At 38.3% G+C, this 208,593-nt stretch overlaps 1 pseudogene; it reads left to right on the forward strand.

Annotated features, from left to right (window-relative positions):
- The first annotated feature begins 5,277 nt into the window (after positions 1 to 5,277).
- On the forward strand, positions 5,278 to 141,911 carry LOC130458952 (tubulin alpha chain-like; annotated as a pseudogene).
- The last annotated feature ends 66,682 nt before the right edge of the window (positions 141,912 to 208,593 follow it).

Consider the following 208,593-nt stretch of genomic DNA (forward strand, 5'->3'; position numbering starts at 1 on the left):
TCGGGAGTGAAATGAGCATGAATGACCTCTCTACTTCCTGAAATAGTTGTGTGATCAGAACTGGGATGTGCCAATCAGAGAAGTTGACACAATGAATGGTCTGAGCCAATTGTAAGGTAAGAAGACTGCTGTCAAGGTGGTGGAAAAATATGTAAACAAACATGAGAACATGAGGATTAGGGGAAAGAGTACACCAAAGGAATGAGGATAGGTCTTCAAAGGAAGTCCTTCATGAAATGAGTTTTGATGAAAGAGTAATTTAAGAGGAAGAGTCAAGGAAAGAGGCAGAACACCTTGTGTAAATATATGGAAATGGGAGATGGAGTTGAAACTTTGAGGAAGAAGTAATAGTTCAATCTGACTGCAACATAGAGAATATAACAAGGAATAGTGTGAAATTAGGTTGGAAAACCTTGGTGAGGAGGACCTTAATTTACAACTTGAGGAGTCCATATTTTATCCTGAAGGAATGAGAAGCTACTGAAAGTTTTTGAAGAAGGGAATAATGTGGTTAAAACTTTGTCAGTTTTATGGAGGATGGGTCACAGAGGGGAGAGACTAGAAGAAGAACACTGATTGCTGCCTAATATAGTAGTTTTAATACAATATCATGACACCAAACGAGGTGTTTATTTTAAGGAAGCATAGTGAACTGTGTTGAATGTAGCAGAGAGAGGTTGAAGAGCATAAGGATTTAAAAATAAAAGATTAAAAAATAAAATTTAGTAGTTGGAAATGTGAGAAGGGAATTCCCCTCCCTTTGTTTTGATGTAATCCATCAGCGAACCTTTGACTTTGCAGCATTTATCATTGAGATGTACAGGGATAGACAAGCCCTCAGAGAAAGGAAGTTGAAACCAAGGAGAGGGGAAACTGATCCCACAAGCACTGGCCCCCTGGGAAGTGCCAGGCAAATTAAGGAAGTATGACTGGTTCCTGAGATGTGACATGGGAGAGCTAGCGGGTGGAGAAAACTTCTTATAAAGTCGAGATTAAGGCTCAGGACACACACACACTCTCTAACTCTTCTGGCTGGGGATTGGAACCTAAGGGAGGACCCCTGTCAGCAGTGAGCCATTAGAATGGCACATAGGGTGGTAGGCTAGGCAATTCTCTACCTCTTTCCTACATTTTCCTATCTTTACTATCACTACTTTGATGTAATAAAGCTACTAACAGCCTCATAATTTAATTTTAACTATTTCAGAAGTTCACTGGTAGCCTAAGAGGAATGAATCAGTTTGAATTATTGTGTTGTTCAGTTGTGTCTGACTCTCTATGACCCCATTTGGGATTTTCTTGACAGAAATACTGCAGTGGTTTACCATTTACTTTTCCAACTAACTCATTTTACAATTGAGGAAACTGAGGCAAACAAGGTTCATTTTTAGAGGAACTGAGGAGAATATGTGTCCCATCAGGTCTCTTGAGTGAAATAGAAAGCCAGTAGACATGTAATCCTTTTCCAAAGGAACCCAGGGCCTTTGTTTTTTAATATAGCCTCTCATGCCATCAGAAATGTATTGACCATTTCTCAAGTGTCCACTCAAGCACACATATCCAAGACTTTCCAATAGGGCTTTCCAATTTCATTGCCTTCATCTTGGGGAATGGGGATGGATGTGCTGATGGGGTTAGATTATTTATATGACATAAAAGGGAAAAGAGTTGTGACATATATTTTGATTCATATAGAGAGTTTAATACTTAGGCAGTCAAGGTGTGGTAGAAAAAGAAACAGATTTAAGTCTCAAGATGTGGGTTTGAATCCATCCTCAATTGCTTTATTAACTGTGTAACTTTGGGCAAGTCACATCACTTCCATAGATCTCAATGTCCCCTGGCTTTAAAAGAAGGCATCCGAATTAGACAATATCAAAGGTTTCTTCTAATTCTAACATTCTATGATTCAGGAACCATCAGATTCTTAAAAAAAACACCCCAAAACTCTGCATATCAATTAAACCAGACAGTGAGGCCCTATCACCATTTCTTGCCAGGCTTCCCTTAATTAATAAGAATCATGTATATTGGCTATGTTAGCTGTCTCTGATTATTGCTAAAGTGATTTTACATGTGAAAAATGCTAAGTAGCAGAAACATCCCCACTGCCATCTCATTGATCCCTTTAATTGACTAAACAAATATTGTTTCTCAAGAAAATGAAAAGATGTTGTATCCTACATCCAAAAATTCCCAAGATTTGAATGTACAATACAACTGAAGACATGAGTGTTGATGAGGGACTTAGCAGATGAGTGAATGGCCAGGTAGGGGTTAAGTATGAAAAGCTTTCCAAATGCAGTGAGTTTTGCAGGTTTTGAAGGATGGACCTGGATTGGCAGGAAAAGAGGAAAGGAAAAGAGGAAAAGGGCATGCCACAAGGGAGGAATGAAATTTGTAAAGACATAGCAGGGGAGGCTGAGTGGGAGGGGGGGCAGGGAGGAAAGAGATAAAAACAAGGGATAACTAGATGAGTTTGGCAGGACTGGAGAGGAAACATAGGGATGTAGGCAGAGTAAGCATCTGCCTGTGAGATGTGATGCTATTAGTCCATTACATAAATATCTCTGGATTAGAGGTTACTCCTTTTTGAAAGGAGGCCTTCTTTTGGTTAAAATGCAGTTTTCTTTGGGAAGTTCACCCAACAATTGTTAGCCGTTACCAGTAGCTTATCCTCTAAATGACTGGTACCTTACATAGTAGCTCTGAAATCCTTCAAGTCCCAGTTCAAGTGACATGAAATCTTTCCCCAGTGCTCTAGTTGAAAGTGACCCTAGCCTTATATTTCTGACAGCACTTTGTTGAAACCTCACCTTTGCCTTTGATCATGACCATCTAATTTATATTATACTGATTTGTATAAGAGTCTTGTGCCCCCTGTTAAATAAGGTCCCAGATAGCAGAGACTGTATTGTCACTCATCTTTGTGTCCCTGGAGCCTTAGCACAGTGCCTTATAAAACAGTGGGCAATTAAGAATTATTTGTAGTACTGAACTAAATAGAAATCAGGGCCATGATGGAAATGGGATTTAAAAGAGATGTCTTGTAGTAGAAAAGGGAAAGCCCAAAAGTTTGCACCATGATAAGGAGGGAAACATCATGGCACACATTCCAGAGGATAACTTAGAGGAAGGGTTACTTGAAGTGGGGGAAAAAGGATACATTTCGCCCATTTCATAATTTTTCTAAGGTTTTAGAAAAACAAACCATGCAAAGGTGTTGAAGGATAATAAATCAAGTGAAGAATAAGGTGATATGGTATAAGCCTAGCCTCTCTAGCCAAGAGATTACCATGACCCATTTTTGTGGTGACTGGAGAACTAACTGGGTTTTTGGATTCTCTTTTGTTAGCTCCAAAGACAGGGACTCTATCATTCAGGTGATTGGGGTATTGTAGAAAGTACTTTGCTGGATCTTTAGCCTGCCAGGTCATGACTATTAATCATGGAGGTCCCCAAAGGCTCTGTCCTAAACCCTCTTTTCTTCTTTCTCTTGATGAATGACTTCATCATTTCCCATGGAATCAACTATCACATCTTGAAGTTGATTCTCCCATTTATTTGTCTAACTATACTCTCTCTGCTGACCTCTAGTTGCCTATTGGACAACTTGAACTGAATTCATAGACATCTCAAACTCAACACATCCAAAACTAAACTCATTCTCTTTTATCCCAAACATTCCCCTCTCAAGAACTTCTTTATTGTTGTCATGGGTACTTCTCTTTTCCCAATTATCCGAGATTACAATGGACATGCCATTATTGACTCCTCACTCTCTTACCTCCCATATCCAATCAGTGACTAAGTCCTGTCATTTCTACCTTTGGAACATTTCTTGTATATACATCTCTCCTCTGATACTGCCACTGCTATAGCAGAGGCCCTCATCAACACAAAACTGGACTTCTATGACAGCCTGTTGGTTGGTCTTCTTGCCTCAAGTCTCTCTCTACTTCATTCTCCACTCACATTTCAAATTGTAAATTAAGAAACACAATGGAGAGAGTCCTGGACTTGGACTCATGAGGAAATGAATTCAAATGTGACCTCAGACACTTATTAGCTGTGTTATCCTTGAAAAATCACTTAACCTCTGTCTGACTCAATTTCCTCATCTTTAAAAATGGTGATAAAAATAGCAATATCAAATCTTCAAAGAATAATCCACTACAAGATCTTTCTACCCCTTCTCCCTAGTTTATTTTTTCTCTATTGCTTGCCCCAGTGGAATGGTGGCTCCCAGATGGACTCTCAGTACTTCCCTACCCTTACCTAGATTTTGTGATAGTCCTTGGGCATAGTCATGCCTTTAGCAGATGGGGGTGGTGGGGGACTGAAAAGGGGGGAGGGAGGGGCAAGGGTACCGGGTTTAGAGAACCTATTGAATGAAAGAGCTTGAGGCAAGATAGCTGAGGTGGAGAATGGGGGAGGGGAAAGCTTCTATCATTCTGAATATGAAGCCCAAGTGGTGAAGAAGGGGTCTGGCCCGGAGACTGATGGAGCCTTTGGGCAGATGGAATGGAAAGGCCTGACATGGCAGTAAATAACCTTTCCTTCATTTCCCTCACTGCTTGTCTCTAGCTTCCCTTCTTCCTATGGGAATCCCCACAGGCAGTCTGGCCAGGGTCAACTTTCCAATAAAAACTGATCCTGTTATTTCAGCAGGCCGAGCAGCTAAAGCTTCCCAGTGAGTCCTCCAAGTGGAGCGACCCAAACCCATTAGACTGACAAGTCTTCTGGCGGAGGGACCTCTTAAATATTGAATCCTTCCGGATCTAGATTGTCACTCCTCCCCGATTAGCTTAAGGACTGGCTGCTCAGTTTGCTTAATAACCTCCCAACACTAAACAAACAACCTTGAAAAAGGAGTAATTTGCAAAACAGAAAAAATCATAAATAGCCCACAAGGACAACCGGGGGAGGGGTTGGGGGTGCGGCGAAACTGATTACCTTAAAAGGGCCCCATCATTCCCGACTTTAACCCAAAGCATATAGATCTTGGCTCTTCTCCACTCCGGGAAGATTTCAAAACACGAGAAAGGGAAACTTTTCATTAGGCATACAGTGATAGCATGTAATTAGAATTCCTGGGGCATATTAAATGGCATTTAGTTTCTAACTCAATGCATCATTTTCTGCTAAATAATTGATCACGGTGCAGAGATTGTGTTTGTGGAGTTTTAAAAAATGTGATTAGACCAGGGAACATTTGGGGGAGGAAAGTTGCATCAATAACACAGGCCTGGTTTGCCCTGCAGGGCTCCGGAGGCCATGCTGGGGCTGGGGATTGGGGATTCTCGCCATGTGCCTGAACTCAGGTTCATTGCAGGGGGTGCTGACAGTGTGAGGGGGAAGGAGTGGGTGTGGGGAGGAGAGAGACAGGGAGGGAGGCACAGACAGCGGTGTCTGGCTGATGTGCAGTGGCTAGTCTCAGCAAGCTAAGGAGGGCTTGGTGGATGTCACGGACTTGGTGTTGGGGCCTTGAGCTAGGATCAGGCTGGCCAGCAGCCAGGGAGTTGAACTCTGGGAAGGCATGGCAGGAACCTGCCGAAGGGAGAGAATGATACCCCACGTGGGCTTTTTCCTCCCATGCCTCCTTGCCCACATGTCATGTCCCTGTGCCCATGCCACTGGTCTGTCCTTTCACCCAGCCTTTAGGGCCCTCTTCTCTAATTTCTTTCCCTAATCACTTCTTCGGAAAGAGGTTTGCTTGGAAGACACTGTTGACTGGTGCCTAACACAGTGCCTGGCACATAGTAAGGGCTTAATTAAATTAATTATTTAATTGCCGTCCCTCTCCTAAGAGGAGAGAGTATCTGCAGCCTCAAGTCTGATCTCTCACTGTAGCTCAGTCCCTTGGTAAAGAGACAAAAGGGAACCTGTCTTGGAGGATATTTTTGGAGGGAGAGGAAAGAAGAATGTTATTTCTAGGACTCCTGAATTCATCATACACAAGCAGCTGTGCTAGGCTCCAGATAGGACAGCTGGATGGTATAAACAACAAAAACTGACATCCTTGTCTATTGTCATAATCTTTTCTTGCTTTGGCCTCTTGTCTTGCACCAAACATCTGGATTAAAGTGAAAATTACTATCCATTCCCCAGATGTTTCCAAACATCCAAGATGCTTGGGAACAGTGCTGACCCAACATGCCCATGGTAGCTGAAATCTGGATTCTTTAAATAAGTGGCTTAACATGACTCTTCTATTTAACCAACCAACTCCAGTGGCTTTTGGTTGCTTCTGGAATAAAAAAAAATATAACTCCCTTGTTTAGCTTTTAAAATTCTACATAACCCCATCCTGATCTGTCTTTCTAGCCTCAATGAATACTCCCCTTCTCATATGCTACATTCTTACCAAACTTGCCTTTCTCTGTTTCTTACCCATTTTTCGACATCTCTTGACACTGGGTCTTTGCATTAGCCATTCCTTATGCCTGGAATGTCCTTCCTCATTATCTCCAATTCACTATCTCTCTACTTCAAGATGTAGTTTAGGCACCATCTTCTGCACAAAGCTTTCCTTTTTAAATCCCTGGCAGCTGCTAGTGTCCTTTCTTCCATAGTTAGTACTGAACTTAACTACTCTGTGTGTGTGTGTTTATACACACATATATAATATACATATTTATTATTAACTTTATTTTTTGCTAACTCACTAAACTCACTGCCGCTTGGGATCATTTCATTCTTTAATCTCATGTGCATGTAGTCAGTGCTTAACACTTGTTTGATTGGCAGTTTCTTTTTGGAATTGGTCTAGGGCTTCAAAGAATGTAAAAAATTGCAGAAAGTCACTGATAGAGGGGTAGATGGTGACAAATTGTGGGTGCCCTCCCATCCTTCTCTCCAGTAATGAAAAAAAAACATTTCATTAACCCCTACCCCACAATTTTGTCTCCTCTTCTGAAGGTTCTTAGGCTTTTTTTTTTGAAAAAGGACTACACTGTATTTGTATATTTCATTATGCTTTTCAAGCATATGCTTGTCTAGTTAACCCCAATTTCCTCTATTCTTCCCTCTTCACCTATCCACACAATTCTGTCCCTAGAAGAAAAAGATACAAACACAGATATAAGCTCTTTTCCTTGAGGAGTTTAAATTCAACTTTCTAGTGTTATTTATTTTATTTAAATCACTAATATTAAATGATTATTTATTTATGTTATTTATTTAAGAAACACTGGATTTGGTATCTGAATCATAGGACAGAAGGGCAAATTCTGGCTCTTTTTCTCAGTAGTGTGACCTTAGTTAAGTCATTTCTTTTTGCTAGGCCTTTGTTTCCTCATCTGCAAAGTTGATAGGGATTAGACTGGATAGTCTACAAGGTTCCTTCTAGGTTTAAACTTAAATGGCAATGACTTTTCTCCAAAATAAAATAGCAGGTGAAGGAATCAGGCATAATACTTAGATCCACATCTCAATAGTCCAGGGTGTTCCTCAAGGACATCCAGAATCCAAATAAAAAATGAACAATTCAGTCACTCAGAATGTTTCCAAATATCTAGAGGTCTCTCTCTCGCTCTCTTTTTTTTTTCTTTTAGAGAGTTGGGGAGAAAGGAGGACATGGGAGGAGGAGAGGCAAAGTAACCAACCAATTATTCTAAAGTCGATTTTTGTGGGTTTTCCCCTCCAAACTAGTTTGTTGTGCCAATTGAATATTTTAGTGTCATGCAGATGCCACCCTCATCTAGAGAGTAACTCTCTCCCCTTCTCCCCCTTCAAAAGGACCTTATGGGAAAAGGTCCAAATTCATATTAGCACCTGTTTACCCAGTCATGCAGACGCACTTGTCATAAGAGAGCACCCCAGGGAGGCAGCCGATGTTGGTCTTCTGATAGAAATTGGTTTTTAACTAAAGGTCAAAGCAAATTGCCCAGGGATCCCCGTGGGAGGATGGAAAATGGTCACTTAAGCCTTCGGAGGCCAGCTGCTTAGAGCAACTCTACCCCAGGAGGTTTTCTGCTCTTGACTCTCAAGCAGGGGGCAGGGAAGCACCAGCCTGCCAGGCTACCTAGTGAGCCTGTTGGCAGAGCTTTCAAGCCTCAGCCCCAACCTGGTGGGACTTTGAACAAGCATCAAATATTAGCCCCAAAAGGAGTGACATTGGCAAAAATTGTCCTCTGAGTAGATTTAGCATGAGCCATTGGCTTGTCATTTCAAAGGAGAGAGGGGGGGGGAGGGGGGAGAGACAGAGACAGAGACAGAGAGACAGAGACAGAGACAGAGAGACAGAGAGAGACAGAGAGAGAGAGAGAGAGAGAGAGAGAGAGAGAGAGAGAGAGAGAGAGAGAGAGAGAGAGAGAGAGAGAGAGAGAGAACAGGGCATAGGGGGAAGCTGAGGAAATGAGGAATGGGAATGAGGATATTATGGGAATAGAGGAAAAACATGACATTCTCTTTTCTGTGTAGGTACTCTCTAATCTTTGTCTCATTTTCCTGAACTCTGATCAGGCAGCAGAGTGAGGAGGGAGAAGAAGGTGAGAGGAATGGGGAGGGAAGCAGGTGAGGGAGTTGGAAGAAAGCAGAGGTAAGAAAAAGAGGATTGGAGAAGAGAATGCCAGACGGGAATTCGGGTGTGAGTTGTGGAAAATAGAGAATGGGTTTGCGACCTTCCCATTCTCCCTTGAATGGTTCCATTCAATCTCCCAGGACCAGGGGTTTAGAGGGGATGGACAGGATCCCGGGAGTAGAATACTGGAGGGGTGGTTAAGGTGATGAGAGCATAGAGGGGAATGGTGGAGTGGAGTTAGAGAGGGGAATGGAGGAGGAAGTGTGCTTGGGTAGCGGCTAAAACGGCCGGGCGGGGCTGAGTTGGAGGATGTAGCACATAAACTCAGTCGGAGCAGTCCGCCCTTTCCTCTTGCCCAGCAACTCCGAGCAGACTGGGGCCAGCGGGGAGAGCGCCAGGGGTTTGGGTGCCCTGATAAGGAAATGTTTCCTTTTACGCTTATTAGCCGAGGCAGCGCCCAGGTACATATGCAGTGTGCAGGACGCGTAATCACACTCCATTTACTGATCCCATAGGCCTGAGCTTGAATCGCGTAAATAGCAGTGAAAACCCAGGCTGCCTCTTTCTAACCTGGTCCCTCCTCACTCACTCCACCCTGGACCCCCGCGGCCCGAGGGTCCTCCAGTCAATCACGCCTGGCGGCTGCTGAGTCATCATTTCGTTCGAGTAGCTGGCTGATTGCTACTCCTTCCTTGCTCTTCCTTGCTACTCTTCCTTTGCTCCTCTTTGGCCCCTGAGGTGGGGATTTGGAGGAGCAAGTCGTGAGTGAGGCGGTCCCCAGCTGAGGAATAGAGAGATCAGAGCCTGAGCAGTGCCATTTGCAGAGCTGGGCACAAATTAAGCAAATGAGCTGGTAGCATGGGCTGAAGCGAAGTGGGGTAACGACATAGAGGGATCCGGGAAAAAAATCACCACACACAAGTTAAGGAAGAGTACCCTTTCCTCCTCTATTGTGTTGTGCAAGTTTTCCCCTGCCTCTTGCTAGGCCTCCATTGTCTCATCTGGAAAATGGGCATTAAAAAATATCACACTGACAAAAGGGCATAGGCCTGGCCTGATTGATTTTTTTGGAAATAGTTTCAATGCCAAAGTTCATTATCCAGACTATTTGATATGTAAGTTGAGAAAGCTCATTTCCCCTTTTAAGACCAGTACTTATCTGCTTAGTCCCATAAATCTGGGAGGTTGTCGATATTTGGCTTTTCTTCATCCTTCTTAGACCCATGTCTTTGTGCTGAACCCTAAGGGCTTGGGACCTCTCTTCCAGGAGCTGTTTCTCTTATGCTCTCTGTCTCTGTCTCTGTCTCTGTCTCTGTCTCTGTCTCTGTCTCTGTCTCTGTCTCTGTCTCTGTCTCTGTCTGTCTCTGTCTCTGTCTCTGTCTCTGTCTCTCTGTCTCTCTCTGTGCTTCTCTCTTTGTCCCTTTTTCTTCCTTTCTCTGTCTCTCTCTGTCTCTGTCTCCCTCCCTCCCTCCCCCTCTCTCTCCCTTCCTCCCTCTCTTTCTCTCTCTGATTCTTTGTCTTTCTGTCTCTTTTTCTTCCTTTCTCTGTCTCTCTCTCTTCTGTTTGTCTCTCTCTAATTCCTTGTCTTTCTCTGTCTCTGTTTCTTCCTTTCTCTGCCTCTGTCTCTCTGTCTTTCCACATCTCTGCCAATTCAGAGATTCAGAGGGTACCATCAAAGATGCTTGTTTAGTTATTGTGCCTGAAAAGTCCTTGATTCAGAATCATACAGTTAACTAGCTTCTAACCTCTTTGCCATATTTCCATTTGATTTTGTCCACCTTAAGTTGTCCTTTTGAGAACCCTGCCCCCTAGCCTTCCCTGGCCACCCAGTTATCTGTATAGTGTTTGGGATGGTGGGGGATGAAAAAGGAGGGGAAAGCAATTGGTATGACTTACTTTGCCTCTTACTACCTAGCAGCCACCTGCCCCAGATAATATATTTGCATTTTAATAGGGACCTTCAATGCCTTAAGCCAAAAGGAGATTCTAATAGTGGCAATGTCAGATGCTAGGGTGAGCCTTGTCCTGATCCTCATGTTTTACCATTTAGGCAGCTTCTTTCTCTACCTAATAGCAGTTTGGCTATGTTTATGGAGTGAACAGAAGGGAAGAATGTCAGAGAAGGCTGGAAAATTAGATATTAACAGATTGTGGAGCTGGAAGTTCGTCCGTAGATCTAGAATTGGAAGGAACTTTTAAGGCTGACTGGTCCTCATTTTAAAGATGGGGAAATTTGGGACCAGGAAAATTAGATGATTTGCCCAAAGTCACCCAGTTAACAATCATCAGAGGTGGGGACAGGGTCTAGACTCTTTGAAGCCAGGACTCTTTCTTTTGTCCTTGAATGCCAGATGAAGAAATTTGAGCTTTGCTTGGTAGAAGATGGGGCAGCTAGGTGATAAAGCAGATCGAGTACTCTGCCTGGAGTCCGGATGATTAATCTTCTTGAGTTCAAATACCTCAGATATTTACTAGCTGTGTGACCCTGGGCAAGTCATTTACTCCTGTCTCAATCCATTAGAGAATGAAATGGCAAATTACTCCAGTATCTTTGCCAAGAAAACCCCAAATGGGGTCTTGGAGGGTCTGACGTGATTGAACACAATAATAAAACAGAAGATAAAGGAGCCATTAAAGATTTTTGAGCAAAGGATTAGATCTCTGCAGAAGAAAGATGATTCTAGTATCAATATACAAAACAGATTGGAAAAGGGATAGGATAGAGGTTGGGAGATCTATAAGGAGGCAGAAGTTTTGGTGGCTGGTAATGAGGGCCTTTACTAGGCTTGTATGAACATAGTGCTGAAAGGGAACTTGGAGATCATCTAGTGCAACCAAATCATTTTACCCATAAAAGAAATTATAGCCCAAAGAAATGAAGCAATGGTTCAAAGCTGCATTGGTCTTCTATCTCCAAAGTCAGTGCTTTTCCTACTATATCAGGCTGCCTAATTCTGACTCCCCACAGGACACCATATCACCTGCCCTACTCCTTTATTCCCCATATCTGTCCTTGCTCCATTCCAGGGTAGAGCAGTAGGAACAGAGAGAATAGGGAGTTACTGGGAGAGATGAGGAAAACAAAACCATGGCAGAACTGTGGATATGCTAGTAAAAGTTTAATTACTGGCTCTCTGAAAAAAAATGTTTGTGCAATGCATTTTAAAGTTTAATCCACATTACCATGATTTTCTCCATCTTTCTTAAGTCTAAACAATCAACAAAAAATAAGTTTATAGGTTTTATTTATAGGTTTGCTTTTTCTAAACTATAAATGCTCAAGGACCCTTAAAGAGCACCCATATAAAAGAGTCAGGACAAAGAAAAAAGAGATGGAGAAGAAGCAGTTTTTAAAAAAATTTAGAATATTTTCCATGGTCACATGATTCATGATCCCCCCCCCCCCATCTTTCCTCCCCACTCCTGAAACTGACAAGTAGTTCCACTGGGTTGTACATGTATCATTGTTCAAAATCTATATCTATGTTATTCATATTTGCTGTAGAGTGATCCTGTAACATCAAAATCCCAATCATATCCCCACTGAATTATGTGATCAATCATAAGTTTTTCTTCTACATTTCTGCTCCCACATTTCTTTCTTTGGTTGTGGGTAGCATTCTCCCTCATAAATTCCTCTGGATGGTCCTGGGTCATTGCATTGCTGTTAGTAGAAAAGTCTATTACATGCAGTTTTTGAGGCAGAAAAAGAACCAGAAAAATGTGGTGTCTTAAACTTCAAGGGAAGAGAGAGGCTCTGGGAGGAGAAGGAGGAAGAGGAGAAAGAAGAAGGCAATAGCAGCTAAAACTGCTTAAAAGTAAAATAGGATGACTAGGGAAGAAAAAAAGGCTATTGGTTTGGCAAATAGGAAGTCACTGGTGACAGTGGAAATAGTAGATGACATTTATAATGCTTTAAGGATTCCAAGTAGCTATGTGACTCAATGGATAGAGTGCTGGACCTGGAATCAGGGAGATAGACCTGAGTTCAAATGTGACCTCAGATACTCAACCTCTTTTTGCCTTAATTCAATAGAGAAGAAAAATGACAAACCACTCCAAGTATCTTTGCCAAGAAAAGCCCATCTTGGGTCATGAAGAGTCCAATATGACCGAACAGCACTTTGCATAAATTATCTCACTTGATCCTCACAATAACCCTGTTAGATAAGTGCTATTATTATCATTATTTTTATAGATAAGAGTAATTTCAGTAAGGTTAGACTCCAAGGTTGAACCCAGATTTCAAAGAGTACTATTTCTTTTTTTTTTTAAACCCTTACTTCCCATCTTAGAATCAGTTCTGTGAATTGTTTCCAAGGCAGAAGACCAGTAAGGGCTACTAGACAAAGGGGGTCAAGTGACTCACAGCTAAGAAGCGTCTGAGTTCTGGTTTGCATGCAGGACCTCCTGTCTCTGGCTCTCAATCCACTGAGCCACCTAGCTGCCCCCAAAGAATAGGATTTTAATAAAAAGAATAGGTAACAAGGTAGTTGAGGCATCTAGCGGTTCCAACTTTTGATGAAAGGGAGTAGAAACACAAGGCAGCAGCTGAATGGGACTAAAGGGAAAATTAAAAAAAAAACAAACCCAACCCTCATACATGTAATCTTAGCAGAGTTACTGCAGCCAGTGTGGGGGCTGAGAGGCATCAATGTAAATTTAGGCAGCTCCTTAGTGGCTAGGGACCAAGGTGAATGGTTGATTAACCATAGGGAGGAAATTTCCATGTACTTAAGGTAGGCTTGAGGGTAGTTGTTGATGTGGGAGAAACACAAGTTTGTAGCAGTCTCAACCCAAGAATGGGAGACTCAAACTGATTTAATCTAGAAGTAAGAAAAGAATTTTATTTGAAGAAGTGGTTAATGTTGGTATGTTAGCCTAATAGCTGGTGAAACAGTCTGGGGGATAATCAGGTAGTTTTAGGGCTGATGGAGGAGCCCAGGGTAGTAAAGTAGCCTCTTTGGAGTTGATAGTATGAAGTAGCAGCTCCTCTATGGAGTGTCAGCTTCCATTGGAGAGTGGCAACTTCTATTCCCTGTGAATCAGGGTTGTATTATTTATTGGAGTCTGCAAGCTTTGCAGCTCCCTTTCCAAATTCAGGTAGAGGTATGTTTGGGGGTTTGTTACCCTAGGGACTAAGGAGCATATGCAAGATCGGGGAATTCTTCTGGAATGCCAAAGTCTCCACTGTGTAGTTTCTATGTTCCTCCACCGCCCACCTTGTCATCATTTGTCATTGTGAGAGAGGTCTCACTGCCATTTCAGAATGTGAACATAGGGTGGGGGGATGCTACATTGGAGGTAATTAATTATTTCTAAGAATAATATAAAGAATTAATACCAAAGAATAGGTAAAAAGCTGATGTCCAGTATGGAATGTTACAGATTCAGTACATAGAGTAGGCAATTGAACAATCTACGATTTATGCTTGACTAATACTGAAATGCCCTAGAGAGAAGAAAGCATGATGTTGTTGAAAGAAAGTGAGCTCCAGAGCTAGGGAGACCAGAATTCAAATTCTGCCTGCAGCACACACTGGCTATGTGATCATGGTACATCAGTCACAATTTCTCAGTACCTCAAACTATAAATTGCAAAACACTTCTACATGGATGGAGAGACTCTCCTCATTGGGAGTTCTATTTGCCAATAAAAGCACAGATCTCATTAAATAGAGCCATAAATATGTGTGGCCCTGGTTGTTAGATGTTGGAGGTCTGGGCCTCTGATATGATTCAGGAGAGCTATAATGTGTGCGCACGCGCGCGCACACACACACACACACACACACACACACACACACACACACACACACACACACCCTTATAGGGAAATGCCTTTTATTTTTTTCAATTACATGTTGAAACAATTTTCAGCAATTGTTTCCTTCCTTCCTTCCTTCCTTCCTTCCTTCCTTCCTTCCTTCCTTCCTTCCTTCCTTCCTTCCTTCCTTCCTTCCTTCCTTCCTTCCTTCCTTCCTTCCTTCCTTCCTTCCTTCCTTCCTTCCTTCCTTTTTTTCCTCTTTCTTTTTCTCTCTATCTCCCTCATGAAGAAGATAAAGTGAGAAATGTATGCTTTGATCTACATTCAGACTGACAATTCCTTCTATGGCTGTGAATAGCATTTTTCATCTTGAGTCCCTTGGGATTGTTTTGGATTCTTGCATTGCTGATAATAGTTAAGTCCTGTTACTGTTTACTGGTTCTTCTCACTTCATTCTACATCAATTCATATAAGTTTTTTCCAGGTTTTTCTGAAATCATTCTGTTTATCATTTCTTATGGCACAACAGTATTCCATTACAATCATATACCACAACTTGTTCAGCCATTCTCCAATTGATGAACATTTCCTCAGTTTCTAATTCTTTACCACTATAAAAAGAGCTGCTAAAAATATTTTTGTACATGCACTTTTAAAAGAATTAGACTGCATCTCCACATAATTGCATAGTTAAGGGAGTAATTTAGAAAAACTTCTGAAGATTGGGGGTATAAGGAAAAGGGCGGATGAAGAGCAGTGTTTCCAAAAGCCTACTTTGGTGTTTCCAAATTGAAGGACTAGAATCTTTTGAATGGTCATTGAATGAAGGGATTGTCGTGGCATGTTGATATTGTTGGGAAAATGGTCTAGAGTTGGAAGGGACCTCCAAGGTCTTATAGTATAACACCCCCCCACTTTTTTTTAATAAATGAGAAAACTGAGGCCCAGGGAAGTTGTGACTTGCCCGAGGTTGCCCAAGTTGTAAGTAATAGACACAAGATTTGAACCCAGGTCCTCTGAGGCCACATTCAGTATTTCTTTTACTGTACTTTGCAGTTCCCTCAAAGTCCCTTGTATTTCAGAGCTGAGATTTAAAAAAAAAAAACTAGAGGCTTTTTTTTCAGTAAACCTTTAGACTGAATTAGAGATGGGAAGGATGGGAAGATGACAAACAGTAATACCCAATATTAATGACAATAAACATTTGCCCAAAGGGGAAATACAATCTATTGGTAAACAGTCCTCAGGCTAGAAAGACAATGATTGCTAATGATGTTGTTAAGCTCTTATAATAATTTCCTGAGCAGTCAGCAAATGTGGGTATATTCTGGAAGTCTGTTAGGGGTATAGAAAGAGAAGACTGAGGAAAAAAGGCTGGAATGGGCAGGAGCAAAAAGATATCAACTAACATTTATAAAACACCTATTATGTGCCAGGTGTGGTGTCAAACATGGGGTAAACAAAGAAAGGCAAAAAGGGCTGTCCTTTATGTCAAGGAGCTTCCAGTCTAATGGGGGAGACAACATGAAAATAACTATGGACCAACAAGATAAATATAGGAAAATCTGGAGATAATCAGTAGAGTAATCAATAATAGGTTATAGCAAAGTATTATATAAGAGGGAAATGTCACGATTAATTGGGGGAATAAGGGAAGCTTGAAGGAGATGGTAAGATTTGAGCTGGGTTTTAGGTAGCCCAGTAGAGAGTGTGCTGCTGGGCATGGAGTCAGGAACTCTCATCTTCCTGAGTTCAAATCTGGCCTCTGACTCTTCTTAGCTATGTGACTGAGCAAGTCATTTAACCCTGTTTGCCTCTGTTTTCTCATCTGTAAAATGAACTGGGGAAGGAAATGGCCAACCACTCTAGTATCTTTGTCAAGAAAACCCCAGATGGGGTCAGAAAGAGTCAGACACGACTGAACAGCAATTCAACAGAAAGGAAGGGAGAAGTGTGCTAGAGACATAGAAAAGAGCACAGCAGTGGGGATGTATAAGGCATACCCTTGGGAAGGCAGTAGGAGGGTTTGACTGGAATACAGTATGCCAATAGGAATAATTATGTAAGAATGGAAATGTATTGTGGTGTCAGACTGAAGGTTTTAATTTTATTCTGTCATTATATTAACCTCATAGTTGAGCTGGCAAGTGTTCATATGCAAATGATGGGGTGCTGAAAATGATTACATGAGAAGGACCTGCTGTTGCCAGCTGGGATCTATTTATTGGAGAGTACCCAGGATCAGGGGGAAATCACCTGCCCTGCAGCCTGACCCTGACAGCTGGGAAGTGGTTGCTCTCTTCAGCATGGGCTCAGCTCTGTGCATTCTCAGGTAGGTAGCTGATACTGGTCTTTTAATTGTCTTTATATATATATTTCCAATTACATGTGAAAAGAGTTTTTAACATTTGTTTTTTTTTTAATTTTAAGTTCAAAATTCTCTTCCTCCTTCCATCTTTCCCCTCTTCCCTCATTGACAGGGCATTGCTGATATCATTGATGGCAAATATGAGTGCATTTTCAATGGTATTTATGACACCATCTCATTGCTAAAGGGGCCCGATGATCTCTTCCTTTCTATTTCTCGATCTCTCCTTGGAAAAAAAAGACAATCCCTATTTTCTGTCTTAGGGACAATTCTGATGCAGAAGGGTAAGAGCTAAGCTATTGGGGTTAAGTGACTTGCCCAGGGTAACACAGCTAGACAGTATTCGAGGCCACATTTGAACCCAGGTCCTCTTCACACCAGGCCTGGCCTCTATCCACTTTTTTTTTTTTAACTAATCATGACTCCTACTTTAATAAAGTGCAACAAATTGCTAACTTGATTACATAGTCTTTAAAAACAGTCTTAGCAGGAAACATAAAAAAAGAGGGGGATGCATGTATAGAACATGCCACATTTATCCAGAACACCTTCCTGCCCCATAATGTACTCTTCAAAGAAAACGTTTTTTTTTATTTCAAAGAAGGGCTGGATGAAAAAAAAATGAGTTGTGTCCTTATGGTATCTCCCAGCATAGTATTATGCAAGGCATCCCAAGAGGGAGGTAGGAGTCTAGGAGGAACTTGTTACAAGGGGACATGTCTAGGAAGGGTCTTCAAGAGTCAAAAGACTAATTTCTAGTAAACTAAAAGTGCAGAAAAAAAAAACAAAAATTCAAAGCCCAAGGACATGATTCTCTATACATAATCAATGGACTCAGCCAATAGTACAATTCTTGCCATCCAGAGTAGTCAATGGGAGGCCATTCACAGGTCTCCAGAGCAGAGGGGTCAGCTGATCTGATCTGATAATAAGGAAGATTAGACCTCCTATGGTATATTATAGATCTAGAATCGTGAGGTGATCAGAGAAGGTCTAGTCAAATAAAATGTGGCCATTCTCTAGACTGTGCCTAGGAACCAATAAATAGTGTTGACTCTAAGACATAAGGTAAGAGTTAAAAACAAACAAACAAACAACAAATCATGAATAAGGAAGCACTTAGAATTATACAGTACTTTAAAGTATATCCTAAATATGTTTATAGTATATAGATTTATATAGTACAAACAATAAAGACATTGTTTGGAACCAGAGGGGTCTAATCTTAGGCTTCCTTTTAATGGGGAGCTAAGGACAGGGAAGGGAACAGCCAGGTGGTACAGTGGGATAGAGCATTGGGTTTGAATCAGGAGGACTCATCTTCATGAATTCAAATCTGGTCTCAGATATTTACTGGTTTTATGCCTGTGGGCAAGTCACTTAACTGTCTGAGTTCCTCATCCATAAAAGGAGCTGGAGAAGGAAATGGCAAACTACTCCTGTATCTTTGCCAAGAAAACCCAAATTGGGGTCACAAGAAATAAGACAGACCTGAAATAACTGAACAAAAAAGGAGGAGGAGGGGGCCAGAAGAGGGGAAATGTTTCCTACATATTAGCTATATATCTAGTGCTCTTTCAGGTGCTTTATGAAAGAAAGAGAAGAAAGGAAAGAAAGAGAGGAAGGAAAAAAATAGACGTGAAGGAAGAAAGAAAACCAAGATAATGAAAGAAAAAAGGGAAGGAAGGAAAAAGAAAGGAAGGAGGAAGAGAGTCCCTGGCTTTGAAATAATGGGGCTGATGCTTAACCCCCATTGCCAAGCCCTTACTATTCTTCTGCCTTAGAACCAATACATAGTATTGATTCTAAGACGGAAGGTAAGGGAAAAAAAAAGAAAGAAGGTCTAAGAATTGATAGATTCCGAGGCAGAAAAGCAGCATGGGCTAGGCAATTGGAGTTAATGATGTGACTTGTCCAGGGATACGTGGTTTAGAAGCATCTGAGTTCAAATCTGAAGCCAGGACTTCCCCTCTCCAGACCTGAAACTCTATCCACTGAGCCATCGAACTGCCCCCAAAGAACTACTTCTAAAATGAATGTTACAATACCAAATGATAATAAAGAGCTCCATTTGTGTAATGCTTTTAGCTTTAATATGCATACATATATTAGACATGTATACATAGCTATACATGCCCATTTCCATACACATGTGTATGTATGTATGTACAACTGGTCTTCTCGTCTTATTATCACTTCTAAGACAGAAGAGCAGGAAATGCTAGGCAATTGGGGTTAATTGACTTGGCCAGTCACACTGGTAGGAAGTGTTTGAGGCCATATTCTGACCTAGGTTTCCTGACACTCAGCCTGATACTATGCTACCCAGCTGCTCCTACATATACAAGCTGATCTTCACAACAACTGCAAGCTAGAAGTGATTATTGCACCAGCTCTACAAGTGAAAAAATGGTGTCCCAGAGATGCTGTGACTAGCTGAGTCGCACAGAGTCTATAAGCAGGAGCCAGACCCAGACTTGGTTGGTTCCAATGACAGATCTCTTCCACGCCACCATCTTGAAATGGAGCCCAATAAAAGCCAAAATGTGAAGCCAGATATGTAGAGCCCGGAGCCATTGTGGCTCCCCTCCTCCAAATCACGATTTCTTTTAAAAGGACGCCATGCATATGTATTAATCATTTCCCTGGATGGAAAGTGATGATACTCCGTCCTGTGTCTTGCCTGAGACTGCATCTGACATTTACTGCCATCTCTATTCTAGGCATGCTGGGCTCCTCCAATCATGCCTGAATCCTCCAAAGACCCTCCAGTTGCTAACTCAAAGGAACCCTTTGATGTCCGTAATGATAAAACAAAGCATCAAGACTTGCAAAGCTGATTTTCCCCCAAGACGCTCCATAGATTTCAGGGCCCCTCACAGGCTGTCAGTGACTTGGGGGCTCTCAGAAGCATTTACACAGTTTGTTTCAGCTCCGGTCCCCTTTGTTGTCAAAGCTGCAGGCTTCTTTTCTACTTTCTGCTACCAGAAAATGGCCAAGGGAACACAGGCACGCAAAGTTGGGAAAGAACATTTGCCCTTCACTTGGGATTCCTCCAATTCGAAGGGGCAAATTGAGAATTCTTGTCTTTTCAAAAATTGCCACATTTGTCATCCAGCATATTCAAAACCTTTGTTCCAGCAAGACTCACTGTCCTCTAAACAACAGAGTGAATGCTTATCATCCCATGTTTCACACTGCTTTTTCTGACTGGAATGTCCTTTCCCCTCTTCTCTACCTCTCCAAATCCTACCTTTACTCCTTTTAGCTTGGATTCAGAATTAGCTTACGGTGGGAATTTTCTCATCTGTCAAATGGAACTAAGAATATTTTTACTCTCTATATTATAGTGCTGAATCACATAAAATAATGGATGAGGATTTTTCCTCACGGAAAGGTTTATTATTGCTACCATAAATTCCTTCTTCACCTTGTGTTGGCTCTCTGTCTCTCTGCCTGTTTCTGTCTTTGTCTCTGTGGGTGTCTCTCTCTCCATAACATGATTGTTTCTGTGTGTACTCCTTCTTCATTTTCCCCTTTGAGAATTTGTACCTTCCTTCAAGACTTGGATTTCATAAAAAGGAAATTTCTTAAAGAGATTTTTTCTTTGTTTTGTTTTGTTTTGGTTTTGTATCTCCAGTATTGATCACCGTTTCTTGCACATCTTTTAAAGTCCAGATTTGTGATTTTATCTCTGTAGGGAGTTACCTGTAAAGAAACTCTTTCTATCAAAACCGATTGGCAATTTATTCTACAACTTATAGCCATAGTGAGTGGCTTGGAACTCAGAGAGGTTGACACTTGCTCAGGGGCACAAAAACCTGTAAATGTCAGAATTGGCACTCAAAGCAGTCATTTTGATTTGGAGGTCAACTTTCTTTTCACTACCTTCTAGATCCTCACTTCTTACACATAGCAAGTGTATGTAGTCAGTGCTTAAAAATGTTTATTGAATTGTTGGCTTGGCTTCGACACTACTTTCTCTGTGAAACCTTCCCTGGTTACTCTGACTGAAGATATTCCTTCTCTTTTCAGTATTCCTAGAGATAGAATATTGTCTAGACCTTTCTTTTGTCTTACGACAAGGAGGCAATGGTTGGCTTAGTGCGCGGAGCACTAGACTGGGAGTCAAGAAGATCTGAGTTCAAATTCAGCCTCAGAGACTTATTGGCTATGTGACCTTGGCTAAGTCACTGGCATCTGTTTGCCTGATTTATTGTGAGAATTGAGATATTTTTTAAAAGTACCAAGTATAGTGCCTGGCACATAGTTGGCTCTCTAAATATTCTTATTCCCTTTTCCTTATGAATCCTAACTTGCATTATACTTTTTTTGGGGGCACTAACCATATTCCCAGGTTCAATAAAAGGAATCTTTGAAGGCAAAAAATGTTTTATTTTAAGCTGTACATCACAGCAACGATAAGGGCTTAATAAATATTTATTCAATTGAAATTGAGGTGCTCATTTTTGGGGCAGAATATAATAGTACTCTTGCTTCTTTACTGTTTATTCCTTATTGAGTGTGTGCTTCTTTGGATGTTGTGTTTTTTTTTTTCATGTCTCCCCAAATAGATCTCAAGCTCCTTAAGTATAAAGGCCAAATTTTGGAGATTCTATATCTTTACTCCCTTGTATAGTGCCTTACACATACTTGGCTTTCAAAAGAATTGATTGAAGCATTTAAAGCATTATAAATATCAAGAGTAATATCGAAAATGTCTTTTGTTCTGGTGTTCATCTTTGTTGTTGCATGGTTATGGCGAAGTTGGCTTTCTTCATTGCAGCTGTTACCTTTTTTATTTCATTAATTGGATTGGAAACTCCCCACAGGGCATGGCTTCTACTTTCAACTGGACCCTCCACAACCTTTACAAACCTACACATCACTTAGCAGGAAAGTTGGCTCCTTGAGCTGGAACAGTAGGTAGATCAGCAAGATGTGATTTGTTGTTATTGAGTCATTTTAGTCATGTCTAACACTTCCTGACCCCATTTGGGGTTTTCTTGGCAAAGACTCTGGAATGGTTTGCTATTTCCTTCTCCAGCTCATTTTATAGATGAGGAAACTGAGGCAAACAGGGTTTGCCCAGGGTCACATAGCTAGTAAGTATCTGAGGTCAGATTTGAATTCAGGAAGATGAGCCATTCTGGCTCCAGACCAGGCACTTTATCCACTCAATCACCTACCTGTTTCCATTTGTATATGTATATCTATCTACATCTATATCTTTCTTCCGGGTATAAATTGCTTTGAGATTTCCACCATTAGTTACTCATTGAGATTCAGGAACTGAGAGACCCTGTTATAAAGCATTGGGCACAGAATAAAGAAATCTGGACTCATCTTCTACCTTTGACACTATTTGTGTGACCATTGGCAAATACACATGAGCTTTCTGACCCTCAATTTCCTCATCTATAAAATGGAGATAATAATTTATTACAGTGATACAGGTAAACAGGACATATTTTGTTTTTTCTATATTTTTCACTCATGAGTATTTATTTTCTCTCCTTTCTTCCTCTCTCCTACATTTATTGATAAAGAAAAGAAAGAATACTCTTGGAACAAATATGCCTGGTGATGCATAAGAAATTCTCACTTTGGTTATGTCCCTAAATATCCCATTCTATATATTGAGCCCATCGCCTACCTCTTCATCAGGAGTCAAGAACAAACAGCAAACTTTAAGGTTCTCTAGAAGTATGATTTACTCCTATTAAAATGCTGTTATTACCAGGGAAAGTTAACACATTGAGTTTCTGTCAGTCATTAGCACTTTAGTATGAATTAATTTATGAGATTTTCTAGCTAGAAAGCAAGGCTTTGAGAGAATAGTAGAAGTAAATTTTGATGGCAGAGATGGTTTTAGAAAAGTCTAGAACATGGAATGTCACCAGAGAGGTTGGGCAGGGAGCCACATGAGGTCACAGGGCTGGACATGATGTATGTCTTCAACAAAAATGAATAGATGATGATGAGGCATAAAAATGCCTTTGGAAGACGATTAATCTGGCTATACTAGGCCTCTCTCCTCAGAAAGAGGAAGGGATACACACAGACAAAAATAGAATGACTATAATGGGGTCATTTAATGCAGCCCATAATACCAAAGGAATTTTCCCAATTTATCCTTATCTGCTCTACTCATGATCAATGAATTGCTTGGCATCTACCACCATCAGTGGTGCTTGGGAAGGTTACCCCTCTTTTGGTGATTTTTAAAAAGGCTCCAGATCCCTTTAGCTGCCTTATTATAAAACCCCAAAGGCTCTAACGACTATCTCCCTTTCTGCCTGATACAGAACCAGCCAGTTGTTTGCCTACAACCATCACCAGATCTACTTTATCTGTTGGAACCAAAATTGAGATACTGGTTTGCAGGGAAGAGGTCTAGGGACGCCCATCTTCAATATCCTTTTTGAACTCAGGTGGTTCTTATATTATTTCCAGGGCTCAAATTAGAGAATGTATATTAGCATTTTACAAACCTTAAAGCACCAAATAAATGGAAGCTATTGTTATTACTATCAATAAAAACCCATAGATCCACAGAGGGTGAACCCGTCTCTTTGTGTTGTGAAATCCAGGACTGAACTAGCAGAACTGTAGAAGAGGTTTTTTTTCCCCCTTGTGATTTCCTCTGTTCAAAATTCCACCCTGTGTATTCATCGTACTTAAAAAACCAACACAATAGACACTGCAGTATAAACAGGGCCCGAGGTTCTGACTGTTCGTTTCTAAGAGATGCAGGCAGGTTGTGATGTGGGAAGTCTCGTGAAATCAGGGCTGCTGTCTATTTGAAAGAATCAGAGAACACTAGAGTTGGAAGGGACCTTAACGGTAATCTAACTGAACGTCCTCATTTTACAGCTGAGGGATCTGAAACCCAGAGCTGTGAGGTGACCTGTCCAATGTCACAGAGCTAGTAAATGGCAGAGGTTGGAGTTTCCCAGAACCCTTTTGGCTGTGCCATACTCTGTGTTATATTGGTTATATTGTTATAGCACAATCCTGGATATTGATACATCACTTTAAACCAGAGATGCTCAATTTTTTCATTCATTCATTTTAGCATTGTTGTAGAAGCAGTTAGCACTATAGTAATGGACAGCAACTCTTAGGATCTGTGTTAAGGCTGGGGAAAGTTGAAGAGTCGGACTGCAACTTGCCACCATCACACAAATGTATGGGGGTAATTAATATATATTTAAGGATGAAGAAGGTATATTGACAATGCCAGTGGATTTTACTAGGCTAGAACACATTTGTGTCATTAGATGTTTTAGATTGTTTTTAGAATGAGTAAGACCCAATGGAGCCTCCAAGTATAGGAAAGGTGTGGCTACATTGTCTGTGTTTTCTAAGGATAAATTTCCCTGATATGACTTACCTGTATCTTTACCTTTAACACTCTGACCAGCAGCACAACAGCTAGAGAAGAATATGTTTCTATGTAGCCCTTCTCTGAGTGCCTTCTTGGTAAGATAGCAATATTTTTAATAAGAGTTGAGTTTATAACAAGAAAATATTTCGGAATAGCTTTGGATGAATTTCTGATATGGTGCTGGTTCGGAGATTCTACTACATTTGGAAGGAAACCATTCTACTGACAGAAGTCAGGAGGTAATTCAGGCTAGATCACTTTGGGAGAGGGTCAGTGTGGCCTCCATGGGAGTGATGTTTGTGTGGCAATAGTCCAGGAAAAATGACTCTTGGTTTAATCAGAGTTTGAGCTAATGTATCTTCTCTGAACTTGGGCCACTGGACTGAGGTTTCCATCTGATCTAAGAATCCACTGTAATAGTGAGAAAATCAAATCAAGGAAACCTGAGGAGAGAGGATGACCATTAGCCTCCATACCATGAGCAGGACGGTCCAGGGGACTTTGCAAGGTCAAGTATGAAAAGCGCACAAACAAATATAAGCTTCTGCTGCAGAGCAGAGAAGTAATAAGAAACTAAAGTACAGAAGCTGGACTCCTTCCTGATAAAACCTCCCAGAGGATAGAGATTGTAGTGTTTCTGGAATGATTATTAGTATTAATGGACTCTTCAAGAGAAAGGCAAGAAGAAAGCTATGAAGAGCGAGTACCAGATATATCAGCACTGAGGTGTTCAACCTTGGCCTTCAGTTGATGCCAAGGGCAGGTAGTTCATGGGATCATAGTTTTAAAGTTAGAAGGAAAGCTAGAATTCATAGTCCGGCTCACTCATTTTATAGATGTAGATTCTGAGGCTCACTAAGGTAAGGTGGCTTGTCCAAAGCCACACAAGTAGTAGGAGTAGAGCCAGGATTTAAATTCATGTCTTCTGATTCCAAATCCAGTGCTCTTTCTATTATGCCACATTGCTGATATTCCAGGTTATATTATTCCATTCCATTCATATATCTCAGCCTGCCTTTCTAAACTTATTTTGCATCCCTCCCTCTCATGTGCTCTATGTTCAAAGCACATTGGCTGATTTGCTTGTTGGGTGTTAACAACATCTGCCTCCATGCTTAGAATGGAGTCCCTCTATCTTCATGTCACAAATCCCTTTTCTTTAAAGGGACAGCTCTTTAAAATGAAGTCTTCCTTGATTCCCCTAGTTATTAGTGTTCCCTTCCTTCTGCAATTAGCACAGAAAGCACAGATCTGACCATATGACTTTTCTATTCAACCAACTTCAGTAGCTTCCCATGCTCTCTGTAGGATAAAATATACGCTCCTCTCCAACTCTTTGAGCTCTATACAACTTAATCCCAATTTATTTTTCAAATATTATTGGACATTACTTCCCTTTCCGTCCTCTGCAGTCTAGCCAAACTGGCTGCCTCTCTGTTCCTCATACACAATGTTCCATATCCCATCCATATCCCATCTCTATGCCTTTGCACTGGGCATCTCTCATACCTGGAACACATTCTTTCCTTACCTCCACCATTATGGGTTTTCTCTCTTTCTTTAAGATGCAGTTCAGGCATCATCTTCTGCATTAAACTTTTCCTAGGTCCCCTTAATGGCTAATTCTCTCCTTCTCCAACTATATTGTATTAACTACTTTGTATAGATTTTTATTTATTAATTTTAGATTTATACTACATATGTTTTTAGATATATTTGTTGTTTCCCCTTTCTACCTCCAGTCTTCAGAATGTAAGCTCATTGAAAGTAGTGATTTTTCATTCTTTTTATTATATATTTAGAGCTTAGCATTGTTTCTGGTATATAATAGGTACTCAATAAATATTTGTTGACTGATTAATGATGTAATGAACAACAGGCAGTTGTAAAAATGTTGGTCACTATCTAACAGTTATAATTAAGGCAAATGGGGAGCAGCTAGGTGGTTCAGTGGATTGAAAGCCAGGCCTAGAGATGGGAGGTCCTGGGTTCAAATCTAACCTCAGACACTTCCTGACTGTGTGACCCTGGGCAACCCCCATTGCCTAGTCCTTACCACTCTTCTGCCTTAGAACCAACACATGGTATTGATTCTAAGATGGAGGGTAAGGGTTTAGAAAAAAAAATTAAGATAAATGGAGGCTCAAAGTTCTGAGCATGATCAATTTATTAGTAAATCACAAGTTAAACAGTAAATAGAATCTCAGCTTCCTCAGCACAGCTAAGACTTTGAATAAGGAGGACTGCTCCCTTTTATGGTTTTTGGGGAGTATAGAACAACAAACAGGGCTTTGTAGGTGGGGAACAAGTTATGATTGGTTAAAAGAGTTTGACATCATGCATAGCAAAATCAGTATATCATTGATTACAAAACTGAGGCACAGGGGACAATATGATTGTTTGGAAATTGGGAATGAGAGTCTAGCAACAACTCCTCTTTCTCCTGTGACTAAGAAATATTCATTCTTTTAGAGATAGTTGATCAAACTTCTTTGGATAACAAACCAAATATCCTTGAAGGATAGTGTGGGTAGTATAAAGATACTATACCAGACTTCCTGATGTTCACCCTTATCTCTCAAGGACAACAGATTTCCTTGAGACAGGAGGACTGGATTTCTAAACAATTCATTACAGGACTGCCGAACTAAGTTCAGAGATGTAGAACCATGGCTTGGGCAGTTGTAGGACTAAATCAATAAACTGTAAATAGGATCAATTAAAAAAAAGATTCAGAATCAATCTGATTATATCAACTACTTAGTCTGCTTAAAAAAATAAAGGAAGATTTCTGTGACCTTTCTGATTTAGACAATTGTCCCCATATACCCAGGAAGTGGCCAAAGAGTAGACAAAGAATCTTTCCAAGGGGAATACTATTAACAATATAATGGAGGTAGTCAGCACCACCTCTAAGGATAAAGACTCCTACAACCCCACTAAGGGTGGACAAAGTCTGAGTGTTGGACTTCATTGCAGTGCTATGCACAAAGGATGCTAGGGTGTAGGGCTGTTGTCAGCAGGATATTTAAGAAGTAGAAAGGGCTATTTCTGTTACTGGTGAACCTTAGTGTATTTAGGCTTGATGGAATACAGATTGAAAGTAAGAGTCAGGTGAGTCTTCTAGGTGTGGAGTTGCTTCATTTTCTCTGATGTGTGTTTCATCTGTATTTCCTCTCCAGTGCACTAACCATCAAGGATGCAGCCAGTCAGAAAATGAGGCGTTTATGTGTCCCTTCTCCTGGTGTCTCTCATTTTGTGGCAATGGTGACATCCCTAATTTTCAAGGGGTCAGTGTTCCCGTAATGACTTTTAGTTTCTCACGGATTGCTTCATCTATAGCTTTGGTATGGCATTGGTTCTGAGAATCTACCCATCACCCTAATAGCATCTTTTGAGGGTACAGTTAAAATAATCCAACAAGTACTTATTATGCACTGACTGATTGCCTTCTACCGGGCTAGAATCATAAATCTGATTCTTAGGGCACCATAAAAAAAGAAGTGCATTGACTTAATAGCAGCCTAATGAATCAGTATCATCCAGATGGTTTTCTCTTATGTGGAGGCGTCACAATGCCTGCCTTCTCTGATCGTGGGTTTGGCGTGTAACTATTATTTCCCAGAAAATCATAATCTATCAATCTCTTCTCTTGAGAATATCAATCAATGCCCCTGAAACTATGCCTTCATTTTCATTTCCAGAGTTTTCAATCACTTCTCCTTTCTCTTCATGCTTGTAGAAGGATGCAGTGACACTGGGAAATTGTGTTTTGACATGAAATCATTATGTGTTTTTAAAACCTCCCCTTCAATTTTGCTCTTTTTCTTACTGTCTGCCTCCCTCCGACAATCTCCCCAGCGATGAGGCACTATTCCCAATTCGGTTTTTAAACTTCATCACCCAGATTTCCAATGTAGTCTTGGAAGACAAACCACATACCCAAACCACAAATTTTTTTTCTTACACTAAAGTGTTCAAATCAGAAACAATCACATTGTGAATAAATTGTCTACTTTAATTTGTTTCCCTGATATGTTTCTCTTGGAGATTTTTTTTTGGTGGGGGAGAGGCTATGTTTTTCTTAGGCTAAATATTTCTCTGCAGAGAACATTGTCAATGTCACTGAGATGCTTCTTTAAAAAAAAGTCAGAGATGTCATGAAGTTAGTTTCTCTAGAACAATAACTTGCTTTAGTGAATAATTGATGTCCTGCCTGTAGTGAGCCAGCTTTCCTGCTAATGTCGAGGTGAATTCTAGAGTGATGGCTCAACATTCTAAATTGTCTCACCTTTTCCCTCCTTGTATAAATGGTGTCTCTTACCTACATTCCAGATGAAAGTCAAATAGAGTCCTTTGTTTTTGCCAGCCTTTTAGTCATTTTCTACAAACCAAGAAAGCACTTTGGGGAGAAAAAAACAATTGTTTGAGAATTGCTACTGAGGTAGAGGTTGGACAAATTATCTGTCCAGACAGAATGCAAACTTCTTGAGGGCAGAGATGGTTGCATTTTTGTTTTTGGATACCCAGTGCCTTGTAAATAGTATGTGGTTAAAGATTGATTGACTAAATGATCTTAATATAAGGTCCTTTTTAACTTTAACACGAGCCTCTCATGCACTAGGCATCCTGGGTCTACCCATGGGATAACTGGGAAGTTTACCCTAGCTTCCTATTTCACTATCCCTTCCATTCCATTTTGTTATCTTTTCCTCCTTTCGCTTCCCCATCTCTCTGCTTCTTCCAAAACAGACATGGTTTATCATGACAGTGTCCATAGCAAGTCACTTAATCTCCCAAGAGCCTACCTTGGCAACACCTTATTCTCAAGGTTTGGGATAGCATGTTGAAAATAGTGCTGGAATTGGAATCAGAGCACCTGGGTTGGCTTCCCAGCTCTGTTGCCATTTTGGACTTGGGAGTTTCATCTAACCTCTTTGAGCCTTAATTTCTCTAAATTTTTCTGTAAATTGAAGAAACTAAACAAGATGTGGGGACTACTGCATGGGCAAAACAATACTGTCTTCAAAGTAATAGAAACTTGGGTTCAAATGCCAGCTGTGACACTAAGTAGGCACAAATGACCTAGAACAAGTCACTTAATCTTCATCTTCCAAGTCCTTAGTTTCCTCATCTGGAAAAGGAAGGGACTGGCCTTTGGGATTTGTTCCAACTCTAGATCTATGGTGTCAGTCCCTTCCTCTCAATAAAACTTACTGTCCAGGACACTGCTCTCTCCTAAGGCTAATCTGGCAAAATATTACACACTAGTACTCCAGCCACAGTGATTTATGTGCTAACTCGGGGGGGGGGGGGTCACTTACATTCATTTTGATTAAAAGTATTTGGGAACAGCTAGGTGGCTCAGTGGATTGAAAGCCAGGCATAGAGATGAGAGGTCTTCTGTTCAAATCTGGCCTCTGATACTGTCTAGTTGTGTGACCCTGGGCAAGTCACTTAACTTCCATTGTCTAGTCTTTACTGTTCTTCTGTCTTGGAACCAATAGATAGTATTGATTCTAAAATGGAAGGTAAAGGTTTTAGGAAACATTTGAGACTTTTTTTGGCAAGAATATTAATTTATTGATTAGGCTAGCATATAACCAATTACATTAGTGGTCTAGGATCCTCTCAAAAATAAGAGAAAAGGAAGTTCTTTTCTGCAGGCCTAAATATATACAAGTTGGGAGCTCATTATCCAGTCCCTCCTTTGGACAACCTTAGTCATCTCTATTTGGTAAATAACCAATTAGGAGGTGTACTTAGAGACCTCAACTCCTTTCTCATTGCACCATCACAGGGGAGATGAGTCTTTGCCTAGATAAAGAAGAGACTGGCACTCCCTTTGCCCTACCACAGGGGTGGGCCAACTTACCTTCAAATACATGGCTGATCATCCTTACCTTTAATTCTTTCCAGGGCTTATCAAAAGATAAAAAGTCCGGTCCAGTTTGATAGTTCCTTTTTGGTGGGGGAAGGGGGTTGGACGTATCCTTAGCTTGGAAATAGACTGTTTCAGTCTGACCTTGGGAAGTTAAGGGGGAAAAATTTCATGTAGAAATATTACTAATAAATAATACAATTCAATATTAATTTTCCTCACATTGTAATAGGAAATTCTTGATGAGTATAATGCTTGAGTTGTCTTAATTAATCTTTAATGAAAGTCTGGTGTAGTTTATATTATTGTGGTATGTGTATAGTTCCTGGATGGGATCTTCTCATATCTTTATCATCTTTGCCTATGAGAGGTGGCAGTCTTCAATAAGTTATGGAACCTTCATTGGCTAATAATTTTCTCTAGCTTAATTTTAATAACAAGGCCACCTACTTATTGAGGGATCTCCAGAGTGAGAACTTTAAAACAGAGGTCCTTAGGGGGCAGCTGGATGGCTCAGTAGATTAAGAGCCAGGCCTACAGATGGGAGGTTCTAGGTTCAAATCTGGATTCAGACACTTCCCAGCTGTGTGCCCCTGGACAAGTCACTTAATCTCCACTGCTTAGCCCTGACCACTCTTCTGCCTTGGAACCAATACACACTATTGATTCCAAGACAGAAGGTAAGGGTTTAAAAAAAATAAAACAGATGTCCTTAACCTTTTTTTATACATGTGGCATAGATCCTTTTGGCAGTCTGGTGAAATCTGTGGATCCCTTCTCAGAACAATGTTTTTAACTGCTTAAAATAAAATGGCCAAGTCAAAGGGTATTTATTAAATGCCTACTATGTACCAGGCACTTTGCTAAACGATGGGAGTTAAAAAGGAAAGCAGAAAACCAGTATCTGCCCTCAAGAAGCTCATAGTATAATGCAGGAGACAATATGCAAATAACAATGTAGAAAGAAGAGATATACAAGAGAAATATACAAAAGAAACCAATTATATTGAAAAAGTTATAAAAATAGTAATAAAATAAGTTCATGGACTGCAGATGAACAACCTCTGCAATTCTGAAAGGATTTCAGTTCCATTGCAAAGCTCTACTCTGATGAAATGCCAACATTTTCTCCTCTAGAGAACATCAATGCCACTGAGAAAGAAACAGATCACAGTGACAAAATGCTGTTTCTGGCTATCAAACCACGCTTCATAGATAAACTCTTCATGTGTCAACTTGTTCCCACCCAAGAAATCCTTTCTCTTGCTACTCTTTTGATTTGTGCTATACCATCTTTAAACTGGACTTATCACCCCTTCCATATATCCAGTACTTTCCTGCTTCTAAGACATTCCTCATGCACTATCCCATTCCTTGAATTGTCTTATCTATCTCTACCATTTGAGATCTTTATCCTTCCTTCCAGTTGCAGTACAAAAGCCACCTTAACTCTCTCCCTAGTATAAAAATAATAATTGGTGAATTATAAAAATAAAATATTTATTGAAATATATAAGGATAATAAAGGATTTCTAATTCTAAGGAGTTCTAAATCCACCCAAATAAACTCCCTGGTTCCACAAGGAACTGCTTCTCCTGTGATTCATAGGCTACACTAATCCTCCCTGATCTGACTAACCTAAATTTATACTATCTAAATAAAAACAACTGCTATTATTCTTATAATTCTTAGCTTCACCTTCAAATTATAAAATTATATATTATATATAAAATTATATATATACATATATATATAATTATGAAATATAATTATATATATTTAAATTATAAAATAGCAAAGTCTAGCTGGTTGAGTCTCAACAGTCTTAACAGACTCAGAGTCCCAACCAAAGACCAGGTTTTTCTTTGGTCTTCTCAGAGTTAAACAATCTATAAAAACCACAATAGATATTCAATAGTTTCTCAAGTTGGGAAAGGAAAACACTGAGCTCTTTCAGGTCTTTCCCTTAGACAGAGAGAGAGGGGCAAAGATGTTACCTTCTCCAGCTCTGAGAGAGAGTCTCCAAGTGTGTGTCTCTGCCAGCTGCCAGAGAACAATTCCCAAATGTCAGAGAGAGTAATTGACACAGAAAAATGGTTATAACTGTCAACATCTGAAATTAACATGCTCTCTCAGCTCTGCTTCAAACTCCAGTTTTCTCAAGTCAGCCACTTTACTTCTTATCCCTAAACTAATAAAACAATACTTATTTTCTAATATCATCCTTACACTAGTGAGGCATGATGTGTCTCCCCTGCACCCCTTACCTCCAACCAAGAATGTCATTCCACTTATTTTATTCTCTTTTGTGCTAGGCACACAATTAATTTGTGGCTACCATTTTCCCTCTACTAGGCAGTAAACTTCAAGAAGGCAGGTATTTATCTCCATGTAGGTTGTACAAGGATCAGAGTGCTGGACCCAGACTGCAGAAGATCTGATTTCAAATCCAACCTCAGAAACTTAATACCTGTGTGACTCTGGGCAAAGAAGTTAACCTCTATCTGCCTCTGTTTCCTCAACTGTGAAATGAGGATCTTAATAGTACCTATCTGGCAAATTCATGAGGATCAAATGAGATAATATTTGTAATATTATCTCAAGGTACTATACATAGTGCCTAACACATGGTAGGGACATAATAAATACTTGTTTTCTTTCTTCCTTTCTTTTTAGCACTTTACATTTTTGTTTTTCAGTTGTGTCCACCTCTTCATGACCCTATGGACCATAGATTGGTCAAATACACTGGAGCGACATCTCCTTTTCTAGTATATCCGGAACTCAAGTTACTTGCTCAGGGTCACAGAGCTAGGAAGTATCTGAGGACTGATTTGAACTCAGATCTTCCTTGCTCTAGGTCCAACATTTTATCCACCGGGTTACCTAGTTGCCTTCCCTTTTATATTTAGCATGATGCTTTTCATACATCATAGGAACACACTTATACAGTTGTTGAATGAATGAAAGAAATATATATATATTTTTTTTTTGTTTGGGGGTAAAGGTTTTTAATAAGAGTTTTCTATTCTGATTTTGAATTAATATTAATACCTGACTACTATGGTGTTGTTCTGGGCAGGTACAGGACAGAGTCACTCATTTCAACTGAGTTTTCCTTCGCTATGTTATCTTTAGATTACTGTAACAGTCCTATTGCCTTGATCCTTATCTCCCTTCCCAAATCTTTGGTTCCATTTACCTCTGAATAAACCATAGAAACCCATTTTCCTCATATTACTTCCTTGCTTAAAAATCTACAGATTTAAAAAGCCTCTAAGGGCTTCCTTTTCCCCGAGGCATTAATTCTTTGCTTTTGGAAAGCCTTCCATAATCTGATCCCACTCTTTCTCTGCAAGTGTATCTATCATTAATTCCCAATACTAGAGTTAGTTTGATTGAGTCAATAAACAGATGTTGGAGTCAGGGAGACAAATCATTTATTAGCTGTATGACTATGGGCAAGTCATCTAGTTTTCAGTGCCTCTAGGCAACTTGCTAGGACTATGAGTTACATAAGAGTTGCTAAACTACTTTTAGAGGGGGTTTCTATCCTGAAAGCCCCATCCCAAGGACAAACTCACAGGTTTGGAATACCTTTTAACAATAGCAAAGTCCCTAAGACATACCCTCTGTTCTAGTCAAGCTGGTCTACTCACTGTCCCTCAAATTTGTGGTTGTTTTAATCATATCTGAGTCCATTGTGGGGACATTTGGGGTTTTCTTGGCAAAGATATTGGAGTGGTTTGTCATTTCCTTCTCCAGCTCATTTTTCAGATAAGGAAACTGAAAGCAAATAGGGCTAAGTGACTTGCCCAAGGTCACACAGTTAATAAGTGTCTGAGCCCAGATTTGAACTCAGGAAATTGAATCTTTATGACTCCAGACCTGGCACTCTATCCACTGCCCTACCAACTGTCCAAATTTGTCCCTCTAATAGATTCATGTTTATTCTCAACTTGTGCTACTTCTATTCTTCTCACTGCTCTCTCATCCTTATCCAAAGCCTTCTTTCCTATCTGAATCACACCAGTCAAGAGAAAGAAAACTCTCTATTTACCTCCTACCAATATCAATTCACCTTTATATAACACCTTACATTTTACAAATCACTCATTTAAAAGAAATGATCTCATTTGGAGCTCATAACAGTTCGATGAGGCAGGCAGTGCAGGTATTTTTCAAGACTGTTTTATGTTGAGGAAATGAAACAAAAGCTTGAGATAATTTGTCCTAGGTCACTCCACTAGTAATATTTTTCATGACTGTTTTATGTTGAGGAAGCTCAAGATAATTTTTCCTAGGTCATTCCACTAGTAAATGTCAAGGGTTTCAACTCAAGTATCTCCTGCCTTCAAATCTGGTGCTTTCCATTGTCCTTATGATGCAAGCACCACATAATTTAGAATTTAATTATATCGTCTTCAGCATTAGTAAACTTTCAGCAGCAATAAACATTCACAGGGCCCTTTTTACATATAGAGCATTGTACTAGGTGTTGGGGTAGAAGAGGTAAGGCCATTGGCCTGGGGAGCATATTATTCAGTTGGGAAGATAATAAATCAGTAAGAATGAGTTATGAATAGAAATACAAAGTAATAAGTATTGGAGGTGAAATAAACGGTGTGTGATTAGAATCTGTTACCCTAAAAACAACAATCCCCAGCAAAACTACAATTCCCAGGACCCCACTTACTTCCTGTCCTTGCATGCTGATGTAGACAGGATATAAATTGAATGGAGGTCTGTCTCCCCCCCCCCCCCTTTTTTTCCTTCCTGTCTTGGCTTTGAGCAGGTAGAAAAACAGTCACATGGTTCTATTTTGTCAGATAATAAACTTTATAAATATAATACTTCAAGTATTGGACATTTAAATCATTCAGTGGTGTGAATAATAAACAAATATACAGGAGTTCATTGGAGGGAGGGGTCACTGCGGGCAGGAGGAGTTAGAGAATGTCTCCTAGAGGAGATAAGACTCCAACTGGATTTTGAAGAGCAAATAGTGTTGGGTACAGGGAAGAATCCTGCTTTTCACATAGTAAATGCTTGATAAATGTTTTCTTCATTCATTCATTTAGTCATCCTATTATTCATTCACTCATTCATTCATCATTCACTGGAGGCAGAAGATCAAGACCGGCTTCAAATTGGGCTTCACACACTTACCAGCTGTGTGACCTTTGACAAGTCACTTAACCTGGTTTGGCTTAGTTCCTCCTCTGAAAAATGATCTGGAGAAGGAAATGGCAAAATACCCCAATTTCTTTGCCAAGAAAATTCAAAATGGGGTTATGAAGAGTTAGATATGACTGAAACAAATAAAAAACAACATCCCAGAGCAGGTTTAAGCACATAGTGAAGCATATAATGAATCAAAACTTTGACTGGCCTTTTATTACCTGGGTGAACATGGGCAATCAGTGGATAAATTCATCAATAAGCATTTATGAAGTTCATACTATGTGGCAGGCAATTAACTTCAAATGAGATAATATATGTAAAATACTTTGAAAATCTTAAAATGGCATTTAAATGTTAGCTATTATTATTGTTATTGCTATTAAACCTTGATGGACCTTATTTGTAATATGAGGGAACTGGGCATGATCTCTGAGACCTTATTCAAAATATTTACTTTAAAATGTTTTATTGACGTTCTTTTTAATATTTTCCAAAAATTTCCCTCTCTTCCCATTAGAGGACCTCCCTTGGTAACAAGTAATTAGGCAAAATAAATCAATATATTGCTTATATCTAGTTTTTTCTTTAGAATATTTTTCCATGTTTCCATGATTCATGATTCCCCCCTCTTTCCTCCCCACCTCCCAGAGCTGACAAGTCATTCCACTGGGTTATGCATGTATCATTGTTCAAAACCTATTTCCATGTTATTCATATTTGCAGTAGAGAGATCCTTTAACATCAAAACCCTAATCATATCCCCATTGAACTATGTCATAAATCATATGTTTTTCTTCTGTGTTTTTGCTCCCACAGTTCTTTCTCTGGATGTGGATGGCATCCTTTCTCATAAATTCCTCTGGATTTTCATTGCATTGCTTCTGGTAGAAAAGTCTATTATGTTTGATTGTGCCATAATTCCATTACATTCGATTGTACCACAGTGTATCAGTCTCTGCGTACAATGTTCTCCTAGTTCTGCTCCTCTCGCTCTGCATCACTTCCTGGAGGTTGTTCCAGTCCCCATGGATTTCCTCCACTTTATTATTCCTTTGAGCACAATAGTATTCCATCACCAACATATACTACAAATGTTCAGCCATTCCCCACTTGAAGGGCATCCCCTCATTTTCCAATTTTTGGCCACCACAAAGAGTGCAGCTATGAATATTCTTGTACAAGTCTTTTTCCTTATTTTCTCTTTGGGGTACAAGCCCAGCAGTGCTATGGCTGGATCAAAGGGCAGACAGTCTTTTAGCGCCCTTTGGGCAAAGTTCCAAATTGTCATCCAGAATGGTTGGATCAATTCACAACTCTCCCAGCAGTGTATTAGTGTCTCAATTTTGCCACATCACCCCCAATATTTATGAATTTCCTCTTATTGTTCATTTATAAAAGCAATATGATATATAAACAATTTCTTTAATAAGGGGTGGGATTTAGGCTTCACCCTAAGACTGTGGGCTTCTTTGAGGCAGGGACTGTTCTTTTGCTTTTCTTTTGGTACCTTATGGACTTGGTGTCCAGCACATGGTGAACACAAAAATTGCCTGTTGACTGACTAAGAAGCTGCTTTTCTTTATTATGGTCATTGTCTAAGTTGTTTTGGCTCTGCCTCCTTCATTATGCAATGGTTCATATATGCCTTCTTTTGTTTCTCAGAATTTCTCATATTTTTCATTTCTTATAGTAAAAAGTTATTCAATTATATTTATATATCATAATTTGTAAAGCCATTCCCTGAGCAATGGGCATTTACTTTCCTTCTAGTTCTTTGATACTATCAAAAATTCTGTTATACTACTTTTCATGATATGCTTTATTCTTTCTTTTGATCCTTGGGTTGTATATCTGATTGTGGCATGAATGGATTCAAACGTTTATACAGTTTCATTGCTTTTTAAAAACCCTTACCTTCTGTCATAGAATCAATATTGTGTATTGGTTCCAAGGCAGAATAGCTGTAAGGGCTAGGCAGTTGGGGTTAAGTGACTTGCCCAGGGTCACATTACTAGGAAGTGACTTGGTTCTCAATCCATCGAGCCACCTAGCTACCCCTTTGACTTTTTATAGTAAAATTCCAAATTGTTTTCCAGAAGTATTTGTTCTACCAATTCATAGCTTCACCAACCATACATTAGTGTGCCTTTCTTCTCAGAGCCTTCTAATGTTACCAAGGTCATCTTTGGAATTTTTGTCATTCTAAAGGGTAGGAGGCAAAAACTAATAGTTTAAAAAGAATTTGTTTCTTTTACCATCAATGATTTAGATCATTCTTTCATATAATTGAGAGCTTGAGGTTCTTACCTAAATCAGCTAATTTATATCCTTTGCTTTTTTATATATTAGGAAATGATTTCTGTTTTTTGGTATCAATTTTATCAATATTTATGGTGCGGATCTTTCCCCCTTGATAACCTTTCTTATTATAGCTTGTTGTGATTAATTTTGTTCGTTCAAAAACTTTTTTTGTAATTCAAATAATCAATGAATCAAATTGATATTTTTATATTGTCTCAAGTCAACAAATATTTATTTAGTACCTACAATGTGCAAGGCACTGTGTTAAGTGTGGGGAATACAAAAAAGAACAAAAGATAGTCCCTAATCTTAAGAACTTCACAGTCTAATGGGGTAGCTGACATGCAAACAACTCTGTGCAAACAAGATAAGTACAGGATAAATTGAAGATAATCAATAGAGGGAAGGCACTAGCATTAAGGAGTTTGGGAAAGGCTTATTACAGCAGGTGGTATTTTATCTAGGACTTGAAAGAAGCCAAAGAAACCAGGATACAGAAATAAGAAAGGGGAATTCCAGGCCTGTAGGCTAGTCAGTGAAAATGCACAGAGTGGGGAGATCAAGAATGTTATGGGGTGAACATCACAGAGGCCAATGTCTCAGGATCATTGAGTATGTAGAGGGGATTAACATGTGAGAAAAATGGAAAGGTTGGAGTGGGCCAAATTATAAATGGCTTTGGGTGCCAAACAGGATTATATTTGAAAATGGAGGTACTAAGGAGCCACTGGAGTTTATTGAGTAGGAAAATATCCGGGTCAGAACTGCATTTTTGGGCAATCAATTTGACATCTGAGTGGAGGATGGACTGGAGTGGGAAGAGACTTGATGTGGAGCTATTATAATAGTTTGATTGTAATGGCAGTGTCAGAAAAGGGAATGGAGTGTGTATACAGGAGATGTTAAGAAGGTAAAGTCAAAAGGATTTGGCAAATTTGGTAAATAGGGGATGAGAGAGTGAGGAGTCAAAGTGACTAGGAAAATGGTGGCACCTTTGATAATAATAGAAAAGCTAGAAACAAGTTTGAGTAGAAGGACAATGAATTCAGTTTTGTACTTGTTAAATTGAAGATATCTATGGAACATCTAGTCTGAGGTGTTCAATAGACACTTTGAGATGCAAATCTGGAAGTTAGAAAAGAGATTTCTGAATAAATAGGTTTCAGAATCAAGATTGAGATGATAATTGAATCCAAGGGAGCTAATAAGATCTAATGGTATAGAGGCACAATTAAGAGATCAATGCTAACTTTGGAGAACATTTTTAGTTGAATGATAAGGTCAGAAGCTAGACTAGAGAGTTAAGAGGAGAGTAAGTAGAATCCATTCTTCTGTGAACGTATCAATTGCAGATGTCCTCCTAAGGAGTTTAGCCACAAAAAGGGTAGATCAAGTGAGGATTTGGGGGGGGGATGGGAAAATTACGGGTATGTTTGTAGGTAGTAAGGAAGAAGCTAGGAGACAGGAGGATAATGAAGATAAATGAGAGAATGACATGACAAAAGGGCAATCTGTTGGAGAAGACAGGATAGAATGGCATCACTTGTGCTTGTAGAGGAATAGGCCTTAGCAAAAAAAGGGGGGAATATATTTTCATGTGAGGCAGTGGTGAAGGAAAAGATGGTATCTAAAAATAAATGTGTCATCCTGCAAGTTGAGTTCATATGTTTTGTGTTGGGCCTTAGGCCAGTTTGAATTTGGAACAAAATGACATTCAGGGATTATTCAATTGTTAACAAGAAGAGATTTATTTAGTGATAGCTGGAGAAGGATACTCAACAAGGCTAGCCATTGCTAACACCTTGAGTTGATTCAGCTGAATGAAATTGCCTTGTCTGAGTTGCTCATTGTTTTTCATCAGCTAAGCATTTGTCAGGAGTTCTTTGGCTGCTTTGTACTCAGAAAATGAGGAAATGATGTCACTAACCTGAGTCTTTAGCCTCCTGAGCCAACCAAATCTCAAAAATGGTATCAATACCTTTTAAGGAAAAACTATTCTAACTTGCATAGGGGCATGAGTTAGGATATTACTCCTACCACACCATTACTTCTCTGGTCAGAACATAGGTAACATGCCTCATCAATGGCCTTATGGAATTGTGGCTGGTCATTTCTTTCTGGTGTAAGTCTTTCAAAGTGGTTTTCAATACTGTTGTTTTGGCATAAATTATAAACAAATAAGAGAGTAAGAAAGAAAATACCCTTTTCAATTATGGATTTAAAAAAGAGATGTGAGCACTTGTGGGATGAGAAGGAACACTAGAAATAAAATGGACAACTTGATAACATGAAATTTAAATTTTTTTTTAAAAACAATCAATGCAGTTAAAATTTATCATGTATGTATTTGAAGCTTATATTTGTATATGGTATGAGATGGTGGTCTATACCTAACTTCTTTTGGATTGCTTTCCAATTTTTCCCAGCAGTTTTTGTTAAATAGTGAGATCTTAATCCAGGAATTGGGGGCTTTGAGTTTGTCTAATACTATAACAACAACAATTTTTAGGATTGTTTGTTTCTGTATACCATTTACCTAATATTTTCCATTGACTGACCTCTTCTAAAAATATCACCAAACAGTTTTGTTACTGTTTTATATTGTAGTTTGAGTTCTGGTGATGCTTTGTTCCATTTATATTGTTATTTCCCCTGAGATTCTCTACCTTTTCTCTTTCAGAAAAACTTTACTGTTATTTTGTCTAGTTCAATAAAGTGCCATTCCAAAGGATATATTTCTTGGTCTGCAAAGAGGTAGCAGGTGAATTTGGGAGTCAGAGGTAGGGAAGGGGGCTTCCTCATGGCTTCTTCTTCATCTGTACTTCCTCTTGCTTCCTTCTTTAATTTCTGAATGATGTGATAGTTTGCTGCAGTGGAAAGAACAGGGGACTAGGAGTTAGGAAACATGAGTTCTAGTAATAACTCTGCAACTAACTAGCTGTGAAACCTTGGAAAATTCATAGGAGCAAAAGAGTGGGAAAGAACCTTAGGGATTGTGTAGTCCAATCTTCTAATTTGGTAGATGTAAAGCCTAGGAAACAGAGTGAGAGGATAGCAAGGAAATACCATAGATTGGGGAAATGGCACTAAAAGAGGAGGTTTGAAGTATCATTTATTACCAAGTTCATAATTTTGGGACAGATCAGGCTGCTAATATCAAGGAGTTTACCACCAAATCTAGGAAATAACAACAACAACATACACACACATATGTGCTCATGCAAAGTTAAAGGAGAAAGGAAGAAGCATTTACTAAGCACCCACCATGTACTGGACACTGTGCTAAGAACTTTACATATTTGATACTCACAACAACCCTTTGTGGTAGATGCTATTATGATTCTTATTTTCCAGGCAGTGAAGTGACACAATGAATAGAGTACCAGGCATGGGATCAGGAAGATTCATCTCATCTTCCTGAGTTCTAATCTGGTCTTAGACACTTATTAATTGTGTGACCTGAGCAAATCACTTAACCTTCTTGGCCTCAGTTTCCTCAGCTATAAAATGAGCCAGTGAAGGAAATAGTAAACAACTCCAATATCTTTGCCAAGAAAACCCCAAATGGGGTCACAAAGGGATGGACTGAAACAATTGAACAACAATTAATTTTATATTTGAAGAAACTGAGAAAGATAGACATGAAGTGACATGCCCAGGGTCAGACAGCTAGTGAGTATCTAAAAGTTGGATGTTTTAACAATTAAAATTGGTTTTGCCAATAGATGTAAGGTTAAAAATGGGTTTGACAAATATAGATTATGGTTACCATTTATAAACTAATTAACTTAAGTCAAAATAACTGTTAGTGGCTTTTAATAACTTAGCTTAATATAAATATAGTAAAAGAGAGAGATGTAAAAAAGAAATAGAAAGTATTGATACCCTATAATTGCTCTCAGAAGAAGTTCAGCTCACTACCTGGCAAAAGCTCCCTTAAGTCCCAATCTCCACGTGGAGTCATGGTATGGTAATCTCTTTAGTCAGAAGTTCTGGTGATATCTTCAGCAAGGATTCCACCAATGTAAGCCCCCTCCTTCAGCTCCAGTCACTCACCCAGCAAGCCTCTCTAGTGCAGCAATCTCCAACCCAAAATGAACCCATGAGAAAGTTCTCTCCCCAAAGACCAGGAATGAATCAATTGCCAATGCAGAAATCCAAGGCAGAAAAATCCCTCCAATGCAGAAGACCTCCCTCAGCAATAGCCACCAAGGCAGCAGAAGTAAATCAGATTGCCCTTGGGTAATTTTTATAAGCAGTTTTCTATATATCACTTCCTGTCTCTCTGGTTTCTCCTCTCTTTCATTGTGGGCTGATCTATCACATCTCAGGAACCAATTAAAGTCTCTCAATTTGCCTAGTACTGCCAGGGGAATGGGGAGGAGTGGGGCTGTGGTCTTTTAGGACTAACTAAATGTTAATGACTAAGTAAGTGTGAACTCTCTTCCTTAGTGACTTACTAAGTGTTAAGTAGAGGTATGCCAAGTTCCTGATTGATTAACTTAAAATAGACAAAGGGAATGAAAAATTCCCTTTCACAATGTGAATTCAAGTCTTCATCACTGTAGACTCAATATTATATCCATTGATCTACTAGCTGCCTCTGAAAGATAAAGGAAGGCAGAATTATAGTAGATGTCATGTGTAATAGATGGATTAAAAGAAGGTTTCAAAACTAACTAACTAACTAACTAACTAACTAACTATATATATATATGTATGTACAACAGCTTTATTTAGCTAAAGGGAGGAACAGAGAAAAAGGGAATTAGGGAATAACTAACTCTTAACCCAAACAGAGATTAAAACCCTTATACCTTCTATAATCATTCTAAACTAAATTCTTAAATTAGTAATTAAGGTTAGGGTTTTTTTTTTTTTTGTAGGAACAAGGTCAAGGGCCAAAGAATCTCACAACCAGGAGACCTCTTTGAGTCAAGCAGTAGCCCCAGTAATAGCTCTGTTGAAATCCACTTGACAGCAGCAGCACCAGTAGCAACAGCAGCAAGGACAGTCAGAATATCAAGAAAGCCAAAGAAGAGGGAATCACTGGCTCTCTGCATCCACCCCAGAAATACCAGACAGAAACCTTCTTGTCTCTCCTGACTGCTAGAGAAAGCAGCAGCTTCTCTCTATTCCAGAGGAGTATACCAACTGCCCCCATAAACTACCTGTGTGTTCAGTTCCCTAGATCCTGAGAGTTCTGTGTGGAATGTTGGTTTGTAGGATTTCTTGCTGTCAGCTTGCCCCTGCTAAAATCCCTTACTATACAGGAAACAGAGAATAGAATTATTTGCTAAATGACAGCAAATAATACAGAACTCAAGAAGAAGAGATCGTTGTATGCTATGGTGGTCAGGAGATTCTTTATGTAAGAGCTGAGCCTTGAAGTTAGGAAGAAGAAGCAAGAAGGCAAAACAGTTTGGAGGGGGATTCTGGTTTGAACAAAGAAGCACGATCTTTTTTGGGGGGACAGTGACACAGATAATCTTGTTGGAATAGATGGTTTGGGTGCTCGGTAAAAGGAGAATATTTAGCTCTCCAGTGTTTGGGAGACTAAGTTCCTATATCTTACATATGTGTATGTGTGGATGTAGATATAATAATTGCATACAATCCCTGGAGAACATAAAATGACTATAGAATGTACCATACATACATGACTGTTGAAGTCCAAGGACACATCCCAAAGTGGACTTTGTTGTGAATGTGTACTTAAACCTCTAGGATTCTTTTCAGGAAAAGCAAAACAAACAATAACAATAGCAAGGCCAGGCTCTTGCTTGCATCTAGAGAACTGGGTGAGTTATCATTCAGAAAGATGTAGAGAGAAACCACCTGCAAGACCAGAAGAGGCTGGGGGTGTTCATAGCCTAACAAAAATAGCAATAATCTTTCACTATTTTTTGGTCATGATTTAAGTCTTAAAAGGGAAGCTTGGGTTAGGAAGACTCATCTTTCTGAGTTTATTTGACCTTAGACACTTACTATGACCCTAGGAAAGTCACTCAATCCTGTTTATATCAGTTTCCTCATCTCTAAAATGAGCTGGAGAAGGAAATGACAAAACACTGCAGTATCTTTGCCAAAAAATACCCTAAATGGGTCATGAAGAGTCAGACAGGACTGAAAGCAACTGAACAACATCAGAAAAGTTTTAAAAAGCACATTTCTCACAACAACCATGCAATGGTAGGCAGCACAATATAAATATTCCCATCTTACAGAGGAGTATAATGAGCCCTTCAGAGGCAAAGTGATTTGCTTTAGTAGATATTCATCGAATATTTTGAATGAATAGAGTATACAATATCCTTTCATTATCCATTACTATCTCAATATCACTTTATTGATCATGTATATTTTTGAGAATTTACTTTCATTTTCTTCTTCCCTTTTCTAATTTATGGGTTACATTACATTGCTGTCCTTTCCTACATCCATTTCCCACCTTTTTTGTATTAATACCTTTTAGGCTAGAGATGTTTTAATTGCATGCGTTTCATTTAAGGCAACTTTCTCCCAACTTGTTTTGCAAATAGGAAATGTTCAAAAAAGAAGTCTTATGTTTCATTCTTTCTTTTCCAATTTCGTTCCATTCTACAAATATTAGTGACCTCTACTATATATGAAAACAAATATATTCATTTAAAAGGCATCAGGGAAAGGAGAATGCCTAGAACAAAGGAATGATGCCAGAATTGTGGAATTTCAGGTAGTGTGGGGAAATTTTTGAAGCATTGAGGGATTTCCTTGCTGCCCCTCAAATGGCATCTGTAGTAGATATTGATATTACTGGGAATTATGGGGGGAAATGTTAGAGAGGTAACACCAGGAAGCAAGCCAGGGAAAAGACTGGATCTTGAGCCCCTCCCCCCCACTACTTCCTGTTCCCTTTCAACTGACTTAGAAAATATTCTCCTCACTGATGGTAAGCTTGAAGATCTCCCCTAATAACCAAATCCCACAATCAAATCTTTCAACAAAAAGGTCTTTTATTCTTTTGGGTAGAGGAGGTTAGGAGAGGGGAGGGGTAAGAGGAAAATAGGTCTCCCTAAATTTTCCAGTTATCCTGTTGATTGAAGATTTCAAGATATATTCAAATTCAGGAAACAAAGTTATCTTCCCCTAAGGGGAGATATTGACAGCAATGCTGACAGGTTTCTTCTGTGCTAAAACCCAAAAGTCTTCAGCACAAAGTCTTATGGATAAGGAAATGGCTAGAGAGAGAGCCTGTCTTCTACCTTCTGGTCCAACAGCCAGAGAAGGAACCCCTCTCAGCCAGCTCAAGCTGCTTAACTGCTTTTCCCCAAGGTGCCATGGGAACTGTCTTCCCATCTCAGTTGATTGGCATTTCACAAAGTTCTGAGCTCCTTTTCTTTTTTTGCAGATGCATTTGTCACTTCTCAAAATCTTCATTTACACATCATCTAATAGCAGCCTCCATTCACTTATAAGAACCCAGAATTGAGAGAAAATTAAATGAACTACATGGCACCTCTATAAAGGGCATGTTTCTATAATAGAAGCATTTATCATAGAATATGACCAATTATATCAGGCATTGAATAGCTCAAGTCAAACATGGCCCTATTGTCACCTATTTCAGGATATATGATACCATTGGGGTATTCATCTATTCCCATCCATATTTTATGTACTTCCAGACCAAATCAGATGATCATGAATTGAAAGGAAAGACATTTAATGAAACAGAAACACAAAGCAACAACAGGAAGCTGAGTAGCTTTTAGCAATCTGGTGAAGTCTCTGGACTCCTCAGAAAAATGTTTTTAAATAATGGAAAGAAAAGTTAAATTTTAGTTACAAGTTAACGAAAATAAAGATGTACTTTTTTCTTGAGCTCATGGACTCCATGAAATCTATCCATAGACTTCTGGAGGGGTTTCAGATTCTAGGTTAAGAATTCCTACTCTAAATCAATAGACAGAATCAGGATAAATATAGGACCTTAGTACAATGACTCTCATGGTCTTCATGTTTTCTTTGAAACTATATTCCTGGGAAAAATGTTTTACATGATCGCACATGTAAAATCCATATGATTGCTTACCATCTCAAGGTGGGAGTGGTGGTGAGAGGATTAGGGTGGAGTGAGGGAGGGAGAGAATTTGAGACTCAATAGTCTTTGAAAGATTTTGGAAACTGTTTTTACATGTAATTGAGGAAAATAATAAACTTAAAAAGAAACTATATTCCTGGGACAGGTAGGTAGCACAGTGGATAGGGCTCTAGACCTGAAGTTGGGAGTACCTGGGTTTAAATCTGGTCTCAGATATTGCCTAGCTATATGACCCTGGACAAGTCACTTATCCTCAGTTACCTAGCCTTTATACACTTTTGCCTTGGAACTGATTCTCAGCATTGATTCTAAGAAAGTAAGGGGTTAAAAACCCCCCTCTATATTCCCCAGAAATTTTGACATGTCTACAAAGACCCTGCCTTAATCCTCCTTCTATACATTCCTACTATCTAAACAGCCCCACACCCAATCCAGATTCTCTAAGGGAATTCTTCACTGTGAGGATCCAGCTTTTGACACCCCTTTAATATGATCTAAAAAGGACAGTTTGGGCAGGTAGGGTAAATATCAGTTGTGTCAAGTAAACTAACATTTATTTATCACTTACTAGATGCCGGGCACTATGCTAAATAAGTGTTGGGTATATGAAAAGGGCAGACAGGATTCCTGCCCTTAAAGAGTTGACAATCTCATCTGGAGGAAACCATTTCTAAGCATCCACATGTAAACAAGATATATAGAGGATAAATTGGAGATGATCTCAGAAGGAAGGCACTGGCTGTTAGGGAAAGGTCTCTTATGGACGATGGGACTTTAGCTGAGACTTGAATAAAATAAGGGTAGCAAAGATGTGGAGATGAGGAGAGATTCCAGACATGGAGGCAGGGGTAGCCTGGGAAAATGCTAAGAATCAGAAGATGGAGTGTCATATATGTGTGAGAAATAGCAAGGAGGTCTCTAGACCATAGAAGGTAGAAAGGTGTAAGAACACTAACAAGGGGAAAAGTTAGAAAGGGTTTTAAAAGTCAACCCAATGATTTTATATTTGAAATGGGAGGTTTGTCGAATAGGAGGCTAATCTGGTCAGACCTATTTTTTAAAAACCCTTATCTTCTCCCTTGTACAATAAGTATTGGTTCCAAGGCAGAAAAGTGGTTAAGAAGGAGTCAAAGGAGGTTAAGTGACTTGCCCAGGACCACACAGCTAGGAAGTATCTGAGGCCAGATATGAACCCAGGACCTTCCATCTCCAGACTTGGCTCCCTATCTACTGAGCCACCTAGCTACCCTCTCACATTTACTCTTTAGGAAAATCAATTTGGTTGCTAAATGGAGGATGGACTGGAATAGTAAAAGATTTTAGGCAAGACCAATATGGAAGACCAATACATATTAGAAGACTAATACAATAGTCCAGTTATGAGGTGATGAGGGCCTGTGTAGTAGCAGTATCAGGGTAGAGAAGGGGGCATAAAAGAGATGCTGTGAAGGTTGAATCAATAGGAACAGGCAACAGATTGGATATGATGGGGCAGGTTGAGTGGGAGAGAGAAAGAGAAAGAAAGAGAGAGAGAGAGAGAGAGAGACAGAGACAGAGAGAGAGAGACAGAGACAGAGACAGAGACAGAGACAGAGACAAAGAGGAATTGAGGGGGACACCTAAGTTTCAAGCCTGGGGGACTGGGAAGATGGTGGTACCTTTGACAGTAATAGGGAGGTTAGGAAGAGGGAAGGGTTTTATTTGTGGGGGGGAAATGATGAGTTCAAATTTGGAAATGTTTTTTAATGACTCTCCAGAGAAAAAACTAATAAATGGTAACAAACAAGACATAGTTTTATATATACATAATCTTTTTGTTAAATCATGCCTTCTCTAGTATGGGGAGAGGAGAGAGGGTAAGAGATACCTAGGAATTTTAATGGAACAAACAAATTAGTTAAAAAAAATTGGACATTCAGAATTTCAGATGTCTTTTGGGACATTTGAAATAGAAATGATTAATCTGTGGAAACTATTTCCTGTTGAAATAGAAATGATAATCTGTGTGACACTATTACTTGTTGCAATGACAGAATGCTCTGGCTTACTGGAGAGAGCTGCTACTAAGTATGGGGACACACCTGATGGTACTTAGTTACAAATGGAGGTAGAGGTACTACAGAGATAGGGAGAGATGGGGTCACAGGGATGCTGCTACAGGGGATTGTTCTAGATAGATACTGGGGAATGCACTGGGGTTTGCCTACTGATTCCTACTGATGGCTGATGGATCAGTATATCTTTCTAACCTCCTTTCCCTTCACTCCCTCCCTTCTCCAGCCCTCTCCTTCCTGCCTCCCTCACCTCCCAGTTCTTCTTGAAACCTTTGGCTTCTTCCCTCCCCCCTTGAGTAAACTATAAAGATACTCTTTTCTTTTCCTTTTTCAAGTCAAGGGGTTTATTGGGATAACAAGATAGGAAACTGAGGTAAGAGGAATGAGGATGTCCCTAATCTAGAATGAGGGAGAATTGAGGGTTTGAGAAATAGTCCAGTCACAACTGTGACTCTGAGACAATTAGAGAGATGGAGGACAACTGTTTAAACTCTTCTTTCTTCTTCACAAAGCTAGCAAGGTCTCTCAGCTTAACCCCAGAAAGAAACAAAGTTCAAAATCTCTCCTTCAGCCTGGCTTTCCTCCAACTGTTGGTCAGTCAAAATCTCAGAGAGAGACAGAATCAGATCCTCCTTTCGTCAAATAACTCAAAGTCAAGCCAAGTCCCCCAAGGATCCTTTCAGCCAGCTTCAATTCCCCAAGAGAGGGAAACAAAGTCCAAAATTTCTCCCCTGGTCAGCTTCAAGTGCCCAGAGCCAGAGAGCCAGAGACAAAGTCACAAGTGTCTCCCCCTGGCCAGCTCAACTGCCTCTCCTCCTGGGAACATTCCTTTTGGAACCTTCTTCTTGATTGATGGACAGGTCCCCAGCCTTGACTCTTGCATCTTGTCTTGTCCTGCTAAACCTCTCTCTCTTCATGTCTCTATAACACATGCAATGTTTAATTGAATCTGATCTTCACATAAGATGTCTAAGAGGTGGTTGAAGATGCTAGACTTGAGATCAAGTAATATGTTAGGGCAGGTAGGTGGTGCAGTGGATAGAATGCCAGGCCTGGAGTCATGAGGACCTGAATTCAAATCCGAATTCAGACACAAGCTGTGTGACCCCGGGGCAAGTCATTTAACTTTGTCTCAGTTTACTCATCTGTGAAATGAGCTGGAGAAGGAAATAGCAAACCACTCCATTATCTTTGCTAAGAAAACCCCAATAGATAGGATGGAAGTGATTCAACAACAATGCATTTATGTAATATTTTGTTATAATCATTTTTGTTTTTATTTTATTTTTCTACAAGATTATTAGTTCCATGAAGGCAGGGATTATATATTATCTAAACTATGATCTCTTCCCTTTCTATTGAAGTAGTCTCTACTATTGAGTAGACTGTTTTTTAAAAAAAAACCCTTGTCTTCTTTCTTAGACTATATACAAGTATCCATTTCAAGGCAGAAGAGCAGTAAGGGCTAGATAATTGGAATTAAGTGACTTGCCCAGAGTCACACAGTTAGGAAGTATCTGGGGCTAGATTTGAACACACTACCTCACATATTCAGGCCTGACTCTCTATCCACTGAACCACCTAGCTGCTCCAACAGTGGACTCAATAAATGTTTGTCGAATCAGTCATTTATTGCATTTGTGCTACCAGATTAGCACTGTATTCAGTGCTTCTCAGGGTTGAAGTTTCCCTTTTCCTTCCAGAGTGATCGACTCTCACTTCTTACAGCCTTCATATGCCTTTTCTGGTCAGCTTGGCAAAAGAAACAAGGGATTGCTACCCATCAGAATGGAGAGAACACTGAGCTAAGCTAGAGTAGATAAGTGAGTGACCATAAGCAATTCACTTCCTTTCTCTGGGCCTCAGTTTCCTCCTCTGTAAGAGGAAGATGCTAAATTTGATATCAGAATCCCTTCTGGCTTTAGCAGCCCATGATGTTATAACTCCATGTTTGAGTGCAAAGGATTTTGGGTGAGAAGTTAGAAGGCTTAGTTAGGTTCCCCCCCTCATCAACAAACTCTTTGACCTTGTTAAATCACTTAACCCCCGTGGGCTGAAGTTTTTTCATCTGCCAAAATGGAGGTGATAAAAATCTTTGTTTGCTTTACCTGCCGGCTTTGGCAGGAAGATCAGTAAAACTATGATGTAAGAGGGCTGTGAGAAATTGAAAGCACACTGCTCATAGAAGCTGGAGCCTGGGGCTGTCGCAGAGAACAGGAAATAGAGGAAAGAGAACAATGGGAGGAGCTGAGGGAACTTGGGAATTTTTAGGGAAAGTTTCTTCAAGATGGCTGGTGATTGGGAAGGGCTAATTACTAATTGTGTACACCTGCAAAGGAGTGCTTTTGGCAGTGATGGAAAGGGACAATGAACAGGTGTGGATCACTGCATTAGGATGCAATGGGAATAGTTAGGGGAAGCCCTGGATGACAAATAACCTAAGTTCCCCATTTCAGCCAGACAGGAGAGTGAGGAATTGACCTCGGGACCTGCAGAGATTGGGCCACATTTGTGTCTCTGCCGCAGACAAGCAGCAAATACCAGAGTGCTAAGTGGAAATTGGGCTTCTTGTTTCAGGAAGAGGTAAACAGCTTAGACGAATGCTTCTCCCCTTCCTTGTTTTGCAGGGAAGATGAAATGCTCTTAAGCAGAGGGGAAGAAAAGATGCAAGAAGAAAACAAAAAAGAAAATAACTCCAAGGAAAAGAGAGAGAAGCTCGGAGGTACTTTGCTACTAGGGGGGATGGATAACAGGGTTGGGAGTTCTGAGCTGCACTTGGCTAAAGGGGCTGTAAAGAGTGTGCTTGTAGCTGATTTGCCTAGCTCTCCATATATGTATAGTCTACATGTGACAGAACCACTAATTGACCTAAACTTCTTAATTCATGCAAAGTTCATGGAATCAAATGTACAAACAATACAAATACAAGCCCCCTCTTCCCTCGCATTAAACTAGCAAACCTGAGTCTTAGTGATCCCAGTAAGCTTCTTTCATACTGGCATTCATGATGTTTCCCTCTCTGATCAACTGAAGACTGACTGTGTGGCTTTGTGTCTCCCTCAAATGTGGTCACCTGGCAAGATTCCATCAATCAGTGTTAGTCTCAGCTGAACTATTTGAGTCTCCAGTTCAAGGAATCTAGGAGACTGTCCAAGTCTTGACTCAAGAGCAAGCTGATGGCTAAGGTCTTTAAGTTTAATCTAAATTAGGTTTTGGGCTGTTTCTAATTTGTTTATTGTATAATTTGATAGGTAGTTCATTGCATAAGCTATTTAAAAAAAAACCCTTCCATCTTAGAATCAAACTATGTATTGATTCCAAGGCAGAAGAGTAAAAAAGGGCTAGCAAATGAAGGTTAGGTAACTTACCCAGTGCCACACAGCTAGGAAGTGTCTGAGGCTGTATTTGAAACCAGGACCTCCTCTTTTTAGGTCTGGCTCTCAATCCAATGAGTTACCAAGCTGCCCCTGCAAAAGCTATTGATGGAGTTGTTTATAATTTTTTTATGGGTGATCTGTCCTATCAGAGGTTCACATATGTTTATCAGTTGTTTCAGAATACATATATAACTTATTACATCATACAACATAAATGTTTATCTTCACAACTTATTTGAAATAGCTCAATCATAAGATTAAAGTTTAAAACCAAATGAAGTCATTTATACTAAGTGGGTAAACTTAGTCCTTAAACTTGTTCTTACCATGAGTATCCAAATTAAGTCTGGCATCAATATGATGATCCCAGAGGAGTAAGAGAAAGTAGGCTACCTAATGAGGATCAAAACAATCCAGATTGGAGATAGAGCAGGTCAAAGCTCCCAAGCTGATCAGTGATGGCAATGAATGGCTTCCTGGGTGAATTAGGGGTACCTTTACTCCAAAACAAAAATAAATTTGAGAGCGGGAATCTAAACTATGAGTGGAAAGATTAAATACAGTGGAAAGTAAAAGAATATGTCCTAGAAAAGATAAGGAAGAAAAAAGTTCTCAGTATATTAGAGAGAAAATGAACATGATTTTTTCTACAGAGGATCTCTCTGTTTTTTCTAAAGAAGAAGCAGATTGTTGTATTCTCTTGAAGGTGAGGCAAATAATTCCCAGATGCCTTCAGTGGTGATGGCATTTATTAAGAAGAGCTACATTACAGTAGAATGAGCACTGTATAGCCAGGAGAGATCTGAGTTTGAAATTTGCTTCTGACACCTTAAACTGTGTGATAAATCATTTAACATCTCCGAGTCTTGTCTTCTTCATATATGAAATGTAGGTAATGATATATGTATTTAGCAATGTGTTGGGAAATGTTTAATACCTGATTTTTGGGAAAAATGTATGCTTGACATACTTTTAAGTTTAAAATAAATTAACATTTTTACTATGACTTTCTTAGATCTAAATGATAAAAAATCAAGCCCTGATTCACAGCATTTGCCAATTTCCAAGGTATGAATGGTCACATCGAACATTTAACTCTTGGCTCTTGTGAGCTAGTTCAAGGGGCTCCAGCACTCTCCTGCATATACCTAAACTTTAGAACAGAATGGAACCTCTGGAGTTACATAGACTAGGTGGAACACACCTAGTCTCTTAACTCCTCTATTGATCCAGGAACCCTAGCATTGATAAACCACTGATATCTATCATTTGCCATTCCACTACTGCTGGTTTAAATTCCTTCAGTTTCTAGTTGACTCTGAAATTCTTGACTGCCTTCATATGCTGTCATTTCTAGGGCCATGTGGTTCTGTAGGGATGACATGTACCCATGAGGGTGTCCTTTCAGGGATCTGAGAATGTTGGACCTGCTTCTTTTTGTCTGACTTTCTAACTCTGGTTCTGTGTGTTTGCTTGCCTTTTTTTTATTTTTATTTATTTATTTTTTAAATATATTTTATTTGATCATTTCCAAGCATTATTCGTTAAAGACATAGATCATTTTCTTTTCCTCCCCCCCCCCCCCCATAGCCGACGCGTAAATCCACTGGGCATTAGATGTTTTCTTGATTTGAACCCATTGCTTTGTTGATAGTATTTGCATTAGAGTGTTCATTTAGAGTCTATCCTCTGTCATGTCCCCTCAACCTCTGTATTCAGGCAGTTGCTTTTTCTCGGTGTTTCCACTCCCATAGTTTATCCTTTGCTTATGAATGGTGTTTTTTTCTCCTGGATCCCTGTAAGTTGTTCAGGAACATTACACCGCCACTAATGGAGAAGTCCATTACGTTCGATTATACCACAGTGTATTAGTCTCTGTGTACAATGTTCTCCTGGTTCTGCTCCTCTCACTCTGCATCACTTCCTGGAGGTTGTTCCAGTCTCCATGGAACTTCTCCACTTTATTATTCCTTTGAGCACAATAGTATTCCATCACCAACATATACCACAGTTTGTTCAGCCATTCCCCAATTGATGGGCATCCCCTCGTTTTCCAGTTTTGGGCCACCACAAAGAGCGCAGCTATGAATATTTTTGTACAAGTCTTTGTGTCCATTATCTCTTTGGGGTACAGACCCAGCAGTGCTATGGCTGGGTCAAAGGGTATATATTCTTTTGTCGCCCTTTGGGCATAGTTCCAAATTGCCCTCCAGAATGGTTGGATCAGTTCACAGCTCCACTAGCAATGAATTAATGTCCCTATTTTGCCACACCCCCTCCAGCATTCATTACTTTCCTTTGCTGTTATGTTAGCCAATCTGCTAGGTGTGAGGTGATACCTCAGAGTTGTTTTGATTTGCATCTCTCTGATTATAAGAGATGTAGAACACTTCTTCATGTGCTTGTTAATAGTTTTGATTTCTTTATCTGAGAACTGCCTATCCATTTCCCTTGCCCATTTATCAATTGGAGAATGGCTTGATTTTTTGTACAATTGATTTAGCTCATTATAAATATGAGTAATTAAACCTTTGTCAGAGGTTTCTATGAAGATTTTTTCCCAATTTGTTGTTTCCCTTCTGATTTTAGTTATATTGGTTTTGTTTGTACAAAAGCTTTTTAGTTTGATGTAGTCAAAATTATTTATTTTACATTTTGTGATTCTTTCTATATCTTGCTTGGTTTTAAAGCCTTTCCCCTCCCAAAGGTCTGACATGTATACTATTCTGTGTTTACCCAATTTACTTATGGTTTCCTTCTTTATGTTTAAGTCACTCACCCATTTTGAATTTATCTTGGTGTAGGGTGTGAGGTGTTGATCTATTCCTAGTCTCTCCTACACTGTCTTCCAATTTTCCCAGCAGTTTTTATCGAATAGTGGATTTTTGTCCCAAAAGCTGGGATCTTTGGGTTTATCGTATACTGTCTTGCTGAGGTCGCTTTACCCCAGTCTATTCCACTGATCTTCCTTTCTGTTTCTTAGCCAGTACCAAATTGTTTTGATGACTGCTGCTTTGTAATATAGTTTTAGGTCAGGGACTACAAGGCCCCCATCATATGTGTTTTTTTCATTATTTCCCTGGATATCCTTGATCTTTTGTTCTTCCAAATGAACTTTGTTATGGTTTTTTCTAAATCAGTGAAGAAGTATTTTGGTAGTTCAATGGGTATGGCACTAAATAGATAAATAAGTTTGGGTAGGATGGTCATTTTTATTATATTGGCTCGTCCTATCCATGAGCAGTTAATGTTTTTCCATTTGTTCAAGTCTAGTTTTAGTTGTGTGGCGAGTGTTTTGTAGTTGTGTTCATATAGTTCCTGTGTTTGTCTTGGGAGGTAGATTCCTAGGTATTTTATTTTGTCTAAGGTGATTTTGAATGGGATTTCTCTTTCTAGTTCTTGCTGCTGAGCTGTGTTGGAGATATATAGAAAAGCTGATGATTTATGTGGGTTTATTTTGTATCCTGCAACTTTGCTAAAGTTGTTGATTATTTCAATTAGCTTTTTGGTTGAATCTCTAGGATTCTTTAAGTAGACCATCATGTCATCCGCAAAGAGTGATAACTTGGTCTCCTCCTTGCCTATTTTGATGCCTTCAATTCCTTTATCTTCTCTAATTGCTACTGCTAGTGTTTCTAGTACAATGTCAAATAGTAGAGGTGATAATGGGCATCCTTGTTTCACTCCTGATCTTATTGGGAATGCATCTAGTTTATCCCCATTGCAGATGATATTAGCTGTTGGTTTTAGATATATACTGTTTATCATTTTTAGGAATGACCCTTTTATTCCTATGCTTTCTAGTGTTTTTAATAGGAATGGGTGTTGTATTTTATCAAAGGCTTTTTCTGCATCTATTGAAATAATCATGTGATTCTTGCTAGTTTGCTTGTTGATGTGGTCAATTATGTGGATGGTTTTCCTAATGTTGAACCAGCCCTGCATCCCTGGTATGAATCCTACTTGATCATGGTGAATGATCCTTCTGATCACTTGCTGGAGTCTTTTTGCTAGTATCCTATTTAAGATTTTTGCATCTATATTCATTAGGGAGATTGGCCTATAGTTTTCTTTCTCTGTTTTTGACCTGCCTGGTTTTAGAATCAGTACCATGTTTGTGTCGTAAAAGGAGTTTGGTAGAACTCCCTCTTTGCTTATTATGTCAAATAGTTTGTATAGTATTGGGATTAACTGTTCTCTGAATGTTTGATAGAATTCACAGGTGAATCCATCAGGCCCTGGGGACTTTTTCTTAGGAAGTTCTTTGATGGCTTGTTGGATTTCAATTTCTGATATGGGATTATTTAGGAATTCTATTTCCTCTTCTGTTAGTCTAGGCAGTTTGTATTTTTGTATATATTCATCCATTTCTCCTAAATTGGTGTATTTATTGCCATATAATTGGGCAAAGTAATTTCTAATGATTGCCTTAATTTCCTCCTCATTGGAGGTGCTGTCCCCCTTTTCATCTTTAATGCTGTGAATTTGCTTTTCTTCCTTCCTTTTTTTAACTAGATTGACCAGTACCTTGTCTATTTTGTTTGTTTTTTCAAAGTACCAGCTTCTTGTCTCATTTATTAAATCAATAGTTCTATCACTTTCGATTTTATTAATTTCTCCCTTAATTTTTAGGATTTCTAATTTGGTTTTCTGCTGGGGGTTTTTAATTTGATCGCTTTCCAGTTTTTTCATTTGCATTTCCAATTGATTGATCTCTGCTCTCCCTTGTTTGTTAATATAAGCATTCAGGGATATGAATTTACCTCTGATTACCGCTTTGGCTGCATCCCAAAAGGTTTGAAAGGATGTTTCGCCATTGTCATTTTCCTCGATGAAATTATTAATTGTTTCTATGATTTCTTCTTTAACTAAACGGTTTTGGAGTATCATATTGTTTAATTTCCAATTGGTTTTAGATTTGGTTTTCCATGTACCATTACTAATCATTATTTTTATTGCCTTGTGATCTGAGAAGGCTGCATTCATTATTTCTGCTTTTCTGCATTTGTGTGTTATGTTTCTGTGACCTAATGTATGGTCAATTTTTGTGAATGTGCCATGTGGTGCTGAGAAGAAGGTGTATTCCTTTTTATCCCTATTTATTTTTCTCCATATGTCTATTAATTCTAATTTTTCTAAGATTTCATTCACTTCTTTTACCTCTTTCTTATTTATTTTTTGATTTGATTTATCTAAATTTGATAATGGTTGGTTTAAGTCTCCCACTAGTATGGTTTTATTGTCTATTTCTTCCTTCAATTCTCCTAGTTTCTCCATTAGAAATTTGGGTGCTATATTATTTGGTGCATACATATTGATTAATGATATTTCCTCATTGTCTATAGTCCCTTTTAACAAAATATAATTACCTTCCCTATCCCTTTTGATCAGGTCTATTTTTGCATTGGCTTTATCAGATATCATGATTACCACTCCTGCCTTCTTTCTATCAGTTGAAGCCCAGAAGGTCTTACTCCATCCTTTAATTCTGACCTTGTGTGTGTCAACCCGCCTCATGTGTGTTTCTTGAAGACAACATATGGTAGGGTTTTGGATTCTAATCCATTCTGCTATTCGTCTACGTTTTATGGGTGAGTCCATCCCATTCACGTTCAAAGTTATGATTGTCATTTGTGGACTCCCTGGCATTTTGATTGCCTTCCCTAATTCTAACCTTTTCTTCTTCGGCTCTACCTTTTAGTCCAGTGATTTACTTTGAAACAGTCCCCCTTGTCCCCTCCCTTGATGTTTCCCTTTTTAGTCCCTCCCTTTTTGTTCCCTCCCCTCCCCCCTCTCTTTCCCTCCCTTTTTGTTCTCCCTCTCCCCCTCCCCCCTTGGTTTTCCCTTCTCCTTACCCTTGTTGGGTAAGATAGAATTCAAGATCCCAATGGATCTGGATGTTTTTCCCTCTCAGAGCTGATTTCTCTGAGATTGAGGTTTAAGTAACCCCCCCCCTCTCTTCCTCTCCTTCTTATAGGAGTTTTCTTCCCCTCCCCTTCCCATGTGAATCTTTGTGTGAGAATGATTATTCTATTTGGTCTTTCTTTACCCCCTATTTATACATTACATTTTCCCCACATGTTAGTATACATAGGTTGATATAAATGTAGTCCTTATAGAAGAGAGTTTGAGTAAAAGAAGAGGATAACATTTTCCCCTTTCCTTAATATTTACCTTTTCAGGTATTCCTTGCTCTTTGATTTTCGGTATCAAACTTTCCACAGAGCTCTGGTCTTTTCTTTGCAAAAAGTTGGAAGTCTTCTATTTTGTTGAATGCCCATACTTTCCCTTGGAAGTATATAGTCAGTTTTGCTGGGTAGCTGATTCTTGGTTGGAGACCCAGCTCTCTTGCCTTTCTGAAGATCATGTTCCATGCCTTACGATCATTCAGAGTAGAACTTGCAAGGTCTTGGGTGACCCTGATTGGCATTCCTTTATATCTAAATTGTCTTTTTCTGGCTTCCTGTAGGATTTTTTCTTTTGTTTGATAGCTTTGGAATTTGGCAATTACATTCCTGGGAGTTGTCTTTTGGGGGTTTAGTGTAGAAGGTGTTCTGTGAGCTCTGTCAGTGGCTGTATTGCCCCCTTGTTCTAGAATCTCTGGGCAATTTTCTTTGATTATATCTTGTATCACCATGTCGAGTTTGGTGTTTATTTCTGGCTTTTCTGGGAGTCCAATTATTCTTAAATTATCCCTTCTCCCCCTATTTTCCAGATCTATCACCTTGTCGGTGAGATATTTTATGTTCTCTTCTAATTTCTTGGTATTTTGGCTTTGCTTTATTAATTCTTGCTCTTTTACACGATCGTTGTCTTCCAGCTGCCTGATTCTGGCCTTTAAAGCCTGGTTTTCTTTTACAGTTCGGTCAAACTGGTTTTGTAGATGCGTGAATTTCTTTTGCATTATTTCCAACTTTTCCTCCCAGAAGGCTTCCATCTTTTTGGTCATTTCTGATTCAAATTCTTCATAGGTTTGTGGAGAGTTTCCATTTCCTTTGGAAGGTTTTGGAGCATTTTCTTTTATATTATCTTCTGTCTGCTCTGTATTTTGTATTTTGGCTCCATAGAATGTGTCCAAAGTCGCCCCTTTCTTCTTATTTTTCTTGGTATTTTGGGGCTTCTGTGGTTCTGTGGAGTTTGCCATTTCTGAATGTGGAGGATTAGTTTTTCTTGTCTCTGTCTGGTGTTCAGAGGCTTTAGTCCTGGGCAGGACTATGAGCTTTCCCTGGGTTAAACTGAATATGCTTCACTGGAACTGGAATGGAAGGGTCGGACCACGAGGCCACACTCTCCCCCCGGCTCACTTTCCGGAAGTTGCCTTCAGAATCGCTGGCTGTGAGGCTGTTTCGTCGGCCTGCGGGGTGGGGGGTGGGGGGAAATGGGCTGCAGCTTTCCCAAGCTCTAGGGCGAGGACTTTCACTGAGACTTGGATAGCAGGATCCAGCCCGTGAGGCTGTCTTGCCCGCCCTGAGGGTTGCTGTTGTTTCGACCAGCTCTCTGCAGCGGAAGCCCCAGGCAGTAACTTTCACCGGGACTGTAGAAGGCCCTGAGGGTTCTGCTCTTTGAGCCCGGCCGGGCTGCGGCTTCCGGGAGCCTTGGACTCTGCGCTCCTACCCCTGAGGTCCGAGGGATCTCGGGTTCTGGCTTTTAAGGGGAGCCGTACCTTTTGATCCGGGTCCAGGTCCAGGAGGAGGGTTCCCAGGGTCTGTGCTGTTGATCGTTTTGAATTTCGGCGCCTTAGGAGCTTATCGTTTGAGATCAGTCGGGAAGGGTTTTCAGGAGATCTGAGCTTTAGCTTTCTCTAAGCTGCCATCTTAACCGGAAGTCTGCTTGCCTTTTTAAAGGCCAAGTTCAAGGGAGTAGCCTAGGTGTATAATCTGGCCATCAATTAGTCATCCTTACTATGATATCAATTGAGCAACCCAGAATAATACAAGTATTTGATGTCTTTTCAAGGGGATGCCTTTAATGCCCTAATAAAATCCTCAGTAGATGTCAGGAAGAACCAAAGAAATACCAAAGTGAATCTAATTTGTGATTGTTATAAGGATCAGATGAAATAAAATATGCAGAGTACTCTGAAGACCTACCTGTTTGATATAAACATATTACTATGAACAGCACTGTTGGTCTGTAGGAAGGTGTGACATACTATGCAACTTTTTGTTGAAAGCTATAGAGAAAGCTATGGAGAGAGCCAAGCTGCCCTAACAAGGTGAAAAAGTAGGAGATCTGCTATTCTCCCATTACATGTATATTGGAGATGTGACAAGGAGACTGTTGAGTTTTGTTAAGGACCACTCTCTAACACTGGAAGAAATGATACTGTGAGAAAGAATCTGGAAGAGATCTTTATATAAAGTCAAAAGAATGCTAGATTTAGAACTGGAGGATCAAGGTTCAATTTCTAGCTCTGTCATCTACTACCTGCATCATGTTGTTCAAGTGATTTCACCTGTAATGGGAGACTAGGAATAGATGACCTCTAAGGACTCTTCCAGTTCTAAACCCATGCGCCTATGATATTATGCTTATGAAGTCGTGAGCAGGAAACTAGAAGACTTAGAGAAACAAGTAGTGCTTTCCTTTCAGCTGCCAATTGAAGTTAAGGACTTAAGAAAAGAAGCTAGGATATAGATAACAACCAGCTAGGGAGTTGGCTTTGTAGAATGAGGTGCTTTCTGGATCATGGTATAAAATACAGGTAGGGTGGATTTCTTTGGCCAATAATGTAGTAGATAGAATGAGGGTTGGAATAATGCACTTTTCTAGAGGCTTGAGTAGAAGATGTTAAAATGAAAAGTTTAGGGCTAGAATGAAGGGGGTAGAGAAAATATTTACATTAACAACTGGCATACTAGGTACTGTAGGTCAAGATCATCTAAGTTCCTGAGGTTTCACATCGCTTGCAAAACTTCAGTGGGTAGCCCAAGCATATTACATTGTAATTTTTTGTTTTTGTTTATTGTTGTTAAGTTTTTTTAACTATGCCCAATCCTTCATGACCCCATTTTGGGTTTTCTTGGCAAGGATAATTTGGAATAGTTTGCAATTTCTTTCTCTAGTTCATTTTGCAGATGAGGAAACTAAGGCAAATAGTGTAAGTGACTGAGGGTTACATAGTTACTAAATGTCTAAGATTGGATTTGGACTCAGGTCTTCCTGATTTCAGGCTCAGTGTCACATTGCTGCCCCTTCAAGTACAGGTATACATATAGTATTACACAAAGCCTGGGTAATAAGGTGAATCAGAGCTAGTAACACGAAAGTAAGTATGGCCTCATAGGCATCACTAACTGAGACAGTAGAATGAAATTCCTGATTAGAGCATGGCAAGAGAAACAGATAGGAAGTAGGGATGGTGTATTATTAATATTTTTGGTTTTGTTTTGTTTTGAGATTGGGTCTTTTCATATTACTTAGGCTGAAAGTGCAGCAACCATTCCTGGCTCTCATCTCATTACTGAGAAACATGGAAACTTAAAAAAAAAACCAAACAAATAACTAATTAATTAAGAATATTTTTCCATGGTTACATGATTTATGTTCTTTCCCTCCCCTTCTCCCTATCCCCAACCAGAGCCAATGAGCAATTCCACTGGGTTTTACATGTATCATTGTTCAGATCCTAGTTCCACATTATTAATATTTGCAATACAGTGATCATTTAAAGTCAACATCCCCAATCATATCCCCATTGAACCAATCATATGTTTTTCTTTTGCATTTCTACTCCCACAGTTCTTCCTCTGGATGTGGATAGCGTTTTTTTCTCATAAATCCCTCAGAATTGCCCTGGATCATTGCATTACTACTAGTAGAGAAGTCCATTACATTCGATTGTACCACAGTGTATCATTCTCTGTGTATGCTCTCCTGGTTCTGTTCCTTTCACTGTGCATTGATTCCTGGAGGTCTTTCCAGTTCACATGGAAATCCTCCAGTTCATTATTTTTTTTCAGCACAATAGTTTTCCATCATCAGATACCACAATTTGTTCAGCCATTCCCCAATTGAAGGACATCCCCTAATTTTCTAGTTTTTTGCCACCACAAAGAGGATGGCTATGAATATTTTTGTACAAGTATTTTTCCTTATTATCTCTTAGGGGTACAAACCCAGCAGTGATATGACTAGATCAAAAGGCAGGCAGTTTTTAAAAGCCCTTTGGGCATAGTTCCAAATTGCCTTCTAGAATGGTTGGATCAATTCACAATTCCACCAACAATGCATTAGTGTCCCAATTTTGCCACATCCCCTAACATGGAAACTTTTGACCTACTTTGTTTCCAATCTGGGATGACTTGTCCCTTCTTAGACAGCCTGATTCACATTCTTTTTACTCTCAAGGGTTTACCATATTGGTCTCAGGTTTTAGCCCTACAGTAGCTCAGAACTCCTGAGCTCAATCAATCCATTAGCCTCAGTTTCCCCAGTATCAGGGATTACAAGAATCTACAACCATTTCTGGTGGTAGCTTTATACATTTAGAGGATAGCCACCTTCATGGTAAGCCATGATTCTATATGGTAGGGAGCTTTTGATTGAGAGTTAAAGGAAAGTCAACAAAGGCAGTACTAGAGTGGTTGCTAGATCAGCTGAAGGAACTTAATAATGAGTTTCTGGCAGTGATCACAAAGCTGGAATGAAGGGAAAGTATAGTTCCCATGGTGACTTTCAGCTATTTGGACATCTGGGATTCTGTTAAAAAGCATAGAAATTGACAACTTCATGCCTCATTTTGCTCATAATTTTATCTTTCAGAAGTCAGAGGAAGTGACAAGGTGAATTGAAAATCTGGATTGAAATCTAACCAATATGGAAGAATGGGTTGGCAAAGTAGAAATGGCTGGAACCTTTCTTTGGAAGCAGTAACTGTACCATCTCACAATTTCTCTGTGATAAAGAGAGAAATACACAATAGTCTGCAATATGCTGAGATTTTAGGAGGCTTAAGGAAAGTAGATTTCAAAGATTTCATATCTTTTTTTTTCTGATGGGTTACGTCTCATGTCCTAATTCTCTCAAAGGGAAGTTGGCTCCAGAGGAAAGAGAGGTCCTCGAGAATGAAATTCTGGTGGCACAGTCCTGATTGATTCTGATGAGGAAGACAAAGTGTAGATTTTCAAAGAGACCAATGTGGCTATATGGGGAACTCATTACTGGAAGCAAAAGCAGGTAACTGAAGATGAATACCAAAGAGAACTGTTGTCCTATTAAGAACAATGTCAGGAATACTAACGTCTAGTATGAGCTGAGGCTGGCAATGAATGTTAATGATAAAAAAAGTTAAAAAAAATCTTTGTTGGAGACAGAAGGAAACCCAAAGGAGTGATAGGATATCTGCTTGGGGGGGTGGTGGTGGATAGAAGATATTGAATGGTGGAGAAAGGCAAACCTGTTCAATTTCTTCTTTACTTTGAATTTCTCTACCAAGGAAAATGATGTTCTAACTGGAGAGGAAAGAAGAAAAATCTTTAACATGCAAAATAATGTAAAGAAGGGATGGTCACAGCATTTTTAGCTGCCTCAAAGACGTTTGAATTACTGGGTCAGGATGAGCTTCATCTCAGGGCCCTGAAAGATAGCTGAATGACTGTCAATAATATTTAAAAAGCAATGGAAAAAGGAAAAGATGCCTTGGAAATTTGGGGCATGCAGTTGTTTTGATTTTCAAAAGGGACAAAAATACATAGCTCAAACACTGATTAGTGAGTTTGAGGATCATTCTTGGTAAAGTCCTAGATCAGATTATTAAAGAGGTGTGTAAATGCTTTAAAAAGTAAGAGGTGATCACTATGAACTTACATGGATTTCATAAAATCAAATCATAGAAGACTAATTTCATTTTCTTTTTTGAAAGAGTCACTAGATTGTCAAACTGGGAAAATTACATGGACAAAGACTGAATGACTGAATTGATAGATTGACTCAGAAGTGGTTGAAAAATCCTCTGGTGATTAATGGATCAGTGCTTACTTGGAAGAATTGGAATGACCGAAGTCATGTCCTTGGCCTTATTCTGTTCAAAATTTTTATTAATAACTTAGATGAAGGCAGAGATGCTTTATTCCCTCCTTCCTATTAAGTTTTTTGGTGGAATGATGTTGGGAGTATAGCTAATAGGTTGCATGATAGAATCAGAATCCAGCAAGATTTTGACAGGATGGAAAAATGGGATGAAGGACAAGATGAAATTTAGTAAGGATAAATATAAACTGCATTTAGTTTTAAGGAATCAACTTTTATGATAGGAAGCATGATAAAGAAGACCTTGGTTTGAATCTCACCTCAGACATTTACTTTGTGGCTATAGGCAAGTTGCTTAAACCCTCTGTGCCTCAGTTTTCCTGATGTAAAATGAAGATAATAATACTATTCTCAATAATGAATTTACATATATTAAGTAATATATGTAAAATACTTTATTAAAGTCATTATTTGCTCATTTGTAGAATGAGATCATTATAACTCTATTTGGTCTTGATCAATGACACATATAAAACCCAGAGGAGCTGCTCATTGACTATGGGAGAAGGGTGGGAAGAGGGGAGAGAAAGAACATGAATCATATAACCATGGAAAAATATTTTAAATCAATTAAATAAAAATTTCAAATAAAAACAAACAAAAATAACCAAGAAGAAAAAATTATAACTCTATTTGCTACCACATAAGGCTGTTTTGAGGACTAAATTATGTGTATGAAGAGATTTCTATACCTTAAATCACTATAAAAATATAGGCTATTATTGTATAATGAATAGAGAATTGGCTTTGAAGCCAGGAAGACCTGAATTCAAGTCTTGTCTCTGACACTCATACTGGCTGTGTGGCTGTATACAAGTCACTGAATAGTACTCTAGGCAGCTTTCTAAAACTGTAACTCAGAGAGAAAGTGCTGACCAGCATGAGGTAAAGGGACCTTCTTCATCTGGAAATTCCTCAAACCAGTGATATCACAGGTCTAGTCTATATTCCCACAAGGGGCGTCTGACTACAGAGCAATTCATAGGAGAGAAACCTGTAGCTTTTAGTAGACTAACAGCTCAATGTGGGTCAGCTGTGTGATGTGACAGCCAAAAAGAAGAATGCAACTTCAAGCTGCATTAATAGAAATATTTTGTTCTCAGCAATGGAAACTAGAATTCCATTCTAACCTGTCCTGGTCAGGCCACTTTCAATTCAGCAAATATTTATTAAGTGCCTATTGGTTGTGAAACATAGTAATAGGAGCTGGGGATACAAAGATACTCTGTGAAGTTTTTAAAGAACACATCAAGGAGCTTACATTTTACATTCTACTAGGAGGAGGAAGAAGAGGCAACATGTACACAGATAAATGTAATAAACGAGGCAGGATGGAGGCAAAGGAGAGATGAAGTCAGTGCTCTACAGAAATCTGAAGATGGGAGAGAATATTTAAGCATTAGGTATAGGTAAGGTAGGGATTAAGTAAAGCTTCCTGGAGGAAGTATGTGACCTAATTGAAGTTTTGAAGGAAGACGAGGATTCTGAAAAAAAATATCAAAAAAGGGGTACAAGATTCCAGGTATGGGGGTATTGTTGTTTAATAGTTTTTAGTCATGTCTGATTCTTTGTGAAAACCTGTTTGGGGTTTTCTTGGTAATAAATGATACTGGAATAGTTTGCCATTTCCTTTTCCAGTTCATTAAAAATTTTTTAAAAAATTAAATTAAATTTTTTTATTTTTTCCCCAGCTCATTTTGAAGATGAGGAAACAGAGGCAAACAGGATTGAATGACTTTCCCAGAATCACACAGGTAGTATGAAAGTGCCTGAGGCTAGATTTATTTATTTTTAAGTTTTATATTCCTTCCCCCATCCCAGATTACTTCAGAACAATTTTCAGTAACTGTTTTCTGCCATTTTTAGATCTCTCCTCATGCCCCTCCCCCTTGTCCAAGATAGCAGGTAATATGATATAGGATGTATATGTGTTATTACATAATACATAGTTCCATGTTCATGTTGTGGCAGAAAACATGTATGGCTAACATTAGAGAAAAAGTTCACGGGGAGATAAGGGGCAGAATGGGAATATTTCAATTTGCTTTCAGACTTTGTCAGTTCCTTCTTTAGCACTAGATTGCCTTTTTTCGTCATGGGTCCTTTGGAGTTGTCCTCTATCCTTGCATTGCTGAGAATAGTTAAGCCATCCATTTGCTATTAATCATGGTACTTTATTGCTGCCACTTTGTACAGTGTTCTCCTGGTTCTGCTCACTTCACTTTTCATCATTTCATAGGAGTCTTTCTGTTTTTGTTTTTTGTGATCATCTTGTTTGACATTTCTTATGCTTCGATAGTCCTCTATTACAGTCAGTTAGTTGCTACCCCTGTTTTTTACCCTAAAGTTTTAAAATTTTGGCTGAAACTTAGTAGATTCTGTTCTATGTTTTACCTTTACTCTGTGTGTCTCCCTGCTTTAAATATGTTCCCTGTAGACAACATATTGTGGAATTCTAGCTTTTAATCCATTCTGCTGTACTCTTCCATTCATATTCACAGTTATGTTTACTGTGTGTTTCCCTCCATCGTATTCTCCCTCTTTATCCTTCTCTTCTTCTCCTTTCAGCCTTTCGTTGTTCAAAAATATATTTGTTTCTCACTACCATGAGGCCAGATTTGAACTCAGTCCTCCTGACTCCAGGTCTAGGACTGTATCCACTAGCCATATAGCTGCCAGGCATGTGGTATGGCCCCTCGTTATATACATGAATACAGGTTAGGAGGCACATCTTGGAGATTTTGTGTTCTTTCTCCCCTTTATGTCTACAATGAGGGCAATGGACTAGGTGGCCTTGAAGATCCCTTCTAGCATCAGATCTATGATCCTCTGATCACATGAAAGGGGTGTTTTGTTCTCTTTTTTCTTCTTCTAGGAGCCATTAACATTATTATTATTGTTGTTGTTGTTGTTGTTGTTGTTGCCAATTACATATAGTAACAAATTTCCACACAAGTTTTCCTCAGTTATATGGTCGAACTTATCTCCCTCCTTCCCTCCCTTCCCTGATCCTTCCTGGTGCTGGCAGGTGATTAGATCTGGGTTATAGATGTATTATCATGCAAAACATATTTTCATATTGTTCATTTTTGTGAGTAATCTTATAAAATCAAAACCCCCAAACATAATCCCAAATAAACAATTGAAGAATCGTATGCTTTCATCGACATCCTGACTCCAGCAGTTCTTTCTCAGGAGGTGGAGAGCTCTTTGTCAGAATTCCCTCACATGTGTCTTGGATCATTGTATTGCCAGTAAGAGCTTAGTTGAACATTCCACAATATTGCTGGTACTATGTACAATGTTTTGGGAGCCATTATTTTAGACAGGACACAGAGAAGATAGAATATCCCAGAGAAGACTCATAAGGATGATGAAGTGACTTTAAATCATGACATATAAGGCTCAATTTAAAGATTATAAGATGACCAATTTGAAACAGAAATGATCCATAGAAACCATTTAGTCCAACCTACTAATTTTATAGATGAAGAAACCAAGGCATCGAGAGATCAAGTTACTTGCCCAGTGAGTTCCTGAGGCAAAATTTGAATCCAGGTCTTTCTGACTCTTGGTCCAGTGCCCTGTTCTGACCCATGCTTGTTATTCATCTCATTCCCAGAAAGAACTGGGAATGTTCAGCCTAAGAGAGAAGACTTAAGGGGTAATACAAGTCTTTAAATATGTGAAAGACTGTCATGTAGAAGAGAGCTTAGCCTTATTCTGCTTAGTCCCAGAGTGAAGACCTAGAATCAATTAGTAAATGTGTCATGAGGGATATTTTGGCTCCTAATGGGAAATTTCCTAAAAATTCAAGGTTTTTAGAAAAGCCAATGGACTGCCTTGGGTGATGAAGTAGTGAGTCTCTTGTCATTAGAGGTGTTCAAGCAGGGTCTATATAACCACAATGGGAGAATGTTAGAGATTTCAACTAGGTGACCTCTGCAGTTCCTTGCAGCTCTGCAATTCAATAATTTTGTGATAGAAGATAAAGTGGTCTTTATGTAAGGGAACAAGATTTTTCTGTATGGCAGGCAGATGTATCAATGAGACCATAGTCTCCGGCATATACCTTTATATGTAGTTTGCTGGTTTGTTCAGGGTGCCTGACACTTACCCCATCCTCTATCCCTGCATCCCACCAATGCCCACATGAAGACTTAATGCAATGTGGTTTTAAATGGAGTAGATTTTATATAGAAATTCTATTCATCACAGTACTTGAAACAATAGAGAGCCTTTGAAGGGAGTTTATGAAGAAGCTCTGTCAGAGCAATCATCAGGGAGATTTGAGACTCAGTGAAGATACATACAAAGTACTAATATAACTACCTGCCTCTTTTCCCCAGCTATACTTCCATTTTTCACTGCTATTGCAGAAGTGACCTGGAGCATGGTCTCAGAGCACCAGAGGAGCTTGGGAAGAATGTAAACCAATGAGCATACACATGCCAAGTGGAGGTTTTAGAAATTTTGCTGAGTGTCTCCTATGTGTGGCATAGGGGATAAAGTCCTAGAATTGGAAGCAGGAACATCTGTGTTCAAATCTTACCTTAGATATTTCTTGTCTGGCTTGGAACAAATCAACTAATTTCTCTGAGCTTTAATTTCCTAATCTATAAAATGGGGACAATAATAGCACTTCTCAGGGTTGTTATGAGGATCAACAGGTACTATTTACATATATGTGTGTACACATACATACACACATACACATATGACCAAGTTTAGAGCTTGGTCAGTAATTGATCATGCCAAGGTCATTCACTGCATCCCAGGCCATCTCCAGTCATCCCGACTTTGCTACTTGACTTTGATGACTCTGGAAGAGAGAGTGTGGCTAATGACTGTGCAATTCTGTCTCACCTAAATCTAATTCACGAACAAGTCAAGACATCATCCTTGTGATGTCACTGGCTCTCTTAAAAAATGAAGAATGAGCAACATCAGTGTGTACATGTGTATAATGAGGTTGAAGATTTACAAAGTGCTTCACAAATATTATCTCATTTGAGCCTCATGACAACCCTAGGTGTCAACTATCATCTCCATTTTATAGTTGAAAAAACTGAGGCACGTAGTGATCAGAGACTTTTCCACTGTCAAATGCCAATAAGTGCCTGGATGTGAACTCAAGATTTCCTAATTCCAGATTCAGTGCCTCTGTAGCCTTAGTATCCCAGAAGTTAGGTTCACACACAGTGATGAGATATCAAAGTAGCATTTTGGTAGGACACATAGATAGTAACTGTTGTGCTTCCTATAACTCACTTAGGCCATGTGCTTACTCCTTGGAAAAAAGTAACCCTTGGACAAATCTATTTATTAAGTGAGATCAGACAACTAAACTCAAGATACAGAATATTAAAGCTAATAATAAAAAATCATGCCCAATAGAAATAGGAAGATAATTTTGTAGCTGAAGTCGTTCTCTTAAAATGTAAATGATAGAATTCAGTATTGATTCAGATAAAATGCAATTTAAAATATAAAAAAGTGTCCTATTCACATTGTTATTTAAGTAAATAAATCTGAGGATTCATAAAGTTTGTGTGTGTGTGTGTGTGTGTGTGTGAATGAGTGTATGAAGTGCAGAGGGAATACCATTATCTCCTATTGTTGTGATACACCAGGAGGATAAGAAGGAGAAAAGAGGAAGCAAATGAATTGGTCCTGGCTATTTAAAATGTCTAACTATGGATACAGTGTTTTACTCTTCCCTGCCCAATCTTTGCAATGAACACTTATGTAAGGCCCACTAGGTGACTTAGTGGAAAGAGAACTAAGCTTGGAGATGAGAGGTCCTGGGTCCAAATGTGACCCCAGACACTTCCTAGCTGTGTAACCTTTGGCAACCGATGCTGTGGATGCTAACTTAGTATTCATTCTAAGACAGAAGGTAAGGGTTTAAAAATATTTATAATAAAGAGTAAACTTAGGGTAAGATAATGACATTTTAATGGCCTGATTGGCTTTATTATATTATCAAAAGAAACCAGCTTTTGTCAATCCCCTTTCTCCTCCCCCTTCCCAGAATTTTTTTCTGTGATTCATTTGTTACCAAGAAATCTTTGACCTTTTGGAATTCTTAATAAGAATTCAAAATCACTAGCTAACATCTTTCAGATACTATTGTATTCACTAACAGGTGTTCCTGACAGCTGATGAGTCCAGTATAGCTGTACTATATGCACACAGCTTTGTCTAAAATAGCTGGTTTTGTATGCAGCATGGTATAGGAGAAAGAATCCTGGACATAGATTATAGAGGATTTGGGCTAGAATTCTAGTTCAGCTACTTATTGCCTGAGTGATCTTCGCCTAGTCAAAATTTTACCTCTTTGCTTCTCACTTTCTTCATCTATAAAATGAAAGAATTGAATCAGCAAGATGTCTTCCAATTTGAAACCTATGATTTTATGGAAAGAAGATAAGTAGCTGCCTGTATGGTGTGATTTAAGAGTGCTTAAGATGCCTCCACTTCTAGATACCTCCCCAACTCATGTCTGAATTTTCATTATTAATAATTATTTCATTTGCTTAAGTTTTTTTCCTTTCTTTTAAAAATGAAAATGCCCTTGGAGAGAGTTAGGGTATGGTGATCTATTAAGTTGAGAATACTTTTGATGTCAATTAGTTGAATTGTTTCTTTATTTCAGTATGGCACTCTGAGCCATATCAATGTTGCAGTGAGTAATGTTAAAAGTGAGAAGAGTAGAGAAAGGAGAAAAGGAAGTATTTTATTTCTGTCTCTCTGGAGAATTTTCTTCAGGATTCTATGGTATTCCTAGTGAATTGGGTTTATTTTGTCTGAACTGGAAAAGAGGCAAACAAGGACATTGGGTTTTGCAATGAGGCTTGAGAAAGAAACCACTTGAGAAAGATGAACTAGGAACAAACATACAGAGAGTCTTTCTCAAGTGGTAAATGGTTTGAGAAAGTACCAAACTACACATGGCATAATGGAAAGAGCAGTGGATTTGTATTTAAATCTGTGTTCCAATTTCATCTCTGTTCCATAATATCTGAGTAACTCAAGACATGCCTTTTCACTTTCCTGAGTCTCAATTTCCTCAACTATAAAATGAGTGAATTGGACAAAATGGTCTCTAAGGCCCCTTTTATATCACATAGGACATATCTAGTCATTTTCATGTTCTGTATCAGTACATCCTGTGTCGATTGCAATATATATACATATACACACACACACACACACACACACACACACACACATATATATATATATATATATATATATATATATATATATATATATATATATATATATATACATACACATACATATATAGTGAGTTTCTTCTGCCTTTGCTGCCTTTCCCACTGTCATCATCTAGTCACAGAATGTTCGCAATGGAAGTGTCCTTAAAGATGTTTTAGTTTTATTTTCTCATTTTAAAGATGAAGAAGTTGAGATAAAAAGAGCCAAGTGATTTGCTCAAGGCCCATAGCTAGTAAGTAGCAAAACTGAAAATCCAACCCTGGTTTTCTGTCCTGAAGTTCAGTGAGTACTTTCTGCTATATCATGCAGTTCTCATCCTTTTGCATTCTGATGAATTTAAAAAAAACCTCTTAGTTACTCTTCTCCATTTCAGTCTCTTCCTGTTCCAATCCATTTTTCAGAGTGCCACAAGACCATTTATCTTGAGACAATGCTATCATATCATTTTCCAGCTCAATGTCTCTCTATTGCTTAGGATAGAATTTTACAAGTCTTTTTCCAAGTTTGCAGAACTCCCTATACTATGACTCAACTCTGCCTCTACAACCTCATCTCTCACTGCTCCTGATGATATTTACAGACTTTTTTCCCCAGTAGAATGTATGTTCACTGAGTGTAGTGAGTCTTTCATTTCTGTCTTTGTATCTCCAGTGTCTGTCATGCAGTAGGTACTTAATATATGCTTGCTGGTTGATTGGATTAAATAGTCTTTAAGGTTCTATACAAACACACACATTTTAATAACATCTCTAGCTATTTTCATATTCTTGCCTTGTTAAATGGTTTGCTGCCCATTATTATACATACTATGGATTTCCTGTCCCTTCCTTATCTGCCATTCTGACTATTACTAAACTAATAATCAATTTCCTCTCTAGTCAGGGCTATCTTTCACAATTTTCTTTTACTCTGTGCTCCTTCCTGTCTCTGTCTTAGCATGTGTTCTTTACCCAAGGTAGAAAGGCTTCTGTTTTCCACTTACCCAGATCCTACCATCTTTCAAGGCCCATCTCAAAGCCTACCTTCATGAAGCCTTTCTTAAATGCCTTCTCTGTCTTTACTCTTTTCCCCCTTAATGTTTCTTTTGCTTGCTTTTTACTCCTGGGTTATTAGTTCTTGCCATTCAGGACCTCGGATAGCTCCAAAGGAGCAACTTTCTTTAATTTGAAAATTTTCTGATAGTTTTTATTCTCTGTACCCCAAGATCATTTATAGGATCACCACTTTAGAGTGAAAAGGGACTCTGATTACATCTAGTCCAACCTTCTCATTTTGTAGAGGTCTAGAACAGCTAAGTGACTTGTTCATAGGCACAGAGATAGTATATTAAAAGGGTCCTCTGACTCCAGAGCCCACTAAGTGTTCTTTATTCTGTCAGTTTTTTCTTTCTTTTCTCTCTAATTCTATGTTAAAAGGACATTGTTCTTTTTCACTAGACTAGACCTCATGGAGCTGGCTGATCACTGTTATATAACTTGTAACTTTTGGATTCTGTGCTGGAATATACTATTGCATTCTGTGACCTAATAGGAGACCAACATGTTATTCAGAGTGAGATTTATTCTCTACATCTTCAACTGGCTCTCCCTAAGACCAATTATGATTATTTTCTTATTCAATTAGAGGAAGAAAAAATAAGGGAAAAGAGTCATAGATCCGAAAGAATGTTAGGATTGGTAAGAATTTTAGAAATCCATGAATACTACCTACTCTTCTTATTTTATAGATAAGAAAACCGAAGAACAGAAATTAAGTTGTCAAAAGTCATATATTGGGGATAGCTGGGTGGCTCAGTAGATTGAGAGCCAGGCCTAGAGAGGGAGGTCTTAGGTTCAAATCTGGTCTCAGACACTTCCTAGCTGTGTGACCCTGAGTAAGTGTAGTAAGGGATTTTAACAGGGACAAGCTGACAGCAAGAGATCCTGCAAACCAACATTCCACACAGAACTCTCAAGAGCTGGGGAACTGAACACACAGGCAGTTTCTGAGACCAGTTGGTGAACTCCTCTGGAATAGAGAGAATCTGTTGCTTTTTCTCTAGCAATCAGGAGAGCCAAGAGGGTTTCTGTTTGATATTTCTGGGGTGGACCCAGAGAGCCAGTGATTCCCTCTTCTTTGGCTTTCTTGATATTGTCTGTCCTTGCTGCTGCCAGTGCTGCTGCTGTCAAGTGAATTTCAACAGAGCTGTTACTGGGACTACTGCTTGACTCAAAGAGGATCCCAGGTTGTTAGATTCTTTGACTCTTGTCCTTATTCCTACAAAACCCCTTAGCCTTAATTACTACAGTAAAAATTTAGTTTAGAATAATCATAGAAGGTATAAGGGTTTTTTCCCTCTGTTTTAGGATAGAAGTTAGGTATCCCCTAATTCCCTTCCCCCCTCCCTTTAGCTAAATAAACCTGTTATTTTATATATCTATATATCTATATATTGTTAGTTTTGAACCCTTCTTTTAACCCACCTATTACATTTGGTGAGTCAGTAGGGAAAACCTACAGAAATTGACTCAGGCCAGAGTAAAACAGAGAGATTAGTACCTTGGCAGTGGAACCACCATTGTCCTTTCCAGCACTTGGTTGCTCTCCAAGGTCCTGGGACATGGAACTCTGACTCTTGATTGACTCAGAAGGAGGTTTAAATTTTAAATAGCCCAAAGGCCAATAGTACATGTGGTAGGAAGACACACACACAACTTTTTGTTCTGATAGGTGGCATAGTGTATAGGTAGTATAACATTATGTTTGAACTTGAAAAACTCAAGTTTGAATCCTTCCTCAGATACTTCCTAGCTTTGAATCCCCAAGTAAATTATTTCAAATCTCCTTTCTGCCCCAGTTTCTTCATCTGAAATCTAAAGATAATTATAGTATTTATATCTTAGGGTTGTTGAGAAGATAAAATGAGATAATATCTAAAGCACTTTGTAAAACTTATAGCATACAAGTCCATTATGAGATAATTCAGCAGTTCTTTATTGTCCTCCTGACTGGAAGGGATGCATCAAGGATGATTGGTGGTTCAGTCAGGAAGAGCTTCCTACTTAATAAGCCTTAAAAAAAGAAAGAGAATGATTCTTTTTTGAATATGTCACTTAGGGCTCATTTACCACATGTTCTGCATTGTCCTTTAAGTCACCTGAAATTTTGATGTACTGTTGTTATTATAAAAGAACCACGACCTCAGGAGCCTTTGTGGCTACTTCTAGGTCCATGATATTCAAGGAATATTCATCATGAGCTACCAAGTCCACTGAATGCCCTCTGACAAAGCCAGAATAACTTGCATGAAATAATAGTAAAACAAAGAACATTTACTTCATGTAGAATTAAAGATATATAACAAATAGTTAAAATAAGCAAAAAGAAGAGAATTCTTACCATCAATTTCCTAAAGCTATCATCTTCCCAAATGTGTGTTCTGAAGAAAGCTGATCTTGGCTTTTGATAAGCCATTCTATGCTTTTCCACCTCCAAAAAACAATGGGAATAGTATGCATCATGCCACTCACCATAGAGTGTTAGGTTAGTACGTATAGGAACAGAATTGGGTGAAATGGGCTTTTAGGCATGGCAATGTGGGCTAAGGTAACTCATAGCAGTGTGTAGGCATGGGAACCAGGGAGCATTGGAGGCCATATAGGTGTTGCATCCCTGCAGAGCAACTAGACAAAAAAAAGTATGGATGAGCTGAGTCTTAGTTGCCATTTTTTTTTGCATCACATTCCCTTCCATTTGTGGCTAACAGATTTAAGCTCAGATGCCCTCCACACTGAGATTCCTATTCTTTCAAAATGGACAAGCCCAAAGCTGCCACAGGCTTTTAAGAGTATATTCTCTCAAAATAAAATGAGATGAACATGTTTTCCATGATGTTACTATTGTTATTTTTATTTTATTTCTCTACTTATCTCTTCTCCATTTTTGTTTTTTCCCCTCTTTCCCATCCACCAGTGGTATCTGATTCTCAGTTTATTTGCAGAAAAGAAATAATTTATATGTCCCAACCTTAGCAAATTCCCTGGGACAAGTTATTAGCTCATATCCCTTTCCCCAGATTTCTTTTCATGCTTCAAGTATATCCCAGAGGAGTGGCCTTCAAGAATCCCACCACTACAGTTTTGCAATAGCAAAATGCTTCGAGAATGGAATACATTAAAAGTAAACAACATTAGCATAATTTCCAACAAGGGTAAAAGGAGAAGCATGTCCTTTAGGCCTGGGTGCTGTACTCTGTAGTATCTTTCTAACCTCAAACTTTCTGAATATTCACTTACCATAAAATTTTATTTGCCCTCCCTCTCATTGATTATTGCTATCAAATAAAATAAATATATTAAGTTCCCAAATGCTCCATTGTGCATACAACAACTCAATTTGTTACTCTTTCTAGGGACTTTTGCAAGAAAAAAAGATGTCTTTACTCAAAAGAATGTCTCTAATTGTGGAAATACAGGAGGTTGGTGGGGGAAAGAATTTTTTGGTGGTAAAAGATTGATACTTTCTTGGTAGTCTTCAAATCATATCCTTCTCATAGGAAGCTTCATTTACCTGGGAAATTTTGTGTTATAAAAGTTAGTGTGGGGAAGAAAGCTGGCAAAATTCCAATCTTGCCTTGGAACTTTCTAACCTTCCTATTCCCACATTACCTTACTGTGATTTGGGAGTCATGCACTGATGCTTTGCCCAAAGGGGCAAGATCTAGATATATTTCTTTAGTCTTGTAGGGGACATATAACTACTCCTCTGACTGTTTCCCTCCCTGATCTATTTTGGGATAATATTCCTGGGTCCAAAGAGGAGGCAGAAAAGACAGGACAGGAGAGAGAGAAGAAAACAGTTCTGAATAATTCATTGAAGAACAGTGCTTCTCCAACACTTTCATCCTGCAAACAATCAACAATATATATTGAGCTCAAACTCTGTTTGAGCCCTGTGTTGTGCTCTCCAGTGTTGGGAATGCAGGAGCAGAATACAACATAGCTCATAACCTCAGAGATCTTTTAGTTTTGGTGGAAAGAAGAAACTCCCATGCATGAAACAATGAGAAAACAATACAAGAAAGGGACTACTTTCTCTCTAGTTTCCATGACACAATTCTCTCCCGTTTCTCTTCTACCTATGTGACAAATGCTCTTAGTCTTTGCTGGGTCTTCAGGTTGTACCTGCTAACCATAGATGTTCCTTAAGACACTTAGTCTTTTTTTCTTTTTCTCTTTCTATGCTATTTATCTTGGTGATCTCATCAATTTTACTTTTTTATTACACTTTTTTATTCTCCATTTGAACTAGTTTATTTAGTCAATTTAGAACATTATTCCTTGGTTACAATAATCACATACAATAATCACATTATTTTCCTCCTTCCCCTCCACCCACCCTTCCTGCAGCCAACACACAATTTCAGTGGGTATTACTTGGGTCCTTGATCAGAACTTATTTCCATGTTGTTGATGTTTGCACTAGGATGTTCATTTAGAGTCTACATCCCCAACCATATTCCCTCGACTCATGTATTCAAGCAGTTGTTTCCTTTGGTGTTTTTACTCCCACAGTGTTTCCTCTGAATGTGGATAGTGGTTTTTCTCATAGATTCCTCCAAGTTGCTCAGGGTCACTGCATTGCCACTAACGGAGAAGTTCCATTACATTTGATTGTACCACAGGGTATCAGTCTCTGTGTACAATGATTTCCTGGTTATGTTCCTCTCACTCTGCATCAATTCCTGGAGGTTGTTCCAGTTCACATGGAATTCCTCCACTTTATTATTCCTTTGAGCACAATAGTATTCCATCACCAACATATACCACAATTTGTTCAGCCATTCCCTAATTGAAGGGCATTCCCTCATTTTCCAGTTTTTTTGCCACCACAAAGAGCGCAGCTATGAATATTCTTGTACAAGTCTTTTCCCTTATTATCTCTTTGGAGTACAAACCCAGCAGTTCTATGGCTGGATCACAGGGCAGACAGTCTTTTAGCGCCCTTTGGGCATAGTTCCAAATTGCCCTCCAGAATGGTTGGATCAATTCACAACTCCACCAGCAATGCATTTATGTTCCCACTTTGCCACACCCCCTCCAGCGTTCATTACTTACCATTGCTGTCATGTTACCCAAACTGCTAGGTGTGAGGTGATACCTCAGAGTTGTTTTGATATGTATCTCTCTGATTATAAGAGATTTATAATTTATAATACTTTTTCATGTGCTTATTAATAGGTTTGATTTCTTTAACTGAAAATTGCCTATTCCTTGCCCATTTATCAATTGGAGAATGGCTTGATTTTTTTGTACAATTGGTTTAGCTCTTTATAAATTTGAGTAATTAGACCTTTATCAGAGTTTTTTTTTGTAATGAAGATTGTTTCCCAACTTATTGCATCCCTTCTAATTTTGGATGCATTAGTTTTGTTTGTACAAACCCTTTTTAATTTGATGTAATCAAAATTATTGATTTTACATTTTGTAATTTTTCTACTTCTTGCTTGGTTTTAAAGTCTTTCCTTTCCCACAGATCTGACAAGTATACTATTCTGTGTTTGCCTAATTTGCTTATAGTTTCCTTCTTTATATTCAGGTCATTCACGCTTTCTGAGTTTATCTTGGTGTAGGATGTGAGATGTTGATCCAAACTTAACCTCTTCCACATTGTCTTCCAGTTTTCCCACCAGTTTTTATCAAATATTGGGTTTTGGTCCCCAAAACTGGGATCTTTGGGTTTATCATAGACTGTCTTGCGGAGGTCATTTACCCCAAGTCTATTCCACTGATCCTCCTTTCTGTCTCTTAGCCAGTACCAAATTGTTTTGATGACTACTGTTTTATAGTATAGTTTGAGATCCAGGACTGCAAGTCCTCCTTCCTTTGCTTTTTTTTTTATGACTTCCCTGGATATCCTTGATCTTTTGTTCTTCCAAATGAACTTTGTTATGGTTTTTTATAATTCAGTAAAAAAGTTTTTTGGTTTTTCAGTGGGCATGGCACTAAGTAAGAAAATTAATTTGGGTAGGATTGTCATTTTTATTATGTTAACTCGTTCCACCCATGAGCAATCAATGTTTTTCCAATTGTTTAGATCTAGTTTTAATTGTGTGGAAAGAGCTTTGTAGTTGTGTTCATATAGTTCCTGTGTTTGATCGGCAGATAGATTCCTAAGTATTTTATATTGTCTAGGGTGATTTTAAATGGAATTTCTCTTTCTAATTTTTGCTGCTGAAATGGGTTGGAGATATATAGAAATGCTGATGACTTATGCGGATTTGTTTTGTATCCTACAACTTTGCTAAAATTGTTGATCGTTTCAACAAGCATTTTGGTTTATTCTCTAGGATTATTTAAGCAAACCGTCATATCATCCGCAAAGAGTGATAGCTTGGTCTCCTCATTGCCAATTTTAATACTGTCAATTTCTTTTTCTTCTCTAATTGCTACTGCTAGTGTTTCTCATACAATGTTAAATAATAGAGGTAATAATCAGCATCCTTGTTTCACTCCTGGTCTTATTGGGAAGGCTTCTAGTTTATCCTCATTGCAGATGGTGTTTACTGATGGTTTTAGATATATGCTCTTTATTATTTTTAGGAAAGGGCCTTCTATTCCTATACTTTCTAGTGATTTCAATAGGAATGGGTGTTGTATTTTGTCAAAGGATTTTTCTGCATCTATTGAGATAATCATGTGATTTTTGTTGGTTTGCTTGTTAATATCGTCAATTATATGGATGGTTTTCCTAATATTGAACCATCCTTGCATTCTTGGTATGAATCCTACCTGGTCATAGTGAATAACACTTGTGATGACTTGCTGGAATCTTTTTGCTAGTATCCTATTTAAGATTTTTGCATCTATATTCATTAGGGAGATTGGTCTATAGTTTTCTTTCTCTGTTTTTGACCTGCCTGGCTTTGAGATCAGTACCATATTTGTGTTGTAAAATGAATTTGGTAGAACTTATTCTTTGCTTATTCTGTCCAATAGTTTGTATAATATTAGGATTAGTTGTTCTTTGAATGTTTGATACAATTCATTTGTGAATCCGTCTGGACCTGGGGATTTTTTCTTAGGGAGTTCTTTGATGGCTTGTTCAATTTCTTTTTCTGATATGGGGTTGTTTAGGTAATCTATTTATTCCTCTGTTAGTCTAGGCAATTTATATTTTTTAAGTATTCATCCATATTATTGCCATATTTGTTGCCATATAATTGGGCATTATAGTTTTTAATGATTGCCTTAATTTTCTCTTTATTAGAGGTGAGGCCTCCCTTTTCATCTTGGATACTGTCAATTTGGTTTTCTTCTTTCCTTTTTTTAATTAGACTGACCAGTACTTTGTCTATTTTATTTGTTTTTTTTCAAAGTACCATCTTCTAGTCTTATTTATTAAATCAGTAGTTCTTTGACTTTCAATTTTATTAATTTCTCCTTTGATTTTTAGGATCTCTAGTTAAGTCTTCATCTGAGGATTTTTAATCTGTTCGCTTTCTAGTTTTTTAATTTGCATGCCCAATTCATTGACCTCTGCCCTCACTAATTTGTTAATATATGAACTCAAGGATATAAATTTCCCCCTGAATACTGCTTTGGCTGCATCCCATAGGTTTTGAAAGGATGTCTCATCATTGTCATTTTCTTCAATGAAGTTATTAATGTGTTCTATGATTTGTTCTTTAACTAGCTGGTTTTGGAGAATCATATTGTTTAATTTCCAATTAATTTTTGATTTACCTCTCCATGTACCCTTACTAATTATTATTTTCATTGCATTGTGATCTGAGAAGGTTGTGTTTATTATTTCTTCTCTTTTGCACTTGTTTGCAATGTTTTTATGCCCTAATACATAGTCAATTTTTGTGGATGTACCATGTACTGCTAAAAAGAAGGTGTATTCCTTTTTGTCCCTATTTATTTTTCTCCACATATCTACTAATTCTAATTTTTCTAAGATTTCATTTGCTTCTCTTACCTCTTTCTTATTTATTTTTTTGTTTGATTTATCTAGTTCGGATAGAGGAACGTTCAGGTCTCCCACTAGTATAGTTTTTCTATCTATTACATCCTTGAGCTCCACCAGTTTCTCCTTTAAAAATTTGGATGCTATACAATTTGGTGCATACATGTTGAGTACTGATATTTCCTCATTGTCTATACTGCCTTTTATCAGGATGTAATGACCTTCCCTATCTCTTTTAACTAGATTTATTTTTACTTTAGCTTTGTCAGATATCATGATTGTGACTCCTGCGTTCTTTTTATTAGTTAATGCCCAGTAGATTTGACTCCATCCTCTTACTTTCACCCTATGTGTATCTACCTTCCACATGTGTGTTTCTTGTAGATAGCATATGGTAGGGTTTTGGATTCTAATCCACTCTGCTATTCGCTTGCGTTTTATGGGTGAGTTCATTCCATTCACATTCAGAGTTATGATTACTAGCTGTGTATTTCCCAGCATTTTGATTTCTACTCCTGGTCCTACCTATTCTTTCTTTTTTTTTTTAGTTTTTAAACCATTATTTTATTTGGTCATTTTCATACATTGTTCATTGGAAACAGATAATTTTCTTTTCCTATCCCCCACTCCCCGCCCCCGCCACCCCTTCCCTAGCTGATGGGTGATTCTTCTGGGTATCACGTATCCTTGCTCTGAACCCATTTCCTTGTTGTTAGTATTTGCATTAGGGTGCTCATTTAGTGTCTCTCCTTGATCATGTCCCCTAAATCTCTGTAGTCAAGCAGTTGCTTTTCCTCGGTGTCTTTACTCCCTCAGTTTGTCCTCTGCTTGAGGATAGTTTTTTTTTCTCATAGATCACTGCAGGTTGTTCAGGGACATTGTAAAGCCGTTACTAGAGAAGTCCATTATGTTCTCTTGTACCACAATGTGTCAGTCTCTGTGTACAATGTTCTCCTGGTTCTTCTCCTCTCACTCTGCATCACTTCCTGGAGGTTGTTCCAGTCTCCATGGAATTCCTCCACTTTATTATTCCTTTTAGCACAATAGTATTCCATCACCAACATATACCACAATTTGTTCAGCCATTCTCCAATTGAAGGGCATCCCTTCGTTTTCCAATTTTTGGCCACCACAAAGAGTGCACCTATGAATATTCTTGTATAAGTCTTTTTCCTTATTATCTCTTTGGAGTACAAACCCAGCAGTTCTATGGCTGGATCACAGGGCAGACAGTCCTTTAGCGCCCTTTGGGCATAGTTCCAAATTGCCCTCCAGAATGGTTGAATCAATTCACAACTCCACTAGCAATGCATTAATGTCCCTACTTTGCCACATCCCCTCCAGCATTCATTACTTTCCTTTGCTGTCATGTTGAACAATCTGCTAGGTGTGAGGTGATACCTCAGAGTTGTTTTGATATGCATCTCTCTGATTATAAGAGATTTAGAACACTTTTTCATGTGCTTATTAATAGGTTTGATTTCTTTAACTGAAAATTGCCTATTCATATCCCTTGCCCATTTTTCAATTGGAGAATGGCTTGATTTTTTGTACAACTGGTTTAGCTCTTTATAGATTTGAGTAATTAGACCTTTGTCAGAGTTTTTGTTATGAAGATTGTTTCCCAATTTGTTGCTTTCCTTCTAATTTTAGTTACACTGGTTTTGTTTGTACAAAAACTTTTTAATTTGATATAGTTGAAATTATTTATTTTGCATTTTGTGAATCTTTCTAAGTCTTGCTTGGTTTTAAAATATTTCCCTTCCTAAAGGTCTGACATGTATACTATTCTGTGTTCACCTAATTTACTTATAGTTTTCTTTGTTATATTCAAGTCATTCGCCCATTCTGAGTTTATCTTGGTGTAGGGTGTGAGGTATTGATCCAAACCTAATCTCTCCCACACTGTCTTCCAATTTTCCCAGCAGTTTTTATCAAATACTGGATTTTTGTCCCAAAAGCTGGGATCTTTGGGTTTGTCAAAGACTGTCTTATTGAGGTCATTTACCCCAAGTCTATTCCACTGATCCTCCTTTCTGTCTCTTAGCCAGTACCAAATTGTTTTGATGACCACTGCTTTGTAATATCATTTGAGATCTGGGACTGTAAGGCCACCTTCCTTTGTATTTTTTTTTCATTATTTCCCTGGATATCCTTGATCTTTTGTTCTTCCAAATGAACTTTGTTATAGTTTTCTCTAATTCAGTAAAATAGTTTTTTGGTAGTTCAATGGGTATGGCACTAAATAGATATATAAGTTTGGGTAGGATGGTCATTTTTATTATGTTAGCTCATCCCACCCATGAGCAATCACTGTTTTTCCAATTGTTTAGATCTAGTTATAATTGTGTGGAGAGTGTTTTGTAGTTGTGTTCATATAGTTCTTGTGTTAGTCCCAGCAGATAGATTCCTAAGTATTTTATATTGTCTTGGGTGACTTTAAATGGAATTTCTCTCTTTTTTAATTTTACAATATTTTATTTGATCATTTCCAAGCATTATTCATTAAAGACAAAGATCATTTTCTTTTCCTCCCCCCCCCCCAATAGCCGACGCGTGATTCCACTGGGTATCACATGTGTTCTTGATTCGAACCCATTGTCATGTTGTTAGTATTTGAATTAGAGTGTTCATTTAGAGTCTCTCCTCTGTCATGTCCCCTCAACCACTGTAGTCAGGCAGTTGCTTTTCCTCGGTGTTTCTGCTCCCACAGTTTGTCCTCTGCTTATGAATAGTGTTTTTTCTCCTAGATCCCTGCAGATTGTTCAGGGACATTACACCGCTACTAATGGAGAAGTCCATTACGTTTGATTATACCACAGTATATTAGTCTCTGTGTACAATGCTCTCCTGGTTCTGCTCCTCTCCCTCTGCATCACTTCCTGGAGGTCGTTCCAGTCTCCATGGAATTCCTCCACTTTATTATTCCTTTTTGCACAATAGTATTTAATCACCAACATATGCCACAATTTGTTCAGCCATTCCCCAATTGATGGGCATCCCTTCGTTTTCCAATTTTTGGCCACCACAAAGAGCGTAGCTACGAATATTCTTGTACAAGTCTTTTTGTCCATTATCTCTTTGGGGTACAGACCCAGCAGTGCTATGGCTGGATCAAAGGGTAGACATTCTTTTATCGCTCTTTGGGCATAGTTCCAAATTGCCCTCCAGAATGGTTGGATCAGTTCACAACTCCACCAGCAATGAATTCATGTCCCTACTTTGCCACATCCCCTCCAGCATTCATTACTTTCCTTTGCTATCATGTTAGCCAATCTGCTTGGTGTGAGGTGATACCTCAGAGTTATTTTGATTTGCATCTCTCTGATTATAAGAGATTTAGAACACTTCTTCATGTGCTTATTAATAGTTTTGATTTCTTTATCTGAAAACTGCCTATCCATGTCCCTTGCCCATTTTTCAATTGGAGAATGGCTTGGATTTTTGTACAATTAATTTAGCTCTTTATAAATTTGAGTAATTAAACCTTTGTCAGAGGTTTCTATGAAGATTTTTTCCCAATTTGTTGTTTCCCTCTGGTTTTAGTTACATTGGTTTTGTTTGTACAAAAGCTTTTTAATTTGATGTAGTTGAAATTTTTTATTTTACATTTTGTGACTCTATGTCTTGCTTGGTTTTAAAATCTTTCCCTTCCTAAAGGTCTGACATGTATACTATTCCGTGTTCACGTAATTTACTTGTGGTTTCCTTCTTTATGTTTAAGTCATTCACCCATTTTGAATTTATCTTGGTGTAGGGTGTGAGGTGTTGATCTATTCCTAATCTTTCCCGCACTGTCTTCCAATTTTCCCAGCAGTTTTTATCGAATAGTGGATTTTTGTCCCAAAAGCTGGGATCTTTGGGTTTATTGTATACTGTCTTGCTGAGGTCGCTTGCCCCCTGTCTATTCCACTGATCCTCCTTTCTGTCTCTTATCCAGTACCAAATTGTTTTGATGACTGCTGCTTTGTAATATAGTTTAAGGTCTGGGACTGCAAGGCCCCCATCATTTGTGTTTTTTTTTTCATGATTTCCCTGGATATCCTTGATCTTTTGTTATTCCAAATGAACTTTCTTATGTTTTTTTCTAAATCAGTAAAGAAATTTTTTGGTAGTTCAATGGGTATGGCACTAAATAGATAAATAAGTTTGGGTAGGATGGTCATTTTTATTATATTGGCTCGTCCTATCCATGAGCAGTTAATGTTTTTTCCAATTGCTCAAGTCTAGTTTTAGTTGTGTGGAGAGTGTTTTGTAGTTGTGTTCATATAGTTGGAATTTCTCTTTCTAATTACTGCTGCTGAAATGGGTTGGAGATATATAGAAATCTAATGACTTATGTGGGTTTATTTTGTATCCTGCAACTTTGCTAAAGTTGTTGATTATTTTGATTAGCTTTTTGGTTGATTCCCTAGGATTCTTTAAGTAAATCATCATATCATCCGCAAAGAGTGACAGCTTGGTCTCCTCATTGCCAATTTTAATACCTTCAATTTCTTTTTCTTCTCTAATTGCTACTGCTAGTGTTTCTAGTACAATATTAAATAATAAAGGTGTTAATGGGCATCCTTGTTTGACTTCTGATCTTATTGGGAAGGCTTTGAGTTTTTCGCCATTGCAGATGATGTTTGCTGATGGTTTTAGGTATATACTGTTTATTATTTTTAGGAAAGGGCCTTCTATTCCTATACTTTCTAGTGTTTTCAATAGGAATGGGTGTTGTATTTTGTCAAAGGCTTTTTCTGCATCTATTGAGATAATCATGTGATTTTTGTCGGTATGCTTGTTAATATGGTCAATTATGTGGGTGGTTTTCCTAATATTGAACCATCCTTGCATTCCTGGTATGAATCCTACCTGATCGTAGTGGATAACCCTTGTGATAATTTACTTGAGTCTTTTTGCTAGTATCCTATTTAAGATTTTTGCATCTATATTCATTAGGGAGATTGGTCTATAGTTTTCTTTCTCTGTTTTTAACCTGCCTGGCTTTGGGATCAGTATCATGTTTGTGTCATAAAAAGAATTTGGTAGAACCCCTTCTTGGCTTATTCTGTCCAATAGTTTGTATCGTATTGGGGTTAGCTCTTCTTTAAATGTTTTATAGAATTCATTTGTGAATCCGTCTTGACCTGGGGATTTTTTCTTATGGAGTTCTTTGATGGCTTGTTCAATTTCTTTTTCTGATATGGGGTTGTTTAGGTAATTTATTTCTTCTTCTTTTAGTCTAGGCAATTTATATTTTTGTAAGTATTCATCCATATCACTTAGATTGTCATATTTTTTATCATATAATTGGGCATAGTAGTTTTTAATGATTGCCTTGATTTCCTCTTCATTAGAGGTGAGGTCTCCCTTTTCATCTTGGATACTGTCAATTTGGTTTTTTTCTTTCCTTTTTTTAATTAGACTGACTAGTACTTTGTCAATTTTATTTGTTTTTTTTTTCAAAGTACCATCTTCTAGTCTTATTTATTAAATCAGTAGTTCTTTGACTTTCAATTTTATTAATTTCTCCTTTGATTTTTAGGATCTTTAATTTAGTCTTCATCTGAGGGTTTTTAATTTGTTCACTTTCTAGTTTTTTAATTTGCATGCCCAATTCATTGACCTTTGCCCTTCTTAATTTGTTTATATATGAACTCAAGGATATAAATTTCCCCCTGAGTACTGCTTTGGCTGCATCCCATAGGTTTTGAAAGGATGTCTCACCATTGTCATTTTCTTCAATGAAGTTATTGTTTCTATGATTTGTTCTTTAACTAGCTGATTTTGGAGAATCATATTGTTTAATTTCCAAATAATTTTTGATTTATCTCTCGATGTACCCTTACTAATTATTATTTTCATTGCATTGTGATCTGAGGTTGCATTTATTATTTCTTCTCTTTTGCATTTGTTTACAATGATTTTGTGTCCTAGCACATAGTCAATTTTTGTGAATGTACCATGTACTGCTGAAAAGAAAGTGTATTCCTTTTTGTCCCTATTTATTTTTCTCCATATGTCTACTAACTCTAATTTTTCTAAGATTTCATTTGCTTCTCTCACCTCTTTCTTATTTATTTTTTGATTTGATTTATTTAGTTTGGATAGGGGAAGGTTCAGATCTCCCACTAGTATAATTTTTCTATCTATTTCATCCTTGAGCTCCTCTAGTTTCTCCTTTAAAAATTTGGATGCTCTGCCATTTGGTGCATACATATTGAGTAAAGATATTTCCTCGTCTATACTGCCTTTTATCAGGATGTAATTACCTTCCCTATCTGTTTTAACTAGATTTATTTTTACTTTGGCTTTTTCCAATATCATGATTGCTACTCCTGCCTTCTTTTTATCATTTGATGCCCAATAGATTTTACTCAATCCTCTTACTTTCACCCTATGCGTATCTACCTTCCTCATGTGTGTTTCTTGCAGAGAGCATATGATAGGGTTTTGGATTCTAATCTACTCTGCTATTCACTTGCGTTTTATGGGTGAGTTCATTCCATTCACATTCAGAGTTATGATTACTAGCTGTTTATTTCCCAGAAATTTGATTTCTACTCCTGGTCCTGCCTTTTCTTCTTTCACTATTTCCTTCTACACCAATGTTTGTTTTTAATCAGTCCCCCTAGTTCCCACCTTTATTTTACTTTCCTTTCTACCCTCTCCCTTATTATTCCCCCCCTTATTTTCCCTGCAGTCTTTCTAAAACTACCCCACTCTCTCCCTCCCTTTTACTGCTTCCCTCCCCACCAGTCCATTTGTTACCCTTCTACTCCCCTATAGGGCACAAATGTATTCTCTGTCCCAATGGATTGGATTGTTCTTCCCTCTTTGGGTCAATTTCAATGCACATAAGAGTTCAGTATTTCCTATCTCCAACCTCTTTACCCTTCCAATGTATTGATGTTCTCACCCCTACCGCCATGAGCTTCTTTGTGACATATAAATTTACCCCCTTTTGTTTCTTTTCCCATTTCTTTTAGTATTAACCTCTTTTTAAGCTCTAGTTGTATATATGTGTGTGTGTGTGTGTGTGCATGCATATATATACACATGTATATGCATTTATGCATACATATATCTATATACCTATTTATGTATTGTCATTTCATCCTATACATTTTGTCACTGTTCCCTCTAAGTGTAATTCTTCTAGCTGCACAGGTGATAATAACAATTTTTAAGAGTTACCAATGTCCTCTGTTCTTATAGGGATACATATAATTTTAACTTATTGAGTCTCTTAAAAAAGTTTTGTTTTGTTTTGTTTTTCTTTTTTTCCTTTTTAAAAATTACCTTTTCATGATTCTCTTGAGTTCTGTGCTTGGGCATCAGATTTTCTGTTCAGGTCTGGTCTTTTCTTTACAAATTCTTGGAATTCTTCTATTTTGTTGAATGACCATACTTTCCGCTGTAAGAATATAGTCAGTTTTGCTGGGTAGTTGATTCTTGGTTGTAGACTTAGTTCCCTTGCTTTCCAGAATATCATATTCCATGCCTTTTGGTCCTTCAGTGTGGATGCAACCAGATCTTGTGTTATCCTCACTGTGGTTCCATGGTATCTGAATGACTTCTTCTTGGCAGCTTGTAATATCTTTTCTTTGGTCTGATTGTTCTTGAATTTGACTATAACATTCCTGGGTGTTTTCAGTTGGGGATTAAGGACAGGAAGTGGTCTGTGGATTCTTTCATTCTCCACTTTTCCCTCTTGTTCTAGAATATCGGAGCAGTTTTCTTGGATAATTTCCTGTAGTATTATGTCCAGCCTTTTTCTTTTGTCATGGTCTTCTGGTAGACCAATGATTCTTAAATTGTCTCTCCTTGAATAATTTTATAAATCCTCTGTTTTGTGAATGATATGCTTCATATTTTCCTCAATGTTTTCATTCTTTTGGTTTTGTTTTATAGTGTCCTGCTGCCTTGTGAGGTCACTTAATTCCTGTTGTTGTATTCTGTTTTTTAAAGGCTGGATTTCATACCTGGCTTTTTGGTCTTCCTTCTCCTTCTGGTCTGATTTTCTTTGTAGGTCATCTCTCATTCTCTATACCCCATCTCTCATCTCCTTTGCCTCATCTTTCATCTCCTTTGCCTCCTTTTCAGGCCAGTTGATTTTGGCTTTCAAGGCACTATTTTCTAAGATAAGATAAGATGACTTATCTTAGTTTTAAAATTCTTTCCCCAATTGTCTTAAGCATCTATTAATTGTGTTTTGAATTGCATTTTGATTTCTTCCAAAGCCTGTATCCAATTTGCTGATATTTTTGTTTTATTGCTTCCCTTCCCCTCTGTTCCATTTGTTCTTTGTTCGTTGCCTGTACAGATGCTGTCCATTGTATTTTCTTTCTTGTTTTTCTGTTGTTTGCTCTCCTTACCCCTTCTTTGCTCCCTGTATTTGTTTGTGCTATTGCTCCTCTCATTTTTTTTTTTTTGGTTTTGGGGCTTTCTGTCAGTCTCCCCTCTTGGAGCTTTGTAAGATCTCTCAGTGCAGTCTGTGGGAGAGGGGTGTTGGAGTTTGAGCTACCCTGTCCTCTGGAGGCTTTTGATTGGATTAAAGTCCAGCAGTCTGTGAGGGAGGGGTGTTGGAGCTTGGGCTTCCCTGACCTCTGAAGACTTTTGATGGGATTAAGTTAAGCTGTGTTGGGCTGGATGTGCTCTGAGGCCAAAACCTCCTGGAAGGCTGGAGCAATATGGAGGGTCTCTGCTGCTCTGATCAGGCTGCCCACTCTGCTCTCCCTCTCCAGCTCCTTCCCTGCCACCTGTGTTCGATGCTTTGAGCCTGGCACATCCCTGCTCATAAGGTATACCCTCTAGACCAGGGCCTTTTCCTGCCCAGAGGTTCCTGCTGCTGCTGGAGGCTTAGTGCTCTAGGTGAGGGTGGAGGGGTCCTGGGACCTTCCTTCTGCCTTCCCCTTAAACCTGAGTTTTCTTGGATTCTGGCTTTTGGGGGGGGCATACCTTTTGAATTGAGTCCAGCAGGAGGGTTCCTTGGCTCTGTCTTTTTGTTAGGTTTGATTTCAGTCCCCTAGGAGCGTTCAGTTTGTGATCGGTAAGGAAGGGTTTTCTGAGGTCTGAACTTTTGCTGCTTCTATGCCACCATCTTGACTCCACCTCCAATCTCATCAACTTTAATGAATTCACTGATAATATCTATGCTTTTGAGTCTAGTAGGAATTTGTCTAATTCTATCCTCCTTCTTAATCTCTAATCTTGCATCTCCATTTGCCTATTGGACACCTCAAGCTTTGGATGTTTTAAGACATCTTAAATTCAACATTCCCTTCTCTCTTCTAGCACTGCCACTCCATTGGTACAAGCCCTCATCACTTCATGCCTGGATAATTGTGATAGCCTTCTGGTTGGCCTCCTTGACTCAAAGTTTCTTCTATTCTGTCTTACCCTCCACTCTCAAACTGATCTTCCTAAAATGCATGCCTTATCATGTCACCCTTTCTATGCAATCAATTTCATCAACAAATAACTTCCAAGATCAAATATAAAATCCTTTTTGGATTTTAAAGCCCTTCATAATTTGGCCTCTTACTACATTTCCATTTTTCTTACATTTTTCTCCCACCTTCAGTCCATTAACACTGACTTTCCTGCTGGTTCTCAGAGAACAGATTCCATTTCCTGACTGGGCATTTTCTCTGCCTGTCCCCTAAACCCTCTTTCTCTCTCTTCCTCATCTTCCTCCTTCTCCTCCCTCCTCTCTTCTCTCTTTCTGTCTTTCTATCTCTTTCTCTCTGTCTTTCTCTGTGATTCCCTTCCTGTGTCTCTTTTGCTCTTTTCTTGCTCATCCTCCTTTTTTTTGTCTCTCTATCTCTCTATTTCTTTCTTTGTCTCTCTGCCTCTCCATCTGTCTCTCCCTGTCTATCTGTCTCTCTCTCTATCTTTCCCTACCTCCTTTCTCACTTCCTTAAATTTCTTTGTCTTGAGTTTTAAAACCTTTAAAGTTATGACTTTTGTAAGAAGCCTTTGCTTGTCCTCCTTACTATTAGAACCTCCCCTCTGTGATCATTTCCAGTTTGTCTCACATGTTACTTGTCTGTATGTAGTTGCTTGCATATGATCTCCCTCATGAGACTGTGAGTTCCTTGAGAAAGGGACAGCCCTTTGCCTTTCTAGGTATTCCTTGAGCAATGCCTGGCATAGAGTAAGTCCTTAGTAAATGTTTTTTAGTTATTATGTGTAGGATATGGCTAAATGCTGAAGTTCAAAGGGAAGAACAAGGACTGTAGACTACGTGCAGTCAGGGAAGGATTCATGGAGGTTATGGAGAAGGCCTTCATAGAGAAGGATATTGAAATGATATTAGGATTTAGAAAGCATTATCACGAAAAAGGAACATCCTATAAAGCAATCCTATATTTGCCTCATTTCAGATCTCCACCCTCATAAGTCATAGTTTTGGGAAAGCTAGTTGGCTCAGTGCATAGTGTGTCAGGTCTGGAGTTTGGAGTTTGGGGATTCAAATCTGGCTTCAGACACTTCCTAGCTGTGTGACCCTGGGCAATTCACTTGACCCAATTGCTTAGCCCATACCACTCTTCCTCCTTGGAACTGATACTTAGTATTGATTCTAAAACAGAAGATGAGGTTTTAAAATAAATCATAGTTTCATGATCATGTAAGTGCTATGAGCATCATCAGACATCACTCTGGTCTGTACAAATTCCCTTGGAGACTCTCATTGACATTGTTTGAGAAACACTGTACCAGAGAGCAATAGACATGTCACATTCAGTTTTTTAGGACCAATCTTATTGTTTCAGATCAGGAACTAAATTGAACTGTCAGGGTGGCTTATATTTGATTTTTAAAACAGAGACAAACAGGATTGAGCAAGTCTGGTTCATGACAAAATCATCTGCAGTAATTCACCCAGAAATAGCTTTCTTAGGGTCACATTTTTTAGACAAATAAAGGTGAAACACCCCACTCCCAATAAATCAAACAACAAATATTTAATAAATTCCTGCCATGTTCCTAGCACTTCATATGATGGATGAATTCACCAGTGGGGAGAATTCTTCTTCAGCTTGTGACTTCTTTGATTGTTATTATATTCAATTTAATTAGAAAAAATTATTAACCTAATAAGTTCCTTTATTAGACTGTTCATGTTCTACCAGGCAGCAGATAGTATGACAGGAACAGGTACCACCAGAAGCCTTTCTCCCCAACCTACCTGCCAATTTCTCCTTTCATTTTCCCTCTTCCACCTGGAATCTACTCCCTCTCCCTATCCTTACCCCCTTGGGAGGGAACCCAGAGACTCTGCCCCACTCTGCCCCTTGTGCCCACTCTCCTTTTCCTAGAGGTTGTCTAGAACCTTCCATTTTCCTCCTTGGCCCTTCCCATTACTTGGCTAAGGAGAGAGTGGCAACTCCAATACTTTGGTAGGATGGAGGCCCACTAGACTTTGACATTTGCACTGCCATGTTGCTTAGGAATCACCAGAGTTTTCCATCTATCCTTTAGGCTAACCCTCCTGTATGTATTTTCTCTCCCAATTTAAATGAAAGGCCCTTGAGAGCAAGGATAGTTCATCTCCCTTTTCTGTTTTTCTGAATGTACACAGCAATCATTTAACAAATACTTTTTATTAATTCATACTCTATGCCAGGCATTGTCCTGGGTGCTGAAGATACTGAAACAAAACCAAAACAATCTCTACTTCTAAGAGCTTACATTGTATAGGGATTTGGAATAGGGGAGGAAGACACAGATGAAGAAAATGAAATCTCAAAGTTGTACAAAGTAATTTTCAAGGAAAGAAACTAGTAACTGGTGGGGCCAGAAGAGGATTCCTCTAGGAAATGCCACCAAAGCTGATCTAAAGATTCTATGAAGCAGAGGCAATGAGAGTATGCATGGGGGTCAGCCAGCCTATGTAAAAGCAGGGGCCAGATAGAATATATCATGGATAGTGAGAAGCAAGTGGGACAGGTTGACTGGAATGCAGAGTGTGTGGAGAGTATTAGGCCATAAATCTGGAAAGGTCATCTAGAGCCAGGATGTGAAAGGCTTATGCCACACAGATGAGTTTGTATTATTTTTCTTAAAGAGAAGAGGAGGGTAAAAAACTGTGTATGTATGAAAATATTCATGGAAGCTTTTTTGTAATGGCAAAATAATTGGAAATAACACAAATGCAATGATTGGGGAAAATGGCTATAATATTTGAATATGATGGATTATATTATGTGTTAGAAATGAAAAATATTAGAAATATAAAGAAAGTAAGTGAGAAATAGGAAGAGATAAAAGAGAATAAGAATAATATATACTATGATTCAATTAAAAAATAATAGCCACAAAATCAAGAGAAAAAATATCCAAGTAAAACAAATCCAAAGAGAACTTAAAAGCAGAGGTTGTTTATATTAGCATACATTTGTAATTTACATATTTTTAAATAAATTGTAAACAATATGGAGTTTGTGGTATAGCACTATTTTGCATTTGTTTATTTGAATATTTTTTGATGGAAATGGTACTAAATATATAATAAAAAAAGAAAAAAGAGAAGAAGAAGCAGCTATTGGTGCTTCTTAGCAGGAGAGTGATATGGTTATACCTATGCTTTAGCAATATAACTTTGGTATCTGAATGAAGGGGAAAGAATAAATTAGGGAGACCAATTTGTAGGCTACTGCAATAATCCAGACCAGAGATGATGAAGACTTGAACTAGATGACTGTCTTGTGAATTGATAAAAGGGGAGAGATTATAAGTATGTTGTGGAGAGAGGCTTAGTAAGACATTGTGGACTATTTATAAGAGTTTAGGGAGAAGGAACAACTGAAGATGTTGCCTCTGGTTGGTTGTGAACCTGGATGACTAGGAGGATAGTTGTCCCCTTAATAGGAATAAAGAAGTTATGAAAAGGGGAAAGATTTAGGGGAAAGATAATAAGATTCATTTTGGACATCCTGAGCTGAGATTCCTATAGGACATTCAGTTAGAGATGTCTCATAGGCAGTTGATGATAGAGGATTGGTGCTCTGGAGAGAGAAGGGCTGGATATATAGAGCTGAGGGTCATATCCAAAGAAGTAAGAGTTGAACTTACGAGAATAGATGAGTTCATCATTAGACAGCATAGAAATAAGAGAAGAGAGTACAGGATAGAATTCTGAGATATACCTTCCAAGAATAAGAATAATAATCTGATAGAAAAGACAGAAGCAAATAGTCAGATAAGTTGGAAAACCAGGAGAAGAGGGTATCTAAATGGAGGGGGTGGTCAGTAGTGTCAAATGCTAAAGAGAGGACATGGTACAGGAAAGAAAAAAGGTCCTCAAATTAAATACTTAGCAAATATTTGTAACCTTGAAAAGTATAAGTTTTAAGGTTGAAAATCAGATTACAAAAGGCTGAGAAGTGAGAGTGAGATGAGGAAATGGAAGCAATGAGTGTAGAAAGTTTTTTTAGGAGTTAGTGAAGGAGAAGAACTATAGAAGATTATGCCCTGATGGGAGATATACATGGACTTTATGTATTTCTTGTGGTCCAAAAATTTCATCACTTGATAGCTAGACTTTTAGTAATGATTTTCTCTATCCTCAACTTGACTGATCTTCAGATGGAAGACAAAAGAGGCCATTTCTATGTCTTTATTTGAAGCTTTTCCAATTTGAGAAAGTCTCCCATAGTTAGCAGTCCCTCTGAGGAATCAGGTCGTATAACCTTCAAAGGGTTTTAGTGGATTGAAAGCTCAATGTGAATCAATAGTGTGACATTGCAGCTACAAAACCTAGCACAATCTTAAATTGTTTTAACAGACGTAGCCAAGGCCAATAATAGATAATGTTTCCCCAAATGTGTGGGCCCAAAAGGCAATTTGCTCAGTTAAAATGTTCCTAGGATTTTATTTCCTATGAACTTAAAGAGAGCACAATGCAAGGAAGTTGCATTATGATGACCACACTCTGATGCAAAAAGACTCCAAGAAAGAAGATAAGTTGGTCCACAGGGTCAGAACTTAGGGCAACCAACACTGCAATGGTGGCATTCAATATCACAGAAATACTTTCATGTTTCTGAGATCTGTTGTGGACATACTGAGCTGAGATTCCTACAGGACATTCATTTAGAGATTCCTCATAGGGAGGTGATGATAGGTGCCTGGTACTCTGGAGAGAGAAGGGCTGGGAAAAGTAAAAAAAGACATTTAATTCATTGGAACTTCAGAGGTGAAGCTCAAGGGTGCAGCTGGAGCAGCATTCAAGCAGCAATGCCCAGGTATGCCATATGCACTAAAGATCTTATTCAGTAAATGCTTATTCTTGTTGCTGAGAATGGAGAAAAAGATGAAGTGGCATGATACTTGCTGGATTAGTTTCCAGATTCAACAAGACTGTCTATATTTAAAACTAAACTCCTCTCCAAAACTGGTTAGTGAATTTGGAGGAGATAATTTCCTAAATACTCTGGGGGAAAGAAAAGGAAGAGAGTATATTTTTCTTTTAGGAATGAGAAATAAGGTATTCCTTGGCCTTTTGATCTTATCCCGATGAAATACATGATGTATATATGCAATATGTAGCTTCTGACTCATCTGTTCGTTTGGTAGCCATTTGGCTTTAAGTGCTCACCAAACTGGGATAGAGATGTTAGCCAGAAGAGATAATTATTATCATTCAAAATATCCTCACTCTGATTCTAAGTTCATGTGAAATCTATAGTTGAATTGACCAATTATATGGATTCCATTATATTAATAAAAGCCTTGTTTTCAGAAAAAGGAAGTCATTGTTCACTGGACTCTTTCCTGTTCAAACCACATTTGATTTGTTGTAGATGATTTTATGTGTCCAATTGAAAGAAAGATATTGACAAACTGCAATGTGGCTAGAATTTGAAGGAACTGGAGATTGTCATAGCGATTGACTGATGGAACTGGGGATGATTAACCTGGATAAAAGAAGATAGTGAGGCATGGTAGCTATCTTCAAATATGTGAAGGGCAGTTACACGTGAGAGTGTTTAGACTTATTTAGCCTCTGCTTGCCACTTACTCTGAAATTCAGTGCCATTGTCTTCTTTGCTGTTTTTCAAATGCCCACAAGGTACTCAATTGCTTCATTCTGGATATTTTCACTGATCGTCTCCCTTGCCCACAAATCTCTCCCTCCTCATTTCTGCCTCTTGACTTCCCTATATTCCTTCAAGTCTTACCTCAAATCTCACTTTCTGGAAAAAATAAAACAAACAACAACTTTTCTCAGTCCTCAGTCACATAGGGAGCTCTTTCTTAAATGAAGAAATTCTATAGGTCTTAGAGAGTTTCTCAGAGCACTGAGAAGTTGTAACTTGCTCAGGGTTAATCAGTCAGCACGTATCATTATTATTTTAAATTCAAGGATATTTTATTTTCCCAATTACGTGTAATGATAATTTTCAACAAAAGTTTTCCAAGCTTATAACATCCAAACTATTTCACTCCCTCCCTCCCATCTTGGAGATGGTAAGCAATTTGATCTAGGTCATAAATGCATTATGCAAAACATACTTCATACTGGTCATTGTTGTAAGAAAATACTTATATAAAACCAAATCCCCCAAATAAAATCAATGTAAATACATTGATGTGAAAGATAGTATGTTGTTATTTATTATTATTATTAAATGCCTACTATGTGCCAGGCACGTAAGAGCTAGAGATACAAAAAGAAGCAAAAGACTGTCCCTCCCCTCAAGGAGTTTATAATCTAATGGGGGGGGGGAGTTAACATGCAAACAAATATGTACAAAATAAGCTATATAAAGGAGAAATGGGAAGTAATTTTAAAAGGAAAGGCACTAGAATAAGAGAGTTTGGGAAAGGCTTCCAGAAAAAGAAGGGGTTTAGTTGGGACTTAGAGAAAGCTATGGAAGGCCGTAGATAAGAATGTCTAGGCATGGGGGACAGCCATAGAAAATGCCTGGAGCTGAGATGGATGGAGTTACTTGTTCATGGAGCAACTAAGAGGCCAAAGTCATTGGTTCAAAGAGAACATGATGGAAACTAAGATATAAGACTGGAAAGGGACCAGCTTATGGAGAACCATGCTTGTCAAACACTGGCCTTTGTATGTGATCCTGGAAGCAAAAGGAAACTACTGGAGTTTATTGAATAGGATAGCGATATGGTTGGATTTGTGTTTTAGGTCTTTGGTGGCTAAATGGAAGGTGGATTTGGAATGGGGAGAGACTTGAGGTCAGAAGGTCTACTAGCAGCCTATTGCAGTAGTCTAGGGGTGAGGTGGTGGCAATGTCAGAGGAGAGGAGGGGGCACATTCAAGAGATGTTGTAAAGGTGAAAATGATAGGTCTTGGCAACAGGTTGGATAAGAGGGGGCACTGAGAGAAAGAGTGAGCAGTCTAGAATGATTTCTAGGTTGCAAGGCTGAGGGCTGGGAGGTTGGTTTCTCTCTCTATGGTCAGAGAAGAGATGGAGAGGAGGTTTTAGGGGGGGAAATAATGAGTTCCATTTTGGACATGTTAAGTTTAAGAAGTCTACTGGATTTATGGCTTGAGATATCTGAAAGGCAGTTGGAAATGCAAGATTTGAGGGCAGTAGAGAGATTGGGGCAGGATAGGTCAATTTGAAAATCATCCGCCTAGAAAGAGTAATTAAATCTATGGGAGCTTCTGAGATTACCAAGTGACGCAATATAAAGAGAGAAGAGAAGAGAGGCCAGAACAAAACAAAACAAAACAAGGCAGGCATGATCTGTCTCAGAGGAGGCTGATAGGGAGGAGGAAAATCAGGAGAGAGTGCTGTAGGAATGTCCTGAAAACCTACAAAGAGGAGAGTATCAAGGAGGAGAGAGCAATAAATGTCAGAGGTTTCAGAGAAGTCAAAGGAGAATGAGGATAAGAAAAGGCCTTTGGGCTTGGCAACAAAGAGATCCAAGAGTAACTTTGGAGAGAAGGTGTGACTTGCTCAGGGTTAATCAATCAGTACTTGTCCTTGTTGATGCAGTGATAGGGTCAGAAGCCAGATCTTAAAAGTTAGTGGGAGGAAAGAAAGTGGAGGCACCTATTGCAGGTAACCTTTTCAATGAGTTTCAGCTACAAAGGATTGAAGACATGTAAGATGAGAGTAGGGATAGAAGTAGCAAATGAAAGGTTGTTGTTTTTGGATGGGGGAGCCATGGGCATGATTGTAGGCAGTAGAGAATGTGCCAGTAGACTTGAAGAGATTAAAATAAGAGAACGTGGAGAAGACAGATGGGGCAGTCTGTTAGAGATGAGATGGAAGGAGATAACTTGAACAAGTAGAGGGGTTAGTCTTGGTTAGGAGTGAAACCACTTAATCACATGAGGCAGAAGTGAAAAGGAACTAGTGGCAGAAGCCATCTGAGTAATAGGGGAAAAGAAATAGGAAATGGGGAAGCTCCTGGTGAATAGCCTCAATTTTTCTATAAAATATGAGGCAAGATTCTCAGCTAAGAGAGTGGGGATGGGGGAGCATCATGGGAGGCTTGAAGAAGGAGGAAGAGATTTTGAAAAGCTGTTGAGGAAAATGGGATAGTGAGTTGATAAATAAGTATAGTAGAATTGTCTAGTAGCAGTGAAGGTCCAGTTAAGGTTGTGTAACAAATCTGTGATGGACCTAGTTAGAATAGTTGCATGATTTTCTCTGCCTTCATCCAGGAGTGTAGGAGTGATGGCAGTGAATTGTGGGAATGATTTAAGGTTGAATTTGGCTGGGTACTTACTATTGGTGATGGAATAAGGGGTTTGGCATCCAATAGAGATAGACAGTGTAGAACTGAATTGGTTCCCCAAGGTCAAAGGTGGGGAGAGCAGAGAGAGTGGGTAGTACAGGAGAGATGGTCTGGGAGAAAATCGAGGAGTCAGGGATTGGAGGTCATACACAACTAATATGTGTTAGAAGCAGAACTTGAACTCATGCCATCCTGGCTCCAAGATCAGCTCTCTCTCCTCTATACCTTGATGCCACTCTGAATAATTGTGGCAGTATTATTTACTTTATATTTATATAGTAATAGATGAAAGTGGCCCGATTTACAAGGCCAGCAAGTAGAGGGGAAAGCAGACCACAATAAAGTACCAAATTGTGCAGTGGCAAAAAAAAGATGGAGAAAGAAGATACCAGAATGAGTAGGTATGATCAATGAAGGCTTTAAAGAAGAGGCTAAGACTGGAATAAATTATTTCCTTGCACATAGAGGAATGTTAGTTCCTCCTTAGTTAGTTTCTCCCCCATCTTCATCAAATATCTGTCAAAGAAGCCTTTGGCTTGTAACATGCCACCAGGATTTTTATTTAATTTCCACCTCCTGTTGCGATCATCCTAGAAGAGAGAACATGGATACTTTTGGATAATTCCAAAGGAAAATTATCCATCTAATAGTAACTGCCCTCCTTCCAAAGGCAGTGGGGATTCCCAATGGGAAGATGGGCCTTTTCGGGCTAGATATTTTCCTGTCTCAGGATGATGTCCCAAGGTAGTCCAAAGCTATCTTCTCTGCCCTCCCCCAATTGAACCTTGGTCCCTCCAGCTTCCCAGGAGAGCTATCGGAAGCACCTGCTGCCTTTTTCTCTATCACTTGTCAGTTTGGGAGCAATCAGTCAGCTACTTAACACTTAACAGGCAAAACACTCTAGACCTTGTCTCCGATTTTTCTTTGTTAGTGATAACAGGAGATGGGCACCAGGGTTTCATTGTACTGAGCTTCCCCCTGTGGCTGCTGCACCTGCGACCTGCAATTCAATCACTGGGGCCCTCTGCAATTACCCAGCAAAACACTTTGCAGATTTTTGAATGGCAATTAGGAGTCCCACGCAGCACAGGTGACAGTGGGCCACTGTTTAACAGTCTTCGTACTGAGATTCAAATACTATGACAGGATAGGGTGTCTCTGCTGCCCAAACTTCAGGGTGTGAAATTTTTCTACTCTTAAGAATTTTACCCATCTATTTTTAATTTATCTCGCTATCAACTGTCTTTTCTCTATGATGAATTATTATTCTATGTTTCTATTAGCTATTTTATCTATTTATCACTCATTTAACCTCTCTTGGCCTCAATTTCCTCATTTGAAAAATTTGGTCTGTAGACTAGTTGACCTCTAGAGCCATTTTCAACTCTAAGGCCATAATCCATTTCTCTGCCAATTATTCAATCATTAATCCTTGTTTACTTGCTTACCATGTAGCTATGAAGAATATGATAAGCGTTCCTTGTCTCTGTTTCTCTTTCTGACTTTGGCTCATCTCCCTCTCCCCTGTTTCAAAGAACTGTTGTTTATCCTACCAAGCCCAAGAGAGGTAGCTGCCCAAGGGGTGCAATTGGAGAGCCATAGAGGAACCACTCTCCTCTTCACTTCTACCCAATATGATCAGATAACTCCTACACAATACACTCGAGTGACTCACTATTAGCTCCAGGTTCAAATATAAATTTCTGTCATTTAAAGCCTTTAACAACTTGACTCCAACTTGTCTTTCCAGACTTGCTGCACATTAATCCCCACCACATATACCTTGATCCAGCAAGACTAGGTCTTTTTTTTCATTTTCATTTTAAAATATTTTCCATGTTTACCTGATTTATTTTCTTTCCCTCCCCCAACCCAGAGCCCCAGAGCCACCAAGCAATTCCACTGGGCTGTACAAATGTTATCACTTGATATCTATTTCCATATTATTCATTTTTGCTCTAGAGTGATCTACAGAGTAGACTTCTTGCTGTGCTTTTTACCCTTCATCTCATCCTATCTCTGTATCCTTCTGGCTGTCCTCCATGCCTGGAATGAATTTCTTCATCATCATCTTTCAGAACCCCTGGTTTTCTTTGAAACTTAGTTCATGTGTGACATATGCCATGTCCAAATTGCTATAGCTAGTAATGCCTTTCCTTCAAAACCACCTTGTACATGTCTGTGTAAGTACACGTTGTCTCCTCTGGCTATACTATAAGATTCTCAAGGGCAAGAATGCCTTTAACTTTTGTCTTTATAATCCGAGCATGGTGTCTGAGAAATAATGAATTCTTGTTGATTGATTGAACTTTGTCTCCTAGAAATCCATTTGGCTGTGTCATTATCACTTGGCAACATGGCTAGGATAATGCCAGAAGCTTTGTAAAGATTCCTCTAGGGGCATCTAGGTGGCTTGGTGGATTGAGAGCCAGGCTTAGAGATAGGAGGTCCTGGATTCAAATCTGACCTCAGATACTTCCTAGCTATGTGACCCTGGGCAAGTCACTTAACCCTTATTGCCTAGATCTTATTACTCTTCTGCCTTGGAACCAATACACAACATTGATTCTAAGATGGAAGGTAAGGGCTAAAAGACAAAAGACTCCTCCTGAGTATCCAAGGGCATAAGAAGAGTGATCAAAAAGGAAAGGGGAAATGGAAAGGGAATTCTTACCCTAGATTTAGAGTCTAGAATCTATACTCTAGATTTCAGAAACCATCTAGTCCAACCCCCTCATTTTTTGGATTAGGAAATTGAGGTCAAGTCATCTGCCTAAAGCCAAGGAAATAGTGGCAGAGGAAGCCTTTGAATCCAGGTCCTTGAATTCCAAAGCTCGTGCTCCAATCATGACACCACTCATAGACCCTTTGGAGGGCTCTACCCTCACTTTTGACACTGCTAATGCAGATGGATGCTAATCATATGACATAAGAGTCTCCATGTAGCATAGACACAATGGCCAAGAAGCCATTGGTGCAAATGCCTACTTATGACTTTTGTGCTGACACCAAGTCAGCTTCCTCCTCTTCAGCTACTGCATTAATCTGACAAGTTTTCTCTTCCCATAACAGAAGCAGATTGGAAGTAACCTATGTCCTCTTTTTAGCCTATCAACATTTTGTGCATCCTTCCAGGCCCAGTCATAGCTACCTATGAAATCACTAATTGCACTAAGCCACAGTAATCTCGTTCTCCTCTGAAGGGAAGATTCGCTGTGATTCTTCTGTTGCTTATCCTTTATAATACTCACTAGACACTTAACATGCACTCGCTGGCCCCAAGAGTTATTTTTTCATTTGATCCTACTCCATGGAATGTTTCAGCCTGAAAGATGAAAATTAATATAAAATAACTAAATATTATATTTTATAAAGTGCTAAAGCAAAAGAACTGCCTGAATTCAGCCCGGTCACAGGGCAGAAAGAGAAACTAGGAGGAGCATACATCCACTTAAATACCAATAACATGATCTTGCCAATATGGAGATGCAGGAGAGATTACAGGGAATTTTGGGAAATACTAAGGACTTCTGGGGAATGAAGTCAAAGGTTCAAAATCTCCATTTATACAAGCCAGAGGTAAAGATTTGAAAAATATACTTCAAATATATTTGAAAAAGAATAAAGTGAGGTCTCTAATCAAGAGGATCCAACCCCAAATATATACCCCAGTGTGATTATTATTAATTTTAAATTAATTAATTATTTTGTTACATTAAGGTAATTCCCAGGTAATTCCCTCCCTGCCTCCCTTCCCTCCTGGTACTAGAGAAGGCATCATTTGATAAAATATATATATGCATATATATATATATAGAAAACTATGTCTTGCTTCTATTTATCAGTTTTTATAATTACATAATAATCATCACACAGTATAATTATTATAATTATATAATAAATTATATTTGTCATTGTTCAGTCATATAGTTGTATATGACTCTTTTTTGACCCTGTGGACCATCATATGCTAGCACTTCTTCCAAAGATAGTGGAATGGTTTGCTATTTCCTTCTTCAGTGGATTAAAGCAAAGGTTAAGTGACTTGTCCAAGATCTTACAGCTAGTAGGTATCCGAGATTATTTGAACTCAGGCCTTCCTGATTCTAGACCTGGCACTCTATCCACTGAAACACCTAGCTGCCTAAAAATAATGTACTCCAGTATAATTATTAAAATTATATAACGATATTATTTTCCCCAGTGAAATTATTATAATTATACAACAATATATTATATACTCCAGTGAAATTATTATCGTATATAATAATATGTTATACATCCAGTGCATTATATATATTGTTATTGTTGCTTTGTGACCTTGTTTGGGGATTTCTTGGCAAAGATACTAGAGTGGTTTACCATTTCCTTTTCCAGTTCATTTTACTGAAGAAGAATTGAGGCAAACAGGATTAAATGATGTATCCAGGGACTCAGGGTCACCCAGCTAGTAAGTATTTTGAGGCCAGATTTGAACTCAGGAAGATGAGTTTCCTTGACTTAAGGCTCAGCACTCTATTCATGATACAACCTAGCTGCCCTGATCTATCATATTCTCCAGTACAATAATAATAACTATTATTATAATTAGCATTTATTTAATAGGGTCTGCAAAGTGCTTTACATGTCAACTCTTTCATCTGACCCTGTGAACTTGATGTTATTATTATCCTTATCACAGGGAGAGAATATTTGAGGCAGGATTTGAGCTCTGTTATTCCCGACTCTCAATTCCACCCTCTAGTCAATCTACCCCTAGGCTATATATGCACATATACATAATATGCATACATTCCTATATAATGTATGTACACATATGTACATATGTGATGTGTGCATATATAATTAGACAGACAGATTAGATAGAGATAGATATAGAGACATACATTCAGACAGACAGATAGATGATAGATAATACAGATAGACATACATATAGATAGGCAGACAGACAGAAGATAGATAGATAGATGGATAGATGAATGCATAGATGGATGGATAGATAGATGGATAGATGGATAGATGGATGGATGGATGGATGGATAGATAGATGGGTGGATAGATAGATAGATAGGTAGATAGATAGGTAGGTAGGTAGATAGATTGATAGATAGATAGATAGATAGGTAGGTAGATAGATTGATAGATAGATAGATAGATAGATAGATAGATAGATAGATAGATAGATAGATAGATAGGCTCTCAAATCTCCTGCTTAAGAAGTGATAAACCTCAGAGCTGTAGCTTGAGGGACTAGAATTGGAGAAGTCTCTGCCAATTCTAGGATAAGGTTCTGTATTTTCTGAGCCTAGTTGTACAGCATTCAGGGTTATAGATGGAGGGAGTAGAGCCTTAAGTTGTTTTTTAAGGATCAAACTTTAGTAAAGAGTAGAGCAATTCATTTAGCACAGACATCATGCCAGGGAGATTACTTTGTGAGATTCTCCATTAAACAAAAACAAAACAAAACCAGAAAGGGCATTGAAGCCCTGCAGTACTAGTGAGTTGTTTTGTCCACATATGTATGAGTGCATTACAATCCTAGTATGCTGGGTTTGTGCCAAGTTTCCCCACTCACTTAGTGTGTATTTGCAGGAGAGTGTGTCTTAGGTGATAGTAGGGGGAATTTTTTTTAACTCCTGATCTTGTTATGACATTTGAGTAGATAATTCTACAAAAATCTTAATTAAATCATCTGGTTGATTGTTAATAATGAGCACCCTGTTGGGGACTCATGAACTACAGTAGTGGGATTACTCTGTGGTGGGCAGCATTAAGCCTCTAGTGGAAGTGGCTTCACAGGGGTTGTTATATAAATATTTGTTTGATTGGATCATAGAGCATGTTAGCCAACCATCTTCTTTAATCAGCCATTCATATGTGTCATTTTTCCTTTTTAAAATTTTATAGTCAGAACCTATCTTTTCATCCATTTAGGGCACTCCCAATAAATAATGTGGAATAACAGTTTTAAAGAATGGTCTCGGGGCACTTCAAACAAGTGACTTGTCCATGGTCATATAGCTAGTGTTTTAGAAGCAAAAGTGAACCTATATATTCCTGATTCCAAAACTACATATGTGGTATCCCAGAGGTTCTGGTCTTTCTGGGGCTATACCTATCAATATATAACTGAGGTAACTTTAAACTGTTTATTTCACTTTGATAATTTTTTGATCACCATTGAGGTAATTGGAGACACCGAGAGGGATTCTCCAAGCATTAGAAATGGCTGGTTTTGAACTTAATTGCCCAGTCAATTGTTTGATATGACTGTTGTTTTGCTTTTTTTTAAAAAAAAAGACTAAATTTCATTACCTGGTTAAATCCATTGTAGACACAACTTTAGTTAGATGCAGACACATTTATATTTACTGAGTCAGACTATTCACATCTTAACCTTCCATCTTCTCTCCTTTACATTTACATGGAACTTTAAACCTTTTACAGACCTTTTGCATCCATGGTCTCATATACTTCTAATGTCTATTCCAGTTATCTTCTTGCTATTCTTCTTGGTACTGTTCCCCTCCTGACCACTAAACCTCCAGAAACCGTCTTCTGTGTGATTTCACTTTGTTTTGGAATTCCCAGTGGAGGAAGTTCTGATTGGTGAATGAGTATGATCTGTGATATCTTCTTGTCAGCCCCTCACTACCAAGCCATTTTTACAGTCTTTTATCAGGCCATCTTCTTGCCTTTTGCATGCATATAGTCTCCTTCCCTCTTTGCTCTGTAATCAAATCAATATTACATTTGCTTCTGAAAGAGTATGTCAATTAATTTCACAGTTGCTCCACTCATCACTTTGGTGACTTTCTAGACTAAAATATCTTTTCCTGACCACCATTTTTCAATATATATTGTCTTATCTCATTAGAATGTAGGATCCTTGAGGGCAATAACTCTAATTTTGAACCTCCAAAACTTTGGGCAATTCTTACTAAATGCTATTCATCTATCCATCCTTCCAACCATTCATTCATTCACTTACTGAAAAATGAGAAATTTACCTAAGGCTTCATACCAAGTCAATGGGGGAATCTAGTTTCAGTGCTAGTTTTATCATATCCTGTTGTATATCTCTGGAGCTCCAGCTTAACGTGGATTCAGCATCTGAAAGGACTTGGGAAAGGGAACACTAGATGTGATATTGTTAGCACAGGGATCTCTCTGGTGAGTTCCCTGCAGGTTGGCACCTTCTCTGCTACTTATACGTTTAGGGAGTTGTATTGAGAGGTTAAGTTGTTTGCCCAGAGTCCCACTGCAGCGTATGTCAGATGTAATATCTGAACCCAGGTGTTCTGGCTTCAAGGCCAGAGCTCTCTATCTACTTCACTAGATGACTTCTATATTTCATGGAAATTCTCTTATTGCTCCAATCTTATCCCCCTTGGGTGGTAGAAAGGCTCATTGAGGTAAGGAAATAAATAAGAAGGAATTGGGTGCAGCAGAGTGGGGGGTTTCCTTGTCCCCGTCAGCTCTGTCTCTACCCCCAACCCCTGTGCTGACTTTTCAGACTGAGTGACTCAATCCACTGCCGAACTTCAAGGTATCTTTGTACCCAGCTCATCAAAAAGCAAACAGCCTGGCACTTGAATAAGATAAGCAATTTGTGGCTTTGTAAAAAGTCAATGCAATCCAATTTAGAGCTCTTAAGAAGAGCCGCTGCTTCTCACATTTATTGTTTCCTTGTATAACCTGCTGCAGCAAAGGGATTGCAGATTTCTCTTTCTGTTGCTGAAGTAGGATGTCATCCCTGGAATGAGTGACCTTCAAGAGCTACACAAAACTTACAAATGAAGCTGTCATGTAGCGATCCCATTCGCAGCCTCGGTCCTGGGCTTTCTTTTTGTAGATTGGATTTTCCAAGGAGTAGGTTATAAAACAATCCATTTTCCCTCTAATCAAAACCTTTCATGAGGATGATGATGAGAATGATGATGAAGAACAAGAGTGATGATCTTGAAACATAAAACCCAGTGTGTTCTCTTATTTCTATTGAACCTAGGGCTACATTTTTTGATACTACTGAACTGATAAAAGTTCTGTAGAATATTCTTTTTAAGAAGCAATAAAGGTCAGTGGCTGGACCTAGAGTCAGGAAGGCCTTTAATTCCAATCACTTTTCAGATACTAGTTGAATGTGAGTATAGGCAAATCACTGAGCATCTTTTGGTCTCAGTTTCCTCATTTGTAAAATGAGAAGGTTGAACCAGATGGCCTCTAAGATCTCCTTCAGTTCTAAATATATGATCCTACTACATACTTCAAATGTCTCAAGATTAAGGGTTTATTTGTTTGTTTGTTTTTTGGTTTTTGTTTGACTACATTTCTTTCTTATCATTTGTATTAATTTGTTTATCATAGAGAGGGAACTCTCTAAGACCCAAGTTGTAACACTGATGTCCATCTGCATTGATAAAATGAGTTCCTTAAAGGGATTTACCAAAATGACCTAAAAAAAAATTAAAAAGATTTTTTTCCTATCCTTTAAAAATAAACTCAAACAGCAAAGCCTTGGCAATGAAGCCTTCTCAAATTACATTGGTGCAGTTTTTTGTAGAATTTTAAAGTTTTCAAAGTGCTTTCCTCATAATGAGGTAAGAATTATCAAAATTTTTGTTAATACATTTTTACATTGCCTAAATTTCCCAATATATCTCTCTTCTTTATCTTCCCATATATCTTTTAACAGAGAGAACTATAGCCTATAAAAAAAGAAAATAAAGCTAGTTTAGCAAAATAAGCCAACAATAAACAACAGGTGATGTTTTCTTATATTCAATGCTTTAAGGAGGGAAGTACCTGGGGAATCTAAGGGGGAAAAGGGTTAATTATATAAGAAGGTTGGACTGGATTATATTTAAATATAGGGTCTCCAGAAGTTAATTTATTCCAAAGAGATTTATTTATAATTTATTTATAAAATATAGAAAGAGTGAAGTAAGAAAATCAGAGAGAGAGGATAGGGTAAGGTATCTAGCCTAAGCACTAAGTAATTTACTCCCAGCCCCTGGCTCAACCCAGGCAGGGAGAGTTAGTTCATCCAGCCTTGACAAAGCTGAGGACCTGGGGGAAAATATCTCAAGAGGTAGGTCTATCCTGAGACTAGTTTTTTTTTTCAGTAAATCCAGGAAAGGAGTCAGCTTTTTCACTCACCACGTGTCAGTCCAAAGGAAGAGATTTAAGAACAGTCTAACCAGGAACAGGGTCTCAGTTCCCGTTAGCAGATTCTTCTTCAGCTTCCACTCCAAGTAGAACTGACTCAGGAAGTTGTAACTCCCTTTTAAAGACACATTCTTTTGCATCACTTCCTGTGCCTCCCCCTAATTTTATGTCTACCAATCATAGTTGAAGCTTTGCTTTAAGACTGCCCAGGGGCAGTTTATTTAATGCTGATGCATCACCTACTATTGCACATGTAGATCACAGAACTCCCCCACTCAAGTGTGAATGAGGTGTTTTACACCTTTGGTAATTAAATCTAAAAGTGGTCAGGGGAGTTAATTTAATTTTCACAATCAGGGGAGAGTTAATTAGTTTCATTTTCATAATCAGGGGAGAGTTAAATTTAATCTTTACAGGAAAGAGCACTGACCTTGGCATCAGAGGATTTGGGTTCAAATTCCAACTGTGACAATTACTAGCTATGTGATCTTGAGTAAATTGCTTCACCTCCTTCAGTTCCCTCATTGGTAAAATGAGCACATCAGGTGGTCTTTGGGTCTCTGATTGAGTTCCGGATTTATTATCCTAAGATTTTTTTTTTAATTGAAGCTTGATTATTATTTCATAGCGTTGAGCTTCAGGTTTTTTTTTTAAACCCTTTCCATTGACATTGCTGTAGTCATTCTGTATTTAATTTTCCTGGTCCTGCTAACTTTACTTTGTATCAGTTCATCTGTCTTCCCATGCTTCTCTGTTATTATTGTATTCATTGTTTCTTACTATAATTACATTTCACTAATATTCCATTTATATACCTTAATTTAGTTAATCATTCACAATGTGGATAGTTATCTACTTTGTTTCTGCTTCTTTGTGCTGATTAAAATAATAGATAACATGTATAGGACACTTTAAGTTTGGTGAAATGCTTTGCATATATTTTCAGATATGATCCACTCCAAATATTTTGGTGTCTATGTGCTCTTTCTTTTTTCATTGATGTCTCTGGAGATATGCCTAGTAATGGAATATTTGTTTTAAAGGGTACAAACATTTTAGTCACTTTCTTCTAAATTACTTTTTGGAATGGTTGGACCAATTTACAACTATACCAACAATGCATTAATGTTGGCCAAAGATTATTTCATCTATTTCACAGGTAAATGAATTGGAGCTCAGAGAGAGATTAAATCTTTTACTTCAGGTTACACAAAGCTATTAAATATCAGTCAAGATTCAAATTCAGGTTTTGACTCTGCCCGCTTTCCACTCTAACATGCTTTTATCTATCTTGTCTCCCCCATAGCTGGAATTCTTTTTTTTTTTAACCCTTACCTTCTGTCTTGGAGTCAATACTGTGTATTGGCTCCAAGGCAGAAGAGTGGTAAGGGCTAGGCAATGGGGGTTAAGTGACTTGCCCAGGGTTGCACAGCTGGGAAGTGTCTGAGGCCAGATTTGAACCTAGGACCTCCCTTCTCTAGGCCTGGCTCTCAATCCACTGAGCCACCAAGCTGCCCCCCATAGCTGGAATTCTATTACAATTCTAGTCTCTAATTGTCTATATTAACATTTTTAATGTCATTTTGTTCTGTAAAACTTTCCTGTGTATTTGTTTTCTTTCCCCAATTAGATCATGAACCCTTTGACAACAGGGACAAGTTCAGGCAAAGTTGGTGAGACAGAAACACTTGCTCATTGTTTGTTTAATTTAACATTGTTTTTTAAGTACCCAAAGCAGGCTAATGCAGCCTTAGGTACATTATCACAACAAAGTGAATCTGGGTGGTGGGTGGGTCATATCAGAAAGGGAGAAGCAAAAGCCATAAGACTGCTTAGTGCCACAATTATATAGGTAGGTTAATGATAGAAACCTCTATAATTAAATTGTTATATGAAGATATACATCTATGTACATACAAGTACGCATATATATGTATCTCATTGTGTACCCTAAATCTGTTTAGAGAATATTTTTTGCTTGTCTATGTGTATCTATTATAATATATTTGATTCTCTTTAATTTTAATAGAATGGGGATGGGAGAGAGGAAAATAGATTTCTCTTAATTTTTTAAATCATAGAAGTGGGGGAGCCATCCAGCAGATACAAAATGTCACATACATTCAGATTTAATTCTTTTATTTTTACTTATAAGAGCCTCTCACTAAATGGGAGCAGTCTGTAAATGTTGGTAATAGAAAATCAAAACACAATAATAATAAATATTAAACAATTTTTCTTGTGTTGGTAGAGTGATTTACTGAATAGAGAAGTAGGGTTCAGACTCTGGAAAACCTGAATTTGAAATCTACCTCACTAGTTGTGACTCAAATCAAGTTACTTAACCTGTTTCCATTTTTCTCATCTGTAGAATAGAAGAAGGAAGGAAGGAGTGAAGGAGGAAGGAAGGGAAGCAAGAAGGAATAAACATTTATTAAACACTTAAATGTATCAAGCACTATGCTGGGTACCTTTGGGGATGGTTTTGAAGTCTAGAGAAAGGCAGAAACATGGCCTGGAAGGGAATGAAGGCAGGCTGAACTGGCCCTTCACAAAATGGTGGTTGTGGGATGACTCACCAATGGGAGAAGAGGGGAAGGCCTTGTGGAAGGATATACCAGAGTGGGCAGTCCAAAGTTGTGGTAGACTGTTCTAGGGAAAGGAAGCCACAGGAGTTGAGAGAAATTCCAGAATGAACTAGAAGTAGAGGGGGCATGGTATTGAAGTCCAGAGAAAGTCAGAAATGAGTCAGGGAATACATTGAAAAATGAAGTGATTCTTAATTGCAAGGAGTTTCCATTTGTATGTAAGTGGGAGAGACACAAATATATATATATATATATATGTACATATTATGTAGTTTTATATACAAGAATATATACATTTATGTGTATATATACATATATGTTTTATAAAAGGGAGGATAGTTTGGGGATATGAAGTGTTATTATGGGATTGTTTAAGGGAAAGAGACAAGAGGGAAACATCTAAATATTCTAAGTTTATTGATGGGAGAGGAAGGAGGGTAACAAAGGAGAAGGAAAAATTCTTAATCTAATCCCCAAACCTAAATTCCCTTAATACTATCCCAATGGCAAATTTATCTAGGCTAAATAAGTTAGGTTCCCCCCAAACAAAATCTCACAAAACAGAGTCCAGTAAATGAGCCAAGATCCCAGAGGTAAAGTCCAAGGTAGGTCCAGCAGAGAAGTGATGGTTCTTCTTTGGTCTTTTGTCTAACTGCCAGTAGCCAGTTCAATCAGTATTTCTCCTCTCCAGCTGGTATCTCAAAAAGGTCCAGAAAGCTTGTAGAAAGGTGGAAATCACAGCTACTCCAAAAGCTTCACTCAGAAGTCTGGTTTCAGTTGGGTCCTTAGAATCTTGACCCAGACTCTCATGTGATTCTGTGTCACACATCCCTGTCAATCATTTTTGCAGCAAGGAGACTTTGCTTACTACAGAAGGGATGAATTGTGTTGGGACAGTATCAGAAGATTATCTGTGGTTTGGGAAGCCAGCAAAACCCAGCAAGGCAGAGCCTGGTCTGAGACTACACACACACAGACCACTCAGTGAAATAGGAAAGTAGGTTTAATTAAAGAGAATTGGTAAAAGAAGTATGTGATAACCCTAAAGCTAAATTTCTAACTAATACCCCAAAAGATCTAATGTCTCCAGAAGGAGATTCTTTATAGAGTGGGTTATCTACACGAATCCTCTTCTATTTTCCTAAAATTCCAATCCTTGTTCTTGACTAAGCTACAACTAAACCCCTCCTTAGTTGGTATAAGGAATTGGTCTATGTAAGCTTAGTAGGGCTCAGGGAAGATCCGAGATCCAAAAGGACCTAGATCTGGTCTCACAAGCTCTACAGACAATTGGTCAGGATCACCAGGCTCTGCTTTGATGAAATACAGCACCCAAGACAGCAAGCAGAACAGGAATAAGGATAGGATCAGCCACTAAGGAAATGCAGCCACCACCTCTAGAGATCTCCAGAGAGATAGCTAACAGCTTTGTCTAATCCTTCCTTCAAAGTTCCAGAATCTTTTCTGCTGGTCCCATGCCACTCCCCCTTGCAAACTTACACATTTATTCCTTAACTTTTAACTTTTCCTTATAACAGTATATAGTAAATATATTGCTAATATAAGATAGTTAAATACAAGGTAGATTGGGAAGGAGGGCTTACGAGCAGTCTCAAAAACAATATGCAAAAGGACCGAGATTAGAACTGAGATGCTCAGACTCCAAATTCAGTGCTTACTATATCCCTAATTTACAACTTTGTAAATCACTTAAAATCTCTGAGCCTCAATTTTCTCCTAAGAATCAGAGAATTCTTAGATCTTATTTGCCTCCTCTCATATACTCTTTGTTCTGGTGATACTGACCTCCTTGCTGTTCCTCAGATAAGACACCCCAACTCTGAGCATTTCCACTGGCAGTCCCCTTGGAATACTGGAATTTTTGAAATACTCTTCCCTCCTCATCATGGCTTCATAACTTCCTTGGTTTTTCTTAAGTCAAAGAAAAAATTCCTCTCTTCTACAGAAAGCCTTTCCTAATTCCTCTTCTGATCTTTCCTCTATTGATTATTTCTAACTTATCCTGTATTTGGCTTATTTGTACATGATTGCTTGCATGTTGTCTCTCCCCACTACCCCCCAGTCCATTAGACTGTGTGCTCCTTGAGAATATGGACTGGTTTTTTTCTTTCTTTTTATCCCCTCTTAGTACAGTGTCTGGTCCAAACTAAATACTCAATAAATATTTATTGATTGACTGATCAATAGACTGACTACGTAACCTCTATGATCCTTTCTAGTAATAATAATGATGACCATAATCATTATCGCTTAACATTTATTGAGTGTCTACTTTGTGCTAGAACTAGTTCCAAGAACTGTATGGGACTATAGGAGGTTAGATCAATCCCTGTGTAGTCCACGTAGCTAATCAGATTCATAGACTGATGAGTGATTTCAAAATACAGGGCAATTTCATTGGAAGCCATTCCTAGAAGGATTTTTTTAAGATGTTGAATTGAATTGGAGAAGAAATTTAAAGGGAGGGAAAGGAGTCTCAGTAACTCAACAGTTAATCCAAAAGTATTTTATGCGTGGTAGGCATTGGTGCTAGGTGGGCAGAGGAGAGAGTAATGAACTTGGAGTCAGGAAGACTCATATTCCTGAATTTAAGTCTGGCCTCAGACACTTTCTAGCTGTGTGACCCTGAGAAAGTCACTTAACCCTATTGGCCTCACTTTCCTTATCTATAAAATGAACTGGAGAAGTAAATGGCAAACCACTCTACCATCTCTGCCAAGAAAACCTCAGATGGGGTCATGAAGAGTCAGGCATGACTGAAAATGATGGACCAACAATAGGCATTGATGCTAAGTGCTGGGGATAGGAAGAAAATTAAAGATAGTTCCTGTTTTCAAAGATATTACTTTTGATTGGGGGAGATAAACTATAAAAATATCTAGGCACATATAAGGTTTATGAAGTCCAGAATATCTACAGAGTGGAAGAAAGGTGACCTGAGAGGGAAAGGCCCTAGCATCTGGTGATGGAGCAGGAAGAGAAGAATAAAAATAAAGATGAGTTTTGAAACACTGAAGAAATCAACAGAGAAACCGAAAGAGGCAAACTGAACTTGTTTTTATCGTATGGGAAGCTAAAGCAAGTTGCCAGTTGTTGATAAATCAAGTTTATCAGTCACCACTGTAGAGGGTGTGTGTGTGTGTGTGTGTGTGTGTGTGTGTGTGTGTGTGTGTGTGTGTGTGTATGTGTGAGTGTGTTTAGAAATCAGCTAAATTGGTTGTTTGATTGAAAGGACTAACTGTTCAGTTCAATCAAAATCACATGAAAGTACACACACACACACACACACACACACACACACACACACAGAAAGAAAGATAAAGGGAAACAGAATACCTCCAATGCAGTACTTAGTCTCATTAGACAGGAGTATGGAGGCAGGAGGGAAAGAAAAGTGTTCAAGAAGTAAGTGGAAGATGTACTTGAGCAAAGTGACTGGGATAGAGAGGAATTCTAATACTGGAGAGCATAGAAGCAGAGAGTATTAGAGCTGTTAAAAATTAATGTGGAATATGATGAACAACCCTGCAATTGTGCACTGGTGAGGAACTAAAATGGCTTCCTCCTGTGCTTGGCCTAATGGGGGAAATTATGTGGATGGGTAGGGTTGGTTCAGGTGTCCGTACATCAAGTAACTTGTCTTTAGTGCAATGTGTATAGTGTGGTGAGATGGTAAAGGAAAGCTGAGAGAGTGGGTGTAGCTGTGGCACTCAGTGCATGTTGTATTCAGCCTGGTGAAGCCCATGTGATGTATCTATGGTCCTTTGCTGTTTGTGTTTGGGAATGAATGGGATTGGGTCCTGTATCCTTCTGGAGCTTAGACATATTATGCCACACACAGGGATATGAGTGAGTCTATCCCAGAATCAACCTATAGTGGGTTTTTTGTTTGTTTGTTTTTGTTTTGTTTTGCTTTGTATTTGATTCCCCAGTTCCTGGTGCAGAGCGTGGAAGATGATAGATACTTGACAAATACTTATTGAATTGAATTGACTATCTGAACCTCAGTGGCTGAGCTCAATCCTATCCCTACAGAAGGGATATCTGGCAGTGGGCATATAATTAAAATTATGAGGTTGGTTGTAGCTTAATAACTTTATTAAATCAAAGTAGTGGTAATAGGAAAGAGAGGGGGAAATAGGAGAGAGGTAGAGAGGTACTTAACTTTTTTAATCTATTGCTGCCACTATGGCTTCCTAGTCTCTGCTACATGTCCAATCTGCTCCTTCACATGCATGCCAAAGACCCAGTCTTGTTCCTGGTCTCAACTGATAAGCTTCTTTTTCAACCCACTCACTCTCACATGTTAACTCTCAGGAACCAATCATAGTTTCTTAATTTGCCTGGGCCACCCAGGGGGTCAGTGCTTGTGGAATCATTGTTTCCTGTCTTGTTAGTTCATTGGTTCTTTAACTTCCTTTTTCTGAGGTTCATCTATACCTGAATTTACTCAGTGGTATTTGACCTCTGGGTCACTAAAAGATGACATAAAAAAGGGCAACATTGGAGAGAGAGAAATTCACTTGTGACAGGTACCAGCATGTGAAATTGCCCTCAGTTAGACCATTAGGGACTGAACTATTTCAATCTCTCTCTCTCTCTCTCTCTCTCTCTCTCTCTCTCTCTCTCTCTCTCTCTCTCTCTCTCTCTCTCTCTCTCTCTCTCTCTCTCCTCTCTCTCTCCCCACCCCCAAAGCCCTGCCCCGGTCTCTCTCTATCTCCACTCCCCCTTGTCTTTAATTTTACAACAGAAGAGTAATAAGATCTAGACAATCAAGGTTAAGTGACTTTTTCAGGGTCACATAGCTAGGAAGTATCTGAGGCCAGATTTCTGCTTAGATCCTACTGTCTCTAGGCTTAGTACTCTGTTCTACAATAACTTTTCAGTTGGCTCCCGCACCTTAGTTTCTTCTCCCTCCAACTGGTAATTGCATTCCAGTGCTAGTTTACTTTCTTACAAATCCACAAGAGCTCTGCATTTCACTCTGGATTAAAAGTGTAACTCACTGGCATACAAAGTTTTCCCTAAACTGACCCCACCAGTTCTATTAGACCTAATTTCCCACTACTCCCTAATAGATACACGTCCAATCCAGTTAGGCTGTTCCCTACATTAATCAGTCTCAGTGCTCATGCTATTCTCTGTTTTGGAATATCTGATCTTGATTCCGCCATCATGCTACACATTCTACTTATCCTGAAAATCTTTCTTCCTCCATGAAGTTGTCCTAGATAATTCAATTCCTTAAGGACAAGGGATATATCTTTTACCTCTTTCCTGTCCTTCAGAGTCCCCTAGCACCAGGTTGGGCAGCACATAGTAGGATCTTTATAAATACTCTTTGATCTGCTTGGAATCCATGTGGAGAACTTAGCTGACCTTCAATTCACCAGCTTAGTCTCTAACTCATTGCTTGACTTTGTGCTTAGGGAATTCCCCTTCCCTCCTATCCCCACTTCATATTTCCACTTGGGAAGTTGAGAGCAAAAGAATCTTGAGGGCATTGGACTTAAGACCAGGAAGCTTTGATGGGTTTTGGAAAAAAGAGGGACACTTCCTGGTAAGGTAAGACCTGATGAGATCCTAAATTGGGAGGGGGGCATTTTTGGAGAGGCAGGGGCAGCAGGAGAGTCCTGAGCACTTGGGGAGGAAATGGAAGTGAAGGGCATACATACTCCTCAAAAAATAAAGCAAAACCAAGCCTTCTACTCAACTTTAGCATTACAATAATCCTGTCAATCAATAAGTATTTATTATGTACCTACTGGATACCAGAAACTCTGCTAAGTGTGAGACATATGTAAGACAATAAATGAAACAATCAATTTCTGTTCTCATGGAGCTTACATAATAATGGAGGAGGCTAGGACACATATAAGTGTAAATTATGCATATATGATGCCCATGTAGATTATGTGTATATCCACATGGGTTTGGCTAAATGTGGCTTGAAGGGATAGCTATCTATGCAATCTTGCAGGTCTTATTCCAAGAGACATTTTGATTCCTGCCTAGAGGGAAATTAGAACCATGAAGCTAGTCACACTGATCTCTGAGAGCCACATCAGACTGGAATTATATCTATCTACCCCCCTGCAGATATTACTAGTCTGGGGGAGATGATTTCTAGGTTCAAGACAGTCTCCAGGTTGCTCTTCCTTTGCAGGAAAGGAGTGCCTCAGGGAAGGCTTGACTACCTTCCCACCAAGTGCTAGTTATACAAAGACCATCACAAATATTGAATAATGAATAAACCCATTTATCCAAGCTGATAGCAAACAAAACTGAGAAAATTAGAATATAGAGGACAATATACTTCTGTAAAATATATTCTGTATCCTAATATAGATGAGAATATAGCAGACAACACTTCCAAATGAGCTATCCCACTGGGCGCAAGTTATCAGGGTATGAGTGTGGGGTGGAAATGAAGGGAGACAGAGAGACAGAGATGGAGACAGAGACAGAGACAGAGACAAACAGACACACACAGACAGATAGGCAAAGACAGAGAGACAGACAGAGAGAGACAAAGGGAGAGTCCCTGAACCCATCCAGTGGACAATTCTCCCAACTCTTTAGTGTGGTAGCAAATGGGAAATTAGGGGCATTTTGAGGTGTTCCCTATCTCCATGTCTACTTCTTCCCAAATAAGTCTTTCTTTCCAGGGGTTTCTCCCTAAAGAAAGTCCAGATCTTTAAGTCTTCTCTTACAGTCAGAAGCCAGAATTGCTCTCCTGTCCCAGACTTTGCCCCTCATGCAGGGCCTGCCAAATAATCCTTCTCTCTACCACTGGGGAGTCTTTTGCAAATGTCCTAGACTTGAGCCATAGGTTACACGAGTATATATAAGAGAAATACAACTACATAAAATGTAGTTCAATATATGGCAGTTTGAGAGGGAAAGCACTAGCAGGTGAGGATATCAGGAAAAGTTTCATAGAAAAAGAATATCATACATTCAGTCCTGGAAAAGTCACGTGCCCTCCTGCTTCCTTCTCAGAAGCCCTCTCCAAAGTCTCTGAAGTTGGTTCCAAGGTCTTTTCTCTAATGGACTCATTTTGAAATGCAAACACAAGCATGCCAGTGGCTGGCCTGGGGTTCTGCTTTCATTCCTCCTGGCTGCCCCAGGTTTCCTGGCCTCTGTGGATGGAGCTGACTGGTCAGAGTGGGAGGCAGCTTGGTTTTTCAGCAGCTCATAGGCTCACTATATTAATAAGAAAAGGAAAGCACTTTGGAGCTCCAGAATTGTCCCACCTCCCTGAAGCTGTTCTGGTAAGAACATCATTACATATGAGTTTGCATGGAGGTCTAGGCCACAGGGTCAGTCTATCTCTCAGCCTCTCTAGCTTTCTATGACAGAGTTTAGACCTGGGTAGGGTCTCAGAGATCAACGAGTTCAATTGCTTTTCTTTACAGAGGAGGAAACTGAGGACTCAAGAGGATAAGTGACTTTCCCAGGTTAATAAAGGACAGAGCCAAAATTATAGTTCATTTTCCTAGTGTCTAGGCCATTTATTCTTTAGGTAATAACTCAGATTTGTATTTTATTTGATAATATACTTAAATTTTATTCTCACAACTTATACAGCACCTAGTATAAGTACTATGATAATTAGTTGGAAAAGAAAAATGATTTTAATATACATGTAACCTACACGGGCAACACAGATACCCTTAGCCTCTCCACTCCATCTTGTCCTTAATGGTTGTTGTCTCGGTCCTTCCATAAACCTTCGATATAAAGTAATATGACTGGTTTTGGGGAAGCTAGATAGCACAGTGGATAGAGCTACAGACCTGGAGAATCTGGGTTCAAATGTGTCCTTAGATATGTCTTAGCTGTGTGACCTTACGCAAGTCATTTAACCCTGTTTGCCTAGCCCTTGATACTCAGGACTGTGCTTTACACATATTAGACCATAGGAAATGTTTGATTGATCAACCAAACTTAGATCACAAACTCCTGTATTAACAAGCATTCCTTATCTCCACTGTTCTCGAGGGAGATCAGATGTGTATGCTGCACACATCCTGATGATAAAGTCCTTAATAACAGGATGAGTTGGCAGGATGATTTAGATCTAGAGCCCAAGGAAGGGCAATTGCATCTGGCTCACAGCTAAATAAATAAAAAATAAATATGTTCTATCTGGATTTTTGAAAAGGTATATTCAGATTTATAACATCAAATGTCAAATGGCTTATCCAACCCATCTGAGAACTGTTGTGTAGAAGGCAAAACTTTCATATGTATGTTGGTTTCCCTCAAAGATTAGGAGCATCTGATACTATTTGGTGTGCTAATTGTCCTATCCATAATGTTGGAAACCAGAACAGCAGCAGGGAGATGAAATTTTTCAGGTAAACCTTTTCACTGGAGGCTTTCCTCCCCTGCCTTTGGACAAATGAGAGTTCTGAAAAAGGAATTCATCTCATGGGTTTGACTGTCCTACTGAGTTATTTTCACTTTTCCACTGCTTTCCCACTCTGCTATCCAGATTTTCCCATAGTTCAAGTGCCCACTTCTCTATGAAATCATCCCTGGCAACTCTAGACCTCAAAGATACCCCTTCCTCTTCAGCCTTCAGATCCTGTACCACACAATCAAACTCTAAATTGCCTACCATCTTGTATTGTTTGATAATTGTTTTGTGTGGATCAATCCTTTGATCTGGGGAAAATGCACCTTTATCCCTGAGCTGGAAATACTCTATTTCAATGTATAAACAATATGTAGAGTGTTGATTAGTTTTGTGTAGTTTCAAGGAGGTAAGTGATTTTTGAAACTTTGAATCCCCTAATGTGGTATATAAATATAAGATCATAGCATTATAGATTTAGAGTTTGAAAGGATCTTAGAAGGCATATAGTTCAATGTTCTCATTTTACAGATGAGGAAACTGATTTGCCCAAGTCACAAAGCTAGTAAATATCAGAGGTGGAACCCTTTCTTGCCATTTCTCCAAATTATTAGGGTGCATAATTTTTAGTTCCTTTGGCCCTTTTATTCACTATGGGTTGCAGTGGACAGATAGTCTGATGCCAAAGATAGTGCTGACTTTGGAGTCACAAAGATCTATTGTCAAATTTTGCCTCAGATGCTTATTAGCTATGTTACTCTTGGCAAATCACTTAACCTCTCTTTTCCTCAGTTTCCTCATCTGAAAAATGTGGATAATAATAGAACCTCCCTCATAGCATTATTATGAGGATTAAATGGGATGACAAATGTAAAGTACTTTGTAAACCTTAAAGCAATATATAAACTCTATCAATTAGAAGCTTATTATGAGATAGAGAAGAAGAACTTTCAAATTCAGAATTAGAACAGAAAGGTAGAATAGAACATGGCTGTTGGTGATGGTGGACTCCATGCTACATCACAAACAATGAGCATCACACAATTTACTGTTGTGTGCAGTTTGCCTTTGCCCCCATGAAATGTAAAGACTAGTAGGAAGAGACGATACAAGCAATAACAATTTCATGTGTTTATAAAAATACAATGTTAAGTTGATTTGAAAGATTTAAGGGGAAAGATAATACTAATTCAGGGAAGAAGATGGCAGGGATCAGGAAAAGTTTCATCAAAGAGGTAGCATTTGAGTCAGGTTTTAAAGGTTCAATGGGAATTCAAAGAAAACAAATGAAAAGGGGGTAATGAGGGGATTTTAGAATAGTGTGAGTAAAGCCATGGAAGCAGGAGTAGTGGAGGCATAATCAGGATACAAAGAATGATCCACATTACCTGAAGAAGAAGGATATGACATAGGGCAGGAAAGAGAAGGTGGGATCAAACTATAGAAAGACTAAAAATATCAGTCAAAGGAATTGTAACTTTTCCCTTTAATTAATCAATTAATTAATTAATCCACATTCTGGTAGCTGTTATCCACTGACCTCTAGAACCTTTTCTCTTCTTTCTCAATGAGCTCGGGGCCTGACTCATAGTCCTTCTCTATAGCCTAACTTCTACCCTCATCTTAAGTGATGTGAAGAGCCTGGAAGACATGCAAAGGTTTACATCCACAGCAGGGGATGGTTGAGGAGACTTGGAATCTTGAGGGAAGAGGAGATTCCAAAGAGAGGCAGTTGGTCTCTTTCTCTATCTTGAGACAGCTAATTTCTAATTTCTAATTTCTCTCCTGAGCTAATCAAAATCCTTCATTGAATTTAACCACCATTTCCCCCAAAGATACCAAGAATTGTGGCAGAACCTGAGAAGAATAAGAACAGCATAACAAGATCTCACACAGCTCCTGTGACACCCTGGGTCTGGATATTGGCCCTTCTGTGATAGACCAGGGGTCACAAACTTTGAACCTCTCAGAGACCAGGCTGGCAAGCCTGAGTCTCTCAACTTTGGAGGGAAAGAAGAAAAGAGATTTTAGACAGACAGGGATTTCCTTTACCCTCTTTCCTATATACAAGCTCATGCTTTTGATTTTTTTTGAAACCCTTACCTCCAGTGGAAGGGGATGAATGGGAACAATTTGTTCCAAGGGCTGTGAAGTGTGCAAAAATTAAAATTATATTTCTAATAATAAAAATATTATATTTCATGAGGTTTATTAAGAATTATTAGAAATCAAGGAATAAAGAAGGTACAAAATAAAAACCACGTGTCCATGGCTGATTACCCTATTTAAAATCCCGAACTTAGCTTACCACTATACTTGCTACATCATTGCAAAGGAAGAGAGCGTGGGAGGCATTACTGCCAGTTAAATAACAATTGTGATCTTGCCAACATGGAGACTCAGGAGAGATTATAGGGAATTCTGGGAAATACCAAGGACTTCTGAGGAATGAAGTCTAGGGTTCAAAAATCTCCATTTATACAAGTGGCAAAAGCAGGTTCTATGGAGTGCTTAGAATTTGGTCAGATATTGAAATTCACCCTCTGCATCCCAGGCTCTCACCAGTCATTCTGACTTTTGTCTTGCCAATGGACTCTGGTGACTCTGGACAAGAGAGAGAGTGAGGCCAATGATATTGCCCATTCTGCCTCATTTAAATCCATTTTTATGTACAAATCAAAAGATATCACTAGTGATATTATTTTGGTCTTCTTCAAATACGAAGGACAACCAGACCAGATACATTAGTCCCTCTTATTCTATCTCTTATCTTCCTGCCTTTGCTCATGTCCTCCTTTGTGCCTGGAATTCACTCCCTCTTCATTTCTTCCTCTTAGATGCTTGTGCCTCCTCAGTCACACCTTGCTTTGTATACAAATATATGTAAATACTTATATGTATATATGTGTACATATGCACATGTATGTAGCTTTAAATAGATGTAATCACATTCATATATATTTACATGTACACACACACAAAATATATATATATATAAATGCATGCATACATACTATTGTCATTTCCATTGATAGAATGTGTCTTTTTTTTAAAAACCCTTACCTTCCATCTTGGAATCAATACTGTGTATTGGCTCCAAGGCAGAAGAGTGGTAAGGGCTAGGCAATGGGGGTTAAATGACTTGCCCAGGGTCACACAGCTGGGAAGTGGCTGAGGCCAGAAATGAAACCAGGATCTCCTGTCTTTGGTCCTGGTTCTCAATCCATTGAGCCACTCAGTTGCCCCCATGAATATAAGCTTCTAAAGAACAGGCACTATTGTCTTTGCATTCCCAATGCTAGCTCAGTGCCTGGCATGTAGGTGATATCGAATGATTGTTTGTTTAATGATTGATTGATGTGTATGGATGAAGGGTCTTTAAGTTTGCATTCAAGATGTCCAAATCTCAATAGTTTGGAGCAGATGGGATGGAAACTGAGGTATTAGGGATGGGTTCCATGACTTCAGATTCAACTTTGCAAGAGCTGCTATTCTTGTCATGTAGCCCTGGAGAAACCTGTTTATTAGGAGAAAATCCTTTGTAGGGAACATTTATTTCACTCACTGTTTTAGCTGAATGAATACTGTATCCTCTGTCTAGAACTGCTTTTGCTCAGAAGATTGGGAGAGAATCACATGTGTGGGAGTTGAAAAGGACATTAGAGGCCCCTGGCCACCTTGTCTAACTACTCATTTTATAGATGGGGAAATTGAGGTTCAGAGATGTAAAGTGACTTTTCCGAGGTCATAAGCTAATGATAAATGGAAGAGTTAGAACTCAAACCTGTCTCTTCTGACTCACAAATTCAAGGGTCTTTTCAATCTACCACATAAGCTGGGAACATCTTGCAAGTTCTCTCTCTAGACCTTACAAAGAATGAAATCTAAAAAAGATCACAGTGGTGCAACTACTAAAGACAAAAAACAAACAAAAATTCAGGGCAAACACTAATAATGTAGTGGATATGGTGCTATGCCTGGAGTCATCAAGACCTGAGTTCAGAACTTGCCCAAGATTTTAGCTGTGTGACCATGGCGAAGTCACTTAATCTCTGTCTGCCTCAGTTTCCTCAACTATAAAATTACAAAAAGCCCCTATTATAGCCCTTATGCTATGGGATTGTTTATGAGGGTTAAGTGAGATAGTATTTTCAAAAGATAGCTCAATTGGGGGAAGCTGGGCTGATTCAGTGGATTGAGAGCCAGGCCCAGAGATGGGAGGTCCTGGGTTCAAACCTGGCCTCAGACACTTCCCAGCTGTGTGACCTTGGGCAAGTCACTTGACCCCCATTGCCTAGCCTTTACTACTCTTCTGCCTTGGAACCAATATACAGTATTGATTCTAAGATGGAAAGTAAAGGTTTTAAAAAAGATAGCTCAGTGCCTGGCACATAGTAGGTGCTTAAGAAATGTCTATTTTATGGGCAACTAAGTAGCATAGTGGATAGAACTCCAGGATTGGAGTTGGGAGAATCTGGGTTCAAATCTGACATCTGATACTTCCTAGCTGTATGATCCTTGGGTAGATAAAAAACCTCAGTTGCTTAGCCCTTCCCACGCTTCTGTCTTCAAACCAATACTAAGACAGAAGGTAAGGGCTTAAAAAGCAAACAACAAAAAAAAGAAATGCCTATTTACTTCCTTCCAATAAAGAGGAAAAGAAAGAACCAGGTGATTGTAAATGAGTTTTGGGTCAGGATTGGGAGTGGAAACCATAGGCATAGAAACTTCAAATTTCAGAAGGGTAGAATTTAGGGTAAAAGAGGTCCCCTTGCTTCTTCTTAGTCCAAAAAGGTTAATTCAAATATATTAAGTTTCAGTTATGAAATTATTAGAGGAATTGAGCTTAATGGAATAGGGAAATTTTCCAGCAGAGAATAAGGCTTGGAAGAAGGTGAAGAAGTCAAGAAAGAAAAGAAGAGACCAATGGAATATGAAATCAAGTGAATCTCAGAGGAACCGAAAAGAGAAGTCAGGAAAAAGGGAGAGACAAAGGATGTAGGTTTAATGCAAGATGGGGCAATAATAGGCTTTGAAATATGCCACATCAACCATTCTTTGACTCAACTGAAAACCACTGCTTCCATTTAAGGTTAGGGTTGATTGCCTGGAAAATGAAGGCACCCCAGGCATCTAGTAGTTGTCTTTCCTAAAATGTATGCTTCATTGACCAGTGAGGCAGGCTGGTTAAACTAGACCTCTTATCCAAGAGGGCAGAGGGGGACACATATAGAGAGAAACAGCTAAAATGACCAATGAATCCATGAATATGACTCCTAACATAAAAGAAATTCTACCAACCATTGGGTTTATCCTTGTTTGACCTGCCTCTTCCTACAGACTGTCCAACAAGTCTGCCGTGTACCTCCTCTTCCCCTTGGTCTTTTAGAATACTTCTATCCCTTAACTCTCAGTTCAATTACTGCCTCCAGTGTGGTCTCCCCTATGTGCTAGTGCTCACCTCAGGAATTACTTTATATATACCTTGTATAGTTCATATTTATTTCTATTGTCCATTCAGATGACAGGCTCCTTGTGGTCAGGGACTGCTTTATTTTTGTATTTTTATCTAGCACAGTATGTAGTCTCATAATAAGCATTTTAAAAATGCTTGTTAATGGATGGATATTTGCTACTGGTATATAAGGTGCCTCAAGCCTATTTCTACTAAAATGTGCTTTTGTAAAAACCAAAACCCCAACCCTCCCACTTGTCAAAACCAAACTGACCAAATGACCAACCCACCTACCAACCAACCAACCAACAACAACAACAAAATGCTTCAGCTTCCTTTCTCTACCTCAAAAACTGAATCTCTCTGTCTCATCCAGCTGGAAGATCAGTGTCTATTCACAGACCTAACCAGTGATTGGTTTGTAAGCTTTGATCCCTATATTTCAGACCAGGATGGGTTTGCTTCTTTTTAGGCAACATTGTTGTTTTAATCAGTGTTCTTAAATCTTTCAGAGTTGATTCTCTTTAAAATGACTTTTTATAATTTGTTCTATTGATTCTGTTCACTCATTTCACAGTTCATACTACCCATGATTCTCTAAAATTGTCTTTTGTTATTTCTTAGGGTGAAACAATATTCCATTCCATTCATACATCACAATTTATTTAGCCATTCCCCAATTGTTCAAGAGGTGATGTAAAACATCCCCTTAGATTCTAGCTTTTTTCTTTCTCCCTTGCTCCTTGCTTCTCTCCTTCAACATCAGAGAGTTTGTTTTGTTTGTAATTATCTCCTCCCCATTCCCACCCACCCCTGCTTTTTCCCCCACTGAATTTGATGTATTTCTACACCAAACTGCGTGTGTGTCCAGCTCTCCCATTTCACATAAGAATAAGATTCATCTGATGGTTACTCCTTCCACCTCTAACTCCATGTTTCTATATTTTTCTCCCCTATTCTAATGATAAGAAATAGCAAGTTCTACTCTTCTTCCTCTCATTGATATAGATGAATTTCTCCTTTGCCTTCCCTTTTCTTTTCCCTCTTCATAACCTCAGAATCAACCAGTTTAACCCCAGATTTCAATTTTCTTATTTAACCTCAATAATCTTTGAAGGCATTTAGGTTCTGAAGACACTTGTTGTTTTTCTCCCTTACTTAGAATGTTTGTGTTATATTATAATATAGCTCCTTCCAATTGCTCAGATTTACCTTTCTAGATTTTTCTGGACTCAGGTTTATATTTCAAAGTTCCTACTTAGCTCTAGTCTTTTCATCAGAAATGCTTGACAATCTTCTATCACATTAAAAGTTCACTCCTCACTTGTAATATTATGCATGATTTTGTGGAATAAGTTATTCTTGGTGGTAAGCTTCTATCTGTTGCTTTTGGGATATAATGTTAAAAGATCCATTCTGGTTTTGGGAAGACCTTGCCAGGCACATTGGCAGAACTTGTGTGATTCTGACAGTAGTTTCTCAGTAGTTTTCATGTATGATTTCTTGAAATACAGTGCCCAGGCTTTTCTTTAAAAAATTATGGTTTTCAGGCAATCCAATGTTTCTTTTAATTATCTCTCCATTACTCATTTTCCAAGTCAACTGTTTTGCTTATAAGAGAAATCTTTCATTTTCTTCTTTTAATCTTTTGAATTTTTTTCTGACATGATTTCTTTCTGATTCATTTTATTTATGTATGTTCTTTTCTAGTTTTCAAGGATGCCACTTGTTGAGAAAAAAACTTACTACTTTCTTTTCTCACATTCATTTTCTTTAGAATTCTTTCAAAAGTTTTTGATTTCATTTTTAAGCTCCTTGCTTTATTTCCTTTTTTAAAAAATAAAGATATTACATGTAACAATGATTTTCCACATAAGTTTTCTGAAGTTATATGATCCCAATGGTCTCCTTCCATCCCTTTCCTTCCCCTTCCTGGAGATGGTAAGCAATTTAATCTTGGTTATACATGTATTATTATGCAAAACACATTTTCACATTATTCATTTTTGTAAGAATAATCATATAAAGCCCAAACTGCCAAATAAACTGAAGTAAAAAGCAATATGCTTTGATCTGCATTCCAACTCCAACAGTTCTTCCTCTGGAAGTGGATAGCATTCTTTGTCATAAGTCCTTCAGAATCATCTTGGATCATTGTTTTACTAAGTATTGCTGACACTCTGTACAGTGTTCTCTTGGCTCTGCTTATTTCATTCTCCATCAGCTCATGTAGGCCTTTCTGGCTCTTTCTGAAATCATATTGTTTATTGTTTCTTATAGCAAAATAGTATTCCATCACCACCAAATACCACAATTTGTTCTATCATTCCCCAATTGATGGACATCCCCTAAAGTTCTATTTCTTTGCCAAACTGTTATAAATATTTTTGTACAAGTAGATCCTTTTCCCCTCCCCCCTTTAAAAAATCTGTTTGGGATAGTAGTGGTATTACAGAATCAAAGGGTATGCACAATTTTATATCCCTTTAGGAATAATTCCAAACTGCCCTCCAGATTAGTTGGATCAGTTTATATCTCTACCAACAATGCATTAGTGTCCTTGTTTTGCCATGTCCCCTCCAACATTTTTCTTTTTCCTTTATTGTAATGCTGGCCAATCTGATAAGTATGAGGTGATACCTTAAGAGTTATTTTAATGTGAATTTCTCTAATCAAGAGTGATTTGGAACATTTTTTCATGTAATTTTGGATAGCTCTCATCCCTTTACCTGAAAACTGCTTGTTCATATTTTTGACCATTTATTAATTGGAGAATGGCTTGTATTCTTTTAAATCTGACCTAGTTCTCTATATATTTGAGAAGTGAGACCTTTATTATTAGACCTTTATTAACTTTCTAATCTTGGGCAATGGCTTTGACAGGCTGGCTAAACCTTGTGAGGGTAGCCATCAGGTCATAGACCCCTGGTGAACCAGGGCTTTGCTCACCCAGCATGTGAAGACTGCTTCGATAGAACAGACGGAAGAAACCAACAAGAAGGTTCAACGGCTGAGATGGCGATGCAGCAAGGCACTGTGGAGTGCTTAGGGCGTGTTGGAGCACAAAAGACAACACGGCCATCCAATGCAGCTGAGGAAGTCTCCAGGTATAATGACTTTTCGCGCCACTGGACCCAGGCTGCCAACGCCGAGAGAGTGGGACTGTCTCTGTGCATCGACTTTTCCACTTAAATCTCCTTCACGCACAAGTGTCTTTGTGAACACTCATATATACACCATAAATGAAAACGCACAAAGACAATCTTCATCCTCGGTTACCGAGAGACTACTACCAATCTTGGTTAAATAGTTTTGTTTGAACAAAATCTTTTAAATTTAATATAGTCAAAATTATTCATTTTATATTTTGTAATGCTTTCTATCTCTTGTTTGGTCATAAATTCTTCTCTTCTCCAAAAATCTGACAGGTAAACTATTCTTTGTTCTCCTATTTTACATACAGTATCAATTTTTCTAAGTCATCTACTCTTTTTGACCTTATCTTGTTATAGGTCTATATTGATCTATACCTAGTTTATGCCATATTGTTTCCAGTTTTCCCAGCAGTTTTTGTCAGATAGTGAGTTCTTATCCTCAAAGCTGGGAGGGTTTTTTGGGTTTATCAAACACTGGATTGCCAAGGTCTTTTACCCCACAACTATTTCACTGATCCACTAGTCTATTTCTTAGCCAGTACTAGATTACTCTGATGATTACTGCTTTGTAGTACAATTTGAGATCTGGTAGTTGTAGGCCACCATCCTCCACATTTTAAAATTTAATTCCCTTGGTATTTTTTATCTTTTGTTCTTCCAGATGAATTTTGTTATAATTTTTCTAGTCCTATAAATAAGTAAATTAATTTAGGTAGAATTTTCATTTTTATTATAGTAGCTCAGCTTACCTATGATCAGTGAACATTTTTCTAATTGTTTAGATCTGACTTTATTTGTGTGAAAAGTGCTTTGTAATTGTGTTCATATAATTCATGTATTTGTCTTGGCAAACAGATTCCCAGGTATTTTATGTTGTCTAGAGTTATTTTAAATGGAATTTCTCTGTTTTATCTCTTGTTGATAGAATATGTTGGTATATATATGCTGATGATTTATTTTTATCCTGTAACTGCTAAAGTTATTTCAACTTGTTTTTTATTTGATTCTCTAAGTGATGTCATCATATTATCTGCATACCTGCTTTAACTCCTTGAATTTCTTTTTTTCTTTCTCTTATTGCGAGAGTTAGCATTTCTAGTACAATATTAAATAGTAATGGTGATACTGGGCATCCTTGCTTCACCCCTGATCTTATTGGGAAGGCTTCTAACTTATCTCCATTGCAGATGATACCTGCTGATGGCTTTAAATAGGTAATACTTATCATTTTAAGGAATGGCCCATTTATCTCTTGCTTCATTTCTTCTGGGTATTCATTTAGTCCTTGTGAAAAATTCATTTTTTTCTTCTTTTGCCTTACCTCTGGCTTAAGTAGTTCTGTAGTTTTATTTATAATAGTTTTTGATTCAAATTAGCATTTCTGTTATATTATTATTATATTATATTCATATATATATTATATTTACAAAAATCCATAGATCCTAAAAAGGGGCTTTGGGTCAGGGGATAGCTCCTTTTGTCTCTTGCTTTTGTGTGGTTGTGGTAAACTCTGTTCGATCTCATCATGGGTCCCCTAATTTCATGAATTGACCTCTTCCTTCCAGGGTTTGTTTCAGCTCTTTGAGATCCAGAGTACTGGATATTTAGAACCCCTTTTTAAGAAAACAGGAAATTATCTTAAAGTTACAGACCATTAGCAAAATTAAAGTCAAGCACCATAAACATGTGTTAAATTTAACAAATATTCATTGAGGGTTCACTTTGTTGAAGATAAGGTGTTGGGGAAAGGAGGAAATAAAAGATATAGTTCCTGCTCTCATACAACTTACCGCCTGGATAGAGAGACCAGATTGCTATAGCAACACTTTAAGGCCTTTGCATTTATAACTACTTGCAAATCTGTAATAGAGAACCCTTTGGGCTCAAAGATATAGGTAAAGGGATCTGCAGACATTTCATATGACCCAGTTCCATAAAATATCTGCTCTCCTGCCCAGAATAAATAGAGCCAATGCTTTAATAAGCAGCCCTAGGGATTTTCCAGTGTATATTCTGGGATTCTGATCAACTACTTCTTAGCCTGGCTATGCAGTAAATGCAAGGTGTTGACTCTCCTTGTATAAGCAATGAGAGAGCTAATGCAGAACTTGAGACTTGGAAAAATTCTGACACTGTTCAGTGGAAGGGTCCAGTGGGCAGTTTAATGCTGCTCTTGTATATGAGTGTATTTGCTACTAGGTCTGTGCTTTGGTCATTGGTCCAAGGCTTTGTCTTCTGAGTTCCTGAGGAAGCAAAATCCCTTGGGGTGTTTGTGTTTGGGGGTGGCCCCACTGCTCTATGTCTGTCTGTGAGAGGCATAATGGGTCCTAGGGCTCTATTCAGCTTGCTGGGTACTCTGTTGGCCACTGGTAACAGTTCCCTACTAATGTAGCTAGGTATGTCCAAGACTGTGGTTCTGAGGCCACTGCTAGTCATTGTTTCTAGTAAGGAGAGCTACTGAGAAAGGAAACCCTCTCATCAGATGTATAAAGAGAATGGCCAATACCAAGTTATATATGCTAAATAAGAGGTGTAGACATTGCGTGCTATGGAAATTCACTTTTCCGTAGCCTTCTCCAGACCCTACTCCTTTTGATCCTCAAAGTACCCCAGTAATTTTATCACCACAGCCTCTGGCAACCCTGTGAGGACATCCCTGCCTCTTCCAGCAGCTACTTCAGCCTTATTTTCAGGGCAGAACTTGACATATGATGTGGTTTCAACCCCTCCTGATAAAACTGAGTCCTTCCAAACCATATTCAATATTTTTTAACATTGCACTGTACTTGAATGCCTTAAAAACACACACACACACAATAATCTTCCATCACCAAAGCCACCCTCCACTCCCCCCCACCCCCCAACATTGAAGTAGCTGCCAGGTTCTATCAGAAACAAATGAATACATCACTTAGGTAATGGCTTCTTTCGAGACAATAATTATAAAACACTTAGCAGTATTTCTAAATGATTATATGTTTTATTTAAATATTTATCTTTCTCAAATTTGACTTAAAATCCATAAGTAATTAGTTATTGGACTGGCTACCAAGATGACAGGCGGTTTCCTTAATTTCCTATTCAGACGACAGGTTAGAACTCTAAAATTATTCCAGTCACACCACACTTCAAAGGTCTAAATGAAAAAAAAAGTTAAATGCCTTAATATCTTTGAGATTTGCAAAGATATGTGGGGATTTGCTGTGGGATTCAGTGTAGGATGAAGAAAGCATTTTGTTAGCAAGGAGACTAGCTTGCATCTACAATTTAAAAGAAAATATGAAATCCAGATGCACAAAGATTATTCAGATGTGAGGGCACTAAACAGTCATTGTTATTCCACCGCAATCCTTGCCTTTGAGTCCTAGGTTAAACTAGTTCAGAAGAAATACATGAAGGTGTGTTTCCCTTCTGTGTAGATGGTGACTGAATGTTTAATTAGCAGTGCGGTTACAAATTCAATATGGCTGTCTCTAATTATCAGGCAACTAAAGCATAATTTAACTTGGAGAAAAACAGCAACAGAGAGTGCAAATTTTCAATCCATGTTCTGGGGAGAAAACTAAACCACACCTTTTGTTTGCTCTGTCTGATGTCCTAGCACATCATGGCTGCCTAATCAATAGGAAATTATTATGAGAACAATGCTGTTGCTCATGAACAAGGTCATTGTGGGAGCCTCTCCTGGACAGTTTTGCAATGTGTCGTGATCTTGTACTTTTATACTAGTCCTCTGTAGGGAATAAGACATTCATTAGAGAAGAAAGCTGAGGGGTCAAATGTAGTTTTGCAGTGGCTCTTATAATAGGGAAAGAGTACCAAATCTGGAATCATCAGAGAACTGGGTTTGAATCTAGCCTCTTACATTGAATAATGGTGTGGCCCTAGCAAAGCCACTTGACTACTCTGAACAGTCTCAATTTCCTCATCTGTGATGGAAGATGATCATAACCTAAATTAGCTGCCTCATGGAATTGTTATGAGGATCAAATGATCACATTTCTAAGCTAGAAGAGACTCTAGAGGTCATCTTGCCTAATCCTCTCATTTTATACATGGTGTAACTGAGGTCCAGATAGGTGAAAAGACTTGCCCTATGTCAAGGTTAAATAAATAGTGGAACTGAAATTCACATACAAGTCTTGTGCCTCCAAATTTAGTAATTTGTTTTTTTTTTACTTTACTCTGATGTACTTTGCCAACATGAAAGGACTCTATAAATGTCTGTTCTGTCTTAATATTTAGAATGAAAATTGAGACCAGAAAATGACTGTGTAACTTGTAGTCCAGAGCCTTCCATATCTGGACTAGATCCAATTTTGGAATGGTTCTAAAGATTATTTTCTCTTTGACTCATATTGCTTCTACCCAGAATTTATTCTAGGGAATCTCAGAATGTGGTTCATACCCAGATTTACACAGATTAGGGTCTCATTCTCAAGAATATGTAAGGGGAAATTGCATGACTAAACAGAGGGTTTCATGATGTGTTATATGACATGATCACCATGATGAACAATTGTGTATTTGTCTCCAACACAATAATAGTTTATTAACACTCTTTATGCCCCTCCTCAACACTTGTTTTCTATGGATTCACAAGACAAAGACCACTCAGTTAGTTTCAACCTATGTATGACACTCTCCCAACTTTCCCTATAATTGTCAAGGGCACCATTATCCATTCACCTTAGAGTTTCCTTGAAAGGAACAACTCTTTTTTTTTAAATATATTTTATTTGATCATTTCCAAGCATTATTCGTTAAAGACATAGATCATTTTCTTTTCCTCCCCCCCACCCCCCATAGCCGACGCGTAAATCCACTGGGCATTAGATGTTTTCTTGATTTGAACGAAAGGAACAACTCTTATGGGAAAAGGGCCTACCATCTCCACTCTGGCCAACACCAACTTTTCAATAGTAAGTCCTTCTGAGGAAGAGATAAGTGATAGCATGTTCCAAGTGGGTCAAACTATAGCCACTATCCCTATTTCCATTAACAGTGAGACAGACTAGGATTCTGTGCTCACGAATCCCAGGAATAACAATTCCTCCTTGACCAGTGACTCTGCTTCTAGTCTACCCCCTGCATCATTCAGGAAAGAAATTATTGTGATGCTACAACATGGAATTGCAGCAGTGCAGCTCCTATCTTCTTAGGAGACACAGCTACTATAGAATTGGGAAAGAAAATTCCCACCATCAATGTCTTTAGTACTATCAAGTGGTCCACCATCAGAAATAGATATGGCTCTATATTCATGGAAATGACATTAAATAAGATGCATTACCATCTGCTTTGTCACTGTACCCTAAGGAAAATGAGACCTTTTCATCTGACTTGCTGCTAAAACTGTTTCTATATGTTGCCTCCCTGATTTAGAATGTGAGCTCCTTGAGAGCAGGAATTGTTTTGTTCTTCTCTTAATAATCCTGAGCCTTAGAACAGTGCTTCACACCTTGTAATCAGTTAAATAAAATGCTAATTAATTAATGCATACATTGATATAATTTGTTCCTTACTTTCCCTTAGCCTGTTTATCTAATCAGCTGTCAACTCTTGTCATTTATATTTCCACTTAGATGCAAGAGCATCTCTCCCCTTCCCTCTACTCTCATGGCTACTACACGAGTTCAAGATCTCATAAACTCTTTCTGGGTTAATAAAAAATAACTTACTTGCTTAACATCTCACCCTTCCCCAATTCATTCTCTATAAGCTGTCAAAATGATTTTCTTAAAGCACAGGTTTGATCAAATCACCTCCCCCCAACATGACTGAATAAATCTTAATAGATTCTCATAGGCTCTAGAATAAAATATTATTTCATAATTACTAGGTGGTGCAGTAGATAAAGTACTGAGGCTGGTTTCAGGAAGATATGAAAAAAAACCCCTATCTCAGATACTAGTTGTGCGACACTGGGCAAGTCGCTTAACCTTTGTCTGCCTCAGTTGTCTTAACCATAAAGTAGGAATAATAATAGCACGTAACTCCCACTCTTGCTGTGAGGATCAAATAAGATATTTGTGAAAGTGCTCAAGTACATAGTAGATATTTAATAAATGCTTCCTTCCATTAAAATGTCAAAATATTTATGCTTTATAATGTATGTAATTATATCTTGTACATGTATATAATTCATAAATAAGTAAATATACCCACATTGGGGAATTACTCTAATTTTTTTTCTGATGGAGTGCGTGATCAAAAAGTTTAGAGGGGGGGCAGCTGGATAGCTGAGTGGATTGAAAGTCAGGCCTAAATATGGGAGATCGTAGGTTAAAATCTGGCCTCAGTCCCTTCCTAGCTGTGTGACCCTGGGCAAGTCACTTAACCCTGTGTCAAGGAAGTTTATCCCCTCCCCTCCTAAGGAGCTTTACCTGTCTATCAAACATTTCTGACATACCACAGTTGTGCTAGGTTTTGCTTCGGTTTTGCATCAATAAAGGGGAGAATCTAGAGAGAATGAGGGAGAACTGAGAAGAGAACAGAGCAGGCAGGTGAGGGGAGGAAAGAGGAAAGAGACTGACAGACTAGGCACCACGAGGTCAGGTTACTTATACGAATAGTTGTCTACTCTCCCAATAAACTTTATAAAGTATATATCTGGGTAGGAATATTATTTAATTCTAAAACCCCCATTGCCTAGCCCTTACCACTCAACACATAGTATTGATTCCAAGACAGAAGGTAAGGGTTTTAAAAAAAGTTTAGAGAATACTACCCTCTGAATAGAGGGAATAAAAAGTCTTCAACAAAGGCTTACCACCCAGGAAAACCATCAGGCTAATTAAAAATGTCCTTAATCAATTACCCCTTCACATATATGCAGAAACACAAAAAGATATAATAATCTTTTGTCAGGTGTGATAGAAAGAACACTCGATTTGTAGACAAAGGGCCTGCATTTAAATCCTCATTCTTTTACTTACCATTTGTGTGACCTTGGGAAAGTCACTTTCCAACTGGAAGATTCTTTCCCACTGTAAGAAGGGGTTGGTCTCTATGATCTTCAAGGCTTTTTTGGAATTTAGATGTATGGTTTTATAATATTTTATAGGGATGCACTGGAATCTTTAATCAATTCCATTACATTGTGGCTTTGCTAACATGTCCCAAAACTTTAGTGGTACCTAACATTTTAATATGTTTTTTTGATTGAGAAGAGCAGGGAACAATGGAACAAGAAGTAAATTTTGAGTAATAAGATCTGGGTTCAAATTCAGACTTTATTACTTACTGTCCATGTTTCCATAGGCAAGTGATTTCACTTCCCTAGGTCTCAGTATCCCTAATTGCAAAACAATGGGGTTTGACTAGATGTTTAAAATGCCCCCTCCCCAATCTCTTATTCCTATGATCTTCATGGAAGAAAGGTAGAATGGATATATTAAGGGAGACCAAACATAAATTTCTGTCAGCCTCCATTGAGAGAGACAGAGACAGAGAGGAGGAGGAGGAGGAGGAAGAGGAGCAGGAGGAGGGACACAGACATAGAGACAGAGACAGACATAGATGGTGGGGGCAGGGGGAGATGAGGATAATGTATTCTAATTAACCAAGGGTTGAGTAGCAGCACCCATTGTCTGTTCTATTCAGTTTAGCACTTAATCATAGACTTCCTTGTTCTCCAATAGGATGCTAGATTTACTGCAGTAAAAGAATTCAGGAAATTCAGGCCCATAGAGGTAAAGTGACTTGTCCAAGGTCATAAAAGTACTAATTGGCAGTCAAGACTCTAAGCCAGGCATTTTATCCACTGCATCCAATTACCTAATAATTTAATATAACAAGAAGACAATAGATTCTGAGAGCTGAAGCTGTCACTTTTTTTTGGCCTTCCCAAAGTGCCCAGTCCAGTGCTGAATGTGTACTCAATAAATGTGTGGTTTAAGGATAAATGATTCTGTGTCAAACACAGATTTTATTTTTTTTAAATTGATCTAATACTAACTTGTGCCACTATTTGCTTTTTGCTGATAAAAAATCTGAGTACCGAGATAAATTATGGTCATTTGAGGAGCCTACTTATTTAGGGTTTTATGTTATATCTTGGGATATTCACTTGAATATGATAGTTTAATATTTGAATATATAATGTTGTGGGTTGTTCTTTAATTGTCATTACACTTCAAGTGGAAGTTACCTGAGGGCAAGGACTGTTTTATTCTGATTTTCTTTGTATTTCCCATAGTTCCTACTATAGGACTAGCTACATATTAAGTGCTTAATAAATATTTTTGAACTGACAAATTCAACTATAGAAGCTTTTTCTACTGAAAGTAGATGGGAAGAAGGTGCAGGGTTCAGGGCTATTACTTAAAGATTAGAAAAGGACTATTTTCTCTTTCCTCATCATTACAAGTCATGCACTAAACTCCTGTTCAGAGTGTAAGAACAATCCAGGCTTAATACTCCCTCATCTTCACAATTTCTCTTTTATACTTCTAAAGTCAAAATTCTTTTCACTATTCTAGGACATTTAAGATCATACAATCATAGATTTAAGGCTGGAATTGACCTTAGATATCATAAAATGTAACATTTTTTTCATATGAAGAAATTGAAGCCCAGAAAAGTTAAGCCATTTGCCCAGGGTCATACAGGTAGTAAGTGGTAGAAGGATGAATTTAGGTCCTCTGACTTCAAATAAACCATTTTCCACTGCACTAAAAGTCTTTTCTTGAAAGGGTGGACTTTCCTTGATCACTCAGACCCTTAAGAATAGACTAGTTTTATCTACAGACTACTGGTAGAGACAGTGGCATTTGAAAATCGTTGCTGGAATAGGTTGTCTTTCTAAAAAGTATTTCAGGGATAACATCATCAATAATGATAATAACTCATGTTTATATAACTCTTTGTACTATGTACAGCTTTGTGGAAGGGTAAGAAAGGGCCTATCCTCCAGGGAAATCTCAAATCTTTGAGTCATGCAGAAATCAAGCCATGTCACCTCTGGACTGGTTGAAAAATAGAGGCATTTTCTTTTGTTTTTCTTCTGATGTTCTCCAATACTCTCTTGGATCAAATTTGATTAGGCAAAAACCACATTTCAGGGTTCTTGTTAAGGATGTTTTTCTTTTTCTTTTACTCCTTTTCGAGGTTAAAAGGAGGAGTGGTGTGTGATAGGACAAATTGTTCTCCTCTTCAAGCTGTCAGGACCATGGACAGCAGCATTTGAGAAGCAACCCAACACCCTGCCCATTTCTGCTGGCTGCTTCTCTTCTAGTGTCCTTTGTATCTATCTACAAATATGACACATTTGGATTCTGAGCTTGTCCCATTCCTCCTGGTCACTCTCCTTTATGATGCTTTATCACATTCATTCAAGGTCATAATGTGAACACAATGTGATTAGACTAATAAATACAAAACCTAGGTCAAGTCCTTCGGAAGACAACAAATCTCTTTAGGTTCTAGTCAAGCTTAAAATTCCACCTCAGAGTCTTGTTAGCTTTGTGCCTCTGGGAAAGACACTTAACTGCTATCTGCCTCAGTTTCCTTACCTCTAAAATGGGGATAAGGATAGTGCCCACCTCATACAGCTGATGTGAAGATTAAATTAGATATTTGTTAAGCATTGACCACAGTATCTGATGTACAGCAAGTGTTTAATGAATACTTGCTTATTTCTCTCTTCCTTTCCTGGCCTCCATCTCAAATCCATAGCATAGGATTGAGGAAGAAAAATAACCTGGAAATTCAGTGTCTTTTTTATACTTTCTATCTTCCTGGAATTAAGAGTTGAACACAGTAAGATTTCAGGGTACTACATAAATATCAGCAGTTCTCACAGTCACAGCTTCCCAAGCAAAAAGAATAGAGGAATATTGGCTCTGTACTCCCAGGAACTTTAGTCTAGCATCTGGAACTTAGATATACCCTTGTCTGTCTCTGAAACTCCAGCACTGATGTGGAGCATGACTCAAGTGTCCCATATATGCTAAAAGTCTGTGGCACAAATTGCCACAGATTGTACAGATTGTACAGATCTAATTGTACAGATTGTACAAATCTAATGTCAACTTTGGCAGGAGGTAAATGGGTTTTAGCCACTATTATGTTTCTCCCAGTTATTTTCTCTCTTATTTTCAAGTCTCTAAGTACAGAAATGTATCTAATTTAAGACTTCATTTATCTATTATCCACATCAGCTTTGGAGGCTAAACAGGTGGATGTTGGAACATTAGGGTCCTGCAAGTGACCCATTTAAAAAATCTTTCCTTTAAGGTCTAAGTCAGGTGTAACCTACTTCATAAAGCTTTCCTGCCCCAACATGTAGGAGGTGAAAATGGTCTCACCTTTACATTCATCTCAAGTTCACTTTCCTTTGAATTATAGTTCATAAAATCATAGAATCATATATTTAGAATTAGAATAAATATTAGAGATCATCTAACCTTACCTCATCACTTAAAGGTGATAAAAACTGAGCCCTGTAAATTCATCCGCATTCAGCTAGCATGTAGCAGAACTATGGTTTGATTGTACATTCTGACCCTTAAATCCAGTGACGACTCTACTATACCAATGCAATAGTGTTAATCTATCTTTCTCCTAGTTAGATCACAGGAGGTCCTGTGTCAACTTACTATAAGATCAAAGAATCATAGATTAAGAGTTGAATGTCATTTTAGAGATTATCTAGTCTAACTCACTTTACAAAGAAGGAAACTGAGGCTTAGAAAGTTAAATGATTTACTTAAGGTCACTCAGGTGACATATTTTCTATTTTTGCATTTCCAGTTCATGCAGGTACAGCTAATAAATACTTGTTGAATTGGACTGAATTCTATTGTCTTTTATTCTCCAACTGAATAGTTGTAAATATTGGCATACTGTAGAATTCTTAGTCTAGATGCTTATACATGGATCAAACATGGTCTTGGGACTCAGATAAAGTGCCATGTTTTCCTTTTTTTCTTTTTAAAATACAAAATGCCTTCTGACATCTTGTTGCTTATTTTGGATAAAAAACATGTCTTCATCTCCTTTAATTCCTGACATTGACTTAGATCTTGCAATCCATTATTGTTCTAGTCATTTAAAAGGTCTTCATTATGATTATTTGATTATCTGGCTTGAAAATGGATTTCACTCTGTTTTCCAAACCTATCTCAAGTTTCATTCAGATACTAGAAAACTGGATCATATTCATATGGTTATTCACAACTATTCTGAGTTTGAGTGTATCATAGGAAACAGGGACCAGGTTTCTTAGATCCCAAATCATACTTCTTGATTAACTCTCATCTCAGTGATTCACATAATGTTTCTTACATGGGCTTCTATTTGAGAAAACCTTTCATGGATACCTTAAAAACTACCCACTGAGAAGACATTCATTTTAGGGGTCCTTAGCAGGAAGCAGTCCTCTACTGTTCAAATGCACAGATCTTCTTTTCCCTTCTTTCCCACTGGCTTCAATCCACCCTACCCCACATCCACACTCAAGCCTTCATACTTTTAAGACATTCAAAAGAACAAATAAAACAATCTTTACATTGGCTCCTGAGGAAGAGTAGGAAAGAGTGGAACAATCAGGCAGCTAGGTGTCATAGTGGACAGTGTGTATTTGGAATAAGTAATAAAAATAATAGCTAGCTAGCATTTATATAATGCTTTAAAATTTATTAAATGCTTTAACATACAACAGCCTCACAACAACCCACTGAGGTGGATGCTATTATTATCTCTATTGTATGGATGAGGAACTTGAGGTTAAAAAAAGGTGTGTCTTGCTCAGGGTCAAATAGTATCTGAGAGAAGATTTGAACTCAGTTTTTCTTGACTTTAGGTCAAACACCACTGTGCCACCTACCTGTCTTAAGAAAAACCTGAGATAGAATCCTGCCTCTGACACTAGCTATGTGACCCTGGGCAAGCCACGTAACTTCTTTCAACTTTAATTTTATCATCTGTAAGGTAGATGTGATAATAATAGTGCTACCTCATAAGATTGTTTTAAGTATAAGGTAAAATGAATATTAAAACTTTTGAAATCTGAAATAATTATGTGAATTCTAGCTATTATTTATATTTTAATTATTGTTAATAATTATATAATAATAACTTATTATTATTATCATTATGGCTTTGAGACTCTTCTGAGTGGAAAGTGGGAGCTCTGGAAGAAATTCCCCAAAAGGCTGGGCTTACTCAATACTTCTTCTCTTCTGTGAGAGGGAAGTTGATTAAAGTATATCCCATAAAACTAACCCAAAGAGAAGTTCTTATGGATTCAAAGGAAGAAGTAGAAGTCACCTCGTGCTCAGAACCCTCCTCCCAAGGAACTCTGGGAGATATTTCCTAAATTAAATGAAATCGTAAGTCACTTTGCAAACTTTAAAGCTTTGTGTTAGCCTCCTGGTGACCTCTTTGGTGTTATGTTCTCTGGAGAAAGTTACCTTCACTCAGTCTCTTCTAGTTTTATCTGAGCTGTAATATCTGAAACAGGTGGGATGGGTAAAGACAGCTGAGTATGGTTCTCCCATTCCAAGATCCTGTTTTAGGGGGAAGGCAACTGAAGGCTTTGAGAATAGGAAGATTTTCTTTGGTTGGATATTCATTCTAGGAGTTCTTTGGTTTGCTTATGACATCCTGGAGTTTGGTTGGTTCTAGTAGGCTACTGGTTACAATCCTTTTACAGTTGTATACCTCAGAGTTACAGATTTGGCAGTTGTCTTTTTTTTTTCTCATAGAACCTGGAATTCATGTTTTTCCTGTTTCTCATAGAGCCCCTATTGCAGTGACCAATGATTCAACTCTTTTAAGAATACATTTTCTCAGAAAATTAAATTTATGGAACTACTGAGTGATTGAGGGATCATCTTAACTTGTTTACTTTTGACCATCTCTTTGTGTTTGTTTATGAAAGTAAGCCTTGGTGTTATACTCTCTGCCTCATTCCATTCTGCCATCCACATCTACTAATTCACCCTTGGATCATAATTTTTCACTATTCCTTCAGGAGGGTACTTTATGCTGTCATAGGGTTAAACTTAAGAATATAGTCAGAAGCATTTGAAAACATCATGCTGCTGGAGCCTTAGAAATTGTTATTTGTAAATTATAATTTAATTTGAGTATAATTAATTAAAATAGCAAGCTACCAGGTGATATGCACTTTCTCTCCCTACAACCTGCCCCTGCCCTGACATTTTGCTCTTTTCTAGCCTAATCCTGCCTTGCTTTCCACTCTCTGAGGTGCTTCATATTACTTACCTTGAGTATAAACTTGTTAATTGCAGCTCTCGCTGAAGAAAGCAAGGTAGGGTGACATAGTATAAAAATATGGTTAGATATTAAAGAGGTCTGGTTATGAAAAACATAAAGTCATATGGAGTCATTGGGCATGAGAGTGCTTCCAACTGTGGTTTAGTAATACTCAGGTAGGACAATGTCCCAAATGTTCCTATACCTATTTCTCTTTCTCAGCAATATCCAAATTACTTGAATTTCAGGGGGCATATCAATGCTCTCATCATGTGCCATCTTTATATTTCCTTATAAGATAAAGCAGAATATATATATATATCATATCCCAGGACAGCTCTATAATTCCATAGTACTTCAAATTCTAATCAGGATTCTGGGTTGTGTATATATTCTTGAACCCATGCATGGGTACCCTCAACATAATTGGGCAAAGACTAGTTGCTGGATAAATACTTATGGAATAAATGATGATATGAATGACTGAATGTGATTAGGTCCCACAGCTGGAATTGTGATGACAATAAGAACTGTAGTGTAATGTGGAAGTGTCCTATAGGGATGTAAGATGTTTTAACCGACCTAGGAACTCCCCAAGGCTAATTAAGCACCAAAACCTTTGGTTACAGAAACAAAGTTTATTTTAACAAAAGGGATAGGGGCAACTGGTAAATATGACCCTAATATTTTTTAAACCACCTCTACCCAGCTCCTGAATCCCCTGCAAAAGGAGAGCCTTCTGTTCTTTAGGCCTTCCCTACACCTCCTTATGCCATCTAAAACCCTTTCCCAGGTTATCTGACTTCACCCTACTCTTCCCACCAGTAATTAATAAAGAAAGGGAAAAACCTCTGGGTTTGACTGCTGTATTAAGTAACCAAAGTTATAGGTGAAAAGCTTTGAATAATCTTTGCCAATAGGAATTCTGGTAGATGAATCACTACCAGATGAAGACTGGACTCAGGGAAATTAGTTTCCTCCAAGTAAACCCTCTATTTGGATGCCAAAGATTTCTCCATGAAATCCCAACTTTCCAGGGAGAATCTTTTAGAGCAAAACTCCTCCTTCAGCTTGAAATTGTAGGCAGAGACAAAATCCACTCCCAGCTCAGATGAAATTCAAGAAGGAAGTAAAGTTCAGTTATTTTCAGTTTTAGACTCCCACAATTCCTTCCTACCCAGAATTCTTTCCCAGGGCTTATCTCAAAATTTCCTTTTTTCACTAACTCTAGAAAACCAGACCATCCCTAACATATTCCTACAGTAGGATGATTCGTCTGCTAGATTAAATGAGGACCATAGTGTTCTAGGCAGAAGGTCATTGGTGATAGTGGACAGAAGAGTAGACATTGGCACCTGGGACATAGATGACTGTTTTAGGGACATCATGAAAGTCTAACTCAGATTATGACACAGAATGCTGATGTCTACTCATCTACTTTGGTGGGTGGTCTTTGAAATTTTTCTGAAACTATGCATGGAATACCCTAAGATATATGAAAGAAAAAAAAACAGGCAAGAATGAGGAGCTCCAAGGCTTAAATAATATGGTGCAAGTAGGAAAGTTTGAGTTGACTGAGTTGTTTAGGAGAAATAGAAAGAACAACTTGGGAACAAACATAATATTCATTAGTCTTAAAGGATTCCTTTTAGGCTCTACAAAAAGATCCTGGTTGAGGTCTGATTGATTTAAACAAATATATTGGTGAAATATCAGTAACAGGCAAGGGAAATTTGGTGCTTTGGGGAAAACTATCTAGCTTTGATGTTGATATGAAGGCCCAACAGAATCTGTCCTATTTACTCTTTATCCCTGGTCCCCACCCAGCAGGTCCTCAGCTTCACTTGCTTTTTCAGAATCATTGAAGTCTAGTGGCACAATAAAATTAAAGATGTTGGTGATGGCTTGGGATGAATTGGATGACCTTGCTTTCTTCAATGTTTAACTAAACTTGAAGTGTTCATGGCTATTGGAATAAATTGTTCTGATCTGTCTCTTCACATGCTTGGGATATATGGAGTGTTCAGGGAAGACTAGTACCTCTGGTTTGAGGGTCTGCTGAGTTCTTTTCAGGGTTGCTTTCCTCCTTTGGTGTCTACCTGCCACCTTGCTCTCACTGGTGGCTCCAAGAAGCTGTGGTATGCATAAGTCACACCCCAGTAAACTATCTTGGAAGGTGGGCTAAACCAGGTTGTGGGTGACTAACAGGTCTCATATTCATTGGTGAATTAGGGTGGTGTCTACCCCAGGCTTGTGAAGGCAGGCATATTAAGGACTAATAATAGGAAAACATAGAATATTAAGTAGAAGAGAGTTCAAAGATCAATTAGTTCAACTCTAATTTCTTGTCACATATTATTCTTTACTGTGTGCTATAATCATACATTTAAATAAGGCTTTTTCAACTTCTCAGCTCATTGGGCAGATTGTCTCCTATATAATAACTTCTTTGTGCTTCCATGGAGCCCTGAATGTCAAACTGATGGAATTCCAGACCAAACTGGTGTCCTACCCGCACATCTACTTTCCCCTGGCTACCTATGCCCTCATAACATCAGCCTAAAAGGCCCAACACAAGCAGCTGTCAGTGGTGGAGATCACCAGAGTCTACTTTGTGTCTATCAACCAGATGGTCAAGTGTGATCCCCACCACGGTAAGTACATGGCCTGCTGTATGTTGTTTCAAAGGGATGACGTCCCCAAAGATACAAATGCTGCCATTGCCACCATCAAGACAAAACATACGATTCAGTTTATGGATTGGTGCCCTGCTTGATTCAAAGTGGACATCAACTACCAGGCTTCCATTGTGGTGCCAGGTGGTGACCTGGCCAAGACTCAGTGGGCTGTGTGCATGTGGAGTAACAGCAGAGCAATTGCAGAAGCATAGGCATGGCTGGACCATAAATTTGACCTGTTGTATGCCATGTGTGCCTTTGTCCACTGGTATGTGGGGGAAGGCATGGAGGAAGGTGAATTTTTGGAGACTTGGGAGGTATGACTGATCTGGAGAAAGATTACAAAGAGGTGAGTGTTGATTCAGTAGAGGCCAAGGTCAAGGAAGGAGAAGAGTATTAGCAGAAGAGGAATGCCACACCTTCACTTCCCACCCTTTATGAGTATAACTGGTTACAGAATTTGTTTACTATAAATGAATTTGTTCATGACCAATGATCAATTTATTTACATCAATAAGCATCAATCAACAAGCATTTACTAAGTGCTCATTATGAGCCAGGGACTATGCTAAATAATGGGTAATACAAAGAAAAACAAAACAAAACATGATCTCAGCCTGCTGCCAGGGAGTTCACATTCTACCTGGGGAGAAAAGACTTTCACATTTTCCCATTCATTAGCTCATTTTGGTTCACAATAATCTTGTGTATGTGTGTGTGTTAGGGTATTTCTATTTTCAGTAAGAAGCAGACTATAGGTCTTTATCTTGTACCAGTTCACATATTATTCTGAGAAGACAGCTACATGGCACAGGGGATTATAGAGATGGACTCTGTGCCAGGAAGATGGGTTCAAATCCAGACCCTCAATACTTCTTAGCTGTGACCCTGAACAAATCATTTAACCTTTAACAGTCTCAGTTTCCCCATATGTAAAATGGGGATGTTATTATTATTATTATTATTATTATTAATAGCACCCACTTTACAGAGTTTCTCTGGGGATTAAATGAGACACTATGTGTAAAGGATTTTGCAACCCGTAAAGCTATATGTGCTAGCTATTACTTGTTCCCTTCTCTTTGTGTCTTGACTGTGCAATGGATTATTTGGGGGTAAGATCTCTGACCCCTCTGGGTGCTCTTTGCAGAGTGAATGCTAATCTGGTGCTCCTTCACAGTCTCATTTTGAAGTCATTTTTTGAAGCTGACTCCCCTCCCCTCTCTCCCCATCAAGACAGTAAAACCAGCTTTGAGAGGCGACCCTGGCTAAATTATGGTCCGTTGTCCTTTTCACAGGTGTGTTTGGTATACAAATGAGCAGCTGCTCCCAGAAGATTCCTGGGGAAAGGTTAGACCTTCCATGCAGCATCTTCGATGAATGTTAGAACCCACTCGATACAAATGAACATTTCAGCAAAGAGCACTTACATTTGATTAATTGGTACACATTTTACTGCCATGGGGGTCTGGCCGGAGGAGTTGTTAATCATCCCGCTACAGGTTTGGATGTCAGTACTCAATAGGATGCCCACACTCCCATGAGGGAGGGACTGCTGCTGTCAGGCGAGTCTCGCGATACCGCCAAAACAAATGCTCTTTGCTCCCACTTTCCCTGATTGACTGTGTCCCTCAGATGGTCCATGAAGCTCTGAATGTAGGCATTCTTGTTCACGCTGGGAACTGCCAAGATGTCTGACACTGGAGAAGGCAGGAGGGACAAAACTCATCGGATTTCATCGGTCATGGTCCTTCAAAGGCAGCAGCAGTGGCATTGTTATTAAGCTGTTCAGAGCGCAGTGTCCTCGGAAGGAGGATTAAGAAAGAGCATTTGGATCAACACTCTTCGGGATATGTCTGCACCATCGGCATAATTTAACATTGATTGAATGTCTGTTATAATAATATCTCACATTTACCCAGTGCACTGACATTGCGCACCCCCTCCCCATCTTCAGTAGCTCCGTATTGCCTCTTGTCAGAATAAAATTCAAAATACTCAGCCTAGCATTCTATCTGGCTCCCATCTATCTTTCCATTCTTATTTCATATTCTTTCTCTTCATGATCTCTCTGTTCCAGTCAAACTGGCTTGGTAGCTGATTTCCATGCATTGTATTTTGTCTTCTGACTGTGTCTTTGTACAAGTGGTCCTCCTCTATCTAGAATGCACACTGTCTTTGAACCCACCTCTTAGAATCTTAGTTGTTGTTGAGTCATTTTTAAGTCATGTCTAACTCTTTGTAACCTCATTTGGGGTTTTCTTGGCAGAGACACTGGAGCAGTTTGTCATTTCCTTCTCCAGCTCATTTTTTTCAGATGAGGAAACTGAGGGAAACAAGGTTAAGTGACTTGTCCAAGGTCACACTTCATGCCTGACTCCTGTTTGTTTTTGCCACTTTTAGCTCTGTGGATTTATTTTTGATTGTTTGTCGGGGTGGGGGGAGGGTGGTGTTAGGAAGACAAGAATGCTACATGCCCTATTCTACCATCTTTTCACAATGCATTTCTCTTTGCTCCCTCTTTTTAAAAAATTATTTATTTAGAACATTTTCCATGGTTACATGATTCATGATTTTTTCCCACCCCTCTTCCCTCCACATTCTTGGAGCTGACAAGCAATTCCACTAGGTTATACATGTATCATTGTTCAAAACCTATTTCCATATTTTATTTACAATAGAGTGATCTTTTAACATCAAAACCCTAATCATATCCTCATTGCACCATGTGATTGATCATATATTTTTCTTCTACATTTCTGCTCTCATCTTTCTGCCTCCGGATGTGGATAGCATTCATTCTCAAGTTCTTCTGGACTGTCCTGGATCACTGCATTGCTGCACATTCAATTATGTCATAGTGTATAAGTCTCTGTGTACAATGTTCTGGTTCTGCTCCTTTCACTCTGCATCAATTCCTGGAGGGCGTTCCAGATTCCATGGAATTCCTCCACATTATTATTCCTTTGAGCACAGTAGTATTCCATCACCATCAGATACCACAATTTGTTCAGCCATTACCCAGCCAAAGGGCAACCCCTCATTTTCCAATTTTTTGCCACCACAAAGAGCGCAGCTATGAATATTCTTGTACATGTCTTTTTCCTTATTATCTCTTTGGAATATAAACCCAGCAGTGCTATGGCTGGATCAAAGGGCAGACCGTCTTTTATCACCCTTTGGGCATAGTTGCAAATTGCCCTTCAGAATGACTGAACCAATTCACAATTCCACCAGCAGTGTATTAGTGTCCCAATTTTGCCACATCCCCTCCAACATTTATTACTTTGCTGCCATATTGACCAATCTGCTAGGTGTAAGGTGGTACCTCAGCATTGTTTTAATTTGCATTTCTCTTATCAGGGGGGATTTAGAACACTTTCATGTGCTTTTTGGTAATTTTTATTTCTTTGTGTGAAAACTGCCTATTCATGTCCCTTGACCGTTTGTTGATTGAGGAATGATTTGGTTTTTTTGTTTTGTTTTGTTTTGTTTTGTAAATTTGACTTGGTTCCTTATATATTTGGGAAATTAAACCTTTGTCAGAGAGTTGTGTTATAAATGTTTTCCCCCCAGTTTGTTACTTTCCTTCTAATTTTGGTTGTATTGGGTTTTTTTGTGCAAAAACTTCTGAAGTTTGATACAATCAAAGCCATCTATCTTACATTTTGTAATATTGTCTATCTCTTGCTTGGTCTTAAATTCTTTCCTTTCTCACAGATCTGACAGGTATACTATTCTGTTTACCTAATTTATTTATCATTTCACTTTTTATACTTAAGTCATTTACCCATTCTAAATTTATCTTGATATAGGGTGTAAGATGTTGATTTAAACCTAATTTTCCCATACTCTTTTCCAATTTTCCCAGCAGTTTTTGTCAAATAGTGAGTTCTTACCCCAAAAGCCCAGAACTTTGGATTTATCGAACACTAGCTTGCTGAGGTCATTTACCCCAAGTCTATTCCATTGATCCACTTTTCTGTGTTTTAACCAGCACTATATTGTTTTGATGACCACTGCTTTATAGAACAGTTTAAGATCTGGTACTGGTAGGCCCACATCCTTCACATTTTTTTTCATGATTTCCCTTTATATTCTTGATCTTTTGTTCTTCCAGATGAGCTTTGTTATAATTTTTTTCTAATTCTTTAAAAAAGTTTTTTGGTAGTTTGATAGTTATGGTATTGAATAAGTAGATTAATTTGGGTAGGATTGTCATTTTTTATATTATATTAGCTCATCCTATCCATGAGAAATTAATGTTTTCCCAATTATTTAGATTTTGCTTTAATTGTATGAAAAGTATTTTGTAGTTGTGTTCATATAATTCCTGTGTTTGTCTTGGCAGAAAGATTCCTAAATATTTTATATTGTCTAGAGTAATTTTAAATGTTATTTCTTTTTCTAACTCCTGCTGCTGAATTTTATTAATGGTTTTAAGATAGAGGGAAGAGGAAAGGATTTGGGAGAAATATAGGGGATGTAAAAACAAAAATGTTAATTAAAAAACTAGATTTAAAAGACTAAACTATTTTAGATTTTACAAATGCTATTCTTACTCTGAGGCCCAATTCAAGTCTTTCCTTCCTGTGGAGATGTCTGTTGCCAAAATGTGCTACTTTGAATTCTTTTTCCACTGAAGAGAAAAATTTCTTTCCCAAATTGCTTTCCTTTTTGGAGCATGCTACCCTTACACTCTTTTAATCCCAATTTGAAATATAAGGACTAAATATTCTCATTAAACTCTTAGGGTTACAATGCTTTTGAAGGATAATACTAAAACTTGAGTTTTTGCAACATATTATATATAGTACCTTTTCAAAAAGAGATCTATAGGCATACATATATGCATGTGCATATGGGATGGGGAACTACTTTACTCTGTACTCATGTCTGAGCTCTGATCATGCTTCTCCCCAAGTTGCTGTACATACATTTGTAGGGTTATGGTGAAGCTAAATGTTATGTACATATACAATCAATCTACATCTCTCTGTCTCTGTCTCTGTCTCTGTCTCTGTCTCTGTCTCTGTCTGTCTCTGTCTGTCTCTGTCTGTCTGTCTGTCTGACTCTCTCTCTCTCTCTCTCTCTCTCTCTCTCTCTCTCTCTCTCTCTCTCTCTCTCTCTCTCTCTCTCTCTCTCTCTCTCTCTCTCAAATGCTGTTAGGCCACAAGAAGGAAAGTATATATCTAGACAGCAGACAAGTTGACAAGCAACAACCTTCTTATCAAAGCTGTGCCATACAAGTCACTCTTTCACATGCAAAATCATCACAATCTCTCCATAGATCATTTCTCCAAGAGTCATAGTGCAACCCTATGATTTGGACTCCCTGAGAAAAGTAAATATTCAATGGGTTCAGGAGTTACTGAATCCCCTTTCCATCTGACCTGTATTGTGTCTGTCTGAATATTTCACTGATTTTGTTCTCCAAATAGGACGCTGGGCAGAAACTGTTTGGATAATCTTCTTTCTCCAAGGAACATATTCTACTTTTTCCAAAGAGGTCTAGTCCCTTAACCTTTGAACTTGGGAATCTCAAAATTGGGGTCAATCATGAGATGCCTGTCAAACCTGGTGCTGCCCCAGACATTTCCTGTTTCTGGTCCAAAGACTATATTTCAGGATCATGCTGTCTAAGTGGTTAAAATGTTGACTTCTTTACAGGAAGGTTGGACTCAGGAACATTGTATATAACCCCAGCTTTCAGGTTATATGGGATCACAGTCTACTTCTTAGGTAAAAGACTGAGATAAAGGGTGAAAAAAAGGTAAAAATGAAAATAAACTTATCTCACAGCTCTCTTTTATAGACCAAAGAGCAGCATGATTCATCTGACAAAAGCTTGTCCCATGAATCTTAGCTAATCATCAGCAGTTCTCTGTAGTCTGTCAGCAAGGTATAGTAGGCATAACTAAGGGAAGAAGATCCTCAGGTATCTCCAAAAAATGGCCTATTCCTTATAATTCCTTACATTGGGTTGATATTGGAATTCTGATTGGATTGATAAAGATCTCCCTTATCATCCTCTGACTCTACCAACACAATGCCTTTATGCATAATGAGGGCAGACTCCATGTTCTTTCCTTACTCTCCATAGGAAATTTTCTTTAGAACTCTACTCCTACCCCCAATTCTCATTCTTATCACTACTGAGATTGGGTTGACAGCAGAATATGTTAAAAAGAAAGAGTTGGCAATTTCCTAATGTGTGGCAAGAAATAGAGTTTACAAAGGACAAGAGGTTTAGGTAGTTTGAAAATTATATATCTACCTAGTCAGAGTATGTACTAGGTGACATCATCATTCTATATAGGTTTCTGGATGGTATAGTTCAAAGGGAATTTCTTCTAATAAGTGAGACTAATACATACAAAATCCCTTAAGGACACTTTGTGCCAAAATGTTTCCTTCACTGGTCTTAGCATGCAGGTAGGAATTTATAACATGCTAACTCCAAAACAAAATATAATCAATTAATTTATATCCTTAAAACAACCAGATTGCTTAGGAAAATTTTAAAACAACTAATGTGAATTAATAAAGAGCAAGCTTAGCCCTAAATAAGAGATATGTAAAGATATCTTCTACTCTTTTGGAGGTATATGTGTGTGTGATATATATGTGTATATATATATATATATATATATATATATATATATATATATATATATATATATATATATAGAGAGAGAGAGAGAGAGAGAGAGAGAGAGAGAGAGAGAGAGAGATCCATGAGTTTGTGCTAGGTGACATTATCATGATGTTGCTTTGTGGGAATTACAGTATAAAGGGAACTTCTAATGAATGAGACTCTCTTAGTCCCAAATACCATGGGAATGTGAAGTCCATCTGAATGATACAATTGAGGAAACTGAGCCCTACAGAGAGGAAGTGTGAATTGTCCAAAGTTTTACAAGTGGTAAGTAAAAGAACCTACTTTCAGACTTGACTCCTTATGCCAAATCTAGTGTCTTTTTCGTTTCATTCTATGGAATATTGATTCCACAAAGCCTTGGAACTCCAGAAAAAGAAACTACCATAGAGATCATTGAGACCAGGAGTTCTTAAATTTCTCCTTTATCATGGGTCCCTTTGGCTGTCTGGTACAGTTCATAGATCCCAATTTCCAGCTATGTTATATGAACACCTGTATATGCAAAGACTGTGGTCATGTATCATCTAGTAGTATGGACTAAATTATCATAGTAATTTTGAAGAGATGAGCACACATGATATTTCTAGATATCTACAACAGGCTATATTGGGATACAAAAATAACTGAGATTTCTATTGGTGATAAAGTTATAGATACTGCCAATACTATTGTGGTTTATTGCCTTCATTAATAAAAGAAGGAAATGCTTAATTCTGTTTAGAGGTTAGTTGAAAATACTTTTTCCCCTCTCTTAAGATCACTGTGATTGAGAGAAATAGGCCAAGGCTGAAGAGATGAAATGCAAAAGAAGAGCTCAAGAGAAAGATGATGGAACCTTATAGACCTCAGCAGAGGAAGGGAGAGATTCTATAGAAGGTTGAAAAGCAGGGGCAGTTAGCCCAAGCTGATTTCTGGACACACTTTTTCTTGGAGTGGTCTGGTTCCTACATCATTTGACTTCACTTCTCTCTGGCCAACCTCTCTGAAAGCCAAAGGCTGAAGAGGTGCTTGGCTGTTATCCTCCTTGACCAGGCTGAATTGAAAGAGTCTTGCCCAGTGAAGATTTAAACTGAATAGAAAAGACTTTGAACTGAAGCCTTCTATCAGAGATAGGGGATTTATAGTTTAGGGAGACCCTTTCCCCTTTCTCCTGTTAATTTCCCTATCTTCACTTTCCCAAAAAAGAATAAAATAGATTTTTTACTATAAGAAGCTGTCTTTAACTTTGTAGTAGGAGGGAGAATTTTAATATTGAAAAGGAAGATTGAGGGAGGGGCTGGCTCACCAACTGGTAGGCAAAGACTTCATCAGGTTGCTTAGCAGGGAGAACATAAAGGAAGGTGTGTTTTGGAATCAAGTCCCCTTTTCCTCAACCTGCTTCCTGGAGGTAACATCTATTCAGTCCCCATCTCTCAGTATTCCCTTGAAATTGTCTTTGGAAGTCAAGTTAAGAACTACTGGTTTAGTTCAAGTATGATTTTATAAGATGAGGGAAGAAAATAAGAGAGAGTATAACTGCCGCAAGATCACATACCAAGTTAAAGGTGCAGCCAAGAAACTAGGTCTCCTAGTTCTCAATCAATTCCATATATTCCGTTTAACATTTATTAAGTGTTTACTGTATATAATAAACAGTTAGGACCTTCGGTCAGGAAGAAGTAAAAAAATGAAAGATCAAGCAGTTCCTTCCCACAAGGAGTTCCCAGACTAGAAGAGAGGTTTATCATCATATTCCTTTGCAGGAAAGATGATCAATTAATCTATCTGGCCATCAACAAGCATTTATTAAGAGCCAACTATGTAGCAATTATTGTCCTCATAAGATAGAGTCACAGAGAAATGAAATAATTTCCAGAAAATAACACAGCAGAGCCAGGACTAAAACTCAAAGCTCTTGCCTACCAAATTTAGGTTACATATTGTAAAAGGAATTCCTTTGCAAACAGGAATTGATCTAGATGACCTCACAGATCACTTCCAACTCCCTGATGCCCTTCTGTTTATCTGTCTCTAAACCACCAAATTCAATGAAGTTTCCAATGCCTGGAAACCCTGCCTTCATGCCAGGACCACTACGGGAGACATTTTGGGTCAAAATGTCTTTAAGGGTTTTGTATGTGTAAGTCTTCCTTAGAGTTGTGACCACATGAGGTTTGGGATTACTTTATTCACCTGTACACACGGCTAATCCTACTGAGGAATCTTGTGATCTGGAGGCTAGACTCTGTTGACTTAACTCTAGAGAATCCCAGAAATCTTTGGGCTTGGAGAAATCAGTAGGGGTTTGGTTAACCCAGTCAATGAACCCTTGGGGAAGGGGCAGATGGAGGATCCATCAGTGAATAAAATGCATCTACTGAATTAAGAAAGTAATAGTCTGGAAATCAAGCAAAAAGGCAGCTGAAATCCCCTCCTGGTGTGGAGCACTTCTCAGACTCCCAGCAGGGAAGGAAAAATGGACTTTTAAGCATCTCAGGGAGAGCTGCCCTTAGAAATCAAGTGCACTCTGAGGAAAGCTTGACATGCATTTTGGTGGCCTGTCATCTTGGCCCTTCTCTCTTCCTCTCCCCCCCCCATCCCCATAGGGAAAAAATAAAATGTTTTTCATTCAGTTATGGGATTGCACCCTCAGAAAAACACTGGGCTCAGGCAGCCAAGTGAAGGTGGGGAGGGGAGCTATTTGGAGAGTTGTATAGTATTCATCCATCCAAGATAGTCCTGGTGCTTGAGAGAGGGAACCAACTATTTTATAGTTATTAAGTCTGGACCTATTATTAATGAGTGGAGAAGCTCTGCAACAGAGAAGGAATCCTGAAGTAGGAGTCAGGTCACTCAGGGAGACTCTCCTGTTTCTGCCATAAGCTAAGGTTGTGTGGCCTTAGGTGAGCTCTTCATGTTCCTTATTTGTAATATGAGAGAGTTAGAGTGATCATCTCCATGGTCTCTTCCAACGCTGATAATCTATGATTCTAAAAGAATCTTAGCCACCTTCTAGTTTGTCAGCAAGGCTGCATGGTGTAAATATATGATGCTAATAACAGTTAACATTTATACAGCACCTGTTATGTGCCAGATACTCTCTGCTAAGCACTTTTCAAATATTATCATTCGATCCTCACAATAATCATATCACCTTCATTTCTAAATATATCCTTCCCCTTCCAGTATGATTTGGCTTATGAAAAAAACCCATACCTAATAGGTAGGTTCTTTTGTTACTTCTATTTTACATGTGAGTAAACTGAGGCAAAAGCTCTTCAGTGACTTGCTTAGAATCACACAGCTAGGAAATGCCTGAGATAGGTTTTGAACTCAGGTCTTCTTGATTTTTAGACCCAGCACTCAATCCACTGTTCTACCTCATTGCCTCCATGATGGAGAGAGTCTCAAATTTGGAGTTGGAGGACTGGGTGCTGCCTGTGTGAACTTAGGAAAGTAATATCACCTCTTTGAATTATCTGTAGAATGAAGGAGTAGGATTATGTTGGCATCTCTAAGGACTTGTTTCTAAATCTATGATCTTCCTTCCAATTGTTCCCTAAAAATGATTCAGTATTTAATTATTATACATATTGTATCATGTATAGCAAAGTATAAGATTTCAAGTCTGTAAAGACATTAACCACGGAGACCTATGACAAGGAGACAGTGAGAAGAAAAGACTGAATAATCTCTTTTATTGGGGAGGAGAGAATACTCATTTATTCAGCTCTTACACTCACCTATGTTCTATGGGGAAAGAATTATAGGAAAAGAAGAGCCCTTGGTTCCTGACTCCAAGAAGCTCCCACTCTAGGTGGGTAGAAAAGGCACACAGGAAACAAGAATGCAGGGTAAAACAAGATTTTATTTTTAAAATGAAGAGGTTAGCATTCTGAAGAAAAATTTGGAACTATGCCCAAAGGGCTATGACACTATGTATACCTGGTGGTCTGGCAATACCATTACTAGGTCTCTACCCAAAGAGAATTTTTTTAAAAAGGAAAAAGCACCAATTATACAAAAATATGTATAGCCATTTTTTGTAGTGACAAAGAACTGGAAAATGAGGGGATGCCCATTAATTAGAGAATCAGTAAATGAATTGTGCTATATAATTGCAATGGATTACTATTTTTATAGAAGAAATGACAAATAGGATGCTCTCAGAAAAACCTGGGAAGACTTATATGAACTGATGCAGAATGAAGTAAGCCGAACTAGGTGAGTATTGTACCCAATGACAGTAATATTGTATGATGATAATAAATAGTGAACAACTTGGTTATCCTTGGTAATGTAATGATCCAAGATAACTCCAAAGGATGCATGATTAATAATGCTATCCACTTCCAGAGAAAGAAGTGATGAAGTAAAACATACCATTTTCCATTTTATTTTCTTCATGGGTTTTATAAAAATGTCTTCTACAACATGACAAATACAGAAATGTTTTACATGATAGCACATGTATCACCTATCTGAAATTTCTTACTGTCTCAGAGGATGTGAAGAGAGGGAAGGAAGAAAGATTTGAAATTAAAATATTAGAAAATAAATGTAAAAATTGTTTTTACATGTAATTGGGAAAAATAAATATTAGCGAGAAAAAAGAAAATGAGGGAGTAGGACTAGATGACTACTAATATCCCTTTCAATTGTCAATTCTGTGATCCTAAATGCTTAATTTTGTGGTTTCTATTCTAAGTCCTCTGGACATTTATAAAAAGGGGAAATCACTGTATGCTGGAGTAGTCAAGGTGGCTTCATGGCTAAGGTATATATAAAAGTTGAGAGCCTACAACTGTTGTAAGGGATTTTAGCAGGAGCAAGCTGAACACAAGAAGTACAGAAGCACAGAGAGAAAATTCTGGAACACTGAGGAGGCTGTCTCTCTGGAGAACAGTTAGTGGAGTTGCTCTCTGAAGAAGGAGATTTTGAATCTGCTGGGAGACTGGGACTTTATTTCAATCAAAATAATCTTCTGGAAGTGGTAGAAAGAGTGGTAACACTCCACCCAGGTGGATTGTGTGGGTGAAGCCATTTCTTCCCTTTCTGATCCTAGGAGCTGCTGCTGGTGATTTTCTACTGGGATTTCTCCAGACCCAAGAGGACATCAGTTGTGAGACTTCCTTTGGCCTTGTTCCTGTACCTACAAGTCCTCCCATAATCTTAAGTAGTAATTAAAGAGTTAATTAGATTAGTATAAAAAATTGTTAGTGAGGCTTAGTACACTGACTTTGGGGTTAAGATTAGGTCTGCCCAATTCCTTTCCCTTGATTCCCTTAGCTTAAATAAACTGTTAGTTTGATATAATTATATATTCTACCTAGTATTTTATAGTATAGTTATATCACTCTATATGGTAGTTATATCACTACCAACCAGTAAATGATTAAACAAATTGTAGTCCATAATATAATGGAAAATTGCTGCACTATAAGAAATTAATATAAAGCATTCCAAGAAGTATGAGAAATTTTGTATGAACTGATGCAAAGTGAAGAAAGTGGAACATGGAAAATAATTTATACAATGCCATAATAATGTAAATGGAAAAAAACAACAAAAAACAATGAAACTGAATGCTACATAACTTTTTAATGACCAAGTTGTCTGAAAAGAATAGAGGGGAAAATGTATATCTGTCATTTCTTTGCAGACTATGGGTATGAAATATTACATGTGCTGTCAGACTCATTTGATGTGATGGCAAATTGTGATGAATGCTTCCTCTCCCTTATCTTTTTCTTTTTCTGTTTTTGATAAGGCAGGACTCATGGAAAGGGTGATAGAAAAACAAACAAAACATTTTGTAAGGTTTTAAGACCTGGTAACTGACTGGATCTAAAGGAGATTTACAGCTACCTGGATTATGAGTAATTCTTTGCTCTCCACAAGAGGACAAATCCCTGATACTGGTCATTCAAAAGTAGAGTAGGAATTGGACCCCTGAATGGTTATGGCTTAGAGGTTGAAAGAACCAAGGACTGTGTGGGTTGGTATTTATGATGGATGAGTTAAAACACAGAAGAAAGAAGTTAGAACACAGAAGTTGAATGAGTAGAGATAGAAACACTTTAATTGCAGACCTAGGGCAAAGGAGTTAAGAACTCTGACATACTGGGTCCTAGAGGGCTGATGAAGATCAGGACTTCTTGACTGATAGCTGCAAATTTATGCCTCCCAGTGGTCAGTGCCCATTCCTCACAGAGTGATTCTGTATATTGTGAAAGGTTTAATAACCAAGTGAAATTTTTGAATGCCTGGTAATGTTAACAGGATAAAAGGATCCTCAGGGATGAGCCAATGAATCAAGAGCTTAGAGGCTAGTGGAAATTAGAGAGAGGTCCTAACAGTAGAATTTAACTGAGCCATAAAGGTTGGGTAAGATTTGAGGAAATGGGAAAGAGGTATATAAATTCAGGATGTGTTTAGAATGTGTAGATATCTAGACTCTGAGTCCAGTGATAAAGGGATCAGGAGCAGGCAGCAATGACTGAGGATAAAGGGAAATATTATTGAGAAATAAGAATTGTTATGGAAAAAATTTGTGACCTAATAGTTTTCAAAGATGAATTGAGAGGCTGGTGGCTATCACAGCTCCTACAATAAGAATATAAAAAGGTGACTACATACTCATTTGTTTAGTAAGTTTAGCTCCTGAGAACACTGATGTTAAGCAATTAATTCCATTTAGTGATGAAGGCCAAGTGCTGGTACTCTCTCACTCTCTCTATAACTTTCATGGAATTAAATGTTCTACCTCAACACCGGGGAAAACTTTGGAGAATCATCAAGCTCTAGATGACTTTCCTGGAATTGTCTACCTCTATGACCCAGCTCTGATGGCTCTTTCTTTCCCCTAACCATTAGTTCCACATCACATTGCCTTTTGGATATTTTCAACTGCACATACTACTATTGGTATCTCAAATTCAATATGTCCAAAAGAGGTTTCATGATCTTCTCCTGCTCTAATTCACACCCCTCTTCCTAATTCCCCCATGTCTGTTGAGCACACCCCAATCCTCCCAGTCACCCACATTCAAAAGCTTGGAATCATCCTTAATTCCTCATTTCACATATTCAATCAGTTACTAAACCTTATCAGTTTATCTACACAACGTCTCTTATACCTGTTCCATTCTCTCTACTAACAAAACCATCATCCTAGCTTTGAGCCTCATTGCCTCCCACCTAGACTACTGCAACTGTAATAGTCTCTTAATTAGTCTCTCTTTCTTTAATCTTTCCCCTCTCCAATCTATCTTACATATATTTGCTCAAGTAATATTTCATGGTTTTTATGACAAAACAATTCAGAGCACATGCCCAAGTGGTCAGAAACATATCAGCAATATCATCCTGTCATGTGCATAAATGAATATTATATTCTTTAATTCTACTCATCTAGTGTAGAAAATTTTAACATGAATATATATACATACACACATATATTATGTGCATACATGCATGCATGTGTAGCCATCTCTCCATCTAGCCACTGTCTAGCAGCCAATTTCCAATTCTTTGCCCTAACAAAAAGAACAGATACAAACATTTTGTACAAATGGTTGTTTTTCCAAAAGGAAATATCTTGAATAAAAACACAAATAGATCTTAGGAGCTAAAAGGAGCTTTTTTCTCAGAGATACTACTGTCAACTGGCTAAAGTGTATTATTTTCCAGTAACTAATTTAAATATGATAATTTTCAGGACTTTGGAATTCATTGCTGGGAAACTGTATTGAAGAACTGCTGGACTATGGTATATCACACATATATGTATATATAAAACTGTTTTTATGATCTGACAGAAATGTAGATTTTCAATTTCATATTGGTTCACTATGCATGAAGAAATTCTAAATTGAATTATAGAAACCAAAGATGAGAAACCAGATCAGAAGATCTAGATTATTAAATTGTTTCTTAAAGAGATCCCAGATCTCCAAGTCTCTAATCTTTAGGATTGTGCCTTAGGCACATGGGATTACTGAGTCTTATGCCTCAGCACTAGGCTTCTATAAATTTGTTTTCACTTTCTACTCCTGGGTACAATGTACATTGTTGAAATGTTGAAAGGTCTTATGAGTAAGATCTGTTGTTATATTTTGCTTATTCTAGCTTTTGCTTCCTCAATTAGTAAATGTTTCATGATTAAGAGCTAGTTGTGCGTCATTGTGATTGATTTGCACAAATTGGAAGCACCCTTTTGGGGGCTCAAGAGTTATATATAGTCAGTAGTGGTAGGTTTCTTTCCCCTCCCCATACCATCCCCACTTACCCTCATTTGTAGGACATTGTTTTCCAGCAGCAACTAAAGTGCTACTGTGTTTACACTCTTAGCTCTTGGATTGTGAGAGGAAGTTTTAGTTATGTGGCTACCTATGCCTCCATCTCATGCCAATACATCCTAAGAAAATCCTGCTGACCTACTAGAATGATTACAGGCTGGTGTGAGCAAGTCCAGAGAAATAGAAAGGGGATGGGGATGTTTACCATATAATGTTCCATTCTCTGGATCAAAGGTATAAACCATGTGGCCCAGGGACCCAGATTAATATGTAATTTCAAAATAGTTGACAAAATAAACATACAATAAAACATTGACATTGTTAGTATGTGATTTTCTCGGTCAACATGTGTCTATTGGGTTCGGTATATATGGTCTAGTGGGCCCCATGTCTATTTGAGTTTAAGACCTTTTTTATGAATGTTTCTTTACATAAAGAATTCTTATTCTTCTCTGGTTGATAAGGGGAGGGATGATTTTCAAGTCATTCTTCTTTAGAGATGTCTTGGCCAAGTGCCAGATCATAGAGTGACCCATTCCTAGCGCTAGTACTATTTACAACAAAACACAGCAATGGTGAATATAATCACATTCAATAGGGCAAATGTGGAGAGGGGAAATTCAGTGAAGAAACTACAGGGAGAATAGGAAAGGAAGTTTGCACAAAAAGCTCAGTGGTGCATGAAAAAAGATACCAAAAATGTGAAAGATGGCTAATTTGTTATTAGATAATAAGATCACACTGGCTAGGGAACCTCGTGAGATAAAAGGATGATGATGGGAATTGAAAACCAAGTTACAAAATAGATTAAGAAGTATATAGGGGAGCAGATGGATAATAGAAAGAGTAAAAAAGGCTATGGCATATGGAGGAGATGAGTAGCCAGCAAAATTTCTGACACCATACAGCCAGACTCTATCTTGATCACTTATTAATTAATAAGTTAAGTATAGGTGAATTATCATTATAGTTCAGCTAATCAGAGATTGAAAATAAAGCATGCTTTCTGTTGTCATAAAATTATAGCCAATAAATGTTTCTAATAAGAGTGTGAATTAGTAACATCAGCGTGATTTAAATGGAAGTAAGGGCAGATGTGGCTGTGGGTGGTATCTCTCTGGGACAGAAGTAGAATAGTGCTATGAGGGAATATTTAGGTTAAAATATAGTCTGACTATATCAGCAGCTACACTGGGTCCTATAGTTAATTTGGGACATTTAGAGAAATCAAACAGAGGGAAAGACATTGGACCATTATTTATCCAAGTGGTCTCTTGGGGGTAGTGCCTGGAGATTGTGGGTATTGATGGTTAACAAAGACTCACAAGTTGGGAACTGGATATAATGACTTAGTTGGAATTTGAAGTGTCCTCCTGCTTGCCCTCTAATTAGGAAATGTTATTTTTTTATCCCATTTATATCCCTAAGCATGTGTGCTTCTACCTATATTGGCTGTTTCCCCTAGCTTGGACATCTATACCATGGGATACCATTGTGATAAAATACAGTCAATATTAGTGAATAATTCACCCCAAGAACACTCTCTGCCTCCACTCCAAAATAGTGCAAGTTGTTGGTATGATTGAATATGATTGATATGATCACCCTTTAATGTTTGAGCACCTTGAGGCATGATGATATGGATTTAAATGGGGGAAAGATCATAGGATCAGAGACTTAGGATTGAAGTGGACTTTAGGGGTCATCTAGGCCAGTCTTTTAATTTATTAAATAAGGAAACTAAAGTCAAGTCAGTTTATATGACTTTATGATGATGACAGTTAGTAGTGGGGCAGGGATTTAATTATAGCTATTTTTATTCTAAGTCCAATGCAATGTTCTTTATCCTCCAGTTCTCTTTAGAAGAAAGAGTAAAAGGTGAAATAGGGGAACCATATATCTCTAGCTGCATGCCCCATCAATCATCATGTATTTATTAAGTGACTACTAAGTGACAGGTACCTGGAATACCGATACAAATTAAAATAGTTCCTTCTCAGAAGTAGCTTGTATTTTATCAAGGGAGATAATTTATACTTAAAAATATTAACCAAAAAATACAAGAAATTTTCTGAACTAAGGATAATGTTTGGAGTAAGGCTGGTCTTTACTGGCCACTAAGGAAGACACTAAGAAATGACTTAGCAATGAGGCAAGAAATCCCTGGTCTTAAGGGTGGTATTGCTGTCTAAGTATGCAATGTGCCCTAGTTTGTCCTCAAATCAGGATGCGTAATAACTTCTAGGTCTCAGGCTAAGAAATATACTCTCTGGCCCCTGGAAACCGTGCTGATTAGTAGTGAGAAACTTCCAAGCAAGGGCAGCTAGATGCCTCAGTAGGTGGAGTCATTGCCTGCCCTTTACTGCTTTTCTGCTTTGGAACCAATACACAGTAATGATTTTCAGATAGAAGATAAGGGTTTAAAAAAGTGAGAAGAGCTGCATCAGGTTTTAGTTGCCTATTGAGAGAGAGGATATTTTGGCAGAAGGAATGCGTGTGCAAGGAAGGACCATGGTTGGTCCAGCTGCCAGCTGGGGAGTTGAACTCTGAGGAGAGAGGCAACTCTGAACCCGTCACTGAAGCCTCTGGAAGTGAAACCTCACTCCTGCCAAGGGTTTCCCTATTGTACCTGAGATCTACCCGAGTCCAGAAATCTCTCCTGTCATCAGAAGAAGAACAAGATCAACAAGTGAGCAGATTTGAACTGCTGAGTTTACCATCAGGAGCTTTTTCTCTGAGGCAGACAGAATCGCTTTTGGTTCCTGATTTATCACCAGCTTCACCTAATACTCTAATAACTTGTTCTTTTTGTGAATTAGCCTAGTGACGACATCAGAGAAAGCATTTAGGTAGAGAGGAGGATTCAAAGAGGCCTCAGCTTTAGCAGAGGGCTGACAAGACTGGGCATTGATGCTTTGCTTCTATAGTTTAGGGAAACCTTCAACCTCTTTCCTGGCTCTATCCTTGCTCATTGTATACAAATAAATTTTCATACCTGGGAAGTAGTCAGATTCATCAAATAGATTCATAAAAGGGGAAACAGCCTTTGAGTTTATCCTAGAGAGAGAGAAGTTAACTTTGATTGGGTTGAGCCAAGTCCCAATCAACAGTCATTTTCTCTCTAATTTGCCTCTGAGGAGGATACCTAAACCCTAGCCACTGTCTATACCATCTTTTAAGGTGTTTAACTCCCTTTTGGCTAGTGTACTTTTAGATCCCCCTTTACACTATAGACTCAATTATCTGAGCCATCAAGATGGCAAGAGTACAAAAAAACCTAATGCAATATTAGATTGAATGAAGAGTAGCATTTCAGTGGCTCAGAAACTCCTTGAAAAGAGGCATACAGAATACTATATTCATCTTTGTATCACCCAAGGTAATGGTGTCAAACTCATATAGAAATGAGGACCACTAAACTTATGTAAGTATCCCAATGCATATACATTGACTTAGTTTTGAAGTATAATACTGTCTATGTTTTATTGTAATTCTATTTTTATGAAATAATTTCCAATTACATTTTAATCTGGTTGTAGCCCAACCAGTAATGTAATCCTTTATATTTCAGTCAAAGCAAGGTTTAATTTATTATTTTGTTGATTATCTCTAGTTAAGAAAATTACAAAGAAATTGTTACTAAAATGTCCAGTGCACACATTTTATTTTTCTTTCCAAAGGGTGAACTGTTAGATATTTATCAGCACACCACTGACTGGACCCACAGTATGAATGCAAAAAATGTTTCTTGCATGAATGAAATATAGTTCAGGGGAGTAATAGTTTCAGGCTACGTAGCTACATTAATCAGACCATATCTAGTAATTACATTGGCAAATTGGAGTATATCCTGAGAGTGAGCAGAAAAGTGAAATGTTTGGACACTATCACATAAGTGTAACCCTTGCCTCAAAGGACCAATTCAATCAGACTCTAACCTCATTTGTGGAGATTGATTAGTCGTTGTCTCATATCTGCATGAGGGGCAGGTGGAACTGGTGAGATCAGGAAAGAAGAGAAATCTTGTGATTTTTGGCTTACAGATTTAAGAAAGAAGATAAGCGATTCCAACCTTTGTTCTGATCACTACAGGTAGAGAAAGACTGGGATAAAACTAACATTAGAGGAACTGGAAGTCTCTATCATGTCCCTATTCATAACTTGCTACATTCGAGACTTTGGGGAATTTCCTTTTAGATGAGATCTGGTACTCGATTTCTCTGTCTTCCTGTCACTGTCTGTCTGTCTCTCTCAAGCTGAGTGACTTTGCCCCCAATGGGAGAGCTTTCCCCCTTTGTATTGTCCGGTACATATTCTCCTATATATATTTTCTGATTTTGCTCATTACTTTAAAAAATGGGTTCATTGACTTCCGGTTAAGATGGCGGCTTAGAGAAAGCTGAAGTTCAGATCTCCGGAAAACCCTTCCCGACCAATCTCAAACTAGAAGCTCCTAAGGCGCCGAAATTCAAAACGATCAACAGCACAGACCCTGGGAACCCTCCTCCTGGACCTGGACCCGGTTCAAAAGGTACGGCTCCCCTTAAAAGCCAGAACCCGAGATCCCTCGGACCTCAGGGGTAGGAGCGCAGAGTCCAAGGCTCCCGGAAGCGGCAGCCGCGCCGGGCTCAGAGAGCAGGGTCTGAGGAACAACAACCCTCAGGGTCTTCTACCCAAGTCCCAGTCCGGGTGAAAGTTACTGCCTGGGGCCTCCGCTGCAGAGAGCTGGTCAAAACAACAGCAACCCTCAGGGCGGGCAAGACAGCCTCACGGGCTGGATCCTGCTATCCAAGTCTCAGTGAAAGTCTGTGCTCTCGGAGCTTGGGGAAGCGACAGCCCATCCCCCCGCAGGCCGACGAAACAGCCTCACAGCCAGGGATTCTGAAGGCAACTTCCGGAAATCGAGCCAGGGGAAGAGTGTGGCCTCGTGGTCCGACCCTTCCATTCCAGTTCCAGTGAGGCATATTCAGTTTAACCCAGGGAACACTCATAGAACCAACATCTGCCCAGGACTAAAGCCTCTGATCACTAGACAAAGACAAGAAAAGCCAATCCTCCACGTTCAGAGATGACAAACTCCACAGAAGCACAGAAGCCCCAAAATACCAAGAAAAATAAGAAGAAAGGGGCGACTCTGGACACATTCTATGGAGCCAAAATACAAAATACAGAGCAGATAGAAGAAGATATACAAGAAAATTCTCCAAAATCTTCCAAAGGAAATAGAAACTCTCCACAAACCCATGAAGAATTTGAATCAGAAAGGACCAAAAAGATGGAAGCCCTCTGGGAGGAAAAGTGGGAAATGATGCAAAAGAAATTCACGCATCTACAAAACCAGTTTGACCAAACTGTAAAAGAAAACCAGGCTTTAAAGCAAGAACTAATAAAGCAAAGCCAAAACACCAAGAAATTAGAAGAGAACATAAAATATCTCACCGACAAGGTGATAGATCTGGAAAACAGGGGGAGAAGAGAAAATTTAAGAATAATTGGACTCCCAGAAAAGCCAGAAATAAACACCAAACTGGACATGGTGATACAAGATATAATCAAAGAAAATTGCCCAGAGATTCTAGAACAAGGGGGCAATACATCCACTGACAGAGCTCACAGAACACCTTCTACACTAAACCCCCAAAAGACAACTCCTAGGAATGTAATTGCCAAATTCCAAAGCTATCAAACAAAAGAAAAAATCCTACAGGAAGCCAGAAAAAGACAATTTAGATATAAAGGAATGCCAATCAGGGTCACACAAGACCTTGCAAGTTCTACTCTGAATGATCGTAAGGCATGGAACATGATCTTCAGAAAGGCAAGAGAGCTGGGTCTCCAACCAAGAATCAGCTACCCAGCAAAACTGACTATATACTTCCAAGGGAAAGTATGGGCATTCAACAAAATAGAAGACTTCCAACTTTTTGCAAAGAAAAGACCAGAGCTCTGTGGAAAGTTTGATACCGAAAATCAAAGAGCAAGGAATACCTGAAAAGGTAAATATTAAGGAAAGGGGAAAAATGTTATCTTCTTTTACTCAAACTCTCTTCTATAAGGACTACATTTATATCAACCTATGTATACTAATATGTGGGGAAAATGTAATGTATAAATAGGGGGTAAAGAAAGACCAAATAGAATAATGGTTCTCACACAAAGATTCACAGGGGAAGGGGAGGGGAAGAAAACTCCTATAAGAAGGAGAGGAAGAGAGGGGGGGGGGTTTACTTAAACCTCAATCTCAGGGAAATCAACTCTGAGAGGGAAAAACATCCAGATCCATTGGGATCTTGAATTCTATCTTACCCAACAAGGGTAAGGAGAAGGGAAAACCAAGGGGGGGAGGGGGAGAGGGAGAACAAAAAGGGAGGGAAAGAGAGGGGGGAGGGGGAGGGAACAAAAAGGGAGGGACTAAAAAGGGAAACATCAAGGGAGGGGACAAGGGGGACTGATTCAAAGTAAATCACTGGACTAAAAGGTAGAGCCGAAGAAGAATAGGTTAGAATTAGGGAAGGCAATCAAAATGCCAGGGAGTCCACAAATGACAATCATAACTTTGAACGTGAATGGGATGAACTCACCCATAAAACGTAGACGAATAGCTGAATGGATTAGAATCCAAAACCCTACCATATGTTGTCTTCAAGAAACACACATGAGGCGGGTTGACACCCACAAGGTCAGAATTAAAGGATGGAGTAAGACCTTCTGGGCCTCAACTGATAGAAAGAAGGCAGGAGTGGTAATCATGATATCTGATAAAGCCAATGCAAAAATAGACCTCATCAAAAGGGATAGGGAAGGTAATTATATTTTGTTAAAAGGGACTATAGACAATGAGGAAATATCATTAATCAACATGTATGCACCAAATAATATAGCACCCAAATTTCTAATGGAGAAACTAGGAGAATTGAAGGAAGAAATAGACAATAAAACCATACTAGTGGGAGACTTAAACCAACCATTATCAAATTTAGATAAATCAAATCAAAAAATAAATAAGAAAGAGGTAAAAGAAGTGAATGAAATCTTAGAAAAATTAGAATTAATAGACATATGGAGAAAAATAAATAGGGATAAAAAGGAATACACCTTCTTCTCAGCACCACATGGCACATTCACAAAAATTGACCATACATTAGGTCACAGAAACATAGCACACAAATGCAAAAAAGCAGAAATAATGAATGCAGCCTTCTCAGATCACAAGGCAATAAAAATAATGATTAGTAATGGTACATGGAAAACCAAATCTAAAACCAATTGGAAATTAAACAATATGATACTCCAAAACCGTTTAGCTAAAGAAGAAATCATAGAAACAATTAATAATTTCATCAAGGAAAATGACAATGGCGAAACATCCTTTCAAACCTTTTGGGATGCAGCCAAAGCGGTAATCAGAGGCAAATTCATATCCCTGAAAGCTCATATTAACAAACAAGGGAGAGCAGAGATCAATCAATTGGAAATGCAATTGAAAAAACTCGAAAGCGATCAAATTAAAAACCCCCAGCAGAAAACCAAATTAGAAATCCTAAAAATTAAGGGAGAAATTAATAAAATCGAAAGTGATAGAACTATTGATTTAATAAATAAGACAAGAAGCTGGTACTTTGAAAAAACAAACAAAATAGACAAAGTACTGGTCAATCTAATTAAAAAAAGGAAGGAAGAAAAGCAAATTCACAGCATTAAAGATGAAAAGGGGGACAGCACCTCCAATGAGGAGGAAATTAAGGCAATCATTAGAAATTACTTTGCCCAATTATATGGCAATAAATACACCAATTTAGGAGAAATGGATGAATATATACAAAAATACAAACTGCCTAGACTAACAGAAGAGGAAATAGAATTCTTAAATAATCCCATATCAGAAATTGAAATCCATCAAGCCATCAAAGAACTTCCTAAGAAAAAATCCCCAGGGCCTGATGGATTCACCTGTGAATTCTATCAAACATTCAGAGAACAGTTAACCCCAATACTATACAAACTATTTGACATAATAAGCAAAGAGGGAGTTCTACCAAACTCCTTTTACGACACAAACATGGTACTGATTCCAAAACCAGGCAGGTCAAAAACAGAGAAAGAAAACTATAGACCAATCTCCCTAATGAATATAGATGCAAAAATTTTAAATAGGATACTAGCAAAAAGACTCCAGCAAGTGATCAGAAGGATCATTCACCATGATCAAGTAGGATTCATACCAGGGATGCAGGGCTGGTTCAACATTAGGAAAACCATCCACATAATTGACCACATCAACAAGCAAACTAGCAAGAACCACATGATTATCTCAATAGATGCAGAAAAAGCCTTTGATAAAATACAACACCCATTCCTATTAAAAACACTAGAAAGCATAGGAATAGAAGGGTCATTCCTAAAAATAATAAACAGTATATATCTAAAACCAACAGCTAATATCATCTGCAATGGGGATAAACTAGATGCATTCCCAATAAGATCAGGAGTGAAACAAGGATGCCCATTATCACCTCTACTATTTGACATTGTACTAGAAACACTAGCAGTAGCAATTAGAGAAGATAAAGAAATTGAAGGCATCAGAATAGGCAAGGAGGAGACCAAGTTATCACTCTTTGCGGATGACATGATGGTCTACTTAAAGAATCCTAGAGATTCAACCAAAAAGCTAATTGAAATAATCAACAACTTTAGCAAAGTTGCAGGATACAAAATAAACCCACATAAATCATCAGCTTTTCTATATATCTCCAACACAGCTCAGCAGCAAGAACTAGAAAGAGAAATCCCATTCAAAATCACCTTAGACAAAATAAAATACCTAGGAATCTATCTCCCAAGACAAACACAGGAACTATATGAACACAACTACAAAACACTCGCCACACAACTAAAACTAGACTTGAACAATTGGAAAAACATTAACTGCTCATGGATAGGATGAGCCAATATAATAAAAATGACCATCCTACCCAAACTTATTTATCTATTTAGTGCCATACCCATTGAACTACCAAAATACTTCTTCACTGATTTAGAAAAAACCATAACAAAGTTCATTTGGAAGAACAAAAGATCAAGGATATCCAGGGAAATAATGAAAAAAAAACACATATGATGGGGGCCTTGCAGTCCCAGACCTCAAACTATATTACAAAGCAGCAGTCATCAAAACAATTTGGTACTGGCTAAGAAACAGAAAGGAAGATCAGTGGAATAGACTGGGGGAAAACGACCTCAGCAAGACAGTATACGATAAACCCAAAGATCCCAGCTTTTGGGACAAAAATCCACTATTCGATAAAAACTGCTGGGAAAATTGGAAGACAGTGTGGGAGAGACTAGGAATAGATCAACACCTCACACCCTACACCAAGATAAATTCAAAATGGGTGAGTGACTTAAACATAAAGAAGGAAACCATAAGTAAATTGGGTAAACACAGAATAGTATACATGTCAGACCTTTGGGAGGGGAAAGGCTTTAAAACCAAGCAAGATATAGAAAGAATCACAAAATGTAAAATAAATAATTTTGACTACATCAAACTAAAAAGCTTTTGTACAAACAAAACCAATATAACTAAAATCAGAAGGGAAACAACAAATTGGGAAAAAATCTTCATAGAAACCTCTGACAAAGGTTTAATTACTCATATTTATAATGAGCTAAATCAATTGTACAAAAAATCAAGCCATTCTCCAATTGATAAATGGGCAAGGGAAATGGATAGGCAGTTCTCAGATAAAGAAATCAAAACTATTAACAAGCACATGAAGAAGTGTTCTACATCTCTTATAATCAGAGAGATGCAAATCAAAACAACTCTGAGGTATCACCTCACACCTAGCAGATTGGCTAACATAACAGCAAAGGAAAGTAATGAATGCTGGAGGGGATGTGGCAAAGTAGGGACATTAATTCATTGCTGGTGGAGTTGTGAACTGATCCAACCATTCTGGAGGGCAATTTGGAACTATGTCCAAAGGGCGACAAAAGAATATCTACCCTTTGACCCAGCCATAGCACTGCTGGGTCTGTACCCCAAAGAGATAATGGACACAAAGACTTGTACAAAAATATTCATAGCTGCGCTCTTTGTGGTGGCCCAAAACTGGAAAACGAGGGGATGCCCATCAATTGGGGAATGGCTGAACAAACTGTGGTATATGTTGGTGATGGAATACTATTGTGCTCAAAGGAATAATAAAGTGGAGAAGTTCCATGGAGACTGGAACAACCTCCAGGAAGTGATGCAGAGCGAGAGGAGCAGAACCAGGAGAACATTGTACACAGAGACTAATACACTGTGGTATAATCGAACGTAATGGACTTCTCCATTAGGGGCGGTGTAATGTCCCTGAACAACTTTCAGGGATCCAGGAGAAAAAAAACACCATTCATAAGCAAAGGATAAACTATGGGAGTGGAAACACCGAGAAAAAGCAACTGCCTGAATACAGAGGTTGAGGGGACATGACAGAGGATAGACTCTAAATGAACACTCTAATGCAAATACTATCAACAAAGCAATGGGTTCAAATCAAGAAAACATCTAATGCCCAGTGGACTTACGCGTCGGCTATGGGGGGTAGGGGGGAGGAAAAGAAAATGATCTATGTCTTTAACGAATAATGCTTGGAAATGATCAAATAAAATATATTTTAAAAAAAAATGGGTTCATTTGTTACCATGTGTGTTCATTGTAGAACTGGTATCTGGTGGCAAGATGGTCAAGCCTTCACTATAGCTTGGGACCCTCCTTTCTCATTCAAGAATAACAATCAGGAGGTTAGCTTGAACATGAAAAGTGTTTCCTCTAGTCTAGTAAGAATTAAAGGAGTGGATAGATAAAAGTACAGCCCCGGGAACCTCTCTCTCAGGACAGGAAACTAGCCAGCTTCTGACCCCAACTTTCTGCTTCCCCTCCCAGAAGGAATCAAAGTTTCCCTCAGACAGGTGTTGGGGGGAGAGGATGCTCTTCTTGCCCCTCTAAAAGCCACATTTAGGCAGACCCATGTTGATATATATATACATACATACATACATACATATATATATGTATATAATCTACATGGACAAAAATAGCACAGCATCCTACCACATTATATAAGGAGCTAAGGTTCTTGATCTTGAAGAAGAGAAGACTTTGAGGAAATACGATGACTATCTTCAAATATCTAAGGTGCTATTATGCAGAAAGAGAATAGATGTGTGCAAGTTACAGAGAGGCTTATTTAGCTCAATTTAAATAAAAACTCTCTAATATAAGGGAAAGTTGTTTATACTGAAAGCAATTAAGGAGAGGACATCTATCAAGAGAATTATATATAGAAGGAATTCCAGAACCAGGAAGGAAGGTGGAGTAGAAGGCATTTCAGATTTCTTCTAGATTTAAGATTCTGCCATTCTAGGAATTAAATTGGAAATTACTCTCAACACAGTTATTCTAATTGATATGGAGGCTTTTGACAGAATCTTTCATCTGGGTTTGGGGAAAAGGGTTGTCGATATTTTAGGGAAAGCTTCCTAGTTAAATAAGCACAAATATACAGGAACAACTGTGGGTAGGTGGGATAAATTTAGAGCTGGAGAAAATTCCAGAGTAGGTAATAAATCCTGAGTATATTTGCTGAATGAGAATGGATAGCAGAATACTAGTCAGAGGGAAATTTAAGAGTTAGTGTAGCTATTACAGACCTCACAGAATTATGGGGAAATCCTGAAAGTCTTTAACTAAATGCACAGTAGCCTTGGAGAGTAATTCACCAAGTTAAGCAGTATTTTTTAAGAGATCCTATGCCCAAAGACCACAAGGATTTTTTCTTGTAAATTAAAAGTCAATTTAAATCCTTAAATCACAAATAGCTGAACTTTCCTTCCAGGAAACTATGCAAATCCTATGTTGTAAAAAGATAGATTGAGGCAGCCTTAAAAATCACTGCTCCATACATTTAAAAGGATAATTTGAAAGCCATTTTATTTCCAACCTTCAGCAATGAAGAGTAGAAAGTGCCTCTCTCTGCAACTTCCAGAGGTCAAACCAGATGTTGGATAGATATCTTACTATTCCCACTATGAACTGTTAGCACAGTTGATTAGCATGTAGGACTAATGAAGTCCAAGATTAAGGATGTGAGATTCATTTATAGAGGCAATGTGGTATAGTGCATTGAACCGGGACTCAAGAATAATACCTAGGTTCAAATCCCAACTCATCTACCACGTAACCATGGCCTGACAGGGGGTGACATGAGTACCTTCTTCACAGAGTTGCTGTGAAGATTCTATGAGCTAATACATTAAAAAATGCCTTGTGAATGTTGTAACACTATGAAAATGCAAGTAATTATTATATACATTTATTATATTATTATAATTATATATTATTTTATAGTCCAGGGAGTTCTATCGCCACAACCTTTCATTTATGCCAGTTTTCACATAAATAAATATTATCAGTTACAAGAAGGATGAGGAGGGATAGTTTGGATAGCTCAAATTGGGAATATTTCATTGCCCTTTACAAGGAAATTCAAAATTACATATACATATGGTAAGGAATGTGTAAAGGTGTGTATATACACATGTATTTATATGTATTTAATTGGTCTGAAGGGAGAAGAGTGGTAAGGGCTAGGCGATTAGGGCTGTGTCTTTTCTAAGGTCACACAGTTAGGAAGTGTTTGAGGCCAAATTTGAACCTGGGGCCTCTTGTCTCTGGGCCTGGCACTCAATCTACCAAGCTGACCCTGAAAATAATATTGTTAATACATCTCTGTGCATAGAAATACATATAACTATTGGTTGATGGCCAGACAGAAAATGAATGCTGGACCAAATGGGAAAAGGTTCCCCTTCATCCCCATCTTCTTTCTCTCTAGTACAATTGCACAATCAAGCATTAAATTTTCATTTCAAAATAATTACTATCCTGTATCTTCTTTTCTCTCACACAAGATTTGAGCTTTGATCTTTTCCTTTATATCTTCCCAAGCAGCTGAAAACCCCAGAAAGAGCTGGGGGGAAAGCCTAAATATGAACTCAGGAGGCAAGTTCTGTCTGGGGTCAATTGTGGATTGATGTTGTTTATTGAGCAAACTCTTTAGACCCTCGAAGACTCCTTATACCTGGAGAAACAGCTCTAGGTGTGTGTTTTTCTAAAAGCAGGCCAGGAGCTTCATACCTACATTATTTCCAGGAAAAATCCTGATGTGTGTGTGTGTGTGTGTATGTATGTGTGTCTATACAGGGTATCCTTTAAATAATTTTTAGTAGTTAAACCCAGCTAAAATCAGTTGAAGCCAAAAGTCTTAGTGTAGTTTTAATAACTAAAATGTTGATTTTAGTTATTAAGTTAATTTGTAATTAATATTAATAAATAATTATTTTAAGCTAATTATGAAATAGTTTTAGTCTAAACTTAATTTTATTAACACTAAATAATTAATCAAATAAATAATTATTAACTAATTTTAGTTATTAAAACTAAGACTTTGGGGACACCTTGTATATACTATATAATGTATGTATGTATCATACATAGATGTATAGTGTTTATGATATATACATTCAGCACTTGCTGAATGAATGAAAATGAAAAAAAAACTTGCTTTTAATACACAGATAAAACAAGAAACTTTAAAAAGCTTTTATTAGAAGATAAAGACCAACAATTGCAAAAGGCTATAATAGCTAGGTAGAAATATTTATGGAATACTTTATTAATTGATTTAGATGATTATCTCTATTAAATTGTTCTTTAATGTTCACTGAAGGCCAGCCATATATATGCCACCAGGTAACAGGCTGGTGAATAATAGGTCCTAATGGTTGGGTCAGTAATCTACAGGGAATATTCTTGCTTATCTATGGCAAATCTTACTTCTAGGCTCTTGTTTATATTATAATCAAAAAGCATTTATTAATTGCCCAATTATCTGCTAGCCAAAAGACAATTATCTCCGTTTGTGCTTAATCTCTAGTAGCCTGGAGCCTAGCAGGAGGTAACTTTTGTAAACCAAAGCATTCAATTATTCCCCCTGATTTATACATGCCCTGAGAAGGCATGAGTCAGGAAGGAAGAAGGCAAGGAACACGGGCTATCTTTGGCCCCTACAATTGAATGGGCCACTGGTACAATGTCTCCATAGTTGCTCTGAAACCCTTTGCCCCTCCAGGACACTTTCATCTTAGCCATCAATCGTCTTCTACTGGTTACTCACTTTTGTTTCATTCTTCAACTTGCTTTAGGGATGATAAAATGGATTTCTGAGCATTAGCTTGCTTACTGTACTCGCCATTTTCCCAGATCCATAGCTAGAGGAAGAGGAACTCTGTCTTTGAGGCTTCTGCCTTCTCCAAATTGTGCTGCTCTAGATGTTGTGTGAGGTACACAAGATGGTGTTAGGGAAGATAAGGTACATACATAGGAAACAACTGGAGAGAAATACAAGATAATATCTAAAGACTAAATTGTTTACACAGTGCTAGATGTAAGCTCTGCAGAAGAAGAGAAACCAGAGTGGCCCAGAGTATGATGGAGAAGGCTTCATGAAGGAGGTAGTGTTTCACAGAATTCCACAATTTTAGAAGATGGAAGGGATCTTGGCAACCATCTCTTCCTGGAAGGGAATACTCGCTATGATCTTTCAAACACGATCCCATGTGAAATCCAGGATGCCTGTCATCCAGCCAACCTCTGGTGAGGGCACCCATGATTTTCTAAGGCAAGTCCATTGGGGATAGTAGCAATTGAGAGGAAGTTTTTTCTTACATCAAAGCCCAAGTTTGCTTCTTTGTAACTTTCCTCAATAATTCTGGGGCAAATAGGAAAGTCTAATCGCTCCTTTGTATAATAGTCCTTGAGGACTCAAACCTAGCTATCATGGGCTCCCTTTAATACTATATCTTCCACTTACATGAGCTGATGCAAAGTGAAGTGAGCAGAACCAGGAAGACATTGTACACAGTCACAGCAATATTTCTTGATCAACAACTGTGAATGATCTAGTTATTCTCAGCAATGCAATGATCAATACAATCCCAGAGACTCGGGATGAAAAATGTTATCTGCCTTCCTAGAAAGAACTGATGGAGTCTGCAGACTGAACATGTATTTGTATGTATTTCATTTTCTTAATTCTTCTTTATTTTCAATCTCTTCCACAAAATTACTAATATGGAAAAATGTTTTACATGATATCACATGAAAATCTCTATCAGATTGCTTACAGTGTCAGGCAGGGAGGGAATGAGGATCTGAAGAGGGGAGAGAATTTGAAACTCAAAACTTAAAAAAAAATGTTGTTTAAAAGTTGTTGTTAGGGGAAGCGGGGTAGCTCAGTGGATTGAGAGGCAGTCCTAGAGACAGGAGGTCCTAGGTTCAAATCTGACCTCAGACACTTCCCAGCTGTGTGACCCTGGGCAAGTCATTTAACCCCCATTGCCAAGCCCTTACCACTCTCCTGCCTTGGAGCCAATTGGCTCCAAGACAGAAGTTAAGGGTTTAAATTTAAAAAAAAAGTTGTTATATGTAATAGGGGAAAAAATAAAATGTTACTAAAAATACTTTATCTTCCACCAGGCCAAACCTTCCCAGCTCTTTCAAATAATCCTCATGTGACATGTACTCAAGACCATTCTTGTCACTATTGTCATTACCTTCTGCTAAATACTCTCCAGTTTACTATGTTCTTCTCAAATTGTGCTACCTAAAATTGAAAATAATATGCTCTGGAGTATTCTTGGGGTGGTCTCTCCAGAATCACAGTACGGTTGAATTACCATCTCCTAATCCTGAAAGTAATTGTCTCTCTCTTTTTAAATCCTTACTTTCTGTTTTAGAATTAATAGTAGGTATTGGTTGGAAGGCAGAAGAGTAATAAGGGCTAGGCAATTGAGGTTAAGTGACTTGCCCAGGGTCACAAAGCTAGGAAGTATTTAAGGGCACATTTGAACCCAGGTTCTCCCATTTCCAAGCCCTGCTCTCTATCCAATTAGCTGTCCTGAATTTCATCTAATTAGATAGAACCTTTTTACACAGTACTAGATGTAAGCTCTGTAGAAGAGAAACCAGTTCTTTTTGATTCCTGACTCTGTTCTCTAGTTCATTAACTCTCCCTCACGACTTTATATTCTCTGAAAAATTAACAAGCACATTGTCTATATACCTTTGTCTGAGCCACTGAAAGAAATCTTCAACAGTATAGGATCCAGAGTAGATAAAATTATAGCAGGCTCAAATATTGGGGGGGGGGAACTCTGAGGAAATAATTGCTTATTACTATAATGCCTTAATGTATTTCTATCAGTAGTTGTGAATGCCAGAAGATCTCTAAATTGAAAGATATTTTTCTAGGCTAGGCTGACATGAACTATATTGTTCATCATCTATTTTCTTTTGAATCAGGGATGCCAATCCACAACCATATTTCCAATCATGCCTTTGGTTTTATCTCACAAAGTAGTAATGACATATCTATGCAGTCAAAATTTAAATCTAGATGTTTTATCCTAACTATGAATTACTCTACTTTTCTAAGACTGAAAATTAGTGAAAATAGAATCCATTAGAGTTTTACTATCTTCATCTTGAATTTTATTTCTCTAAATTCCAGGTGATCAATGAACATGTATCTTCTTCCTTCATTTTAGCAATTGCTTATCTATGTAATATCCAGCTGAGTGGTTGAATTTAATAGGAAGTTTTATGATTTTATTATTCTTCCTTTTATTAAAATTTTTAAAATGTTTGGATTAAATTAGCAAGATGCCAGAGCAATATATCCTTATCATCCTTGTGTAATTTTTTTATTAACATCTGATCATCTTTCATTCATCCATTTTAAATCATGGTCCAGAAGGATGATATCCGAGAATGGGAGATTTGGATTTTGACTTTAATGTAAGATGACAGACTCTGGCCAAGATTGGGGTTGGCAACAGAGGAAGAAGAAAATGAACATGACATTTGTATGATTGGGGTATGTGTGTATGTATGTAGGGATTCTTTTGGTCTTACACTATTCCCCATCCTCAGATTCAACTGTAGCTTCTATTATGTTCCTAAGCATTTTCCTTAGTCCTAATGACTTGCCTAAAGGTTACACAGCAAGGAAGTATCTGAGTCTAGTTTTGAACTCAGGACCTCAATCCCCTGAGCCTCCTAGCTGTCCCCTAAATTACTTCTAGAGGTCCCTTCTGTTCTAGGATCTCACTCCATGATTCCCCTTTCCTGCCCCCTCTCTGTACCAAAGTAGTCCCTATGGCGGTGTCCAGATCTTGTCCCTATTTTTTCAGTGCCCCCTAGGACAGATGATGAATATTGTAGGTTCATGTCAGCTTAGCCTAGAAAAAAAAAATCTTTAACTCAGAGATCTTCTGGCAGTACTCCCTTGAGGTAGGAAAAATCAGTCTTGAGCACAAGACAGAGAAGGCTAAAATTATAGCAGGTTCAAATATGTACAGATTTTTATTTTCATTTTATATTTTTATTATAGAAATTATTATTGTAATGTCTTAATGTATTAATATTAGCATTGTGAATACTTTTGCTCTTCAGATGCCCTTTTGTCCCAGGTAGTTCTGGCAGTTATGGAGTTTAGAGGTTGACTTCACCAAAAAACAGGCAAACCAAGAATGATAAAGGAGTAGGTCTTTATCATGTTGTTTCACTACACAAGAATAAGCTTAAAATGAAAGATCTAAAATGAAACACTATGGGGGTGGGGGGACAGGATGTGACAAAAGAGGAGCAATGAAGGAATAGAGACTACAACTGGGATTTCAGGCATGAAAGAGTTTAATTGCTGTGTTTCCACTCTCCCCATTCCAAATAAAGTGGTCTTTAGGTCTGGCATGAAGAGGACTTCTGGCAATGATGGCTCCCCTGGAGAAGCCATTCTTGGACTTTGCACATCTAGATTCTGCCTTACTGATGTATGGGATGCCCATTTCCTTTGTATTGTAATAGAGGGTGTATTTAGGTGGTATGAGAGAGAAGGACTCGCCCTCCTTCTCCCTCTTAGTCATACTTAATAACAAATACCTCTGCTTTGCCTTGCCTTGAGGGGGAGAGTACTCCATTCTCTCTCTCTTTTATCATCAAATACACCCACTATTACAGTATCCTATATCAGGCTAACTTTTATAGTGAGAGGTGAGGGTGGATTCAAGAGCTTGGATGCATCTGATTGGCTTCCTATCTTGGATGTCTTAGTCAAGGAACCAATAGCTCTTGGTTTGGAGATGCTCCCCTCTACCCTAGTGAATGACCTATGGAAACTTCCAGAAAATGGCTCACCAAAATAAGGTTCATGTTTAGTGTCTAGAACAGAAACAGCCTGGTGTAAACTCATATGGGCGCACAAGTTTTAGGGTTCTTTGGGCTATCATAACCATTTAAAAATCACTTGGACTCTGTTATATGTCTATATATAATAGCAACTTTGCCACCTTCCCTGTTTTCTAGCAAATCCAAATCCTCTTTCAATACTAGTTGTGTGACTCTGGATAAATCATTTAACCTCTGTTCGTCTCAGTTTCCTCACTTGTAAAATGAGGATAATAATAGTACTTCTCTCCCGGGGCTATATGAAGATTAACTGAGATAATACTTGTAGGTGCCCTGCAAAACCTTAAAGCATCAAAATGCTAGCTACTATTAATAAGAACTATAAAAACTTATCTTCTTCAAAATATATTTTTAAAAATGAACCAATATCTGTTGATTGCCTACCATGTGCACTGTGGGTGGTATAAGGATTATTCTTGGCCTCAAGAAGCTTACTGTTGAGTATGGAAGAGGGGACCTAGATGTATAAAAGGGTAACTAAAGGAAAAAAGTTTTAACAATAGAGACAATACTAAGGAAATAGAAGATAACATGGTATGTACAACCTATTCTTTTTTTGGCATTTATAACTGCAGTCAGAAGAGCTTTCTGGTTATGAAAAACTGAGTGAAATGTGAAATCTCCTTAAAATATTTCTTAGGTTTGTTTTCTGCCCACCCAGGAAAACATGGGGTATTTCACTGTCTAACTTGTTTTACTCTTCCCTAAATGGGTCTTCCATTCCTTTGCAAACATCCAGGATTATGAGGACTTTAAGCACAGAACATTAAAAAAAATTAAACACTATATGTATATATGCAATGCATATACATACATGAATCATATGTGTACATGTAAATGTAGAGCTATGCTATCTTTATCTTTCTATTTTTGTCTTTCACACAAATATCTATCCATCTATATATTATATACATATACATACACAATCTTTCTTTCTGAGAAAGACTTGAATGTCAAGCCCAAAAGATAGTCAAGAAATCCTTTTCCCTTTTCTGGTGGACTTCCTGCTCTTTCTACAGGAACTTCTTGTAGAATATAATACTTTAAATTTATAATAATTTGTGAGAGACTCACATTTGGGAAAAGACAAAGGGTCACTAGGGAGACAAGGAACCCTATTTCCCCTGGTCCAATCCTTCATCAGGGGTCTATACAGTCCTCTTGGTTCCCCTTGCAGAATCCAAATAAGGAAAAAACTCAGGGCTGTCAGAAAGTTCAGCAACACTCACATTTATAATGCTGTTTGGTCTGAGGCTCCCTCATGTGGAAGAATTAGGGTTCATTGGGTTCACATAAATCAAGACAATCCACAAAACTTATCCTGATGCCAAGCAAGGTCCAGAGTTGTTCCTCTACCATAGTGCTCTGCTCCTAATGCGGCTCCAGACAACCTCCCTCTTTGGAATTTTTGGTCTTATGGCACCAACTAGGTGGTACCTTCTTGCTTCCTTTAGAGATCTGTGGCTCTGTGGCCTGGAATCACCATTGGGCAGCTCTCCTTCCTAGATGCACCTGTTGTTTCCTTGGGTATTCTGTCTTCTGCTATAATTTTCTCCTGCTTTGTCTTCCTTTTGATGAAAGGTAGGCATTGGAGATCCAGAAAACAAAGTTTTTGCCTCCAGAGTTCTTGGAATTAATTGGTTTGGCATCAGAAATTGATATGATTATCAGTAGAAATAATAATAATGCATTCATGTCTGCTTTGTGAATGTAACCTATGATCAAGGATGATATTAGAAAATAAGTATTGTTTTATTAGTTTAGAGATAAGAAGTAAAGTGGCTGGTTTGAGAAAAGAACTGGAGTTTGAAGCAGAGCTGAGAGAGCATTTAATTCCAACTGTTGACAGTTATAACCATTTTTCTGTGTCAATTACTCTCTCTGGAAGTTGAGAGTTGGTCTCTGGCAGTTGGCAGAGACACACTCTCAGAGACTCTCTCTCAGGTCTGGAGGAGGTAACATCTTTGCCTCTCTCTCTCTCTGTCTGAAGGAACTCAGTTTGTTTTCCTTTCCCAATTTGGGAAACACTATTGAATATCTATTGTGGTTTTTATAGATTGTTTAATTCTGAGAAGACCAAAGAAAAACCTGGGTCTTTGGCTCGGACAGACTCAGAGTCCTATTAATGCATTGCTGGTGAAGTTGTGAATTGATCCAGCCATTCTGGAGGTCAATTTGGAACCATGCCCAAAGGGCACTAAAAGACTGTCTGCCCTTTGATCCAGCCATAGCACTGCTGGGTTTGTACCCCAAAGAGAACTTAAGGAAAAAAGACTTGTACAAGAATATTCATAGCCATGCTGTTTGTGGTGGCAAAAAAATTGGAAAATGAGGGGATGCCCTCCAATTGGGGAATGGCTGAACAAATTGTAGTATATGTTGGTGATGGAATACTATTGTGCTCAAAGGACTGATAACCTGGAGGAATTCCATGTGAACTGGAATGACCTCCAGGAATTGATGCAGAATAAAAGGAGCAGAACCAGGAGAATATTGTACCCAGAGACTGATACACTGTGGTAAAATCAAATGTAATGGACTTCTCTACTAGTAGCAATGCAATGATCCAGAACTATTTGAATGGACATATGAGAAAGAACACTATCCACATCCAGAGGAAGAACTGTGGGAAAAGAAACACAGAAGAAAAACAACTGCTTGTTCACATGAGTTGATGGGGGTATGACTGGGAAAGTAGACTCTTAAAAGATCACCCTAGTACAAATATTAATAATATGCAACTGGGTCTTGATCAATGACACATGTTAAACCCAGTGGAATTGCACATCAGATATGGGAAGGGGTTGGGGAGATGGGGAGGGAAAGAACATGTCTTGTAACCATGAAAAAATATTCTAATTAAATAGAATTTTTTAAAAAAGACTCAGAGTCCTAACTTGATTCTTGTTGAGATTCAACCAGCTAGCCTTTGCTATTTTATAATTTGAAGGTGAAGTTAAGATTTACAAGGATAATAGCAGTAGTTTTAATTTAGATAGTATAAATTTGGGTTAGCCAGATAAGGGAGGATTAGGGTAGCCTGTGAAACACAGGAGAAGTGGTTCCTTGTGGAACTAGGTAGTTTATTTGGGTGGATTTAGGATCCCTTAGAATTAGAAATTCTTTATTTATCCTTACATATTTCAAGAAATACTTTATTTTTATAATAAGAGTCTCTTTAGTGTCCTTGCGCCTGGCCCTGAAGGGAAGTTCACATTTGAGCCTCACTTCATCACTGAGGATACTTTTGATTACATGATTACATCTCATCTATCAAAAGTATCCAAACAGTTTTGAAAAGTTTTGAACCTATTTTGGAACAGTTTTTCCATCTAAATATTTTATTTGTATAACTCACCAATTTTATTTTTACAGATAGGACCAATATCTTTCCAGGTTCCCCCTTTTCATCAGCAAAAGATGACAAAGCCAAGTCTTATTCCTAGAGACTTAGGGGTATAAAAAGTTCCACCCATGTGAGACTAGGAGCCTTCTGGCTTAGTGGATTCTGAAGATCACATAAGTCACTACACTTTGCCCTGCTAACCAGATATAGTTCCATATTGAGGCAAGAATGAGGGTGGCTCTCTTATAAACTTTAACTTTCTTTGTAGCCATGCTGAATATTCTATCTGTTTTATATAAATAAACTTCCTTTTGCTAATGGTTCAATGACTTTCAAGTACCTCATTTCCTCCCAATACTGAATCTGAACCAACAGAGTACTGGTATAAGGCCCTCCTATAATATCATCTGACTTATAAATGAAATTTCCTATATATTTTGTCTGGAATATGAGTTCTTTGAGAGTGAGGACATATTGTTTTTGTTTTTCCACTTAAATCTTAAGAGCTTAGATTTGCACAGTCACTAATACTTTTCCATCATCCATTCATCCATCCATCCATTAACAGTAAAAGATGTGACACTTCTAATTCTTTCAGGCATGTTGAGTCAAGATGACTTGAGAACATTTAACACAATTTCAACTTTTTAAAAAAACTCACTCATCATGTAAAAGGCATGTGTGACATGTGTGGCAGCTATGAAGATCACTTGACTTCCCTTTCTCAAACAAAGGTTCTTGGTTCTCACTCCTTGCTGAGTTAGGATGACCTGTTCTCCAGGGCCACTCTCATTTCTTCCTTCCTATGATCCTTGGTTAAGTGGCATAGAAGCAACTAGGTGGCACAGTGGATGGGTCTGGTTTCAGGAAAATCTGAGTGAAAAATATAGTCTCAGAAACTTATTAATTGAATGACCTTGGGTAAGTCACTTCACCTCTGTTTGCCTCTGTTTCTCCAAATGTAAAATGGAGGGCTGTTGTGGGAAAAATGAAATAATATTTGTAAAGTGCCTGGCACATAGTAAGGTTATATAAAATGCTGGCTATGATTATAATAGGACCTCTGATGTTCTCCATATTGACATTCTTTTCAGTGGTGCAGACTATATCCTATTATCAATGCCTTTCCATACTCCGAATTATTTATGACTTCTGGTAAGTCCCTCCCAAAAGGAATTGTACTGGACATGTACTTGTACTCTATGTCTATTGACATTGCTTAGACAACAGTGAACAACACGGGCTGTCTCTCGGTTATCCTTCACTCTTGCTTCATGATTGTCTTACTCTTTGTTGTGGTCATTCAGCTCTCTAATGAGATCCTTAATAATGCTTTTTTTGTTCTGTTCTTCATTGAGTACGTGCAACAGTTTTCTCACAGTCATCATGTTCCTCTCCATTGCCTTTGGGTGACTCACAGTTTTATTTTCTCAGAGGCTATTTCATTACGTGACTCAGACCTTCACAAAATCACCAGAAGAATATTGATGGTAAAAAAATAGATATTCAGAGGCACTGAAGTGGCTCAGTGAATAGAGTCAGGCCTAAATACAGGAGTTCCTGGGTTCAAAGTTGACCTACTAACTGTGTGACCCTGGGAGGGTCATTTAACCAAATTGACTAGCCCTTACTGTTCTTCTGCCTTGGAATCAATACTTAGTATAAATTCTAAGATAGTAGGTAAGGGTTTAAAAAGCAAGATGGGACTTTGTTTTGAGTAGAAGTTCAGAGTCACTAAAAATATGTAAATCTTTGAAATCTATGAAATATTCCAAAGATAATTCATTCCAATCTCCTATTTCTTCTATTCAAATCAGGGTTCAGTTCATAAATTCTCTATTCAGCTCACTTCTTTTTTTGATGAGCATCCTCTCTCTCAGGGACTTTGTCAGCTCCTATGGGTTTAGTGATCATTTCCATACAAATGATTTTCAGATCTATAATTTTAACCCAAGTATTTCACCTTTGTATCAATACCACACATAAATTGCCTATTGGATATTTCCGGCTGGATGTCTCAAAGGTACTTCACACTTAACATGTTCAGAACTGAATTCATTAGCTTTCCCTCCTGGAAGAAAGGTGGCTACAGACCTGGCCCTTGAGCAGAAAGATCTAAGTTCAAATTCTGCATTGGCTACTGACTGTACGATGCTGTGCAAGTCACTCAATTTTTCTCAGTCTCTGCTTTATCATCTGCAAAATGAGAATAAAGCACCCCCATCTCCAAGGGTTATTGTGAGCATCAAATATGATATTTGTAAAGTTTTTTGCAAACCTTACAATGCTATATTATGCTTCCTCTCATCATCATCATCATTATCTAGGTATGGGTCCCCTACTTAAGGATAAAATTTGCCCATAAAGCACCACAGACTTGTCTTTCAGGACATCCCAAGCTACCATAAAGTCCTTTCCTTTGTTCTTAATGGAAATTATATATGATTTCAGAACTTTGAAAGTGTGAACCTCACTCCTTGCCTATTTCTCCCCTTCTATTTGGTTTGTCTGAAATATATTCACTATCCAATTGTTAATGATGATTTTACTCTTCTCATCAAACTCATCTTATTCATTATATTAGGCTGTCGTGTGGACCTAAGTCCTTCCAGTCATCCCTCAAATTGGCATGAATTATGTCAACTTTTCTGGCACATGGCATAAGACCTGCCCTTTCTTATTGTTCAAAAACTAATGTACCTTGTTGATTCTCCTACTAATTTCCTGTTTCTCGTCTGAGGGATTCCTCTAGCTCTTCAATCATGTGGAGAGAAGATGATTAATGGACATGAATTCAATGACTGATTATGCTTTTGCTTGACACAAGCTACTAGTTTTCTCTATTTCCTGAGGTTTCTTTGATGAATCAATCAGGTGTCCTTCCCTAAGTCTTTTGTTCTCCCATTTTCTTCATCTTCATAGTTTCTTTTGAATCCATTCTCTCTTCTTATTACCATTGTGCTGCCCTAACTTGGGCCTTTTTCATCTCTTATCTACATTATTAAAATAGATTCCTAACAAATCTTCCCACTTCTGGTTTCTCTTCCCTCCAGTAAATGAAGTCTCATTGCCAGAATAATTTCTCTCTTAATGCAATCTCATCTTCAAACCCTTTGTGGCTCTCCATTGCCTGCTGAATGAAGTTCAGACTCCTGAGTGTGTCACTGAAGGCCCTTCCTAATCTTGCACCAGAGTACCTTTTGGGTACCCATTATTTCTCTTTATGTGTCCTATAATTAAGGTAAACTTCTAGGTCCCTGAATATGCCCACTGATGTTCTTTATTGATTTAGCTTGTGTTGCCCCTCTCCACCAATGTATAAGGATTTCCTCTTCATCTTAGGCTAGAACCTCTCTGTCCTTTAAGGCCCAGCTCTTCCATGAAATCTTTCCTGATTTCCCCAATAGAAATATTTTCTCCTTCCTTAGAAGTCTGTCAGCATTTCATTTTATATCTACTTTGTATTACATTTATGTATGCTTAACTCAGGTCTTCCTCAAATGTGGACCCCTGAAACCATGTTTAAGGAGTTGTAATAATAGGGGTGTGTGCCGAGAGAGAAGAGAGGGAGAGAATGGAGTCTTCCCTCCCTCAAGGCAAGGACAAAGGAGGAGGAGATGATGTTATAATTAAGTCAAGAGATAGGAGGGGGAGTGTTTTCCCCCTTCAGTCCTCTCTGGTTATGGTCCCTCACTGTGTCTGCCTTTTCTCTCTCTATTGCCAGGCTCTTCCTAAATGATAAGCTCCTTCCTTCTAGAGAGAAAGATCACTTCTCTCCCCCCTCAGCTGTGACTGCCCTTCACTGAGGCTTGGGTCAGTTAAAGGGTTTGATAATAGGTTTATCCTATGAAAACAAAAATGAAGGACAAGGTTGAAATGGATGGTGGACTGGGGTTAAAAGGAAAGAGGGAGGAAGCGATCCCCATCTAGGGACCCCAACTCAGGTTGGGTGGCCTGAGCCCCCAAGGGGTTCAGAGCAGTGAACCCTGGATTTTGGCACAGCAAAGCAGGTGTCTTAAGTTCAGGGTAAAGAGAGATTGTGGCAGGTCTTCTTGTGGACTGCTTCCTTCTAAAGGTCTTTGCCCACTTGTTGATCTGGGAGGATGGGGATCAGGTTTCAGGGAGAGAAAGGTTTCTGGGATCAGAATCTAGTAAAAAAAAAAAAGGACCTTTTCCTTAGCAGGTCTCAGTCAAGAGAGCAGAGCCAACTGACTCTCTCAGCCTTCTCTCTGTGCCCAACCCCTGCTGCTGCTGGAATCTTTGCAGCTCCACCAGGCTTTCCTTCCAAAAGTCTCTGGATTTTTTCTCTCTCACAGAGTACTTTCCATCATTGTCCATTCAAACCTCTATGATATCCCACCTATGGGATATAAATATTTCTTTATTATCCTCTACCAAGGGATGGATTTTGCCTCAAAACACAAACATTTAATTAAATAGAATAGTTAATAAGACAAATTCCTTCTTTCCGTATAGAGGGCACACTTCCTATGCCACTTGGGGAAGAGAGAACATATGTATTTTGTCTATTTAGTGTTCTTTCCTTCCGAAGATCTACTAATGCCACTTATTGATACAATCTGTTAAGATCTTTTCTCCAACTAACAGTCTTCAATTGAATCTCTGCTCAATGGCTATCTTTTAGCCTCTGTTGAGCCGCTTCTGCCACCTGCTGGTTCTGGGCTCAATTATAGCTGCTAGGCAGCCTCTTCCTGACCCAATTGTACGTAGGGCTCTTTTTGGACTCTTCTAACTCTTTTGTGAAGCAGATGACAGCCACCTATATCCAGTACAGTGAACGTCCCCTTACGTCATATCTGTCTTTGGAGCTATCTTTGCTTGCCATTACAGTAACTTCTGTCCATACTGATATTTGGGTTGTGATGAGTAAACTTTTCTATCCTCATCATGTAACTGGCCACTGGTTCCAGGGTTATCCAAAACTATGGACTTTCACTTAATAAGATTGTAGGGTGAAATGGAATTCAAGACCTTTGTCCTGTAAATAAATCATTTTTTCTCCTTACATGTATATTATTACCTTGTAGCCATATTATATTGAAAGCTGCTTGAAGGCAAATCTAGCAGTGACTACCCTGGCCTTCAATGCCTACAGGCCAGGCAGGCTTCATTTTATCCCTCCCCTAGGATTCTATGGTACCCTAAAGGGGCTAGCTAGGTACCCTTGAGGCTATCTAGGCTGTCTACCAATGGCTCTAGCTTCCACTGATGAAGTTTCTTTGATTGCAGAGGTGAGTCCCCTGTTCCCCAGTTCCATTATAAGCTTAGCTTTTACAAAGGAATATTTATTTTAAAGGTAAAATAAAAAATAATAAAAACATATTCTCCAAAATGTGGGGTATAATTCTCTTCTCTATTCCCTCTAACACTCATACTCTAAGGAGGGGAAGAGGATTAGGTTCATAGCTTAACTCAGCTTCCTATAGATCATAGTCCTAAATTCTAAGTCCAAGCTCACCATGAGTTTGAATCACAGGAATCCTAGCATCTTGGGGATTTCCTTCAAGGTTGGCTGATTACAGCATATTACCTGGAGTCCTGGCTTCAAGGTTCCCATGGATCAGTTAAAGATCTGGTGGAATTATTACCTGTACCTAGAAACTGAGGACAAATGAAACGGAACACATAGAAAATGCCAAGGCCATTTCTTAGGTCAAAAAGTTTAAAAAGGAGATCTAGGTGAGGAAGCCTTTTCTGCCTCTCTAGTTCAGTTCATGGTGCTTGAGCTGTGGATGAATCGACCTTCACACTCTCTGAAAGTTGCACAGGGAAAAGAGTGAATGGGAGAGAGTAAGACTGTCTCAGTCTGGTAGTCATAAAGATTCAACCTACACTGGCTATACATCCAGTTCAATAAGGCTACTTCTACCCATGTTGTAGGGGAACCTAGGATGTCTTCCCCCAGAAACAGAGTGCCTCCTTGTTAGGGGATCTGGGTATGCCCCAAAGCCCCCATTACTCAAGCGAAGTCTCAGCCTACTCATCTTTTTAAGTCCTCTCAGGACCTCACACAGTGTTTTACATATAATTCACTTACAAGGAATATTTTTGGGATAAGTGTTATCAGTCATTGACAACTAAGTGTAATTTTATTCTTTGCATAAGCAAAGTAAATTTTTGTGGGGCAGGAACAAGGGATGGGAGAGAGGAGAGAACACATGAGAACTCTGGTAGATACCTACATTTACCATCAAGGGATGCCACTGTAAGAATGGAAGGTGTATTTGAAAAAGGATATCTTCAGACAGCAAATATTAATGAGTATTTCTACCTTGTTTTGACTGGAGCTGACCTTGGATATAGGCTAAGAAAGAGAATAAGAAGAAATGTTGATAAGTATTGGTAGTGATGGTGTAAATTTATAGAAACTTATAGACTTATAAAAAGCTAGGGATAAAAGACATCCTAGAGATCATATAATCCAATTCATTCATATTACAAATGGGAAAATTGGGGCCCAGAGATTGCCTAAATTTTCAAGTTGGTGGCAGAACCAGTGTTAGACCTCGGCTTGACTCATAGGGCCATGTTGTTTGTTTTTTTTTTATCACCAGTCAGTTGTCTTTCTAACTTTTGCATCATTTCCCCAAATCACATAATATGCTTAATATGCTTCCTCAACACAGATGCAGTCAGAATTCCAATTTGCTCCTGAGGGATTGTCCAGTTCAATGCAAAAACCCTTTCAGAATCAGAATGGGGAAGGGGTTCTGCTGGAGACAGGAGCAGATATTGACCTTGGAGGGTATCCTGACGTGTGGCAATGAACCCAGCCACATTCCTCACCCATTTGGGATTTGACCAGAAACTTTGGGACTGCTAGGCTGTCAGTCAAGGAGAACCTCACAGAATAAAAATCATTTCATCTTAGATGATAAAGCGCCATCAAAGTGCTGAGATAGATACCAGCTGGAAATATTCACACACCTGAGGGAGGACATTCATTTTTAATTAATTGCATCCTTGCTAATTGATGACAGTGCAACTGCACTTAGTTTCACTAAATCATTAATTGCCAATGATAGAGAACTCCAAGTAGGGGCTGGGTCTGGGAAGTACCTTATTAGCAACATTTAGTTGAAAGCACCTACTTGAAAAAAAAATCATCTGGGAAATGGGAGGTAAAAAGTATTTATTAAGAGAGAGAGTTAGGTCAATGGTACTACCAAGTATTTGGATATCTCTAGGTGCCAGAATGTTTGGGGGGAAATGTCTAGCATCATATCATCTTTCACAGTTTGCTAGTTAGCTCCAATTCAAGGGAATGTTCTCATTTCTTCTTATTTCTATTATACCACCCATCTCTTTTCCTTCTTAAGCAAACTCGACCCATTCAGGCACACCCAAACACTTGCATTAACAATAATAATGATGGTTAACATTTCTGTAATACTTACAATACCAGGTATTGTGCTAAGAGCTTTATGATTATTATCTCATCTGATCCCCAAAAACCCTGGCAGGCAGGACTTTTATCAACCCCATTTCATACATGAGGACCTTGAAGCAAACAGTTTTAAATCATTTTCTTAAGATCAAAGATCTAGTAAATGAGGCTGGATTAGAATTCAGATTTTTCTGACTCCAGGCCAGGAGCTCTAACCAGTGTGCAATCTAGCTGTCTAAAAACATTATTCACATTCAAATACAATGTACACATGAACAAGTCCTTCCAAAGGGTAGAAAAGTAGACAGTTTTCTCCCCTGCTTGAAGAAGTATGCTACAACAGCCAGGAACATCTACATTCAAATTCTGCCTTAGATGTTTTATTAGCTGTGTGTCTCTGGGCAAGTCACTTAAACTCTCTGTGCCTCATCTATTGAGGAATTGGATTTGACAGTCTCTCAGGTCCCTTCTAGCTTTAAACCTATAATCCTATGATATCTGATTTTATAATAGTTCTGCTATCTATAAAATATTTCTCCTCTGATATTTCTTCCCCATCTGGATGTGATCTAGGTTTCTCATAGGCTATGTGAATTTAATGCAAACTCTGACAGTTTTTACCAAATTGGAAAAGTCTTAACTCTGAGGTGGGTGGCTGTAGTCTGAACAGCAACTTAACCAAGTTCGGAATGATTTATCACCAGAAGCTGGTGACAGGGTGCTGCCTGTTTTTATCTATATATTTTTATATACACATATATGTACATGTCATCTCCCTGATAGAACACAAGCATCTCTAGAGCAGAAGTTGATTGAGTTTTTGCATGTGTGTCTATAGCCATAGCATGTAGCACAATGCTAGGTACATAAAAGTAATTCATTAAATACTTATTGATTGAATAATTGTATTAGGCAAGTCATATATGAGGGGGCACGCCCTCTTTGTTTAAATGGCAAGTCTCTGAGACTACAAGTTACAGAACAAGTGTTGATCAACATTGGCATTGGCATTGACAGAACATTATTATTATTAAGTATTTCTTATTGTTGCTATTATTGTTTCTTTTATTGTTATTAGTTTTATTGTTAGTAATGCTATTGCTACTAGCATTAAATTGTTATTGTTATTATCCTTTTACTATTGTTTTTTTATTATTAATGGTTGATATTTTTATTGCATTACTGTTGATTAGTGTTGCTATTATTACCATTTAGTAATGGTAGCAGCCCAGAACCTTTTGGACTGTAGTAGGGGTTCGTACCACCTCCATCAGATGGAATTTCTAAGTGAAAGACAAAATTCCGGGAGGATTATGATGATATGCAAAGGAAATGCCATGAAAACCAGTAGCATACATGGATGTTCTCTTGTAACTGACAATGATTCCACATCTGGTTGTGGTCAGCTAATCCTCATGATGAAAGGGAAGCTCCTTGTTTGGCTTAGAAGCATTAAAAAAGGGCCTTTTAGCTTTAGGAGTTCTCTCTTTGTTTCTCTTGGTTGTTCTTCACCTTATAGTTTTCAGTCAATGGTGAGACCATGCTATAATTTGCATTTCTCTATCAGTAATGATTTGGAGCATTTTTTCATATGGCTATATATAGCTTTGATTTCTTCATCCCCAAACCATTCATATCTTTTGACAATTTATCAATTGGGAAATGGCCCATATTTTTATGTATTCGACAAAATTCTCTATTTTAGATATAAGACCTCTATCTGAGAAAATGTCTATAAAAATTTCCCCCCAACTTACTTATTTTCTTCTACCTAAACTAATCTATTCATTCAATGTCATCCCAAGGAGGAAGGGCCATGAGACTTCCATCCCACTGTGAATGAGGCTGTCTGGTCCCTAAGAAATAGGGTATTTTTGCCTTTTTATATTAATAAATATATTAGAATATGTATGAGTCATTATCCAGTTGATAAATGGTCAAAAGATATGGACAACTTTTGAATAAAGAAATCAAAGCTATATATATTGTAAAGATTGGATTTGGCTGTCCCCTGATTGTAACAATGAAGGTACTTAGCTCTTCCTTGATTTCGAAGATTAAATTTTAATCTCCTGTCTATTTTTAGATTTTAATCCCCAAAGTGTAAGCAGAGTACTTAAAGTTGAGTATGGAGATCTACCCATTTTGGATTTTAACCACAATAAGGTGTGAACACCCTTTTCATACAATGATTGTGAGGTCTGTGACACATATATGAAAGAGTGAGCAGTCCTGGAATGGATCATCAGCTGTGATTGGTAAACATAAAATTTAGGGGAAGTGACACAAGAGAAAAAGGTCTTTTAAAGTGGAAACAGAGAGACACAGAGGAGACACTTGGACCTGGTCATGGAACTCAACCCTGGAGGAGCTCATGTGAGAGTCCTCAGACTGCTTCCTTTTTAGACAGTCACCATGGTGAGTGTAAAGGCTGACTTCCTTGCCCTTTCTGGAGGCATGACCATCTGGGAAAGACCCATCATCTTGAGACTCCTTTCCCCTGGCTGGGGCCTTAGAATTACTACCTGGGTCAGAGGAAGCCGGAGCATTCTCTCTCTCTCTCTCTCTCTCTCTCTCTCTCTCTCTCTCTCTCTCTCTCTCTCTCTCTCTCTCTCTCCTTTTTTCTCTTCCTTAATATCTTCCCTCTATTATAAAATAAACTACTATAAATTCCATTTGACTTTAGTAATTCAATTTTTTGATTTAGAAATTAAATCCCTGGTGGCCAATTAAATATTCAGTCCAACCATAAAATTAACAATAGTCATATGAAAAAACACTCCAAATCATTATTGATTAGGTAAATTTAAATCAAAATAATTTTTGAGATATTGTTTCACACATATCAGATTGGGTAAAATGATAAAAGTGAAAAATGACAAATGATGGAGGAGACATGGAAAATGGGGACATTTAATACACTGTTGGTGGAAAAGTGAATTGATCCAATTATTTTGAAAAGCAATGCATAATTATGCTCAAAATGTTTTAAAACTACATGTACTTTTGGATCAAGCAATACCACTATATTTATTTCCTAAGGTGATCCAGGAAAAAAGGGGGAAAACCCTATATGTTCCAAAATATTTATAGCAACTCTCTTTGAGGTGGTAAAGAACTGGAAATTGAAGGAATGTCCATCAATTGAGAATGGCTCAACAAGTTGCAGTATATGATTGTGATGGAATACATAAGAAATAACAAGCAGGTTAATTTGGGAAAAACATGGAAAAACCTATATGAAATTATGAAGAGTATAATGAACAGAATCAAGAGAAGATTATACCTGGCATCAGAAATATTGTTTGAAGAATGACTTGTATATGTCTACCTCCAAAGAAAGAACTAATAAGTAGAATAAGTAAGACATAATTTTATATACACAAATATTTTTTTACCAAATGATTCCTTCTCTAATGAAGAAGAGGGAATTTAACCGTGTACTTTAATCTAACAAACAAACAATTAATTAAAAAATCCTTGTAGGAAAAATTAGTAATTAAGCAAAAAAGCTTCCCACATTGTCCATGTCCAAAAAGGTATGTTTCTTTCTGGCTCTTGAATCTATCACCTTCTTGGCAGAAGGTGTTAGAGTAATTCATCAATCATGGTTGGTCTTTGAATTGATCAGAGTTCATAAGGTAGAGGATTTTTTTCATGGAGAATTTCCCATCCTAATGAAATCACAGCTCTGTTCCAAACATGAAAAGAGAACTCATAAGGATCATCTACAAAGAGGTAAAGTGTTACAATCTGCCTCACTCTAATAAAATCACAGTTCTCTTACGTATTGAAGTATATATAAAAAACACATAAGTTCATCAGAACAATGTACATAGTAGTTTTGATTCCAAGAACAATATGCAAAAGGTTTTATAAATACTAAGAATTGTAAATGACCACCTTGCCCTCTCCCACGAATAAGCTGGAAATGTGTTAACTTATCTTAAGAGCTATAACAATTTCCCAAGGAAGAGGAGACAAATGAAAGAAACTAGAACTTCATCATTGTAGGAGAGTAAATACAGCCCCTAAACCTGGTTGGGATGGAGAGGATGACACAATACTGGAGAGAGTGAATGATGATATGTAAGGCTAGGGACAACAGTAATAGACTGACACAATACAAAAGGGGAAAGAAAGGTCATATAGCAAGAATCTCTAGACCTAAGTGCCAGAGAAGTGGCTAAACTGAAAAATAAGAAGACAGCACAACACTGTACAGAAGCAAACCATGTCCTTAACTCATACTCAAGTTTTATGGAAAGTAAAGATACATGGTTGGAGAAGGGAAAAGAAGGAGGACTTGACTCTCTAGCAAACTCAAGTTCTTTCCCTTTTGGAGGAAACTTGAATTCTAAAGTGGCATTATAAATCTTGGGGAAACTGTATGGTATTCTGGAAAAGGAAAGTTATCCTTGGGTGAGCTATAACTCTCTAGCATCACTGAGATCCTCTCCCCACTTCTTGAAGGGGTCTGGTTTCAACTGTCAGTTTGCTTTGAGTCTAGAACAAATATACAGGTCCCTGGGAGAGGTAGGGTCATCTAGAGGTAAGATGTGTTTGTTTTGTTTTATTTTTTGCTATCTACCCTGCTATCTGTCTGCTATGAAAGTGCTTCTAAATGCATATAAATAAAGACCATTTGAAGAGCTATAAAAACATTAATTAGCTAATCAGTATTTCCAAAACTTTGATAATTTTCTGAAATGCCCACTTGCACAACAGGTTTTGACAAGATTATTTTATCAGCTTCTAATATTATTTATGCAGATCCCTTTTTTAATCACTTTTATTTCTCCTCTTTCACATTATCCCAATTACTATCTTTTTTCTTTTCTCTTCCTTTACTTTCCTCCTTTCCTCCCATTCAATTCTTTCTTTAAATGTTAGTAAGAAGTAGTTTTGAATCTTTCAAAACATTATTTGAGCTTATGGAAGACATTTTAAAATGTTCTTAGTTATTCATTTTAAAAAGCAGGTCATTTGAAATATTTGTCATTAAAAAAATACCCAGTGGATTGTATTACCAAGCCTACCCTCAAAGCAGAGTAAAGGTGGAAGGAATCCCTAAACACCAACATATTCATGGAAACTCTTCTTTGTGGTAATAAAACCCAGCTTCCTCCTAAGACTTTGATGGTTTTTTCAAAGGTCAGCCCTCTGTTGGTAGAAAGTCTAATTGCTCAGACTTCTCTCAGTCAACAAGGAGTCACATCCCACTTCTCATAGGCAGCTACACCAAATTGTCCCTCCCAGGATTGGCTGGAAGCCAATTTATAGTAAAGAACTGAAAAATAATAGATACCTATCGATTGGGAAATAACCAAATTCTGGTACATGCGTGTAAATGAACATTAATAAAAATGATGAATATGGAGGATTCAGAGAAGTATAAGAAAACTTGAAATGATTCAGAGGGAAATCAATAGAACCAGGAAAATGACATATACTATTACAATGTAAATGAGAACAAAAAGGATACTAACCAAAGTCTGACCCTCAAGAAAAACTGAGAAAAAAATATACTTCTCTCCTTTTATTGGAGAGGTAGAGGATTATGGACTTGAAATATTGCATATACTCTTAGATATGTGTAAAAGGGTTACACGTGTTAATCATGATTAGTGATTGGTTTTGTTGAACTGCCTGTAAAATATCTTCTAGAATAGTTTGCTTGTAGGAGAGAGGGAAGGTATACATTTGAAATGAAGGTGAGGAAAAGGCAAACTATTAAGAAAAGTTAAATTTAAAATGCACAATTGATTAAAATAGATTTCAGTTATATCTTGTTTCCTATATGAGAGTTTAGAACAAGAAGAAAATGATTCTCCACCGTTGCCTCAGAAGGCATGAATAAATATTTCTCTTTTTCTAGAGTGCCATGAATATTCTAAAGGCATGCCAATGATCAAAGAATCTCAGAACTGGAAGGAATTTTAGATATGACTTAATCTCTAGTCTTTTTAATAATATAGTCTCTATCCATGATTTCACAGGCTTCCCAGCCCTGAAGGAGATCAGTTTTGGCAATACTTTTCTTTCATTGAACCGGGGGCTTAAGGAAAGGCCCCTGGCTCTAACTCATGACTCTGGAGTTAAATTTCAAATATTGGGCCATGAGAATGGGATGCATTTTATCTAGAGAATGAAGACTTAGAGGGATCATCATAGCTCTCTACAATCATTTAAAGGGTTAACTGGTGTAAAAGAGATTAGCAAAGCTTAATTTAGCAACTTTTGCCCCAGAGCAAATGGCACAAACCCACACTGGGTGGGGAATCCAGAAAGAATTGTAATGATGCTGGTGAAAGTTCATGGGCACTGGCAGCTAGACAGAACCAGACCATTAAGGAGCTCACATAGTTGACATTTTCATGGGGGAATAAGCAACTGGGGCACCCTCCTTTAATAATTTTTGCTAACTAGAAGCTAAATGGTGTTTTCTAGTTGTTTTAGGACCAAGTGCTCTCAGAATTCTCTTACTTTCAGGGGTCCCAACCTAACTTAAGGCTTCTAGGGCTTGAATATTTTTCTGGAGGTCTCAGAAAGCAGAGTTGTCTAGGTTAAACTTTTTCTGTGTGTCATGGAGACCTCTTCCTAGGTTGGTTGTCTCTCAAACGGAGGAAGACAATTGTCTTTATGCATTTTTGTGCACAAAGACACATGTGCTTGTAGATTTAAGTGGAAAAGCTGATGCACAGAGACAGTCCCACTCTCTCAGTGTTGGAAGCCTGGGTCCAGTGGCAGGAAAAGTCGTTACACCTGGAGACTTCCTCAGCTGCATTGGATGGCCATGTTGTCTTTTGTGCTCCAACACGCCCTAAGCACTCCACAATGCCTTGCTGCGTCGCCATCTCAGCCGTTGAACCTTCTTGTTGGTTTCTTCCACCTGTTCTGCCGAAGCAGTCTTCACATGCTGGGTGAGCAAAGCCCTAGTTCACCAGGGGTCGACGACCCAATGGCTACCCTCACAAGGTTTAGCCGGCCTGTCGAAGCTGTTGCCCGGGGTGTGGCTGCTGCCGCATGCTAGCAGCTACTGGGAGCCACAAGTGAGAGCTGGGTGTCAGGTGAGGGTCTGAGGCTGGAGAGCTGCCCTAGAAGGGCATGACAAGCCCTCCATACCAGAGATATTACCCCTCCTTGAGCACCCCATACACCCCATACACTCTTCCTAGAATAATTTTTTAAATGTAGAAAAGGAATAGAATTACAAGGAAAGTAAATTATATTGAAATACAGTTATCAAAATATTTTCAAAAGCTATATTTATGTAATCCCTGAAATCTAGTTACAGACCCTTTGAAGATCGAAACGCTGGGTAGGAAGGAGATTCTGACCTCAAAGTAATTAGCATTGTCCCAAATCAGAAGCAATTGGTTCTTCAGCCCTCGAGATTTAAAACAGAAAGTCAATGACCATTTCTTGGGAATCCCTTATAAAGATTTCTTGTTCAACTATGGGATTTGGAGTGAGAAGAGATCTTAAAAGTCATCTAACTAACACCCTCATTTTACAAAGGAAAAACATCTAGGTGGTAAACTTGCCATAGGTCATGTAGGATAATATATTTTAAAGCTAGAAGGTTCCTTAATCTCCATTTAATCCACTCTCATTTTATAAAAGAGAAAACAGGTCCTGGAGGACTTGTTCAAAGTTACCCAGGCAAAAATTGTGACTGGCAAGATTTAAACCCAGAGCCTCTGACTTCAGATATAATAGTTTTTCCACTACATGTGCCCAGATGGAAAATTACATCTTCAAAACCAGGTTTTCTGAGGTTAAATCCAGGGTTATGTTATTCAAATTTTTAACAGAGCAGAGGCAAAGGAGAGTCTGGGGGAAACAATGTCAGAGCAGCAATTGTATCTGAAACAAAGTGGCTAAGCAGAACAGTAAATTGAGGAAAGCTATGAATAACGTAGCAGGGCTTTTATAATCATGGTGACACAGAGGGTCAAATCAGTTCTTTCTGTATTGAAGTTCCAAGAGGCTCTTAGCAGGCAGTGGGAACTGGGCTGAGTTGTAACCCTGGGGTGCCCCCTTGTGTCTAAAGAAGGAATGTGATGATGGAGAGGAATGGCTGGAGGAGATGGGGATGGAGATTTGTAAGGCAGAGGGAGCCCAGAACCTGAGCCCTCCCAACCATTCCACTTTCCTAGCTAAGATTATTTAACTCTGGGATTTCAGTTCCTGACTGTGCTGTCTGCAAAGGTAGAATCCACAGGCTTGAATAGGACCTGTTTTAAGGGATCTTGAGAAGTCTTCCCACCCTGCCCAAAATGACCATTAAATTGTTTATCTTTTCATCTAATTATATTAAACAATTGCCACAGCATGCCTGTGTGAATTACAAAAATCATTGCACCTCTCTGGGCCTCAGTTTTCTCCTCTATAAAATGAGGAGGTTGGGTTAGATAACCTCTCATTTCTGAAGTCTCTGTCTCTGTCTCTGTCTCTGTCTCTGCCTCTCTCTGTCTCTGCCCCTCTCTTTCTCTCTAACTTATAATCCTATGATGTACAAGGCACCATTCTAGTAGCTGAGGGAGGAAATCTGGTATAGTGACAAAAGTGCTGGCTGTGTACCCAGAATATTTGTACTCTAGATTCTGACAATTAGGAATTGTCAGACTTGTAAGCAGGTCACTTAACCCAATTATTTTCAAATTAGGAAACAGAGGTCCTGAGAAGATGATCTAGATGACCTCAAGTCCTTTCCATCCTTGGCATTGTAGCAATATGTGTTTTAATAATGATAATAATAACTCACATTTATGTCCCAGAATGACATAAATTATGAGGCTTTTCCCCCCTTATAGTAAGTCTAAAACAGCCTTTCTACAACTTCTAAGTCCTTGCTGTTTCTGGGGCCAGTCAGGCAAGACTAATCCTTCTTCCATTTGACAGTCCTCCAAATACATAGAGTCATGGTAACATCAATTGTGAGCTGGAAGAGACTTGGAGGTTTTCTAGGTCAATCCCATAATTCATAATTTTATGGATAAGGAAACGACTGCACAAGAAGGTAACTTATTTATCCAACCCACATCCGTTCTAAGTAGCTTTAAAGTCAGTATTCTTTCCATTGCTCCAAGATCCCTATTAGGTCCCTTCAACCTATCCTTATACAGTAAGATTCCATTTACCATCCTGGTTTTCCTCTGGAGGTTCCCTAGTTTATTATTATTCTTCCTAAAATGTTGGGGACACAGTAGGTCCTGACCTGGATCCTGGACCAATAGATGTTGGCCCTGGGGAAAAGGGAAATCTTGAAATTTGAGGCCCAAGCAGGCTAGGTGGGCCACCTCACCTCCCATGATGAGCTGCAGGGAGCCAATTTGCCCTGTTCTAATCACTGGTCCCTTGGCAGCAAGATTGCCCCAAGAGGATATTCACCAGCTCGTTGCTTGGTGGTTTGCTGCCCACATGTGCTCCCAAAGGAAAATCCATAATGAGATGGATTGTCAAGGGAATTCTACTAAACATTCAAGGAACAATTGATTCTGATATCGCATAAACTATTTGCAAACATAAAAGATGGAATTCTGCCAAAATATTTCTGTTATTAAGATCTTGATGACTAAAACAAGTATAGAGAAAGGACAGGAAAAATAACACCAAGAAATTGATCGGAATACTAACAAAAAAGGCTATAATCACATATTAAGAAGAATTTACCTTATGACCTATAATAAGATTTGGGTCCTGCAGACATGCAGGTTTTGATTCAATATAAGGACAACAACAAACATAATTGATGATATTAATAACAAAAATAATGTAATAGGGATTTAGTGCACCCAACATGGAAGCACCATGCATTTGGGAGAAGGACTTCTGCATTGCCCTGCCTTGGCTGGTCTCTACCAATTGGCTATGTAGTCAGAACAGACTGTCTTTGAGCCTATCTGCTATGGAAATATTCAAGGAGTCATTGAAAGGTGCTGCTAACCCATCATATTTATTTATCAACACACACACACACACTCACACACACACACACTCTCACACACACAATTCCAGGCAGAGGGGAGAGCCAGTAAAAATGCCTGGAGTTGGGAGATGGGGCCTCTTGATTGAAGAACAAGGACAACAATGATACCATATCAGAGTGTGGCATAGAAGGGAAGAAGATGTAAGAAGCCTGGAAAGATTGAAAGGGGCCACATTATGAAGGGTTTTGAATGCCAAGAAGGATTTTATATTATATCCTGGACATAATAGGGAACCACTAGAATAAACTGAATGGGGAGTACACCACAATCAGATCTTTTCTTTAAGAAAATGGATTTCTTAGCTGAGTGGTTGGACTGGAACGGAGGGAGATGAGACAAGTAGACCAATTATCTATCAAAATCCAAAGAGAAGTATTATCCAGAAGCCTTTCCTATAAGATCAAGGGTCAAGCAAGGCTGTTCATTATCATTGTCAGTGTCCAATATTTTACTTTTAATGCTAGCAATAAGGTGAAAAAGAAATTGAAGAAATAAGATTATGCAACGAGGATACAAAAGGATCCCTTTTTGTAGATGATAGAGAACTCTAGAGAGTCAAGTAAAAATTAGTCAAAATAATGAATAATTTTAGCAAAGTTGTGGGACATAAAACAAACCCACACAAATCATCAGTATTTCCATGTATAACTATTTTTATATATTACCAAGAAAGCAGAAAACAGTGGTGGTGGTGGTGGGGAATTGCACAGCAAGTTGCTCTGATAAAAGTCTAAAAGTCTCATTTCACAATATATGGGTAACTAAGACAAATTTATAAAAATAAGAACTATTTCCCAATTGATATGTGGTCATAGGATATGAAAAGGCAGAAGAAGAAGAAATCAAAACTATCAATTGTCATATGAAAAAGTACTCTAATAGAGAAATACAAATTAAAACAACTCTAAGGTACCTCCTTATACTTGGCAGAATTACTATCATGACAAAAATGTTAAAATAACAAATTCTGGAGGAGATGTGGAAAAATAAATACATTAATATGCTCTTAGTGGAGCTATGTATTAGTTCAATCATTTTAGAGAACGATCTGGAACTATGCCTAAAGGGCTGTAAAACTATGCATATCCTTTGTCCCAGCAATACCACTACTAGGTCTGTATCCTAAAGAGATCAAAGAAAAATAAAAAAGGACTCTTACATACAAAAATATTTATAGTAGTTTCTTGTGGTGGCTAAGAATTGGAAACTGATGGGATGCTCTTTAATTTGGGAATGACTGAGTAGGTTTTGGTATATGATAATACCCGTGTGGTAAGAAATGAAGAAGCAGATAGTTTCAGCCTGAGAAGGCTTATATGATGAATTGAATTGAAACCAAGTGAAGTAAGTAGGAGAACACTATATACACCAATAGCAATATTCTAAAGATAACCAACACTGAAGGACTTTACTCTGATCAATAGAATGATTCATGATAATTCTGAAGGACTTATGATGAAAAATACTATGAACTCTGAGGGCAGATTAAAGCATATTTTCTTTCATTGTTGATGTGGAATTGGAATTTAGAAGAGAGATAAGATCTGGTTTTATAGATTTGGGATAGATATCTCTGCAAAGAGATAATGGAATGCCTGAAAACTGGTGGAGAAACAGTGATTAGTCAAAAATGTTTGCCAGATGAGCCTGGAGTGTTGGCAGCTTGCTGCTCCTTCATCACCCTACTATTCTCTCATTTTTGACTCTAAATTCAACTACAGCTGGACCAAATTCCCATTTGCCATATCCTGATAATGCCTCTGCTAGTGGAAAGGACAATGGCACAAATAATGATATTCTAAATTCAATTTCTATTCAGCTTTGGAATTTTTTGTGTAATTGATCTAGTAGTGAATTTTCCTTCCTTCCTTCCTTCCTTCCTTCTTTCCTTCCTTCTTTCCTTCTTTCTTTCTTTCTTTCTTTCTTTCTTTCTTTCTTTCTTTCTTTCTTTCTTTCTTTCTTTCTTTCTTTCTTTCTTTCTTTCTCTTCTTCCTTCCTTCCTTCCTTCCTTCCTTCCTTCCTTCCTTCCTTCCTTCCTTCCTTCCTTCCTTCCTTCCTTCCTTCCTTCCTTCCTTCCTTCCTTCCTTCCTTCTTTCTTTCTTTCTTTCTTTCTTTCTTTCTTTCTTTCTTTCTTTCTTTCTTTCTTTCTTTCTTTCTTTCTTTCTTTCTTTCTTTCTTTCTTTCTTTCTTTCTTTCTTTCTTTCTTTCTTTCTTTCTTTCTTTCTTTCTTTCTTTCTTTCTTTCTTTCTTTCTTTCTTTCTTTCTTTCTTTCTTTCTTTCTTCCCTTACCTTCTGTCTTGGAATCAATACTGTGTATTGGTTCCAAGGCAGAAGAATGGTAAGGGCTAGGCAGTGGGGGTTAAGTGACTTGCCCAGGGTCACACAACTAGGAAGGGTCTGAGGTCACATTTGAACCCAGGACCTCCCATCTCTGGGCCTGACTCTCAATCCACTGAGCTACCTAGCTGCCCCCAATTTTCCTTCTATCAAACAATCTGAAGGCAGTACTGGAAAAAGATTATAGGCTTTACAATAACATGAGCTGACTTTGAATCCCAGTTCAGTTGCTCATTAGCTGTATGATGCTTGGAAACTTTCTTGACTTTTTTGTGCATCAGGTTCTTCATCTAGAAAATGAGATAGTTGGACCAAATGATATCTAAGATCTTTTCTAGTTCTATGACTAGAGAGAAAATTTAGTATAATTAATAAAAAACTGTTTCAAAAAGTATATATAAGAATATATTAAAATGTTAAAATAATTTTATCATTTAAAATATGAAATTTATTGTAAAAATTTTTAACCATCTGCTGCTGCTGCTTTCATAAATGGGCAAGATGGTAATACAATTTTAGATCTGTAAACTGTAGGTGACCATCTTGGCCAATCCCTTAATTTTATAGATGAGGAATTTGAAGAGGTCACTTGATTTCCTCAAGGTAATACATCTATTAAGTGAATAATCCTAGATGTTAATTCAGGACTTTGAACTGTTAATTCAGTTCTCTTTATACTTTTCCATACTTTTCCTCCCACTCTTTTACACCAGTTCTGCAAATTAATAGCAAAACCCTAACTATATGTGCTAAATTGTCAAATAACTTTTCTGACATCCATTTTCTCCCTCTAATCCATCCTCTCACAGAAAGGTCCAGGTGAGCACTATTTGATGGAAATGAGAAAAGGTTTTAGACCATAGGAATCTTTGTACTGAAATATCTAGTAAGCACCTACTTTGGGTGCAGCCCTAGGCTCAGGGGATAGAGAGTATAAGATATAGTACCTACCTTCACAGAATTTAGTCTGATGGAAGGCATAGTTCATACACAGAAGAAACAAGTCAGACTGTGTGGAAGGAAATTAATGTGAATAAAAGGTCATTTTTGGGAGGGGTCAGTTAGGGAACTTTCATGAAGGAAGTGAGATTTGAACTGGCTCTTGAGGGGTGAGTAGGAGTGAGAGAGGCAGAAAGGAGGAGGGAGAGCATTCTAAGCTTATTAAGCAGCAGAAACAAAGGAAGGAATAAACAGATATTTTGGGGAGGTCATGAGGAGACCAGTCTCATTAGAGTAGATGGTACATGGTTGGGAATAGTAGTAAATAAGATAGATTAGTAAGGGAGGTGGGGGCAAATTTTAAAGGGCTTCAAATGCAAGAAAGAATATCTTGAACTTGATTAATAGTTTAAGTCCTAGAGAGGAAGAGGAGAGAACATACATGGAATAAGCAAAGATGGTAGTAGAAAGATCAGCAGATATGGACTAAAGTAATGAATTTGAAACCGGTCTCTTCCCCCTAGTATCTAATGTGACCTTGGGGAAATGACTTCATTTCTCTGAGATGTAGTTTCCTTATCTGTGAAATTAGTAAGTTGGAATAGATGATTTCTAAGATCTTGTCCATCTCTAAATATTTTGATCTGGTTGGGGATTAGTATGGAGTGTGCCAGAGAGAGTGAGGAGGCAAATCTAGATGGAATAGAAGGGTTTGTATTAGGGGGTAGAGAGGGAAAAAGTTGGATAGCTGAGCTGGATGCCAGCATAAAGTATTTGGATATGATGTTATAAGCCACTGGGAGCCAGAGAACATTCCATAAGGTTGGAGTAGAAAGTGCAGAATCACTTGAAAGCTCTGGTTCGAAATTTCTGCGTTGTTTGGCAATCCATCTCTCTTGAACTGGTAGAGGTTTAACCCCACATTCTGTTCTTGGCGCCATACCAATGAGTAAGCAGCTAGACTACAGAATTTCTCTGCCAGGGGGAACTGGTCAGTTTTAGGAAGGAAGTAGGTTGTTTCAAGTTCAGAGGAGAAGGCTCTGGAGCATGAAGCCCTCATGGACAGTCAGCAAAATCTCACCAAGATGCTGCGCAAGGTTTTGATGTTTTGCTTTTCTTTCTTGAACTTCAAACAGCAGTACATATGCCTCATCCCATTAGCATGGACAGTCTGGCAATTCAAAATTTTTATTTCATGCAGTTCTTTTTGCCCCTCAATTTATTAGTCTTCTCATGGTCATTGGATGGCCAAATGTTATTCTCTCCTTAAGTATTCCCAAGACTAGAAGATACTGTTCTTTTAGACTTCATATTTATAGCTCATTAGAGTTAGGAGGTAGAAGAGAAGTTATTTACTTCATTCTGTACATGAAGGAATTGAGTCTAGAGAAATGAAATAGATCTCTAAGGTCTTTTCCATCTCTGTATTTTATGATGTCCCAAGGATCACACAGCACATTATTGACATATCAGGAATTCTCAGCCCAGGGATTTCACCATACCATGGAAAAATCATTCATACTAAAATGTTGGTGATTTAATATGTTGTTCCTTTCAGGGGGATTTATCTTTTTGAAGAAAACATTGGAAAGGATAATGTTTAAATCAAAGGAATGATTCTCTAAGGCTATTGGGTATGATGAGAGAAGTTTAGAGGCAGGAGTAGACTTGCAATTTTATTGTGGAATGCACTAAGACCTCAAACCCCACAAAACTAATTGACATATAGGGATTGTCTTCTTAACTTCTTCATTTTTGTCATCCCTAATTTCCAGTTAGATGCCAAGTTCTGTTAATTCTAACTTCAAAACAACTCTGTAATTTATCCTTTCCCCTCCAGTAAAACTGTCAACAAAATAATTCAAGCTTTCATTTTTGTTGTTGTTTTTCAGTTGTTTTCATTCATGTCCAACTCTTTGTATCTCCATTTGAGGTTTTCTTGGCAAAGTTGCTGAAGTATTTTGCCCTTTCCTTCTCCAGCCCATTTTATGGATGAGGAAACTGAGGCAAACAGAGCTAATTGACTTGCCCAGGATCACATAGCTAGTAAGTATCTGAAGCCAGATTTGAACTCATGAGTCTTCTTGACTTGAGGCCTAGCATTCTATCCACTGTACCATCTAGCTGCCCATGTCTTCATTATGTTTTACATAGAACATTCCCACTGCCTTTTGTAGCCACTTTTTAAAAATTAGATTGTGAATTTTGTTTCTTTTATTTTTGTATTTCTTCCATGTAACATGAAGATATAATTTTGAATAATTATTTTCTGATATTTTACCTTCTATTTTCTCTCCCTCCCTTACTCCCCTTCTTCCTCTCCTAGATGGCAGGTAATATGATATAGGTTATACATGCACTATTGTGCAATCCTGTTTCCATGTTTGTTATATTTTGTTTCTTTTGAAAGTCTTATTGATGCCTTTTGCTTTTTACCCCTTTTGTCTTTTCCCAGGAAATTTCCCACTCTTTATCACCTAGCTTGTTAGAGTGGTCTCTTAATCACCTTTCCCATCTCAAATCTATTTTTACATGCAATGGGGGATTGAGCCCAGTCCTTAGAAGAATTTGTAGAGTGTCACTAATCCAATTCCCAATGTGAAAAAGTTACGATGAATGGAATTATTTGGAGAGTTTTGGGCACATATACAGGCATTCTTTAAACTGTTTCCAGACTTGTTCCAACTGTTTCCATGACGAAGAGAAGCTTCTTTAATCAACTATGGTTGTGTGGCCAAAATATGAAGATATATCCAAAAGGCACTATTTAACCTAGTCCTTTGCTTTGACTCTCCTCTTGGTTTGACTTCTTCTAGTTTGAGGGTATTTTCATGAGAGAAAATGTTGTGAGAAGAATGACCTTGGGCTCTCCCTAACTGAGACCAACATGTGTCTGGGTGTATGTGGACTTCGAATCTTTGCTTTGGGGGAGGTCTGTGAGTGGGATTACCGAATAGATTTTTTTTCAGACAGCCAACTCAGCATCAAAGCATGAGAAGAAACCACCAGAACCCATCAGTAGCAGTGATGTCATATTTGAACATGGACTTTGTGGGACCATTTCTAAGCAGAAAACTATATAACCACTTTCCCCAGGGACCAAGATGGTAGAGGGAAGCGTGTATCCTTAATTTGCTTGGTGGAGATGTTATATTTTTGATCTGGCTATATCTTTGAAGTACAAGTTTCTTTATAAAAACTGATTGATGCTAATTGGTTAAGTGGAATTGAAATGTCAGTTACTAGTAGTTGATGATGGAGGGAATACACCTAAAATAGAAATTTGAGTTCATAGTATTAGAAAAGAGAATCAAGTCCTCAGGGGTATCCTTAGAACCCCAAGGAGGAAATGAAACCATCTTTATCCTGGGTGAGTGAGGCAAGGGAGTTCTTACTGCATATCCCACTGCTGGAGTACTCCATAGACTCACAAGTATCATTCTTTAATACACAACCAGCTCTCAAAAGGCTTTCTTTAGGATACCTTTCCTGACTTACATCTCCTCTTAGTTCAAGGGTATTTCATTATTCTATATCCCCTCACAGTTGGACACAAATTTATAGTGTAAGAAAGGCTAAATACAGGCTAATTCTACCAAAGAGGAACAACAATTAGCAATAAATGCATTCATTAAGATTTCCTTTTGTCAAAGCTAATCACTGTTTTGTTACTAAGGAAAATAGTATGCCTTGATTAAAACCCTGTGTTAATAAAAATGAGTTTGAGGTTTAACAAATGTATCCATTTTCTACATCTTGATATTCTCAGAAGTAGGGATTTTTAACCTGGGGTTCATGAACTATATTATAACTATATTTTTAATATAATTTATTTCTTTTATAATTCTATTCATTGTAGTTTTTTCATTTTAAAACATTATTCTGAAGAGGTTCAAAGACTTCAACATACTGCCAAAGAGGTTCATGATACGTAAAAAGTTAAGAACTTCTGCCCTACAGGGTCCTAGTTCAGTTTTAAAAATAGTAAAAATTCATTATGGGCATAAAACAATGCTAGACCTTGATCTGTCATTCATGTAGATTGAGGGGTTACAAATGGACATCTGGATCATGGCATTGATAGCCAAAGAACTATTTTGTGAGTTAATACTGCCCTTAATCTTCTATCATTCTCCTCTGGAGCTTTGTTGAAACAATTTTCTAACTGGCATTGTCCTAGGGAGCCATGTGTCTCTAGTGTGGCATGTTAAAAGACCTGAAGAAGGACTCCAGTAAATTGGATAGCTGATCTATGGAAGGGAGGATATGGACAAAAATTATTTAATCAATCAATCAACAAACATTCATTATGAACTTACTGTATGCGAGGCACTGTGCTAAGTGCTGGGGATATAGAGGCAAAAGACAGTTCCGGTCCTCAAGGAGGATAAAATTTAATGGGGGTGGCAACATGCAAACAAATTTATACAAAGCTAGATAGATAAAGGGTACAAAGGGAATTATTAGCAGAGGAATGACACTGGAATTACGAGGGATTGAGGAAGGTTTCCAGTAAAAGGTAGTATCTTATTGGGGATGTAAAGTAAGGCAGATAAGTCAGTAGTTGGAGTGGAGGAGGGAGTTCCAGGCATGAGGACCCACAAAGAGAATGCCCTGTGGCAAGAGCGAGAATATCTTTCATTTGTGGAACAGCCAGGAGGCCTGTGTCACCAAATTGGAGAACATATGTCAGAGAGGAAGGTGTTAAGAAAACTGGAAAGGTAGGACAGGACTAGGTTATAAAGGGTTTTGAATGCCAAACATTTTGTGCTTCTTCCTTGAGGAAATAGGAAGCCACTGCCCTGTGATCAGACCTATCTTTTAGTATGAGAACATATGAATTAATTGCAACTTCTTTCATTGGAAGAACTTCCATTGATGAAATCTCTGCTTCTTTCAAGTTTTCAAATATGAAAAGATGGGTACAATTCCTGCTCTCAAGGATCCCATAGTTTAATGAAGGAGGCAACATGCCCCCAACTATGTCCAAGGAAGATATATACATATTATATCGTTCTACATACACACATGTGTAAATATATGACAAATTGGAGATAATTTCATAGGAAAAGTGGTTATTAGCTAATGTTTGCAAAGAGGTGTTTGCCAAAATGTTTTATATCCCTATTGGGGTATTACAGGTGTAGGTAAGATCAATAGAATGAGAAGACTCAAAGTATGCTGGATAAACCCCTTGTGGTAGATTTATGGGAGGAGATGGACAAGAGTCACATAGGATGGCTAGACATGGATGGATTTTGATCACATTTGTTCCCCTCTCTCCACTCATAGCTGCCATGCTAGGTAAGGTCCTTGACTATTGTAATACCTTTCTGATTGTTCTCCCTGTCTCCATTCTCTCCTCTCTTGTATTTCTACTTGTCATTAAAGTACAAGTCTGACCTTGTCTTTTTCCTCCCCTCAACAAACTCCACTAGATTCCTATTTCCTCTAGAATCAATATTCTAAAGTCTTTCTTGCTATTTCCCACATACAGTATTCCATTTTTCATCCAAAGGACTTTGCTTAGGCTTTCTCTTCTGCCTGGAATGCATTCCCTCCTCACTTCTGCCTCTTAGAGTTTCTATCTTCCTTCAAAACTCATCAGAAATTCCACCTCCAACACCAGGCTCTCAAAGATTCCCTTCCCCAATTGCTAATGCTCCCCACCCATAAACTACCCAATATTTCTTTTGCATCTACAAGATATATATATATATATATATATATATATATATGTGTGTGTGTGTGTGTGTGTGTGTGTGTGTGTGTATATATATATATATATATATGTCTATTTGTAGGTAATGTATTGTTGTTCAGTCATTTTTCAGTGATATCTCACTCTTCATGACTCTATTCAGTTTTCTCAGCAAAGATACTAAAGTGGTTTACCATTTCCTTCTCCAGATCATTTTACAGATGAGGAAAGAAAGACAGAGTTAAGCTGTTAGTGAGTCTCTGAGGCTGGATTTGAACTTAGGAAGATGAGTCCTCCTGACTCCAAACCTATGCTTTCTCTGCTCCATCACCTAGCTGCCTAGAGGTATTCATATATGTACATAGACATGCTATTTCCTCTGAGAGAATGTAAGCTCATTGAGGATAGAAATTGTTTCATGTTTGTCTTGATATTCTTGGTATTCAGCACAGTTCTTGGCTCACAGAAAGAGCTTAATAAATATCTTCCTGTTTGTTTTTTGCCTTTCTTTGCCTCCCCCAGTTCTTAGCATAGTTCCTGGAACATCACTAGCTAATAATCTTTCCACTATATGCTAAGGCTGAAAGTTACAGATTCAAAACCAGGTTTTTTGAGGTCAGATCCAGGGATTTTTCTTCTAAACCATGTTATACAAGTTCTAATACAACAGAGGAAAAGAAGGGTCTGAAATTTTTTTGGAGGGGAACAACATCTGAACAGCATTTGTATCTGAAGTAAAGTGGCTGACTCATAATCTAATCACATGGAGTACTTACATTGCCTACATTCAGTAGAATATTTTGTGTATGACTTCTGTCTGCTGAAGTCAACAACTTTCCCATCCAAAGATCATATTTCCCCACATCAGACTAGGAGCTCTGAAAAGACAGGGGCCATTTGTCCTCCTTAATACAAGGATCCACCAATAGGGAACCTTTAGTTCTTGTTGACCTACTATGTGAAAGGGAACCCAAACTATATATTCTGGGACAGCTCTCTGCTATCTCTTAAGTCAAGGATGAAATCCCAAGGGAAAAGTAGGCTTTGATAAAAGCTTGATGAAGCAATGTTGTCTTTATTAGACTTCCAAACAAGCTACTTCCAGGTTTCTACAAGGTTCAACAAAATGTGGTAATATTGATTCCAGAACCATTTGTGGTACTTTTTCTTTTGCACTTGCATTATGCATATGATTTTTCAAAGTTGGGAAAGACCTTAGGGATATCATCTAGGTAAAGACATAGTCTGAGAAAAGTGAAGAGAATCAATTCTAATTGTTGTTGTTGTTGACTCATTTTTAATCATGTCCTACTCTTTGTAACCCAATTTTGGGGTTTCTTGGCAAAGATACTGGAGAGATTTGCAGTTTTCTTCTCTAGCTCATTTTACAGGAAAAGCAAAGAGAGCTGAATGACTTGTCCAGGTCAGTGTAGCTAGGTGGCACAGGAGATAGAATGCCAAGCCTGGGTTCAAATCTGGCCTCAGACACTTCCTATCTGCGTGACCCTAGGCAAGTCACTTAACCCTGATTGTCTAGTCCTTGCCTTCTTCTCTTAGAGCTGACACTTTAAAAAAATATTTACCTTTTCATGTTTCTCTTGATCTTTGTATTTGGATATCAAACTTTCCACTTAGTTCTGGTCTTTTCTTTGCAAATACTTGGAAATCTTCTATTTTGTTGAATGCCTATACTTTCTCCTGGAAGTATATAGTCAGTTTTGATAGATAGGTGGTTCTTGGTTGAAGACCCAGTTCTCTTGCCTTTCTGAATATCATGTTCCAGGCCTTGTGGTCCTTTAGTGTGGAAGCTGCCAGGTCTTGTGTGATCCTGATTGGTGCTCCTTGGTATCTGAATTGTCTCTTTTTGGCTTCTGGTATAATTTTCTCCTTAGTTTGAAAGCTCTTGAATTTGACAATTACATTCCTTGGAGTTGTCTTTTGGGGATTTAGTATAGAGGGTGTTCTATGAACTCTTTCAATGTCTATTTTGCCCCCTTGTTCAAGAACATCAGGGCAGTTTTCTTGGATGATTTATTGTAGTATGATGTCAAGATTTCTGTTTATTTCTGGCTTTTCAGGTAGACCAATGATTCTCAAATTGTCTCGTCATGTTCTGTTTTCCTGATCTGTCATCTTGTCAGTGAGATATTTTATATTTTCTTCTATTTTGTCAGTCTTTTGACTTTGCTTTATTAATTCTTGCTATTTTGCAAGACCATTGTCTTCCAGTTGCCCAATTCTGGTCTTTAAGGACTGATTTTCTGCTATAATCTTTTGATTTTCCTTTTTGGTTTGGTCTATCCTGCTTTTCATGGCTTCCAGCTGTTTCTCCAATTGGGAGTTCTTTTCCTTTAAACTGTTATTTTCTCTTTGAATTATTTCCCACTTTTCTTGCCAGAAGGCTTTCATCTTAAGCTCCAATTTAAATTCTTCAAGAGCTTTTGGGCAATTTCCATTTTATTTGGAAGGTTTGGGGTTTATTTGAATTTCCTCTTGTATTTCCTCTGTAGCCTGGGTTTTTCTTCTGTAGAAATTTTCCAGGGTCAATCCCTTCCTTCTGTTTTTTCTTGGAGGAAGGTTGTTGCTCCTGGGCACAATTTGCCATCACTATGGAGGTTTTTCCTTCCCTTTTTAGTCAGAAATCTGAGTGATATGGGCAGGCTCTCTGTGTATGGAGCTAAGGAGCAAGGATTTTGTCTGAGGCAAGCTCTCAAATCTCTGCAGCTTCTGCTGTTTGCTGCCCTTCTATGTTCTATTTTCCAGTGAGTTCCCACTGTCTGCTCTCTTCAGCCTGCTGGGGTTTTAGGTGTAGCTGCTCTCAGGGGCAGGTCTTTGGTGGTCTTAGTCAGTTCCCAAGGACCTAGAGGTTCCCCTTACTCACTCTAGAGATACCCCTTGCTCACTGACACTGCTGACTCTAGCTCTGTAGGTGGAGCGAGGGAGGGTAGATCAGCTTGCAGTTTTGGTGGAAGCTTTTTCACCCCCTTATAGTGTGGAAATGCCCAAATCCCACATACCTTCAATGCTATGCCCTACTGTAGAGCCCCTTTGTTCTTATGAATTTGGTATTTTTGGTCTTTTGAGGTAGTCTATATCAGTGGGTGCTGAGGAGAGGATGATTCTTGAGTCTAGACTGCCACCATGTTTACCCGGAACTCACTATCACTATTTTTGATGAAGTTTTCAAGTGTTTCCTTGGCATATTCCACTATATCTGAGTGAAGTTCAATTCCATGATTTATTCCAAAAGGACCTAAAGTTAAGCCCACCATTGTACTCAAATATCTGGTCCCACTTCCAAGATTAAGAAAAGACAATCTTGATTGAAGTTTCAATACCTCCATTACTTCAGTATATATGCAAGGTGCTGATAAATGGATGTTTCCATGCTTCCAGGCTAAGTCTTTATAAGCACTGTTCCTGTAGCCTTCCAAATAGTAATCTCCTCTATCAATAATTCTCTTTCAATACGAATATAGTGAGCTTCTTTTAAGTTGTCAATTAAATCATTATTGTCTTCCCCAGCACTTACAGCTCCTCCCATGATGATATTCAAATTAAATTAATAATTTGAAAAACATTGGCAGAATGTCCAGAATCAGTGTAAAGGAACTTGATTTGTTTTTCTTTCAAAAGAACATTCAATCTTTAAAAAAAAAAAAGTTAATCCTGCTCCCTGTGTCTCTCACTCGCCCCTCCCTGGTTTCTCCTGCCTACTTATCCCTTAAAGCAAGAGTTATTAATCTGGTGTCCTCAGGCTATTTTATCTGTGGATGAATTTCAAGGGGCCAAGAACTTGGAGGGGGGAAATTACATATTTATTTTCAATAACCTTTGATTTCCTTTGTATTCTTTCATATTTTGTTTGATGCATTTGAAAAATATTCTGACTAGGAATCCATTGCCTCCACGGCACAGACAAGGTAAAGAATCCCTATCCTAAAAGAAGGTAAGATCTCAAGATTAATGTCCAAGTCTACTATTCCTTCAAGGGAGCACAGATAGACCTTTCAGATTTTGCCCACATCCATCTCCAACTTAGCTCAATTGCAGTCAAT

This window comes from Monodelphis domestica, chromosome 4, assembly GCF_027887165.1.
Source record: "Monodelphis domestica isolate mMonDom1 chromosome 4, mMonDom1.pri, whole genome shotgun sequence".
In the NCBI taxonomy this organism is placed as follows: domain Eukaryota; kingdom Metazoa; phylum Chordata; class Mammalia; order Didelphimorphia; family Didelphidae; genus Monodelphis; species Monodelphis domestica.